This window comes from Schistocerca nitens, chromosome 4 (assembly GCF_023898315.1).
Source record: "Schistocerca nitens isolate TAMUIC-IGC-003100 chromosome 4, iqSchNite1.1, whole genome shotgun sequence".
Lineage (NCBI taxonomy): Eukaryota > Metazoa > Arthropoda > Insecta > Orthoptera > Acrididae > Schistocerca > Schistocerca nitens.
In genome coordinates this window covers 244970245-245231018 of record NC_064617.1, presented here as the reverse complement: position 1 = coordinate 245231018, position 260774 = coordinate 244970245, and the positions used below count along the sequence as shown (strand labels likewise).

At 42.6% G+C, this 260774-nt stretch overlaps 1 protein-coding gene and 1 pseudogene across 1 annotated transcript; one reads left to right on the top strand and one right to left on the bottom strand.

The window, feature by feature from the left end:
- The first annotated feature begins 39184 nt into the window (after positions 1–39184).
- Positions 39185–219792, top strand: LOC126253226 (trypsin-1-like). Its single transcript, XM_049954414.1, has 7 exons — positions 39185–39341; positions 70669–70802; positions 84245–84354; positions 150261–150396; positions 175121–175231; positions 214245–214373; positions 219408–219792. The coding sequence occupies exons 1-7, from the start codon at positions 39284–39286 to the stop codon at positions 219651–219653; spliced, it is 924 nt and encodes a 307-aa protein (XP_049810371.1). The 5' UTR covers positions 39185–39283; the 3' UTR covers positions 219654–219792.
- LOC126253827 (5S ribosomal RNA) lies at positions 141342–141459 on the bottom strand (annotated as a pseudogene).
- Positions 219793–260774: the final 40982 nt, after the last annotated feature.

Genomic DNA, 260774 nt, shown 5'->3' with positions numbered 1-260774 from the left:
CTGTACAAATTGTAAATAGCCTTTCGCTCCCTGTATTTTATCCCTGCCACCTTCAGAATTTGAAAGAGAGTATTCCAGTCAACATTGTCAAAAGCTTTCTCTAAGTCTACAAATGCTAGAAAAGTAGGTTTGCATTTCCTTAACCTTCTTCTAAGATAAGTCGTAGGGTCAGTATTACCTCACGTGTTCCAACATTTCTACGGAGTCCAAACTGATCTTCCCCGAGGTCGGCTTCTATCAGTTTTTGCATTCGTCTGTAAAGAATTCGCGTCAGTATTTTGCAGCTGTGACTTATTAAAGTGATAGTTCAGTAATTTTCGCATCTGTCAACACCTGCTATTTTTAGCATTTGAATTATTGTATTCTTCTTGAAGTGTGAGGATATTTCGCCTGTCTCATACATCTTGCTCATCAGATGGTAGAGTTTTGTCAGGACTGGCTCTCCAAAGGCTGTTAGTAGTTCTAATGGAATGTTGTCTACTCCTAGGGCCTTGTTTCGACTCAGGTCTTTCAGTGCTCTGTCAAACTCTTCACGCAGTATCATATCTCCCATTTCATCTTCATCTACATCCTCTTCCATTTCCATAATATTGTCCTCAAGTACATCGCCCTTGTATAGACCCTCTATATACTCCTTCCACCTTTCTGCTTTCCCTTCTTTGCTTAGAACTGGGTTTCCATCTGTTGATATTCATACAAGTGGCTCTCTTTTCTCCAAAGGTCTCCTTAATTTTCCTGTAGGCAGTATCTATCTTACCCCTAGTGAGATAAGCCTGTACATCCTTACATTTGTCCTTTAGCCATCCCTATTTAGCCATTTTGCACTGCCTGTCGATCTCATTTTTGAGACGTTTGTATTCCTTTTTGCCTCCTTCATTTACTGCCTTTTTATATTTTCTCCTTTCATCAATTAAATTCAATATTTCTTCTGTTACCCAAGGGTTTCTGCTAGCCCTCGTCTTTCTACCTATTTGATCCTCTGCTGCCTTCACTATTTCATCCCTCAAAACTACCCATTCTTCTACTACTGTATTTCTTTCCCCAATTCCTGTCAATCGTTCCCTTATACTCTCCCTGAAACTCTGTACAACCTCTGGTTCTTTCAGTTTATCCAGGTCCCATCTCCGTAAATTCCCACCTTTTTGCAGTTTCTTCAGTTTTAATCTACAGTTGATAACCAATAGATTGTGGTCAGAGTCCACTTCTGCCCCTGGAAATGTCTTACAATTTGAAACCTGGTTCCTAAATCTCTGTCTTACCATTATATAATCTATCTGATACCTTTTAGTATCTACAGGGTTCTTCCAAGTATACAACCTTCTTTCATGATTCTTGAACCAAGTGTTAGCTATGATTAAGTTATGCTCTGCGCAAAATTCTACCAGGCGGCTTTCTCTTTCATTTCTTAGCCCCAATCCATATTCTCTTACTATGTTTCCTTCTCTCCTTTTTCCTACTCTTGAATTCCAGTCACCCATGACTATTAAATTTTCGTCTCCCTTCACTACCTGAATAATTTCTTTTATCTCATCATACATTTCATCAATTTCTTCGTCATTTGTAGAGCTAGTTGGCATATAAACTTGTACTACTGTAGTAGGCGTGGGCTTCGTGTCTATCTTGGCCACAATAATGCGTTCACTATGCTGTTTGTAGTAGCTTACCCGCACTCCTATTTTTTATTCATTATTAAACCTACTCCAGCATTACCCCTATTTGGTTTTGTATTTATAACCCTATATTCACCTTACAAAAATTTTGTTCCTCCTGCCACCGAACTTCACTAACTCCCTCTATATCTAACTTTAACCTATCCATTTCTCTTTTTAAATTTTCTAACCTACCTGCCCGATAAGGGATCTGACATTCCTCGCTCTAATCCGTAGAACGCCAGTTTTCTTTCTTCTGATAACGACGTCCTCCTGAGTAGTCCCCGCCCGGAGATCCGAATGGGGGACTATTTTACCTTCGGATTATTTTACCCAAGAGGACGTCATCATCATTTAATTATACAGTAAAGCTGCATGCCCTCGGGAAAAATTACGGCTATAGTTTCCCCTTACTTTCAGCCGTTCGCCGTACCAGAACAGCAAGGCCATTTTGGTTAGTGTTACAAGGCCAGATCAGTCAATCATCCAGACTGTTGCCCCTGCAACTACTGAAAAGGCTGCTGCCCTTTTCAGAAATCACACGTTTGTCTGGCCTCTCAACAGATACCCCCCCGTTGTGGTTGCACCTACGGTACGGCTACCTGTATTGTTGAGGCACGCAAGTCTCCCCACCAACGGCAAGGTCCATGGTTCATGGGGGAAACACCCAAAATATCAAGCTGGTATTCAGTCTCTTGCCACACAGTCTGCATGTCTGGTGCGACTGTGCTAATGGCATCTCTGGTGCTTTGCTGCAACGTCATAAATCAGGTACTACTGCTTTGTACACAATATCTCTCATATACCCGAAAATAAAGAAATCTAAGGGGGTAATGTCAGGCGATTTCGAAAGCCACGGAATTGAGCCGTCCCTGCCTGTCCACTAGTGAGGCTTCACTTCGGTGGTATATGTGTAAGTTTTGACCACACTAGGTCCTTTTGTAAATACATTCATATTTTTCAGTGGAATATTCTTTAAGTGTGACTTTTTCTCTTCATCGATCGTTGTGCATTCTGAAAGCTTAGAATTAATTTGTATCAATATGTCTTCGCATTCATACTCTGTCTGTGACATAGGTGTAGGTGCGCAGTGTTGATCAGTCTCGTGTATCATCTGTAGTTTATATCCAGTGCAGCGTTTGTCGTGTCCAACTGTTCTCGTGTCTAATTTTACACATATCTCACTGTCTTCACTAAAAAAATAACAAATACCTTTGGAGAAGTCTATAGTGGAGTTCTTCTCACACAAAAAATCATTCTCTGAAATACAATTCGTAGATAAGTGTGGAATGACGAGGAATGGCCACCGTGTAGTCGCATTGCCTATCGCGTCAGACTGCTGTGTAAGTGAAGGATTGTATGTATGTGTCTGTTCAGATGTGGTATATTGTGTTTTGTGGTCGATCACCTGTTTCTTTTCGACAAATAACCAGTTACTGTGTCTGGCGCTACGGCTGGGAATTTCTCATTCAAACATGTATCGAAATCTTTATCCTTCTGTGCTGCCCAAGTCCGAAATAGCTCAATGAAGTTTGCAACGTGCGTGTCAGTTTCTTTCTGTACAGTGTTGTGTATATGTGAGTGTACCTCATTGAATTTACATTCAACATCCTTCATTCTGATGTATATTTCTTCATTTGTACGAGTAACCATACTTTCACAACAGACTGTGGCTCGGTCTTTTATCTGATGTTTGAGTGCATTGACGTCTGATACTGTCTGATCGTGCTGCAAAGTAAGCTCTGCGAATATCTCCGACAAGCCGTTTACTTGCTCTGTCAAACGAATGATAATCTTGTCAAATAATCACGTCAGTCTTTCTTCGGTCTTTGTTAGATGGTTCGCATTGCCTTTCACAAATTGCGAAATGCTTTCGTCATTCTTTGTCTGTTTTTCATTTAGGTTGGGAATACCTTTCATGGTTGTGTTCAACAGTACGATAAAATTTGCTAGATAATGGCGCTGCTAGCACTACGTTATTAGCTGAGGCGTGCAAGCGCAAGTTTGGTTCGGAATTTGATCTTTCGGAAGTTAACTGCAAAGAAATGTAATTACTTTCTGTCACAATCTGATTTTGTATTTGGTTACTCATGGTGTGGTCGTATGTGTTGGTGTTGCTGTGTGTATCAGTATTCACGTTATCTAATTGTTGTTCCATGTTGGATTGTTTTCCGGTTTTGACCATAATGCAAAATGCGAAAAGAAAAGTAATTAAATTCGTAAGTGTGTAAAATGTGTGTGTATTCCCTATAATAAAGTCATTGATTTTGTTAACATGAATAAATGAAACCAAATCTTCACACGCAAAGTTTCAGTCTTGCTGGCTTATCGCCATGTGATAAGAAATGGACTTGAATGCGGCCATTTTGTGTATTGGAAAGAACCTATTGTTTAAGATGGTAACTATCGTCATAATTTCAATGCACTTGCAAATTGTCAGAAAATGAAATGAACTTGAATTTTAAATGATTTTAACACTGAATCTCAGCACATTGTAAACTGAATGCGAATGCGGATATGCTGTGTCTTGCCGTAATCTGGAATTTAGAAACGCAGTTTGCGATTTCGGCCAGGATATGTCCGGGATTTCATGATTGTTTTCCAAATAATGGTTGATAATTGTTCCTCCGGTTGTTGTTGACTGTCATGGAAAAGAGAACAGCTAACTCTAAAAAACCCGAGTCGCTAGATTCAACATCAAAAGTCGCCAGAAAGTCGCTAAAACTGATTTTCCTAGGGGTGTACCGAAAATTTCGTGCTGTGAATGATGCAATAAGCCAGTAGGGGGGCGGGGGGGGGTAATAAAATATTAATAAAAATTGTCTCATACGTAATTGCTATATTGTCTTAAATGACGCATCGCTTGCAACAACATACATATAAAATACGCTAACGTTTAATTAAACATGTTATCATAATTGACGCAACACATAAATTGTTAATTGTTATTTCAATCACAGTAGTCAAATATACTAGAAATATACAACTATATTTGTAACAAAAAGAAAGCAAGAACTCAGATTAGGTTACAAAATATATACATACTGGTGTGTGAGCTATTCATCGGCGTCACTCAGAAGATCAAATAACTCTTCTGTTTCATCCTTTCACAGAACTGTAGTTGATGTAGAGGGTTGAACGTCGCTCTAAAGACGGTGTTGCAGTTCGACTGGTTTTGTCGCAAAAGAGTAACTTTTGTTCGTTCCAATAACCTCCAATACGTCTGATGGTATGTCAAAAGATGCACAATCTTTATTTTGTTTTTTCAGCTGGTCTCTCAATATGATCAAAGCATTAATTGTGTTTAACGATAATCTGTTACGTCGTTTGGTTTTTATAATGTTCATAGTACTGAATATTCTTTCCACTTCTGCACTTGAATGCGGTAGATATAGAACAGTCATTGCTAGCTGTGAAATCAAAGAAAAAGGATTCTCCCCTGCTGCATTTTTATACTGCAAAACCTCAATCCAAAATCGAACAGTGTTAGTAGTGTTATTCCACCTAATGAAGTTGATATTATGCCATTCTTGCAGCATACCGTCTATGAAATCGCCACTAAAACCCAATTCTTTGGCTACATCCGCTACAGCAATATTTTTATTCACTTTTAGTGTTTCTTCAACATTCAGCATTGACATTTTTTTTCAGGATCGTAACGTTGCTTGGCAGTCTTTGTTGAGTTTCTTTTATGAGTTTCAGACTAAACTGAATGCATCTCTTCTTCAAATAAACTTTATTTCTGTTCAAACATAAAGCCAAGGTTCGGATTTGCGTACATACATTCGCTTGGAACTGGTGTTGTCAACAAATTAACAGTTGGAAAAACTATGTTTTGTCTGAGTGACTGTATGAGAAATACAAGTGTATCTAGTAATTTAGTGGGGTCATTGTCTCCTCTTTCAAAAGCTTTATTGCTATTTGTACATCTTTTAAAGCATGTTTATGGTAAAACATGTAAAGATGATTTGAGTCGTCACAACACATCTTGTACAAAAGATCGGCAGTGTAACAATTGCCTTGAACCATGGCAAGTGAAAAATGTAGCTTTAGTTCTTCCCACTGCTCCAGAATTCTTCGTATTGCTGGTTCAATTGAAAGCCAACGTGTCGCACAGACCTTCAAAATTTTTAGCGGCTGTTTTCCACAATTTATTGTCTCATAAACATTTTTATATTCCTCTTGTCTTTTGGGTGAAATGGAGAACCAATTGTAGGTTTCCCATACAAGAAACTCTACGTTTCTAGGTATGGTATTCACTGAGGCGTGCGAAACTGCAAGCTGAAGAGAGTGACAAAAGCAACGGATCAATACCAAATGCTTCAAACCATATTTTCTCTTGAGTTGTTCGAAAAGCCCATTGTTTATTCCAACCATTGCAGAAGCATTATCTGTGCCAATTCCTATCATATTAGCGACTGGAAGTTTGACATCTTTCAAAGAATTCACAAGAACAGCAGCCAGAGTTCTTCCATCTGCAGTTTCTACTACAGCGAGTTTGAGAAATGCTGATCTAATTGTTTGGTTGTTTACACTATAGTACCGGTTAACGATACCTAGCATTTTAGATATTGATACATCTGTGGATTCATCTATTAGTACACTGTATTTTTGGTTACCTATATCTTCAAGCAATGATTGTGTAAAATATGGAGCCAAAACTTCAGTTGTAATGTTAGTGCACTTTGTACGATGTAATTGCATGTTTTTAGCGCCCTCATCACCGGAAAACACCTTCTTGCACAGTATTCCTAAATCATCTACAGCTAAAATAGTACAATGTTGAGCAATAAATAAAGAAAGGGCGCCTTCCGCTCTGCTTGCTATTCTAACTGTAGTTTTCGGGACAATTTTCACAGGTAAGGTGGTTTGTGATTTTTTAAAATCAATTTTTTGTTTATGCTTAATAGTTTTCGAATGTTTTGGAATATCACACAATTTAGCGTAAAACTCTGTTGCACATACTTGACATCTTGCCTTGGATAAATCTCTAACGACTGGTTTCAGCCACCCATTGAATTCAGGTTCTGCTTCCCACGCATCCCGATGTTTTTGAGCGTACTGCTTCTTCTTCTGCGGTAAAGCCATTATGTAAGCCACTACAACATAAGTTTCACCAATTTATAATCACTGAAAATACATTAAAACCCAGGCGAACTAGAGGTCATGAAACAATCTACTCACTCGGTAACTCGATATCAGTCCTATTGTTCATTGTTTAAAACGTAATGTCTGAGATACCCCTACCGAACTGTTCTTGCGTTACCACTGTGCATGTGGTAATAATTTGACTGCGAGTTAACATTTCGAAAAATTTGAGGTTGCTAGACAGAAATGTATTTTATTATACTTAATATGACGTATGTTTCTTGTCAATTCGAAAAATAAAGGTAGTTCAAAAGTTGAAGAATTATAGATCGATACGCTATCGACAATAACAGGCCAGGGGGTAATGAATAATGAATTGTTCTATAGTCAAGGTTTTCTTACTCTGTAGGCAATTCCCACATTCAGGTTTACTAAATGCTGAACAATGCTACATGATCTGCTAAGAACTTAATTTAACTTAGTAAATCTAGAACAAAGTCAGTGTAGTACCCATTCTATAGTTAAAATCTTAGTTTTGTTAATGAAAATACTGGCCCAAAATAGTTTTGATTTGTACTTCAACTGTCGTCAGTACTCCAAAAGTCGCCAGATAAGTCGCTAAATAATTTTTGTCGCTAAAAAGTTTTTTTTGTCGCTAAGACGAAGGCAAAAGTCGCCATTTCTAGTGACAAAGTCGCTAAATTGGCAACACTGATAATACATGTAACAAAGTCCTAAAACACATTCGTCAATATAAATAATAATATTGCTTCTGTGTGTGAAGATCAGAATTCAGACCAGACGATTAATAATATTTCAACGTATTAAGATTAGTCAATATTATTTCCCCACATATTGTCTGGCGTGCGAACAATGGCATTGGTGGTTGAGGTCGTGTGTTTGCTAAGTACTTTTGTATTACCGTGTGAAATATCGGACTTCTTGCAGTAAAATTGCCGTGAAGATTGACTTATGGTTCTTTTATGCTAGGACTTTATAATTTTCCATCAGATTGCACAGAAGCCTCTACCAGGTCGCAGCGCTTACATCATTGTTAAAACTACTAAAATGAAAAACATAGCGATTAATGAAATGTATATTCAAGAAATCACATAAATTATGAATAGATACTTACATATAAATAACAATTGTTGCTTGGCAGTATGTTAATATAAATGAGTACGTCGATGCGCCTCTTTAAACCTGCCTACGTTCAGTATGTAACAAAATGTCTGGAGTTACGGAACAATGACAAAATGCGTCCGTACAGCAACAAATTGTCTCACCACTTTAAGTAGTGCGAGAGGAGTAAGAGCCGAAGTACAATATTAAAACATTTGCTGTTCTTTCACCGCAACTACATAGTGTTTATCGATAGCGCTTTATATCACGTCCTTGACAGCGCGAAAAAATATATTATCGCCTTCAAGTGCAGATGAGCCCTTGAAACATACCGTTATCAACCTTCTATCATTTCCTGTAGAAAAAAATCTGAGAAACACTTCCACGGTAGATTCACGGCTTACATCAACATTTGCTCCTCCTCTCCAGAGAAGTCATCCTCAGCTGCTAATTTGTACGATGGAAACCATCGTATTTGTGAATTTATCATAGCAGGCTTAATTCACTGTTGTCACCAACATTCAAACAAGCATACTCGGGCTCACTTTCTTCCTCAGGTACCTCTGAATACAAATCACTTGAAAATTCTTCAATTAAAAGATGGTCGTTTAGATGACGTCTCGAAACTTCCATGCACACATGACGCCTAAAACAAATTATTGTCCTAAATAACAAGCAAAACCGGAACTAAAATTTAGTAAATTTACATCCGATTAGAAAATTAATTATAAAAGTATGTGTGGTAGGAGTGGGTTCCTTCGTTACAGGTCATACAAACTCAAAACTATGTTACAGTAACTTTATATAAATATGATCACTGTGCAAAAACCACACATCAAATAAGTGATGTACCAAAAGATCGCAGACACAAATCTCCTACAGTCACGTAGCTAACACAACGCATTGACTGTTTCTTTGAACAATGTATGCGACTGCTGCATTGCACTACATTCTTAGATGTACCTTAGTGAGCCGTTTGGACTCTTTGTCTTGCAACACCATTAGTGGTTTCACGCGGAACGTACTGGTATTTAAAAAAAGATAGTAAAATGGTGGTTTAAGGCCGAAACCACTGTCACTTTAAGGACTAAGAGCAAGATACTTCTCATCCATTCACTACAGTACGCTTGACTGTTCCAGCGATCAAAGGAGATAGTTTTCATGTGATTTATCTCCATGGAAACTTATGGATGATAAGCTGTATATCATTAATGTACTTCTGTTGGATAATACATTCAGCTGTTTTATTGATCGGATTTATTTCATCGGTCGATTTCGAAATCGTCTTCAGATACAACTGTCGCAGTCCAACTCAGACGAAACATTATAGTAGAGAAAGTGATCAACGGGTTAACACATTGGAAATCACTAGTACTATTAACATAAAATATGCCAGTTTTCGTGTTTAACCAATATGAAAGCCCAACATACAGTAATCGAAGAATTGTGTCAGGCCAACTAAAAATTACTTATTTTCCAAAGGACAGGCATGAAACTGAGGTTACTGTACATTACGCTTTCATATTGGGAACACACAAGTTCCGGCATGTTGTATGCTTATAGTAACACAAGTGACTTTCGATGTGGTTACGTTTTGGATCTTTTTCTATACTTTGGTTGAAATGCACTGCCACAAGCACATCTGAAGATGAATTTTATGACTTCGTAATCGATCATGTGAACTATGTGGTCGATTCACATTAATGTGACCACTGCCAATGCCCGCCGTCAAGGAGCAGCAGGTTTGAATCCTGCCTCGGGTATGGATGTGTGTGATGTACTTAGGTTAGTTAGGTTTAAGTAGTTCTAAGTCTACGGTACTGATGACCTCAGATGTTAAGTCCCACAGTGCTCAGAGCCATTTCAACCATTTGAACGAGCAGCAACCACTCACAGACGGCATGTGGCAGCACTAGCAGTGGAGGGTATATAAAGAGTGTCAGGAGGATGCGGAAAACAGTGGAGTCGTTGTCGTAATGCGAAAACGGAGCGATTTATCTTATGATCAAAAGGATAATATCATTGGCATTCGGTCCAAGGAGGAAGCATTTCCGAAATGGCTAAGCTTGTAAAATGTTCAGGTGCCATTGTGGTTAAATTATACCGTGCACGGCAAAGTTGTGCTACCCAAAATTGTCACCGAGGCCATTTTAGTGCACCACGGGCCGTAGATGAAAGAGGAGAACGACGGCTGCGGAGGTGTGTAAGGGCGAATAGACGTGGAACTGTCGAGGAAATAACCACCCAGATGAACCAAGGGGCTACCAACTGTGTTTCCTCAACCACCGTTCAGCGAACGTGCTGCGTTTGGGCCTCTCCAGCAGGCGTGTGGTTCATGCACCCCTTGCTGGCTACTGTTCACCGGCGTAGAAGGCTGGAATTTGCACGCCACTGCAACTGAATGTCCACGGGTGGCGTTTCCAGATGAATCACGTTTTATACCCCATCATACAGTTGACAAACACCCTTCAACAGTCGTCGGAAGCGCCCAGGCAGGAGAAGGGAGCATTACGGTCTCGGAGAATGTTTTCGTGCCATCTCCTGGGTAATCTCGTCATTCTAGAAGGCACAATCGATCAACACGAGTATGCATATATCCTCGGTGAACATGTTTACCGTTGCGCGCAGTTTTTCTTTTCCTCGGCGCGATGGCATCTACCAGCAGGACAATGCAACGTCTCTCACAGGCCGCAGTGTACGTGGATGGTTCGAAGAGCGCCAGGATGTTTACTGCGGTCCCCTGACTACCAAACTTACCAGATTTAACCCAGTCGAAAATCTGCGGGCCTACTCGGTCGGGCTGTTGGAGGCATTGGTTATTCGGGCTTTTGACAGATGGTCACATTAATGTAAGATGACAGTGTAGAAGGCATGCCGAAATTCGTTAATTATTTGGATGACTCTTTGTGACCGTAGCCTTTGGAAGGAACAGTTTCACATCCGGTTGATCTCCCTCGAAATGAACAGATCTCAACAAATGCCTAGTCTTGTTTTCATTCCAATGAGGCATATCTTCCTGATGCCCTTAGTAAAGATGGGTTGTAGTTTATGCAGAATGTGTGGCTGTCATTGGCAATCTACTGGCCCCGAAAAATCTTCAACAATTAACTACTGCTGGCATTTTACACGCAATTTTGTACATGCTTACCAGCCTATAAATCAATGACGCAGGAAAAGTTTTAAGTGACAGGTCTAGAGCTAGCCACGAGCAATCTAGAAAATCATCTAAAGAAGTTTTCTTATCTAAAGAAGTTATCTTGCTTGGCGAAATAGGCGCCTGGGTGACAGTCTATATCGGTTTATGTCATCACTTTGCTTTAAGTTGTTTTTATTTGTTTATATTTTCACCATTCTGTTTTATTTCTGCATTAATTTTAACAAATGTTGCTGTAACAAAATTTTTAGGTTCATACAAGGTGAATCATCTAAAACTTACACCGCAAATATTGTGGAAATGCAGAGTCCCATTGGTCTGCGGTTTTCACAAAATAGATTGGTCGTCAGGGGCTCGTATTGTTAGCCAATACGACAGAGTGTAATAATACCTGGAAATTGTAACTTTTGTGCAAACATACACTTTTTTAAATGGAACAATGCCTATTGACATTAACAAACTAAAAGCAGGGTAAATTAGAATGTCAGTGATGTTTGTTGTAGGATTCTAGTGCGAGTCGTTTGCGAGAAATCATATTTTGAAAAGTTACCACATCGACGCTTGTTTGTGCCATTCAGCCTGCTCAGTTGTTAGGTACGATATTGTTATGTAGCGCGCTTCTGTGTACCTTGAGTGCATTGCGACTTGATAATTAGTTAGTGTATATAGATCTGCTTGCTTACAGCGTGATTGTGTGTTCTTAGAGTGCACTGCGACTTGATAATTAGTTAGTGTGTGAGGGTCTGTTTGCTTACAGTGTGAATGTTCAAAATGGCTATGAGCACTATGGGACTCAACTGCTGAGGTCATCAGTCCCCTAGAACTTAGAACTACTTAAACCTAACTAACCTAAGGACATCACACACATCCATGCCCGAGGCAGGATTCGAACCTGCGACCGTAGCGGTCGCGCGGTTCCAGACTGTAGCGTCTGGAACCGCTCGGCCACTCCGGCCGGCACAGCGTGATTCTGTGTTCTTAGAGTGCATATCGACTTGATAGTCAGTTGGTGTGTAACAGTCCAAGCAGTAGGTCGGGAGTGGATGATGGGATTTACCGATGCAGAGAAAGCCGACGTGGTCATGGTGTATGGAGAGTGTAGGAAGAATGTAGTCCATTCTTGTATGGTGTATACGGCAAGATATCCCAATAAACGTCATCCACATCGGCAGTTATCCATCAACCTATTCAAGTAGTCAGGTAAAAGTGACAGCGTAACACTTAGACAACGTAATAGAAAGAAACAAGTGATGACAGAAGAGGGGGAAATTAATGAATATTCTTGCTGTTGTTGCAGTTGGTCGTACGTTAGATCCAGAGCAATCACACGTGGAAGTGGCATTGGTTGGGCAAGCAGACCCGTGTATCGCTCCACATTTAGACACCCGAGCCAGACTGCGGCTGACCGCTCCTTCCTGTACCGCTGCGTCTTGTTGCCCGCACCGTGGGTATTCGAGCTCTACTGTACCGGCAACGGAGTGTGCGAGCAGCGATGCGCCATCGAGGCCTCGAGCTCGTTCGGGTATCGTGTCAACAGGGATCCGTGCAAGCTCGAAACAGGCAGCGCTGGAAAGGCGGGAATGACTGCCTACACACGTGCGGAACTGCTTTCTAAATTGTCACCACTCCTTTGAGAATCGTGAAGGTTTGATATGCTAGTAACAGAGAGTTCTTGATCCTTTACGAAGAAAAATAACGCATAATGTAAAAAACGATGGATGTACGAGTAACACTGAAAGTCGCGAGCTCTACCTTCTTATCTCGTGTTTTCTACTGAGAATCTCGTGCTTGTACTCTTGTCACTTTACTATTAGAGAGATCGCCTAAACTTTATTTTTTTTTAATTGGTCCTGTGCGCAACAGATAACTTACTTAGTCTTTCTGCTGCCACTGCTTGATCTGCTGCATTCCATCATTTAACAAAAACATAAAAAAACCTATTATTCATGCTGAGTGCAATGCATGTTCTGTATGGCGGCTCCTGCTGTTGCTGCTGCCGCTGCTGCTTTCTACAACTACATATAATTCAAGAGAAAGGGTTTGGTCAAATCTAAACTCGATAAATGATAACCCAAACAAGCAATTTCTATTTGTTTTTTAAAAAAAATTATATTCTGAAAGCGATTCTTTCTCATTCAATTGACAAAACGCTAGAAGCTCTTTGAATAATCGCTTCGTATGTAAATCTGCCTCCAGTGGCATTAAAGCAATACTAAAAATTAATCAAACTCTTGAGACAGACTGAAATACTTCTCAATTAAATACATTGTGAAACAATTCCCTGACAATTACAAAAGAAATCAATGACAAAAATCAATATTTAATCTATTCGCCTAACAATAGTTTCCCTTAAGAATTCAACTCCTATCATTATCAAAATTACCGTCTGCTGCTACGCACATACACAAACCCTTTTCTTTAAATTAATAAGTGCGCTGCAAATTATAAAAAATATCAACTCAATACGAAATTCTGTGTCGCTGCTGGTGGACACGGCAGTACGGCAGCTTTGCGACAACCCCTCGCCCAACACACGTGCGCACAACAGCAGGTGGGCTCCTGCACTGGCTTCAAAACTGCCACTAGTTAATCCGTGCGCTGCGAAGCGTAACAACAATATCTTAGATTCCAGAGCTTGTGTATGCGCGCTGTAGCCAACCTTTAAATCCTAAGAGAGTATTGCCAACTCTCAACACAAAAAAAGTATTCAGCGTAACATGGTAGTAATTGAAATCAGTGCAAATGGTTTAATAGTCCTAATGCTTTTATAATGCCTTTCATTCCACCTGTACCACTTGAAAAAGGCTGATAAAGCTTTTGCACAATGGGTAGGTCTAGCGTGCAATATTAAAGTATTTTACACTCTTCTGTTATTCTACGAGTTTTCATTAAGCAATTAACTGGCTCAACCCTTCCTCCGAACTCGTTGAGGAGGATCTGCGTGCTTTGCATGTGACGTTATTTTCAAATCAGGCGCGACAGAAGGTAAAGACAGTCTCTAATTAGTTTCGCTGTGAAGTTTGTTTCTGGATTTACTTTTTATATGCGTGTAAGAAGGAAAAGTCTTTTCGCACAGATATATGGAGGAGAGAGGTAAAAAGTTGTTATCGCTTTATTTGATAGCATTGGAAACTCCGTCTTTAAGCTTAACCAGAAACTAATCGGGGACAAGGATTTATTTTCTCTAACTTAGTTACTGGAAGTTTCGAGCAACAGCTCGTTTTCATTTACACTTCACATGGATTTTAAAATTATTCTCTTTTCCAAGCGATTGCGAAAGGGCAGCGAAAAAGTCTTTGAAATTTTTCCAAATTCCTTCAAATGTTGCTTTATTTTGTTCTTGACACTTTCGTCCCAGTAGCCATCTGCTTTGGCCGAGCGGTTCTAGGAGCTTCAGTCCGGAACCGCGCGCCTGCTACGGTCGTAAGTTCGAATCCTGCCTCGGGCAAGGATGTGTGTGATATCCTTAGGTTAGTTAGATTTAAGGAGTTCTAAGTCTAGGGTACTGATGATCTCAGATGTTAAGTCGCATAATACTTAGAGCCATCTGAACTATTTGAACTTTCGTCCGAAGTAAGATGAATTTCTACAAGGAAACCATGAAGGGTGTCAAAGCTAGACAGAGTTCCTAGACTGCAAGGCTTTTAATAAGCAATTCGATATGGTCTTACACATTACACAGGTTTGTGTCTGGCCCGTGAAGTAATAAATTTAAATTGTTGATTTTTAACAGTCGGAAGCCAGACTTTGCCTAACGAATGGTACCCTTATGAGAAAAAGATAAACATCATACAAGATGGGAACACCTCTGCCGTGATATAACCATCTTACATTAGTGCGAGTCAATAAAACCATTTAAGTATTTAGATTAATATATCAAAAATTCGCTAATTAGTAGGATAAACATTAATCAGATTAATTATTTTCACTGCATCGTAAGGTACAGACAGGTAACAGTAAGTTGATTTAATGATTACAAACGACGGAGGATATTTAAGTAACCATCTTGTTGCTGACGTTACAGCCATCAGTTATTTTATTCAAAGTGGTCCATTGATAGTGACCGGGCCAAATATCTTACGAAATAAGCATCAACCGAAAAATGTACACAGAACGAAACTCGTCTATCTTGAAGGGGGAAACCAGATGGCGCAATAGTTGGCCCGCTAGATAGCGCTGCCGTAGGTCAAACGGATATAAACTGCGTTTTTTGAAATAGGAACCCCCATTTTTATTACATATTCGTGTAGTACGTAAAGAAATATGAATGTTTTACTTGGACCACTTTTTTTGCTTTGTGATAGATGGCGCTGTAATAGTCACCAACGGATTAGTACGTTGTATCACGGTATCACGTAACATTCCGCCAGTGCGGTCGGTATTTGCTTCGTGATACATTACCCGTGTTAAAATGGACCGTTTACCAATTTCAGAAAAGGCCGATATCGTGTTGATGTATGGCTATTCTGATCAAAATGCCAAACGGGCGTGTGCTATGTATGCTGCTCGTTATCCTGGACGACATCATCCAAGTGTCCGGACCATTCGCCGGATACTTACGTTATTTAAGGAAACAGGAAGCGTTCAGTCACATGTGAAACGTCGGCCACGACCTGCAACAAATGATGATGCCCAAGTAGGTGTTTTAGCTGCTGTCGCGGCTAATCCGCACATCAGTAGCAGATAAATTGCGCGAGAATCGGGAATCTCAAAAACGTCGGTGTTGAAAATGCTACAATAACATCGATTGCACCCGTACCATATTTCTATAGCGACAACTTTGAACGTCGTGTACAGTTCTGCCACTGGGCACAAGAGAAATTACTGTACGATGACAGATTTTTTGCACGCGTTCTATTTAGCGACGAAGCGTCATTCACCAACAGCGGTAACGTATACCGGCATAATATGCACTATTGGGCAACGGAAAATCCACGATGGCTGCGACAAGTGGAACATCAGCGACCTTCGCGGTTTAATGTATGGTGCGGCATTATGGGAGGACGGATAATTGGCCCCCATTTTATCGATGGCAATCTAAATGGTGCAATGTATGCTGATTTCCTACGTAATGTTCTACCGATGTTACTATAAGATGTATCACTGCATGGCAGAATGGCGATGTACTTCCATCATGATGGATGTCCGGCACATAGCTCGCGTGCGGTTGAAGCGGTATTGAATAGCATATTTCATGACGGGTGGATTGGTAGTCGAAGCACCATACCATGGCCCGCACTTTCACCGTATCTGACGTCCCCGGATTTCTTTCTGTGGAGAAAGTTGTAGGATATTTGATATCGTGATCCACCGACAACGCCTGACAACATGCGTCAGCGCATTGTCGATGCATGTGCGAACATTGCGGAAGGCGAACTACTGACTGTTGAGAGGAATGTCGTTACACGTATTGCCAAATGCATTGAGGTTGACGGATATCATTTTGAGCATTTATTGCATTAATGTGATATTTACAGGTAATCACGCTGTAACAGCATGCGTTCTCAGAAGTGATAAGTTCACTCAAGTACATGTATCACATTGGAACAACCGAAATAAAATGTTCAAAGGTACCTACGTTCTGTATTTTAATTTAAAAAAAACTACCTGTTACCAACTGTTCGTCTAAAATTGTGAGCCATATGTTTGTGACTATTGCAGCGCCATTTCTCACAAAGCGAAAAAAGTGGTCCAACTAAAACATTCCTACTGTATTTCTTTACGTACTACACGAATATGTAATAAAAAATGGGGGTTCCTATTTAAAAAACGCAGTTGATATTCGTTTGACCTATGGCAACGCCATCTAGCGGGCCAACCATAGCTCCATCTGGTTCCCCCTTCAAGCTAGACAAGTTTCGTTCGATGTAGTTTTTTCGTTTGACGCTTATTTCGTGAGATATTTGGCCCGGTCACGATCAATGGACGACCCTGTATATGAGGCCGGAGGTGAAGTACTGTGTCAGTGAATGCTGTGCGAAGTAAAAAACTGCTTGCAAACAGGCCGCAGAGATTGCGTTCTGCGACTGCGACAGTGTGGTGCCTGTCGGACACGCGATGCGACGAGCAGCCGAGGCGCGCGGGCGGTCTCGGGCAGCCGCGCGGGATTAGCCGAGCGGTCAAGGTGCTACAGTCATGGACTGTGCGACACGTCCCCGCGCAGGTTCGAGTCCTCCCTCGGGCATGGGTGTGTGTGTTTGTCTTTAGGATAATTTAGGTTAAGTAGTGTGTAAGCTTAGGGACTGATGACCCTAGCAGTTGAGTCCCATAAGGTTTCACACGTATTTGAACATTTTTTTGGTCTCGGGTTCTGGCGATGAAACGCTCGGCCCGGCGGGTCCCAGTGCGGCTCGACCGGCTGACCGGGCAGCGCGAGTCGAGTCTCGTCAGCATTCATGGCTGCAGTCCCGGGCAGGTCGCGCCGGCCCGGTGCACGCCTACGCATTTTCCGTCGCCATAGGCTCCATCACTATATCCCTCTCCATGAAGATCTGCATGGAAACAATCATGATAATCGTGTAAACTTCTGCACATGAGCAGTAAGATGTATCTTGTTTAGTGATGAAGCCACATTTACCAATAATGGGTAGGTAAACAGCTAAAACATGCACTATTGGTCCGATGGCAATCCGCGTTGACTTCGTCAGGTGGAACACCGCCATCCATGGACTGCAAACTTGTGGTGTAGGATAGAGAACCGTCAGCTCATAAGCTCGTTTTACGTAGACGGACACTGAACACCCACAAGTATCGCAACCTCCTAACAGATCACCTTGCACGGATGTTAGAAGATGCTCCTCTGCAGACTATGAGGAACCTTTCGTACAAACGTGATGGGTTTGCAGCCCATAGTGCATGAAGTACTACAGCATGAATCATGAATTGTTTCCAAATCGTTGTATTGGACGCAGAGGACCGGTACATTGGCTGGCCCGTTTCCTTGATTTGATGCATGTAGAATTTTGTCTGTGGGGAAAGCTGAAAGACGCAATTACACTCGATGGTATCCAACGGCTGCAGCGGCCGGCCGGGGTGGCCGAGCCGTTCTAGGAGCCACAGTCTGGAACCGCGTGACCGCTACGGTCCTTAGGTTGATGTCCTTAGGTTAGTCAGGTTTAAGTAGTGCGAAGTTCTAGGGGACTGATGACCTCAGAAGTTAAGTCCCATAGTGCTCAGAGCCATTACTGCAGCCTGCTAGGAAACCTCCGCTGAAATTCTAGCACGTGTGCAGCAGTCGTTGCATAGCAGACCGAAAGCGTGTATCGCCGCTGCCGGTGGTCATTTGGAACACAACCTGTGATGGTCGTTACAGGTCAGAATCCGCATAACTAGTGTATGCAGTTGTGTTGTTCTTTAGTGTGTGCTGCCACTGGTACTGTACAAGTGTTGGTGTGGCAACTTTTCGGAATTAAACTCGGAAACGACTTGAACTATAATCCTGCAACAAACATCACTGACATTCTAATTTACTCAATTTTTAGTTTGCTAATGTCGATAGATATCGTTCCGTTTAAAAAAGTTTATGTTTACACAAAAAATACACATTATAAGTATTATTACAATCTGTTGATTGGCTAACAATACGAGCCCCTGACTGCTAATCCATGCTGTGGAAACCGCATAACATCACTTCCCTTTACGCAACATTTTTGATGTATGTTTTAGGTGATTCACCTTGATTGTAATATAGAGCTTTGTACACTACTGGCCATTAAAATTGCTGCTCTAAGAAGAAATGCAGATGATAAACGGGTATTCATTGGACAAATATATTATACTAGAACTGACATGTGATTACATTTTCATGCAACTTGGGTGCATAGATCCTGAGAAATCAGTACCCAGAACTAACACCTCTGGCCCTAATAACGGTCTTAATACTCCTGGGCATTGAGTCAAACAGAGCTTGGATGGCGTGTACAAGCACAGCTGCCCATGCAGCTTCAACACGATACCACAGTTCATCAAGAGTAGTGACTGGCGTATTGTGACGTACCAGTTGCTCGGCCACCGGTGACCAGACGTTTTCAGTTGGTGAGAGATCTGGAGAATGTGCTGGCCAGGGCAGCAGTCGAACATTTTCTGTAGCCAGAAAGGCCCGTAGAGGACCTGCAAAAGCGACTGCGAGATACTTAGTGCAAATCCACATGCATGCCACAACTATTTTGCTTATGACAATACAGTACAACAATAAGAAATACAACTACAAAGGAAATTCCATACATACAATTACGCGCTAGCAGTAAACAATAACCAATTTCTAATCATGCGCTAATTATTCAAACTACAAGAAAATCAGAAGATTCCAGTGAAGCATCCTCGGCTAAGGGTCGACAGCTGAAACTTCTTAGTGTTTACTTATTATTATCATTTCAAACACTGGCCTACAGAATTGTCCCTGACAAAGACAACTCAAACTTAACCTATTCATTTACTACCCACGATAAGCAAGGCCAACGCAATATGACTTCTATACAATGACAACGTGGCTTCAAATAATTAACACAAAAGAATGGCCCTGAATTGGAAGGAATCCTAACAATAACCCATACTTTTCATAAGTCACTTACCTCACAGAAAATCTTCATAACACGAACTACAGCAATTACAGTAAGCAGCAACTACAACCAGCTAAATAATAGGATTCTAACTACTATAGGCGCTAACTACTAGGAGGCATATGGTTAGCAAAAGAAAGATTTTGTTGAAGAGCAAAAAATGTATTTAGCACATTTTACCTTATTCATGGGACATCCACTTCCAAAAATTATGTAGTTGTCAATAGTTCCGCTACCCAAACATTACCAACTACATCCATCCTCATTTTACAATGAATGTCCTGTCAACATTGGGTCTCTACGAAGGATACAAGACTAAGCCGTCCGCTCACTAACTGCTAACATCTAACTGCCAGTCCGTCCAACCACAGAGTCTCTTACCAAGGACGTAGAGCGCTGTCAGCGATATTGATACAGTCAATAGCGCTGCCAACATACAAACGTATAAATAGGCTACTTACAGGTTGACCTCACATTTTTCATTCTTTAGGATCCATTGCCAATTTTTGCACCAGACAGATATCTTTCCTAAATCGTTTTCCAATTTGTTTTGATCTTCTGCCGAGTTACTAGACAATAAACGACAGCATCATCTGCAAACAACTTAGACGGCTGCTCAGATTGTGTCCTAAATCGTTTATATAGATAAGGAACAGCACAGGGCCTATAACACTACCTTGGGGATCACCTGAAGTCACTTCTGTCTTCCTCGATGACTTTTTGTCAATTAATATGCACTGTGACCTCTCTGACAGGAAATCACGAATCCAGTCACATAACTGAGATGATATTTCGTAAGCGCGCAATTTCTCTACACGCTGCTTGTGTGGTAGAGTGTCAAAAGCCTTCTGTAAATCTAGAAATACGGAATCAACTTGAAATCCCTTGTCATCAGTATTCAACACTTCGTGCATGTAACGAGCTAGTTCTGTTTCGCAAGAACGTTGTTCTCTCAATCTGTGTTGACCGTGTGTCGGTAGACTGTTCCCATCGAGGTAATTCATAATGTTCAAGCACAATATAAGTTGCAAAATCCTGCTGCATATCGACGTTAAAGATATTATGGGCCTGTAATTTAGTGGATTATTCCTGCTACCTGTCTTGAATATTGGTGTGACCTGTGCAACTTCCCTGTCTTTGGGTATGGATCTTTTGTCGAGCGACCAGCTGTATATGATAAGTATGGAGATATTGCATCAGCATACTCTGAAATGAATTTAATTGGTATACAATCTAAATCGGAAGACTTGGTTTTATTAGATGGATCTATTAGGCCCAGTAACCATTTCAAATGAATGTGATCTGCTACCACACGAACATTTTTTTCCGTAGAAATACCACTTAAAATACATAGCCCCATAAACCACACTAAGCAATTCCCTCTCTGTCGTCGAAAAATTCCTTCCTTCCCCTATTCGAAAATCCACGTTCACTAACAGGAACTGCGTGACCTCTCCATCCGCTACTCCATGCAACCTACAATGTGGTGGGTTCAACTTTCTTTGACCTACTAGGCTCTTACTAACCACAGACACAATCACCCTGTGTCCAACAAAAACTTAAATTTCCTGGTTACCATAAATCCTAGCACTGAACATTCCACCTCTCCACACATACTTGTAGCATTGAAATTAAACAGGAACTCCTTTAGGTGGACCTTGAGCTCCCTCTGCCATTTAACGTCCACCCCTCCAGTCTCCACACTGCTGATTATCACCTATGCCCTTATTTCCCTGATGGCTGGCGACACTGCTTCTGCACATGTCCTGTACAGCCACACTTATAACACCTTATTCTAGTCAAAAACACTGTCCGCTCATCACATACCCCTGTTGCTATGTCTACTTCCTCATAGAGAATCGGCAAGTGAATAGCAGAGTACAGACCCCTCAGCGTCCCTTCACACACCTTTCTATACATATTCGCTGGTAACCCCTCAAAGAGACATCCAGTACCCTCTACTTGGCCTCTTGTTCCAGAACCTGATTTGCCTCATCACTTTGTCCCAGTTCATAAGCGTGCTTGTTCGTATCTCTTATTCAATCTGCGAATATCTCCAGCGTTTCCTCTTGCCTCTTTACCATCATACTCAGCCTCTTTCGAAAGCACCCTGTGCTATTCTCTTTCTTATATCTCTGCAGCAATTATTCCTTCAACTCTTCAAACTCTGTCGCCTTTCTCAAGCCCTCAGATCACCTAACATACGTCGTAGCTTTTCCTGCTAACCGCACCTTAGCCATATACAACAATTATTTACCAGTCCAACCATTCATCAAAGCCGACACCTCCAGATCCTCTATGAAAGAATGCACACCAACAGATTCTCTACCTGAAAATGGCACAATCAGCCCCACGCCACCGGATTTATCTCCTGCTGTGACACTTGAGGCAACGACAACTGCTAACTCCTGACTAATAACTGATTATTTAAATGTGTACTATCCACTGTTCAATAAAATCCGCGCCGCTTCAGGTTACGAGACGCCTTGCGTTTCTGACTCTGCCATTGTGCTGCTTTCAAACGTCAACATCTCAAATCACAAATCTCACAATCACAAAAAAAAAACTCCCCCACCTGGTGATGCCACTACTCCTCACACTTAATGTAATAAACTACTCAAATACAACATTGAACAAAAAACCCTTAATTGTTACGTCTTACCACTTAGACTTAAAACATTTATTAGCATTATGACCCAAACAACGACAACTATAACACTCTAGCGCCGCAAATTCAGTACAAGGTGCAGAACGACCCACAAATTAAACAAAGGTTTCAACACACCACGGCTCTCACTAAGGTTGACAAGAGAGCAATACTTAAATGCTTTTTGGCACCCTTAGTTAATAACCAACACATCGCAAAAAAAAAAACCACACACACGTGTGTAACTCTGCACCTCCCTACCTCCAAAAGTCACCAGAGGTATGGGGATGCTGTAGTGGAGGCTCTGCAGCTCATAGCTGCAGAGAGATGCTGTGCAACCCCATTGTCCATGGCCCAGTTGCAATCGATACGGTGAGGCACGCTATCTCAGGAGTGAACTCTTCGATGATGGCCATGCGTCAGTTTCCGATGACAAGTGGCACTTGCACCATGCCTATCCGTTCCCTGTGACAGTGGTAGGTGGATCCTGGTGTGTGAATCTCCTCTGCAGAGGTAGAATGCGTCCACTGCTGGCTGGCTCCCTATACCTTGTGAACTCCAAGGTTCGATCCATGGCCCAACCACTGATTGAAGCTGTGGTCCTCGATCGGAGAGATTCCCTGCGTATCGCAGCACCGTCATCCAAGAGAGCTGTGACACTGAAGACACTGGTATTACCAGACCGGCCTCCTCCCCCCCCCCCCCATTTTATGCCCGGCAATGCACACGTTTTGCGAATGTGTCTCTTCAAACTAACACGCAATAGGTTAGAGGCAGTGTGCTGGTTTCGATCGCGGTTTGCAAAAAGAGTTACTCACAATCCTGTTGACTACTCCATTTCGGCAACTCTTGTACTCATGTCAGCCCGACATACTTTGCTACTTTACGTTGCACAATTGTACTATCAACAAACCTCTCACGCACGTGAGACTGGTTCTGATCTAACTTCCTACCACAGCTGCGCCAGGATGCTCTGTGAGTGTTTTAGGAATTTGCTAGCGTAGTGATTACCTTGCGTTGGCGGCGCCAGTGGCGGCTGTCAGCGTGAGCTGTGAATCTGAGAATCTATTCTAAATCTCTCTCGACTGTTAATCACCAGTCTGATATTTTTACTATGTATTCGGTGAAGCCGAGACTCCCATTTATTCCCTAGCTAAGTTAATTGGCACGGTACACGCTATTTGGCTGGAGTAGTGTGTATATCGTTGCCCTCAAATTGCTCGCAAGCGATAACTGTCAGTGTTCGGTGCGATTCTCCATATTAGGAGACTTTGCAGTTTAAATCCTTACGAGTTAAGACGAGCCTGTGAACGAGTATTCACATAATGACTCTCGCGATTGTCTCAACACAACGCGAGTCACCTTGCTCAAACACTCAACGATTTTCTGCAAGAGAAGAAGCCAATTGCTCTGTCAGCAATTTGTCTATGACAAAGCTGGTGGCCTGCATTTTGTTTCTGGCCATCAGGGCGTTTGTACTTATTATAACTCCACCCAATAGAGCTTTTGTTTCCTATCACAGGCGTCATTTCTTTCGTCGAGCAGAGTTTAACTTCTGCTACATAGGTCTGAGATAAACAGCTTTTTCTTTCATGTGAGTTTTAATGCAGCTGGCTACAGTGAGTCACCATTGTTTTGAGTTGGGATTTTCCAGACATTTATCTGCGATCTCTGGCCATGTTCCTGTAGAAAGGATTTCTGAAGGGCCATTGTTAAAAGCAGGGACAAGAGCTTCTTTTGCCTACACAGTGGCTGCAGTGTCTCATTGTGTCTGCTAGGTGTCCTGTGGCGAGTGTTTCAAAATTTGGAAATTTGTGGTAAGGTCTTATGGGACCAAACTGCTGAGGTCATCGGTCCCTAAGCTTACACACTACTTAATCTAACTTAAACTAACTTACGCTAAAGACGTCACACACACCCATGCCCGAAGGAGGACTCGAATCTCCAATGGGGGGAGCCGCGAGGACCTTGACAACACGTGAGGGTTTCAGTCGCGTGAGATGGCGTGCCATCATAAAATTCTCCTTTCCCTCAGAGCTGTCTCTCGTAGCTCGGGCCGGAGAAATTACTTGCGTGCAATGACTAGTGTGAGTGTTAGTATTTTATATTCAAGAAATGTCGACTTGTTTATTAGCTTCACTTTGCCTATCAATAAAATTCATACATTTTGACATAACTGTTTCTGTGACATATCGAGTTAACCAGAATTGTTTCAGGAATTCAGTGTAAGGTGTGTTATTTGTTTGACGCCTTACAAGCCCACACCTGACTTAGGGATATGGCTGCAATCCACTGTCACAAATTCACATTAAAATTACATTAAGCAATGGCCCCACTTAACTGCAAATGGTTCAAACGGCTCTAAACACTGTGGGACTTAACATATGAGGTCATCAGTCCCCTAGACTTAGAACTAAACCTAACTAACCTAAGGACATCACACACATCCATGACCGAGGCAGGATTCGAACTTGCGACCGTAGCAGCAGCGCGGTTCCGGACTGAAGCGCCTAGAACCGCTCGGCCACAGCGGCTGACTCACTACACTGCAGAGATCCTATAAAGATCCACTCATATCTCAAAAACGTGTCCTAATTACGTAATTACAATGCTACAGATAATCAGCATAGATCGGTTAAAAATCATATGCATAGCAGATCGTGAAAAGCTTGATCTACAGATGATATAAGGATCCAGTACCCACAGCAAAGATCGTGAAATACTGTACCACAACACGGCTATCGGTCTTAATAACTCTTATTTACAGATGAAGTACACTGTGCTAACGACCGTAATAAACATACCACAGAAATGGCAGCCGAAAACACGCACCCTATGCTACTGCAAAAATCCTGACGCCGAAAGCTTTGTTACATGCACGTGTGAGCTGACGCAGCAGGAGCGCCGATGTGTACAAAGCCGATGCTGGTGGCTGAGTGAGAAGCCAGCTGGATGCACTGAGTGCTCCGTACAACCCCATGCAGTCGCCTGAAAAACTAATGTGATGGCTGGGCGCTACTGGCATCTAGACAATTGCCTAGACTGTCCAATTGGAATCAACTGCTGACTGGTGTCCGCACATGTATCCGCTATGTTCTCATAGCAGCCAGGAAAACGTCGTCATGCCATACTTTCACATTGCAAAGAGTGACGTGGTACATCCGAAAGCAAATATGCATTCAGCCCCACATGTGTAGAAAGGGAGAACGAACACAAGCTGGCGCCAGTCTGGAGCAACAGGATATTTTTCAACACCTGTATTTTTCAACACAGACAAAGTCCTTCGTGGGATATTTTGGACACAGCTCTTAGCTCCCCCATTGTCAGCAAACAGGAAACACTTTCAACAGCAGCTTCCAATAATAAGGCTATGTCCTCGGAAATCAGAGGATTCTGCTGTTTATGCTAAAAGCTCTTCCTCCCTTGCAGGTAACGCCTTCAGCAGAAAGAGAGGTAATACCTATTCCAACTTGCCAAAACCAAATATTTCTCTTGCACTGAAAGCTATTTTTCTTCGTAAACAAAATTCCTGCCTAAAATATCTGCCGATGTTATATGTGCGGTATGCAGTCAGCAGTTCAACCCATTCATAAGTAAAGAACACACCGATCATTCCACAGACAGAACCCTTCCCACAGTATTTCAGATACAGCTCTCAGCCATTTCCAATGCAGCAAACAGCGAAAACTCCACAGCAGTCTCCAATACTAATAATACGTAAATTCTGTTGGAAATCAGAGTAATCTGCTTTTAATGCTAAAAGCTTTCTCCTCGCAAAGAGCACCTACAGTAGAGAGAGATGTAGTCCCTCTACCAACTAGTCAAAACCAAACAGTTAGTAGTAGGGCAAACGGGGACTTCACCCCACTCTGCTTTGTTGCCAGATTTATTCAAAATGGCGGATCCAAGATGACTGTCACAGCGTCGCATTGTCGTCATGGAGGGAAATTCAAATTTCGGTGGGAAAATAGGTCAACTGGGCTATCTCCACTAACCTAACTCCTTTGCCCCCCCTCCCATCCCTTACCACATCTGGAAATTGGCGGGTAAAGGACTTAACCTGTTCTGGGCTGCTGGATACGATGGATGTAAGTCTTTATTTTATATGCAGTGCTGTATATTGTTTATTTAAAGAATTTGAGCTGCCTTTGATTGCCGCCGGCCGCGGTGGTCTAGCGGTTCTGGCGCTGCAGTCCGGAACCGCGGGACTGCTGCGGTCGCAGGTTCGAATCCTGCCTCGGGCATGGGTGTGTGTGATGTCCTTAGGTTAGTTAGGTTTAAGTAGTTCTAAGTTCTAGGGGACTTATGACCTAAGATGTTGAGTCCCATAGTGCTCAGAGCCATTTGAACCATTTTTGCCTTTGATTGAGCACCAGACAGTAGCTCCATCCAGGGTGCTCACCTTGAGGCCTGGAGCCCAACTGACCTAGTTCACATCATCACTACTAAAGAGTGCTGCTGACTCTTCTCCACCCCTCCCATGATGTAATCCAAGATGACGCTCTGGGGAAAAAATTGCGGGAAATTCGTTTAGTCTGTGCCTATTTGCTGGACAGGGAGAAGCTCACAACAGAAGGCTAATATAATTTCCACAAGGCAGTGCTTCCTGAGATCGCAATACGCCACAAATTGACACTGGGTTTAAACAACTTAGATTATATTAAACAATTGCAGTACTTTTTTATTGTAAGAGCAAAAGGACCGCATAGCTAAACTGTCACAGATCGCGCTAAACATATTTGAAAAACTTTCTCAAGTGTGCTGTGTGCGCTGGGCCGCTCCACACAAGCAACCAGCCACCAGCAACTGCAGGTGGCCACACTAAGTACACCCTGTCACGCTGGAAATACCCACCGCCGTCCTCCTCACAGACACGGTTTCTTCCTTTGTGGCACGTAGATACCCCTTTGTGTTGGACGTGAACTGCCTCAGGAGTTGTTAAATCTGAGGTTTTAAGTAATGTGCAGAAAGTGTCACATACATATCTTGAGGAGTCACAAAACTCTGTAATGTTGCTGCTTCAGGAGATGTGCCATAGGAAATATTAATTAAACAGTTCGCTTCACAAATGGAACATATGTCACAATACTACTACTCAAATCACACTTGAACACTGACTCTCTCAGACTTCATGGAACTTTCCATAGATCCCTTGCCCCTTTCTTGTTTGAACCAGTCTGTAGAGGCTCCTAAGCCCTGCAGAAAGCATGTCGTGTGATTCCCTGATGCAAGGGAACTTACTGTGAATGAAACATTCTGATTGGTTCTTACTGAATTTACCCACCAACCTGTTGCTGCCAATATGGGAGCACTGACCACTACATTATGCAGTTGGAGGAATTAGTAGAATTTCAGCGGCAAACTACACTCCTGGAAATGGAAAAAAGAACACATTGACACCGGTGTGTCAGACCCACCATACTTGCTCCAGACACTGCGAGAGGGCTGTACAAGCAATGATCACACGCACGGCACAGCGGACACACCAGGAACCGCGGTGTTGGCCGTCGAATGGCGCTAGCTGCGCAGCATTTGTGCACCGCCGCCGTCAGTGTCAGCCAGCTTGCCGTGGCATACGGAGCTCCATCGCAGTCTTTAACACTGGTAGCATGCCGCGACAGCGTGGACGTGAACCGTATGTGCAGTTGACGGACTTTGAGCGAGGGCGTATAGTGGGCATGCGGGAGGCCGGGTGGACGTACCGCCGAATTGCTCAACACGTGGGGTGTGAGGTCTCCACAGTACATCGATGTTGTCGCCGGTGGTCGGCGGAATGTGCACGTGCCCGTCGACCTGGGACCGGACCGCAGCGACGCACGGATGCACGCCAAGACCGTAGGATCCTACGCAGTGCCGTAGGGGACCGCACCGCCACTTCCCAGCAAATTAGGGACACTGTTGCTCCTGGGGTATCGGCGAGGACCATTCGCAACCGTCTCCATGAAGCTGGGCTACGGTCCCGCACACCGTTAGGCCGTCTTCCGCTCACGCCCCAACATCGTGCAGCCCGCCTCCAGTGGTGTCGCGACAGGCGTGAATGGAGGGACGAATGGAGACGTGTCGTCTTCAGCGATGAGAGTCGCTTCTGCCTTGGTGCCAATGATGGTCGTATGCGTGTTTGGCGCCGTGCAGGTGAGCGCCACAATCAGGACTGCATACGACCGAGGCACACAGGGCCGACACCCGGCATCATGGTGTGGGGAGCGATCTCCTACACTGGCCGTACACCACTGGTGATCGTCGAGGGGACACTGAATAGTGCACGGTACATCCAAACCGTCATCGAACCCATCGTTCTACCATTCCTAGACCGGCAAGGGAACTTGCTGTTCCAACAGGACAATGCACGTCCGCATGTATCCCGTGCCACCCAACGTGCTCTAGAAGGTGTAAGTCAACTACCCTGGCCAGCAAGATCTCCGGATCTGTCCCCCATTGAGCATGTTTGGGACTGGATGAATTGTCGTCTCACGCGGTCTGCACGTCCAGCACGAACGCTGGTCCAACTGAGGCGTCAGGTGGAAATGGCATGGCAAGCCGTTCCACAGAACTACATCCAGCATCTCTACGATCGTCTCAATGGGAGAATAGCAGCCTGCATTGCTGCGAAAGGTGGATATACACTGTACTAGTGCCGACATTGTGCATGCTCTGTTGCCTGTGTCTATGTGCCTGTGGTTCTGTCAGTGTGATCATGTGATGTATCTGACCCCAGGAATGTGTCAATAAAGTTTCCCCTTCCTGGGACAATGAATTCACGGTGTTCTTATTTCAATTTCCAGGAGTGTATTCTATGCAGATGGAAAAACATACAGAAGTCGTATTACAATGATAATTAAACACTGCAAAAGTGGTCTACATATCAGGAAATACGGAAACAACCGCCAAAGACACTTTCTCAATTGCACTGCTCTGCTGCTATGGAGGAAAACTTGAATTTTTCTGCATCAAACCGATCTCCAACCACGCTACATTACCACTAGCGATTGTACCACCATACGATATTGATGAAGGAAACACAATTCGCAAATTCATCACTTGTGCATCCTGCATATAGCTATCGAGCACCAGACACATGTACGTATGCCGTGAAGACAGACAGATCCCCCTCCGCCCCCCCCCCCTCCAAACAAAAACATAGTCACAGCACTAGATATTTCCCATGAGGTCGGTCAGTCATCCACCGCGGCCGGCTGTCACTAGTCAACTGCCCCCTCCCCGCATCCCCCCCCCCCCCCTACACACATACACTGGCCTGGTGCGCGGTCAGAGCGCCCTCCGCGGACAGTAGTCACTCTACAAACAGATGTGCAAAGGCTGGGCTGGTCCCTCCGCATAAAGACGTCCGCTAACGGTACTGTTTCCGATATGGCCTGCTTGCTACCATAATTCCTGCAACGAGTTGTGATTATCTCCACACTCTGGAACTACAAGAGCATACAGCATATATTTTTACATGGTTTGCCAGAATAACATGGAATTCACACGATAGTTCTCGATATCAGCCACATAGCAGTATGCTAACGATCGCCTGCACAGCATAATTCCTAAGATAAAGAGTGGTAATTATATCTCAAGATACCTGAAACTTCAGTGAGGTCATTATGTGGAACATGCTGGAAACCACTGAGTAACTAGAAACTTAGCTCGCCTGCATAGATATTTACGTGACAACTCGAAAATAGTGGAAACACGTAGTTCCACTCGTACTTTTTAGCGAATACCGGTGTCAATGATGTAACAGATTCCAGATCATCCTTGCACTTTACAAAGTCAGCTTAGGTAATCGTAAGTGTTTATCATGCCTAGAGAACCAGAAAACGTCTCTTTCATCTGTTTTTCATCATCTAGATGCACACAGCACCACAATCAATGTTGTCTCAACTAATTAAAGAGGCTAATGTGCAAAATGGCAGTACAGCCATTCAGCTGCTCAATTAACATGGGAGGGAGTAACTGTCTCACGCAAACACAATCCTATATTGAATCTCCTCAAATTTTCACGGAGAGTAGTCGCAACAGACTCGATTGCAAAATCTGCCCAACAGATACTGAGGCCGGCCGAAGTGGCCGAGCAGTTCTAGGCGCTACAGTCTGGAACCGCGCGACCGCTACGGTCGCAGGTTCGAATCCTGCCTCGGGCATGAATGTGTGTGAAGTCCTTAGGTTAGTTAGGTTTAAGTAGTTCTAAGTTCTAGGGGACTGATGACCTCAGGAGTTAAGTCCCATAGTGTTCAGAGTCATTTGAACCATTTGAACCATACTGAGTATTATTTCGCTATTGACCCGCCTGGAGGGCGAAACGGTTAGGTCAGCTGCATTCTCGTACGCTGCATCTTCAGTTCTGGTGGCTCAAGGACAGCTCATACCTTAAGCTGGAAACGTCAAGTCGTTCTGGCCACCGCCTACCTCCATCACATACCACATGCCAGGCAGAATTCTCCTAGGAAACCAGCCACATATTTAACAGTGTAATTACAATTAAATATTAAGATCGAAGGGCCAATATGGTGATTTCTGGGAATGAGCGAAGTATCGTAAATACCAGCTCCTGACGGTTGTGGATCTGGAAATATAAATATCTGTATCCTCATTGTGACTGAAGATAATTTTCCACATAAAGTCCTTCATCCCACTTACAGTTATAGCTACGTTGAAATCGCAACTCTCCACGTCAAATCCAAACCTCCCATTACGACATGTCGTAGTCATTTTCTCTGCGCTTGTCAGAACAATGACCACAGTAACTTTACACCCAAACACCTGATTTATAAACCTGCTGATCACAGCGAATCTGTGACACATCTCCTACTAAGTTTAATAATTCGCCAATAATTGAATGCTGATGACACCAAACAATACTGAGTGAAAATCCGCGATAAATGGACGTGTCTCATATGCTTTTCTTTGCAAGTGGTACCAGTGTGTCATAGGAAGGCAGACGTAACCGTTTTATAAGCGACCAGCTATTAAAAACACGGTTGCAACGACTATGTTACTGTTACCCTGAATAAAAGGCGGTCTTGTTTCTACAGGTGCACACAATCATGGCTAACGATATCCATCTTAAAATCTATTCAAGCTTTATAAATCGAGATATGGTATTACCTCCGAATGAAGCGATCTTCCACACGAATAGCGCGATATTGAGTGTAGACGGTGATCTCTGGGGTGTGTATTAACAGGCCGAAAGCGTGGGTGCACTTCGCCGGCGGTGTAAGCTCGCAGTAAAAATCACCCTTCTCACCGAATTCAGAAAGTGATTCAGCTACAGAATATGGTATTAAGCCGATATTTGCAACTCTCTCATGCCGTCACTGGGTATTTCTCATGCTAACAAACAGTATTGTAGCGTATTCTATCTCGACGCCATGTCAGAGGTTCTGCGATATATCTACTGATTTATAGGCGAGGGCGGATGATGGTTAATTGAGAATGATCACATACAGTAGATGGTGTGCTATGTGACGAATCAATTTAAAAAAAAAATCGAACGCCAGATTGAGGTCTTAAGAAGTGTAGAAAATGCAATGACTAATACACTGGCTTTTTAGATGTATAGTGTAACGCTTTCTGGTAGATATGTTGTCTGCGATTTGGAATCAGGTCTCTCCATTCAACCACGTACTTACGTTGGATCCTATGGAGATGTCTGTTAATGATTACAACCACTAGTGAATCACATTTTGGTACTGTCATATCTCGAAACGATTCACCTCCTTCGAATCTGTCTGCCAGGGACACTATACAGCAAACCTCCAACGTGGTTTTAAACGGTCCCTCTGGAACTTGTAATTGTTCCTCAGTCTCTGTCCCGCCCTCCCTGCAGCTTTGTCCATGTGATTCTCCCAATTTAAGTTGAACTGCCAGAAGCCGAGCAGAGTTCACTTGTGGAGAAACACGGTGAGATGAGCTAATGCGACAGGACCATGTTTTGACCACTCAGTGGAAACGAGAACATGTTATTGTAGCTCTGCCAACCACATACAGTGTGTATGGTGGACACCAAACGAAGCTTTCTCCCGCAACAGGAGGTAGTAGAAAAGGCAGTATGAGCAGTTCCGGGAACTGGAATAAGGACGCTTATTTTGCTACTGCATTTGCAGTGTGTCTCCAAACTACATACAGGTACTGCAGTTTGAAGGAGATCTGCGCCCCTCAGGGGGCATTAATGACTGTCATCCAAAAATTGTCTCTGTCATCTTTGTTTTGTGCCATCCAACAGAGAAAAACTAAGAACTATAAAAAAACTCCACTAATGTCATCTGATAGAGAACTGGATAAAATATTACCACATCTCGCTCTTCTGGTATATCGGGAAAGAAAGGGTGCTGACATTCTCCATTTGTGGTGATTACATTAAATATATATGTATTGGTCCACTAAAGCAGGTGGTCAGTGATCGAAGTCGTTTGCACAGACCAGCGTAAAGTTTCATTATCTGTGCAGTAATAGGACCATATTCCACAGGTTACCACTCGCAAGAGAGGATTATTGTGTTCTTTGATACATTGTTTTTTGTGCCGTAACACATCCAAGCAGTATACAATGTACGGCACTGCAGATAGAATAAAGACTTACATCCATCCCGTCCAGCAGCCCAGCACAGACTGAGTCCTTTTCCTGCCAATTTGCAGGTGGTGGTGGGGAGAGGAGAGGGGAGGGGTTTAGTTAGATTAGCCTGCCAAAATTTCAACTTCCCGCCATGACGTCAGAGCTACATTGCCACATCTATGGCCTCCATCTTGGATCCTCTATCTTGAATAAATTTGGCAATAAAGCAGAGTGGTGTGATGTCCCTGCATCCCTCCTATTACAGTTCATCCCCTATTGAAACATATTTTTCTTCATAAACAAAATTTCTGCCTAGAATATGTTGTGTAACCTGCAAACTGTTAAGTGTTCTGAACTGAAGCTTCAAAGACATTCCTGGAACACCTGAGTGCTGGGGAGAATTTCTGCAAACTGTGAACATGCTGTAGATGCTGACTTTGTGATGCACTCCATTCCAAACGAGTCTGTGCTTGCAGTCCTGGATTTTCACATGTTACCACACGTGAGAGGTGTTCCTATCGGTTCCCACCAAATTTTCCCTCCACATCCCCACCCAACTTCCATATCCCCACCCCTCCTACCAACCTGAGGAAAATACGAGCAGCACTTAGTGCATACAAGAAACAGTTACTTGGGAAATACTGTAAAGCTCTGAAAAATGAAACAGTGGATTTTGATGTAAAATTTTTTAAAGAACCAAACCGTATCACAAAGAAGTGAAATGTATCCATCACTTACACACATCTGTGTCTAAGAGAATTGAATAAATGATTTCATTTATTGTCACTGACCTCCAGAACTGGGAAATCCACAGCCCTCCTCATGCACATCCCACTACCATCAACACTCCTCTTCCATCCCCTTTTCCTCCTATCAGTGTGAGGGAAGTATGATCAGAATTTAGTGCATACAAGAAACGTTTATTCTAAATGAAATTAAATGAATTCATTATTTTCATCTTTTTTGTTGTTATTTACAAAAAAACCCTTCAGACACAAACATGCACATGACCTTAGTTTTGAAAGTGAGTGCAGAGGAAGTTATCAATAAAAAAGAGGGTGAAGTTTAAGATGGAGTATAACAGTATAGAATACTGGTATGCTGGTCCAGACTTGAGAAACTGGGATATTTCCTATGATGAGGAAATCTTAGATATCCTACATACAATGTAGAACAGTTATAATTTATGAGAACAACCATTTAAAAATGCAGTGCTAGTCCAGACATTAGATTACATTCTGTTTGTAGGAAGGATGGATGGAATTTAGCAATCCATCTGGATCAGTATCAAATTCTCATCACAGCAATTTATGTCTACAGCGAAAGTCGATGTTAGTTTAAATGCTGTACTGCCATCCATCAAAAGAATGTGTGGGTCGCTATGGTACTGCTAACTGTGAATTCTACAGTTAGTTAGGAACCCACTGTAACCTCAATTCGTCAAGGGGCCTCCTATTTGCATCTATTGAATCTACTACTACAAATGGTAGTATGGTAGGCTGTTACATTAACTGCACCAATGCAATCCACACATCTGTATGAACTATTATAGAACTTTTTCTGTGCAAACACCACTGCAGTTAATCAGAAATGACAGGTGCAGACTCTGAAATGTGTTGTGTGTGGTATGAAACACTTTCATGCTCTCTTTCTCATATATATTCTCGATGGGTAGTAAGCCTGCACGCAACATATTGTGGTAAATATGACTGCAGGTTGATTCCTTTTTCTATTCTGTTAACATATGGAGAAATGAGACAAGGAGTATGTGTCTCTGTCAGGAACTTTAGGCATTCAATTGTGGTGAATGTGTGGGAGTTGTATTTTGCAATGCTATGAAGAGACTATCTGCGGAAGTGTATCTTAACTGTTCTTCAATGATGTTGTCATATGAACTATTATAGGACATTTTCCTGCCAATATTCCACAACTTGGATCCTGACATCATAGAACCTATCCCAGTATCTCATTTCTGGACCTATATAACAGAATTCTACACTGTTGTACTCGATCTTAAACTGCACCCATTTCTTATTCCTATTATCCCCTACACTCATGTTCAAAACTGTCATGTGCATGTGTGTGTCTGATAGTTTTTTTTGGCAAATAACAACAAGGATGTATGGTAACGAATTCATTTGTTCGATTTTCTTAGACACAGGTGTATATAAAAGATAAGTACACTGGAGTTCCTTGTGATATAATTTGGTTCTTTAAAAATTTCACATCAAAATCCACTGGTTCATTTTTCACAGCAGTACGCTATTTCCCGAGTAATTGTTTCTTGTATGCACTAAAGTCTGTCCTCAAACTGGTAGGAGCACCACAAAGCGCAGGTATTCCATACATAAATTTTGCATTGATAGATTCTATACCTATTGAAGCAATAGTAGCTGAGTTTGGCATTGTATGGATACATGAACTGAAACACTGTTCTAAATCATTCACATGGATGCTGTAAACACGAAGATCGTTCACAATGCCATTACATACAACTTTAATACATGGTAACCAGCGGTTCAGTCTCTCTGACACAAGAGATAGCACCAACCCAAGTCCAAATAAGTTCATACCAGTAGAGTGTCATAAGTGAATGGATAGGTCTCCAGATTGCACCCTGAGTGCTGTGTCATCACACACTGATGTTATAGATAGCGGCAAATCAGCACAATAAGTGCTGGGGGAGAAACAGATGGGTTATTCACTGTAGTCATCTGAGCATTGATGGACAGCATTACACGACATACCTCCCTCCCCCCCCCAATTCTGACTGAGTACTTTAACACCTTTCATCACATTCTGAATCTCAATCACCACACACCAGCCACCATCTGCTTCTGTGCACATATTCAGATGCTTTGATCCACTAACAGATAAATTATATGTAGAAGTGAATAGCAATATTAGTGCACTGGAATCAATTGGTAACCTCATCCACTACGTCCATATTCTTTCATTTCAGTATCTCTGGAATGCCGCAAAGTTCCATGGACGATGCATATGTTGGAATTCAATACTGACCTGTTTGGGATTCCCCATGCACTGCCAATGCTGTTCAGCAGGCTGTTGCTTTGGAAACTGAAAACGTCTGGTGCACTTCAGTGACTAGTGGACAGGTATATCCGTGCTTTGCTGTTGGGTGTCTTCATCAAACAAATCAATGAATGGCACAGACAATAGCAGATCCTTGTCCTGCTCCAAAATGCTAACCAATTCCATTACAGGTTTCCATGTGCTGGAGGTCACAGCTGCTGCTGTTGGTCCCAACAAGCTGGGCAGGTCTCGACAACTTAGAAGGCACTGCCGCTGCAGGTCCCAGTTGTGCTGCTGATCAAAGAAGAGGAAGAAGAAGAAAAACCGTTACATGCAATAATAATAATAGCAACTACAGGCGTAGTTGTGTTATATACTATTATGCTTCTTCCTATTCTGCTGGGAGGTGTTGGACGATCTCGGCTGCTGCAGATGTGACATGGTCCTTCCATTGACTGCAGCTGGGAGCGCTGAGCTACCATGCTCACCTTATACCTCCAGTGTTGGCAGATCGAGCGTTGGGTCTCGCACAGGCATTGATCGATCTGGAGCTACAGAAGAGGATGGGTCGCTGCAACCCGATCTGTTTGGTTGCAGGGAAAACCGTCATCAGTTCAGCATATTATTACTATCGTTATGATGTCTTTCACACAGAATAATAAAACTTATCTGCTGAACTAGTGTCAGTCGCCTCTTGCATGATGGAAGAGGCAGATTGACTAGCCATTTCATACAAGGTCGGCAGTTAGAGCAGAAGCAACTATCTACATCAGTTGTGAAACGCATCTTTAAGCCATCCCGCCACATCACCATTATTTGCTAGAAGGTATTATTTTCATGCTCCTCCATTAACATTTCTTTCCACTCGTTATGTAGGAAGCTTTGGACGCAGTCCTAAGCTGCATGCTTACAGGTAAAACAGTTTTTAAAATCCTCTCGACATGTCTGAACATTTGTATGAAGGTAAACAATGATTTCTTAAATTCCAAATGCTTTCAAAAGCTAATCTGTGTAAATATGAAAGAAAAGTTAAAATAGAATGTTCTAATACTTTCTTATTCTCTTGACATTTTGCGTCTTTCATCACGGGTCTATAACCTCACAGCTTGTAGTTAGTTACTTTTTTCGACACTTTTCTTAAGCTTATTCTTCCATGTAGCTGGGTATCGAAAGGAAAACTCCACACAACGACAGTGAAGAATCTATTTTAATGGAAGTTACGTATTTTTGTGGTATATATATATATATATATATATATATATATATATATATATATATATATATATATATATATATATAAGACAAACTCTTTGCCCTGGGGATCCGAAGAAAACTTTCTTAGTGGACTGCATTTTCCTCTACTTCTCCCAGAACCTCTTCAGCCTTTCTCTTCTTCTCTCCCACTCTTCAGTGTCCTTTTCTCCTGTTGGCTCCACTGGTGACACTCTAATCTTTTCCTGTATTTTTCTCTGTCATTGATCTCTGGCATATTGGTTAGTGTATATTTGTTCCTTCAATTTTCCTTTCCTTCGTCCTTGATCCCCAATTTCAACCAGTCCTTCCGAAGTTCAACAAACCACTCGGTTTCCGACTTTCCCCTTGTCCTCCCTGTTGTTTTCCACACTCTCTTCGTCATTCTGTCCATACTCAACATAGTTACATGTCCAGAAAACCTTGCCCCTTTGTGTCTGATTTCCCCGGATGTTGTTCTCATGTTCCAGTAGAGTTCTTTCTTAGATCTTCGCATCCATCTCTCTCCGCCTCTTTTGGGACCTAGTATTTTTCTCTCTTATTTCTCTAGTTGTTCTTTCCCACTTCTTCCTAGTGTCATCGTCTCAGCAGCATATAATACTGTACTCCTCACCGATGCTTTGAAGTGGCTTATCTTTGCCTCTGTGGATGTATTCTTTTAATTGTATATCTCTCTCGTCATTAAATTGGGATTAATGGATCAGTTTCCAGTTTCTGTCAGCCTTACCCAAAACTGGAGGATGTTTCAACCGACTGAGCAAGAAGAAGCAGGAGTGCTTCTCAGACCTGAATTTCGAATAATGATTTTTGATTTCAAGTTTGAATAAAAACTGACTACCACTGAGAAAGAGACTCGGGTATCATTGAAAGAGGTTGTTAACTACGTTCATAGGTAGCAAAAAGGATCCACGTTATTATTTCTGTTGTAGTAAACATCCTGGAAAATTTTAAAAAGTTAGGCTATTTTATTTCACTTTTTGAACGGTCATCCTGCATTTTTTTCTTGGAAATGTGGGTGGTATCAGTAAAGAACAAGATGAATGTCTGCAGCAAGACACTAAAGGGTGGAAAGATGGTATCAGAGTCGTTATAATATTAAGATTATGCGAGAGCACTGTTTTCCACTTCACAGAATCGTAAGCAGGTAATCCACGGAGAAAAAGCTGTATTAGATGCTTTCAGGAGAAGATAGAAGGAAAGTACAAGCTACATCTATGAAAATTGGTATTTGATTTTCCGTGAGGAACAAAAATTACGTGTTTCAATGTTTTTGGAAATTCAGCCTCCTATAACACTGGAATCGGGGATGAAAAGTTTTATGAAATTGTTTCAGTATGAAAGCATTTTCAAAGTTAAATTATGAAAATTTGTATTTGGCTTCTCCGTTAGAAATAAAAAGAAAGCGCGTTTCACTGTTTTTGGTAATACAGCCCCTAAGTAGGTGAAACAGGGAATGAAAATTTATAAGAAAATTTCGTTATATTGATAAATGCTTAAAGCTAAAATTATGAAAAAAGGTATATCACTTCTCGTTTGCCTATTAAGAAATATGTGTTATGGAATGAAATTTTCTATGCAAATATCACACAAGAACGCTACCAGAATCGCTTTTTAACCAGAAGTACAGTCGGAAAACACTGTGATTTTATGGCCTTAATTAGCGTGAAAAGTTCAAAGGGTGTAGCAGTCTGTGAAAAACATAAAAAAGTTCGATTAAAGTAAAATAAAAAAATCTTTGCTGACAACGCAGTGTATGAGAGTGAAGTAGTGGGCTCTAAGTTAGTTAAATATATTTCTCATCACTTCAGAAATTTCTGTTGTCTAATCTCGCATAGTCTGTTAGTTCTTCTGCATGCACGGAAATGTAATTAAATTGATGTACTTTCATCGTGATGATATCAGACTTAATAAAAATAGCATGTGTTGCGTGAATGAAGATTCAAGCTTGTTTCGAGCACCCATCGCATAATCTTGGATTGAATAAGTCACTTCGATGTTATCGCCAACGACCTCGCCTCCACCCAACAGCCAATGCTCCCCCCCCCCCCCCCCCTCTCTCGACGTGCTGTGCAATAGACTATACGCTGACAGGTGTAAACACTTGGAATCTGATCCCCGTACGTATCTTATCTGTAATACAGGTAAGTCGCTAAATCTCGATGTTGGACAGGCCGCACCATTCAGTAACCAGATCGCACTGAAAGCGGTAATCAAGCTGGCTGTCAGTATGTGGGGGACACTAGCCTCACTCTTTGTCATCTCGGTGGCCACGTTGAGCCCAACCAGTGAGTAGCAAACAAATTCCACACCTACTCTTGCACATATAGATGTTTAGCAAATAATAGACACACCTGTATTTCAGAAAGTAGAACATTTGTGAGATGATGCATCGATCACTTATTATTCGTCCGCACAATAACAGTTGGATGGAAGATTCGCTTTTAGCACCGCGCACTTAACGAGATAATTAGAGAATGGGGACATAGTTGGAACGAACAAGGCAGAGACAGGGAACAGGTCGAGACCTGTGAAAAGCAGCCACTTCACCATTCGTTTGTAACAATTATGTTTACGTCTACATCTATATTCCGCGTTCCACCTTATGGTGTGCTGTAGAGATTAGTTTGTGTATCATTGTCTCACTCTTCTTTTCCTGATACAGTTGCGAAATGCGTGCTGGAGGAACAATTGTTGCTAAGCCTACGTGCGACCTCGAATATCTCCAATTTTCCGTTGGTGGTGTTCCTATGAGATGTACATTTACATCTACCTCTACATGGATACTCTTCAAATAACAGTTAAATGCCTGGCAGAGGGTTCATTGAACCAACTTCACAATAATTCTCTATTATTCCACTCTCGAACAGCGCGCGAAAAAAAAGAACATCTTTGTCTTTCCGTGCGAGCTCTGATTCCCCTTATTTTATTATGATGATCGTTTCTCCCTATGTCGGTCGGCGTCAACAAAACACTTTCGCATTTGGAGGAGAAAGTTGGTGATTGAAATTTCAGAAAAAGGTCCCGCAGCAACGAAAATCGCCTTTGTTTTAAAGATGTTCATCCCAAATCCTGTACCATGTCCGTGACACTCCCTCCCCTATATCGCGGCAATACAAAACGTGTTGCTCTTCTTTGAACTTTCTCGATGTACTCCATTATTCCTATCTGGTAAGGACTCCAGACCACGCAGCAGTACTTCAAAAGAGGAGGGACAAGCGTAGTGTAGGCAGTCTCTGTAGTAGATCTGTTACATTTTCTAAATATTTTGCCAATAAAATGCAGTCTTTGATTTGCTTTGCCCACGACATGTTCTATGTGTTCCTTGCAATGTAAGTTTTTCGTAACGGTAATTCGTAGGTATTTAGTTGAATTTACGGCCTTTAGATTAGACTAATTTGCCGTGTAACTGAAGTTTAGCGGATTCCTTTCAATACTCGTATGGATGACCTCACATTTTTCATTCTTTAGGGTCAATTGCCAATTTTCTTAACATACAGATATCTTTCCTAAATCGTTTTGCAAATTGTTTTGATCTTCTGACGAGTTACTAGACAATAAACGACAGAATCATCTCAAAACAACATAAGACGGCTGCTCAGATTGTCTCCTAAATCGTTTATATAGATAAGGAACAGTAGAGGGCCTATAACGCTACCTTCGGGAACGACAGAAATCACTTCTGTTTTATTCGATGACTATCCGTCAGTTACTACGAGCTTTCAGCTCTCCGACAGGAAATCACGTATCCAGTCACATAACTGAGACGATATTTCATAAGCACGCAATTTCACAACAAGCTGCTTGTGTGGTACAGTGTCAAAAGCCTTTTGGAAATCTAGAAATAAGGAATAAATTTGAAATCCCTTGTCAGTAGCAGTCAACACTTCGTGTGTGTAAACAGATAGTTGTGTTTCACCAGAACGATGTTTTCTAAATCCATGTTCACTGCGTGTCAATAGACTGTTCTCTTCGAGGTAATTTATGATGTTAGAGCATAAGATATGCTCCAAAATCCTGCTGCAAATCGACGTTAATGATATGAGTCCGTAATTTAGTGGATTACTGCTACTACTTTTCCTGAATATTGGTGTCATCTGTGCAACTTTCCAGTCCTTGGATGCGGATCTTTCGTCGAGCGAGCGGTTGTATACGATTGTTAATATGGAGCTATTGCACCAGCATACTCTGAAGGGAATCTGACTGGTATTCAGCCTGGACCAGGAGACTTGCTTTTATTAAGTGATTTAGGTTACTTCACTACTCCGTAGATATTTGCTTCAAAGTCACTCATATTGGCAGCTATCCTTGATTCGAATTCTGGAATATTTTAGTTCGTTTTCATTGGTGAAGGAATTACGAAAGGCTGTGTTTAGTAATTCTGCTTTCGCAGCACTGTCGTCCATAATGCAGGGTTATAGGATTATCCTAAATGACGGACTCATTTTTAAAAAATCGTATGTATTGAAGTGTAAGTCCGTAATCAAGAAGCTTTATACCAATGAAAAGAGGAAGTTTCAAAGCGGCGGCGGGCGAGCGGCGATTGTTTCAGAAGCGGCCGGTAGAGTTCGCGCGTCAGTAGGGTTGTCATTCCGTTTCACTGTCAGTTGTGAGCGAGATGGCGACTCTGGAGCACAAGGTTTTCTGCGTTTTTGAGTTCGCGAAAAGTGAGCGGGCATTTCGCACCAAATTCGGTATTCAACCACAAACGCGCAAAAGCATTAGCCGTTCGTTTAAGCAATTTAGACAGACTGGAAGTGTCTGCGAAGGTAAAAGCACAGGCCGACCGCGTGTGTCAGAGGATGATGTCCGACGGATTCAAGAAAGCTTTGTGCGCAGTTCCAGTAAGTCTACCAGTAGAGCCAGTACACAATTTGTAATATCCCTAACAACTGTATGGAACGTTTTAGACGGCGTTTGCTGCATAAGCCCTACCGATTACAGCTTGTGCTGGCTCTTAACACCAATGACAAAGAGAATCGTCTCGCATTTTGCGTTTATGTGCTAGCAAAGATGGAGGATGACGCATTGCTACAGCATGTAATTTTCAGTGATGAAGCGACATTCCACCTTAGTGGAAAAGTCAACAGACGCAATGTTTGCATATGTGGTTTGGAAAATCCATATTCACCATTGCAATACGAAAGAGACTCACCAAAGATGAACGTGTTCTGTGCCTTATCCCATACAAAGGTTTACGAATTACGAACCATTTTTCTTTGTGGAAAGAACTGTAATGGGAATCATGTACATGGACATGTTGTAACAATGGCTGTTCCCTCAAGTTATGGAAGATTTCCCGGAATTCATTTTCCAACAGATTGGAGCTCCACCCCATTGGCACCATGATGTTTCGAGGCTTTTTGAATGGTTCCCTCCCTCAGCGCTGGATCGGTCGCAGGGGACTTGAGGGCCTGGCTCTGCACTTCTGCCCATCAAGATCTCCTGATCTCACACTCTGCGACTATTTTCTTATGGGGTTATCTGAAGGAAGCTGTTTACATCCTGCCTCTACCAACCACTCTGAACAATCTGCGGAACCGGATCACTGCTGCTATGCACTCAGTAACAGCAATGTGTCGGATGAGTTTGGTTACAGCGTCGATGTTTGCCGTGCAGCCAGCGGTGGCCACATTGAACATTTATAACATTTATCACATGTCTAATTGTTAAAAACTAGTTAATTACTAACTATTAAATTTATTAAATTGATATCAAACATTATGTAAGAACTTTGAAACTTCGTCTTTTCATTGGTATAAAGCTTGTTCATTTTAGATTTGTACTTGAATAAACAAGAAGTTTTGGAAATGGGACCATCATTTAGAATAATCCTGTATTTCCATTGCTATCGAAAGAGAAGGCATTGACTGTCTTGCTGCTGCCATACTTTACACACGACCAGAATCTCTTTGGATTTTGTGCCAGGTTTTGAGATAAAGTTTCGTTGTCGAAACTATTAAAAGCAACTCGTTTAAATTTGGCATATGTAAGAGGACGTAACATATTGGTTGATTCTTCTAGGAACGCACGCTCTCGGAACTTTAACAGGAAACCATTCTGTGGTGCACCACGCCTCTTTTGTAGCGTCTGACACTGCTGCTGAACGAACATAATCCACATGACACATTCGCACTTATCTACCACTGATATCTGGTAAGGGTTTCAGACTGACGAAAAATATGCAGATACCGGTCGAAGGAAGGTTTATTTCTAATAAGAAAGCCCATGATGTTTACGGCATTCGACGCCCCACGTATTGCTTACCATGCGACCACAATATTGGCTGCTAATGGCAACAGGGGGCGGTACTGGATGTATCCAATGGTGATCACAGCATGTTCTACAGAGCATACTTGAACTGCTTAATCGACTCACAACAGTGTGACAATGCTAGTGGTGTTGATATAAAGCAGAGCAGTGATAACGATAAACAAAGCAAACATTGCATTATATCTACAACAACAGATGCCGAAGTGACATTTCGTCAGAAAGAAATCCAAGGAATTTAGCAAAATGAGAAAGAAGTGGTAGATGAAATATTAGCGTTTCTACAAGATGTGTTGGTGGCATGCATGTTATACGCTCGACTGTGCAGACAGTGTAAATGAGGAGTACAATGATGACGATACGTGCTTAACAAGTGAGAGTGACACTGAAATAGGTGCCGAGCCCTGTAGTTCGTCATCCTTGTCTGACAGGGAGCCACAAATCATGTGCCCACTGAAACTGAGGAAAAAAAAAAATATGGACAGAAGTCCACAGCAGTATGACCACATAGTCCATTAGGAAAATTACGGACATTCAAGAGAGGACAAGGCACACTTGTTACAAAAACTGGCGTTTGCACGTTTCAAGGACGCTCGATACAATTTACAGGATGTGAATGATAGCGAGCTTCTATCTTACGCACATTAAATTGCGGGTCACACAGATTACAGCGAAGCAGTGAATGGCTGTATAACTTCAAACGGCGTTACATAATTGGAAGACGTAAGATAGCGAAATTTCAAACAAAGCGTCAACTTGACGATGCGCAACAAATTGCGGAATCGGCCCTAAAATTTGAAAATGAGATAAACTTATCCCATCGTTCAATAAGGAACTTATTTTCACCTCCGACCAATTGGCATTTGAAGAGGAGGTGCATATGAAAGGAACCATGAAAATTAAAGGTACCAAGACAGTTGTATCAAGATCAACTAACGTCAGTGCCTTAATATGTTCATATACAATTATGCCGACTGTTAATCTGAATGGTAAATTGTCGGAAAAGTTATTTATTGTGCTTTAAGGTATTTTGCCTCCTATGATTCTTTTTCGTGTGCATAATTTTGCAAGGGCAACAGGGCAACAGGCAAGCAAGAGTGGGAAAATGGGAGTAAGAGAACTACAACTATAGTACGAGGACTGTTATTGGCCAATACCTGGTCAAAGTAAGTTGCTTTTGCTCGATTCCTCGTCTGCGTACAAAAATCACACTCCTTTAGAGTAAAATATCCCTCCTGAAAAGTGTGTGAGATTGCAGTTCATAACACCTGGAGCCACTGGACAAATTAAATCTGTTTATGTTTCTTTTCTGTTCCTGTAAAACACATTATCATACTATCTGAAGCTACGGTGTAAAGTAAAGCTCAACGACAGACTGTTTCGTGTTCATTAGCATGCCAGCACATTCCATCAATTCTCGTCACCCCTTTCCACCAATAATGGCGCTATATGCCTTCTCTAAGAGTGGATGCCTAGCTGAACGTCCTGCACGAACTCCCAAGGATTTTGTCTTCGATCTTGATGGTTCGAACCTTTGTGATTACTGTGGCGCGTCATTGTCCATTCCGTGTTCATGGTGCAAGTTAATAGTTTTTTTTTAACATTTCGTGAATGTCAACGATGTCCGTTTTGTGAAGTGTAAAACATACATCCCATAAAAGGTTTCTGTCTACACCTTCCGAACCCATTTTCTGTCGCCCTCCTGATGCACATGGTGAGTCATTAGCAGCTACTATTTTCTTGTCATAATTACTAACACAACATTTTCAAATGAAACTTACTAGAGATTGAACTTGCGACATCGCTCTCAAGAGGTTCCTTGTAAGCTTCGTCCTTCGTGGGTGGACTATAGTTTCTGAGAATTCTTCCAAGAAATCTCAGTCTGGCAACTGTCTTTCAGATAATTAGTTTCATGTGGTATTACTATTACTCCCACAACCCTCTAATACTTTCTTATTCCTTCACGAATGGTGGGAAGGAATAATCACTTTCAGTAAACTTCTATATAATCTCGAACTTACCTAATTTAACCGCCATGTTCATTTCATGGTGTGTATGTCGAAGGAAGTCTTATTTCACATGACTTTTCATGGAACTTGTGTTCTTGGAATTTCAATAGTAAATTTCCCCAAACAAACATGCAGTTCATCATTGGATATTTTTGTCTCATGCGTTAATTCTATCTGTTAAGAGTGCCTGATACTGACAAACAATATTCATCCATTAGTCGAACCCATGTTACCCATGTTACCATTTTTCTGAAATCCAAACTGATCATGCCTGAAGGCGGCTTCTACCATTTTTTCCAATCTTCTGTAACGAATTTGCTATAGTAATTTGCAACCATGGTTTATTAAACTGATAGTTTTCAAGCCTGGTAGCAACCGCTTTCTTTGGATTTGAAATTACTACATTCTTCTTAAAGTCTGAGGGTATTTCGTGTGTCTCGTACATCCTGCACACCAGATGTCACGGCTGGCTCTCCCAACGATTTCAGTTGCTCTGATGGAATGTTGTTAACTCCCGAAGCCTCATTTCGACTTAGGTCTTCCAGTGCTGTGTCAGTTTCTTCTCGCATATCATATCTCCCATCTCAGCTTCAGCTTCATCTACTCCCTCTTCCATTTCAATAATGTTGCCTTAAAGTTCATCTTCCTTATATAGACACTCTGTATGCTCATTCCACTTTTCAGCTTTCCCTTCTTTGCTTAGGACTGGTTTTCCGTCTGAGCTTTTGATTTTTTTTTTCATACAGGAGTTTCTCTTTCCTGAAAAGGACTCATTAATTTTCCTGTAGGCGGTATCTATCTTTCCACTCGTGAAATATGCTTCTAAATATTAATATTTGTCCTCTAGCCATTCCAGCTTAGCCAATTGGCACTCTATCTCATTTTTTAGGCATTTGTATGCCCTTTCGCCTGCTTCATTTGCCTTATTTTAATATTTCCTCCTTTAATCAATTACATCTACATCATACTCCGCAAACCACCTAATGCTCTGTGGCGGAGAGAACTTTTTGCACCACTAACTGAGCCCTCCAATCCTGTAACACTCGCGAATAGCGCGTGGGATGAATGACTGTCGGTAAGCGCCTGCATTGTTTCTAATTTCATGAATTTTCTCCTCGTCGTCATTACGCGAGACGTAGGGGGGGGGGGGGGGGGGATATATTGTCCGATTATTCCAGGAAAGTGTTCTCCCGAAATTTCAGTAGTAAATGTCTTAGTGATGCTGACTGGTCAGATACTCTGAAATTTGTATTCTGTCACTCTTGCTAAGCAAAAATATCTTTCTACCTTTCTTAACATTCTTTGTCAGGCTCGTTTTCGTAGATGCTATCACAGCCTTACGACCGCTGATACCTTTCTCTGTGTTAACTGATTCGATAAGTTCAAGTCTGTTTGTTGCCAGGAGATCTAAGACTTTACCCTCACGAGTTGGTTATCTAATTATCTGCTCAAAGCAATTTTCGGACAAGACAGCCAGAACAATGTCACACGAATTCCTGTCTCTGGCACCAGTTTTGACATCATGACACTCCCAAACCATACTTGGCAAATTGAAATCACCCCCTGTTACAACAGCATGATCAGAAAAATTATCAACGATATTTTGCAAGATCTGTCTGAAACGCTATACCGCTAGGGCTCCTGACCCAGGCGGTCTCTAAAAGCATCGACTACAATTTTTGACCGATCTTTGAAACTTAATTTCACCCAGATTAATTCACAATCGGAATCCGTGATAACCTCGCTAGATTTCACTCCTTTATGCAAGAAACACGCCGCCACCACTGGCGGCTAACCTATCCTTACGATAAATATTCCAGTCTGAACTTAGGATTTCGTTGTCACTAACGTCTGGTTTCAACCAACCTTCTGTTCCTATCTGTTCATTATAGCTGTCAGTAAGCGATACTAATTTTGGGGCCTTTCCTTGGATGCTCTTCCAGTTTCATAAAATCACATTAACTTTTTTTGTCTCCGATCTGAGACAAAGAACTTTGCGGCAAAGTCGTCTGAGCCTCTGGTTTAGACCTTCCACTCTGCTCCAAACCTGAGGACCGCGATTCAACCCTGGGTACGGTGCTACAAATAGACAGCTTAACCTGCATCCCGCGTGCGATGCTAGTCGCCTGCACCGAACCAGTAATCCGCCTAAAGGCGCCGAGGATGCCCTCAAAACCCAAGCGGCAGGCGTCGTTCGTCCCATGTGCCACTACATGCAGCCGGTTCCACCCAGTGAGCTCGATAGCCCGTGGCAGGGCTTCTTCCACATCACGGTCTAGACCCCCTGGCAAGCATACCGATTGCACACTGGCATTCCTTCCCGCCTTGCTTCCTATTTCCCTGAGGGGCTCCATCACCCACTAATGACAAGCATACCCGCCTATGCACTTGTCCGGACTGGGCAGGAAAATCGGCCACTGGCCCAGCAGGAGAGACTCACAGTTATCATCAACACTGGGTAGCACCTCGTACCTGCTGCTAAGGTGTAGGGAGCTCCGTCTTTCGCCTTCCGCCCAGTGACACGCCAACCCACCACTGTCTGTCACTCACTCTCGAGAGAGTGGGGACCTGCCAGATGTTGCTTATCAGAAAATGCAGTGACACTCGGGTCACCAGGAGAATCCAACGCCACCAAATTTGTCTCAGGTCTCGTTTCCAGGACCCCGATGTTGTCGCAGCTTTGAGCAGTACACAGAAGCATGTCGACGGTAGACAAAGCTGCTACCAGCTGTTTGTAGACAGCAGCTTAATATCCTTATGTCCGCTCAGAACAAGCACAGTCGAGAGCCACATCGCAGTGTGTAAAAACAGATATAAGATCTCATATGGCGCTACTGAGTTTGGAATGTACGCAGAATATAACGAGGAGAATAAAGAAACATTAAAAATTACTCAGCAGATTTCTCACTATGCCCTGAGATGGCAAACTCTTACAGAGAAATAAACTTACCTGTGTATCTACAGTTACCTGATACTAGAATGATTACCCGAAAGCTGCTGCACGAGATAAATATGGAAACTAGAACGCACTGACCTGAACTACATTGTGTGTACAGCACGATGTTTAAACTTAGTTGTTTGACGTGGCGGTCTGACGACGGGAAAATTACACTAGGAAGCCCGCTTACACAAGGATACGCACCAAGATTTACGCAAAAATAAAAACTTGCAGGAAATCGCTAACCACTAGCCTTCACAGTAAAGTACACATCTATAGTTCACTCCTTTGCAGAAGAACGTAAAAAAAGACAGAAATTAAACTAAATTACTGCGTGTCAGACACCTGCTGCTCTGCTACCGCTGCTAGTGCGTCTGCTCGGCGTTCCGTGTTATCAAGGATTTCTACTAGGTCTTGTTTTTTTACCTATTTTATCCTCTGCTGCCTTCACTATTTCATCTCAGCTGCCTATTCGTCTTCTGCTTTATTCCTTTCCCCCGTTCTAGTCAACCATTGACTAGCTCTCCCTCTAAAACCTTCAAAAACCCCTTGTTCTTTCGGCTTGTAGAATTCCTGTCACCTTAGTTTCAAACCTTTTTACAATTTCTTCAGTGTTAATCTACAGTTAATAATCAATAAATTGTGGTCAGAGTTCACATCTGCCCCTGGAAATGTATTACAATTTAAAATCTGGTCCCGAAATCTTTGTCTTACCATTATATATCCAATCTGAAACCTTCCGTTGTCTCCAGGTCGCTTCCATGTACATAACCTTCTTTCATGGCTCTTAAACCAAGTATTAGCGATGATTAAATTATGCTCTGTGAAAAATTCTACCTGGCGGTTTCTTCTATCGTTCCTTCCCCCCAGTTGATAATCACGTACTTTTTTTCCTGCTCTTGCTTTTCCTACTGTGGGATTCCAGTCCACCATCACAATTAAATTTTTCTCTCCCTTAACTATCTGAATAACATCTTTTACCACGTCATACATTTCTTCAATCTCTTCATCACCTGGACAGAGAGTTTCCGAATAAACTTGTACCAGTATGGTAGGTGTGGGCTTCATTTCAATCTTGGCTACAATAATACGTTCACTATGCGTTCCTGTTTTATTATGCATTACTAAACCCATTCCTCATTACCTCATTTGATTCTGTATTTATAACCTTGTATTCGCCTGACCAGAAGTCCTATTCCTCATGGTACCGAACTTCACTAATGTCCACTGTACCTAACTTCACGTTATACATTTCCATTTTTTAAATTTCGTACCTAATTGCCAGATTAAGGGATCTAACATTTCATTCTCCGATACGTAGAATGCTAGCTTTGTTTTCATAATGACAGTATCTCTAGAGTAGTCCCCGCCAGGATCAGAATGGGGGACTACTTTACCTCTGGAATTTGTTACCCAAGAGGACGCCATCGTCATTTAACCATACAGCAGAGCTCCATGTCCTGGAGAAGAATTACGGCTACAATTCCCCCTTGCTTTCAGCCGTTCGCACTACCAGCACAGCACAGCCATTTTGGTTGATATTGCAAGGCCAGATCAGTCAGCCATCCAGACAGTTGCCCCTGCAATTACTGAAAAGGGTGCTGCTTCTCTTCAGGAACCACATGTTTGTCTGGCCTCTCAGCAGATCCGTTGTCGTTGTATCTACGGCACGGCTATCTGTCTCGCTGCCCCAACGACGAAACGGTCCATGTTTCATGGGGAGAAAAATTAAAAATTTAAAAATTAATATTTGCGCCAGTGTATCAATCCTGGGTCTTTTATTACATTTTTTCCATTAAAATATAGTTCTTATGCTTCGCACATGCAAAAGTGCGGTAACCGTGGCTGTAATAAAGTTTCAAATACATATTTGCACTTTCGGTAGCTTTCCCCCGTAAGACACAGTGTCTCAATACAAAGAAACTGTCATCAAAGGAACATCATAAAAAAATGGTTCAAATGGCTCTGAGCACTATGGGACTTAACATCTATGGTCATCTGTCCCCTAGAACTTAGAACTACTTAAACCTAACTAACCTAAGGACATCACACACATCCATGCCTGAGACAGGATTCGAACCAGCGACCGTAGCGGTCGCGCGGTTCCAGACTGAAGTGCCTAGAACCGCACGGCCACACTGGCCGGCGGAACATCATATCTTACATTTGTACTCGTACAGCAATTACCTTCAGCATCCTTGAAAAGATCTGCCCCGATGCAGGATAACATCTGAAATTTTCACATAACAATTTTTTTTATGACTGAGCTCGATCTGAAGATCAAAGAGTTTAAATTCTATACTTATTAGAAATGTGTGAGAATACGCATGATGAACGTATTGCCAGAAACAGGCGTCATTGAGTTGGCCGTGAGGCTCTGCGTGCGAGGAACACTATCACTGCTGTCAAAGTGCTGTAAGTGTGGTACAGTAGAGCCGCACGATTTCATTCGATAACACAATATCTTGGGCTTTTGAAACTTTCTGACTCACTGATAGGAGATAAAGCGCTTATCAACAAACCTAAATGAAAGAGTTTCCTGTACCAATGACTGATACATTACGCCACTACGCGTCTCAGAAACCCATGCCATCATGCTCAGGAGAAATACTACGTAACTTAAATTCTTTTTATTGCTGGCGAAGATCAAGAACTACCTACTGTAGGAACAAGCCAAGTGACAAAGACGTTTCACGTCGTCTCGGAATCGTGGTACGAAACTGTTCACATCCACAGCGCTCTTGAGCCATAATACTGCAATTAAAGAGCAATGGTTGTGAGGGGAAGCCGCCAGACACAGTTTTGCACAGAAAACATCGTTGTTAACAATCGATTTTAAGGAACATGAAACCAGGCAGTGGACATGGAAGAGACTTGGAGACCTCGGAGGGTAAGACAGGGGTTTCTAAACCAGATTTCAACCTGCGAAACATTTCCTCGGACACATGTGGAGACTGCCCATAATTACTAATTATTGACTGCAGATTAAAACTTAAGAAACTACAGAAAGGTAGAAAACTGAGAAGATGAGATCTGGATAAACTACAACAGTCACTGGTTGTGGCGATTTCAAAGTGACTGTTAGGTACCGATGGTTGAAACAGGGGGAAAAATGCTGTAGAAGACGAATTGATATCTTCGAGATATGAAATAGTGAAGGTAGCAAAGGGTCAGATACCCAAAAAGTCTAGTAGAAACCCTTGTATAATACACAAGGTACTGATTTTAACTTATGAAAGGAGAAAACACAAAAATTCAGTAAATGAAGTATGCAAAAGTATCTAAAAAGCGATATTTACAGAAAGTGCAAAATAGCAAAGCAGAAAAAAGGTAGGGTAGAAATGAAAAGCATAGAAGCGTTCGTAACGATATATGCGACGGAAAATTAAACTAATCCATTAGACAAAACAGAAGCTGCTGTACGAAGATCAAGAGCCAGTACTGAGCAAAGGGAAGTTGAAACGTGGAAGGAATGGTTACAGACCTATTTAAAGGAAACGACATTGAAGACAGTGGTACGGGATGGGTAGGCGGAAGGAGATGAAGATGGGATGAGAACTGAGAGCTTCAGAATCTGACACACTGAAAGACTAAAGTCGAAACGAGGCACGAGGTGCAGACAACGTTTCCCCAGACTTACTGTGAGCCTTAGAAGAACATTCCATGGCAAAACTATTCCACCTGTTATACAAGATATAAGGGGAGGTCATATAGAAAGGAGACAGAGAAAGGAGACAGAGGGGAAATAGTAAGTAAAATGTTTATTATTTCAAAAGTAATTACCATAATTGTTAGCACATTTATTCCCCGTCCTGGAACAGATAACACCCGCTCACATGTTGCCAAGGTTGTTTCGAATACGCTGCAGAAGTTTTGCTGGGAATCCCTAACATATTCTCCATACAGTACCGATCTCTGTCCACGCGATTTTCATATTTTTGAAGCTCTGAAGAAAGACATTCGTGGCCGTCCATTTGTTTCGAACGAAGAGGAACACACTTGAGTACAGTCATGGTTCCTTCAGCAACCGCAAACAATTTTCCATTACGACATTAACCATGTTGTCTCACCGTGGTATAACTGTACTAACAGTTTCGGCGATTACTTTTGAAGTAATGAACACTTTACTTACTTTTGTCATCTGTCTCGTTTTCGTTCGACTGTTCCTTAAATATGAGTCAGACGAAATACTCTCAAACTTCAAGACGAACGTGATAATTTCAGGTCCAAATAAGACTGGTGCTATCAGACGTGAATATACCGAACCATCAGTGGCGACACCTACAACGTGCTGGCATGAGGAAAGTTTCCAAACGATTTCTCATACACAAACAGCAGTTGACCGGCGTTGCATGGTGAAACGTTGTTGTTATTCTCCGTGTAAGGAGGAGAAATGCGTACCATCACGTTTCCGACTTTGATAAAGGTCGGATTGTAGCCCATCGTGATTGCGGCTTATCGTATCGCGACATTGCTGCTCGCGTTGGTCGAGATCCAATGACTGTTAGCAGAATATGGAATCGGTGGTTTCAGGAGGGTAATACGGAACACCCTGCTGGATCCCAACGGCTCGTATCACTAGCAGTCGAGATGACAGGCGTCTTATCCGCATGGCTGTAACGGATCGTGTAGCCACGTCTCGATCCCTGAGTCAACAGATGGGGACGTTTGCAAGACAACAACCATCTGCACGAACAGTTCGACGACGTTTGCAGCAGCATGGACTTTCAGCTCGGAGACCATGGCTGCCGTTACCCTTGACGCTGCATCACAGACAGTAGCGCCTGCGATGGTGTACTCAACGACGAACCTGGGTGCACGAATGGCAAAACGTCATTTCTTCGGATGAATCCATGTTCTGTTTACAGCATCATGATGGTCGCATCCGTGTTTGGCGGCATCGCGGTGAACGGACGTTGTAAGCGTGTATTCGTCATCGCCATAATGGCGTATCACCCGGCGTGATGGTATGGGGTGCCATTGGTTACACGTTTCTGTCACCTCTTGTTCGCATTGACGGCACTTTGAACAGTGGACGTTACATTTCAGATGTGTTACGACCCGTGGCTCTACCCCTAATTCGATCCTTACGAAACCCTACATTTCAGCAGGATAATGCACGACCGCATGTTGCAGTTCCTGTACGGGCCGTTCTGGATGCAGAAAATATTCGACTGTTGCCCTGGCCAGCACATTCTCCAGATCTCTCAACAATTGAAAACGTCTGGTCAATGGTGGCCGAACAACTGGCTCGTCACAACACGCCAGTCACTACTCTTGATGAACTGTGGTATCTTGTTGAAGCTACATGGGCAGCTGTGCCTGTACACGCCATCCAAGCTCTGTTTGACTCAATGTCCAGGCGTATAAAGGCCTTTATTACGGCCAGAGGTGGTTGTTCTGGGTACTGATTTCTCAGGATCTATGCACCCAAATTTCGTGAAAATGTAATCACATCTCAGTTCTAGTATAATATATTTGTCCAATGAATACCCGTTTATCATCTGCATTTCTTCTTTGTGTAGCAATTTTAATGGCCGGTAGTGTAATTCACGATTGCAAAATAGTGTCACAAATATTTATATGGTTCAAATGGCTCTGAGCACTATGGGACTCAACTGCTGAGGTCATTAGTCCCCTAGAACTTAGAACTAGTTAAACCTAACTAACCAAAGGACATCACAAACATCCATGCCCGAGGCAGGATTCGAACCTGCGACCGTAGCGGTCTTGCGGTTCCAGACTGCAGCGCCTTTAACCGCAAGGCCACTTCGGCCGGCAAATATTTATAGAAGAAGAGAACAACTGGCAGTAGCCGACACTGGGGGAAGGCAGTTTGCTTTCAAGAAAAAAGATGGAACACGCGAGGTAATGCAGACTCTGCAACTTAACTTGTAAGATAAACTGAACACAGAGAAACCTACGTGTATAACATTTGTAGCTTTAGAATAAATTTGAACAACATTGATTTCATTACACTCCTTGAAATGCTGAACACAGTAGGGAGAAAGTAAAGGGAACGAAAGGTTGTTTACAAAATGTACGGAAGCAGAACTGTAGGACATTAAACGAAAGCTGTAGTTGGGAAGAGAGTGGCAAAGGGTGAAGCTTATCTCCGATGTTATACAGTCAGTACACTGAGTAATGAGAAATTTGGAAAGTAAATTAAAATTCAGAAGACATTTGCGGATGGCATAATAATTCTGCGAAAGTTGGCAAGAGACTTGGAAGATCATTTGAAACAAATGGACGGCGTCTTGAAATGAGGTTATACGATTAACACAAGCAAAAGTAAATCAGGGGTAATGGAATGTAGTCGAATAAAATAAGACCATTCTGAGGCAGCTAGATCAAGAGCTGAGAGCCTAAAAATGATAGATGAGTTTTTTCTATTTAGGTAGCACAGTAACTGAGTATGTTTGAAGGATAGAGGTTATTGAGTACAGAGTGGCAATAGCAAGAAAGGGGTCTCTGAAGAGGAGAAACTTGTTAGCAAGTCTTTTCTAAAAGTTCATGTCTGTAGTGTAGTCTTGTACCAAAGTGAAACTAGACAAGAAGAGGATAGAAGTTTCTGCAGTATGGTGATTCAGAAGAATTCTGAAGACTAGTTGGGTAAACTAATAACTAATAGAGAGGTAGAACGCGTGCAGAATAGCGTGGCCGGTAGGCACGCAGTCAGCAGGGTACCCATGGGGAGAGTGGTAGTGGTGGGGGTTGTGGGTAGGCACTGTATGGGAAATGCCGAGTGTTTGAGGGGAAGTGCCGTTCTAAATTAAAGTCTACGTTCGCATATTTTGCAAATATTAAGTGGAGTCTCTCCACATTTGCATGGTCATCATCATCGTGAGTGAACAGTTCCAGTTTCCCAGGTACTGGTAATGAGACTCTTCCACTTCGTCCTGTCCAAATACACCTGTTCACAGAGAACATCGTCCGATGTCCATTCTCTTGTCACTAGATCAGTCTTAATCAAGTCCATCCATCGGGTTTTCTTTTCCCATTCACCTGTCTTTCCAAATTTATTTTGACCGTTCTAGTTGCTCCATTCTCATCACATGCCTGTACCATCGAAATCTAGATGCACCAATTCGATCTAGTAGGGATATCTTTATTACGGGTTCTTTCCTCATCTCCTCATTCCTTAACTTGTCCATCTTGGTCTTCTGGATGTTGGACCTAAGAAATTTCATCTTTGTCGTTTGCAGCCTTGGTGATTCTCTTTTCGTGAAAGTACATGTTTCAATACCATAGTTCAATATTGCTATGAAATAGTTGTTAAACATCATCAGTTTGGCCGGTTTTGGAATCAAGTCATCCCATAAAAGCGATCTTACTTGTTGGTGGAATTCAGATCCTTTTTGCACTGTTGGTGATTTCATTTCTGACCAAATTTTCACTGGAGATTACACTTCCAATGTATGGAAAACTTGTCACACCCCTTAGTCGGTGGTCTCCTAGTTTAACACTTGCTGGTTGCTCATCTCTGTTGACTACCATCACCACTGTCTTGGTCTTAATGATGTTGAGGTTATATTCCTGAAACTGAGATTTCCATCCATCGAGTCTGATTTGTACTTCCTCTTCAGCTTCACCCCATATCATGATGTCATCAGCAAAGGCAAATGCTTTCAGTTCACCTGACTTCTCCTTGACGTTCTTCATTATACACTCCTGGAAATGGAAAAAAGAACACACTGACACAGGTGTGTCAGACCCACCATACTTGCTCCGGATACTGCGAGAGGGCTGTACAAGCAATGATCACATGCACGGCACAGCGGACACACCAGGAACCGCGGTGTTGGCCGTCGAATGGCGCTAGCTGCGCAGCATTTGTGCACCGCCGCCGTCAATGTCAGCCAGTTTGCCGTGGCATACGGAGCTCCATCGCAGTCTTTAACACTGGTAGCATGCCGCGACAGCGTGGACGTGAACCGTATGTGCAGTTGACGGACTTTGAGCGAGGGCGTATAGTGGGCATGCGGGAGGCCGGGTGGACGTACCGCCGAATTGCTCAACACGTGGGGCGTGAGGTCTCCACAGTACATCGATGTTGTCGCCAGTGGTCGGCGGAAGGTGCACGTGCCCGTCGACCTGGGACCGGACCGCAGCGACGCACGGATGCACGCCAAGACCGTAGGATCCTACGCTGTGCCGTAGGGGACCGCAGCGCCACTTCCCAGCAAATTAGGGACACTGTTGCTCCCGGGGTATCGGCGAGGACCATTCGCAACCGTCTCCATGAAGCTGGGCTACGGTCCCGCACACCGTTAGGCCGTCTTCCGCTCACGCCCCAACATCGTGCAGCCCGCCTCCAGTGGTGTCGCGACAGGCGTGAATGGAGGGACGAATGGAGACGTGTCGTCTTCAGCGATGAGAGTCGCTTCTGCCTTGGTGCCAATGATGGTCGTATGCGTGTTTGGCGCCGTGCAGGTGAGCGCCACAATCAGGACTGCATACGACCGAGGCACACAGGGCCAACACCCGGCATCATGGTGTGGGGAGCGTTCTCCTACACTGGCCGTACACCACTGGTGATCGTCGAGGGGACACTGAATAGTGCACGGTACATCCAAACCGTCATCGAACCCATCGTTCTACCATTCCTAGACCGGCAAGGGAACTTGCTGTTCCAACAGGACAATGCACGTCCGCATGTATCCCGTGCCACCCAACGTGCTCTAGAAGGTGTAAGTCAACTACCCTGGCCAGCAAGATCTCCGGATCTGTCCCCCATTGAGCATGTTTGGGACTGGATGAAGCGTCGTCTCACGCGGTCTGCACGTCCAGCACGAACGCTGGTCCAACTGAGGCGCCAGGTGGAAATGGCATGGCAAGCCGTTCCACAGGACTACATCCAGCATCTCTACGATCGTCTCCATGGGAGAATAGCAGCCTGCATTGCTGCGAAAGGTGGATATACACTGTACTAGTGTCGACATTGTGCATGCTCTGTTGCCTGTGTCTATGTGCCTGTGGTTCTGTCAGTGTGATCATGTGATGTATCTGACCCCAGGAATGTGTCAATAAAGTATCCCCTTCCTGGGACAATGAATTCACGGTGTTCTTATTTCAATTTCCAGGAGTGTAGTATCCATAACAGTGATGAACAGTAGTGGGGACAGTGCACTTCCTTGTTGAGCTCCACTCTTGGTCTCAAACCATGATGATCGTCCTTACCCAATTTGTACACAGCTAGTACAGTCTTTGTACAACATCCGAATTTTTCTCAGTAGTCCTTCAGGCACATTCTTTTCGCTCAGGCATTCCCAGATCTTATCTCTTATAATACTGCCATAGGCATTTTATATATCCAGGAATACAGTGACCAAGTTCTTGACTTTCTCCCAATACTTTTCCATCAACATGCGGGTGCTAAAAATTAGATCAATTGTTAAGCTGTTACTTCTGAAGCCACATTGTTCCTCCTTCCCGCTGTAGTTCTATGACAGTTCTCAGTCTCTTTTCTATGATCTTCTCAAGTATTTTCAGTCCTTGAGACAATATTGTTATTCCTCTACAGTTGCTGGGTTTCCGCTTGCTATCTTTCTTAAACGGGGGAGTTATTACACCCTTGCTCCAATCCGCAGGTATTTTGTTATCTGCCCATATGGCATTGAGTACTCGTTGCAGCCATTACATGCCTTTATCATGTCTGCGTTCACTTCATCTGCACCTGAAAATTTTCCTTTAGGCATAGGTTGCTCCAATCCGCAGGTATTTTGTTATCTGCCCATATGGCATTGAGTACTCGTTGCAGCCATTACATGCCTTTATCATGTCTGCGTTCACTTCATCTGCACCTGAAAATTTTCCTTTAGGCATAGATTGTAAGGCTATCTCTGTTTCCGCCCATGTGATGGGAGTTCCCTCATGCATGGTGGCCATCCAAAAAGATATACTGTCACCTCTGCTTTGGATAGTATGTAAAAAGAATTCCGGTGCAAATTTATTTTCGTCTGGCTTGTTAAGCGTTTGTAACTTTCAGGGAAGCGTCGCAAGTGCCGAATTTTGATTAAAACCTACATTTCTCTTATTTACATGTTAGCATTTTCTTCTTTTGCCAAAAACGCTGCGTGGTTTACGGAATGTCAGCTAACATGTTACGCAGACGTAACTGCGAGAGAACTGTAACGAATGGATTCGCCCAGTGCTATGGACAAAAATGGCCACTGGATATCGGCCACCATATCCTGCATGGACTCTACCGAACAGTCGTTTATTAATTTTACTAAGTGAGGAACCGAGAGAAAAATAATTTCAATAGCTTATGAAAAAGCACGTCCTCAGTACAAAAATAAGCGTGTCATTTCTTCGCAGACGTCGTTCCAAAACCCACAGCATTGCTCGTTTCACCAGCTGTCAATGTCCCTCAAAAATTATATTCTTTCACCGAAAAAGTCTGTAATTAGTGGAATAACACGCTAGCTAATGAAGTTTTTCGTAGTAACCATATGACAAAATACTATCATCTTTGCGTGACATCATTTGCCAAAATCTCATTTCTATATCTGAAACCGTTTGTGAAGTATGAGCAACGTTGTAAGTATTCCATTCCAGCTTTGTCAATGGCTCGCAGGATCACAAATGAGTGTGCTGTATCAGTACAATTTCCTCGAGATTGGTGACAGATAGAGACCTCCTCGCAAGTCTAAAGAAAAATTCAATATGTTAGCTAAATTTCATTCGCAGCAACATATTATGTAATATGCACCAAACGCAAAACCATAGTGACCCCTATTTTTAAATGCAAATTTTTTCGACTTTCGTGCAGTGTCTTACGTAAGTGAAAATGTCACAGTAACTGTGACTATTTACACAATGATGGACGTGTAATCATGAAGATGATATAACGCAAAAATGAAATTTATTTACCGAATAGTTTCTGTTAAATCGTTTGAGGAAGATTACGGGGCATGTAGCTCGATTCCGTCATCGACTAGGCGAAATAGGGTAAACAGTGCCGGCCTCCACTTCCGAACAAACGAATTGACTCGCCCAGCGCTTTGGACGAAAATGGTCACTGCGAAGAGGCCAGCGTATCCTGCTTGGACTCTACCGAATACAACTGGGGAGAAAAGAGTATTACGGCACAGCTTAATAAAGCGATCAGTTGACAGGGAAAATACTGTTGCGTCAACGAAACGTCAGTTTGGTAATGGTGAGAAGTATGGGGTGTAAATATTGTAGAGGGACACTAAGATTTGACTATAACAAGTAGATTCAAGTGGATGCAGGTTGCAGCAGCTATGCAGACTTGAAGAGAGCTGCACAGGACAGACTAGCTTAAGGTGCTGCATCTAACCAGTCTTCTACGGACTGAAAGCCACAACAATAATTATCTGTATTTACAGAGAAAGAAGGGCAAACAGGAAGCTATACAGGGTGGTCCATTGATAGTGACCGGGTCAAATATCTCACGAAATAAGCAGCCAACGAAAAAACTACAAAGAACGAAACTCGTCTAGCTTGAAGGGGGAAACCAGATGGTGCTATGGTTGGCCTGCTAGATGGCGCTTCCATAGGTCAAACGGATACCAACTGAGTTTTTTTAAATAGGAACCTCCATTTTTTATTACATATTCGTGTAGTACGTAAATAAATATGAATGTTTTAGTTGGACCACTTTTTTCGCTTTGTGATAGATGGCGCTGTAATAGTCACCAACGGATTAGTACGTGGTATCACGGTATCACGAAACATTCCGTCAGTGCGGACGGTATTTGCTTCGTGATACATTACCCGTGTTAAAATGGACCGTTTACCAATTGCGGAAAAGGTCGATATCGTGTTGATGTATGGCTATTCTGATCAAAATGCCAAACGGGCGTGTGCTATGTATGCTGCTCGTTATCCTGGACGACATCATCCAAGTGTCCGAACCATTCGCGGGTAGTTACGTTATTTAAGGAAACAGGAAGCGTTCAGCCACATGTGAAACGTCAGCCACGACCTGCAACAAATGATGATGCCCAAGTAGGTGTTTTAGCTGCTGTCGCGGCTAATCCGCACATCAGTAGCAGACAAACTGCGCGAGAAACGAGAATCTCAAAAACGCCGGTGTTGAGAATGCAACATCAACATCGATTGCACCCGTACCATATTTCTATGCACCAGGAATTGCATGGCGACGACTTTGAACGCCGTGTACAGTTCTGCCACTGGGCACAAGAGAAATTACGGGACGATGACAGAATTTTTGCAAGCGTTCTATCTAGCGACGAAGCGTCATTCACCAACAGCGGTAACGTAAACCGGCATAAATGCACTACTGGGCAACGGAAAATCCACTATGGCTGCGACAAGTGGAACATCAGCGAACTTGGCGGGTTAATGTATGGTGCGGCATTATGGGAGGAAGGATAATTGGCCCCCATTTTATCGATGGCAATCTAAATGGTGCAATGTATGCTGATTTCCTACGTAATGTTCTACCGATATTACTACAAGATGTTTAACAGCATGACAGAATGGCGATGTACTTCCAACATGCTGGATGTCCGGCACATATCTCGCGTACGGTTGAAGCGGTATTGAATAGCATATTTCATGATAGGTGGATTGGTCGTCGAAGCACCATACCATGGCCCGCACGTTCACCGGATCTAACGTCCCCGGATTTCTTTCTGTGGGGAAAGTTGAAGGATATTTGCTATCGTGATCCACCGACAACGCCTGACAACATGCGTCAGCGCTTTGTCAATGCATGTGCGAACTTTACGGAAGGCGAACAACTCGCTGTTGAGAGGAATGTCGTTACACGTATTGCCAAATGCATTGAGGTTGACGGACATAATTTTGAGCATTTATTACATTAATGTGGTATTTACAGGTAATGACGCTGTAACAGCATGCGTTCTCAGAAACGATAAGTTCACAAAGGTACATGTATCACATTGGAACAACCGAAATAAAATGTTCAAACGTACCTACGTTCTGTATTTTAATTTAAAAACCTACCTGTTGCCAACTGTTCGTCTAAAATTGTGAGCCATATGTTTGTGACTATTACAGCGCCATCTATCACAAAGCGAAAAAAGTGGTCCAACTAAAACATTCATATTTCTTTACGTACTACACCAATATGTAATAAAAATTGGGGTTACTATTTTAAAAAACGCAGCAGATATCCGTTTGACCCATGGCAGCGCCATCTAGCGGGCCAACAATAGCGCCATCTGGTTTCCCCCTTCAAGCTAGACGAGTTTCGCTCTTTGTAGTATTTTCGTTTGACGCTTATTTCATGAGATATTTGTCCCAGTCACGATCAATGGACCACCCTGTGTACTGATAACCACAAGAAGGAATGTACACTATGCGACACAATTAAAGGATCACTTTATTGAAACCCCGTAATTGTGTCGCACTGCGATGCATTGAGTTTGAAATTTGGCTCAGAGGTGCCTAAATCCCTCCTCTGTAACGTTGCAAAAGGGTGGCGCCATGCGACGCCACCTTTGGGTTCGGAGACGCTTCAAACACGTGCTGAGAAAAAAGGTCGATCGAAGCACACGAAATGAATTAAAATTTGTGCTCCGACCGGGACTCGCATCCGGGTCTTCGTGTTTGCTAGGCAGATATGCTAACCATTACACCACAGCAGTACGATGGTCAACATTGCTGCCCGAACTGCCTAAGCTGAGTGCCCTCCCCAACGCACACTTCAATTCATGTTTCTCTTACATATTGTCACTACTGCCAGGGCTCTCCGACATTCGCAAGCACCCCAGCATTGCACGTCATGGGGCGTCATTGTACCATTGGTGATCTTACAGATCTTATAATTAAATGTTTCCCTGAGACATATAAGTCTTCAATTCATTTTTCCCTTTCATATTGTCCCTACAGCCAGGGCTCTCAGACATTGGCAAGCACACCAGCATTGGTTATCTTATAGATTTTATAATTAAATGTTTCCCTGTGACATTTAAGTCTCTCTTTATTATCTACGATAATGATCGAATTGTCCATTATACTGCTGTGGTGTAATGGTTAGCATTTGTGCCTCGCAGGCAAGTCCGGGTTCCGGCTGCAGTACAAATTTTAATTCATTTCGTGTGCTTCGATCATTATCGTAGATAATAAAAAGAGACTTAAATGTCTCAGGGAAACATTTAATTATGATCTAAAAAAAAGGTTAGAGCTCTGAACTTTCTGTTAGGTGTAATGTGGGTAAATGATGCCACATTGGCACCAAATTTCACCACAATTCTGCCCAACGCCACTGTGGACCGTGGACACGACGGGAAGGTCACCGCACCCCCTCTAAGCCACATTTCACTCTTACCTTTGACGCTCCCGCTGCACCCGCCTTTGAAACCACGTGGTTTTCTTACATACAGCCTAGGAAAACCTTTCAGACAGAACAACTCCAAGAGTCGACACGAAAAGGCCTCGGGGATAGCATAGAGCCCGCCAAGGCCGCCAACGAAACCACGCTTTCCTTGGGGCTTTCATTTCCACATATTTCGCGCTCGAAAACAACAGTCCGACAATTTTTGCTCTGGTGTTCAGGGTGGAACCACTTGCGGCCGTTCAAAACCAATCGACGAAAATTTGAACGCGATCTGAATCTTATGCTTTTACGAAATGGTTCAAATGGCTCTGAGCACTATGGGACGTAACTGCTGAGGTCATCAGTCCCCTAGAACTTAGAACTACTTAAAACTAACTAACCTAAGGACATCACACACATCCATGCCCGAGGCAGGTTTCGAACCTGCGACCGTACCGGTCGTGCGGGTCCAGACTGTAGCGCCGACAACCGCTCGGCCACTCTGGACGGCTATGCTTTTACAGCCGTCCTGTTTCGTACCCTCCGCCATGATCACGAAGGGGTGGAACAGATGTGTGGATAAAACGGTAAAGGGTCTCCCTTAGACAAGCCAGCTCGACAATACCTCAATGCCACCTGCCCGTCTTTACTGAGTAACTTAAAAATGTACTTTTACAGAAAGGTGATGAGAGTCCTAGGCAGGCTCTACTTTCGCTCTTGGGTCTTTTGTTACGCATGCGGAATCGGAGGAGTATCGAAAGGATTGAATGTCTGCAAGCACCTAGAACTTCGTCACAGGTTGTCTCCGTCTAGGTACATTTTTAAGCGCTCAGTGTGTTGCCGAACTAGTGGTCTTAGTGAGATCCTTCGCCATTTTATTCATGCATTTGTTAATATCGGGCATATCCGTGCTCATGCCACAGGAGGGTGCGAAACAGGAGGATTGTAACAGGGTAAGCACGCATTGCAGCTTCAGATCGCGTTCAGATTTTGCAGAATGGTTTTGGTTGGTTGGTTTTGGGGAAGGAGACCAGACAGCGTGGTCATCGGTCTCATCGGATTAGGGAAGGATGGGGAAGGAAGTCGGCCGTGCCCTTTCAGAGGAACCATCCCGGCATTTGCCTGGAGTGATTTAGGGAAATCACGCAGAATGGTTTTGAATGGCCCCTAGTGGTCCCACCCTGTACATCAGAGCATAAACTGCGGTCGCACTGCAGTCCAAACGGGTGTGATCATGTTAAATGGGGTTGTAGGACCCACGATGTACTCGTATAGAAATTGATGCCAGCAGTGTCACAGGTGGTCAAGAGCGTGGTTCAGTTGCTGAACACACTACGAACTGCTGTTTTCGACAAGGAAATGTGTGCGATTTAACGCCTCAGGGGGAGGGGTGGTTTCATTGACACTCTTTACGCTCTTTATCCCACTCCAAAGGCCTTTTCATGTCAATTCTGAGAGGTGGTGTATCTGAAATATTTTCCTCCGCCAACCATGAGAAGAAATGGTTCAAATGGCTCTGAGCACTATGGGACTCAACATCTGAGGTCATCAGTCCCCTAGAACGTCGAACTACTTAAAACCTAACAAACCTAAGGACATCATACACATACATGCCCGAGGTAGGATTCGAACCTGCGACCGTAGCGGTCGCGCGGTTCCAGACTGGAGGGCCTAGAACCGCTTGGCCACACCGGCCGGCCATGAGAAAACCACATGATTTCAACACTTGGCGGCGCGGTTCTGTCCTGCATCTCGGCGGAGTCAGAATGTGAGTAAGAAAGGGTGTGACGACTTTCCCATCTTCTGACACGTCCACGGTGTCGTTGGGCCGAATTGTTATAAAATTTGGTAGCAATGTGTCATCGTTAACCCACTTTACACCTCACATGAACTTCTGGTCTCTGGCCTTTTTTTCGCATGTGTCGACAACTGACTGTTTGAAGTGTCCTCGAGCGGCGCCACGCTTTTACATAATCGAAGAGAAAGGTTGTAGGCACCTCTGACCAATTTTCAAACTTAATCGTCGCAGTGGGAGACAGTTACGGGCTATCGAAAAAGTGGTCATTTAATTGTGTTGCGAAGTGTAATTTACGCAATTTTCCATCTGAGCATGAGACCTAATGAAAGGTATAGTTAAGTAATATGGGGTGATTGTTGTTAAAAACTGTTAGATTTAAGATTTCATTATGCTTCTACAGTGTTGACCATTAAAAATTAAACAGTAGCTTGTCAAGAAATCAGAAACATGTATTATCGAAGCCATTATGAATTTTTTTGTTACTGATTCTCTGCCTAGCCTCTACTCTCCTCCGCGGACGAGATTGCTGGCACTGCGCTTACGATCACCCTGCAGATAGCCAGGTAGGCAAAAGAACTGAGGGGGTCAGAAGAAGACGAGATGTAGCAAAATGCCACTTATGGTCGTAAAATGGTACAGGACTGTCCTCTCCGCAGTGTCTCACGGAGTACCCTCTCGAAGTAATTGCACAATCTGATCAAAAGTGGGTAGATTACATGTAATGCAAAGTAGACCCCTAAACGTCTTGAGAGGTGGTCCGCCAGTATAAGTGAAAGCTGTGAGTATTGTGTTGTCAGCAGAGAAACAGTAATATCTGAGTGTGTCTGTGGAGATGTCAGTGACTTCGAAAATCGACTTGTCATCCGATCTCACCTGGGCAATAAATCCGTAAGGGACATTTCAACACTTCTGAAGCTGCCCAAGGCGACTGTTGGTGCCGAGATTGTGAAGGGGAAACGTGAAGGAACAACCACACCTAAACCAAGACCAGGGGCCCCTCATGTACTGACGGACGGGAACGTCGAGCGTTTAGGATAGTGGTCGTAAAAGATCACATGAAATCAGCAAAAGTAATCACTCGAGAGTTTCAAAGTAGCACAATGTCTGTCTGTGCGTAGGGAGTTACAAGAACGAAAGGGTACAGTGATCGAGGAGCTCCTCATAAGCCACTCATTTCTGTAGTGTGTGCTAACCGACGCTTGTTGTGATGTGGAGAGCGACTTCACTGAACAGTGGATAGCTGAGTGATTTGGAGTGATAAATCTCGTCGTATATTGTGTCAATCCGATGGAAGGGTTTGCGTTTGGCGAACGACTGGAGAATGTTACCTGCCACCAGGTGTGGTGCCAGTAGTAAAGTGCAGTAGAGGTGATGTTAGCTATGGCTGTGTTTTTCGTGTTTGGTGTGTGATCCCCTTATTACTCTTAAAGAGAAAGCTAAATGTGGAAGGATATGAAAACATTTTACACCGTTGTGTACTGCGTACAGTAGAGGAACAGTTCGGAGACGTTGATTTAACAGCATGACAATGCACGCTGTCCTAAGGCAGCTCTGTGAGGCTGACGTCTGCGGACAGTATCACTCCTGAAATGGACATGGTTGCCCATAGGCACGACATCAACCCAAGACTTATAATGTCGACTTCGCTCCAGACCTCAGCGTACAACATCACTTCTTCGCTGGTTAAGGGTCTTCGGGAAGTATGGGCTGTTCTTCCTCCACAAACATTCAGAGAGCTGAATAGAAGCGTCCCTGTCAGAGTTCAAGTCATCATAAAAGTAAAGAGGAGTGTATTTTTTGCGCGAAAAGAACATGCTGCTTAAGAGATATATGCAGGATGAACTGCACCCACATTGATAAAATGTCGTAGATTGTTCAAGGATATTTTCTGAGAATGTTAAAGTAAGGGACGCGTGATGTGCAAGGGCTGTTACACAGTAATTCTATTTCGTTTGATTTCTTATCTCCATTTGTCTTTGTGTCTGTATTACGATGCAAGTATCTGCACAACAGCGTACATGTCATCGCTACGTGCTGTGTTTGTTAGGTGGGAACAAACTACTTTCATTTATTCACGGTACTTCCTGTTGACAACAGTAGTATTCAATTTACTCTTAGTCCTCAAGTTTGAATTTAGTACTGCTCCGTCCAGTCTCAATTAAAATTACCAGATTATCAGATCCGACATTCGCCTGATAACCAAGCGAAACCTTCCAAAAAATCTTAGTCATGAGTGGAGGACTCAACCAAACTTAAACTCTTTCATGACACTGATCGAGAGAAAAAAATTAAAATTTTGTTTGTGTATGTCTGAAAGTATGCTGGGAAAAGTTGTTCGTTCCAATAGTACAAGAGGAAGTCGCACTGAATAGGTTGCTGCAAGAGTAGTTTCTCTGTTGCCGAATTTCGTCCTTCGCACACAGATATTCTTAGGAATGTATGAGTATTGTGGCTTGACTACATGTTTTGCTGCAGTTAATACCGAAGAGTGCGTCGTGGCGTGTTATGTGTTTGTGTTTGTGTTGTTGGTGGAAGAAGACAGAGGGTAGGCTAGCAGGCTGAACGTCCGTGTTCTATGGATTAATCACTATCAACTAAACCGCGTTCCTTCACGCCATGGGACATTGGGAACTGAATGTGAAACTGTTGAGGGGTGTGAAATGTAACAAACGATACAGGCGCACTGCCTGATTATAAGAAATTGTAGATCAACGCTCTCTGCAAATCTGATTCTTGGATAAGTACATAGGACAAAAAATTAGTAAGCCTTTCAGGTGACGTCGCGCTAATAGTGCGCAAAACCACCTCTACTCTTTGCTAATGGCCTCAGTTTGGCAAGGAAGAGAAACTACAATCTTCTTCAAATATTCCGTATTAAGTTAAACCCGCTAGCTGATGCTTAGGTTTCGTAGAACTACCAAATTGTGGTGATGTTGACTGCTGTGTTTCACCCGATGTTACAAATTGGCCAAGACATTTTCGATGAGGGTCAGATCAAGTGATTTAGCGGGCCAGTCGAGGTGTGATAGGATGCATGAGTGTTTATCAAACAAATCATTTGGTCACCAAGAATGTTGAAATGGACATCCTGGTCCATGTTAATGGTAATCTTAATGGGCGGGCCGGAATCATTGACATAAATAAATAGAACCCAAAAAATAACAGGAACTCCTCTGGACTGAACTTCACCCTCCACACACTGTGAGTCTAATGCTTTATTGAGCCGTCTGTGAACTAGACGTACTGCATTTGAGAAAAGAGGCACTCAACGCGCCTTCAGTCAGCTACTATCAAGTGTCTGTGTTATTTGGCCTACTGAAGACTTGCAGCCTTATGTACCCCTGTGAGTAATAATGCCGACAAAGGGTACCATTCATCTCATCTTCCTGTTGGTTAGGATCCTTTTACAACCACTGTTCCTACACCTGGTTGCATGGGTGTGGGCGGTTTATCATTCCATGTAGACACTACAGGGGGCTTGCCGGAGACACCTCTGCGCCAAGTCAGGGTAGCTGTCGGTAGCCTGTCAAGCGTCTTCGACGCTACTGAAACCTTATTAGAGTTCAGTATTTATGGACAAGGTTTACAAGTTGTCGTTCTTCCGCATCAGGTCGGTTGTTGCTCAGTCAGCTGCGTGTTGCAGTCTGGTTGACGTCCGCCGAGTCAGCTCAGCGGTTGCGCGCCCAGGAGAAGATGACAGCGACCTTCGCTATGAGGGGGCTGCCGGCGAGTAGGCATGGCCGTTTCGGGCTGGCTGCTGGAGTGTACTCGGCCCCACTTCGAATTGTATGATGACCCTTGATGATGCACCCGCGATGTTGATCTGCTTCCTACCGTTGTTAGGTTTCAGCATCCAAAGATGCCTGAGTGTTGAACAGGAACGTGAACCCCAAGAGGCTCTGTTGCTGGCTTCTGCCTTGAAGTTTGGTATTGACAGCAAAGTGCGATGTGGCGTTGTCGGTAGACAGCCACTTTCTCCATCAGCTAATGGTAGGCTGTCAGCAGTATAACGTTCATCAGGTGAAGGCCATTATCTTGAGTACACTTTCGGCTAGTTCACAGACTGTGCTCGACCATTAGGACGTAGATTCACTACAGTATCGTAGTCATGGAATCGAGTGCAATTACTGTGAATGCCATCGATCCCAACGATCAATTCATGACGAGAGCTGGAGTATTTAAAGGCAGCTAGAACGAGGTTACGACGCAAGATTCTATTCGTAATAACCGAATGTGCTCTCCTTATATTCAGCTACATTCACTGAACAGATTCTATTCGTAATAACCGAATGTGCTCTCCTTATATTCAGCTACATTCACTTAACAGGTTGTTAACTGCTGTGTCGCTCCCTCGCTATGTGCTCTTGTGATAGAGATACAGTTCCTTGCAACATGTCTTACGAGCTAACGAGTCGTCGTCGACGAGATTCATTAGCGACGTACTGGCTTGCTTCCTCCTCACACTTCTGTCTCTGACGTAACTTGAAGTTGCTTGTGTCAATGTGAGCCAGTTGTAATAAAATTTTCATCATTATTAGCTCTTACTTCTCTGTGCTGTAGCAACACTTTGGACTGTCTGGACTGGTATACCAACAAGTCCAAAATTATCAATTACAGTGTGATCGTGGGTAAGTCCAAACACAACAGCTACTTTCTGCCATTCCGTACGTCTTCATGCTGGCCCGCCTTACTACGCTGATTTCTTTCAGCTTACTGATACATACACAACACTTCACTGTCATGATTTAGGTCAGTAGTGGACTGTAACGTGACGACCTGGCAACGGTTCTACACCACCTATTGCGTTTCTAAGCGACCAGCCCGCTCTTTTCAGGGGGTGACTAATACACTGATGGAAAAAAAAACAAAAAAAAAAAACGCAGCACCAAAAAATAATAAAAGTAGAGCAACGAAATTTCGAGAACACATTTGTCTTGGTACGATTTTTAAGCGATTAACGTTAGAAGACCACAGATTAATATCATTACAAGCTATGCCATGGCAAATAAGAGATGCTGATGCATTAATAACCGGTATGACCGCCAGAATGTTGAATGCTGACATACACACGTACATTTATTGTGTTGTTTAGGTGCCGGATGTCAGTAGTTCCATCGCTGATGCACTTGGTCCGTCAATAAGCGGTTGGTCAATTCTGTTTGTGGTTGATGCTGGAGTTGTCATTCGAAGATGTCCCATATGTGTTTGGTTGGAGACAGATATGGTAATCGAGCAGGCTAAGGCGACATGGTGATGTTCATGTTGAGCATGATGGGTTACAACAGTGGTGTGTGTGGGGGGACGTTATCCCCCTGGAGTGCTGTTCATGAATGGTGGCACAATATGTCGAACGAAATCGCACCCCAGACTGTAACTCCAGGTGTAGATTCAGTGTCTCTAGCACGCTGACAGGTTTGTAGCAGGTCTTCAACTGGCCTCCTTCTAATCAACACACGGCCATCATTTTCACCGAGGCAGAACCAGCCTCATTAGAAAACCCAATAGACCTCCACCTTGCCCTCCAGTCAGTTCTCGCTTGACACCACTGAAGTCGCTAATGAGGGTGGCTTGTGGTCAGCGGAATGCACGCAAGAGGGCGGCTGGCTAGGAGCTATCCTTTAAATTATCGATGTATTTCAGTTTGTTGTGTCACTATGATGTCAACTGCTGCTCAAATTGCTGCTGCAGATGCAGTACGATGCGTCAGAGCCATACACCGTACATGAAGGTAGTGCCAGGTGGCCGTCCGGAACCCGATCTTCTTGCGACCGTACATTCTCGTGAACACCGCTGCCAACAATTATGCACATTGGCGCTATCCTTACCAAGTCTTTCTTTAATATTACAAAAGGAACATCCAGCTTCGCGTAGCCCTATTACACCACCTCATTCAAACTCACTTGTCAGTGAGGTGTTGACAATGGTGTCTTTGTTGTCTTAAAGGTATTCTTGACTAACACCAACTCACGACGTCCAATCTCAAAGGTAATCAACGTTCACCACCATTACAACGTGTATTTAAAGCAAACCTCATTTGCATCCTTATAGTTGAGCTACTGGCGCCACTTTTATCCGACTGGCACGAAATTCGAATAGATATCGACTTTCAGATGTAGAAACACACTTACCAACCTTCGTTTATGTCGCCCAAATACTTCTTGGTTTTGCGATTTTTTTTCCGTCAGTGTATTTTGCCCGGTGAAATAAAAGTCAAACTGCCTACTTTCGCACTAGCTTCACCTTAACAACTTCGGCTTCTGTTTTTCTATGACAGGCGTGGAGCCTCAAATTCATCTTATTATGTCTGATGGAATGTCTCTTACAGATGGTGCGACAACATTGCAAAGCCTTCCTGCACGTGACAACGTCACTCCAGTGAATGCGACATCTTCGACAAAAGCGGCCGAGTCCCGGATACTGGGTGGTAGCTACGCACCCGAGGGCACTTTCCCCTACCAGGTGAGTGGCGTCAGTCGACCTGTGCAACGAGTGACTCGAACTGCCCTGCAAGAACGAAGGAACTATCATTTCGGAGTGGCTGTTGGCTAGTGCAGGCATTTCTAGCTGATAGTACTTCGGTAGCTATGTCAGATGTAAAACGTAACTGTTTAGTGCAGGTGAGTGATTTGGGCACATGTAGAGTGTAGTGTTACGTTTATGTTGTTGATAACAACGAGAGATTAAAGCGAGAGCGAATCACGGTGCCGGCCGTAGCATAATTCTCTCATACACGGTGTCTCAGGAGGAATGGTCAGTATGACAGTAACTATCATTTGCCCGCCCGGTTAGTCGTGCGGTCTATCGCACGGCTTTCCGGAGTGGCAAGGAGCGCCTGGTCCCCGCCACGGATCCGCCCGGCGGACTTGTGTCGAGGTCCGGTGAGCCAGCCAGTCTGTGGATGGTTTTTAGGCGGTTTTCCGTCTGGGTCGGCGAAGGCTGGCTGGTTCCACTTATTCCGCCTCAGCTACAGTATGTCGGTGATTGCGCAAAGGAGTTCTCCACGTAAACGTACACCACCATTACTCTACCACGCAAACATATGAATTGCAAAAAATGGTTCAAATGGCTCTGGCACTACGGGACTTAACATCTGAGGTCATCAGTCCCCTAGAACTTAGAACTACTTAAACCTAACTAACCTAAGGACATCACACACATCCATGCCCGAGGCAGGATTCGAACCTGCGACCGCAGCAGTCTCGCGGTTCCGGGCTGAAGCGCCTAGAACCGTTCGGCCACCGCGGCCGGCTATGACTTACACTCGTCTGGTGTCAGACGTTCCCTGGGGGGGGGGGGGGGGGGGGTCCACCGTGGCCGAACCACTCAATAGCCCTGAAAGAGTGGGGCGGCGGAGGGGTGAAGTGGACTGCGGTAGTCGTCGTGGGGTTGTGGACCACTGCGGCTGCGGCGGTGACGGAGCCTCTCCGTCGTTTCTAGGCCCCCTGTTAATATACAATACAATAAACTATCATTTGAAGCCAAAGTGTCTAGTAAAGATTGACTCTAAAATGCATACCTTAAGAGCTATGAAAACTACTTTACTTTCGATACTGTGAGGTAAATCTCTTCTATTGCAAGTTCCTTACTTTCCATGCGAAGAACGTCCAGTAAACATTACCTGTAAAGCGCATACCTGACGAGATATGAGTTGCTCATCTTCGCTGCTGCGAGACACATCTCTTCTACTGAACATGTGCTCATAGTTCTTACGGTATGTGTTTCTGAGTCCATATTTACTGAGCATTTTTTCTTATTTTGGCCTGTGCTGTCACCACCCATGTTAAGGAAAGTAAAGAACCTGCAGTAGGAAACGTTTGTGTGATACTATCGAAGATGAAGCAGTTCTCATAGCTCTTAAGATGCGCACGTTTTTGCCCATTGTAACTGTCATATCAGCGAATATTGACCACTTCTATGGGACCAACCTGTATAGCAACAAGGGAGTCGCCGAGCATAACGTCCTCATTTGGCGGACGGATCACCATGAGGTGTTCTATATCCTTACTGCATAAGACACCATGAGAGATTTGAAATTTTTATCAGGATATGAACGAGGAACTGTGTCATCTGTGTCAGCTATCTGGTTCTTCCTGCTTCAAGTTGAACGCTGGTAACGAAAAGCTCTTCACCCCCTCGGATTCGAACCACTTTCTTAAAAAGGAAGTGTGACTATGGAGTTGTATGAAGAGAGAATTATACAACACAGAGGATTAACCACAACAACCTCGCAAAGGAAATAAAAATAAATAATTTTAACTTTCACAGTTAACTGTAATGTCAGTTTCTGGGTGACCATCCTATTTTTCTTGTTTTTTAGTACAATCTGTTTGTTTTTTTTTAAACTAGGAAACAACCTGTCCTTTTCTCGGCTGACTGGCAGGTCGTACTACGTAGGTCCATATTTGAAGTGTTCACTTTTGTAAAACAATACTTTTAATCTACTTCCGGAATCAGGCTACGCTAAAACTATACTTGAAAAGACAGAAAATTGGAAGCATAATGATGACTGCACACTTGTCCATTCTGATTGGGTGTTCCATCGTTCTCGCAGATTATTCGAGTTAGCCTCCTAGCAGCAGGTCAGAGCTGTCACCTACCATGTACTGCTATTAGTAATTCTGAAATAACGTACTATACAGATACTTCATTATTACTATTGTTATTATGTAAATAATTATTATTACTGATGCTAATCGCCCCATTTAGTCGCAGACTAGTAGTAGAGTAATAGTGGTGGCGCTTCATGTACCACATACCCCCATGAACAATGTTGCATTACTATCTAATAAAAAATAACTAACTAAAAATCACTACACGCATAAGATTGGTTCAAATGGCTCTGAGCACTATGGGACTTAACATCTATGGTCATCAGTCCCCTAGAACTTAGAACTACTTAAACCTAACTAACCTAAGGACAGCACACAACACCCAGCCATCACGAGGCAGAGAAAATCCCTGACCCCGCGGGGAATCGAACCCGGGAACCCGGGCGTGGGAAGCGAGAACGCTACCGCACGACCACGAGATGCGGCACGCATAAGATAAATAAAGCGTGTTTCTAAATTCGAATTACTCTCTAAGACAGCTTGCAGCTGGAATCGAACAGGAGTCACTTTGAACGATGGCTTATGTACGAAAACACACCACCTTCATGCTGCAGGGCCAAACATTTCGCAAAACGTATTTCACTCTACGAGGAGCGACAATAAAGTAATGAGCCTGATTTTCTTTGCAAGATGTGGCAAACCTGCAGGCTTGCGTAGGCACAATATCTTTGATCTTGGTCTATAAGCTGCTTCTAGTCCACGCAGTACATCGATGCAACTGCTCAGTCGTGAATTGTGCTGTAATAAGTGAACACGTGTTTGTGTCTCTCGTCACGGAAATGGAAGCGCATAATATTGCGCAACGGTATGCCATTTCTTCTTGCTTTAAATTGGGTGAAAACGCGACGACAACTTATGGTAAGCTTCAGTACGATCCAGAGACAAAACGCCAAAGTTCGCAATGGTGCTCAAAGGGATCACCCAGACCAAAAAAAGCTCGCACTTCAAAGTCAAAAGTGAAATCTATGCTTGTGTGCTTCTTTGATTCCAAGGGAATTGTTCATAAAAATTGAGTGCCTCCAGGACAAACAGTTAACCAATACTACTGCAAAGAAATTTTAGAAAGACTTCGTAAAAGAGTTCTTCGTGTCTGCGCCAATAGTGCTGATAATTGGATTCTGCATCACAATAATGCGCCATCCCATACTGCTCTGTCAATACAGCAATTTTTAAAATCAAAACAAATTTCAGTACTGCCACAGCCACCTTATTCACCAGATATCGCTCCGTGCGACTTTCTTCTATTTCCAAGAGTCAAAACGGCGCTCAAGGGACACCATTTTCAAACGACACAATATGTCCGAAAAGCTGTGACGAGGATCTTGGAGGATATTACAGAAGATGAGTACCAGAATTGTTACCATCAATGGCAGAAGCGCTTGAAAAAGTGTGTTCAATCAGAAGGGAACTACTTTGTAGGAGACAACACTAAACTTGACTAAAACGGTGAGCAACATTTTTTCTCACATCAGTCTCATTACATTATTGTCACACATCGTATATATATGCTGGTGGAAGGGTTATAGTGAGTTAACGTGTTGTACGTAGTTAACTAACTAATGTAATACTTATAGTGTACAATTGTAAGGAGAGCTGAGCTTCAGTGTGGAGCAACAGCTGCCATTGTAGGAAAGCTGGACAGGAGCGGAAGAGATTAGCGAACAAATTAACACAGTAAACAGAAGATTTACTTGCATTTCTCGAAGCATATGAAGCTAGCTATCAGTGTCAATAAGGATGACACTTCCTTTATAAAGCATGAACGATGGAGTCCGAGCGGCGATTGGGCGGCGTCTGCGTAGCTTCACATAGTGAACAGGCTCCGTGCGTGAGAGGGCTGAGGGCTGCCGCCGGCCATCCTGTACTGCGGCAGCAGAGGGCGCTCGTAGTCCAGAGCCTCTGGAGGCGTGGCTCAGCGGGCGTGTTCCACTGGGTCCACTGGATCCGACACGAGCGCTATCGACGTCTGACAGCAATTTGCGATTCCGCTGACAACTTTGAGGCATGTGGGAAGATATCAATATGTGATACCACAGTGCTAGTGGCCAATGCTGAGCGAGAAGCGAAACATGTAATATCCGCATACATAGTGCACACTAAGCGTCTCTCCTTCCACTGAAGATGTGCTTCCTGTTCCACTCCTTCATCGGCAGTTAGCACAGGGAATTGTTACCACATTAGTTAGTTGATTTAATTGTTACAGACTAATTCCCTTATTCCGTGTAAACAAACGACAAGAATAACTTACAGTAGGAACTCGAAGATGGTTCAGAAGCAGCTAGCTGACAAGAGGTTTACTTTTATGTCAGGTAATGGCAGATTTCAATGGTACGTACTCGGAGTACTGGAAGGGAATAACCTCTGAAGTCACAGTAATCGTTGAATACGCCCCACTGGCTCCCAAACTAGTCGTGCTATTATGTGGGATACAAACTAGTAATCCTGTAACGTAGACACAGCTGGAAAGAGCACAATGAGAAAGCTCCAGCTGGTAAATTTGTCAAATCTTGGCTATATAAAAACACGGTGCAATTTATGTCTGAGTTTTTATGTAGGACAGACAGGGAGGGCATTTAAGACTCGCTTTCATGAGCATTTACACAAAAAGACGGTGAGAATTCATATATGTCAACTTTTGCAGAAAACTCAGGCTTTCTACTCCATCCTTGCTTAACATGGTAATTTTTCATATTATTGACTAGGGCTACAAAATGAACTTTTTAGAAGAATTTGAAATACCTAAACATTCCAACCCAATTATAGGGCGTAGAAAAATTTCCGCTAGCTGGAGATCACCGTACAAATACACCAGCAAATAATTTTTTTTTGTATTTATACAGTGATCTCCAGCAGTATAAACACCTAAGCATGGGCACAAGCCCGAAACCGGTCGTGTGACAAATAAATAATCTTTTACTGTGACTGCCGGCCGGGGTGGCCGAGCGGTTCTAGGCGCTTCAGTCAGGAACCGCGCGACCGCTACGATCGCAGGTTCGAATCCTGCCTCGGGCATGGGTGTGTGTGATGTCCTTAGGTTAGTTAGGTTTAAGTAGTTCTAAGTTCTAGGAGACTGATGACCTCAGAAGTTAAGTCCCATAGTGCTCAGAGCCATTTGAACCATATTTTTTTTTTTACTGTGAGTGGTAGCGGAAATTTTTCTACGCCCTATAAAGGAACAGTCACGGAGTTCAACAGCATCCACTATGGATAAAATTTACTTATTTGCACCCAAATTCAAAAGATTTGTTGATTGATCACCTTATAGTAAAAATAGACACTACTTTGATTGCATAGCATGTGAGAATTAGCCCTTTCCTTTTATATATTACAACTATTTGCCACATTTTTTTCAAATTTATTATATGTAACTACTTTATGTGCCTTAGCTACATTTTTTATATGCTGCTGGTACAACAGCTTGACATGCACATAGACTTGATTCAGTTACTTTAAATTGTCAATTTATGTTTACAGTAATCATATATAATATATATATTTTTGGACATATCATGGCATGGCACTATGCTTCTAAGAAAATACTGAAATGTGCTAAACGAATACTAATTAAGTTTCTGTAAAATAATCCTTATACTTTACATAAATGTATAGCGAAGGTCAAAAAATTTGTAATATCCCTAATTTTGTAGGCTTCTGAAGCTGAAAAATTAACCTGTGGAAACCAGTAAAGCGAAAGAGAAATATATTTGCAACTGATGACTGAATTTAATAATGAAATCGTAAATCTTTTAATAACTGGACTCCGTACTCCTGAACTGGCAGCAGCTGGAAGACTTCAGGCTGCCAGGGGTTTATGTCTGATCACTGAACTAATAATAATAATAATAATAATAATAATAATAATACCCGTGGAGGCCCGGGAAAAGAATAGGCCTCCGGTATGTTCTGCCAGTCGTAAAAGGCGACGAAAAGAACAAACCACTAATAGGGCTAACCCCCCTTTAGTGTGATTAGTTGGTTCAGGACAGAACTAAAGAAGCCTCGGACAAGCGCCGTCATGGTCGGGGACGACGCTTGAACCCTATGCCCGCCCACAATGGTAACGACACTGCTAGCCAACTGGAAAATGATTTAAATCCAAATAGAGGTGTTTTGCGGGATATGCTTCCTGCAACCACCCTAGAAGGAAAACAAAGACAGAGGATGAGATGGTCAGATGAAGTTAATCGACACCTCATGTTCTGTTATTACCAAGCAACAAACCTAGGAACCAACACAACTGGATACAGATCACAAGTATACACAACATTTATTACCAGATACCCAGAATTAAAATTTTTAACAGAACAACGACTAGCTGATCAGATCCGTGTAATAATCAAAAATAACAGGATACCCCAGTCAGAATTAGAAAACATCAAACAACAAGTACAACAACTACTGGAACAAAATAATGTGCAATCAGAAGAAGAAGAAAATACAGTAATGGTCTCAAACATCCCAGAGCAAACAAACAAAGAACAACACGCACCAATTAAACAATCAGAGGAAAACGAAATCTTAAGACAGCCACCAGAACAAGCACAAATAGAACACGAAGTGACACACATGTTAGATATAGAAGAAAAATTTCAGCTGACATATATAGAATACAAAGACACAAATACAGACATAAGACCATTCTTGCATAGACCACCAAATAACCCACAAGTCGAAACAACACTAAAAACTATCAACAAAATCATACACAACAAAATAAATGAAAACACAACTATGGAAGAGTTACAACTGCTGGTTTATATAGGAGCACTCACTACACTAAATATACACACTAGACAGAGATCAGAACCAACCAACACACAGAAGAAACCCACAAAACCAGCATGGCAACACAGGCTACAGATCAGAATAGAAAAACTGAGAAAAGACATCGGACAGCTAACACAATTTATAAGAAATGAAATCTCGGAAAAAAACGAAAAAGGTTAGGTAAAATCTCACAACAAGAAGCGACAGAGCAATTAGACGAAAAGAAGCAGAAATTACAAGCATTAGCCAAACGACTCAGAAGATACAAAAAAAGTGAAAATAGAAGGAAACAAAACCAAACATTCAACACAAACCAAAAGAAATTTTACCAGACAATAGATAACACACACATTAAAATAAACAATCCACCAAACATAACAGACATGGAACACTTCTGGAGCAACATATGGTCTAACCCGGTACAACATAACAGGCATGCACGGTGGATACAAGCAGAAACAGACACATACAAGATGATACCACAAATGCCTGAAGTGATAATTTTGCAACATGAAGTCACCCAAGCAATTAATTCTACTCACAATTGGAAAGCCGCTGGAAATGATAAAATAGCAAATTTCTGGTTAAAGAAGTTCACCTCAACACATTCACATCCAACTAAATTATTTAACAGTTACATTGCAGACCCATACACATTCCCTGATACACTTACACATGGAATAACTTATCTGAAACCTAAAGATCAAGCAGACACAGCGAACCCAGCAAAATATCGCCCCATAACATGCCTACCAACAATATACAAAATATTCAATCATTAAACAGAAATTAATGACACATACAACACAGAACAAAATTATAAATGAAGAACAAAAAGGCTGTTGCAAAGGAGCACGAGGATGTAAAGAGCAACTGATAATAGATGCAGAGGTGACATATCAAGCTAAAACTAAACAAAGGTCGCTACACTACGCATACATTGATTACTAAAAAGCTTTTGATAGTGTACCCCACTCATGGTTACTACAAATATTGGAAATATACAAAGTAGATCCTAAATTGATACAGTTCCTAAACATAGTAATGAAAAATTGGAAAACCACACTTAATATCCAAACAAATTCAAATAATATCACATCACAGCCAATACATATTAAGCGTGGAATATACCAAGGAGACTCATTAAGTCCTTTCTGGTTCTGCCTTGCTCTGAACCCACTATCCAACATGCTAAATAATACAAATTATGGATACAATATTACTGGAACATACCCACACAAAACCACACATTTGCTATACATGGATGATCTAAAACTACTGGCAGCAACCAATCAACAACTCAACCAATTACTAAAGATAACAGAAGTATTCAGCAATGATATAAGTATGGCTTTTGGAACAGACAAATGTAAGAAAAATAGCATAGTCAAGGGAAAACACACTAAACAAGAAGATTACATATTGGATAACCACAGCGACTGCATAGAAGCGGTGGAAAAAACGGATGCCTATAAATATCTAGGATACAGACAAAAAATAGGAATAGTTAATACAAATATTAAAGAAGAACTAAAAGAAAAATATAGACAATGACTAACAAAAATACTGAAAACAGAATTGACAGCAAGAAACAAGACCAAAGCTATAAATACTTATGCCATACCAATATTGACCTACTCATTTGGAGTAGTGAAATGGAGTAACACAGACCTAGAAGCACTCAATACACTTACACGATCACAATGCCATAAATATAGAATACATCACATACATTCAGCAATAGAAAGATTCACATTAAGCAGAAAGGAAGGAGGAAGGGGATTTATCGATATAAAAAACCTACATTATGGACAGGTAGACAATTTAAGAAAATTCTTTATAGAACGAGCAGAAACTAGCAAAATACACAAAGCAATCACTCATATAAATACATCGGCTACACCACTACAATTTCATAACCACCTCTACAACCTTTTAGACCACATAACATCAACAGATACGAAGAAAGTAAATTGGAAAAAGAAAACACTTCATGGCAAGCACCCGTATCATCTAACACAGCCACACATCGATCAAGACGCATCCAACACATGGCTAAGAAAAGGCAATATATACAGTGAGACAGAAGGATTCATGATTGCAATACAGGATCAAACAATAAACACCAGGTATTACAGCAAGCATATTATTAAAGATCCCAATACCACAACAGATAAATGCAGACTTTGTAAACAACAAATAGAAACAGTAGATCACATCAAAAGCGGATGTACAATACTAGCAAATACAGAATACCCCAGAAGACATGACAATGTCGCAAAAATAATACATCAACAGCTTGCCTTACAACATAAACTTTTAAAACAACAAGTTACTACATACAAGTATGCACCACAAAATGTACTGGAGAATGATGAATACAAATTATACTGGAACAGAACCATTATAACAGATAAAACAACGCCACATAACAAACCTGACATCATACTCACCAATAAAAAGAAGAAATTAACAGAACTAATCGAAATATCCATACCCAATACAACAAATATACAAAAGAAAACAGGAGAAAAAATTGAAAAATACATCCAACTGGCTGAGGAAATCAAAGACATGTGGCATCAGGATAAAGTTGACATCATACCAATTATAGTATCAACTACAGGAGTCATACCACACAATATCCACCAGTACATCAATGCAATACAGCTACATCCAAACACATATATACAACTACAGAAATCCGTAATTATTGATACATGTTCAATTACCCGAAAGTTCCTAAATGCAATATAACACATACCGTACAGTTAATAGGAAGTGACGCTTGATCAAGGTCCGCGTCACTTTCCATTCTCAACCAGACTTAACGTCTGAGAAAGTAAAGAAATAATAATAATAATAATAATAATAATAATAATAATAATAATAATAATAATACTGAGTAGGTCCTGCTGCAGTGTGCTAGCCATTATATAGTTACTGCTGTACTGTGCTGCCAGTTAGATCAATTATCATTGCGAAGTGAATAACGAAGCAATTTCGGTCTAGTGTGCATACTATCTAGAGCTCGGAGAAAGGATTTTCATGAGATATTTAAGCATTCGCGACATATATATCTCAATATTACTGTCGTAGAAGCCTGGTTCGAAGTACAAAGTATGTGTGTAGAGGGTGGACTATGTGAGAAAGTTGTTGTTCACAAAATCTTTTTACAAGCTGTAACTTCCACTACCCTTCAGGGGTAATAATATCATCAGTAGCAAGCACTGTTGTACACGAATGGGTTCGAAAGGTAACTGCAAAGCAGTTGAAACCGGCGATATTCGCAGTCGCCGTCCAACTGAACGCTAGTGACAGTGCTGTTGGCTGCTTGCTTGTCCTCCACGTTTCCGAATTACATGCTGTCCTTTGGGACCAAGTCCATTAAAACGACAAGCGCGTATCGAGATCTTTGGGTACCTTTTTTCCTCTCGTCTGGGCCTACTGACCTATACGTAAGTCCAGCCCTGTTATAACAATGTAAAATATACAAGGGGCATGTCACATAGGCGGTCTGGTTAAATATGCCATATCGATATAATTTTTGTGGGGCATGCGGGTGGAGGGTGGGGGTGGGTGGCAGATATCCAGGTCGAGTTTTATTTATTCGGATTTTAAATGGTTCAAATGGCTCTAAGCACTATGGCACTTAACATCTGAGGTTATCAGTCCCATAGACTTAGAACTACTTAAACCTAACTTAACCTAAGGACATCTCACACATCCATGCCCGAGGCAGGATTCGAGCCTGCGACCGCAGTAGAAGCATGGTTCCGGACTTGAAGCGCCTAGAACCGCTCAGCTACAGCGGCCGGCTGATGAAATGATATGAGGACAACACGACATCCATGGAATAGAATGACCATGAGACCAGTTGTTCTATTCCATCCATGGAATAGAATGACCATGAACGCAGTAGTTTTTTATTTATTTTTTATTTCCGTGACAGTGATTTTATATCAGCTGGTCTGCCTCATTTATCGTTGTATCCAAATGGTGCATAAATGTTCAGCTACATTCAGATCCGATGATGACACCTTTAGTGTGTTGAAACCGGTCATCCAGTAAACAGTATTTAAGCGATCTTGGCTTTTGAATTATTTCCACAACAGAGTGATCGCCCCACAACCCACTATGTGTTCACTGCGAAATAAAAACTTTATCTTAAAACTGACTTACTTAGAATATACCTTACACAAGTAACTAACTGAAAATAAAGTAAGTATGGTACCTTCTTAATTCATCCCTCTTCACTTTTTGCCACAACGAAGTGCAAAAGTGGGTGATCAGACTTTCCCGAGAAGCTCTAAAATGTGTTTTCAAATCAAGTTCTCTTCAGTCTGAATATCGAAAATATTAATATTCATTCACATTTATGAATTTGTAGCGATGACTCAAATTCATCCATGGTGCTGCATCTTTCTTTCAAAGTGAGTGCATGAACATTCGTCAGTAATTTATTGAAATAAATCATTTGCAAGTTGCTCTTTAATTCCATTTCTCTCCGTATTGATTATAATAATTGTGTTATCTTGTAAGTAGGATGCTTAGGTCTTGCATGGAGTCTGCACTAGCAACTTGACCTAGGGCCCATGAATCGGTATGCTACTTTTAGTACCTTGGGGGCATTCAGACTTAACAACTAATATGATAGAATTTCAGGGTCGCCACCAGCCGAAGCCGACTCTTAAGACAAGAGAGGAGACTGAACTGGAAAATGTTCATAAAAAAAGGGATTTACAATTATTTTCCCCCTTTTTTTGATCACTTAATTAAATTGTTCTGGCGATTTTCACCGTCCCTTTTATTACTGCTTTTTTGCAATGACTCGTCAAAAGATATAAAATGTTCAGAGCATTCGTATTGATTTTACAATTAAAATCGGGTATTAACCTAACGATCATGAAATAATAAGCAGGATTTATGGTATATTACTCAATTAGCAGTGCTCAATAATGGCGAGAATCAATTACATTGTAACGCTTACCTGACACTGGAACAAAACTGTTTCTCTTTAATGAGAAGATCGTAAAACGGAAGGAAAAGGAACTGTAGTAATAAGGAAATGGCCATACGCTCAATTACTCAGTTCAGACTCAGAAGAGGGACTCAGCAAGAACCACCACCAGCACTCCCATGCAAAGGGGGAAAAGTGGGCAGAGGGAGTGCATTTATTATCACAGAATAGCAGACGGATAAATCAAATCGATGGGGAATAATCTGGTCCGGCTGAAGGCCTCCACCTATCCCACACCCACGTGGTTCCCACACAATAGATTTGTCACGGCAGATTTCCGCACTTGCATGAAAACTTCGAGAATTCACAAATAAAATCATAACATGTAATTACTTAAGGTCACAACGAAAGAAACTTATTATACAGGAAAACCACAACCGTTACAATTGGAACAAAGGGCACGACGATCAGTTTAGAATTCAAGGGCGTAAAGAAACTGAAAAACGCACACTCACGTAGGAACAATCACCCTTACTTCCACACGAAGGATGGACAAGTTATTCTAGCTTAAATGTGATGGGAAGTTTCTGTGGTGGGTGAATTTCACCACGTTGTTCCACTGGGACAAAGTCAAGTCTGGTCAGTGCAAAAATTGCACATAGTAGTCAGCTGTTACTGCTACCTCATAGCACAAAGCCACTGGGAGACCCATAGCGTTTCAGATGAACGGAACTTAAATATTTCAGGCTATGTTACAACGGACAAAACGCAAATTTCGGAAGTTCCTAGCAGAGCAACATGGGACTGCTTCTTTACACACCAGTAACCAGCAGCAGAATGCCTTCCTCTCCACAAAGGTTCCACCGGCTACTACGTGAAAATGGAAAGCAGAGAGAGCTCCTGGCACCAACCTAACAGACAAACAATGCCACCTCCAGAAAGACTACACCTCTCCGCCCAGGTACAAGGATTTTGAGTTGGTCACACTGCTCTCCCCACCAAGCAGCGAGCACACAGCTCACGCTCCAGCAGACGACGACCAACTCATCTTCCACCACAAATAGACAGAAAAGACATTCAAACACTCATTTGTTCACTTTCACACGCACGAGACGGTTCGGGGGAAGGAAAAGGTATACATGTGGAAACGTGGAACACAGTAAGTGACATGATATAATCAAACATTGATGACCTTTTGTAAAATACTTGGTTTTGTGGCAAGAAAAACATTTTTCTGCCATCAGTCTGCCCTTCTGGAGCGGTTCATACACTCAACCACAGTTACACTGTGGGTCAAATAATTAATAATTGCTTTATTAATGGGATATTCTTATGGAACGGCTCTGTTGAGACGTTTCAATCTGGAGAAGAAACAGAACTTCTGTTTATAGGCCTATAACAAATTAAACAGCTTTAAATTTCGGGTCAGGGAATCCTCCTCGTCTTCATTGTTTTCCCAGAAATAAAACACGAGTCATTCGTTGTCTAAGCCGTCAAATATTTAAACCCACAGTATTTCTAGGAGAACGTTGTGATTTACGCTGTCAAATGCACTCCTGTTGCAGGCTGGACTGTGGACGAGCAGCAGCAGTCGGCCGTTCTGCGGCGCCACCATCGCTGACGCTAACAATCTCGTCACGGCAGCCCACTGTGTCTTTTACACCAACGGAGATATGTGAGTGAATAAATCCCAAACACTCCTCCCATATATCACTATTTATCGTATAGATTTGTCCACAAACCTGTAGCTTACGCGTTATGTTCCATGTTAACACAAATATTACAATTACGTAAATAGCCTTGCAGAATTTCTATCTGTAAAAGATGGAATTCAAAATATTTTGAGGCACTCAATGACGTTTCACTTGACATTGCTACGGTTGTGAGGTACACAGCTTGGCGTACGTGTATGGGCCAGAGTTACATCTTGTTCCATTCGGGAGAATGCCAAGGAAGGCAAACTAGGGCTAAAATCAAGTAAGGTATTATTAGTGGTGTGAATGGAAGCTCTCCATTTGTGTACAGCAGTATATCATTCCCTGCAGCATTCATTAACTAGGATAACTACTAATTTCTGATATCACTTATGATGAATGCTGGAATGGTTTTTCAAGAAAACCATAGCCAGTTCCTTCTACCAGTCGTGGTTAATCTGTTTTGTGCATAATTACGTTTATAACTTTCTTTTTTAAGGTGTCTTTTCACAGGCAGAAGTCTGAGGTGATGCATAATCTAACGCTGATGAAATAATCTGGCGTAACGTCCGTTTGATAAACATACAGGGTGTTTCAAAAATGACCGGTATATTTGAAACGGCAATAAAAACTAAACGAGCAGCGATAGAAATACACCGTTTGTTGCAATATGCTTGGGACAACAGTACATTTTCAGGCGGACAAACTTTCGAAATTACAGTAGTTACAATTTTCAACAACAGATGGCGCTGCAAGTGATGTGAAAGATATAGAAGACAACGCAGTCTGTGGGTGCGCCATTCTATACGTCGTCTTTCTGCTGTAAGCGTGTGCTGTTCACAACGTGCAAGTGTGCTGTAGACAACATGGTTTATTCCTTAGAACAGTTGATTTTTCTGGTGTTGGAATTCCACCGCCTAGAACACAGTGTTGTTGCAACAAGACGAAGTTTTCAACGGAGGTTTAATGTAACCAAAGGACCGAAAAGCGATACAATAAAGGATCTGTTTGAAAAATTTCAACGGACTGGGAACGTGACGGATGAACGTGCTGGAAAGGTAGGGTGACCGCGTACGGCAACCACAGAGGGCAACGCGCAGCTAGTGCAGCAGGTGATCCAACAGCGGCCTCGGGTTTCCGTTCACCGTGTTGCAGCTGCGGTCCAAATGACGCCAACGTCCACGTATAGTCTCATGCGCCAGAGTTTACACCTCTATCCATACAAAATTCAAACGCGGCAACCCCTCGGCGCCGCTACCATTGCTGCACGAGAGACATTCGCTAACGATATAGTGCACAGGATTGATGATGGCGATATGCATGTGGGCAGCATTTGGTTTACTGACGAAGCTTATTTTCACCTGGACGGCTTCGTCAATAAACAGAACTGGCGCATATGGGGAACCGAAAAGCCCCATGTTGCAGTCCCATCATCCCTGCATCCTCAAAAAGTACTGGTCTGGACCGCCATTTCTTCCAAAGGAATCATTGGCCCATTTTTCAGATCCTAAACGATTACTGCATCACGCTATCTGGACATTCTTCGTGAATTTGTGTCGGTACAAACTGCCTTAGACAACATTGCGAACACCTCGTGGTTTATGCAAGATGGTGCCCGGCCACATCGCACGGCCGACGTCTTTAATTTCCTGAATGAATATTTCGATGATCGTGTGATTGCTTTGGGCTATCCGAAACATACAGGAGGCGGCGTGGATTGGCCTCCCTATTCGCCAGACATGAACCCCTGTGACTTCTTTCTGTGGGGACACTTGAAAGACCAGGTGTACCGCCAGAATCCAGAAACAATTGAACAGCTGAAGCAGTACATCTCATCTGCATGTGAAGCCATTCCGCCAGACACGTTGTCAAAGGTTTCGGGTAATTTCATTCAGAGACTACGCCATATTATTGCTACGCATGGTGGATATGTGGAAAATATCGTACTATAGAGAGAGTTTCCCAGACCGCAGCGCCATCTGTTGTTGAAAATTGTAACTACTGTAATTTCGAAAGTTTGTCTGCCTGAAAATGTACTGTTGTCCCAAGCATATTGCAACAAACGGTGTATTTCTATCGCTGCTCGTTTAGTTTTTATTACCGCTTCAAACATACCGGTCATTTTTGAAACACCCTGTAGTTACACTAATGTGGTACATAATAACCCTGATCATTTATGCTGTATGATATATTTACGAATTGGGAAGTCAGCTGCATGTCAAACTACACTTTAACTTAGCCAGCTGTGGAGCTAAGACATGTGTAACACAGACTTCAGGTTCGAGTTAACCAAACTGCAGAATCGCAACAACCGGATATCATCTCCTCATCTACATAGTAAGATCCACATTTGTACCAATACAAAAAAACTAGGTACCAAAAAAGTCTTCCAAAACAATTTATAGCCCAGAACATTTTAATACATTTGGCCTTTACGTCTCCTAACGACCACTAACAATCAGCAATATCAATGCTCGACAGGCCATTTAAAATGTCGAAAGAACCGGTTCAAACACTCAATCTCATTAGGCAGAGAATGGGAAAAGCTACAAAGTAATTAAATTAGTACTATCTACATGTCAGAACATTAACTCTAAAACAAACACACAGCAATGATTTGAGTAATTAAGTAAACTTGGTAATGTAGTCTGCCGCAAGAAAGTTCCAACGGAATAAAAGAAATTTAAATTGAAAAATTTATAGAATTTTGGCACTGTGTTAAACCCTCTTGCTATAAATTCACGCAAAATGGTGAAGATTCATCTTTGAATCAACCGTTTGTGTGACTCCATCCCATTTTTCCGAATGGGAGGCCGCTTAAGTTGACTGTTTGCCTACTGGGCTTCATACTTCATGTGTTCTCCTTGTTATCTCTTTGCTACATGGCATTGAACCGCAGTCTTCACGCAGCGTACTTGCAGGGAAAGTTCTTCAAAATAAGGCACATGCGGTTCTATGAAATGCCAGTTCTTTTTTTTGTCAGAAGATACAAGCATAGAGGCAGAAACCTCATTTAGAAGTGTGTGTGACACAGCTGTAGGAATCGTAAAGTACTTCAGTTTCTGAGTAAAAGTAGCTAGGTATAGACCGCTACGGTCGCAGGTTCGAATCCTGCCTCGGGCATGGATGTGTGTGATGTCCTTAGGTTAGTTAGGTTTAAGTAGTTCTAAGTTCTAGGGAACTGATGACCTCAGATTTTAAGTCCCATAGTGCTCAGAGACATTAGCTAGGTATAATTGCAAATATTTTCCAAGGCTTTACTGCTTTAGAAAAGATCCGGAAGAAGGAGAAACCAACCATATTTTAGATAAAATTGTCAAAGTCTGAGAACTGGCACATAATTTCCTCATATTCCTTATTTTGCATGGTCAACAACGTAGTAAGCGATCTGGTCCACGACGTTACATACGTCTTCTTTTTTTGGGATTCTGTACCTCTGTCGGTAAAAACAGACCACTTTTAGGATAATTTTGTTGTCTGTCTCGCTGTCCGATTGTTAAATATCCTTTTCCTCAGTAACAGATTGGCGTATCAAGTCGAAATTTATGTCACATGCTAAACTCAAAGGTCCTTTGGCGGTGTAATGAATGTAGGCGTGTAAGACAATCAGATCAAATGATACGGCCACTTATGTCTGATATTTTGACACTCGCAAACTCATTCATCAATATCAATAGGGTACGTCCCGTTGATCTAGAATCATGAAATTCGGCGAAAAGCAAGATGTAAAAAATGTCATTTGTTATACAACAGTCTGTCCATCCGTCTGTTGAAACTCGTTTTTATTAGGAATGGCTATGCATCTCAAGTTGAAATTTATGTCACTTGCTAAGGTCTGTCGTCCGTTGGCAGTGTAGAAATGTAAGCTTCTAATAGAATGCAGTCAAAAGATACCACCATTTATGTCGCATATTTTGATACTCGCGAACTCACTCAACAAGATCTATACGTACTTTCCGATGACAAAGAATCATTTAATTTGGCAAAAAGCAGTGTTTCACAGGACAACTAAAAGAAAAAAGCCGAAAACTTTTTTGACATTTGTTATGCGGCTTCAAACTTAAAATTTTCTCGAAAGTCTTGGTACCCTACTACCGATATCCTGCCGGTATCACCGTCGATAACATGCACAAATCGTCAAGTTTCTCGATTCCCGGGATGGATGCACTATCTGTATATATATTTAAGTTTGTACAAAGCCCTCAGTGCACGAGTCCGATTCGCACCTGACCAATTATTCATCACGTAGTACCAGCCAAACATTGTTGATTATCTTGGGACGTGACACATCAAGCGCTACTACTACTGCTGCCAGTAATTTGTGCGGTTCTAAACAGATCTATTTCGATCAATAAAATTAATAATTTGCATAATAATAATAACAACAATAATAGTGAGATGTCTATACAATATGTTATTTCAAAATTAGTAGCAGTAGTAGGGGGGAAATGACGGCTATGGCCTGCTGTTAGAGGGCTAACTTGAATAATTTGTAACAACTACGGAATATCTAAATCAGAATGGCTAGCCAAATTTTGTTTTGTGAGAGCCGATCATGTTTACTTTTTGACGGTTGTTTGGTTCAAATGGCTCTGAGCACTCTGGGGCTTAAAATCTTAGGTCATCAGTCCCCTAGAACTTAGAACTACTTAAACCTAACTAACCTAAGGACATCACACACATCCATGCCCGAGGCAGAATTCGAACCTGCGACCGTAGCAGTCCCGCGGTTCCGGACTGAGGCGCCTAGAACCGCACGGCCACCGCGGCCGGCTGGCTGTAGTATAAAAGTTGTGGGAGATATACGTTTTTGCAGAAGTTCACCTCCCATAATGCGTGGTGGAGGATCACAATCGATTACCCACGACCATCGTGCACTTGCTTACATTTCTGTCAGCGCGGATGCCGATATAGTTATTTTGTACGAATTATATAGCGTGGCTGCAATTAAACTTGGGCTACTTGAGCCAGTGTAGAGGAAGAAATAGTTACCGCAGGGGTACCCAGTTTTATAAGAATGATGTTCATACTGTGCGCCGCAGTATTTGCGTTCTTGGTATTGTTAGTGTCATTAACTCATGACCTGTAGTTGGGCGCCGGTACTGCTACGGTGAAGTAGAACACAAGCATCAATCTGCATTACAGCTGGAGACAATCAACATGGGTCTGGGCAACATGAGCAAGGCTTTACTCGTAAATCATAGCGTTGATACTCTTGGCCAGTGCCGATACGTTAAAGGAATACCGAGAGGTTCTGTTTCTGCGCCGGAGTTGAGAAACATTGAATCGGAAATTCGAATTAACTCCCGCTATGTGTATTGCTCCTGGGAGAGGGCGACGGCCAGTTGCACCCCATACTGTTGAATAAGCTATTGTTTTCATTGCTGAGACTGCTGGACGCACTAAGGGATTTTCAAGCAGTGCACTATCTGTGTCACGAAAGGTGAACGTTCCATGGTCCACCTTTCGAAAAGTGCTGCGAAGAGTTGTGAAATAGTACCTCCAGTGCGGTCCCATACTTTGGTGGATGCATATAGTCATCACACTGAGCAACTTTTGTAACCTGGAACGGAAAGTTGTTACGCATTTATGAAATTTTACCCTCTCATGAGGAAATTAAGACATGTTTCTTTCAATAGTTTATTCGTTATTTCTCTTCTGTATGTCTTTACAAATGTTTCCACAGAGCTTCGCTGTGCTAAGATTACTTGTCTTTCATGAGGGCACTCTCAAGCAGCGAAAATTTAACTATAACCACCCTTACATCACATAATGCTTTAAGAAACTAGACACAGAAACCAAGGGTGATAAGACAACAGTGGTGGAAATGTTTGTTCTCGACGGTTTCAACATCTAACAAGGGAACCTCCCCATCGCACCCCCCTCAGATTTAATTATAAGTTGGCACAATGGATAGGCCTTGAAAAACTGAACACAGATCAATCGAGAAAAAAGGAAGAAGTTGTGTGGCACTATGAAAAAAATAAGCAAAATATACAAACTGAGTAGTCCATGTGCAAGATATGCAACATCTTGGACAGAGTGAGCTCAGAAGCGCCTTGGTCCCGTGGTTAGCGTGAGCAGCTGCGGAACGAGAGGTCCTTGCTTCAAGTCTTTCCTCGAGTTAAAAGTTGAATTTTTTTATGTTCAGACAATTTTAGTGTGGGAGTAGACGTGATTACCATTCCTCCAGGTTGTACACCTCTTGTGCAACCGTTAGATGTGTTTGCTTTTCGGCAAGTGAAATACTGTGTGAAAAGATTCTACGATTTTGCGAAGCTGCACAGGTACACAGAGCAGTATTGTTTACGTGATCGTGTGTCAATTATCAAAGTTCAGGCACTCACATATAATCAACTTCGCTCTCGAAAATTCCAGGACATGTCCAGATTTGCTTGGACATATGCAGGATTTGACGATCTACACACGGAAATATTTGAAAACGTTAAAAACATACGTTTTGACAGAGCACAGGGAAAACTGTGCGACTGTGAAATTATTGCATTCATTTGTTGCAGTTTATGTGACAAACTCTTATGTTTTCATCACTTTTTTGGGAGTGATTATCACATCCACAAGAAAACCTAAATCGGGCAAGGCAGAAGAATCTTTTTACCCAACGGACAAGTGTATAAGTTAGGTGGGTCGACAACATGATCCTGTCATGTGACGCACATGCCGTCACCAGTGTCGTATGGAATATATCAGACGTGTTTTCCTGTGGAGGAATCGGTTGACCTATGACCTTGCGATCAAATGTTTTCGGTTCCCATTGGAGAGGCACGTCCTTTCGTCTACTAATCGCTCGGCTTTGCGGTGCGGTCGCAAAACACAGACACTAAACTTATTACAGTGAACAGAGTCGTCAATGAACGAACGGACAGATCATAACTTTGAGAAAGTAAAGAAAGCAAACTTCTCAGTCGAGGGAAGACTTGAACCAAGGACCTCTCGGTCGGCAGATGCTCACGCTAACCATGGGACCAGGGCGCTCATGAGCTCACTCTCTCCATGATGTTGCATATCTTGCACATGGACTACTCAGTTTGTATATTTTGCTTATTTTTTTCATAGTTCCATACAACTTCTTCCTGTTTTCTCGATTGATCTGTGTTCAGCTATTCAGGGCCTATCCACTGTGCCAACTTATAACTAAATCTGAGGGGAGTGCGATGAGGAGGTTCCCTTTTAAGGTATGGTTCTATGCAAATACATGGGAACGCTGAGAATACTATTACATTTTGCTTGACAAACATATTCTTTGCCTTGTACCAACTAAAAATACCAAAACGTATCGTTACAGATTTATTTTTTGGAGCATGAGTATTTGATTAGACGCTTTCTCCAATACTCTCGTATAGGTTCGAATCCAACTGACTTTAGTGTAACTTACCAGTGAATGCGCTCCAAAAAACCGGTTTTTGGTATTTCACCTTAAATCGATATTTAGAGTTTTTTTAACAAAATAATGGTTAAAAGATCTGAATTAGACGTCAGCAAGTTGTTGATGAATCAACTCAACGACCTCTCGGTGTATGTCCACACCCACAATTCCGCTGCTTTCACACGTCAGAGTTGTGATTAGACTCCTATACAACTGTTAGTCAAGCTGACAGCCGTTTTAGAAGATACGCTTTGCGATGCTCTTTTGTTTGCTTTGTGTATCTTTGGTTCTCGAGTGTTGTTTCCCTCATAAACTTTTATGTACTCGTAATTGCAGTTTCTGTTGTTTTGTCCTTCACGAAAGTTACCATGCCTGTAATTTGTTGCAATGTGGGGCAGTTGGCACATGTAAGGTTCTAGAGTTGCTAGGAATATATGCGTGGTTTAACACAAGACCATCACTGTTGACAATTGATTTCGTGAGAGTAGGCGAAGCTGGAAAGTGGGTCCTTGAGGCAACTAAAGACGCCAGAATAACAAGGAGGAAGAAGAAATGGAAGAGAGAAGACGAGGAACATGTAAACCAAGAAGATTATGCAACAGGAGTGTATTAGGAACAAGAGAGGTGAGTCACAGATCAAATATAATATTGAAGTTTCCGAGAATTAAATTTTCTGACAAGTTTACTTTACGCACAAAAAAATCTATCTGAGCTAAGTGTCTGAAAATTTTTGGCGTATTTCAAGACACTATCTCGAGGAAAATAGACTGCAAACACTAACATAGTATGAACATGAAGGAAAATACATGCTCATCAGCTCTAAAAAGCTAACCTTAATTTTAATTCAAGGTTGTAAATATTTCTAGAGTAAAAACAGGTGATAGTAGTCTAGTTTTTAGAAAGACATCTTGTTAATGTGTAACTGAAGATTAAAGCATCTAACTGAGATAGTTAGTGCATACATCCCAAGTATTTAATCTTCACAAATGAAACTGTAATAAAGTCAGCGTGTGAAGAATGTGATTAATTGTATATTAAAACGTTCGGAAAGAACGACGCATATTGTTTTACAATTTTCATCCCACAAAGAGTTTACATTTCGTAGTTAGAGTCGTGTAAACTTTAAGAAAATTATATTTCTCCAGGCTTTCACAAGTGAGTTACCCTAAGGCTTCAGACTATAGGAAATGTTTTCTGCAACTTAAAACTGACGGAAGATAAGATACAGATTTATACCTGTAATTTCCCTGAAGAACAGAACATTATCTTTGTCATTCCACGAAACGTGTTTTCGCTTTATCGATTTCTTGCTGCATTGGTCGATAAGCTGCTTGCATGATTGATATTAGTTCGTAGAAACAGTGATAAGACAAGAATAAAACGTTTAATACAACAGAGAAATATCAAACAGAACTTTCCTCCTCTGTCAGCGACTGCAATTAAAGACAATGAGATTTCGCATGTAAAAGGAATGCTCGAGAGAACATATCTTCGTATTTGCAGGTCTCAGGCAACACAGTAACTACAACAACTGCAACGATTATATTTCAGAAAGATGAAAATAGCATAAATATTCGAAAGTAATATGGAAACTGCGATAATAGGCTTTGCACTACGGGCAGGGTGGCTGGTTGCTGGTTGTGCGAAAGATATTGCCTTACCACTTTCTTTTATTTTTGTACGTGCAGTGGCAGCAGTGAGAAAGAGGAAAATTTACGTGAAACATTCATGCAGACATCACATCCACAATACAAGCAAGGGAAGAACAACAAGACCCTACCATCGGTGATACTTTAATTGAGTAAAACGAAACAACCCGTCAACTTTGACCAATGACGTCATCCATTACTCATAGATAATAATGTCTTCAGTTTCAGCCATAGATAGTAAAACAGTTCTGTGTTCCGGATTAGCGCTATCATTGTACATTTAAATAATTGAATGTGATTTTACAAGAGATCGCTACATATTGCTCAAAATAATCTTCGTGTGCATTTATTTAAATAATTGTTTTTTTTCTATTCATTGTGTACTTAATTTCATTCTTAGTGATATTGAGGTAATTTGGAATATTAGTTTCTTATTTTAGAACAATTTTTAATATCTCATTTTCGTTTGTAGGCATGGATTTGTCTGTTCCGACGAACCTGGATGATTTGAGATAGGCTAAACATGTTGGCCACGATTTATTTTTTACAAATGTGTGGTCTCGTTGCCGAGTATGTGCGATGTCGTCAGTGCGGCGAACATATGCGCCTCGCAAGTGTATCTCGTCGTCGTACTCACGACTTATTCGTATGGCGCTGCAGCAAAGACCGGTTGTGGCGGTCCATTAGACGAGGGACGTGATTCAAAAAATCTAAGCTCGCCTTGAGAGACGTTATGAAAATCACGTACTGTTGGTGTCTGAGATATCCTATGTGGCTGTGTGTCAATGAATGTCATGTGAGTAAGCATACAGTTGTGGTTTGGTACTCTTTTTGTAGGGAAGTTTTTGGGGAATACATGAAATATAGTGGGCCGGTGGGGTACCGGGTGTTATGGACGAAATTGACGATCGCATTTTGGCAAAAGAAAGCACAACAGGGGGGAACCTCCGGTGGGATTATGGGTTCGGGAGGCTGTAGTTTCAGGTCAAGAGTGTAACGATGTAGTGTTTAAAGTAGTACCCATTCGAAGGAAGTAAGTTTTGGTCAGCATATTTGAAGATCACGTTGCAGAGGGTTCCACTGTAATTTCATATGGTTTTTTTTTCATATAGGGATTTTGGGGAAATGGGTTATCAGCATCTCGTAGTTAATCAAAATATTGATTTCAGATCATTATCCACAGGGGCTTGCACAAATAGCATAGAGGGTTATTGGTCAGCTGTGAAATCTCTTGCAGGAAAGGGGAAACGCCGGATTTCCACACTTCAAAGTCACTTTGACGAATATTCATGGAGGCGTAGTTCAAATGGTTCAAATGGCTCTAAGCACTGTGGGACTTAACATCTGAGGTCATCGGTCCTCTAGACTTAGAACTACTTAAACCTAACTAACCTAGGTCATCAGTCCCCTAGACGTAGAACTACTTAAACCTAATTAACCTAAGGACATCAAACACATCTATGCCCGAGGCAGGATTCGAACCTGCGACCGTAGCAGCAGCGCGGTTCCGGACTGAGGCGCCTAGAACCGCTCGGCCACAACGCCCGGTGGAGGCGTAGTATTCCCCAAACATACTGTCCGTTTAATTGTTTTGTTAAACGTGTTGGGCAAATGTACCGTCCGAAATATGTTAGCTGATTTCACATTAGAATGTGGGGGTGTGGGGTGTGAATGTGTGTGTGTGTGTGTGTGTGTGTGTGTGTGTGTGTGTGGGTGTGTGTGCGTGTGCGTGCGTGTATCTGTGTCTGTGTGTATATGTGTTCCCGTGTGGTAAATTCAGTTTTCCATTTTTTTTTCTTTTACTGCATTTGACAATTTTGACATTTTTCATTGTTGTATTACACCATTACGTATGTTTTCGTTTACTCCAGTACGTAATAGAAATTTCGAAGCTGTCGTTCTTCTTTCGTTTCCCAGCACTAGTATCAATACGATTTTTTCGAATCTGTACTAGCAATGTTAAAGTCGAAACGCCCGACACAACTAAAATTTGTATCCCGTCTTTCAGTTCACATTTACACTGGCACTACCTGTTCGAAAAGAACGACACATGTAACACAGATGAGATTTACCAATATATGTCAAGTGGAGAGCAGGATACAAATGTTGTGTATAGCTATATAGCTCAACTAAAGAATCGGATACTATTGTCACTCCTGCGATCAAAACTGTAACTTTCAGTCGATACTATTAGCATCGATGGCGGAAAAAAAACTGTACCCCATAGTGAAGTACAGGATACAAATGGTATATGTGTCGTCTTATTGCCTCTTCGCGTAGTTCAACTGAGATACAGGTTGCAATCGTAATGTAGTCCATTTCCACGTTTTCATTAGAAGCGTATATATATATATAGGTCAGCGGAAGTATGGGAAACACATATTATGTACTTAGCTCCTTCTGCCATAGGTTGTACTACTATCTACGTAAGAACAGACTGTTAGTGGTAGCGGAGGCGAAAGAAACACCCCATGTAAAATTTATATCCCATGCTTCAGTTGACCTATATAGTGCAACTGCACGACAGGGTATTAATGCTAACGAAAACGAAGAAATCGACGTACGCAGTTAACCAATACAGTTCGAATGGGGTTCGAGATACAACCCATATATATATGTGACGTGAGGTATTCGATGCTACCAATATTTCCATCCATTTCCCCACCTTCATTTTCCACAGAAATAATACGATACAAACACGCGGTATCCTTAACGTGAAAATACTACTTGCCTTGATATATGTCAACTATAATTTTCGCTTCTCGTATTCCTTTGTTTCTGAACAGTATTGTCGGCTCTTTCATCTGTGTAATAAATGCTCTCTGGCCAATTCTGACGTCATTGGCCAACGCGGACGGGTTGTATCCCCTGCTTCACTAGACCCGTTTAATTCGAGGTTGTAAATATTTCTAGAATAAAAATAGGTGATAGTAGTCTACTTTTTAGAAAGAGATGTTTTTAGTGAGTAACTGAAGATTCAAGCATCTAACTGAGATAGTTAGTGCATACATCCCAAGTATGAATCTTCACAAATGAAACTGTAATAAAGTCAACGTGTGAAGTAATGTGATTAATTGTATATTAAAATGTTCAGAAAGAACGACGCATATTGTTTTACAATTTTCATCCCACAAAGAGATTACATCTTGTAGTTAGAGTCGTGTAAACTTTAAGAAAATTGTATTTCTCCAGGCGTTCACAAGTGAGTTATCCTAAGGCTTCAGACTATAGGAAATGTTTTCTGCAACTTAAAACTGACGGAAGATAAGATACAGATTTATACCTATAATTTCCCTGAAGAACAGAACATTATCTTTGTCATTCCACGAAACCTGTTTTCGCTTTATCGATTTCTTGCTGCACTCGTCGATAAACTGCTTGCATGATTGATATTAGTTCGTAGAAACAGTGATAAGACAAGAATAAAACGTTTAATACAACAGAGAAATATCAAACAGAACTTTCCTCCTCTGTCAGCGACTGCAATTAAAGACAATGAGATTTCGCATGTAAAAGGAATGCTCGAGAGAACATATCTTCGTATTTGCAGGTCTCAGGCAACACAGTAACTACATCAACTGCAACGATTATATTTCAGAAAGATGAAAATAGCATAAATATTCGAAAGTAATATGGAAACTGCGATAATAGACTTTGCACTACGGGCAGGGTGGCTGGTTGCTGGTTGTGCGAAAGATATTGCCTTACCACTTTCTTTTATTTTTGTACGTGCAGTGGCAGCAGTGTGAAAGAGGAAAATTTACGTGAAACATTCATGCAGACATCACATCCACAATACAAGCAAGGAAAGAACAACAAGACCCTACTATCGGTGACACTTTAATAATTGAGTAAAACGAAATGTGTATTGCGACGAAAAAAATGAATTCCAGAAGTTGCATACACATACGCAGTATTAAATGTTACAGTGACTACTGATACACTGTAAACAGAAATAGATAATCTGAGTGATATTACTTCGGAAATATCTGTGCACTAACAGCATGAGACGATTTAATTTATTTATGTCGCTCAAACTTCTTCAGCTCATTTACAAATACAGTGTTTTTAGAATTCTATCTGTCTAGGGCACGTTACAATGCACTCTCGACTCACTGTCACATTACTGACGCGCTCGATTTCCTCAGCTGTGGCCACTCGGTAGCTTATCATAACGCAGAGCTTCTTCTCTGTGAAATTGATATTGAACAGATAACGTATGTGAGAAAACGCAACACCGTAGGATCACCAGAGTAATATAAATAAGAAGTATTAGGATTTTTTGGGAGCGAAGGGCTATTTACAATTTGTACAGAAAGCAGATGGCAGTTATACGAGTCGAGGGGCATGAAAGGGAAGCAGTGGTGGGGAAGGGAGTGAGTGTTGTAGCCTGTCCCCGATGTTATTCAATCTGTATATTGAGCATGCAGTAAAGATAACAAAAGAAAAATTCGGAGTAGGTACTAAAATCCATGGAGAAGAAATAAAAAATTTGAGGTTCGCCGATGACATTGTAATTCTGTCAGAGACAGCAAACGACTTGGAAGAGCAGTTGAACGGAATGGACAGTGTCTTGAAAGGAGGATATAAGATGAACATCAACAAAAGCAAAACGAGGATAATGGAATGTAGTCGAATTAAGTCGGGTGATGCTGAGGGAATTAGATTAGGGAATGAGAAACTTAAAGTAGTAAAGGAGTTTTGCTATTTGGGCAGCAAGATAACTGATGATGGTCGAAGTAGAGAGGATATAAAATGTAGACTGGCAATGGCAAGGAAAGCGTTACAGAAGAAGAGGAATTTGTTAACATCGAGTATTGATTTAAGTGTCAGGAAGTCGTTTCTGAAAGTATTTGTATGGAGTGTAGCCATGTATGGAAGTGAAACATGTACGATAACCAGTTTGGACAAGAAGAGAATAGAAGCTTTCGAAATGTGGAGCTACAGAAGAATGCTGAAGATAAGGTGGGTAGATCACGTAACTAATGAGGAGGTATTGAATAGGATTGGGGAGAAGAGAAGTTTGTGGCACAACTTGACTAGAAGAAGGTATCGGTTGGTAGGACATGTTTTGAGGCATCAGGGGATCACAAATTTAGCATTGGAGGGCAGCGTGGAGGGTAAAAATCGTAGAGGGAGACCAAGAGATGAATACACTAAGCAGATTCAGAAGGATGTAGTTTGCAGTATGTACTGGGAGATGAAGAAGCTTGCACAGGATAGAGTAACATGGAGAGCTGCATCAAACCAGTCTCAGGACAGAAGACCACAACAACAACATATTAGGATTTGTCGTCTCATCGTCGCTGAGGTTAATGGTCACCGAACATTAGCTCGGTTGGACGAAGGGTGTCTGTTTAAGGAAACCACCCGGTATTCGCCTCAAGTGATTCAAGGAAACAACGAATAACATAAGTTAGAAAAGCTGTATGGGAATTTGAAACTTGTTCCTAAGGAATATGAGTCCTGTGATCATAAATAGTGAGTCAACTGGCATGTAAAGTGAAAGATACCGTGTACTATGTTTTCGAAGTTTATATTTCGTAAGAGAATAACGTGACTGTGAACATCGTAATAAAGCTATATTTAACGGTAACAAGTGTCCGTCGACGTAAAAGTTTGTCGTTAGACGGCGTCAAAATTTGGTACGAAATGAAAAACATTCTTTTCTTTTCGTTAGTACCTCAAAATCCTTGCTTTTTTAAGTTTCTCAGGCTTAACATCGATCACTGTTGGACAGAATGCTCAATAGGGGCCCACTATCTAAGGCTAGTTTTTATCCTCATATCACGTGTAGGTACCGGAAGAAGCTTTAATGTTTCTCTCAGTCGGATGACTGTCCTTGCAGATTACTCTTGGGCACTTGAGTATTTCACGTCGAATTGGTCCACTTATTACTGCTGGGATGTCTAACGGCACTATATCACATCATTTTCTCTAATTTAGAGGACAAAAAGCGAATTTGAAAACTTTTGGTTTTGGTGGGGACGGTACCTGAGACCGTACAGTGAAGTCATGCTGAGCATCTCTTATTTAATTTTCTCTATGAGGTCGTTCGTGAGCCCACGTGCTAATTGCGAACCGTTCCTCCAAGAGTTCCATGGTTTAGATGTATATCAGCTCATGCATCGATAAGAAATAATACTTCGTTAACATCTATGCAATACATCGGGGGATAAAGGGACTCTGTGACTACTAAGAAGAAAACTGAAACATACAGACCATCATCTTAACTTTTAACCATTTTTTAATTTATCCAGTGCCAAAACTTTTCCGACTGATCGAGTATAGGAACTATAATGTTAATACAATGTTTTAGGTTTTTAGCCAGAAATTATGATATCATAATATTTCAAAGACTCATCATGTTACCTTCTTCAGGTTATCCGAGCAGCGGTCTTATCTCTGCTAGCTACCTGAACTTACATCGGACTGCGTAATTTTGTTCTTGTTTCGTCCTTATTTATAGCGGAGAAAAATACTATCTTGAAAACTTTATTGGCAGAATACGAAAAGAGATAGCCATATGCGGAACGAAATACACATAGACCATAGATAAAATTCAAAGGAAAATAAGAAGAATGGAGATAAAAAAAGATGGAAGGTGGCACTACGGACTTAATGCCGTACGTTGCTTTGAAGCCAGAGTGGGCGTGGCCTCCCGTCATTTTAAGAAGTCTAAAACATTAGCAGACTACTGTTTAAGGCTGCTTCTTATTCGTTATTTCTGCCATTTGTGCGCAGCAGCTGTTTTAAGGTCTAAAATTACAGCGCTTACATGGGAAACATAGTGTAAGGAAGGCAATTTAGAACGTTTTTCTGTTCTTGAATGCCCCTTTGCTCTAGCCACAATTGGCTTCGCTGATGTAACTTGATTTTCGTTACTATATTTCGGATAACCAGAAATAGAAGGAAGTGATGTGAAAAGCATGCTTTCGTCATTAATTTAATTGAACTTTTACTGTATTTGTATCGATAGCAAATGAAACTGGAACTCCGAAACCAAAGCTTGTTTGCTTACTGATATCGGTACTGCTTCTTGTTCGTTACATTTTCAGGTTTCAGCTCGTATGCACAACATTTTTAATGTACATGTTTGAAAAAAAAAACTTATCTATGTTTTCATTGGTTGCCCACAAACGCGTGCAATGAGGAATAAAGCAAGACGTGCTGTCGTATCTTGTGCATATCAACAAAGTGAATTATTATTGAAATATTAAAGAAACAGAACTGATAGAGGTATACCTCCATGGAGAATACAGTTCTTGTTTAATTAGATTGCCAGTGCATTAGTCTCACTGTAGTTTAACCTTCTTCTCGCTTTGAAATCTTCCCTGTGATGCCTCATTCAGTGTGTGGCCAATAGTAGCAACTTAATGGGTAAAAAAACGATATAATTTATAAACATTTTCCAGCATTGTGGAGTGCTTGTAAATGTGATTGAGGAAATGATTCCAAACCCTTAAGATCCCTCAAAATGGATATTTTGCTTTACCATACATGTGGGTAACTTTTTAGTAATGATAGCCTAACCTGTGTACGATTTAGGCCTACTTTTCCAGTAGTAGCCTATTTGCTACTTTTCCCAGAATATTTCTCGGCGGTAAGTCTGTCAGTTTTTCAGGAATAACGAAACATAGAACAATTGGAATCTACATCTACTTTGATCATATGCTTCATTTTACTTTTGAATTTCATTTTGAGGTTTTCTAAGTATATAAGTCTATACCATAATTTTTGATATACTAATAGTTACTTATTTAGTTTCATGTTCCATGTATCATTTGCACGATAGATCATAATGTTAAATTACGGAACTAGTCATTATATACTGACACCTCTTTTCTTGTAAATATGCCTCCATACTAATCATTTACTGGTTTTTAAGTTTTTTATTTAAATCAATAATTCATACCCATCACCATTTATACATTACAGTGATAGACAATCTTCCACGAAACAGGAGGAGTTATCAAAGAGAAACGTTTCCAGTTTAGTTTCCGATTTTACTTTGCTGTGTGTGAGACATTTTATATCAATGGGTAAGTGATCAAAGTTTTTGATTGCAGCATTGTGAACCCCTGTTTGCGCTACAGTCAACTTTAATGTGGGGTAATGAATGTAATTTTTTTCTTCTGGTATTGTAATTATGTAGATTTTTCCTGTTAATGTGCAGCAGATTATTTACAACAAATTTCATGTGGAAATAGCTATGCTGTGAAACGGATAGATCGCTATTCACACGCCAAACACAAGGCAGGCACGGCGGATAGATGTACACGTAAATTTCCAGTGAAAGAATTCTTCAGAAAGGGAGCACAGCACATATACACATTCATACAACCACAAAGACAAAATTCACGCACACATGACCTCTGTGTCCGTCTGTTCTAGCCAAAATCTTTTTTTAAAGGGGAAGGAAATATGAACAATGAATAGTAATTATCAGTAAGAGGAAATTAGGGCATGAGACGCTGCCCCAACAATCAGCTCTTACGTAGCCGTGTGTCGTGCGAGGGAAGAGACTGCTTATACAGTGTGGCTCGGATGTCGGAGCGTTTTGACTTCGTGTTGTTGTTGTTGTTGTGGTCTTCAGTCCTGAGACTTGTTTGATGCAGCTCTCCATGCTACTCTATCCTGTGCAAGCTTCTTCATCTCCCAGTGCCTACTGTAGCCTACATCCTTCTGAATCTGCTTAGTGTAATCATCTCTGTCTCCCTCTACGATTTTTACCCTCCACGCTGCCCTCCAATGCTAAATTTGTGATCCCCTGATGCCTCAAAACATGTCCTACCAACCGATACCTTCTTCTAGTCAAGTTGTGCCACAAACTTCTCTTCTCCCCAATCCTATTCAATACCTCCTCATTAGTTACGTGATCTACCCACCTTATCTTCAGCATTCTTCTGTAGCACCACATTTCGAAAGATTCTATTCTCTTCTTGTCCAAACTATTTATCGTCCACGTTTCACTTCCATACATGGCTACACTCTATACAAATACTTTCAGAAACGACTTCCTGACACTTAAATCTATACTCGATGTTAACAAATTTCTCTTCTTCAGAAACGCTTTCCTTACCATTGCCAGCCTACATTTTATATCCTCTCTACTTCGACCATCATCAGTTGTTTTGCTCCCCAAATAGCAAAACTCCTTTACTACTTTAAGTGTCTCATTTCCTAATCTAATTCCCTCAGCATCACCCGATTTAATTCGACTACATTCCACTATCCTCGTTTTGCTTTTGTTGATGTTCATCTTATATTCTCCTTTCAAGACACTGTCCATTCCGTTCAACTGCTCTTCCAAGTCGTTTGCTGTCTCTGACAGAATTACAATGTCATCGGCAAACCTAAACGTTTTTTCGTAGGTAATGAAAAACACAGGAAAGAAGAGAAAGAACGGACACTGAGTAAATTAAGGCAAATCTAAGGTCAAATGACAGAAATAAAACCTTTACAATAAAGGTAAACAGTACAACAATAATTCATGTATACAAAAGAAGATCCACTTATGAATGAAATGCGGTCCCCTTAAACTTTAGATTACGATCGGATCGATTAGTACACGCGTAACCAAAGCAAGCTGACTGTTTTGCTGAAACGACTACGTCTCTACACAATCATAGGATCTAACATTGTCAGGAAACGGACACGTCAGAGTGACGTCACGGGTATGCATCACAGCGGCGAACTATGGAGGTATGAATGCGGTGAACCTAATGTTTTGGGCTAGTTAAGACGGCGGGCATCGGCTTCAAATTTCTGACGTAATGACACCTTCCTTCATTTTTTTTTACCTCCAGGCTATGAATAAAGAAATATAACATCCTCTCTGGTGACTTTTATATACTTTGTAAGCATGTAGCATGGTACTATAGAAGTATCAAAATATTGAGCTCTCAAGGAACCTGTCAAAAACTAATTTTTACGTTTCGTAACTACAAAGAAATATTATACTTACCACGAATTGAAAGAAAAATTTACTGTCGATGCAATATGGTCGTTACTCCCAACGAGAGGTAAGTACCAATACAAATGTAAACATAAAACGCCCACGAGTTACGTATAGACAATGTTGCCAATGTTATTTTCGCAGGTCACTTGAAAATGGCAAGAAGCCGAAACAGACCTACCGTGTAGAATATTAAAAAACATTTTACCTTATTACAGGTCGTTTGGGGGATTCCATTTTCATTATACCTTATAACGACGTATACGAGGTCTGTTCAAAAAATTCTGGAACGTCCTTAATTTCGTGCCAATGGTGTGTTCCATTTTCATTATATCTTATATTGACGTATTCGAGGTCTGTTCAAAAAATTCTGGAACGTCCTTAATTTCGTGCCAATGGTGTGTTGGAGTGAAATGTTGTTTGCATCCCTGGACACGCCTACTGACGACGCTCATGTCAGGAACGTCAACAAAATTGTGCGTGCCGATCGGAGACTGTCCGAGAGATTGCAGCAGAATGTAACATTTCAGTTGGATCATGTCATGAAATCCTTGACACAGCATCTTAGAATGCATCCTGTTGCCGCCAAGTTCGTCCCACGGCTCGTGAGTCAAGACTAGAAAGATCTTCGCCTCGCAATCTGTGAAGAAATTTTTGTTCGCGCAAATGATAACGAGATGTTCCTTAAGAGAATCGTAATTGGTGACGAGACGTGTGTCTACAGTTATGATGATCAGACCAAGGTTCAATCTTCGCAACGGATCAGGAAAGGTTTTCTAAGGCAAAGAAAAGCTCGTCAGGTTAAATGTGAAAGACATGCTGAAAGTTTTCTTTGCCTATGAAGAATTAGTTCATCATGAATTGGTACCACAGGGTCAAATTGTTAATCGGTGGTACTCTCGAGACGTGTAGCGACGCCTGAGAGAAAATGTGAGAAAGAAACGGTCTGAAATGTGGCGAGACAATTCATGGCTCTTGCATCACGATAACGCACCCACACATTCAACTCTGTTAATGCGTGACTTTCCACAAAAAAACGAAATCACTTCGCTGCCTCATCCTCCGTACTCTCCAGACCTAGCACCTGCTAAATTTGGTACACCACAATATACCGTAATATACAACAAACGCATAATCGTACACCACAACATATTACACTACTGGCCATTAAAATTGCTATACCAAGAAGAAATGCAGATGATAAACGGGTATTCATTGGACAAATATATTATACTAGAACTGACATGTGATCCCATTTTCACGCAATTTGGGTCCATAGATCTTGAGAAATCAGTACCCAGAACAACCACCTCTGGTCGTAATAACGGCCTTGATACGCCTGGGCATTGAGTCGAACAGAGCTTTGATGGCGTGTACAGGTACAGCTGCCCATGCAGCTTCAACATGATACCATAATTCATCAAGAGTAGTGATTGGCGTATTCTGACGAGCCAGTAGCTCGGCCACCATTGACCAGACGTGTTCAATTGGTGAGAGATCCGGAGAATGCGCTGGCCAGGGCAGCAGTCGAACATTTTCTGTATTCAGATAGACCCGTACAGGACCTGCAACATGCGGTAGTGCATTATCCTGCTGAAATGTAGGGTTTCGCAGGGACTGAATGAAGGGTAGAGCCACGGGTCGTAACACATCTGAAATGTAACGTCCACTGTTCAAAGTGCCGTCAATGCGAACAAGAGGTGACCGAGACGTGTAACCAATGGCATAACCAATGGCACCCACAAACCATCACGCCGGGTGATACGCCAGTATGGCGATGACGAATACACGCTTCCAACGTGCGTTCACCGCGATGTCGCCAAATGCGAATGCGACCATCATGATGCTGTAAACAGACCCTGGATTCATCCGAAAAAAATGACGTTTAGCAATTCGTACAGCCAGGTTCGTCGTTGAGTACACCATCGCAGGCGTTCCTGTCTGTGATGCAGCGTAAAGGGTAACCGCAGCCATGGTCTCCGAGCTGATAGTCGATGATGCTGCAAACGCCGTCGAACTGTTCGTGCGAATGGTTGTTGTCTTACAAACATCCCCATCCGTTGACTCAGGGATCGAGACGTGGCTACACGATCCGTTACAGCCTTGCGGATAAGACGCCTGTCATCTCGACTGTTAGTGATACGAGGCCGTTGGGATCCGGCACGGCGTTCCGTGTTACCCTCCTGAACCCACCGACTCCATATTCTGCTAACGGTCATTGGATCTCGACCAACGCGAGCAGCAATGTCGCGATACGATAAACCGCAATCGCGATAGGCTACAAACCGATCTTTATCAAAGTCGGAAACGTGATAGTACGCATTTCTCATCCTTACACGAGGCATCGCAACAACGTTTCACCAGCAACGCCGGTCAACTGCTGTTTGTGCATGAGAAATCGGTTGGAAACTTTCCTCATGTCAGCACGTTGTAGGTGTCGCCACCGGCGCCAACCTTGTGTGAATGCTCTGAAAAGCTAATCATTTGCATATCACAGCATCTTCTGCCTGTCGCTTAAATTTCGCGTCTGTAGCACGAAATCTTCGTGGTGTAGCAATGATAATGGCCAGTAGTGTACATAATATACAACAAACGCAAAATCGTTTGCAATGAAAAATATGGATCGTTATGATTATGCGTTTCGTGTATATTACATAATATGTTGCTGCATATGAAATTTAACTAACATACTGAATTTTTCTTTAGAGTTAGGTGGCGGCCTTTGTCTGTTACCAATCTGAAGAAAATTGATCTGATGTCACGCACTTATTTGCGATTGCATCGCGCCAGCGGCAAAACCAAGGTGAAATATCCACAACATTCCTTGTATTACATAAACAGGTTGAGACATCGAAGTGAGATTCTGGCAAATGATAGCATACAAAGAGGAGACTACATTGCCATATGGTTATTATGCAAGACTTCGTTAACCACCGTACTATTTCACTAACTACAGACTTTTTCAGTGAAATAATGTAATTTTTAAGGGTCACTGGTGAAACGAGAAACTCTGTGGGTTTTGGAACAACATAGGTGAAGTCACTACACGTTTATTTTGTATTGAGGATGTGATTTTTCATAAAATGCTGCCGTTAATTTACTTAGTTCCCCGCTTAATAAACCACTGTTTCAGAAGTCTTTTTCAGTTGGGTGTGCACAACATGTTAGTGAGGTGAGACTGTGTAAACGCAGCTTAGTTTTGTCAAAAGAAGCAACTTTTAACGTGGTGACAAGAGAAATGTATTCGTTTTACTCAAAATTCCCCACTTGTGACATTACTCTGAAAGTTACAAATGGTTAACAAACCAGGTGAAAATAAATCGTTGCATTTGCGGCAGAATTCTTTTTAGATACGAACGAAAGAAGAGATGACAGATCTTTCCGAAATGTCACCATTCGAGTGTGGGCGTGAAGGGAGCCCGCATAATATTTACAAATAATTTGAGTGTAGGGTTCAGTTTAGAATGGCACTTCGCCTCCAAACCTCGGCATTTCCCTGCAGCACCAGCCAGCAGCGCTCGCGACTACCACTCTCCCCATGCATGTCCTGCCAGCAGCATATCTACTGGCCACGGTATTTCGTGGGTACTATGCACTATGGAATAAAGATGAATATTTCAGTGGAGAAAGCATCAATATTATAATCTATTTTTTTTTAAGTTCCTATGAGCATATAGGTGGCTGATGGATGGGATAGTGCCAGTAGAAGCTGTGAGGGTCCTTTACTCTCTGCCCATTGAAATCGTATAGAAATGCGTTACTTATTGCCGTTGACTTGGACGTGAAAGTTTAAGTTTAGGACAGTAGCTCCAAGGCAGGAATATTAGCTAGGCCCATAATGAATTCGTGTGGTGGACCACAGGTGGGCCGAGCGGTTCTAGTCGCTACAGTCTGGAACCCCGCGACCGCTACGGTCGGAGGTTCGAATCCTGCCTCGGGCATGGATGTGTGTGTTGTCCTTAGGTTAGTTAGGTTTATGTAGTTCTAAGTTCTAGGGGACTGATGACCTCAGAAGTTAAGTTCCATAGTGCTGAGACCCATTTGAACCATTTGACCACAGGTGTTGTTCTCCGGCTGCCACATGCATGATTTTTAGATTTTTTCATAGTCACTGCAAAACCAGTTAAGAAATGACAACATGCGATACCACATTTATTTTGTTAGAGAATTGAGTTATAAACATAAAATTCCCTTTCCGCCACTGAGACGAGAGGGAGACCGAAATTACATGTCATCATTCCATCTGTACAGGAGTAATTTTGGGCCAGGTTCATTTTAAGTCAATGGCATTCTAACTGTAATTAACGGTGAATTTTCCTGGCATATTAAAACTGTGTGCCAGACCGAGACTCGGGAACTTTTGATATCATTTGTGACATTTATAGCCAAATGCATGTATTAGTAAGGCATTCAGGAGGAGTTTTGGAATCTAACGTCAGTGATTAAAGATAAAATGCGTTGTTAATGCCGAATGGTTCTTGTTTTATTGACATCGCTAGACCGGAGCGTTATCCTAACATAACTGGAGCGCCAACCGTGCAGAAACCGACGTGCTTTTCCCACGTCATGTTAGGTTTCCAAGATGAACTTTCACTCTATGTGTCGAACCGAGACGCGCACATGGGGCCCTTGCCGTTCGTAGGCAAGTGTTATAACAACTGAGTTACCCAGTCGCATCTCACGACCCGTCCACACAACTTTACTTCCGCTGGATCCTCGTCTCCTACCTTCCAAAGTTTTCAGAAGTTCCTCAACGAAACTTGTGGGACTAGCGCTCTGGTAAAGAGTGAAAATTCGTTCTTGAAACATCCCCCAGGGCGTGGCTAAGCCATGGCTCTGCAATATCCTTTCCTCCTGAGGTTTTAGCCCCGCAACTATCGCAGAAAAGCTTCTCAGAAGTTTGGAAGATAGCAGATGAGGAACTGGCGAAAGTAAAGCTGTGTGGGCGGGTCGTGGGTCGTGCTTGGGTAGTACAGTTGGTAAGGCACATGCCTGTCAAAGCCAAAGGTCCAAAGTTCGAGCTTTAATACGCGAGTAAGTTTATTGTTACGTTACTGAAAATATTCTGCTATTATTTTCACGATGTCGCTTGCAGTTGTCATCGTCAAATAAGTAGACAGTGGACAAACATCAGTAACTGAAAACAATTAGAAATGTCAGTCAATAAATCTCACTGCAAACCGAAGCATTTCGATTTGTTCCCTCTTGAAAGAAGTTCCTCCTCGATATAAAACCTTTGTCAGAAAAGTTCCAGGTCAAATTAAAAAAAAAAAAATAGACAATTGAGCTTACCAAGTAATGATCCTAACGCCTATCGAAATAGTCTCCTTGGTTACCTACACATAACTGCCAACGTTTCTGGAGTTCATGGAAGGGAGCAGGGAAGTTTTCAACTGCGATGCTTGTAAAGTCATTTGTCATAGCCCATTGGATGTCTCCGATATCTTGATGAAACTGTCCTTTCAGTCGCCTTTCCACAAGCGGAAGGAAGAAAAAATTGGAAGACTTGGGATAGGGTGAATATGGTGTATGTGGGATGAGAATAACAGAATGTCTGACCAGATACTCGTTAACAGATAAAGCAGTACGGGGTCTTGCATTGTCATGCAGTAAGAAACAGACCTGAGAACGCCACAAATCAGGGCGGTGACGTCGAATTGCTTGTCGCAAGAGTTTCATAACTTCAGTGCAAAGAGTTTTGTTCACTGTTTGACTTGGAGGACCATACTCATGGTGAACTAATCCTTTACTATCAAAAAATGAGAAACATTGTCTTTCTTCATGAAGATTTTCGTTTGACTTTTTCCAGGACTCCGCCATTTAGCACCCTCATGCTTCGTGTGAGGGTCATACTGGCGGTACCAACTTTCATCCCCAGCAATAAGCTTTGACAGAATTGTGGGATCACGTCTGGCTCCATACGGCAGTTCAGTATCCCAGAGCTTTCTCGTAAAATATTGACACACATCAAAATTCAGATTAACGTCTTCTGATATCGCACTGACAGTTAGATGACGGTCTTCTAGCAATAACTTCCTTACACGCTCCACATTTGTATAGCTATATGCTGTAGAGGGGAGAACAGCTCTGGGATTGTCTTGGAGTGAATCTTTGGCTTCACGAAACAATTTCATTATCTCAAATGACGCTACCAACATTTTTTACGATGAGGCAAATCTTGTATCACTAGGCCCAAGTTTCATTATTTCGAATTTTTTAAATTTTCTTCACAGACTTCTGGTGGTCGGTCAGAGAAATCAAGATGAGACGTTTCTAACATAAGTGGCATTTCAATTTCGGCGGCTTCAAGGAATTGTTCTTGAGAACTGTTGCGCGTACAACACACTATGGTTTTATTTCTCTATTAATTTCTATCGAAGTAAATCCGAATTTCATGTTGGATTGACGCAGTTTCTCTTAGCCGCAATTTTCTAAAAGTAAAGCAGAAGTGCTGTCGTATTGAACTACAAGAAACAGAAGTGTAAAAATGATGTGTTTTTCACAAGAAAATAAATAAATGAAGTAATAATGAATAAATAAATGCACTTTTACTATCTTTAATTTTTATTGTGCGTAATCGCTTTGTAATGTTATATTCTAATTATGTAGTCAACAAAATGCACGTAACTGTTGTGAACTTTGTACAATACACACTTGCATATGCATACTCACGCCCCCATGCCATTTTGTACTACTTAGTATCGATTAAAAGAGTTTAACATAGAAAAATGCGTACTTACCTCTTTTTACATATGTCGTAAATGGATAAGAATGTTGAGGACTAACGATCGATTAAACTACTGATGCTGTCGAACCATAAAATAATCAAATAGAATCACTGACACTGCCGAGCAAGACAAAAGAAAGAAAAATTGGTGATCTGCGGACCAATGGTTGAGAACCAACTATAAACCATTAATGTCACTGAAGCAAATGTTTCGTTTTTGTCTTTCTCCTCAACACTATAATTCAAAGTTTGCAAATTTTGTCAATCATTTTGAACACTAGTTTTTGTTTTACTGGGTTCTATTACATTTTCTTTGGGCTCCTTATTACACCGAAGAGCCAAAGAAACTGGTACACCTGCCCCCACAAGCACGCAGAAATGTGGCAACACGACGTGGAATGAACTCGATTAGGGTCTGAAGTAGTGCTGGAGGGAGTTGACAACATGAATTCTGCAGGACTGTCCATAAATGTATAAGATTACGAGGGGGTGGAGATCTCTTCGGAACAGCACGTTGCATGGCATCCTAGATATGCTCAATAATGTTCATGTCTGGGCAGTTTGGTGGCCAGCGGAAGTGTTTGAACTCAGAAGTGTCTTCCTGGAGCCACTCTGTAGCAATTTTAGATGTGTGCGGTGTCGTATTGTCCTGCTAGAATTGTCCGTCGGAATGCACAACGGGCACGAATGGATGGTGGTGATCAGACAGGATGCTTACGTTCGTGTCACCTGTCGGAATCGTATCTAGATGTATCATGGGTCCAATATCACTCCAAATGCACACTCCTCACATCATTACAGAGCCTCTACCATCTTGAACAGTCCCCTGCGGGCATGCAGGGTCCATGGATTCATGAGTTTGTCTCCATACCCGTACACGTCCATCCGCCTGATACAATTTGAAACGAGACTCATCCGACCAGCCAACATGTTTCCAGTCATCAACAGTCCGACTGTCGGTGTTGACGGGCCCAAGCGAGGCGTACAGCTTTGCGTTGTGCAGTCACCAAGGGCACACGAGTGGGCCTTCAGCTCCTAAAGCCCATATCGATGATGTTTCGTTGAATGGTTCGCACGCTGACACTTGTTGATGGCCCAGTATTGAAATCTGTAGCAATTTGCGGGAGGGCTGCAGTTCTGTCACGTTGAACGGTTCTCTGCAGGCGTCATTGGTTCTATTCTTGCAGGATCTTTTTCCAGCTGCAGCTACGTCGGAGATTTGATGTTTTACCTGATTCCTGAGATTCACGGTAAACTCGTGAAATGGTCGTATGGGAAAATCCCCACTTCATCGCTACCTCGGAGATGCTGTGCCCCATGGCTCGTGGGCAGACTATAACATCAAGTTCAAACTCATATCTTGATAACCTGCCATTGTAGCAGCACTAACCGATCTAACAACTGCGCCAGACACTTGTTGTCTTGTACAGGCGTTGCCGACCGCAGCGCCGTATTCTGTCTGTTTACGTCTCTCTGTATTTGAACGCCCTTGACTATACTAGTTTCTTTGGCGCTTCAGTGTATTTCACTGGGCATTCGTTTTTTATGATCTGCACGACCTTTGTCCATGGATTGTTTAAAGTACGAATCAGTTTGTTTCAGTCTTTCCATAAATGACTCAGAAAAGACTTGAACGTTCTTCAGATTTCTTCATCCACTGAGGCATCTTTAAAAACTCTGATTTTACATGTAAATTACTCAGTTCTAGTCTTTCAATAATTCCATCCTGTTGTTTAACGGTTTTGTGTAAGACCTCCTACATTCGCTAAATTTGCAGCCCTACGTACTTGTAGGTCCAACTTAGAATTACATTTTAAATTTTTTTGCCATATGCAAAATAGCAAAAAATTGAATGAAAGTATTCTACTATATACATAAAAAGTTATTCAACTTCACGTAACTAAGTGCTTCAAGTCCACCACCACTAATGACTGTTGCATTTCAGCTCTACCCATCCATAATTCTTGTACCTCATGAATGATTTCTTGGCACTGGTTTCGACAGAAAATTCACCTTCTTGATTCCTTCTTGATTCAGTACTGTAGAACATGAATCCTTGGTCTAGGGGTAGCGTCTTTGACTAGTAATCAAAACGCCATCGGTCCTGGGATTCAGCCCAACATTGTTTAAATTTTGAAAAAAAAATCATCAGCAGTGGAGGCCATGGACTTCCGGCACATGTAGTCATCCTGGTTCTGCCGACGGTCTTTTCAAAGAGGGCGGAGGAACGGACAGAGATTCAGGGCGCTCTCTTGGCCTTGTGGTGAGAAAATGCCCCTAAAAGGCCGAAGAATCAGCAATGATCAACGGCATGAGGATGCAAAAGGCAATGGAAACCACTACATTAAAGACACATAATGTATATCCACAAGACACGTGGCCTGTAGCTGAAAATGTGTCAGGATGATTTCCCCGTTGGCAAAACATTCCAGATTAGTCCTCCATTCGGGTCTCCAGGAGGGGACTACCAAGGAGAAGGTGATTATGAGTAGAAGATGGAATAAACAAGGACAGGCTTACATTTTACGAGTCGGGGCTTGAGATATCAGAAGTCTGAGCGTAGTAGTAAAATTAGAAAACCTGAAGAGGGAAATTCAAAGAATCAGTATAGATATAATGGGGGTCAGTGAAGTGAGATGGAAAGAATATAAAGGTTTCTGGTCAGACGAATATGGCATAATACCAACATCAACAGAAATTGATATAACGGGAGTGCGATACTTTATAAATAAGAAAGTAGGTCAGAGAGTGAGTTGTTGTGAACAGTTGAGTAATAGGCTCGTTCTCGCCAGATTCAACAGTAATCCAGCACTGACAACGACAGTTAAGGTACACATACCAACGTCGCAAGGAGAAGTTGAGGAGGTAGAGAAAGTGTATGAGGTTATTGAGTGGATTATTCAGTATGTAAAGGGAGATGGAAATTTAATAATTGCGGGGGACTGGAACGTGTCTGTGGGGGGAAGGAGTAGAAGAAAGGGTTACGGCAAAATGTGAGATTGGCAACAGGAGTCATAGATGAGAGAGACTAATTGAGTTCTGCAGTAAATTGCCTATGGTTATAGCGAATACTGTTTGAGAAAGATGAGGAGGTATACATGGAAAAGACCCAGAGTCATGGAAAGACTCCAGCTGGATTACATCATGATCAGACAGAGATTTCGAAACCAAATATTGGATTGTAAGGTGTACCCAGGTGCAGATATACACTCAGGCCAGAATTTAATAATAATGGAGACTAGATTGAAGTTTAAGAGAATCATCCAGTAGAATCAGTGTGGAGGGAAATGGAATACTGAAGCAATGAGAAATGTTGAGAAGCGCACGAAGTTCGCCACATATGTGGGTACTGTGATAAGGAGTACCAGAGTAGGCGTTCAGTTGAAGAGGAGCGGACATGACTCAAAAGGGTAATCATAGATGTTGGACAGACAAATATAGGTACAAGGAAGGTAATTGCGAAGAAATCTTGAATGACGAAAGGAATACTTTAACTGATCGATGAGAGAAGGAAGTGCAAAATGTTCATGGAAAGACAGGAGTACAGCACTACAAATCACTAAAGAAAGCAAGGGCGAAATGGCTACAGGAAAGATGTGAAAGACTCGAAAAAGAAATGATAGTCGAGAGGACTGACTCAGCTTATAGAAAAGTCAAAACAGCCTTCAGAGAAATAAAAATTAAAGGTGGTAACATTAACAGTACATCGGGAATTCCACCATTGAATGTAGAAGAGGCAGCGTGTAGATGTAAAGAGTATATACGTAAAAGAACTCAGTGAGTGGGAGGAATTGTACGATGATGTGGTAGAAGAACGAATAGGAGTCGATTTGGAAGACATACGGGATCCAGCCCCCCCATGAACCATGGACCTTGCCGTTGGTGGGGAGGCTTGCGTGCCTCAGCGATACAGATGGCCGTACCGTAGGTGCAACCACAACGGAGGGGTATCTGTTGAGAGGCCAGACAAACATGTGGTTCCTGAAGAGGGGCAGCAGCCTTTTCAGTAGTTGCAGGGGCAACAGTCTGGATGATTGACTGATCTGGCCTTGTAACATTAACCAAAACGGCCTTGCTGTGCTGGTACTGCGAACGGCTGAAAGCAAGGGGAAACTACAGCCGTAATTTTTCCCGAGGACATGCAGCTCTACTGTATGATTAAATGATGATGGCGTCCTCTTGGGTAAAATATTCTGGAGGTAAAATAGTCCCCCATTCGGATCTCCGGGCGGGGACTACTCAAGAGGACGTCGTTATCAGGAGAAAGAAAACTGGCGTTCTACGGATCGGAGCGTGGAATGTCAGATCACTTAATCGGGCAGGTAGGTTAGAAAATTTAAAAAGGGAAATGGATAGGTTAAAGTTAGATATAGTGGGAATTAGTGAAGTTCGGTGGCAGGAGGAACAAGACTTTTGGTCAGGTGATTACAGGGTTATAAATACAAAATCAAATAGGGGTAATGCAGGAGTAGGTTTAATAATGAATAAAAAAATAGGAGTGCGGGTTAGCTACTACAAACAGCATAGTGAACGCATTATTGTGGCCAAGATAGACACAAAGCCCATGCCTACTACAGTAGTACAAGTTTATATGCCAACTAGCTCTGCAGATGATGAAGAAATAGATGAAATGTATGACGAGATAAAAGAAATTATTCAGGTAGTGAAGGGAGACGAAAATTTAATAGTCATGGGTGACTGGAATTCGTCAGTAGGAAAAGGGAGAGAAGGAAACATAGTAGGTGAATATGGATTGGGGGGAAGGAATGAAAGAGGAAGCCGCCTTGTAGAATTTTGCACAGAGCATAACTTAATCATAGCTAACACTTGGTTCAAGAATCATGAAAGGAGGCTGTATACATGGAAGAAGCCAGGAGATACTGACAGGTTTCAGATAGATTATATAATGGTAAGACAGAGATTTAGGAACCAGGTTTTAAATTGTAAGACATTTCCTGGGGCAGATGTGGATTCTGACCACAATCTATTGGTTATGAACTGCAGATTGAAACTGAAGAAGCTGCAAAAAGGTGGGAATTTAAGGAGATGGGACCTGGATAAACTGAAAGAACCAGAGGTTGTAGAGAGTTTCAGGGAGAGCATAAGGGAACAATTGACAGGAATGGGGGAAAGAAATACAGTAGAAGAAGAATGGGTAGCTCTGAGGGATGAAGTGGTGAAGGCAGCAGACGATCAAGTAGGTAAAAAGACGAGGGCTAATAGAAATCCTTGGGTAACAGAAGAAATATTGAATTTAATTGATGAAAGGAGAAAATATAAAAATGCAGTAAATGAAGCAGGCAAAAAGGAATACAAACGTCTCAAAAATGAGATCGACAGAAAGTGCAAAATGGCTAAGCAGGGATGGCTAGAGGACAAATGTAAGGATGTAGAGGCTTGTCTCACTAGGGGTAAGATAGATACTGCCTACAGGAAAATTAAAGAGACCTTTGGAGAGAAGAGAACCACTTGTATGAATATCAAGAGCTCAGATGGAAACCCAGTTCTAAGCAAAGAAGGGAAGGTAGAAAGGTGGAAGGAGTATATAGAGGGTTTATACAAGGGAGATGTACTTGAGGACAATATTATGGAAATGGAAGAGGATGTAGATGAAGACGAAATGGGAGATAAGATACTGCGTGAAGAGTTTGACAGAGCACTGAAAGACCTGAGTCGAAACAAGGCCCCCGGAGTAGACAACATTCCATTGGAACTACTGACGGCCTTGGGAGAGCCAGTCCTGACAAAACTCTACCATCTGGTGAGCAAGATGTATGAGACAGGCGAAATACCCTCAGACTTCAAGAAGAATATAATAATTCCAATCCCAAAGAAAGCAGGTGTTGACAGAAGTGAAAATTACCGAACTATCAGTTTAATAAGTCACAGCTGCAAAATACTAACGCGAATTCTTTACAGACGAATGGAAAAACTGGTAGAAGCTGACCTCGGGGAAGATCAGTTTGGATTCCGTAGGAATGTTGGAACACGTGAGGCAATACTGACCTTACGACTTATCTTGGAAGAAAGATTAAGAAAAGGCAAACCTACGTTTCTAGCATTTGTAGACTTAGAGAAAGCTTTTGACAATGTTGACTGGAATACTCTCTTTCAAATTCTGAACGTGGCAGGGGTAAAATACAGGGAGCGAAAGGCTATTTACAATTTGTACAGAAACCAGATGGCAGTTATAAGAGTCGAGGGGCATGAAAGGGAAGCAGTGGTTGGGAAAGGAGTGAGACAGGGTTGTAGCCTCTCCCCGATGTTATTCAATCTGAATATTGAGCAAGCAGTAAAGGAAACAAAAGAAAAATTCGGAGTAGGTATTAAAATTCATGGAGAAGAAGTAAAAACTTTGAGGTTCGCCGATGACATTGTAATTCTGTCAGAGACAGCAAAGGACTTGGAAGAGCAGTTGAACGGAATGGACAGTGTCTTGAAAGGAGGATATAAGATGAACATCAACAAAAGCAAAACGAGGATAATGGAATGTAGTCAAATTAAGTCGGGTGTTGCTGAGGGAATTAGATTAGGAAATGAGACACTTAAAGTAGTAAAGGAGTTTTGCTATTTAGGGAGTAAAATAACCGATGATGGTCGAAGTAGAGAGGATATAAAATGTAGACTGGCAATGGCAAGGAAAGCGTTTCTCAAGAAGAGAAATTTGTTAACATCGAGTATAGATTTAGGTGTCAGGAAGTCGTTTCTGAAAGTATTTGTATGGAGTGTAGCCATGTATGGAAGTGAGACATGGACGATAACTAGTTTGGACAAGAAGAGAATAGAAGCTTTCGAAATGTGGTGCTACAGAAGAATGCTGAAGATAAGGTGGGTAGATCACGTAACTAATGAGGAGGTATTGAATAGGATTGGAGAGAAGAGAAGTTTGTGGCACAACTTGACTAGAAGAAGGGATCGGTTGGTAGGACATGTTTTGAGGCATCAAGGGATCACAAATTTAGCATTGGAGGGCAGCGTGGAGGTAAAAATCGTAGAGGGAGACCAAGAGATGAATACACTAAACAGATTCAGAAGGATGTAGGTTGCAGTAGGTACTGGGAGATGAAGAAGCTTGCACAGGATAGAGTAGCATGGAGAGCTGCATCAAACCAGTCTCAGGACTGAAGACCACAACAACAACAACAACAACGGGATCCAGGTTTAGAGTCAGAATTAAAAAAAGAGTTCTGAAAAACTTGAGATCTAATGAGGCAGAATGGATGCATAGCATTCCATGAACATTTCGAAAACGATTTGGGGGAGGGAGGAGGAGGGGAGTGGCAACCAGATGACTATTATAGTCAGTGTGTAGAATATGTGAGACTGGCGACATACCAGAAGACTAGTGAAAAATCATGATCCACACAATTCTGAAGATAGTGAAAAGCGACAAACACTTTGGCTGGCGTCTTTCAATCCTTTAGTCACCTTTAATTGCGCGAATGGGAAGGAGTTGAATTAGCTTAACGAGATAAATATTATCAGAGTGGAGGCATGTACTGATTTCAGCTCCTCTTCTTAATTTTCTTGTAATCCAGCTTGATACTGGGTACTTTCAATTGCTTTCTTAGCTTACTTTAGAAACGAGGAGTGATGGGAACATGAGACAGAAGTCACACGGCGAGGCTCAGTGGAAAGAGCCACAGGTGGTGGTGGTGGTGGTGGTGGTGGGGCGGGGGGGAGGGGGGGGGTGCCGCACGACCTTCACAGAAACAGAGAAGAAATAGCAAGTGAGGCGCCCGCAATGAAGATTATAATAAGCATCGTGTACGTCTCCACCATTTTAGGTAAACCGAAAATAAGGTAACTTAGTTGCAAGATAGCTACCACTGGCTTATTTATCAACACTCCCTCAGATCCGTAGGATTCCTTATTGTTGATTCCAAACTGGCAGCGTGGTCATGACAGTCCGGCTATTGCGCCTATTTCACAGAATTACATCTGAGATTCGATGCAAACTCCACCTCTTTCAGTGATACTGCAATTCAGAGCGTTAGTCAGGATTACGTGTTGTAGGGAAGATTTTTGTAATATTACTGTCAACATAATTGTGTTTTACTACGTTAACCCTCCGACAGTCGCGCGTGTATCTGTGAGATACATGACCTACTTTTTCTCTAATATTACTGCAATGAACAGTGGTAACGGTTTGCTGGCCCACGACATCTTGTATCATACCTTTCTTATTGCTTCACAGGAATTTCAGTCTTATCCCGATACTGACAAGGTCATAAATGAGTCAGGTGATGGAACGTGCACTGCCTGTATCTCTCAGATACAGCGCGCCTACTCGGGTAACGCTTTGTCGCCGCTAATGACAGCAGCTGTTTCATTGTTTGCAGCGTACGCAAGTCCGCAGTTGCGTTGTTGTCTTCTAAATGAAGCAACGTTTCGTTGTAGCTACGTGTTCTCTCTTTCAAAATGAGTAAACGATATGATCTAGAAAATCCTTAGGATTTGGAAGAAGTACATCGCCTTCTTCTCGACGACCAGGTATCCTTTGAACATCAAGATGATCTTGCAGAAACTGATTCAGAAACCGAAGATATACTCGAAACACGATCTGTAGACTCAGACACAGATCATGAATTTGATGAAGAGGAAAATAATGAAGCGCAGGAAACTGATGAACATTACTATTTTGGTGAGTAGAAAAGACAATAAATATGCTTTCAGATGTAATAATAACAATATATAATAATGGTGTAATGTACTAATTTTTTTTATTTTTGGTAAGGATGGAACTAAATGGAGGAAAGTGCCTTGGAAAGCAACACAGACACGGCCTCATAATATACTAACCAAACTGCCTGGGGTACTTGGAGACACAAAGAAAATGGTAACTGAAATTGACTGCTGGAGCCTATTCATCAGTAATGATATCCTAGATCTAATTGTGGTCAACACTAACAGGCGTATAGCTGATCTAAAAGGACACTTTGCTCGTGAGAGTGACTGCAAGGACACAGACGCAATCCAAATAAAAGCCTTTCTTGGCTTGTTGTACCTTGCTGGTGTGTTCCGTGCTGGGCGACAGAATATTCACGACTTCTGGACAGCAGATGACCTTGGTCTGAATATTTTTAGAATGACCATGTCCGAAAAACGTTTCCTGTTCCTAATAAGATGTATTCGTTTTGATGATGGAGCCACAAGACAAGAACGACGCAACACAGACAAATTAGCAGCCGTGAGGGAAATGTTCACCATGTGTTTGAATAACTGCAAGACACATTACTCCCTCGGTCAGAACGTCACAGTTGATGAGCAGCTACCAGCATTTCGAGGCCGGTGTGGATTTCGCCAGTTCATACTATCCAAACCATCTAAATATGCCATCAAAATTTTCTGCCTATGTGATGCCAAGCTTTATTATACTTACAACATGGAAATATATTGTGGATTACAACCAGAAGGACCCTTTCAGAATAACAACTCCGCCAAATAAGTAGTTCTGAGACTTGCCGAACCAATATATGGGACGGGTAGAAACTTTACAGCAGATAACTGGTTCATTAGTTTGGAGTTAGTAAGAGAACTGCATAAAAGGAGACTGTCGTTTGAAGGCGCAATTAGAAAAAACAAGAAGGAACTGCTATCGAATTTCGTAGCACCAAAAAGTAGACAGCAATATGATAGCGTATTTGGCTACAGCAAGAATGAAACCCTTGTGTCGTATGTCCCGAAAAACGGGAAAACTGTAGTCCTCCTTTCGAGTATGCATGTATCGTCAAGTGAGGTTTCGGAAGGTTTAGAGAAAAAACCATCAATTATTCTACACTATAATGACACCAGATCTGGAGTTGATGTAGTTGACAAACTCTGTGCAACCTACAATGTAGCTAGGTCAACAAGATGGCCTATGGTGATTTTTTTCCACCTATTGAACATTGCAGGCATCAACTCAAGAGTAATTTTCTTGGGCAACAAGAATAAATACTCAAATCGGCGCGAGTACCTCAAAACTTTGGCTCTGACTCTACTGCAAGATCATCTCAAAAGAAGAGCTCTTATTATGACTCTACCTGATGATATAAAGTCAATGCTAGTAAAGTACAAATCTAAAGGAAAAGAGCAAGAAAACGCTGAACAATCCTTGGAATCAGAAAACAATAAAAGAAAAAGGTGCCAATCATGCTACAGGGAGACAAAAAAGACTTGTCTCAGCAAGTATACATGTGAAAAATGCGGTACACATCTTTGTTTGCAAAAGCACGCAAAAATAATTTGTGAACAATGTCTTTCTGTAGAGGGCAATCAGTAAAAAGAGACATGATTTGATAAGTTCAATAATTTATTTGTATCTATAATAAAATCAATTTTTAAAAGAATTTCATGTACTTCTCCATTACAAAATGTCAAATATTTCTATTAATTTGAAAGTGTGATGAGCCTGATGTTCACTTCTGTATTTGTAAAATCTGTAACAATAAAGGTAACTGCTATTTAAAACAGAAACAAAAGAAAAAGAACCTGTAAACAAACAAAAAACCACATAAATCATCGCATGTATCTACGAGATACATCGCGACTAGTGGCGTCATGAAAGTTGACGCGCCTGCTGGAGGGTTAATATTCATATATTTTTGATAATAAATCATAGTATTTTTTAAACCTTGAGTTCATTAGCACAGCCAGTTCCCTTAAAAAACAACATTATGTCAATTCCTCACATTCAGGTTAAGTCCAAGAGCTAATCAATTAAAGTGTTAATAATTCTATTGGCCACACTAAATTGAGCAATGGGTCTCAACAATGAGCCTAAGACTTGATTGATCTAAGATTCAGTTAAGTCTCACTTTTCTCTCAAACAAACGCTCGGGTTTTTGCAGTTGGAAGGGCAGATAAGTGCGAGTACTACCGCACGGTCGGCTTAACAGCTTGTAACAACACCAAAGCTATACTATTGTACATATAATAAATTTTTCTTCTGATTTTCGATAAATTAGTGTAATCGATGTTCTGAATTCATTTCTTTTTTGTTTCATGCCATTATGTTAAAGGAACTGTAACCAATTTTCGATGTGAATATTAATGTTTATGTCAAATTGCAAGCAATATTATAACAAAATGGAAATGTAAGAAATCTTGAAACTGTTGTAAGATGTTAAAGTTGTAATTGTGCGCCTGGTCCATACGTAGGCAATGTATTAGGATATGTAGAATGCAAAACCTCCGGTGAATACCCTGTCTGTAGGGGAGCGGTAAAAGGTGGATGGTAGGCGAGCGCGAGAAAATGCACACGGCCGCTGCACGGCATAACGGGCTCAGCAGTAGTAGTAGTCGGAGTTGGGCATCGGTCTGAGAAACACGCTCTGGATCGAGGAGGCTCTCCTGGAAAACGTGATTTCATTGAGCCTCGGATGTGCCGTTTCCGACGCCTATACAGCATGGCAAAATTCCATAGGCACTAAATGGAAAAATATTGCGACGCTAAGAAGAAGCAAAGTGCCGATACATCAAGAGCCATAGCTGTGATTGTATGTGTGCTTTGCGCCTCGCCATCTCGCCGCCCGCCAACTGCCGCATCGACACGCACAGGTTGAAACTTTTAGTACTGTATTCGTGTGGACCAGTGTTACTTTTGTTCCTGACTGTTCAATAACAACTTAACTTTTACCAGAACTGTCCTATCATTTAATTATCCTCATCACTAACCTAGACAGGGTCCTTTCCACATGTTGTGTAATCCGAGTGTCCCGAAATGAAGATTTAAAGTTTATGTTAATAATACTTTTCTGCAGACCTATCTATGTTAGAATGATGTTTAAAGAACTTTGTTGTTAATGAATATATAGGTAAATAATATAGGTCTGACAAAGTTGGAAGATAATGTTGAAATTGGTTTAGTAATGAAGGCTAATTAATTTGAGACAAAAACAATGGTAATTAAATGAGCAAGAAATAAGACAAAAAGAGTAGTAACTGATGTATTGGAAATCTTGAGTGCTTAACGATTTCGATAATCAAAAATTTCAGTACAGTGATCATAACGTTTCAGGGTCCCCCCCCCCCTTTTCTTTTCTATTCATGTAAATTCTGAAATGTACTGAACTAATTTGACCAGCAAAGTTAAAGTCGAGATAAAACCAAAAGTTATTAGTGTTTTACCTTTTTCAAAATTGACATTGTATGTGTGTTTCGAAAGTGCTATTTCTAGGGTAACCTATGCCCGATTTTAATCAGATCAATAGACTGTACGAAGTTTGTAGTAAACATTATAGGATATTGTTGTGTATTTATGGCTTGTTCATATTAGTACAGAAAGTGAAATTATTAGTTCAGTAGATTTTCTGGTTTTAAAATTTACCATATTATGCAGTGTTATTACGTGTTGTTTTGCATACACGTACTTCAACTTGTACAGGGAAGAAACTCAATAATGCCTAATTAGGCTGGCGACCGTATTATTAACAATTTGGTAGCATCTGCTGTGTCGTTTCTTGTACGTCCTAACGTGTAGTTGCACTTCAGACTTGCTTGACGTATCATTGTTGTTACTGAGTGGGTGAAAGTCTGATTTTGCCTCCATTCTGGTACACGCGGTCAACATATATACCAAAATCCTTTCTTATAAGGTGAAGCCCGTCAACTTACCATAGTACAGGCTTTAATAAGTATCGTGCGCAGTAGCGTAGTGTTACAAGCTCATGCATCGAAGCTGCTGAGAAGGGCAATACACAGAAGAGTGGAAAAGAAAACTGAGGATGTGTTATATGGCGTTCAGTTTGGTTTAAAAAAAAAATAAAGACACCAGAGAGGCAGTTGTAACGTTGCGGTAGTAATGGAAGTAAGAATGAAGAAAAATCAAGATACATTCCTAGGATTTTACGACCTCGAAAAAGCTTTCGAGAAGGTAAAATGGTTGAAGGTGTTCGAAATTCTGAGAGAAATAGGAGTAAGCTATAGGGAAAGACGGATAATATACAGTATTTACAAGAACCAAAAGGGAAGAGTAGGACTGGAAGACCAGGATGAAGTGCCCGGATTGAAATTGGTGTAAGACATAGATGTAATCTTTCATTACTACTGTCCAATCTGTACATCGAAGAAGCAATGGTGGACATAAAAGAAACGTTCAAGAGTGGGATTAAAATTCAGGGTGGAAGGATATCAATGATGACACTGCCATCTTCAATGAAAGTGAAGGTTTTTCGAATGGAATACACAGTCTAATGAACATAGAATATGGTATGAGAGCAAACCGGGAAAAGAAAAAAGTAATGAGTACTAGAAATGAGAATAAAGAGAAACTTAACATCAATGTTGATTATCACGAAGTAGACATGAATGACGAAGCAAGGATGGCACGAAAAACAGAACAGCACAGGCAAAAAGGGCTTTGCTGGTCAAGAGAAGTCTACTGGTATCACACATCGCTCTTAATTTGAGGAAGAAATTTCTCAGAATTTAATTTGGAGTATTGCATTATACGGTAGTGAATCATGAAAGTGGGAAAACTGGAACAGAAGAGAAACGAACGGTCTCAGATGTGTTGTTACAGAAGAATGTAGAAAATTTGTTAGACTGATAAGAAAAGGACTGAGGAGGTTCTCCGCAGAAAAACTTTTGGGAAGACAGTAATTGGAATAGATCCAACAAATAATTGAGGACGTAGAATGCAAGAGCTACTCCGAGATGAAGTGGTTGGCACAAGAGAGAAATTTGTGGCGGGTTGCATCAAACCACAAAAAAATCCACTACGGTATCCGAATCTTCTTTGAACAATCCTGGAAAGAGCACCAGAAATGCTACGATCCTTCCCTATAGTAATATATGTAAGAATTAAATGTTCGAATTTAACAAATGTATTTCATTACTGTTTAAATCTTGTACATACTTTTAGTAGTGGCAAAGTTAGCATGGTGCAGCCAAAATATCTGAGAAAGCAGTTTGGACAAGAAAAATTTCATTATTCCAGTCTGTCTTCTTGCTCCTGGATGAAATCGGAGATCACTGAAAGAATAATTTGCGTGGGATCCAGGTTTTTCAAATAAGAAAGGCATGTGGTTAAAATACATTCAGCTGTTGATTTATTGCCTACATTTAACATGCAGTAGTTTTCATGTATCCACATCGTCATTCAGATTTAGAACCTTTTCATTATAGTCAGTCACAGTCATTCCATAAAACAGAAATTAGTGTTTCTCTACAAAATAAGGTTTGCGAAAGTAACATAATATATCACTGCATAATTTGCAATTTAGATCACACAAAATCAGTTGAATAAGTTTCCGTGTATTATAAACATGAAAGTACAACTGCTCATCATGGCAGTATGCTCTAACAACTGCAGCTCACTCCCACCAATATACACTACTGGCCATTAAAATTGCTTCACCAAGAAGTAATGCAGATGATATACTAGAACTGACTTGTGATTATATTTTCACGCAATTTGCGTGCATAGATCCTGAGAAATCAGTACCCAGAACAAATACCTCTGGCCGTAATAACGGCCTTGATACGCCTGGGCATTGAGTCAAACAGAACTTGGATGGCGTGTACAGGTACAGCTGCCCTTGCAGCTTCAACACAATACCGCAGTTCATCAAGAGTAGTGACTGGCGTATTGTGACGAGCCAGTAGCTCGGTCACCATTGACCAGACATTTTCAATTGGTGAGAGATCTGGAGAATGTTCTGACCAGAGCAGCAGTCGAACATTTTCTGTATCCAGAAAGACCCGTACAGGACCTGCAACATGCGGTAGTGCATTATCCTGCTGAAATGTAGGGTTTCGCAGGGATCGAATGGAGGGTAGAGCCACGAGTCATAACACATCTGAAATGTAACGTCCACTGACCAAAGTGCCATCAATGCGAACAAGAGGTGACCGAGACGTGCAACCAATGGCACCCCATACCATCACGCCGGGTGATACGCCAGTATGGCGATGACGAATACACGCTTCCAATGTGCGTTCACCGCGATGTCACCAAACACGGATATGACCCTCATGATGCTGTAAACAGAACCTGGATTCATTCGAAAAATGACGTTTTGCCATTCGTGCACCCAGGTTCGTCGTTGAGTACACCATCGCAGGCGCTCCTGTCTGTGATGCAGCGTAAAGGGTAACCGCAGCCATGATCTCCGAGCTGATAGTCGATGCTGCTGCAAACGTCGTCGAACTGTTCGTGCGAATGGTTGTTGTCTTGCAAACGTCCCCATCTGTTGACTCAGGGATCGAGACGTGGCTGCACGATCCGCTACAGCCATGCGGATGTGTGTCATCTCGATTGCTAGTGATACGAGGCCGTTGGGATCCAGCACGGCGTTCCGTATTACCCTTCTGAACCCACCATTTTCATCTCTGCTGACAGTTATTGGATCTCGACCAACGCGAGCAGCAATGTCGCGATACAATAAACCGCAATCGTGATAGGCTACAATCCGACCTTTATCAAAGTCGGAAACGTAACGGTACGCATTTCTCCTCCTTACTCGAGGCATCACAACAACGTTTCACCAGGCAACGCCGGTCAACTGCTATTTGTGTATGAGAAATCGGTTGGAAACTTTCCTTATGTCAGCACGTTATAGGTGTCGCCACCGGCGCCAACGTTGTGTGAATGCTCTGAAAAGCTAATCATTTTGCATAGCACAGCATCTTCTTCCTGTCGGTTAAATTTCGCGTCTGTAGCACGTCGTCTTCGTGGTGTAGCAATTTTAATGGCCAGTAGTGTATGAGCGGCGTTCCATAAGTAATACAATTTTTTTCTCTGAAAGCAGGTTGGCTTTATTAATGATTCGAATACATCACGTTACTACCCAGTCCTTTGACTAAAAAACCCTATTTTTCAAAATAATCTTCATTTAATGCAACCTCCCTTAGTTGGAGGCCCCACATGCTCGCATGGAACCACTCTACAGGTCGACGTCGGGAACAACTTCTTGTTGCATTAATTGAGCTTTCTATCAGGCACCTACTGCTTCCTGCAGGGTGCATCCTTCATTGGGCCAAAAAGGTGGAAGTCGTTTCTTCCATTTCCTGTGTGAAGCACAGTACAGTTACGATTTGATCGTTGTACCACGGGCGAAGATATGAACAGAATAATCCCTTCAGACTCGCAGAAGGCCTCGCCATGACTTTAGTCCCTGAGCGCGCGGCTTTGAACTTTTTCTTCGGGGGAGAGGAGGTGTGGCGTCACTTCATGGTTTGCTGTTTTATTTCCAGGTCGAGCTGATGAACCCATGTTTTATCAGCTGTGATGATGATCGACAAAACATTGTCACGATCAGCCTCGTAACGCACAATAAATCCCGCACAGGTGGTCCTTCGTTGCTCTTTAAGGTCTTCTGTTAGGCGGCAAGGAATCCAGGGGACACACACCTTCGAGTACCCCAACTGTTGTACGAGTGTGTCAGCACTACCAACAGAGACGTCCAGTTGAGCAGCGAGGCGTTTCATTGTTATCCGTCGATCACCTCGAATGAGAGTGTCCGCACGTTCCAACATCGCATGAGTCACAGCTGTGCGCGGCCGGCCAGCACGTGGAAGATCGAACAGGTTTGTGCGACGTTGTTTGATGGTGATGGACGCCTCGGCCAACTCTCGCCGTACTTTTGTTCACCGCCAGATCTACACAGACATTCTGCAAGCGTCTATGAGTAACTGCGATGTTCTGGTCTTCCGCCAAAAGAAACTCAGTGAGACCTCTCTGCCTGGAACACATCTCAGTTATAGATGCCATTTTGAAGGCTACGTACAGCGTCGCCACCTACTGGAACTTCATGAATCTATAGGGGACGAAGCGAGAGTATTCCACAAAGTCCTACAACAAATTTAGCATTTTTTTGAAGTGAAACTGGCCGAGAGAAAGGTGTGTTGCATCACTAATTGCACGCCCCTCGTATGGTTTGCAGCAAGTAACTGAGAAAATTTAAGATATATCAAATGTGTTCTTTCACATAACAAATGACTTATTTAACGATAATCTTTCCGTTGAAGTTATTTGAATACTTAATGATTAACAATGAGAATGTCGATGACTTCAAATGGAAATAAAACTGAATAACCAAATTTCGGAATAAACCAAAGATATAAAAAATAATTAAGTTTTTCGAAAAATGATGAAAATGGATATTGGATGACAGACACATAATTGGAAAACATATTTTGCGTATAGGTGTACAAAACTGTTTTTTTTTGACGTCATTAAAGCTATATGCAATGTGAAATTACAATTTTGTTTGTATCGTACGGTGAATTTATGTAGTGTATCGAATAGACGATTTCCTTAACTGTTTCGAAAAGTGTTATATATAGCAAAAGATGGGCTATTGATCAACTACATATCGCTACGGTTCTGACAATGTGAAGTGAAGAACACGTGTTACGTTGAAATGGTCACGTTGAAATGACGTGTCAGTGCTACGACAACCTGTGCAGCAATATTACGTAAACCTAAAACTTTATTGTCCTACCTCTGTGGCTTTCCGAAGCAGTGAAGCCTCGGGTAGCACTTGTTACGTTTCCCTCCTTCCTCTTTCTTCTCTTCACTGGGCGAATGGAATAGCTATTAGTTCCTGAAACCGTCTCAAGCACACTTCTTAATGAGATTTTTGCTTCTCTTTTTGCCTCTTGTGCCAAAAATTTAATGGCATTGCACTTGTGCGTGATTATGAAGAGCTTTTCCTGCACCGTGTACCATGATATACAGTACGGTGTTAGCGGCGAGAACCTGTAAGTTTGCAGGTCGGCTCTCGACTGTCAGCCCTACGGAAGAATAGCATGGAATGGCCGAGCGCTCATGACAAAAATGATAAAGACTAAATAGCACGCCATTATGCTCAACTGTGGTATCTCATTGCTCGCATATACCTCTCGCGTTCATCTCAGTCCCGTAGTAATTTACTTAAAACTGCAGCACAACACTGGACTTGCGGTATGTTTTGGCAGGCGACAGGTGACTGAGTTACCACATTGACAGCAATCACTCGAACTAGTAAACCTTCCACTTGAGCGTCTACTAAATTGATTTTTTTGCCCTTTGATCGTGTTTGTTGCTGATAGCCCTCATAAGAGGTTATCACATTTATCAGAATCTAAATTAACTTGAATGCTGAAATAATGTTAATGAAATGGCGGTTCTGTCATTATTTTAGTCAATTGTTGATGGGTGAGTAATATATCAACAACGGATTGATGTCCTACAAATGTTGTGGAAGAAGTTTATTGATTAAAAATAGGACAAACAGTACATGTTAAGCGTGATTACAAAATAAAATATGAACCGATGGCAGCACAGATATGCAACAAACAGTTAACACTCCCATGTGTGGCAGCTGGTTGGCAAAGACTAAGGTTTGTCTGAGTGAACCATTTACTCTGGCTCGAAAAATGGCTAACGCAATCTGACATTATCTAACACTGAATAGATCTTGATTGATTTGTTCTACACAGAAGCGGTGCGGCTGAGAACGAATGGTGCGACTGTGATTCTGTTTGCCCTAACAAGCCGTTGTAGCACGTGTGGCGCTCTCTGAGGTACCGGTCGTGGTTCCTGCGTCTGCAGAGCAGCAACGTGCCGCGCCTGTAATTCCCTATCGCAGGCACGAAATGTGCAAAGTCGCAGCTGCCATCCTGTTAGACGGCTCGCAATTAATCTCTAATGGAGCCTTGAGATCTCGGAAGATTCCAGGTTATGACATTCCCATTCGGCGGTCATAGCATGGATCAATTGGACTCACTTATACAGCAGTGCGAACAAGGGGATCAAAGGTAAAACTGGCATACCTGTCACGAATAAGATTGCGCTCGGCACAGCGAATTTTCCGAAATGACTGACGTCTAAACTGTCAGTAGAGCTATGTCCTCACCACAGGCTCCCTAATCAAGACCAGTGCTGGTGCGAAATCACACTCAGGACAAGTGTGCCAGCTGCAACCTATTCACAACAAAAGTCAAGGCCACTGTCCTCTCCAGACCAGAGTCTGAATCACAGGACCCACTCCAGACCAGAGTCTGAGTCGGAAGTTCAAGTTTTTCCTCTCCCCACTTTCCATGAAACCTTGGTAAACTCCACAAAAGCACTCCCACAACTTCCTAATCAAAGTTAACGGTATTGTTCTCTTTTCAGGAGAGGCAAGCAGCCTCTGACTCGCAAATTCCCGCGCAGAGATGAGGAGATGATATGCTCCCGACTTGTTTTTTCCCACGGCCACTTTAGGCCGCATTTATTTTGAGTGTCCATATAGCTCTAAAATGAACAACACGTTTATCATGGAGATCATTATCTGGACAGCCCGAACGTTACTGCCTGTCCGACCAGGGGCCCCGGCTAAACTAAGATATGTGCTTTTGTGTCCCAACGTAGATAGTTTCAGACTCACCATAAATACTGAATTCCTTCTAAATTGTTTTGAAGGCCTCGGGCTTCCCAAAAAACTGTGGAGGCCAAGGGACGACACCACTCGTTGGCACCCTTGACACCGTCCGGTCCATGGTAAACATGCAAACGCGAATTTCTATGGTCACCATCCCTGTTCACAGAGGGAATTTACGACACTGTCGTAACACGTTGGCTAGGCGACCTAGATTTCTCTCATGTCCCCTGGCCTTGCTGTGGCAAGGGCGCCAAACAGGCAGGTCCATGTAGGGTGTTTTTCCGCCTCTTCGACGGAATGCATTGTCTGCGCACTGTTGCAAGATATTCTTTGGGCCCAACATTCTGTCCCCAGTAAGGGCTTTGAGATGTTCCTTTCCTTAGTAGTTGCATGTGGCTTTCAAGCCCCAAACGCCTACTGCAAGATTTACTGTTAAATGACCAAACTGCCTGCTTGATCTCAACTCTGGAAAAATACTATTCGAAATAGAGCCACCATTAAGATCCCGCAATGCCTACTCGTGCTAATAACTTCCTGTCGTCTCACGAAAACAGGTCTTGAGTGTAAAATCAACTTTAAATTGTACCCTTGAATATGGAGAATACTGAGAGAGTGATTTGTCCTCTCTCAAAAACATTTTGTAACTTTTATTTTTAATTGATACTTGATCGCATGTGAATAGCTGAATAGCTGTGCATTCTTTCCTCCTGATTTCAGTGTTGAATATTGGTTTTCTAGTTTGTTTATAAGTCTTTAATGAGGAATACATTTCAATTAATGAGTCAAATTTAGGGCTTCTCCGACTGTCATGATTGCTGTGTGGTCCTTCCTGGTCATCTATAGCCCGGGTGCAATGAAGGAGCCTCCGCGAAGATTGCGACAGCAAGATACAAACGAGAACCGCAATCGGGCGCACCCCGGGCAACGTTGATCTACCAGCGGCTAATCCTTCAACAACCGGAACGGACTTCTGAGAACATGAAGACCAATAAGACCCTACCCAAACGGTCTTTTCAAAGGCCACTTGTGACGATGTCGATAAACATTGAAGGAATATCGAGAGACAAAGAAGTTTTATTATCTGACTTGTGTAAAGAATATCAATGTGACTTCCTCCTGATTCAAGAAACTCATCGGGGCAGTACAAGACCCACACCCAAAATAGATGGAATGAAGATGATCTTGGAGAGGCCACATGACCTGTACGGTAGTGCCATCTTCGCCAGGTCAGGAATTAGAGTTACTTCTGCGTCACTGACTGACAGGTAAGACATTGAGATATTAACCGTTCGAACTCAGCAGTATAGCGTTACCTCTGTGTACAAACCCCCAGAATCAGATTTTGTCTTCACTGAGCCTGGCAATTTCAGTTACCAAGACTTTAATTTTGTATTGGGCGATTTCAACTGCCAGAGCACTACATTGGGCTATAAAGAAACTAACAGCAGCGGAGTGGAACTAGAGACCCGGGCTGAGGTAAACGATCTACTGCTCATACATGACCCGAAACTGCCAAGCTCCTTTAATAGTGGCAGATGGAAGAGCGTGTACAATCCCGATAACATCTTTGTTAGCAAGAAACTCGCTGGCCAGTGTGGAAAACTGATTTGGGAGCCAATTCCCCATACGCAGCATCGGCCCATAATTTGCACGGTCAATGCAGTTGTTAAGCCTGAACAAGTTCCTTTCAAAAGAAGGTTCAATTGGAAGAAATTTAGAGAGCTCATTGATGTAGAAATAACAAAAATCCCCACAACCTGATATGTACGACTCTTTTGTCAAACTCGTTCAGAAGGCGTCTAGGAAAACAATACCGCGAGGATGCAGATACAGTATATTATGGGATTGTCTGAGGACGCAAAGCCACTGCTGGAAAGATACCAGAAGCTCTTCGATAACGACCCATTTGATGATGAGACACAACTAGCAGGCGATGAACTCATGTCAGTCATAGCTGAGAACCGCAAAGCCAAATGGTGTGACCTCGTGGAGAACGTGGACATGAAAGTGAACAGTAGGCGGGCTTGGAAACTGTTCAAGAACCTTAACGGTGACGCCACAAAGTCAAATGATAAATTTACTAACGTCACGGCAGACCAAGTCGCCACTACACTCCTTATGAATGGCAAAACCCATGCCAGAAAGTACCAGGAACCATTAGCACGTGATTCGGCAGAGGAAAATCACCTCAAGGCACCATTTACAATGTCAGAACTCACTGTAGTCATTTCCAGCTTGAAGATTAACAGAGCTCCTGGTATCGATGAACTTAAGAGTCGAACAAATTAAAAACTTTGGCAGTAAATACCCTACAGTGGCTGACTTGATAAACACATGTGTAGAAAGGCTCCATATTCCAAAGATGTGGAGGAAAGCCCGAATGGTTGCACTTCTGAAACCAGGAAACGACTCTGATGATCCAAAAATCTTCCGACCTGTGTCACTGTTTTAAGATCTTGGAACGCCCGACGCTAAGTTGCATAGAAAGCGTCTTGGAACAACAGATCATTCCACAGCAGGCAGGTTTCCGTCCAGGCAAATCGAGCTGCGGTCAAGTCCTGAACCTGACCCAACATATCGAGGATGGGTTTGAGAGGAAAGAGATCACGGGAGTGGCATTCATAGACCTTTCCGCTGCATATGATACTGTAAACCATCGGAGGCTCCTTAGGAATGTATATAATGTGACAAGAGATTACCATTTAACATCACTGATAGGTACTTTCCTGCATAATGGGAGATTTTTCGTCTGTCTCCAGGGCAAGAAGAGCGGGTGGAGAAATCAGAGGAATGGCGTACCTCAGGGAAGCGTCCTCGCCCCAGCTCTGTATAACATATATACAAATCACCAACCAGTGCCAAACATCACGCGCCAGTTTATGTATGCCATTGACACTGCAGTTGCAGCCCAAGGTTACAATTTTATGGATGTAGAGGAGAAATTAACCAGTACCTCGGAAGCTCTCTCCGAACCCTTCCAAGACGCAGGTCTGTGCATTCCATTTAAAGAACAGCGAGGCAAATCGTAAATGAAATGTAATATGGAGAGGTGACGTCTCGAGCATTGTAAAACGCCCAAATATCTTGGTGTCACGTTGGATCACACACTGATCTATAAACATCATTGTAATGCCGTAAGGGAAAAAGTCGCAACTAGAAACAACATCATCAGGAAACTAACTAGCGGATCCTGGGGTGCAAACCCAAAAGTCCTGAGAACTTCAGCCCTTGTGCTCAGTGTGTCAGCCGGGGAATACGCCGCTCCAGTATGGTCTGCATCAACACACACGAGAAAAGTTGATGTCGCTGTCAATGAAATGGCACGGATTGTTACCGGATGCTTGAGGGCAACCTCAGTGCACAAGATGTACTTAATCATGGGGATCGCACCGCCCAACATACGACGTGACATCGCTGCCGAAGACGAAAAAACCAAGCAAGAAAAGGACATGCGTCACCCTTTGTATGGACACCAACCTGCTGACCGACGGCTTTGTTCGAGGAAGAGTTTCCTGTCACGTACCCGAGCCCTGGAAGGGTCGGCTGCAGAGAATCGTTTGAATAGGTGGGAAATCGACATGAGAAACCCCCATAAAGATGTAAAAGAAGAACTGGCGCCTGGTGGAGACCTACCATACACAGTTTGGAGAACCCTAAACCGTATGAGGGTAGAAGTGCCAAAGTGCAAGACAAACCTGCAGCAATGGGGTTTCCTAAAAGAGAATGAGAACACTCTCTGTCTGTGTGGTTCTGTCCAGGATCCTCAAGACCTGCTTATCTGTCCATATTTAGGCCAGCCCTGCACAATGAATGACTTATGGGAGGCAAATGACAAGGACATATTGGCTGCTGATTTTTGGAAGTCTGAAGTCTAGTTCCGGACACGGAAAGTAAGTATCTATAGCCCCATGATAAGCATTGTTTAATCAGTGGTCCTACTGACCATTTGATTTACGCCTGTAAGTAGCATGTAGTCAGATACTTTTAAGGGCATCATCCTCTTTGGGTTCCACTTTCTAGAAGAAGTGGCGGGCACGCCAATGTACCGCCACAACCACACAGAAAAAGCTTATGTGATTCACTGACGGATGTTGTTGTCCTCTTTAGTCACTCACGTTGACTATGGTGACAGTAGGAAGGGTGTCCGATGAGATGGCGTGAATAAATTCTTGCCGTATTATGGAATAATAAAACTAAGCCCATCATCAAGGGATAAAGCTAGAAAGAAGAAGAAGAAAATGTAATTAATCAAATTTCATGACCAGCCAAAATAGTATCTTAGATATAGGTTTCGAAACAGTGAATTGTCCTTTGTGAGAGTCCTATGAGACCTTATTGCGGTGCCAGCCATGATATGGCGCAGCTGAATTCTTTTCTGCTGCAGCACTGACGTAAGAGAATTTTGTAAATGTTGTGCCAGTAATATATAATTCAATCACAGCTAGTTTCACTTAAATGACATCATGAGAGGAGTAATATGTTAACGTTTTTGTTAACATGTTCACAAGTATTTAGAGGAGAAATGGATGTTTGCTTTAACGGACCAGTAATCCTCCCCCCCCCCCTCCAAATCTCCAAAACTTTAAGGAATCAACCTCCGAAATATAAAACAGCTCCAAATGTCTGATTACCTTACAAATGAGTTAATGTTTTAAATATTTAACGTTAAGAAAGTAAAACAGTTCTGGTCCTTGACATGTAAGGTATGGCACTGGGGCACAGTTGATGTCCAAGCTGGTCCCACATGTGTTCAATTGGGGACAGACCTGGGATCTTGCTGGGCACTGGAGTACCTTAACAATATGCATACAGTATGTAAAGATAAATACCATTTGTGAACAAGTATTGTTCAGTTTAAAATGGAACCAAGACGCAGTTGCATGAAAGGGAAAATGAAATGAGCATGTAGCATTGTTGGCTGGGAGGCCCCATGTGGGGAAGTTCGGCCGCCGAGTCTTATTCAGTCGACGCCACATTGGGCGACTCTCGTGCCGGTGATGAGGATGAAATTATGGGTCAAATGGATGTAAGCACTATGGGACTTAACATCTAAGGTCATCAGACCCATAGACTTAGACTTACTTAAAGCTAACTAGCCTAAGGACATCACACACATCCATTCCCGAGGTAGGATTCGAACCTGCGTCCATAGCAGCAGCGCTGTTCCTGACTGAAGCGCCTAGAATCGCTCGGCCACAGCAGCCGGCTGATGAAATGATGATGAGGACAACACGACATCCAGTCACGAGCGGAGAAAATCTCCAACCCGGCTGGGAATCGAATCTGGGCCCACTGCATGGTAGGCAAGCACGTTACCACTCAGCTAAGCAGGCGGACATGCATGACAGGTAATACATGAGGATGTAGGATGCCTGTGACGTGCTGTCATGCCGTCAGAGTTGCCTCAGTCATCATCAGCCGTGACCTGAAGGCATATCCGATGGGGTGCTCACACAATGACTTCATAAGTAACACTGCTATGTTGCTCCAAAAGAATGGGACCTCTATCCAGGTCGCCACCAAATTCGCCAACGATGATCATCTGCGGAACAGCAAAACTGCTATTTATCACTGAAGACAATGCGACACCCTTGATCAGCAGTCCATGATACCCAATGATGTAACCAGTCCAAATGCAGCCGTTTTGCTGTGTTGTTAACAGCAGCCTATGCATGGGACGGTAATTCCCTACTTCTACTGGTGCTAGGCTCTCACCAGTGGTGTGTGATGACTCAGAAGGTTGCAGGGAGTCCATCACTTGTTCTTGACTAGCAGGCGCAGATGTGAAGGAATTACAGTTTGCTTGGTGCTCAGTATGGGAATCCTGCCTTGTGGTGGTCAACCACAGTCGGCCGAAACCTTGACTACGAGTATCCCTGCTCTCGTGTTCCAGCATTGGACCATTGTTACATCCAAAAGCCTCACAGATCTGGATATAGCACGACTCTACCAGCAGGCCAGAGGGAGACCGAGAATGAGGTTCCTTACAAACTCTGTCAGGTTGTGCTAACGCTGTCTCACACGAATACACAGGATCTTCGTGCCCATCACAGTGACCACTCAAGATCTGACTCTCTTCACGCCAATTATACTCCCTACCAGGCCCTGTAACAACACTAAACACGAACAACGCTAATGCCCTCTGGTGGTCGTTCTAACAAACACAAAAAATTGGAAGTCTAATTATTTACGTACCCGCAGATGGTATGTACAAGTACAATGTTAGATTGATATTCGTCCATGGCTTCCAGGTACGTCACTTTTTTGTAGCATGCAGTCCGTTCACTGGTGTGTAGAAAAGAAATGGTGAACCATGTCTGGATAATATTTTCGTTCGCATTGATCTCCAAGTGGAGCAAACAATTTCTTCTGTCAAATCATGCTGAAGCGTAACATAGAGTGGTGTTCGTACAAACTCTGCAGTGCGTCAGGCTGCTTGAACTGAAAACGATCTCAATCGTAGCAGGCTCACTAAGTGTACTATCAGCTTTCAGAGTCTATGATAAATGGAGGGACAACAACGTTCATATTACCAACTTGATGCTCATAGTGGCTGAGCTACAGCAGCATGCAACTCAGCACACCATCACACCAAGACCTCTAAAAGAAGGAGTGTGTGCACCTATTATAACAGGGTACGCAACACACAAGTGACACTTGCTTATCCCTGATTTCAATGCATCCAATCACATTTCTCGTTGTAAGTCGAGAGCGTGTAATGTATCAAAAGAAACGTGATGACAGAATCATTGCTAATACTACAACTTGTTCCGCCCTGAAGACTGTGGTTTACAGATAGGACATTTTGTGAAATCCAGAGACCAGGATGTGTTTCACACCAATTTCCTCAATTAGCTCTGCAGGACAGATGCTAGAGATTATTAAGCTTGTACATACGACTTAGCATCAGAAGGCGATTTAAATCACATTTTTTTTTCATCTGATTGATATGCCGATCAGCGTGTTAGTTTGTCGAAGAGGCTAAGCAACTACTACTATACTACTAACCAAGCAATAGAAAACGCAGAAAGTTAGAGTATAAACATAGGATTTTTAAGAGCTTGGATCAGGCACTTTCAGCTATCAGCAACTATACTACCAAGATAAATTCGTACTAGTAATGTAATATTTATCAATTGCTTATTTATCTCGACCAGATTAGGCCCTTTCGTACATCTGATCCTGAGTGACATATACCAAAGATATTACAAATTATCAATAATAATAATAATAATAAACCCCGTGGAGGCTCGGGAAAAGAATAGGCCTTCGGTATGTTCTGCCAGTCGTAAAAGGCGACGAAACGAACAAACCACTAATAGGGCTAACCCCCCTTTTAGTGTGATTAGTTGGTTCAGGACAGAACTAATGAAGCCTCGGACAAACGCTGTCATGGTAGGGGACGACGCTTGAACCCTATGCCTGTCCACAATGGTAACGACACTGCTAGCCACACGGAAAATGATTTAATTCCAAATAGAGGTGTTTTGCAGGACATGCTTCCTGCAACCACTCTAGAAGGAAAACAAAGACAGAGGATGAGATGGTCAGATGAAGTTGACCAACACCTCATGTTCTGTTATTACCAAGCAACAAACTTAGGAACCAACACAACTGGATACAGATCACAAGTATACACAACATTTATTACCAGATACCCGGAATTAAAATTTTTAACAGAACAACGACTAGCTGATCAGATTCGTGTAATAATCAAAAATAACAGGATACCCCAGTCAGAATTAGAAAACATCAAACAACAAGTACAACATATACCGGAACAAAATAATGTGCAATCAGAAGAAAATACAGTAATGGACTCAAACATCCCAGAGAAAACAAACAAAGAACAACACGCATCAATTAAACAATCAGAGGAAAACGAAATCTTAAGACAGCCACCAGAACAAGCACAAATAGAACATGAAGTGACACACATGTTAGATATAGAAGAAAAATTTCAGTTGACATATATAGAATACAAAGACACAAATACAGACATTAGACCATTCTTGCATAGACCACCAAATAACCCACAAGTCGAAACAACAATAACAACTATCAACACAATCATACACAACAAAATAAATGAAAATACAACTATGGAAGAGTTACAACTACTGGTTTATGTAGGAGCACTCACTACACTAAATATACACAGTAGGCAGAGATCAGAACCAACCAACACACAGAAGAAACCCACAAAACCAGCATGGCAACACAGGCTACAGATCAGAATAGAAAAACTGAGAAAAGACATTGGACAGCTAACACAATTTATAAGAAATGAAATATCAGACAAAAAACGAAAAAGGTTAGGTAAAATCTCCCAACAAGAAGCGATAGAGCAATTAGATGAAAGGAAGCATAAATTACAAGCATTGGCCAAACGACTTAGGAGATACAAAAAAAGTGAAAATAGAAGGAAACAAAACCAAACATTCAACACAAACCAAAAGAAATTTTACCAGACAATAGATAACACACACATTAAAATAGACAATCCACCAAACATAACAGAAATTGAACACTTCTGGAGCAACATATGGTCAAACCCAGTACAACATAACAGACACGCACGGTGGATACAAACAGAAACAGACTAATACAAGATGATACCACAAATGCCTGAAGTGATAATTTTTGAACATGAAGTCACCAGAGCAATTAATTCTACGCACAATTGGAAAGCCCCTGGAAATGATAAAATAGCAAATTTCTGGCTAAAGAAGTTCACCTCAACACATTCACATCTAACTAAATTATTTAACAATTACATTACAGACCCATACACAGTCCCTGATACACTTACACAAGCAATAACTTATCTGAAACCTAAAGATCAAGCAGACACAGCAAACCCAGCAAAATATCGCCCCATAACATGGCTACCAACAATATACAAAATATTAACTTCAGTCATTACACAGAAATTAATGACACATACAACACAGAAGAAAATTATAAATGAAGAACAAAAAGGCTGCTGCAAAGGAGCACAAGGATGTAAAGCGCAACTGATAATAGATACAGAGGTGACATATCAAGGTAAAACTAAACAAAGTTCGCTGCATTACGCATACATTGATTACCAAAAAGCTTTTGATAGTGTACCCCACTCATGGTTACTACAGATATTGGAAACATACAAAGTACATCCTAAATTAATACAGTTCCTAAACATATTAATGAAAAATTGGAAAACCACAGTTAATATCCAAACAAATTCAAATAATATCACATCACAGCCAATACAGATTAAGCGTGGAATATACCAAGGACACACATTAAGTCCTTTCTGGTTCTGCCTTGCTCTGAACCCACTATCAAACATGCTAAATAATACAAATTATGGATATAATATTACTGGAACATACCCACACAAAATAACACATTTGCTATACATGGATGATCTAAAACTACTGGCAGCAACAAATCAACAACTCAACCAACTACTAAAGATAACAGAAGTATTCAGGAGTGATATAAATATGGCTTTTGGAACAGACAAATGTAAGAAAAATAGCATAGTCAAGGGAAAACACACCAAACAAGAAGATTACATATTGGATAACCACAGCGAATACATAGAAGCGATGGAAAAAACAGATGCCTATAAATATCTAGGATACAGACAAAAAATAGGAATAGATAATACAAATATTAAAGAAGAACTAAAAGAAAAATATAGACAAAGACTAACAAAAATACTGAAAACAGGATTGACAGCAAGAAACAAGACAAAAGCTATAAATACTTATGCTATACCAATATTGACCTACTCATTTGGAGTAGTGAAATGGAGTAACACAGACCTAGAAGCACTCAATACACTTACACGATCACAATGCCACAAATATAGAATACATCACATACATTCAGCAACAGAAAGATTCACATTAAGCAGAAAGGAAGGAGGAAGGGGATTTGTCGACATAAAAAACCTACATTATGGACAGGTAGACAATTTAAGAAAATTCTTTATAGAACGAGCAGAAACTAGCAAAATACACAAAGCAATCACTCATATAATTACATCAACTACACCATTGCAATTTCACAACCACTTCTACAACCCTTTAGATCACGTAACATCAACAGATACAAAGAAAGTAAATTGGAAAAAGAAAACACTACACAGCAAGCACCCTTATCATCTAACACAGCCACACATCGATCACGGCGCATCCAACACATAGCTAAGAAAAGGCAATATATACAGTGAGACGAAAGGATTCATGATTGCAATACAGGATCAAACAATAAACACCAGATATTACAGCAAGCATATTATTAAAGATCCCAATACCACAACAGATAAATGCCGACTTTGCAAACAACAAATAGAAACAGTAGATCACATCACAAGCGGATGTACAATACTAGCAAATACAGAATACCCCAGAAGACATGACAATGTAGCAAAAATAATACATCAACAGCTTGCCTTACAACATAAACTAATTAAACAACACATTCCCACATACAAGTATGCACCACAAAAGGTACTGGAGAATGATGAATACAAATTATACTGGAACAGAACCATTATAACAGATAAAACAACACCACATAACAAACCTGATATCATACTCACCAATAAAAAGAAGGAATTTACACAACTAATCGAAATATCCATACCCAAAACAACAAATATACAGAAGAAAACAGGAGAAAAAATTGAAAAATACATCCAACTGGCTGAGGAAGTCAAGGACATGTGGCATCAGGATGAAGTTTACATTATACCAATTATACTATCAACTACAGGAGTCATGCCACACAATATCCACCAGTACATCAACGTAATACAGCTACATCCAAACATATATATACAACTACAGAAATCTGTAATTATTGATACATGTTCAATTACCCGAAAGTTCCTAAATGCAATGTTAACATATACTGTACAGTTAAAAGGAAGTCACGCTTGAACAAGGTCCGAGTCACTTTCCATTTTTGACCAGACATAATGTCTGAGAAAAGAAACAATAATAATAATAATAATAATAATAATAATAATAATAGTAATAACTGACATTAAAAATAATAGTAAAGGGCATTTACAATAACATAGATTAGCTCAGCATATTTGAAGCCATGTTTAGATTATCAAAAGCGGAATGGATGATGAAAGTGGAGAACTCGCACTCTTACGAGAGATGCCGCGTGTATTGAGGGTAATGGGGAAGGGGCAGTACATTAATAGTAAGTGGTTAAGTTGCTAGGGAAGTCCGGCGCAAGGGCGATAGCCACTGTGTCCGTATGCCTTCGCGGCCAGAGCAACTGCCTAGTAAGCAGGAGACGCGGGTTCGTATCCCCATCTGGCACAAATTTTCAACTTTCCCCATCGATTTAAATCAGTGCCCATTCAAACCCCATGTCTGTAATTCCGTTGTGTCTTAATTCATAGGGGCTACTGAATCAAAATGGTGTCCGTTCTCTCAGACATGTCCGAAAGAACAGACACCACATATACACGAAATGACAGTGACAGTGGCTGCTAGGCAGGAAGAGAAACTTGTCGACAAGGGGTAGGGAGTAGTTCTGATGGAGGAGGACTGACGAGAATGATCTGCACAGAATGTAAGGAAGATGGGTATTGTGATAGAAGGTGGAGAATTAGCTGTCTTTTGAGATTTTGAACTAATTTAATTTCTCTTATATTTTGAGGACGGTTGTTGCAAAATCGGGTTCCTGGGTGCAGAAAAAAAGGCACTCCGTCTTCAGGCCACGAGTTGCCTACCGGGACCATCCGACCGCCGTGTCATCCTCTGTGGAGGATGTGGATAGGAGGGGCGTGGGGTCAGCACACCGCTATCCTGGTCGTTATGATGATATTCTTGACCGAAGCCGCTACTATTCGGTCGAGTATCACCTCAATCGGCATCACGAGGCTGAGTGCACCCCGAAAAATGGCAACAGCGCATGGCGGCCTGGATGGTCACCCATCCAAGTGCCGACCACGCCCGACAGCGCTTAACTTCGGTGATCTCACGGGAAACGGTGTATCCACTGCGGCAAGGCTGTTGCCCAGGGTGCAGAAAATGATTTAGAGAAAATTTTGGTTCAGCATAGCTGCTGCAGTAGTCAGATAGTAGAATAAGAGTTGAACACAAATAAGAGGAAGTGCGATGACTGATCAGACGACAGAGCGAATACAGAGCATGATAATCTCTACGCTTATCGATGTGAAGCCACGTTAATTGATCGTAGGCTGGTGTGATATGGTCTGCAAAGTGTACATCACAAATGCATCTTACACAAGCATTTATCGCCGGTTCCAACTTGTGTGAGCTTTCGTACGAAGTATAGCCAAATATATTATTAGCGTCCCTACAACCTTCTTTCGAAGCTCGAAAGGCAATAATTTTTCATATTTCAGTAGTGAGTGAAGTGGCGCTAACACGTTTTCTTACAGACTGTAGTTGCGTGTTCTGATAAGTGTAAATGGTGGTCCAGAATTATCCACAAGTTCTTTACAGAAGAAGAGAAGTTTTTTCTGTGCCATTTAGGCTTAATAGTGAAAGAGATTATCTGAACTGAGGGGTAATAAGCGATTAAGTTTGATTGCATTTTAGATGGATTAGAAAAAGAAAAGATCCAGCCTTTGCTCTGTGCCCACACTGTTAGGACAAATATATCGGCATTTACGTACTGGTCGGTTATGCACAGGTTTGTTTGACTTGCACTCAGGTATAACTGAATGACTTTAGCTTATAGCTGATTTTTGCAGTGGGTGAGATTAGTTGACCGATCATTAACATATAATGAGAAGAGTAATGGGCCCAATATTGATCCTTGTGAGACCCCTAATACTAGATTTCTCCTTTGTGACCTTTTTGTTCCAGTCATTACACAATGTGGGCGAGATGTAAGGTATGAGCGGAACCACTGTACATCGTCGAAAACTGTACTGAAATCAAGAAAGCACAGAATAGTCTCCTGTTGTTTATCTATAGCTTGTTTCAGTTAGTCAGTCACTTTATAAGAGCAGTCGTCATGCTACAGTTTTGCCGGAAATGGGACTGATAGTATTGTAAAAGGTTGTTTGATGTTAAATAATTAACAAGTTGTTCATGAAGAATGTGTTCTAAAGCCGTCGGCAATGCTGATAGAATGCAAATGAGCCTATAATCTGAAAGCTGTTTGGCAGAGTCCTCCTTGGATTAAGATTTTGTGAATTCCCGCTTCTAGGCTGTTGGAAAGAGGCTGGAGGTCATAGGATGGTTAAAAATGTCCGTTATTTTGCGCAGAAAAATATCGACTAGAAGTTTAATCATATGCACTTTTATATTTTCGTGCCCTGCAGCTGCTGAACGAATTTACGCAAAAGACTTCAGTAACGCATTAAGGCTTACCAGCTACAGAAATAATTTTTCATTTGTATCAGTCACTGATACTTTAAGGGCATCGATGGTTTGCGACCTTGTGCGTTGGACAGGTCAAGATATCGGCGTGGCGAAATACTCATTTAGTTCCTCAATAGGAACCCGAGGTTCAGCTGCAGATTTGGGTTTGCTTATTCCTTTACATCATAATTTTTCCACAGGATGGAAGATCTGTGAAAGTCCTCAGTTAGCAAGTGAGTATACCTGAGCTTTGCATTCCTGACAGGTTGACTAACTTAGTTGCCTAGTTGCTTGTAGGTGAGATGATTATTATCAAGGTTCGTGAGCGGTCTGCATGCCCTGTATGCAGCATCTCTGACACTCACAAGCTATTTGAGGTGGTCTGTAAGCCATGTTACCTGTTTTCCCCTGTCTCTTACTGTTTTTAGAGTAGCGTGTTTGTCGTATAAATTATTGAGTCTCTCAGTGAAGTTGGATAATTCATTATTTATTTCGAAGTTATTCCCTGCCGTTGCCTGCCAAGAAATATAAGCCTTAGCTGTAATCTCAGAGATATTCATGAGCTTAAAATCTGTAAAATTCGCCACTTGCGGTTCGTTCTTTTGGTGCTGCAACGAGAAAGTCATCATGAGCAGACAAACCAGGGCAGAAATCTGAGCATTGCAAATACTCTATTTGGAGATTTGGTTGTGAATATGAAAACAAACCTACTGCTGCCAGCTGTATGGTGAGAGGCCCAAGTGGAATCAGTGCAAGGTTTGAACAGGAAAATATTTGTGTGAATTTTGATACGGAAGGGCTGTTAGCAAATTTATGTTGGTATCTCCAGTTGCAATTACGTATTCATCCAAAGACTCAAGACATAAGAGTGTACATACAAAGCTAGAGAACTGTCCAACTTTAGGTGGATTGTGTACTGTGCAGATGAGACGCTTTCTATTGTGCGATTTAATCTCATTGAACATGTATTCCGGCTGCTTGTCTTGTTTCTTAGATGTGAGCACGACCATGGCGAACAAATCTAGGCGTAGGTATGCTGCCATACTGCCCCCTCCTCTGTTACATCTATAGTGTCTGAGAGAAATGTAACCATCAAGACTTACAGAACTGGAACGAATACACGGCTTCAGCCATGTCTCCGACACGAATGTAATATGATAGCTGAGGTCTCGAAATATGCTGCAGAACTCAGTCGGGTGAGCTGGTAAGGGTAGCACATTTGTATGAGCGAGATGCAGAGTAGAGCTGTGACGAGAAGTTTCTGCTGCATTGTGGCAGGTAGGAGGAGTTGCCCCAGTCAATCACGCCCCACTGCCTTGCAGAATGCGGTGGGCAGAGGAGCAGAGAGGCGCACAGGTCTGTAAAGGCAGGTAGGAAGCGGGAGAAAGTGGCCCGAGGAAGTGGGAAGTTCAAGATCAAGTACGCTTGTCTGGCACAGAGAGTGAAGGCGAAGTTGCGTGAGTTTTGTAGTGATCGATAAAACACAGTGACAAGATGAGCAGTGTTTGATGATATGAGACAATGGTAATAAAAGAGCGATTATACTGACAATAATGTTGTTGTTGTGGTCTTCAGTCCTGAGACTGGTTTGATGCAGCTCTCCATGCTACTCTATCCTGTGCAAGCTTCTTCATCTCCCAGTACCTACTGCAACCTACATCCTTCTGAATCTGCTTAGTGTATTCATCTCTTGGTCTCCCTCTACGATTTTTACCCTCCACGCTGCCCTCCAATGCTAAATTTGTGATCCCTTGATGCCTCAAAACATGTCCTACCAACCGATCCCTTCTTCTAGTCAAGTTGTGCCACAAACTTCTCTTCTCCCCAATCCTATTCAATACCTCCTCATTAGTTACGTGATCTACCCATCTTATCTTCAGCATTCTTCTGTAGCACCACATTTCGAAAGCTTCTATTCTCTTCTTGTCCAAACTAGTTATCGTCCATGTCTCACTTCCATACATGGCTACACTCCATACAAATACTTTCAGAAACGACTACCTGACACCTAAATCTATACTCGATGTTAACAAATTTCTCTTCTTGAGAAACGCTTTCCTTGCCATTGCCAGTCTACATTTTATATCCTCTCTACTTCGACCATCATCGGTTATTTTACTCCCTAAATAGCAAAACTCCTTTACTACTTTAAGTGTCTCATTTCCTAATCTAATTCCCTCAGCATCACCAGACTTAATACGACCACATTCCATTATCCTTGTTTTGCTTTTGTTGATGTTCATCTTATATCCTCCTTTCAAGACACTGTCCATTCCGTTCAACTGCTCTTCCAAGTCCTTTGCTGTCTCTGACAGAATTACAATGTCATCGGCGAACCTCAAAGTTTTTACTTCTTCTCCATGAATTTTAATACCTACTCCGAATTTTTCTTTTGTTTCCTTTACTGCTTGCTCAATATACAGATTGAATAACATCGGGGAGAGGCTACAACCCTGTCTCACTCCTTTCCCAACCACTGCTTCCCTTTCATGCCCCTCGACTCTTATAACTGCCATCTGGTTTCTGTACAAATTGTAAATAGCCTTTCGCTCCCTGTATTTTACCCCTGCCACCTTCAGAATTTGAAAGAGAGTATTCCAGTCAACATTGTCAAAAGCTTTCTCTAAGTCTACAAATGCTAGAAACGTAGGTTTGCCTTTTCTTAATCTTTCTTCCAAGATAAGTCGTAAGGTCAGTATTGCCTCACGTGTTCCAACATTTCTACGGAATCCAAACTGATCTTCCCCGAGGTCCGCTTCTACCAGTTTTTCCATTCGTCTGTAAAGAATTCGCGTTAGTATTTTGCAGCTGTGACTTATTAAACTGATAGTTCGGTAATTTTCACATCTGTCAACACCTGCTTTCTTTGGGATTGGAATTATTATATTCTTCTTGAAGTCTGAGGGTATTTCGCCTGTCTCATACATCGTGCTCACCAGATGGTAGAGTTTTGTCATGACTGGCTCTCCCGTGGCTATCAGTAGTTCTAATGGAATGTTGTCTACTCCCGGGGCCTTGTTTCGACTCAGGTCTTTCAGTGCTCTGTCAAACTCTTCACGCAGTATCTTATCTCCCATTTCGTCTTCATCTACATCCTCTTCCATTTCCATAATATTGTCCTCAAGTACATCGCCCTTGTATAAACCCTCTATATACTCCTTCCACCTTTCTGCCTTCCCTTCGTTGCTTAGAACTGGGTTGCCATCTGAGCTCTTGATATTCATACAAGTGGTTCTCTTCTCTCCAAAGGTCTCTTTAATTTTCCTGTAGGCAGTATCTATCTTACCCCTAGTGAGACAAGCCTCTACATCCTTACATTTGTCCTCTAGCCATCCCTGCTTAGCCATTTTGCACTTCCTGTCGATTTCATTTTTGAGACGTTTGTATTCCTTTTTGCCTGCTTCATTTACTGCATTTTTATATTTTCTCCTTTCATCAATTAAATTCAATATTTCTTCTGTTACCCAAGGATTTCTATTAGCCCTCGTCTTTTTACCTACTTGATCATCTGCTGCCTTCACCACTTCATCCCTCAGAGCTACCCATTCTTCTTCTACTGTATTTCTTTCCCCCATTCCTGTCAATTGTTCCCTTATGCTCTCCCTGAAACTCTCTACAACCTCTGGTTCTTTCAGTTTATCCAGGTCCCATCTCCTGAAATTCCTACCTTTTTGCAGTTTCTTCAGTTTCAACCTGCAGTTCATAACCAATAGATTGTGGTCAGAATCCACATCTGCCACAGGAAATGTCTTACAATTTAAAACCTGGTTCCTAAATCTCTGTCTTACCATTATATAATCTATCTGAAACCTGTCAGTATCTCCAGGCTTCTTCCATGTATACAGCCTCCTTTCATGATTCTTGAACCAAGTGTTAGCTATGATTAAGCTATGCTCTGTGCAAAATTCTACAAGGCGGCTTCCTCTTTCATTCCTTCCCCCCAATCCATATTCACCTACTATGTTTCCTTCTCTCCCTTTTCCTACTGATGAATTCCAGTCACCCATGACTATTAAATTTTCGTCTCCCTTCACTACCTGAATAATTTCTTTTATCTCGTCATACATTTCATCTATTTCTTCATCATCTGCAGAGCTAGTTGGCATATAAACTTGTACTACTGTAGTAGGCATGGGCTTTGTGTCTATCTTGGCCACAATAATGCGTTCACTATGCTGTTTGTAGTAGCTAACCCGCACTCCTATTTTTTTATTCATTATTAAACCTACTCCTGCATTACCCCTATTTGATTTTGTATTTATAACCCTGTAATCACCAGACCAAAAGTCTTGTTCCTCCTGCCACCGAACTTCACTAATTCCCACTATATCTAACTTTAACCTATCCATTTCCCTTTTCAAATTTTCTAACCTACCTGCCCGATTAAGTGATCTGACATTCCACGCTCCGATCCGTAGAACGCCAGTTTTCTTTCTCCTGATAACGACGTCCTCTTGAGTAGTCCCCGCCCGGAGATCCGAATGGGGGACTATTTTACCTCCGGAATATTTTACCCAAGAGGACGCCATCATTATTTAATCATACAGTAGAGCTGCATGTCCTCGGGAAAAATTACGGCTGTAGTTTCCCCTTGCTTTCAGCCGTTCGCAGTACCAGCACAGCAACGCCGTTTTGGTTAATGTTACAAGGCCAGATCAGTCAATCATCCAGACTGTTGCCCCTGCAACTACTGAAAAGGCTGCTGCCCCTCTTCAGGAACCACATGTTTGTCTGGCCTCTCAACAGATATCCCTCCGTTGTGGTTGCACCTACGGTACGGCCATCTGTATCGCTGAGGCACGCAAGCCTCCCCACCAACGGCAAGGTCCATGGTTCATGGGGGGACTGACAATAATAATAATAATAATAATAATGCATCCAACACATGGGTAAGAAAAGGCAATATATACAGTGAGACGGAAGGATTAATGATTGCAATACAGAATCAAACAATACACACCAGATATTACAGCAAGCATATTATTAAAGATCCCAATACCACAACAGATAAATGCTGACTTTGCAAACAACAAATAGAAACAGTAGATCACATCACAAGCGGATGTATAATACTAGCAAATACAGAATACACCAGAAGACATGACAATGTAGCAAAAATAATACATCAACAACTTGCCATACAACATAAACTAATTAAACAACACATTCCCACATACAAGTATGCACCACAAAAGGTACTGGAGAATGATGAATACAAATTATACTGGAACAGAACCATTATAACAGATAAAGCAACACCACATAACAAACCTGATATCATACTCACCAATAAAAAGAAGAAATTAACACAACTAATCGAAATATCCATACCAAATACATGAAATATACAGAAAATAACAGGAGAAAAAATTGAAAAACACATCCAACTGGCTGAGGAAGTCAAGGACATGTGGCATCAGGATAAAGTTGACATTATACCAATTATATTATCAACTACAGGAGTCATACCACTCAATATCCACCATCAACGCAATACAGCTACATCCAAATGTATATATACAACTACAGAAATCTGTAATTATTGATACATGTTCAATTACCCGAAAGTTCCTAAATGCAATGTAACATATACCGTACAGTTAAAAGGAAGTCACGCTTGATCAAGGTCCGCATCACTTTCCATTTTTAACCAGACATAAGACATAACGTCTGAGAATACCAAATTTCAGGCAGAGACCGACGGCCTTCACTTAACGACTGAGAGCAGCGGCGGTTTCGTAGTTGTCAATGCTAACAGACAAGCAACACCGCAGAAATGAATGTGGGATGTACAGCGAACGTATCCGTTAGAATACTGCGGTGAAATTTGGCGTTAATGAACTTTGGTAAGTTCGACGTTCATGGACTCTGGTGACAGACGACCAACGCGAGTGCCTTTGCTAACAGCACGAAAACACCTGCAGCGCCCTTGGGCTCGTGACCATCCTGGTTCGGCCCTAGGTGACTGAAAAACAGTGACCTGGTCATATGAGTCCCGATTTCAGTTAATAAAAGCTGATGATAGGGTTCGAGTGTGGTGCAGGCCCCACAAAGCCATCGACCCAGGTTGTCAAGAAGACACCGTGCAAGCTGGTGGTTGCTCCGTAATGGTTTGGGCCGTGTTTACATAGAATGAACCGATCACTGACTGGAGGTAGTTGTGTCTGGCTACTTGAAGACCATTTACGGCCGCGCAGAGTGGCCACGCGGTTGGAGGCGCCATGTCACGGATTGCGCGGCCCCTCCCGTCGGAGATTCGAGTCCCCCATCGGGGATGGGTGTGTGTGTGTTGTTCTTAGCGTAAGTTAGTTTAAGTAGTGTGTGAGTCCAGGGACCATGGGCTCAGCAGTTTGGTCCCTTAGGGATTCTCACACATTTAAATATTTAACGCATTTGCAGCTATTCATAGATAATATGTTCCCAAATTTGTGGAATTTTCATGCATGATAATGGGTCACGCCACTGGGAGTTGTTTGAGAATGGTTTGAGGAACATTCTGGACAATTAAACAGAGTGATTTGGCCACCCAGATCGCCCAAAATGAATCCCACATAATATTTATCGAATATAGTCAGGAGGTCAGTTCATGCACAAAATCTTGCACTGCCATCTTTTCGCAATTACGGACGGCTTTAGACGTGGTGTGGCTCAATATTTCTGCGGCGGTCTTCCAACGACTCCTTGAGTCCGTGCAACGTTGAGGCGCTGCACTACGCCAGGTGAACGAGGTCCGACACGATATTAAGAGGTGTCCCATGACTTGTGTCACTTCATTGGGTCTGGCAATGAATTAATCATCTTAATCAAAATCCTGTGAGATTAGTGAAGTAGTAGTGAAATAACAGTTATATTGGTACTGTAAGTAAGAAAAGTGAACAAAAATGTATAACTAGTGTTAAAAGTAAATCAAAGAAGGTAATTGATCATAACAGGATACTGGTTTCAAGGAAAAAAACGCTACAAAATGAAATGTTTCTTTACAAAAGACCACTTTAATCTCGGACAACTTAGGCTTTTAGGTTCCATGATGTTAGTCACAGAATGCTTTTCCGTAGCTGTCTTTACGATTATTCCACCATCCCAGGTCCACACATCCACGTATAAGTGAGTGATTGCACTGTTAAATACTTTCATCCCTTCACATGTTAGATCTTCGCGTTTGGTCACTCCTGATTTCACTAATTTCTTCTTTGCCCCAAAGATTTTAATTTTCTTGTGATAGGCATGCCTCTTTTTTTTTTTTTTCTTTCTTGAAGCTGGAATTCCTCATTCTGCTCTGTGGCTCCTATCAATGCAATGTTCTGAGACTTGTTCACATAATTTTGAAGAATACATCTTCTGTATTTTTGTGGTGTTAATACGATGCTGACTGGATTGTGAGTAGAGCAAATGTCAATCAAATTGCATAAAAATAACTTTGCAAGTTATATACACAGATATGAGTGTAACTAATGGTCCGTCGCCTGGACGTGTAATGTTGCAGGATACCCGCCAAATTGCTGAGCGTGTCAGTGGGCAGCGTGCACATCAGGTCGGCCACCAAAGTGCCTGTGTCCGCAGTCTTTGTCCACTCCAAATACAACAGCGATACAAGCCAGAACGATATCGCTGTTCTCAGGGTAAGTTTATGCGGCCTAGTCTGATCACAGAACATCAGTGATGTGTATCTCTCGCCAGAAACATTTTTGCACAAACATGTTATGGATTAAACTGCAGTGCAACCAGGACAAGGCATGTCAAAGTAAACAGCGCAGACTTCCATTTTCGAAGCAATGGAACTCAGTTTGGAAAGTTGTCACCAGCTAAACTGCATCAGTTCAAATGGTCATTTAAGCACTTGGTAATTGGCTGAGGCAGAGATGATAATTATTTATCTTCTCTTAGAAGGACTGAAGTTATTTACAGTTTTGTGAACATCAAATTGTCAATAGCCACTAACAATATGTATTGTTCGATCTGGAGTATGCCTTCTTTACTTACAATATGATCTACCTTTTCAAATTATCTTTAGAAAAATAGACACGAAAGCTGTACGATAGGCCAGATTACTGATTACTAATTACTAATACTTTCGGTATGTATGCAAAGATTTCTTAGATGGTCTCAGGTGGATGCAGTGACAATAACATACAGATAGTAGGGAAGAGACCTGGTTAGCAGTTGAAAAATTGCTTACAGTAACGAATGTCAATATTTGACATTAAAGGCGAAAGGGCATTTTTAACACTGCTAATGGTGAGAGGCATCATCCAGTGTAAGAGGACTGGTCAACAAAGATTGAGACCTATTTCTTTGACAGATGTTTATTACTCGATTTCAATGTTTACGTGATCTTTTTCAAAGTGCTCCTCTCCTACTTGAATGATCTTTTTATAGCGTCTCTGCCGGTCCTCGGAACACACGTGGATACAGTGCTGTGGAGCTCAGTTCCTGCAAACAGAACTTATGTCATACAGGAAATGTATTCGCCATTGGCGCTTTAAATTTTGACAGCAGTTTTTGTAGGTTAAATTTGGACATAAGGTGACTGACCCATTAAAAGTAACATGGTACACTGGTTTATATACTTATAACTGACAATCTAGAGCCCTACCAGATACTTCCATTTAGACTATGAAAGTAGAGCTGAAGATAACTTCATGATGGTAGTGTTTCCCGCAAATAAAGACGCATCAGTGGACAATGGCAGTTGAATTTCATATCTGCCCTGTGGAAATCTTCAAACTATTTCTTTCTGTAGGAATCAGGAGACACCGCACAGAGTACTTCCACACAGAGCACTCTTCTCGGGAACCATTCTTGCTATAACGCTACCGACAATTTAAAATCAGTACTGCCATCTACTGAGGGTTCTTAGAAACTTCACGGCCCCAGATGAGTGAACATCTTAGTGCGATGAACGTATTTGTGTTTTTATGCAATGTTAACAAATTTTCTTACTCAAATATCGAAGCTCCTAGGGAGCATACCTTTTAGAATTGAGAATAGATATGGCCGGCCGCGGGGTCTAGCGGTTCTAGGCGCTCAGTCCGGAACCGCGCGACTGCTACGGTCGCAGGTTCGAATCCTGCCTGGGGCATGGATGTGTGTGATGTCCTTAGGTTAGTTAGGTTTAAGTAGTTCTAAGTTCTAGGGGACTGATGACCACAGATATTAAGTCCATAGTGCTCAGAGCCATTTGAGAATAGATAAATATATGTTCGTTTAGAGGAGATCATTCTGCAGGGTGACCCAAAAGTCCGTTAACATTTAAAAATTCAATACTCCACGGAATAATGTAGGTAGATAGCTAAAAATTGACATACTTGCTTGAAATGACATGGAGTTTTATTGAAACCGAATTCATGATTATTGTTTCTTGCGAGAAAAGTGAATAAATCCAGAGCCCTCTAGGTTTTGGATATGAAGTCGTAGGGCCGGTACTTCTCTTTGGCACTCTGTCGCTTCCATTTCCTCTAAGAACAACTGTACTTCACATGTCTATGTGCCCGTGTGTACCACCTGGGCTAGAGTCATTGTAACGCTTTCTCTCCGACGTTCTCGCAACTCTTCCAGTGACATGACAGCGTAAGTTTTTTCCTGCTCCAAGGTTATCATCACTTCCTGAGTTCATGCTTGTATCTGCTTGTATATAGCCCCCACCTCTGTTATTGGATGTTGGTGAACCGTGACAGACAGGTATCGGGATTTCATGTCCACCATCGAAAATCTAAATGACACAGATAATTTTCCTTTAATTTACTTCTATGGTCACAATCTTTTCTGTTTAACAGATAACCGGTTTCGGTCTTTAATGACCATCATCAGATCTTTCTCACAAAAACAAAGTCCTAATGCACTGCAGCCATAGTGGCATAGTCAACTGTTAAATGCGGAATCAGGACTTTGATTTTATGAGACAGATCTGATGATGGTCATTAAAGACTGAAACCGGTAATCTGTTAAACAGAAAAGATTGTGACCGTAGACGTAAATTAAAGGAAACTTATTACATATACGGGTCACTGTGTTTTATAGCGACGATGTCGCAGCTTGTCAAACAGATAACTTTGCTCCATCGGTACTAACCTAACAGTTGCTATATGATACAACAGCGCCGATTTCTTCTCAGGTCCACCACATACTGTAGCTCTGCGGGAAATTCCTTTTGTACCTCGATTAATCCCCCTAAGAATTGTTACGGAGGCAACAGTGCAAAACTAAGTCTTTACTGCAAGGTAAACCTCTTCTTGCAGCGTTGCTACTTCCATTTTTGCGTCGTTGAGGCTATCCACCTATGTTTGTAACGGTGCAGCTACAGTCATTCTTCCATCTAGTGCGCTTAACTGATTCTGTACTCTCTATAAGTTCTTGTTTATTGTTTACATAGTGTTTCTCGTGCACAGTCCTACTTGTTTAGTTAGTTCTCTACCGTCTTCGTGGTTTTTTTTACCACACTCTACTCTAGAACTGACAGCTGCGTAGTATGCCATTCCACTGTGGTTTTAGTGGCGGCTGCTGACAGCATTTGTCCCACCGTGTTAGTCAAGTTTCGTACGCTCTCACTGTCCACTGCACCAAATACAGCTTTCAGCAACTTTGCTCCTGCGTCCAGCCACCCTATTTTTCTTCGCACTTGTGACAGCGGTGCTGCAGTAGTTATTTACTTAAGCTGTGTTCTCAGTTTCTCGTAAGAGGGCCTTCGCTCTTGGTACTCACCCCTTCTTTCCGCTAAAAGTTTGTCACTCTTTGGTTCCTTGTGTATTCCCACGAATACGGTTTGTAACCTATGAACCTTATACCTTACTTCCCCTAAGTCGAAGATCAATCTCAGTTCTACCGATGGCTAATCAGTATCACATCTGTCTGTCTGAAAAGCAATATTCCAGAATTTAGAGGCTACTTCTGAACTCTATTCAGTACTCATTCCATGACGAAGTGTAACAACATCAGGACTATGACAGTGTCCTCCGGACGTCCATGCTGGTACAATTCCTAAGAGAAAGGAACTTTTACCATTACCCTCCCTTTTTCAAATATGTGTATAGATGAGGGAGAAAAAGACAACAGTAAAAAGAACTCCTATCCTACTCACCAACAAAAATGGAAAAGATTGAACTTCCAAAACCCATGATATACACCACAAAAATAAATTCATCGTAGCATTTAACAAAACAAAGACAAAGAATGTACACAATAACCCCTGAAGCAAGATAGAAATCTGATCAGAAACTACTTATCATCCGAGTGCGTAACGTGCACTGTGTGTATCCCAACTTTCATAGACGCTCTTTTTGGAACTGGTGTAGCTGATGGTACTTGCGGCAATGCATTCACAGCTCCTTTGAATGGCCTGACTCTGCTGACATGAGCAGCACAGGGTTTCTTTGGTAACTGTAACTTAGTCTTTATTGGGAACGTCATTTCAGTAACTTGGTGTGGACAATGGCACTTTTTTCTGTACTTCTATCTATAGGAGTTTCTCCTGTCGGCGCTACTACCCACAGACCAGTTCTATACTATGACCATTTCCCAAAACGTTGCCCGTTCGTTCCTGACGTTCTAAGGCTTTCATGTTCACTTACTTCATCTTTTGCCAAACTTCGCGCAATCGTTTTACAAATTACTCTACTGGCTCACTATTAGCTCCAAGTATAGGCTTAATCATGTTGAAGGAGGTGGCATCTTTCTGCTGTTCTCATATGGCGAACGACCGGTACTGGTGTGTACTTTGGAACTGTATGCCACGCCTATACAGGGTGGTTCATTGATAGTGACCGGGACAAATGTCTCACGAAATAAGCATCAAACAAAAAAACTACAAAGAACGAAACTCGTCTAGCTTGAAGGGGGTAAACAGATGGCGCTATGGTTGGCCCGTTAGATGGCACTGCCATAGGTCAAAGGAATATCAACTGCGTTTTTTTAAAATAAGAGCCCCCATTTTTTATTACATATTCGTGTAGTACGTAAAGGAATATGAATGTTTTAGTTGGACCACTTTTTTCGCTTTGTGATAGATAGCGCTGTAATAGTAACAAACGGATTAGTACGTGGTATCATGTAACATTCCGTCAGTGCGGACGGTATTTGCTTCGTGATACATTACCCGTGTTAAAATGGACCGTTTACCAATTGCGGAAAAGGTCGATATCGTGTTGATGTATGGCTATTGTGATCAAAATGCCCAACGGGCGTGTGCTATGTATGCTGCTCGGTACCCTGAACGACATCATCCAAGTGTCCGGACCATTCGCCGGATAGTTACGTTATTTAAGGAAACAGGAAACGTAAACCACGACCTGCAACAAATGATGATGCCCTAGTAGGTGTTTTACCTGCTGTCGCGGCTAATCCGCACATCAGTAGCAGACAAATTGCGCGAGAATCGGAAATCTCAAAAACGTCGGTGTTGAGAATGCTACATCAACATCGATTGCACCCCTACCACATTTCTATGCACCAGGAATTGCATGGCGACGACTTTGAACGTCGTGTACAGTTCTGCCACTGGGCACAAGAGAAATTATGGGACGATGACAGATTATTTGCACGCGTTCTATTTAGCGACGAAGTGTCAGTCACTAACAGCGGTAACGCAAACCGGCATAATATGCTCGGGTGCGGTTGAAGCGGTATTGAATAGCATATTTCATCATAGGTAGACTGGTCGTTGAAGCACCATACCATGGCCCGCATGTTCACCGGATCTGACGTCCCCGGATTTCTTTCTGTGGGGAAAGTAAGTATATTTGCTATCATGATCTACCGACAACGCCTGACAACATGCGTCAGCGCATTGTCAATGCATGTGCGAACATTACGGAAGGCGAACGAGTCATTGTTGAGAGGAATGTCGTTACACGTATTGCGAAATGCATTGAGGTTGACGGACATCATTTTGAGCATTTATTGCATCAATGTAGTATTTACAGGTAATCACGCTGTAAAAAAAATGGTTCAAATGGCCCTTGCAGTTCTGCAAGTTCTTTGAAAGGATATTCACTACTGGCGTCATGTTAATTGAAGATCTCACACCAGAAATCGATAAAACTGTTAACGTAGTCGCATTGGACGATGACTAGTTTTTACTACTGTAATTCAGTTCTTGTAATTGCATCATTATCCAATTGAGAGCTTTCTAAAACGGGCATTAAAGGAGCTCATTGGTACTCATCATCTAATGACGCTAAAAAATACAGATTCTGTTGCGTCTCTCGATGTCTGATCGTGAAAACTGACGCTGATACATATCCTAACCTCAATATTACCGAGACTTTAGAAGATTTGGGCCAATGCATGTGTTTCTCAACGGTGAATATCTGCAACTAGTAGTAGTCTCAGAAGGTAGATCTAAAACAATCTTCACGACGTCATGGGGCTTTTATCAGTATCGCAGAATGCCTTTTGGATCCAAGAACACACTGGCTACGTTTCAGAGACTGTTATACAAAACGCTTCATGGAGTAAAGCCTAAGTAGTGTATGGTATACTTGGATAAACAGTATTCTCAAAAGATATGGAAGAATACATGAAACGTGTAAAAGAAGTTGGTTGGTTGGTTGGTTTGGGGAAGGAGACCAGACAGCGTGGTCATCGGTCTCATCGGATTAGGGAAGGACGAGGAAGGAAGTCGGCCGTGCCCTTTCAGAGGAACCATCCCGGCATTTGCCTGGAGTGATTTAGGGAATTCACGGAAAACCTAAATCAGAATGGCCGGACACGGGATTGAACCGTCGGCCTCCCGAAATCGAGTCCAGTGTCTAACCACTGCGCCACCTCGCTCGGTGTAGAAGAAGTGTTCAACACACTATAAACATCGTGTCCGTCGCTTAGCTTGGATAAATGCCATTTTGCACAGACAGAAGTGAACTACATCGGACACGTTATTAGTGGAAAAGGTGTAAAAACCGATACCCGAACAGTAGCAGCAGTCCTTGATTTCTTGTATCCAGTACAGATATTAACTGAATTTGAGAAGCAGTTCATCTTCTCATGTGACGCCAGTAATGGTGTATTTTAAGTCAAATTATAGATGTTGAAGAACAGCCAGTACCTTACACATCCAGGCAACTGCAGAGTGTGGAACAGAACAACTCCACTACAAAAAAGGATATGTTAGCGTGTATTTGCAGAGTAAACAACTTTCGCGTATTTGCATGATCAGACAGTTACGGTAATAACAGATCACGCTGGCTGACAAGATGGGCACTCAGGCTGAGTGAATTCGACTATGAAATTCTGCATAAACTGGGTAGGAAGCATACTAATGCAGGAACTTTCAGTAGGAAAATTAGAGTGCTGCAAGCACTGCGCGAAATTATGGCTTAATGGCAGAAGGCACAAGCCTACGATACAGACTGTCAGACATTCACATCGCGACGCGTGATACCGTACTCGGCAGATCAAAGAAGTGCGAACCATGTGTGGTGGTTCTGACAACGTTCATGAACGAGTTTTGCTACAAATGGGCAATACCAAATATTAATGGGTAATGGCGGTCACAGAACAGCGCATAGATGAGTCTTTGACAAATTCTGATGGAAAGCGAGTAGACATGATGCGGAACGGTATGTGAAAGACAGCGTACCGTGTCCAGAGTACTCTCCTTAATCATCGGAAAATCCCATTGCAAAGATTTGCAGAGGCATCCAAGACTTTCTAAATGATTGGGCTAGATATTTTAATAATTTAAATAATTTTATATAATATCAGTAGGGAATAAGTATATACTGACGATAGTAGACTATCTTTCGTGATTCGTAGCAATTAGCAACTCCTGACCAACAAGCTAACACAGTAGCACAAGTGATGGTAAATAGTTCGATAAGATTGGCATGCTGAATACCATAATTAAAGAAAGAGGCACAAAATTGGTATCAGATTTCATGAAACAGCTGTGAAATTTGTTTCGCATTCGAAAACTCCGAACAAAATCTTTTCATATACAGGCAAATGGGCGAACAGAAAGAATGCATAAAAGCATTACTAAAATATTAAGCCATTACGTACATAGTCAGCAAACACAACTATTGGGACACTTATCTTCAATATACAGGGTGGTCCATTGATCGTGATCGGGCCAAATATCTCACGAAATAAGCGTCAAACGAAAAAACTACAAAGAACGCAACTTGTCTAGCTTGAAGGCGGAAACCAGATGGCGCTATGGTTGGCCCGCTAGATGGCGCTGTCCTAGGTCAAACGGATATCAACTGCATTTTTTTAAAATAGGAACCCCATTTTTATTACATATTCGTATAGTACGTAAAGAAATATGAATGTTTTAGTTGGACCACTTTTTTCGCTTTGTGATAGATGGCGCTGTAATAGTCACAAACACATGGCTCACAATTTTAGACGAACAGTTGGTAACAGGTAGGTTTTATAAATTAAAATACAGAACGTAGGTACGTTTGAACATTTTATTTCGGTTGTTCCAATGTGATACATGTACGTATGTGAACTTATCATTTCTGAGAACGCATGCTGTTACAGCGTGATCAGGCCGGCCCCGGTGGCCAAGCGGTTCTAGGCGCTTCAGTCTGGAACCGCGCGACCGCTACGGTCGCAGGTTCGAATCCTGCCTCGGACATGGATGTGTGTGATGTCCTTAGGTTAGTTAGGTTTAAGTAGTTCTAAGTTCTATGGGACTGATGACCTCAGATGTTAAGTCCCATAGTGCTCAGAGCCATTTGAACCAAGTCTTTCTGGCAGAGAGAGTTGGTGGTCAGCATCCAACAATCTAACATTCCAAGTGCTTAATGAGGCAAAAATCGTAGCAACAATGGATCAGTTATGCCTTGGCTGCGGATTCATATTGGATGTTAGATTATGGCATCTATTGGTTTGTTCTGAATCATGAAATACCGGCGCCAAGAAGATATTTTACACAGCATTTTAAATCAACAACCATGATCTGCCTGACGATTTTAATTTTCTGGTCACAGAAGACCACCCTGCCCACCAAGTAAAGTTCATTATTGTACTTATTTGCATGGACCACTAATTTGCTGAACATTTAACTAATAACTGTTACATTCTTAACTTTGTCTCGCCCACACTGATTTATCCTTAGTCATTTACCTCGATAGGTTGCTCTTCTTGGTACCGAAATATTCCGGATGTTTCCGATTATAATGGCTTACAAAACCATTAGTGTTCAAAATAATTATTTTCTTTTATGGAGTAACAATTTTCTTAAGCGGTTAGTTAGCATTTTTTGTGAAAGGCTCCACGTGGTCATCAAAGTACATAAAAGTATTACAAAATAATGAGCGTTGAAAAGGATTTAATCGCAGGGATTATTTTCAATTCCTATTAAAAGTTTTGCACAATACTAAAAGCTGCATACTAGAACAGTGATAATAAAAACCCAAGTACAGGCCATAATAGTTCAAAAGCCTCCACTTGTCTACCTGCAGTGCTCTTTCGTGTACTTGTGTACTTGCATTTGCTCCTTTATTTAATTATGTGTGTTCATATGTGAATTATTACTGTGTCTTATTACTCCAAAACGCAGTCAGTAGACAGAACTGCTTCCGGCTTCCTCACCTTACATTGAGCCATTAATTGAGTAAATTTTACAGTGAAAGTGTTTCTAATGTTCAATAATTACCCTAGAGACATTTGTACAGTTAAAATCATAACAGGCAAGGGCTTATTAAAAACAGAACAGATTTAGGATCTGCATGCTTCACTTATGTTCTGTTTAGTACAGACTCATATGTTTCCAGTGAAACAAATCGTGTTCATGTTAGATAAAATGACAGTTTAGTAACTATTTAAAAATTACTGTCTTTCAATAGTCTAGTATTAAAGGCACCATGTGGCCAATTTATATGTGCTTCTCCATCATAAAGTAGTACTTTGTGATGAACATTGTCTCTCACATTTTAAAACATACAGTATACGTTAGTGTGAAACAGTTTGTTGCCAATACATTCAAGCATTTATCTATGTTCCTCACAGCTAACTAATTTGAGAATATATATTAGGGTTGCTGTTGTTTTCTTGCCCGATTTACCAAACAGCTTTCCGTTTCAAGTAGAGTTCAAAACAGTAGTTACATTACTTTATTAACAGTATATTTATTTCGAATATTTTGCCAAATTAGGCTGGCGACAGTATTTTGGTTTCCTTTACAACCATAATACCGTTGGTTTTATTACCACTAGAATAACTGCTGCTCCCTTGCAATAAGCAATCTTTCAGTTATCGAAACATAATCCGATTATTTACTTTCCATTAACACACTATCGCCATCAAATTTAATTCCCATCGAAGAGTAACACTATAGGGGACTCGCTTTCATGGTGATAACCTATAATGTTATAACGTCTTCGTCTTCGAAATTAAATGTTACAGATGTGGATGTAAGAGCCATCTTCAGATGCAGTGTTGTCAGCTGGATTGCTGCTAGTGTAGCATAAACCACAGGACCATAGAAATAAAAAACAGGAAAAACAGCATCTGCAGAAGAGTCAGTTCAACGCAAGCGGTAATGCATCGAATGTCTGCAACCATTACCATAGGACACAGTACTGCACATACGTGTGTAGAGATAGAATGCAGGGTGTTAGGCTCAGTACATGGCAAGGAAAATAAATTTTTAGGAGACACGGATCTGCCCATGTCAGTCATTAGTCTATACCTCTTAGGTGGGAAGAACAGTATTGCCAACAGCATATAACTTTCTCCAGCCACAGTGAGAGTAAAAAAATATATTAAAAAATGCCTTAAAAGAACTAAATTTTAACTTTTTAATCAGCAGCATAGAAATGATAAATAAACGCCATTCACTCTAGAAACAGACTACATAAATCACATTTTTTTGACCAGACTTACCTAAAACTGGATAAGAAAGTCGACTTCATCATTTTCATCACCGTCCTCATAGTTAGTTACTTAGTTACGTGTTCTATTGATCAGTTTCACAGTAACCGTTACGATGCAGAACTTGTTAAGAGCATAAGAAATGCACACATGAATCAACGGTGTCTTTTAAACCTTAAAATTTGTATTACCTGTCCTATTCTCTTAAATGGCACAAAGTACATACCTATAGATTTATTTATTCCTATTCAAGAATTCATCTATGGTATAGGAGTTGTCAAAGAGATATGAATTCAGTTTATTTTTGGAACTATTACTGCTGTCTGTCAGACATTTTATTTCATCTGATAATTTACCGAAACGTTTTACAGCAGCATGTTTTACCCCTTTCTGTGCCAAAGATAGATTAAGAAGAGGACAGTGTAAGTTTTTCTTTCTTCTGGAATTACAATCATGAATTTCACTGTTTTTAAACTGGTCCATGTCGTTGAGAACAAATTTCATTACTGAGTACTGTGTGGCTGTTCTGAGAATTCCTAACCTTTTAAATAGATGCCTAAAAGATGTGCGACTATGAGCCCCACACATTATTCTAACCACTTTCCTTTGAGCAGTGAATACATTTTGCCTAATTGTTGAGTTACCCCAAAATATTATTCAGTATGACAGCAGAGAGTGAAAGTATGAAAAGTATGTTGGCTTGCTAATTTCTGTATCCCCAAAATTATCAATTATTCTGATTATAAAAGTTACTGACCATACAAGCTTTATGAGATCTAAAATATGAATTTTTCAATTAAAATTCTCTTGTATATGTACACCCAAAAACTTAGTATGCTCTTCCCTGGTTATTGACTTCTATTGATTTGTTATATTTATTGAAGAAACTATACTTGCAGTAGAAAATAGGATATACTGTGTTTTTGCAAAGTTGAGTGCAAGCCCATTCGCAGAAAACCAGTCAACAACTTTTCCAAAGACATCATTTGCATCATTTTCTATTGGAGTTTCTTTTGTTTGATTAACAATTATGTTTGTATAATCAGAAAACAGAATCAGTTTAGCTCCTTGTTTCAGATAAGAAGGGAGGTCATTCATGTATATCAAGAACAGAAGGGGACCCATGATTGAACCCTGTGGAACACCTAATGTAATTTCAGCCCACTTAGATGAAGTGTGAAACTTCCTTAAATCATATAACCATATAAAAACATTTTGCTACCTGTTCTGTAGAGAAGTCTTAAACCACTCGTATACTGTTCCACTCATAATGTAGAATTGTAATTTCTGTAATGTAATGTCATTCCAATTGGTGACATTTAACTATTTAAAGACTCTATTATGTGGGCAATGAAACTATACTGGTATAATTCTGTTTCAGTGGAACAGAATCTTTGAAATCCAAGTTGTGATTTACTAAGTACCCCATTACTGCTGAGATGGCCAACCACTCTTGACTACATTGCTTTCTCTTGAATACTTAAAATGGAAAGAGAAGCTGGAGTCTCGATTTATATGCTTCACTTGTCCCAATTGTTTTGAGAACTGCCTAGAACCGCTCGGCCAGAAAGACTTCTCGCGAGGGTGTGAATCAGGTTTGCTTTAAATACACGCAGTAACGGACGTGAGCGTTAGTTACTTCTGAGACTGGACGTAGTGAGTTGTAGTCAAGAAAGCCTCTAAGGCGATAAGGTCGCCATTATCAACACCTCACTGAGAGTTTGAACGAGGTTGTGTAATAGGACTACGACAAGCGGGATGTTCCTTTTGCGATATTGCCGGAAGACTTGGCAGGAATGTAGTCACTGTACATGATTGCCGTCAGCGGTGGTCATGAGAATGTACCGTCGCAGGAAGACCGGGCTCCGGGCGGCCACGCGGCGCTACTGAGAGGGAAGACCATTGCGTTCGGCGTATGGCTCTGGCGCTACGTACTGCAACTGCAATTGAAATATAAGCAGCAAATGACACCACAGTGACGCAGCCAACTGTTACAAATCGATTACTTGGAGGACAGCTTCGAGCCAGACTCCCTTTAGCATGCATGCCACTGACTCCAAACCGCCGCCATTTGAGACTTCAGTGGTGTGAACCAAAAACTCAGTGGAGAGAAGGGTGGAGGTCTGTGGTGTTTTCTGATGAAAGCTGGTTCTGTCTCTGTACCACTGATGGCCGTGTGTTGGCCAGAACGAGACAAGTTGAGTGCCTGCAATCTACCTGGACCTAAAAATGGTCTGGGGTCCGATTTCGTGTAACAGCACGAGCACTCTCGTAGTTATCCCATGTACCCTGACTGCAAAACTGTTCGTCAGTTTGGTGATCCGACCCATTTTTTTATCATTCTTGAACAGCATTCCAGGGGGAGTTTACTAACAGGATAACGCTGTTGTAAGCCTACATACTTTACACAGTGTCGACATTTTACCTTTGCCCGCTCGATCACCAAATCTGTCTCCAGTCGAGCACGTATGGGACATCATCAGACGACAACTTTAGCCTCATCCACAACCAGCATTAACCGTCGCTGTATTGACCGACAAAGCGCAACAGGCGTGGAACTCTATCCCATAAACTGACATCAGGCACCTATAAAACACATTGAACGCACGTTTGCATGCTTGCATTCAACCGTTATGGCGGTCACACCAGTTATTAATGTACCAGCATTTCACATTCGCAATGGCTTATCTCGCTCTTACATAAACTTATGATCTGGCAATGGCCAATCCCTTCCATATGTTACTTAGACAAATATATTCCCGAAATTTCATTACTCTACGTTAATTATTTTGGTGTTGCCACTTTTTTTCTGTCAGTGCATAATAATTTAGCATATTTATACCAGGGAGGAACATAGTATAAAAAAGGACATTTGCAAATTAATTCTGATCACTAACTTTACAGAAACAAAAAGAATATTTTCTTATGTGCCAAATCAAAGACCGTATATAATACAGATATTACAGTATTCATGGGAAACGAAGAAGTCACATAAAAAGGCTCAACCGATATCAGACATAAGTGTTACGACACGATGGTGACTACCCTCTTCAATGGCAGTATCAGTTCTCTCTAACTGTGCGACGATTGTATTAGCCAAGCACAGATCACACAAATTCTCCATTGAATCTTCCTGGCAGATTAAAGCTGTGTGCCGGACCAAGACTCGAACTCGGGACCTTTGCCTTTCGCGGGCAAGTGCTCTACCAACTGAGCTACCCAAGCACGACTCACGCCCCCTCCTCACAGCTTTACTTCTGCCAATACCTCGTCTCCTACCTTCCAAACTTTACAGAAGTTCTCCTGCGAACCTTGCAGAACTAGCACTCCTGAAAGAAAAGATATTGCGGAGACATAGCTTAGCCACAGCCTGGGGGATGTTTCCAGAATGAGATTTTCACTCTGCAGCGGAGTGTGCGCTGATACGAAACTTCCTGGCAGATTCCTCCTTTACGTGTTGTAACTGCACCTGAAGGACACAGATCTTACGCTCCTGCTCCTATATCAATTTATTTCTACTACATATTCTGCATTCCCGCCGGCCGTTTGTGGCCGAGCGGTTTTAGGCGCTTCAGTCTGGAACCGCGCGACCGCTACGGTCGCAGGTTTGAATCCTGCCTCGGGCATGGATGTGTGTGATGTCCTTAGGTTAGTTAGGTTTATGTAGTTCTAAGTTCCAGGGGACTGATGACCTCAGATGTTAAGTCCCATAGTGCTCAGAGCCATTAGAACCTTTTTTTGCATTCCCAGGAGAGGATCTCGTCAGAATGCCCAATGGCTCCCCCGCTGCATCCCCCCCCCCCCCAATGAAAATACTTTGAACAAATCCCACACCGTATCACACTACTCACAAACCTACGACAGGGCCTAAATATCTCACTCGTAGTAAAATTTTACAGTTACTGAAGAAAATTATACGTATACGAACTATTTGTAGAACTACCAATAGCGTTCTCGAAATTCTCTCTCTCCTAAGAAAGTATCTACTTGTGTTAATACTACCAAACCACAACTAATACCAATACCAACAAAACTCCACAAAATTATTAGCTAAAACCAAAAATTCAAACGGCCACTGGAACACTCAACGAAGTTAAAACAGCGAATGAAAATTTTACTGCAATATTTCACTAGAAACAATGAGAAACGTCAGCTGAAAACTAAAGCACGGAATTTACTAAACGACTTCAACACGTAGGACTCTCTAACATACATAGCGAGCGAACGTTTCCAAAAGTTTATTAAATCGTTATTTCGCCACAAACAGCACGAATCACTGCTGAAAACTATTAAATTTTAATAACTGTATAACAGTGCACAAATATCTTTGTCAGTACTTAGCTTTATAACCGCTACAGCTGTAACTGCACGCAGCAAGATGTAAATACACTATTGAGGCACGAGGTTTGAACGAACGACGTAAGCACACTCAAGAATAACAGACTACTGGAGTCAATAACACAGGAAGAAAGACTGAGATTTATGAAAATCCACTAGTAAGTTACTTTTACAGCAAATATTAAGAAAAAGAAACTTTAAGATAAGTAACTGAAGACTAAAACTTTATAAAATATTGACGAGCAATTTCAACAGAAGTCCAGCACATGTGACGTCGCACGAAAGATGTAGACGTTGTGCACGAGCCTGCCCTGGCTTGGCTCGGCTATGGCCCTGGAGAGACTTCAAAATTTTACATTTCCTCAGGATCACTTTCTGCGCTGCAACAGTGATTTGGGCAGCTTCAAAAAGGATGAATTCGTTACACAGGTGACATCCAATGAGTAGTCCATGATCGAACTCACTGAGCTCTCCTGACCAACCCACTCCGCTGTTACTGCTTCTCTGCTGGCAACACATTTTTTTTCGTTATTGTCATTTTCAGACCTTTACAGGAAAGGTGGGCCGGCAGCGGCTAAACTACGCCGCTCGTCGGCCACAGATAATACAAATCAGTACATAAAGAGACATAGAAAAACAAAACAAAAACGGTGGATAAAAAACAGTAGACAGACAAATTAAAATACACAGGCGCAGTGTCCGAATAAAAAACATTCAGCACTTGTACACGAACAGAGATGACAGAAATGACACACATGAACGATGGAGCACAAATGGTGAAACACTGAAGCACTAACATGAAGGCACACACAAACACTGGCGACGATCTTCGGTGCACGAATGTTCATGTACAAATCCGGGAACCTGCCAAAGGGGAAAACGTGGGGGTAGGAGGAGAGGGGAAGGGTGTAGATGCCAGTGGCAGAGGAGAGGGGAGGGTGAGGATACAAGGTAGGGGGGTAGGGAAAGCCTGGGGGAGAGGAGGGAGGGAGGAAGAGAGGAGGGAGAGAAGGGAGAGAGGGTGCCCTGGGGAAAAACACAGGGGAGGAAGGGGAGGATCAAAGTTGGTAGGAGGGGGGTATATAGAGGGGATGAGGGCATCGTCAGGGAGGGGAAACCACCTTGGGCAAGGGTATGGAGGGTGGAGAGATGGAGAGTGGGTGGGATGTGGGAATACAGGTGTGGCAGCGGATGGGGGTGGGAAAGGAGGGAAGAGACAAGTGGGTGAGGGGGATCAAGTTTGCGAGAGGTGTAGAGGATCCGTATCTGTTCGAGGAAAAGGAGGAGGTTTGGGAACGGAATTTGGTCATGCAGGATCCAAGTGAGGGAGGGGAAGCGGGTGCGATAAGCAAGGCGGAGCGCATGGCATTCCAGGATTTGAAGGGATGTGTAGAAGGGAGGGGGGGCGGATCCAGGTGGGATGGGCATAGCACAGGATAGGGCGGATAAGGGATTTATAGGTGAGGTGGATGGTGGAGGGGTTCACACCGCATGTGCAGCCAGAAAGGAGCTTGAGGAGGCGGAGTCGGGAGCGTGCCTTGGCTTGGATTGTCCAGAGATGGGGGGTCCAAGAGAGGTGACGGTCAAGGTTTACGCCAAGGTACTTGAGGGTGGGGGTGAGGTTGATAGGACGGCTGTAGATGGTGAGATAGAAATCAAGGAGACGGTAGGAAGGGGTGGTTTTGCCTATAATGATCGCCTGGGTCTTTGAAGGATTGACCTTGAGCAACCACTAGCTACAGCAAGTGTTGAAGCGGTCAAGATGGGATTGGAGAAGGTTTTGGGAGCGTTGCAGGGTGGGGGCGAGGGTTAAGGAAGGCAGTGTCATTGGCGTACTGGAGAAGGTGGCCGGGGGGTGAAGGCGGCGGCATGTCCGCCATATATAGAAGGTAGAGAAGAAGGGAGAGGACAGAATCTTGGGGCACACTGGCGGAGGGGTAGAAGGTGTAGGAGGCGAAAAGTTATGGAAGGATACTGCATGTGATGTAACAGCGAGTCGCTCCTCTGCTGATGAAGTCTGTGGAGTGCATTTCTCTCTGTATTGCTAGAAATTGGATCGTGAAGCCCTACATTCAAATAGTAGACGACATGACTCATTGTAGAGAGTCGATCGCCCCCTGCGGCTATAATAATGAAGTACTGTGTGACTAAACAGTCTGGTGCAAGTCTTTCAATTAACGCTAATTCAGGGATTTGCATGTCCCTAACCTACCCCAATTATTCTACGGGGAAAACTGTAGTTACGGTTTAACGTGGAATCCGAAGGACCTGTCGTTCATGGAGAATCTTACCGTCCTTGAGAGTTGAAGGCTGGGTGAAAGGGAAACTGAAGTATTTTGTGGTCCGGCCGGGAGTGGACACGCGACCTTTCACTTTCCACGCACTCGCTTTACCACGAGACTACTACACTAAGGTGACAAATGTCACAAGACAGCGATATGCACTCATACGGATGGTTCTAGTATCGCGTACGTAAAGAATAAAAGCGCAGTGCATTGGCGGGGCTGTCATTTGCATAGAATTTCATTCTATAGAATGTGCTCACCTTCACTACAAAGTAACAGAAGTGTATGAAAGCCCTTTTCGGTATAGTCTCAACCACGGTCAGAACGCTTTGCCATTTGTTCATTTCCTCGATGATAGAACGGAACCTGTTCGAGAACCACTGTGTGGACAACGTCATACGTGAAACTTCCTGGCAGATTAAAACAGTGTGCTGGACCGAGACTCGAACTTGCCTTTGCCTTTCGCGGGCAAGTGCTCTACCAACTGAGCTACCCAAGCACGACTCACTCCCCGTCCTCACAGCTTTACTTCTACCAGTACCTCGTCTCCTACCTTCCAAACTTAACAGAAGCTCTCCTGCGAACTCATTCTGTCAACGTCATACTTGGAAATCGTTTCACCCAACCGATGTTCTTCCAGTATGCCTTAAAGATGGAAAACCGTAGTGCAAGACATGAACTGTATGGCCGATGTTTTCTAACTTTCTGCACAAAAGACCTTGCTGTTGTGCGCGAACACCAACCTATCCTGTCATCGGCCGCGGTGGTCTAGCGGTTCTAGGCGCTCAGTCCGGAGCCGCGCGACTGCTACGGTCGCAGGTTCGAATCCTGCCTCGGGGATGGCTGTGTGTGATGTCCTTAGGTTAGTTAGGTTTAAGTAGTTCTAAGTTCTAGGGGACTGATGACCATAGATGTTAAGTCCCATAGTGCTCAGAGCCATTTGAACCATATCCTGTCATCCAAAACTCCCACCGAAAACGTTTAAACGAGTTTATCTTGTTTCCACTCTACACACTGCTGTGACAAAAGTCATGGGATAGAAAATGCACATGTACAGATTGCGGTAGTATCGCGTACACAAGGTATAAAATGGTGTAAGTAGGCTGTTTATGTTTTCTTATTGGTAACGCCACGTAGCGCTCTATATGAAAAATCACTGGCTGTGCTGTGTGCAGTCTGTGGGTAGTTTTGCATTGTTGTCTGCCATTGTAGTGTTAGGCAGCTGGCTGTGAACAGCGCGTAGCGTTGTGCAGTTGGAGGTGAGCCGCCAGCAGTGGTGGATGTGGGGAGAGAGATGGCGGAGTTTTGAAATTTGTCATGAACTGCTATATATATTATGACTATTGAGGTAAATACATTGGTTGTTCTCTATCAAAATCTTTCATTTGCTAACTATGCCTATCAGTAGTTAGTGCCTTCAGTACTTTGAATCTTTTATTTAGCTGGCAGTAGTGGCGCTCGCTGTATTGCAGTAGCTTGAGTAGCGAAGATTTTTGTGAGGTAAGTGATTTGTGAAAGGTATAGTTTAATGTTAGTCAGGGCCATTCTTTTGTAGGGATTTTTTGAAAGTCAGATTGCGTTGCGCTAAAAATACTGTGTGTCAGTATAAGCAAAGTCGTGTATAATTGTTTAAAGGGGACGTTTCAATGGCTGCCGAGAATACCAAATTTCAGGCATTTCCTCTGAGCACGGACAACGCAGTGGCTGATGGGCTTCACTTAATGACCGAGTGCAGCTGCGTTTGCGAAGAATTTTGAGTGCCACCAGACAAGCGATCCTGCATGAAATAACGACAGAAATCAATGTGGGACGTACGAAGAATGTATCCGTTAGGAGAGTGCGGCGAAATTTGGCGGTAATGGGTTTTGGCAGCAGAGGACCAAGGAGAGTGCCTTTGCGAATGGCACCACATCGTCTGCAGCCCTCCTCCTGGGCTCGTGACTATATGTGTTGGACCCTAGACGAATGGCAACTGTGGCCTTGTCAGATGAGTAACGATTTCGGCTGGTAAGAGCTGACGGTTGGGTTCGAGCGTGGCGCAGACCCCATCAAGCCACGGACCACAGTTGTCAACTAGGGACTACGCAAGCTGGTGGTGACTCAGTAATGATGTGGGCTGTGTTTACATAGAATGGATTGCATCCTCTGGTCCAACTGAACCGATCACTGACTGAAAATGGGTGTGGTCGGCTATTTGTAGACCATTTGCAGTCACTCATTGACTTCATGTTCCCGAGGAGCGGAGGAATTCTTATGGATGACAATGCGCCATGTCACCGAGCGGCATTTGTTCGCTCGAGAGGTCAGCATGTGCACAAAATCCTCCATCGGCCACACTTTCACAATTATAGACGGCTGTAGAGTCAACATGGGTCAGTATTTCTGCAGGAGACTACCAACGATTTTTTGAGTAGATGCTACGTGGGGCTGCTGCACTATGCCGGGTAAGGGTTGTCTGACATGATATGATTAGGTATCCCACGACTTATGTCACTTCAGTGTATGCTCGATGACCGGACAGCTCTGGGGAGGCGGCGTGACGCGCGTTCATCAAGGACATGAGATCGTGCTATGATGCAGTTGAAACGTATGGAAACTTAACCGTGATTTATTTTCAAAGAATATTCTTAAGAATTTATTTTATTTACTAGCGATTCATCAAGAACATTAACACATTTAATCACACTATGTAAGCATGAAAGTAGTTGCCAGGGAGTAACTGATGAAACCATAACCTAATTACATTTACCAAATGGGAATTTTATTCACTTTAATAGTGCCTAAAAGCATTTTTTTAAAAGAAACAGATCTAAATTATAATCGAAAGCACCCTCTAAATATCGAAGTTACAATTTATTCAGAGCAGAAAGAAGCAAGTTTTGACTGTATGAGCTTTCAGGCAGAGAACCTTGCCACTCCCTTTTGACACGGCCGTAGTTACGACCGCTCACAACAGCCTCTGAAAGACTACACTGGTGCAAATCTGCACACACCAGATAGCTTTAAACTAAGAGTTTTGACAATTTACACAAGCACACAAACTATGCACCCCCGTAGGAGGGATGGAAATGGTACAAAACACTTCTAATTAAAATATTAACCTCGCCACCGAAGGTGCAACTCGATTTTAACTTCTAAGAAAAGTCTTATGGTGAAAGGGTGACAACTTTATATACTAAAATGATAATTTAAATAAAAGCCCAGGAAATGCAATCTTATATAAAATTCTACAAGGTTGGCCAAACAATAATTAAGATGCTCTACAGTACACAGGTACCGCCTTTCAAGATCATAGGCAATAATTTCAAAGTTTCCAAAGATCAAAACATATTTAAGGTATTAGGCCGTTACACTCCAAGCAATAAATTCGTTAACACACCAAATCCGACAAACATGACAGAGGCAGCTACTAACGTACGGTAGATTGATAGGGAGATTACAGAACAACCCGAACCGCAGGTTGCTTTAACTCGCCCCTACTCCACAAGGGAAAAACGGACCACCCAATTTATAAACAACCACCTTCCCGCGGGTGGGCAAACGGAGAAGAATGGTGGGACGACCCCAAAGCAGAACGGCTGCTGACCTCACAAGAAAACAAGTAGAATTTAACAGGAGTAAATGAAACAACATATCACCAATCACTTAACTTCTAATAAACTGCGACTTCTCGAGAGGACCTGGCGTAGCACCCCAAAATTGCTCTCCCGAACCGTCCGCTGCCAGCCGCTTCAACGGACGCAGGAAGGCGCGCTCATCTCCCGTCTCACGGCATCGCAGCTCGCACCGGCCAGACTGATGTCGTGGGTTGACTCCTGTTGCTCTCGTGTCGACCGCGATAAGCTATACGCGGCGGCCCACTGGACTCACGTGGCGACCTCACATGCGCCGACGCTCAAGACGGACAAGTCATCTTGCATCTCAGTGCGCGACCGACCAACCGATTGATCCAACCGCCAATGACCATTGCCTGAGCAAACTCGAGCAGACTGGCGGCCTAACGCGCAGACTCAGATGCTGGAACTAAGCCCCGACCGGGCGACCACTCACTGAGTTCTGTTACTGGCGGAGTGGAAAGATTCTCATTTTGCCGGCCTTAAAGGTTGATCCGAACAACAGACATAATAGCACTCCGAACGACAGACAGACATTAACTGCCTAACAAATGCGGACGAGAGACAGACTAGCAAGCTGGCGACGAGAGACTGACCCAGACTGACCCACTGGCGAGTTTTTTTTTTCTTTATTGTGATTTCATTCCCCTGCCACATATGGGCAGGGGAGGGCTGTCAGCGGCATAATCCGCCGCTCTTCAGCCGAGAGACACGACAACCAAAAGAAGAATAAAATGATACATACATAAGGCGATAAAAAAGGGAACATAAAGCAGAGTAAGGGGAGAAAATGGAGGTAAAAAGACATGGACATGTAGACGTTCATGGGGGACAGTTAAAAAAAAGTCACCAGAAAGTTAAAAAACACAGTTGGCGATTCTTGAAACACAGAGAAGACACTGAATGCGAATGCACAGGTTAAAAGTTGGCCACAGTATTAAAAACACTCCGAAACAACACACTTAAAACCCACTTGGAGCACACACGACGAAGAGTAAAATTACCAGGTGGGACCTGCCGAGGGAAAGTTCAGAAAGGATGGAAAAGGAGGGGAGAGCATGGGGCAGCTGAGGAAGCGGCGGGATGAAGAGAGGAGGGGCAACCGAGGAGGGTTCACGAAGAGGCAGGAGACACGTGGGGTGGGAGAGGAAAAGGGAAGACAGGGCAGGAGGGAGCGCAGAGACACTGAAAGGAGGCACAAGAGATGGAGGGGGAGTAGGAGGGGAAAGCCGCTCAGGAGGAGGGAGGGGGAGGAGAGGGAGCCCTGAGGAGGAGGCAGGAAGAGGGGGTTAGAGTTGGTAGGAAGGGTAGATGTCAGGGCGAAGCTCATCATCCGGGAGGGGTAGATGGTGGAAGTTGTGTTGGGAAAGGAGATGGAGGGTGTGGAGATGGAGAGAGGGAGGGGCACAACGGTAAAGGCGCGGCTACTGGTTGGGAGTGGAGAGGAAGGGAGACACCAGGGGGTGAGGGGGATCAAGGCGGCGGACAATATATAGTGTGCGGATGTGTTCAAGGAAAAGGAGAAGGTGGGGGAAGGGGATGAGGTCATAGAGGATGCGCGTGGGGGACGGAAGGCGGATGCGGAAGGCGAGGCGGAGTGCATGGCGTTCGAGGATTTGGAGGGCTTTATAGAACCGGGGAGGGGCGGAAATCCAAGCGATGCTGCCATAACAAAGGATGGGGCGGATCATGGATTTGTAGGTGTGAAGGATGGTGGAAGGGTGCAGACCCCACGTCCAGCCGGACAGGAGTTTCAGGAGGCAGAGGCGGTTGTGAGCTTTGTTTTGGATGGTAAGGAGATGGGGAGTCCAGGTGAGGTGGCGGTCGAGTGTGAGGCCAAGGTATTTGAGGGTAGGAGTGAGGTGGATAGGACGGCCATAAATGGTGAGGTATAAATCATGGAGGCGGAAGGAGCGGGTGGTGCGGACTATGATGATCGACTGGGTCTTGGAGGGATTTACACGGAGCAACCACTGGTTGCACCAAGCGGTGAATTGGTCAAGGTGGGTTTGGAGAGTACGTTGGGACCGTTGAAGGGTAGGATAAAGGGCTAGGAAGGCGGTGTCATCAGCGAACTGGAGAAGATGAACAGGAGGGGGAGGTTTGGGCGTATCAGCAGTGTACAGGAGATAGAGGAGAGGGGAAAGGACAGAACCTTGGGGCACGCCGGCAGAGGGGTAGAAAGTACAGGAGTTGGAATTGTGGATAGTCACATAGGAGGGACGATGGGAGAGGAAGTAAGCAACGAGACGGACGAAGTTGATGGGGAGAGCATAGGTCTGGAGTTTGAAGAGGAGCCCGGGATGCCAGACACGGTCATAGGCGTTCTGGAGATCTAGGGAAACAAAGATAACAGAGCGACGGGAGTTAAGTTGGAGGGAAAGAAGATTGGTAAGGTTAAGGAGCTGGTCGTCGGCAGAGAAGGAAGGCCGGAAGCCACATTGGGTAATAGGAAGGAGGCGGTGCTAATTAAGGTGGCGGTGAATACGGCGAGAGAGGATGGCCTCAAAGACCTTACTGAACACGGAGGTGAGTCAGATGGGACGTTAGGAAGAGGTACCCACTGGCGAGCTCATAGCGCCCCTTATATGCACGTGAACAGGCAACCTTTCCGCTTTCCCACCAGAGGGAGACACCAAAGCTGCGATTGCCACAGCGGCGCCACCGACAGAAACGGAGGGCGACTGCTTCACACAATGCGCTGCGGAGCGCTCTTCGAAACAGAAATTTTTACCACGGCTCAGAAACAGTGTCACACTATACATTGTTGATCTCGGAAACACGACTACTTTGGCAGTCGCTGATTTGCTATGACCCATACGTGTTACTCCAATAGTCATACAACGTTCAAATGGCTCTGAGCACTATGGGACTCAACTGCTGTGGTCATAAGTCCCCTAGAACTTAGAACTACTTAAACCTAACTAACCTAAGGACAGCACACAACACCCAGCCATCACGAGGCAGAGAAAATCCCTGACCCCGCCGGGAATCGAACCCGGGAACCCGGGCGTGGGAAGCGAGAACGCTACCGCACGACCACGAGATGCGGGCCACAACGTTCAAAGTCGGCTAAGTCGTGACGTGATGGAGGGTTCACTACACACCTCACTGTAACAGAATTCTTACATATCGTGCTACTTTTCACCTTAAGCCGCATCTAGCCGTAACATTCGATCGTCATAAAGGGCAGAATTTAAACTGGGACAACCCTGCCCGTCACTTAGTTTAATGATCATGTTTCACCGGCTGCCGCGTTTATTTGCGAGTATCTGTTTGCTACGTGTGCGTATGCTTTTTTTCACAGTTGTTAGCAGTGACGTCTCTTCTACTGCTGACATGATGTGGGAAATTTCATTAGACGTCAGTAACATCAGTGTCATGAACTGACAACAGTTTCAAGATAGAGGCAAAGTGACAAAAGTCAGCAGTGGAAACCAGGAGTTAATGGAAAGATTTTGATGGCAAACCTGACGTACATTAACTGTAGTATAGATATCCTCTGACAAGAAGATTCTTTCAGTGTAGCACAGTCGGGGCTAAAAAACGAAGCGAATTACGTTGGAATGGTCCACTGAAGACCGCGAGTTTCTTAAATGAAAAACACTCAGGAAACGATCCAGGACGACCTCTGAGAGAGTTCAGACCCACTCAGCATGTGCACAGCATATTCCCCTTAACGTGACCACCGGAAATATTTTTTAACGGGTTCGAGGTTACGAAATAAGGTTTCCAGTGAGCTACCGCTTCTCTGACAGTGGAGAGTCTCCCACCAAACTGCAAGTCAGTGATGAAGAGATGGGAAGGGGAGGGGGAAGGAGGCGTTCGTACAACGGACAACCAAAATTATTCTTCATGAATTAACAAATATGTTTCAATTTATTTTGATATTCTAAATGCAACTGGAATGTGGTATTATTTTTTCCCATGAACGGTGATCTGCTGCCCCCGAATCATTCGGAAATCGATTCTGAGTAAAATCGGATGAGCAGTATTAGGTTTCTTCCTCCATTTTGGAACCAAAATTTTAAATTTATGTCGTATGCAAGTAAAATGTTGCACTTTCACTTTTCAGAGACGAGTGAGTGTTTTTCTTACGCCTTATAGAGGTTTTGTTGTAACCACTCTTTTTATCAATTTATCACATTTGTTGGATTCGTATTTATGGGTACTATCTATTTATATTTCGTAATGTCTCTTATTTTGTGTGCTATATAGAGTAACAAACATGAATTCTTGTTTTTCTAACGTGGGTTTCTAGTTAACGATTGAATTGTGTGATGGATTTGCAGACTAAGCAGAAGCTATCCTTGGGGGCTAACGTGCAGCCTATCGGATTCTCAATCAAAACTCCTGCGATCAACACGCCGTGCAACGTAAGCGGCTGGGGTGTCACTACTGTGGTGAGTATACTGTGGTTTCACTGACTGTACCATTTATTTGCGTGTACGTGTTTGCTATGTGTACAGTGTTGTATGTAAAATTTGTTGATACCTAAATGAATATGCACTTCATCGATAACGTATTTAATACTTATTTTCATGTTGAACATGGTGGTTCATGGTGTGGGTTCATGGCGTGGGTTCCTGTTGTCATGTCCTAGTTCATGAACCACGGGCAACGTATGAGTGGCCAAGTAAGTGGTCCTGACCAGTCGGGATACCAGTTACTTTGGAATAAGGCTGGGCATCTCGGACATATTCTGACTCGTGGTCACCTTTGTGCTCAGACGGCAAAGACTGCCAAATCCACCGGTTAGTCCCTCAACCGTTAGGGGTAAAACTCAGTGGGACCCTGGGCAAGTAAGGCTAGCAACCTGCTTCCCTGGTACTTTAAATATGATGCTGGTAACAATCAGAGCAAAATCCCTCGGAGGTGACGGAGTCCCACCTCTAATTGACAAACCAGGGACTCCTAAGATACGAATCGGCAAACGAATGGTAACGAGATGGGTAGCCATTAATATCAATGGGGGCTACTCTGGGAAGAAGGTAGAGCTGGCAGAGGCTGCAAGTAAGATGGGGTTGGACGTTTTAGCTGTTAGTGACATTCAGGTAAGGGGTGAGAAAGAAGAGGAAGTGAGAGAATACAAGGTCTACCTGTCAGGAGTCAAAGCAGGAATAGCACAATGGGGTGTAGGGCTTTACATCAGGAAAGAAATGGAAACCAGCGTAGTTGCAATAAGGTATGTAAACGAACGACTGATGTGGACAGATTTGACAGTGTCTAGCAAGAAAATTAGGATTGTGTCAGTATATTCGCATTGTGAAGGGACAGATCAAGATAAGATGGATAGTTCTTATGAGGCACTCAGTGATGTAGTTGTTAGAGTTAAGGACAAGGACAGTGTTCTGCTCATGGGTGATTTTAACGCCAGGACTGGAAATCGAACAGAAGGGTATGAAAAGGTTATAGGTAAATTTGGAGAGGATATGGAGGCCAACAGGAACGGGAAACAACTCTTGGATTTCTGTGCCAGTATGAGCTTAGTAATCACAAACTCCTTTCTTAAACATAAGAACATTCACCGGTATACTTGGGAAGGCAGGGGAACCAGATCTGTCATTGACTATATAATAACAGGAATTCAGGAAGGTTGTGAGGGACACACGTCTATTCAGGGGATTCTTTGATGACACTGATCACTATTTAATCTGTAGTGAAATTGGTATTGTGAGGCCGAAAGTGCAGGAGGTCAGGTCCATATGTAGGAGGATAAGAGTGGAGAAACTGCAGGATAAGGAAATCAGGCACAAGTACATAACAGTGATCTCAGAGAGGTACCAGTTAGTTGAATATAGTCAATTACAGTCACTAGAAAAGGAATGACAAGGTACAGGGACACAGTACTAGAAGTGGCTAAAGAATGTCTTGGAACAGTAGCGTGTAAAGGTAGGATGAAGCAAACAGCTTGGTGGAATGACACAGTCAAGGCAGCCTGTAAAAGGAAAAAGAAGGCGTATCAAAAATGGCTACATACTAGAACTCAGGTATACAGAGAAAGTTATGTTGAAGAAAGAAACAAAGCCAAACAGATAATTGCAGCATCCAAGAAGAATTCTTGGGAAGATTTTGGAAACTGGTAGGAGACTTTGGGTCAAGCTGCTGGAAAACCATTCTGAAATCTAATTAGCGGTCTTCGAAAGGGAGGTAAGAAGGAAATGACAAGTATTTTGGACAGGTCAGGAAAACTGCTGGTGAATCCTGTTGATGCCTTGGGCAGATGGAGGGAATATTTTGAAGAGTTGCTCAATGTAGGTGAAAATACGATCAGTAATGTTTCAGATTTTGATGTACAATGGGATAGAAATGATCACATGTGAGGAAGTGGAGAAAATGGTCAATAGATTGCAGTGCAATAAAGCGGCTGGGGTGGATGAAATTAAGTCGGAACTCATCAAATACAGTAGAATGTCAGGTCTTAAATGGCTACACAGGATAATTGAAATGGCGTGGGAGTCGGGACAGGTTCCATCAGACTGGACGAAAGCAGTAATCACACCAATTTTTAAACATGGAAACAGAAAAGATTCTAACAACTACAGAGGTATCTCTTTAATCAGCGTTTTGGGCAAAATCTTCTCAGGTATTGTTGAAAGGAAAGTGCGAGTATAGCTGAGGATAAATTGGATGAAACTCAGTGTGGGTTTAGGCCTCTTAGAGGTTGTCAGGACCAGATCTTTAGCTTACGGCAAATAATAGAGAAGTGTTACGAGTGGAACAGGGAATTGTATCTATGCTTTACAGATCTAGAAAAGGCATATGACCGGGTTCCTAGGAGGAAGCTATTGTCTGTTCTACGAGATTATGGAACAGGAGGCAAACTTTTGCAAGCAATTAAGTCAGGCAGCAGTTAGAGTAGACGGTAAATTGAGTTTATGATTCAGAGTAGTTTCAGGGGTAAGGCAAGGCTGCAACCTATCTCCACTGTTGTTCATATTATTTATGGATCATATGTTGAAAACAATAGACTGGCTGGGTGAGATTAAGATATGCGAACACAAAATAAGCAGTCTCGCATATGTGGATGACTTAGCTGTGATGACAGATTCGATTGAAAGTTTGCAAAGTAATATTTCAGAGCTAGATCAGAAATGTAAGGACTATGGTATGAAGATTAGCATCTTCAAAACGAAAGTGATGTCAGTGGGAAAGAGATATAAACGGATTGAGTGCCAAATAGGAGGAACAAAGTTAGAACAGGTGGACGGTTTCAAGTACGTAGGATGCATATTCTCACAGGATGGCAACATAGTGAAAGAACTGGAAGCGAGATGTAGCAAAGCTAATGCAGTGAGCGCTCAGCTACGATCTGCTCTCTTCTGCAAGAAGGAAGTCAGTACCATGACTAAGTTATCTGTGCACCGTTCAATCTTTCGACCAACTTTGTTATAAGGGAGCGAAATCTGGGTGGATTCAGGTTACCTTATCAATAAGGTTGAGGTTACGGATATGAAAATAGCTAGGATGATTGCAGGTACTAGTAGATGGGAACAATGGCAGGAGGGTGTCCACAATGAGGAAATCAAAGAAAAACTGGGAATGAACTCTATAGATGTAGCAGTCAGGGCTAACAGGCTTAGATGGTGGGGTCATGTTACACGCATGGGAGAAGCAAGGTTACCCAAGAGACTCATGGTTTCAGCAGTAGAGGGTAAGAGGAGTCGGGGTAGACCAAGGAGAAGGAACCTGGATTCGGTTAGGAATGGTTTTGAAGTAATAGGCTTAACATCAGAAGAGGCACCAATGTTAGCAATGAATAGGGGATCATGGAGGAATTTTATAAGGGGTACTATGCTCCAGACTGAACGCTGAAAGGCATAATCAGTCTTAAATGATGATGATGTTGCACATGTTCGTAATTTTTTTATTATTTAGGTAGGTACTAGAGAGCGTAGCTAGGAAACATTGCAAGACTGCAGTGGGCTTGCGGCATGCTTTGGAAGGCCACAGGCGACTATATGAGTTACCGCTCTGATAGCAATCGCTTTAACTAGTAACCCCCCCCCCCCCTCCCCGCGATTACCTGCCTCATGTCTCTGCTAAACTGATTTTGCCATATGACGTTGTGGATAGCCTGCATTAGAGGTTATAACATTTATCAGAGTCTAAATGAACTTGAATGTTGAAATAATGTTATTGAAATGGTAGCTTTGTTGCTATTTTAGTCAATTGTTGATGGGTGAGTAATATATCAACACGGGATTGATCTCTTATAAACGTTATGGCACAACTTCATTGATTACAAATAGGACCAAAAAATACGTGCTAAGTGTGATTAGAAAGTAGAACATGAACTGATGGTAGCAGAAATATGCAACAAACAGTTAACACTCATATGTTTGGCGGCTGGTTGGCAAAGACTAAGGTTTGTCTAATTGATCTATTTACTCTGGCTCAAAATATGGATAATGCAATCTGAAATTATCTAACGCTGAATAGACCTTGATGGATTTACTCCAGAAGTTATATATACTACGATGGTGCAGCTGAGAAAAAGTAGCAAGATTCTGATCTTGTTTGCCCTAACAAGCCGGAGCAGCTGTACAATACCCGTTTTCACGACGTGCAGCGCACTCTCAGGTGACGATCGTGGTTCAAGCGTCTGCAGACCAGCACTGTGTGGCGTGGCGCCTGTAATTCCCTATTGTGAGCACGAAACTGCAAAGTCGCGGATGGTGATCTTTTAGACGGACCACAGTTACTCTCTAATGGAGCCCTGAAATCTCGGCTGATTCCAGCGTGTGACACTTCTGTTCGCCGATCATACCATGGACCAATTTGATGAATTCTTGTGGGGTTATCAGCCGAGTGGTGGCGTCGTCTTGTAGCAATGTTTCAATGAGTTTCGTAACCACCATCTTCTGACTTCGCCAGAAGATGATGGGTACGAAACTCACTGAAACGTTGCGACAAGACGACGCCACCACTCGGCTGACAACCCGAGAAGAATTCATCAGTGGAATACGCCGAGAAAGACTGGAATCGCATATGGACCAATTTGACACACTTGTACACCAATGTGCACAATGAGATCAAACGTCAAGGCGGCAGACTTGTCACGAATAAAACTGCCCGCGTCACACAGCGAGTTGTCCGAGATGATTGAGGTCTAAACTGTCGGTACAGCTAAGTGCTCACCATAGGCTCCGCAATCGAGACCACTCAGGACAAGTGTCCCACGTGCAATCCACTCATAACAAAAGTCAAGACGAGACTCCTCTCCAGTCCGGAGTCTGAATCAGAAGACCAAGATTCTCCTCTCCACTACTCAGTTTTGAGCTTCTGTAAAGCTCTAAGATGAACAACACATTTATCATGGAGATCATTATCTGGACGGCCCAAACGCTACCGTGCGTTTGACGAGGGGCCCAGGCTAAACTAAGAGAAATGCTTTTGTGTCGCAACATAGATCATTTCAGGGCCGCCATAAGTGTTGCGTTCCTTCTAAATTGGTTTTGAAGGCCTGAGGCTTCCCAAAAAAATCTGCAGGCCGACAGACAACAGCACCTAATGGCTCCATTGACAGCGTCTGGCCCATGGTGAACATGGAAATTCGTGAATTTTTATGGTCACCGTCTCTATTCATAAAGCGCGCTTATGACACTGTAGTAATGCGTGGGCCGGGCGATCTACACATCTCTCGCACCCCTGTACCTGCCATGGCAAGAGGCACCTAACACGTAGGTCCAGGTGGGCCGTGTTTTTCGCCTCTTAGACTGAACACGTTGTCTGCACACCGGCGCGAGAAATTCTTGGGCCCAGCATCCTGCCCCCCGGTAAGTGCTTCAAGATGTTCCTTTCCCTAATACCTGCACATGGCTTTCAAGCCCAAAACATCCAATGCAAGATATACTGTTATATGACCAAACTGTCACTTTGTTCACAGTTCCAGAAAAATACTCTTTGAACAAGAGACACCATAAAGATCCCGTATGCATTAACAATGTAGATGCTCCCATCAGTGCCTACTCATGCTGATACCTCCTGTATCACGAAAACGATGTCTTAGGTGTAACATCAACATTAAATTTTACCCATGAATATGGAGAACAGTGAGAGAGGGACCAGTCCTCTTTCAAAATTGTTATGAAATATTAGTCAATAACAGCAGCTGAGTGGTGTAAGTCAAACAGCAGTGTTTTTTATTTTACCATAGTAACTGATTATCTACTAACCTGTATATGAGGGTAATTCAAAAAGTAAGTTACACATTATTATAGAAAGGGCATGTAATTTCCATAGAATATGCTCACTTCATTCCAAAGCTACACCGCTGCACTTTTTGACATCGTCACCTAGTCGCTACAATGGTCAGAACGTTCTACCATTCTTTCAGTACCTCGATGGAAGAACAGAATCTGTTAGAGAACCGCTGTGCCGACAGCATAGTGCTTGGAAAATCTTTCACCCAGCAGAAGTTCTTCCAGTTTGCCGAAAAGACGGAAATCGCGCAGTGCAAGATACGGACTGTGTGGTGGATGTTTTCAAACCTTGGAGACAAAAGACCTTTCTGTTATGCGCAAACACCACCATATCATCTTATCCAAAACTCTCATCGAGAACGTTTAAGCGAAGCTTACGTTGTTTACGCCACATACACTAAGGTGACAAAAGTCACGGAATAGTAAATGGCTGTAGTATCGCGTGTACAAGGAATAAAACGGCAGTGCATTGTACTCAGGTTTCATGTGAAAAAGTTTCCGATGTGATTGTGACGGCACGACGCAATTAACAGAGTTAGAATGGCGGAATGGTAGTTGGAAAAAGACGTATGGAACATTCCATTTCGGAACTTGTCAGGGAATTCAGTATTCCAAGATCCAAAGCGTAAAAGTGTGCCGTGAATATAAAATTTCAGGCATTACGTGTCACCACGGACAATGCAGTGCTAACAGGAGAGCGACACTGCGTGAAAGAACCACTAAAATCAATGCTGGACGTACGGATAACGTATCCGTTTGGACAAGGTAATTTAGCGTTAATGGGCTACGGCAGTAGACGACCGACTCGAGTGCCTTTCCTAACCCCACGACGTTGCCGTCAGACGCGCTCTTGAGCTCGTGACCAAATGTGTTGGACCCTAGACTACTGAAAAGCCGTGGCCTGATCGGATGAGTTCAAATGGCTCTGAGCACTATGGGACTTAACATCTGAGGTCATCAGTCCCCTAGAACTTAGAACTACTTAAACATAGCTAACCTATGGACATCACACACATCCATGCCCGAGGCAGGATTCGAACCTGCGACCGTAGCGGTCACGCGGTTCCAGACTGAAGCGCCTAGAGCCGCACGGTCACACCGGCCGGCGTCGGATGAGTCCCTATTTCAGTAGGTAAGAGCTAACCGTAGATTTCGAGTGTGCCACAGACTCCACGAAGCCATGGTCCCTAGTTGTCAATAAGGCTCTGTGCAAGCTGGCGGTGGTTCTATAATGGCGTTCACTGTGTTTATATTGAATAGACTGAGTCCTCTGGTTCAAGTGAACTGACCATTTGGTTATTTGGAGTCTATTGGTAGCCATTCATACACTTCATGTTCCCAAACAAAGATGGAATGTTTATGGTTAATTATTCCCCATGTCACAGGGACACAATTTCACGCAATTGGTTTTGAGAAACATTCGGGACAATTCGAGAGAATCATTTGGCCTCCCAGATCACCCGACGTGAATACTATACAACATTTATGGGAAATAATCGAGAGGTCAGTTCGTGCACAAAATCCTGCACCAGCAACGTTTTCGCAAATACGGGCGGGTATGGCGGCATCATGGTTCATTATTTCTGTAGGGCACTTCCAACGACTTGTTGTATCCGCGCCACGTCGAGTTACTGCACGACGCTGGCCAAGAGAATATCCGACACGATATTAGGAGGTGTTCCATGACTTTTGTCATCTCAGTGTAGGGCGTTGTATTCTCGTGACGAACAATAATTTTGCTTAATTTTCTACACGTTTTGTTCCTTATAGTATTACACAGCAATGTCAGTGTTGCACAGCACGGATCGACTTTAATGGTTATGTCGCTTGCTGTGAACTTGCCTGCTGATGGCGCAACTTTGGACTTATTCTGCGGAGGCGAGGAGATGTGTCTTCATACCAGTGACGCTCTCTTTGTTACAGATGTCAAATGATGATCCCATATCTCAGTGCCCGTTGTGATGTGCCTTAGGAAATCAATGCCGTCCTGGTGATAACGCTAACATAAGTCCGGAGACTCCATAAAGGTTTCGCCTTTGTGTACAGGCAATAGTGGTCGCAGATCCCAGCTTGAGCACAATTTACGGTATTTCAAACGACCTCGGGCATGGAGTGAGAGCTTGCTCTTGAGATGGGCGTCTACTCAGCAATGTCCCCGATAATCACTCTGCGATTGCTGCAAGTCTTTTACTGGACTACAGAGGTATTGTCGTCTGTGATCGATGATGATGGACTACCTTCCAGATCAGCATCACCCACGTTTTTGCGGCCTTAGCCAAATTGTTGGAACAGTTTCTGTACGGCTGCATGCTGCACTGCATTTGGTTCGCATCCCGCTCCGGTTCGCCATGAATCTGTACGCAAGAACCACAAGAACGTAACTGTATGGAGTATTTCAACTTTGGAGTATGTTCCCAGTACCGTGCCATTTAGTTCCCACACTATGATGCACCTGTTATCCGTACCGCAGCAGAACTGTGTCTGGAGGAAACCCAGAACGTGCACTCTCTCCTGACAATGCGCCAGAAGCAATAAAATGACACATATTTGTAGATACAGCATATCTCGAAATTTCGATTCGTAATACTTTGACAAAAAGTTCACCTCTAGGGGGTAGCTATGTCAGAAGATATAGACAAAGCATCTGCTCCACGTTCTCGCATCGAATAAGTTCGCCCCTGCGGACATTCACCCAAGTGAACAGATATCCAAATCAGGTTGTTGTCGTTTCCCCTTCGCTGACATTAAGGAACTGCACGCAGTTTCTCAGCCGATCGTACTGACTTTTGTCATACCACGTACGGTGCCCACATACAACCCGCCAGGTTAGCCGAGAGCGTTAACGCGCTGCTTCCTGGACTCGGGTAGGCGCGCCGACCCCGGATCGAATCCGCCTGTCGGATTAACAACGACGGCCGGTGTGCCGGCCACTATGGATGTGGTTTTTAGGCTGTTTTCAACATTCCACTAGGTGAATACAGTCGGCTTTCAGCCGTGTTACCGTGCTGACGGGCTCGGCGCGCCGGGCAGTGCTCCGCAGGTGTTGTTGTTTACCCGCTAGCGCGCGGTCGCGTCGTTGTATTGCCGTATAGTACCTGTACCGACCCGACATGGCGTTCTCATATCGAAAAGCTACAATCAAACTAACGTTCAACGCATCGTACACGAGACCGAAGGCCCATGAAATTGAACGGTTTCTACGAGACATCATGCACATCGAACCACAAGAACTGATAGGAATTCATCTGTCTATTGTAACCAGCACAGTGTACCTCAAACTGATTGACGAAGCGGCCTGCGACAGATTACTCCAACGATCTGCAAACGGCTTTCGCTTCTGTCACGCAGACGGTAACGTGAGCGTGGTAGGAGTTGACCATGCTGGTCTGGGGGTGCGTACCGTGCGCATCTTTGAACTACCGTTCGAAGTTCCTGCCAACCTAGTCGTTGATGCGCTGCGACCATACGGCACAGTTCTGAGCCACACAGAGGAGAAATGGAACACATTCGAAACGTACCCTGCCCTTAACGGGGTACGACAAGTGCGCATAGAACTTAAGAAGCACGTTCCATCATATGTTTTCGTTGATGGCTGTCGCGCAATTGTTATATGTGATGGACAACCGAGGACCTGCTCGGGCTGCGGCCAGGAGGGCCATGTTAGAACTGAGTGTCTGCAGCGCCGCCTCGTTCAGGTGCCCCGCAATGAACTTCCGCAACGATCCACTATGACCTCTCTCCCGCTAACATATGTGGAGGCGGCACGACATGATGTGACGGATGATCAAAACCTGCTACCTCCTCAAGCTGCTGCCAGCTCCGTTGGAGAGTCAGCGCCGTCGACGACGCCGCAGCCCAACGGTGCAGAGGTTCCTACAGCCTCTGCCCACCGCAGCGTCGTGGGCACCCAGTCACCGTCACTGTCGGGATCAGACACAGGGGTTCCTAGCGACCGAGACTGTGTCGAGCCCCGCCCTCCAGTGGATGTCGAATCTCGGACCCGAAAGCAAAAATCACCCAAGCGACACAAGAAGAGGCGATTGTCAGCTGACGAACAGGACAGGGATGTGAAGCCGGCGGAAGACATCGACTTCGTTGACTCGCCCACAATTGCAACGGACTCCAGTGGCATCATTCACCAGAAGGTGCCTGAAGACAAGGAACACTCTCCTAAATCTGGTGGCCCAGAAAACGAGGCGCACTGCGTCGACTCCCAAAATGTGGGCTCCTGTGAAAGCGACCAGCCCCCAATGACATCATAATCGTCTCTTGGTGATTGGGCAGACGATATGGAGGCAGATGATGCACAGCAAACATCGATATCTCCACCAGAGCCCATGGCTGACATTGAGCCCGGAGGGCTCTGCCAGTCAGGGACTCCTACGGCACAGTAATGCACAGCATGCAGATGGATGGCTGTGTGGTGTGTGGTGTGTGAGATCACTGTGGGATTGCACCGACACACTGCTTCCGCCACTTGATATGTCTCAGTCATACCGTGTGGGAACAGTCAATGTAAATGGTGTCCACTCCACTGTCAAGACCCGCATGTTACACGACATGATCAGAGCGGCAGACTTGGACATTGCCCTTCTCCAGGAGGTCCGTCCCGAGCTGTGTTTAGACCTATATGTCTACACCACGTACAGCCTACCCGTAGCTGATGGCGCAGGAGGAACAGCCATCCTTCTCCGAGATGGCATAGACGCGACGGACGCGACGTACTTGCCGAACGGGCGAGGCATCGCACTCACACTTGGCGCAGTCCGCCTCATTAACGTCTACGCTCCCTCCGGTAATTCGCACCGTGGTGACAGGCATGTCTTCTATTCGGAGGAGGTAGCCCCACTTTTTCTAGGAAATATGGACCATTACATAGTGGGCGGCGATTTTAACAGTGTTCTGCGGTCCGAGGACCAGATACCGCATTACGTTCCATGCCCGGCTCTACAAGCATTGATACGTGACCTCGCGCTCCACGACACATGGCTCTTACATCATGGGACCCAGAGTGGATATACGCACTTTACCAACCATTCTGCCAGTCGTCTGGACCGGATATACGTCTCGCGTGCCCTCCGCACAGCAACCCGTGATGCAGAACTCTGGCCGACGGCCTTCACGGACCATCTCGCGTACATCTGCACTGTCACCTTGCCCCGACAACTCACGAGACGCAGCAGGGGCCCGTGGACGCTGAACGTCTCCCTCCTTCGCGAGGAAGCGTGTCGGCGAGCAGTCACTGACACGTGGCGTCGATGTATCAGGCGCCTGCCTATGTATGCTTCCACGTTGCTGTGGTGGCTGGGATGTGTGAAACCTGCACACCGAAAGACCTTGATGGCCTACGGGCGTGACAGATCGAACTGGCAAAGGGCAACATCGGAATTTTACTATACAGCGTTACGTGAGCTGGCGACGCAACCGCCGTCTCCCGAACGTCAGATGTCCGTACAACGCATCAAAGCTCGTCTACTTCGCATCAGGACAGAGCAGCTAGACGGTGTCCGCATCCGTGCGCGAGTGCAAGACTGTATCCCCAACGAAACAGCGTCAGTGCATCACATTGTGCGCGAGAGGCGCCACCGCAAACGTCAGCTCATTACGGCGGTAAACACGGAGGACGGCGGGCGCGCAGTGACACAAACGGACATCGCGCACACGTTCGCCAGACACTATGGGACCTTGTACATGGAAGATCCGCGAAATATACGTGATTATGACGAGCTGTTGCACGATTTTCCCGCCCCTCGGGACGTGGCACCCGATGATAGTCTGCTGTTGCCCATTACACCCGACGAGCTGACATCGGCCTTGGCACGTGGAGCACCGAACAAGTCGCCTGGACCGGACGGTTTACCCCTGGAATTCTACCGCACTTTTTACCACCTTATGGGTGACAAGTGGCTCCAAATGTTTCAAGACCTGATCCGCCATGATTTCACTGTACCCACAGAATTCACAGAAGGCATCTTGATCCCAGTTCCGAAACCGAATGGTGGTTGTAGGTGGCAGGATTTTCGCCCACTCACACTCCTCAACAACGACTACAAGATCTTCGCCCGTATCCTCCGCGCGCGTCTACACACCGCTATCGGGAAAGCCATCCACACCGATCAGACATGTTTAGGTGGTGTCACCAACATTCATACGGCGTTAGGAGCATACCGCGACGTAATTGCTTTGACGGCGGCCTGCAAAATACGAGGCGCCCTTGTCGCCGTAGATTTTGACCACGCATTCGACCGCGTCGGCCACGGCTTCTTACGCGCAGTTTTGCAACAGATGGGCCTATCTCTGGAGCCTGCAAGGGTGGTCCTTCGACTGGTCCACGGAGCGCGCTCCCGCATGATGGTCAACGGTTATCAGTCTGGTCACATTGTTGTTGGACGGTCAGTACGACAAGGGTGCCCCCTGTCGGGCATATTATTTGCTGCAGCGCTTGAACCAGCTTTACATGGTCTACGGCAGCGATTAACTGGTATCTCCTTGCGGGACGTGACCTTTTGTTGTGGTGCATTCGCCGATGACGTGGTGTTCCTGGCCAGATCAGAGGATGAAATGCATATGGCGCTACAGTGGCTACGCCAGTACGGGGCGGTCGCTGGGAGCGTCATCAACGTGAAGAAGACAAAATACATGGATGTCGGAGGGGGGATTTCCCACACAACGGCGGTGCCCTTTGACAAGGTGCCCGTACTCAAGTGTTTAGGAGTGCAATTCTATAGCAATGTCCGCCGCACGGCGGCGGCTACGTACCGCCGGCTCCTACACCACACACGTGCTCTGCTGCAGGACAACAAACTGCGTAGCTTGGATATGCTCCTCAGAACACGTTATGTCAACACCTATCTTGTCTCAAAACTGAACTATTTTGCGCATATCCTTCCCTTGACAGCTACGATGGCCGACAGATTGCAAGCAGCATATGGACATTTCGTAAGCACCGGTCTGGTTTTTAAAGTCCGATACGCCACCCTGACACTGCCGCAGTGGGCGGGCGGTGTCGGTTTAATTCACGTATATAACCGTGCGCGATCGCTTTATCTCAACACTATGCGTCGCACGTGGACCTCTGCCCACGCCACTCTGACGGGCACCCTGATAGCGGAAGTGGCACCACACTCTCTGCATCCCCCGGTTTCTGTAGGACACATTTCACCGGCACTCACCCACATCAGAGAGTTCTTTATTGACTTCAGCTACTTACGGTCAGAACTTCCGACGACACGGAAGCCCAGCACAAAAGACTATTATCGCCTCTATCAACGGCGGCAACCTGTAAATACGGTCACCCACAGACATCCTGAAGTTGCTTGGAACACGGTGTGGCGAGCGGTACACACGCCTTTTCTACCTACGACGGTGCGCTCATTGTGGTACGTGGTTGTGAATGGGAAGTTTGCTACTCGTCAGAGGTTACATTCCATACATCTGACGGACGACCCCTTGTGTCCGACATGCTCAGTCGCTGACTCGGATGCACACCGTCTGACGTGTGCCACGACCAGCGAGTGCTGGCTACTGACGCAGCGCATGCTGGCATTACTCTTGCGGCGATTGCCGGAGTCTATCTCCCCTGATGAGGTATTGCGCCCCGACGACGTATACTTTCCAACAACCAGAACGAACGCCGTTAACTGGCTAAAAGGCATGGCCGTTTACTACATATTTTGCGATGCTCCCAAAGGCACACTCGACTTTTGGTCCCTATTGATGACGACACATGCAGCTTTCAGCCGCCACCCGAAGTACAGAACTCGTTTCGCAAATTATTTAGGTTCATTATTTGCGGATCCTCCTGCTCACTGGGGCGTTCCGGGTATGAGACGCTGAAAATTAAGAAGAATCCTGGAGCATATTGATCCTCTACGGACGGAATAGGGGGGAGCCCCTCCCAACAGACGAGAAGACGACACGGACGCTCGGCTACGGCAGTTGTAGGATCTTTCTTTGTAATGAAACAAAAATAAATCTATAGTACAAAAAATGTTATAAAAATTAAAGAAATAAATAAATAAAACAACATCGACAAACCCACTACATCCTCTTCCTGATCCTTCGATCCTCGAACTCGAACACGTTGCTTGGGCGTGGCGGCGGGATGGCCAGGCTTCGGGTGTCGACCCCTGCCCTACCCGTCGTCCTGCTCCTGCAGCGATTCATTAGATTAAAAAAAAAAAAAAAAAAAAAAGAGCGTTAACGCGCTGCTTCCTGGACTCGGGTAGGCGCGCCGACTCCGGATCGAATCCGCCTGTCGGATTAACAACGACGGCCGGTGTGCCGGCCACTCTGGATGTGGTTTTTAGGCTGTTCAACATTCCACTAGGTGAATACTGGGCTGGTCCCCAGGTCCCGCCACATTTACACGGTTCACAGATATCGGAACACGACAAACGCCTTTGTTTTAATGATGTCCATTCCAATCCCTGTATGGTGTTAGTGACACACTCTCCCGTATTTCGCAACGATACAAAACGTGCTGTCCCTATTTAAACATTCTCAATGCACTCCGTTAATCCTGTCTGGTAAAGATCCCATACCACGCAGCAGTACACCAGAAGAGGGTGGATAAGCGTAGTGTAGGCAGTCTCTTTAGCGTTCAGCAGAACTGATACATTTTCTAAGTGTTCTGATAGTAAACCGCAGTCTTTGGTTTGCCTTCTTCACAACATTTTCTATGTGTTCTTTCCAGTTAAAGTTGTTCGTAATTGTAACTCCTCAGTATTTAGTTGAATTTACGGGCTTTGGATTTGATTGATTTATCATGAAATCGAAGTTTAACGGATTCCTTTTAGCACTTGTATGGATGAACACAGACTTTTCATTATGGAGGGTCAATTGCCATCTTTTCTGAATCGTTTTGCAATTTGTTTAGATCTTCTGATGACAATTATAGGTGATAAACGACAGAATCATCTGAAAAAACAACCTAGGACGGCGCTTAGATTGTCTCCTAAATCGTTTATGTAGATGACGAACAGCAGAGGGCCTGTAACACTACCTTGGAGAACAACTTCCGTTGCATGTGATAACTTTTCGTCAGTTACTACGAACTGTGACATGTCTGAGAGGAAATCACATATCCAGTCACATAAATGAGACGATGTTCCATAAGTATCCAATTTCACTACAAACTACATGTCTTGTAGTTTTTACACAGTCTTCTTCTGAAACACCAGAGGTACTAATGAATGACACTGTGTGCCTATAAAGGGTGATCAGAAAGGGTCTGAAACGCTTGTAAGGTTGTGGCAGGGCTGAAAAACAGTTGTTAAGAAAAATTTCGATACATCGAACCGATTCCCACTTCATTAGCTTTGAAGTTAGCCAATCAGGTCGTCACGCATGCAAACTGAAGCAGCCTGTCAGCGATATAGTTGACAAACGCGCTCTTTATTTGGGTATCCTCGAACCAATCAAGATAGCTACACAAAAATTGCACTTTTTGTGGTAACAAGGATTGAACTTACTACCGTTCAGTGGTTTCCTGTGCTTTTTTCGTTCGATTTCAGCTAACCCACTGAAGCACACGTTTGGCAACATCGCTTCTGACAGGCTGCTTGGATTTACACGCACAACGACCTGACGAACTTCAGTACTAATTAAATCGGAAATGGCGCAACAAATCGAAATTTTTTCTTAACAGTTATTTCACAGCACAATCCACCTTGTAACACTCTTACAAACCTTTCAGTCTGTTTCTGACCACCCTGTATATATAGTGCTTTATTTGGGAAAAAGGGTATTCCAGTACTCTAACTTTCTGGGGGTGGAAGGAGGTGTTTTTGAAATTTAGACTTCTTAAAACTCACTTGAACGCTTTTCTGCAAATGTGCTGGTAAAAAATAAAGTTCTGTCGCACCACATCTCAAAATCTGCGGTTCTGATTGTTTTTGGTCAGAGGTACTTGTATGGGGTACCGGTGCATACCGTCACAAATGGTTCAAATGGCTCTGAGCACTATGGGACTTAACATCTGAGGTCATCAGTCCCCTAGAACTTAGAACTACTTAAACCTAACTAACCTAAGGACATCACACACATCCATGCCCGAGGTAGGATTCGAACCTGCGACCGTAGCGGTCACGCGGTTCCAGATTGAAGCATACCGTCACACATCAGGCATATACACTCCTGGAAATGGAAAAAAGAACACATTGACACCGGTGTGTCAGACCCACCATACTTGCTCCGGACACTGCGAGAGGGCTGTACAAGCAATGATCACACGCACGGCACAGCGGACACACCAGGAACCGCGGTGTTGGCCGCCGAATGGCGCTAGCTGCGCAGCATTTGTGCACCGCCGCCGTCAGTGTCAGCCAGTTTGCCGTGGCATACGGAGCTCCATCGCAGTCTTTAACACTGGTAGCATGCCGCGACAGCGTGGACGTGAACCGTATGTGCAGTTGACGGACTTTGAGCGAGGGCGTATAGTGGGCATGCGGGAGGCCGGGTGGACGTACCGCCGAATTGCTCAACACGTGGGGCGTGAGGTCTCCACAGTACATCGATGTTGTCGCCAGTGGTCGGCGGAAGGTGCACGTGCCCGTCGACCTGGGACCGGACCGCAGCGACGCACGGATGCACGCCAAGACCGTAGGATCCTACGCAGTGCCGTAGGGGACCGCACCGCCACTTCCCAGCAAATTAGGGACACTGTTGCTCCTGGGGTATCGGCGAGGACCATTCGCAACCGTCTCCATGAAGCTGGGCTACGGTCCCGCACACCGTTAGGCCGTCTTCCGCTCACGCCCCAACATCGTGCAGCCCGCCTCCAGTGGTGTCGCGACAGGCGTGAATGGAGGGACGAATGGAGACGTGTCGTCTTCAGCGATGAGAGTCGCTTCTGCCTTGGTGCCAATGATGGTCGTATGCGTGTTTGGCGCCGTGCAGGTGAGCGCCGCAATCAGGACTGCATACGACCGAGGCACACAGGGCCAACACCCGGCATCATGGTGTGGGGAGCGATCTCCTACACTGGCCGTACACCACTGGTGATCGTCGAGGGGACACTGAATAGTGCACGGTACATCCAAACCGTCATCGAACCCATCGTTCTACCATTCCTAGACCGGCAAGGGAACTTGCTGTTCCAACAGGACAATGCACGTCCGCATGTATCCCGTGCCACCCAACGTGCTCTAGAAGGTGTAAGTGAACTACCCTGGCCAGCAAGATCTCCGGATCTGTCCCCCATTGAGCATGTTTGGGACTGGATGAAGCGTCGTCTCACGCGGTCTGCACGTCCAGCACGAACGCTGTTCCAACTGAGGCGCCAGGTGGAAATGGCATGGCAAGCCGTTCCACAGGACTACATCCAGCATCTCTACGATCGTCTCCATGGGAGAATAGCAGCCTGCATTGCTGCGAAAGGTGGATATACACTGTACTAGTGCCGACATTGTGCATGCTCTGTTGCCTGTGTCTATGTGCCTGTGGTTCTGTCAGTGTGATCATGTGATGTATCTGACCCCAGGAATGTGTCAATAAAGTTTCCCCTTCCTGGGACAATGAATTCACGGTGTTCTTATTTCAATTTCCAGGAGTGTATATTCAACCAGAAATCAGGAGGCGACGAGAGCAAGGTGTCCTATATCACCGAAGCTGCTGAATATTTATGTTAACATTTTAACACTAACGACACAGCTCCTATTTGCAGGTAAGAAGACTAGTCCACAGTTGATCCCGTATGATCTCTTCAATTGAATTTCAAATTACAGTCTGAACATGCCTTTCAACAGTTCTAAAGTATGGCATTTAAGGGCGAATATCCAATACATTCAAAGAGTGTACCGGTAATTGACAATAACTTAATCGGGCAGGTTAGAAAATTTAACTATGTAGGATACTTGATGTTCTGTGATCAGTATGAAACTCTGAGAAACACGGTATATAAATTACAAGTGTTGTATGAGAGTGTAAAAAGGAAGCCTACCAACGAAAGAAGAAAACACACACACACACACAAATTACAAATTGACAATAGTGCTTGTGATGTATAGTTTTGGGAATTGAGCTTTGAAGAGACAGAACAAGTGGGATATTAAAACACTGGAAGAAGGATGAGATATATCCATAGAGAAGAAATGAAACTGTCACACAGAAATTAAAAATGTCGGTTCGTGCACGACAGTGCACGGTACCAATATGTTACAAAAAGCTGCGCACGAAAATGCGATTTTCGGGGGTTCATATATCGGTTTCTATTGATCGCAGAGATAAGGGTGCAAGTGTTTTGGGTATCCCTTGGCCTAGCGACCATCTTTCTACCCATCGGAAGAACGGGCCTTCTGTAGCTATCCTACAGTACAAGGTCAATATGAACGTAACACACTTCTTTCAGTCAGGCAAGTTGAGCTAATCGGTTGGTTTCTTGCAATAAATGAGGTGGAGGGCGGGTTTTAAGAGCGCCATTTGTTCACAGGTGGTTCTTGAGGAAACATTGAAAGCCATGATTTTTGGGTACGAGAAGTACCAATCGTGGGAATGGTCACTTCTTTATTTCTTTTGGTGGCACATCGTCGAAATTTTTGATATATATTCTTAATATAATATTCACAGGGAAATTCGAATTTATTCTCTATATCATTATCCGTTACCGAGAACTAGTGGTTCAAAGTTATCGTACTTACGCTTGTAAAATGTGCGCGTAATATCCGGACTGAGAATTTAATGCAGTTTTAACTGACAAAGTGAACACATGGCAAGAGTCCTAGGGTCATCGTAAGGATTCTAAGGGCACCTAACTATGTTTTTCGTCAGTCTCTGTAGTATAGTGGGAACTTCACACCCATACAAATGCGCGAAGAATGGTACTCCAGTGAAAGCTTGATCTAAAATCGGTCTTAAAATGCCTTAAAAGAACTGCCAGAAATTATATACAACTGAAAAGACTGCAAGTTAAGTAAAACATTTTTATAACACTTTTACTCTTTTGAGATACTAAAGGTAACTCAGGCGTTTTCGATGAGCAAAGTATCCAGACAAATTGTAGGGCAGACGATTTCATATTAACCTTGTATTATCCTAATTATTTGTTGCCTGTGTGTATCAAGGTATTATGCTACTTATTTTTGTCTATATGTATCAAAATATCGAAGTATATAAGTAAATTATCGAAACTTTGCTGACATATAGAATTCGTTTTTGATGAGCAGTACATGCCAATGTAGCAGGAAAAATAAGGGAATCACAGGTCAAGTTCCCCCGTCAGAGTACAAAAAACGGGAATTCGTTCCCGTCGTATCACCAAAGTTACGCACTGTTAGGATTGGATAGCAGTTGGATGGGTCGCCATCCGGGTCTGCCGAATGCTGTTGGCAAGGGGGGTGCACTCAGCCCTTGTGAGGCTAAATGAGGAGCTACTTGACCAGCGGCTCTAGTCACGAAATCTAAAAACGGCAAGAAGGGCGGTGTGCTGACCACATGCCACTCCACATCCGCATCCAGGACGCATTGAGGACGACAGGGCGGTCGGTCAGTATTGTTGGGCCTTGCTAGGCCTGTTGGGATGGAGAGAGTGTTTTGCAATGGAAATGAAAAATACACATGAGTGGAGACTTTACGTAAGCTTTGGAGATCTGGACCCTTGCAGTCTGGCGTTTCAACATATAGGCATTTGACACCGTAATTTTAAACACGCGAGTATAGCGGGAAAAAGTAATTAGGAGCCGCCAGAATTTTTCAGCTGCCAATTTATGGTGCAGACAGTGGCAGTGGCAACGAAAGACAAAAAGAGACAGTATAAGTGAGAGAGGAGACAGTGGCGGTGGGATATACCTGAAATCAATGGGAGAAAAAGGTAACAGTGGGAGAGAGGCAAATATATGCAGTGATGGAGAGAGGGAGTGTTGAATATAAAGGCTTAACTACAAATAGGGACTGTCAAAGACTTTTAAAAAAGAACATATTCGCTTTTTTGTGCTCTGGCAGGATCATTTGTCCGCTGGTTTGTTATTACTCTCGTTTGGCCCTACAGGGACACATGATGTGCAAAAAAATTTCCTTTCATCTTTCTTTTGTGCCGATATTATTTTCATATACAATGGTAGAATAGACTTTCATTCTGCTGCCAGCGCAAATGATTCTAGTCTTATTGAGAATTTTTGCATGGCTAGCTGTTCAGTTATGAATTTTCCACCTAATTTTTTTTTCTGTCTTGTATTTCACATGGTGATAACCTCGCTTTTGGGTCTTTTCTTTATTGCTGCGATCAATTTTATTGACTCAATGTTAGCATCACTACGAGTTTGGTACAGGGAACGACAACTGACCCTCAACATAAACTGCTTATACATTACGCTTACAAAAGTCACGGGTTACCTCCTAATATCGTGTCGGACCTTCTTTTTCCTGGCGCTGAGCATTAACTCGAAGTGGCACGCATTCAAGTCGATGGAAGGCCGCTGCAAAAATATTAAGCCATGCTATTTCTATAACCGCCAGTAACTGTGAAAATGTTGCCGGTGTGGGATTTTGTGCACGAACCGACCACTCGATTTTGTCCCATAAATGTTGGATGAGATTCATGTTGGTCGATCTGGGTGGTCAAATCATTCGCTCGAGCTATCCAGAATGTTCTTCAATCAGTCGTAAGGCGCATTATCAGCCATAAAAATTCCATTGTTGTTTGGGAACATGAAGTCTATGAATGGCTGCAAATGGTGTCCAACAAAACGAGCAGAACCATTTTCAATGACTGATCGGTTCGGATGAACCAGAGGACTCACTCCATTACACGTAAACACAGCCGACACCATTATGGAGTCAGCACCAGCTTGCTCTGTGAGTTGTTAACAACTGGCGTCCTTGGCTTTGAGGGGCCTATGCCAAACCCGAACCAATCAGCTCTTACCAACTGAAATCAGTACTCGCCTGGGTTTTCCAATCGTCTTGGTTCCAACCGAGTCCAAGCGAGTACAGCAGAGACACTGCAAGCGATGTTGTGCTGTTTGCAAAGACACTCGCGTCAGTCGCCAGCTGCCGTAGCCCATTAACACAAAATTTCGCTGGATTTCCCAACGGATACGTTCGTCGTACGTCCCACGTTGATTTATGCGGTTATTTCACACAGTGTTGCTTGTCTGTTAGCACTGACATCTCTACGCAAACGCCACAGCTCTCGGTCGTTAAAGCGGACAACGTCGGCCATGGTGAGAGGTACACTGGCACACTGTTAACACTGTGGATCTCGTAACATTGGCTTCCCTAACGATTCCCGAAATGGAATGTCCCATGCGTCTAGCTCCAACTACTATTCCGTGTTCAAGGTAATTCACATTGTGCGGTCATAATCAAGTCGGAAACGTTTCCACATGAACCCACCTGAGTATAAATGACAGCTCCGCCAATGCACTACCCAATTATACCTTATGTACTCGATACTATCGCTATCTTTAAATCTGCATATCGTTATCCAATGACTTTTGTCACCTCAGTGTACAGGAGTATGCATACGAAGTGATTTAAAGGGGAAGGACCGGAACTAATAGCAGGAAAGACAGACATAAAACTGAGGCTTATTGGAAGAATCCCCATCAACAAATCATGTAGCTTATAAAATCCTCGTTAGACGAATACTTGAATGTTAATAGTCAGTATGGCGTACATAACAGATAGGATAGATACAGGAAATAGAGAAAATCCAAAGAGCAGCATGCTCCATTACAGGTGCATTTAACAAGCACTAAAATGTCTCAGAGATCATCAATTAGTTCCAGTGCCAGACGCTGAAAGGAAGACATCCTGCATCACGGTGTTGTTTACTGTCAGAGTTCCTAGAGTGTACATTGCTAGAAGTGTCAACAAATACATTGCTTCCTCCTAAGTGTGAATCGCTCAAAGACCTTGAACATAAAATTAGAGAGAGATTCGAGCCCACAAAGGGGCTTACCAGCAATAGTTCTACCTGCGAACCACTCACGACTAGAACAGAAATCGGAGAAATGACAGGGGCATACAAAAAAACCATCCACCACACACGGCAAGGTGTCTAGCAGAATATAGATGTTGATGTTAATGGAATTCCATAGCTTCTGTAATTCTTTTCATATGTTCGATGTTCGTACGTTTTTTCGTATCGGAGTACAAGTGTGTATTTCTGAAGCCGTTATTCGCTCTTAGTTGGTATTTTCCTTTTTTGGTATATTTTGGACCTAATGCCTTCCTGATTACTTTTCCTTTTTTCTTTTGGATTTCTTCAGTCTCTTTCTCTCTCTTTTTAAAATTAGCTTTTCAATTCTGTAAAGTCTCTCTTGTTTGATGACTGTATTGTAATATTACAGTTTTTTGTGTTTTGACATGCATTATTTGTTGTAGATGTCTTTTGTATGTCTGAAGACGGTTTCCATTTTATGGCAACGTATTTAATAACCATTTATTTCCAAGACAGTTCCTTGCATTATATTGCCTACATATGTGAAAGGAGATACTCTCTCGATATTTCCACACCTAGTTTCTGGAATTTTTGGTGTCACTCTCTTTCTTTTTTAATGAGGTTTGGAGACCTTATCTTTCAGCCGTTTATTTACAGATTTCTATTTGTCTTCATGGGCTTTGGATACCCCGACACAGAACAGCTAGACCATCTACAAAAGTCAAGCAGTCTTTTCTAATATTAGTTTTCCCTAATGTGATTGATTTATTGGAATCTGTAAGAGACACGTTCGGTACGCTGAGTCGTACACATTTTTAAGATCAACAAAGGTAGAAACTACACTCTTATTTTAAACGTCTGGTCTCTGAAAATTAGTTCAGAGCTAAAATTTATTCCTGGACCACATCTGTTTGGGCTGAAACATGTTGATGTTCACCATTTTTGCATTCAAGTTATTGTTGTGGTTTCCCTGGAAACATTAAAATAAATTTAGTAGGTGACAGGACGAAGTGAAAATCGTTGTATAGTTATTAAACAGTCTCTTTTCCTTCTTACGTGGTGGTGCACTTATGTCACTTATGTAGGTTTCTAGTCATAAAGAGTTTTCTCAGTTCGCCAAAAGTTTTGATGAGCAAGGTAATTTCTTCTATCATTTTTGAGTCAGTGGACTTAAAAAAAAAAAAAAAGATTCAAATGGCTCTGAGCACTATGCGACTTAACTTCTGAGGTCATCAGTCGCCTATAACTTAGAACTAATTAAACCTAACTAACCTAAGGACATCACACACATCCATGCCCGAGGCAGATTCGAACCTGCGACCGTAGCGGTCGCTCGGCTCCAGACTGTAGCGCCTAGAACCGCACGGCCACTCCGGCCGGTAGTGGATTTCACGAGTTATGCTACGCTAATTTAAGTTTTCCGTGTGTCCTAAATCGCTTAGGGCCTGTTTGTTTCTTGTTCTTGTACAATATTAGTTAGAACTGAAATGTATCCGTAACGTAATGTGTGATATCTCGCCTGATCCTTTAATTGTTTTGACCATTATTGTTGATGTAGCATTCACGGGAAAGTCGCAGTCGCCACTGAACCTAGCAGAGTAAGCAGAAAATTTCTCGTCTGGGGCAGTGAAAGACTATGTATTCACCTTCTAAGCAGATGCACTTCGTCTATCATTTCTCCACACGAAAGATTCCATACCTGAAGTGCTGAAAAATACCCATCTATGGCTTCATAATCACTTGCCCGAAATGTTTCCAACCACACGATTGCTTAGATGTGGAAACCGGTGGAAGAATGAGGATGCCTCGTATCATGAGTAGGGTCGATGTTTCAACAATCGTAATTCAAATTTCTCTTTTCTCGTTTCCAAAGCACCTTCGAGGGCTGGTGCTTCAACCTAGTGAAAGAAAATCTCTTTTTGAAGTCCATACCTCTTTTGAAATATTTTTCCATATAGATGGTCTACAAGGCGGGCATATTATTCTACAGCATTTTCCTTTGCTTTACATTCAGGAAATGTGGCAACCGTTTTACACAGAATGTGTATAGTTCTTCATACAAAATGGACCGTCTTCTTTCTCATAATACGCCCATGGACTCGCTTGCATCATAAATTTTTACTTGCCGGCCCTGAAAGACTACGAAATTTTCCATATTTTCGTGTGTGATTATTGTTTTGGGACGTCGCTGAGGGGGATCGTCTCCGAAACAAACACAGCCATCTTTACGAGGGTCACCATACCATGCAGGAGTCAATGGGAACATCCTTGAAAGGGTGACCTTGTGGTGCCCTTACTATGACTGAGAGACTGTCTTCTACGGTCCAAATCTGCATCTGTACCCGGCAGCTCAACTTGTGGTCTGTGGCAGTGCGCACATCTGGTATTATTATCGTCCTCCTCATCCCCCCCCCCCCCCCCCCTTGTGCCCCCACTCCCATTGTTCCGTCGTTCCATTCGTGAGTGGCGCGTGTGCGGAATGATGGTTGGTAAACCTCCGAATGAGCTCTAATGACTTTGATTTCTGCGTTATGGTTATTTCGAGAGACATACGAGGGAGGAACTAGTATGTTGTCCAACTTTTACTGGAAACAGCGCTGTCGGAATTTCTATCGTAAACCACTCCATGGTGCACATGAGCGCCCTTGTACCGTGTCGCCCTTGTAACGCTCTCGTGCCGACTGCACGCCCCTACTGACGAAATTCTCCTCTTTTTGTTGGATCTTCACAAGATCTTCTATTAATACTAATTCGAAAGAGTTCCACACCGATGAGCAATATTGAAGAATAGGACGAACATGAGTTTTTGAGCCATCTGATCGCGGATGAACTGTATTTCCTCAAATATTCTTCCAATGAATCTGAGTTTAGCTTCTGCTCTTCCTGCAATTTGTTTACGTGTCATTCCACATTACGCCATTGCAGATGGTTATTCCTAAATATTTTATGTTACTTTGCAGTGCTTTGTTGCCAATAGTGTAATCTATCAGCAGTGGATTTCTTCGTCTATTTATACGCAGTATATTTCATTTATTTAAGGTCACAGTTAACTGTCAGCCACTGCATCGACCGTCGATCCTTCGTAGGTCTTGATGCGTTGCACTGCAGTCTCTTGGCACTGCTACCTTTCTGTAGATGACAACATATTTTGTGAACAACCTTATGGAATTCCGGGAAAAAAATTAGTACACCTGGAAAGACGATGTCGATTTTGATCCGATGATGACATATGCCACCCGGGAGCTAGTAGATGTACTGATAATGATTTCAACATTTTCCGCCAACAGATAGCATAGTAGCACAGCCACCACAGCGCCATCTATGTCTACCATTTAATAGGGAATGCTCACAGCCGAAGGGCTCAGTGTGGTACAAACGTGTGAAGTAAGCAGGCAACCACGCCACGGAGACGGACTTGTGCTACTTACAGAGAACTGAGAGAATTTGGAAGGGATCAAATTATGGGCTTCTGAGTGGCGGGATGGTCCTTTCAGATAGTTACTACACATATACGACGTGCTGCGTCGGTTGTGTTGGAAGCCCACACCAGTGAACGAGCACAGCCGCTTGTCGGGATCGTCGTATTCCAAGGGCAGCAGTGGCCGACCGAACAACTACCGCACCACAGATAAAAGGGCATGTCAGCTCACACGCGTCAACACGAACTGTTGCGAAATGGGTATCAGCAATGGGTCTATAAGCACATACACATATCTAGCGCGTCTTCTACTCACGACACAGCATCCACGTTTGCGACTCGATTGGTGTCGTCAGAGAACCACGTGGAAGACGGAATGGCACGGTGAAAGCAGATTCTCCCTGAACGTACGATGTAGTCTTGGTGAGTGCATTCGTCCAAGACCAACTGGCCCCATCCCAGGCCGTATGGTCTGGGCTGCGATAAGGTGCAACATTCGTTCACTTTTGGTGTTTGTGGAGGGGACGCTAACCAGCTCTCTATATGTGCAGAATGTTGTTCGACACGTTCTTTTGCCATTCTTGCAACAGGAAGGTGATGTGTTGCTCTAACAGGGTAATTCTCGTCCATTAACTGCCCGCGAAACTCAACGTGCTCTGTAAGACGTGCAGCAACTTCCCTGGCCAGTTCGATCTGCGAACTTGTCTCCAATCGAACGCGTGTGTTATATGGTGACTCATGTAATTCGCCAGCGGTGTTACAACAATAAATCTTGAGTGAACTGGAAACCTCTAAAAGTGTGTACTATTTTTTTTTTGTGGTAGTATAAGTTATAAGCAGCAATGACCTGCAACTGATCAGTACTAACGCTGTTTATTTAAAATAAATCCTATGACGAGAGTGGGCACTAGTCACGGTTGGACAATGTACAGTTCTAGAATGAAATTTTCACTCTACAGCGGAGTGTGCGCTGATATGAAACTTCCTGGCAGATTAAAACTGTGTGCCGGACCGAGACTCGAACTCGGGACCTTTGCCTTTCGCGGGCAAGTGCTCTACCAACTGAGCTACCCAAGCACGACTCACGACCCGTCCTCACAGCTTTACTTCTGCCAGTACCTCGTCTCCTACCTTCCAAACTTTACGAAGATCTCCTGCGAACCTTGCAGAACTAGCACTCCTGGAAGAAAGGATAAAGTTTGGAAGGTAGGAGACGAGGTACTGGCAGAAGTAAAGCTGTGAGGACGGATCGTGAGTCGTGCTTGGGTAGCTCAGTTGGTAGAGCACTTGCCCGCGAAAGGCAAAGGTTCCGAGTTCGAGTCTCGGTCCGGCACACAGTTTTAATCTGCCAGGAAGTTTCAATGTACAGTTCTGTTTGGAATATTGGCGCGATATTATCGAAGGGTCGAGCCGTACATGTCTGCTTTCATGCCCGGGGGCTAACCGCGCTGCAAAAATAGTGTTCTCCTGTGATCCTTTGGTCAAAGGTTATGTAATGCGAATTTAAACTAATATAAGATTCATTAAAATATATACTAATAAAATGACAGAAAGGTTAAATCCACTTTAATAGTTGATGTAATCGTCACCAGACGTTTATGTTGTAACGAGATGATGATTTATTCCATTAGTTAAAGCACACTCATATTAAAATGGTTGTCCTACAAATATAGCTTAACCATTGAGACAAAATTATAAAAATTATCAAGTTCAGTGAAGTTCGCGTGACTGCGTATTTCAAATGGTAGCAGACTCGTTAATTACTATCCGAACAACACTGGTGGGTGAAAAACAGTGTCCCATATTTTTGTTTATAAACAAAATATTCGTCAGCTTATAAATAAATAAAACTCACTTATGGCGTAGAACATATCAGAAGTCACATAATCGTGAGTATATTCCCACAGTCTGTTTAATAATAAATCCATATTATCAGCTCAAAATAACCAAAATTATATACTGCACATTGACTAACATTCGTGAAGTGATGAAGATCCAACAGGCTCAACGATTGTAAATTCCAATTGACTCACGATTTTCTTTAATGGCATTTGTCGCCCAAAATCAATGACTTCACAAATCCTAGAACTACACCATCAGCTCTCCAACATACAAGTTACCGGTAAGACCAATACACAATGCGACGGTGTGTCACAGATTGTTACTCTACTCAGAATGATCTCGAGGTACTGCTCGCTCACTTTTATAAGCCTTCGGTTTTCCTGCCAAAATTAATGCGAAACACGAAATGTTACAGTTACAACATATACGTCAAAATATAGAAAATGGATAACCACTTACAAAATATATGTTACAATTATAACATATACGTTAAACGAAAGGTCTTTATCTTCAGGACTGCCATCAGACGATACACACTATCTAGGAGTTTATGTAGAATTCAGTGAAACACGAAATTTGCGTACAAGTGCCTACGATAAATGATGAAATTGTTGTTAAAGCAAGATAAAAAATAAATGTAGCGTGTTCAGCAGAAGTGTCTTGTTGTGCTCTGTTCGATGGTGGGATGACATATTACACTTAAATTATCACTTTAACGTGACGAGAGTCTTTAATATAGGCCAACTTTAATATTTAATTAAATAAATTAGCAGTCACATGATAAGTTACACATATGGTACATAGTTACCAAAGGAGAGTTATAAGGCATTCTTGATACAGTCATGATCTGTGGAAGTGTGGAGAATATGACATTCACATAAAAAAAGATATAAAACACATAATAATTAAACAAATAAAATACAAACAGAGGAGTGTTCACCACTCTCATTTTATGTTTTGTTTGTCCGAATAGCATGAAATATTCAATCGTTATCAATTTAATGATTTTTATAAGAGTATCATTTGCTACTACGGACCAACTTTAGTAGTTCCTGTGATACACATTATATTAATACCTCAATAGTTCGTACAGTTACTTACCTCTAACATTCTTGGAACGGAGAAACGTGAAAAAGATGCACTGTGCCACCTATAAACACATGCCGCCCCATATGCTGGTACATAGCCTCCTACATGTCCATCCCGTAGTCCATAGCCTTTTTTTTCCAAGTTCCGAAAGGACCTTGCTACATGCTAGCACTAGACAGACATTAGATATAGACGCCCTAGCGCTCAAAACTGCGTATTAATTTAATGGAACATACGTATGCCATCAATCACGAAAGCCGGCCGGAGTGGCCGTGCGGTTCTAGGCGCTACAGTCTGGAACCGCGTGACCGCTACGGTCGCAGGTTCGAATCCTGCCTCGGGCATGGATGTGTGTGATGTCCTTAGGTTAGTTAGGTTTAAGTAGTTCTAAGTTCTAGGGGACTGATGACCTCAGTAGTTAAGTCCCATAGTGCTGAGAGCCATCAATCACGAAAGGGTTAAAACGGTGATACTACAAATATTGATGAAAAAAATTACAGAAATTATAAAATTCAATAACGTTCGCATAATTGCTTATTTAAAGTGGGAGCAGGTTCATTAATTACTATTTGAACAACACTGTCGGCGATGAACGGTATGTAGTGTTTATTATATGCAAAATATTCGCCAGGTCATAAATAATTAAAGTTCACTTATGATGGTCAACATATCAGAATTCACGTAATCGTGAGCAGAATTTCGTAAATTTCGTAGTCCATTTAATAATATAAATAATAATATTAAAGTATAGGGTGACTCCAAAGATGTGAACAATTACAGGGGCAGCTCACTAATACAAGTCACACACAAGGTACTCTCAGCGGGCCTACTCCATAGAACACTGAACCAATTGGAATATAAGATCGGCGAGTACCGGGCGGATTTTCGCTCTGGTCGCTCCTGTGCAGAACAAATCTTCAGTCTGAAGACTACCCTGAAAATCAAAGCAGTCAGGGACAGTCCAGTCATATGCACCTTCGTTGACTTCCAGAAGGCATATGATTCCATAGACCGCCTGCCATTATTCAACATTCTACATGAACAAGGTCTGGACGGCAAGACACTACTACTGATCAAACAAACACTGACAGACACGACATCTAAGGTGATGTTCAAGCGGGAAATCGCCGAACCCTTTGAGATCAAGACAAGCGTTCGCCGATGGACTCTCACCGCTCCTTATCAACATAGTGCTGGATAAGGCCATCAAGGAAAAGAGCTGCAAATACAAGGCCATTGGAAGCCAGTGCGACTTGGACGACCCAAGGACAAGCTGGAGGTAGGTTGTCTAGCAGACGATCTGGCACTACTCACAGGTAACGAAACTACAGCAATCAGACAGATAGAAGTACTCAAAGAGTGCGCAGAAAAAGTAGGACCACAGATCTCTTTTCAGAAAACAAAGTTCTTCTGCACGAAATTAAACATACCAAATTTGAACAGAAAGTATGGCAAGATCAACAAGGTCACACACTTTAAGTACCTAGGTGAAGTGCTCGAACCGACAGGAAAGGAGAAAATTGCCCAAAACACTAGGTTATTGAAAATAAAGAGAGCATTATATAAGACACAGGGTATTTACAACAAGAAATGTTTGTCCAGCTGCACAAAAATTCCTCACTACAACGCTGTAATCAAACCTAAGATGCTATACGCTAGTGAGACACTGATGTTACACACAAAGGCGGATTCTACACAGAGTACGCGAAAGAACTTGCCCCCCTTCTAACAGCCGTGTACCGCAAGTCTCTAGAGGAACGGAACGTTCCAAATGATTGGAAAAGAGCAGAGGTAGTTCCAGTTTTCAAGAAGGGTCGTCGAGCAGATGCGCAAAACTATAGGCCTATATCTCTGACATCGATCTGTTGTAGAATTTTAGAACATGTTTTTTGCTCGCGTATCATGTCATTTCAGGAAACGCAGAATCTACTCTGTAGGAATCAACATGGATTCCGGAAACAGCGATCGTGTGAGACCCAACTCGCTTTATTTGTTCATGAGACCGATAAAATATTAGATACAGGCTCCCAGGTAGATGCCATTTTCCTTGAATTCCGGAAGGCGTTCGATACAGTTCCGCACTGTCGCCTGATAAACAAAGTGAGAGCCTACGGAATATCAGACCAGCTGTGTGGCTGGATTGAAGAGTTTTTAGCAAACAGAACACAGCATGTTGTTCTCAATGGAGAGACGTCTACAGATGTTAAAGTAACCTCTGGCGTGCCACAGGGGAGTGTTATGGGACCATTGCTTTACACAATATATATAAATGACCTAGTAGATAGTGTCGGAAGTTCCATGCGGCTTTTCGCGGATGATGCTGTAGTATACAGAGAAGTTGCAGCATTAGAAAATTGCAGCGAAATGCAGAAAGATCTGCAGCGGATAGGCACTTGGTGCAGGGAGTGGCAATTAACCCTTAACATAGACAAATGTAATGTATTGCGAATACATAGAAAGAAGGATCCTTTATTGTATGATTATATGATAGCAGAACTAACACTGGTAGCAGTTACTTCTGTAAAATATCTGGGAGTATGCGTACGGAACGATTTGAAGTGGAATGATCATATAAAATTAATTGTTGGTAAGATGGGTGCCAGGTTGAGATTCACTGGGAGAGTCCTTAGAAAATGTAGTCCATCAACAAAGGAGGTGGCTTACAAAACACTCGTTCGACCTATACTTGAGTATTGCTGATCAGTGTGGGATCCGTACCAGTCGGGTTGATGGAGGAGATAGAGAAGATCCAAAGAAGAGTGGCGCGTTTCGTCACAGGGTTATTTGGTAACCGTGATAGCGTTTCGGAGATGTTTAGCAAACTCAAGTGGCCGACTCTGCAAGAGAGGCGCTCTGCATCGCGGTGTAGCTTGCTGTCCAGGTTTCGAGAGGGTGCGTTTCTGGATGAGGTATCGAATATATTGCTTCCCCCTACTTATACCTCCCAAGGAGATCACGAATGTAAAATTAGAGAGATTCGAGCGCTCACGGAGGCTTTCCGGCAGTCGTTCTTCCCGCGAACCAAACGTTACTGGAACAGGAATGGGAGGTAATGACAGTGGAACGTAAAGTGCCCTCCGCCACACACTGTTGGGTGGCTTGCGGAGTATAAATGTAGATGTAGATCTTGAGAACATTCTCACACAGGAAAGAAAAATCATTAGGAAAATTATTGGATTAAAACTCACGGAAGATGGATATACGCTTCACTCCAGGGACACTACAGAGAAGTTCTCCAACATCGCAGCGGACATTAGAAAGAGGCGACTAAAATTTTATGGACACATAAGCAGACTCCCACAGATCAGACTCACCAACAGAATCCTCGGGTACATCCAGAGATTCAAGACCACTACATCCTGGATGACACAAGTCAAAATTGATCTGGAAAGAGCTCAGACAGATTCATCGGACGTCATGGACAAATGCGTCTATAGGCACAAGGTGTACAAGTGGGAAGATATGTCAGAGAAAACAGCACCTAAAGCCCAAAGGCCAAAATGGACGGAAGAAGGGAAGAGAGACTTTAGTGAACGAATGAAGCAGTAGTGGAAGAACAGGAAGAACAAGTAGTCATGAACGTTTCGCGTGGTCTGATAATAAGTCTGTAACGTGGGTAATAATAATAATAATTATAGCATAAAATAATCAAAGTTCAACACTGCACAGCGCCTAACATTTGCAAAATGTTTAAGTTCCAACAGTCCCATTCGACTCATGACTTATTTAAGTGTTAAGAAATGTTCAGTTACTGAAGCGGCCATTTACCATCCATAATCAGTCACTTCACAGGTCCTAAAACCACAGTACCAGCTCTCCAACATACAACTTACCTATAAGATCAGTCCACATAGAGTGGATGTACAACACAAAATGCTGCTCGACTCAGAATTACCACAATTTACTGCTCACTCACTGTTATATGACTTCATTTTGTCCACCAGAACTCACAAGGAAGACAAAATATAAAAAATGGACCAGCATTTAAAATATATATAAGCTACAATCATAACGCATTTGTCAAAATATAGAAAATGGACCATCATTTATAACATATACAAGTTACAATCGTAACATACATGTCAAACGAAAGGTCTTTCTTTTCTGGCTTGCCCTCAGACCCTACACAGTATCCTAAGTGTAACAGTTTATGTAGAATTCAGTAAAATATGAAATTAGCACACATATGCCTACGATAAATGAGGAAGAAATTTTTGTTAAAACACGATAAAAAATAAAGGTTGCCTGTTCAGCAGAACCGTCTCTTCGTGCTCTGTTCGTTAGTCGGATGAAATATTACATTCAAATTACCTTTACAGCAGATGATTTTGTTTCGTCACAGCCCTACATGCTATTACAAAATTTTTAGGGCCGGCATTTGGTTGACAAGTAAGGAATTACGCAATACATTGGACAAAATATCAGACATATATTACAAATACATCCTAGGTTGCAAGTTGAGAAACAGTTGGTTGTTCACCTCGAATTAGGTGACAACCACGTAATCTCATAACGTAGACATCTCGTATCACTCGCTCAGAAAAAGAAACAAAGCCAAGTTGGCAGTATTTTGCCCATTATAAACGACTGCAGCCATTCAGAGTCACCTGGTACGAGCAGAACAAAATTTGTTTCAAAACTGTATGAAACAATCACTTGCACCTTTTACGGTAGAGAACAATGCCAATGTAATGACCGAAATTTCACCAGGAGGGATAGTAAGCGATAGGTGTCTAGTTAAGTTCACGATAAAATTTTGATACACGATATTTTGAGGAGTGACTGATGTCATTATCACGTTCTGTGACCCAAGGCCTAATGTTCTATTGCTGCCTATTATCCAATCTGTCTGGTGTCACGGTCCTAGATGTCGTCTTCAAGTGCTGCAAGTGAACGTGTGCCTGTAGTCTAAACTGTGTGACAACAGATCTAGTCATTATCTCAAGGCGTTACGAGGCAAGTTCTTCTGTGTTTTGCCCACATCGGAACCGGGTGTATGAGAGAGGACCCGGTTGGCTTCTTAGGTTCTATAGGTAAAGACCTGCCGCGCGGGATTAGCCGAGCGGTCAAAGGCGCTGCAGTCTTGGACTGTGCAGCTGGTCCCGGCGGAGGTTCGAGTCCTCCCTCGGGCATGGTTGTGTGTGTTTGTCCTTCGGATAATTTACGTTAAGTAGTGTGAAAGCTTAGGGACTGATGATCTTAGCAGTTAAGTCCCATAAGATTTCACACACATTTGAACATTTTCAACATTTGGTAAAGACCTAATATTGGGCGCCTGCCCATATTGCGGCCGTACTGTCCTACCATTCATATAGTCATCTTGTGGTTCCAGGACTGAAGATCAAATTATTGTCTCTGTACTCTATGCAACTGTAAGGTTGTCTGAGTTGTGGTGATGCTTGAGCTGCAACTAGACCGTGATGTTTAGATTCGTTGCAGCCCAGACAAAGAGCAGATGTTAAACTATCGCTTATAGCACCCCAAAAAAGAGACAGCGTCAGTTGTTGAAATGCTGTGCACACAAACAGAATTAGTAGCCAGGCATAAAATACGACAGCATATCATTTAACAGGATGAATATTACATATAACCGTTTTTTCTACACGTTATTTTCGCATATTTTGTTTTGTTATTCAGCTGCATCTACATGACTTTAAAAGATCAGTAATCATGGCAGTTATACGAAACAAATGAAAGTAGAAAGTTCTCGGTCGGATACTGAGATGGTGTTAATATCAGTCACGTTCAATTTTAATCTTTGTTTAGGTTGGGTTATGATGTAAGTCAAGTGCCATCTTCTACAATGAATTTTCAGTCTGCAGCAGAGTGTTCGCTCCTCTGAGGCTTGATAAAAATTTCCAGAATGAGATTTTCACTCTGCACCGGAGTGTTCGCTGATATGAAACTTCCTGGCAGATTAAAAGTGTGTGCCGGACCGAGACTCGTCGTGCTTGGGTAGCTCAGTTGGTAGAGCACTTGTCTGCGAAAGGCAAAGGTCCCGAGTTCAAGTCTCGGTCCGGCACACAGTTTTAATCTGCCAGTTTGATACAAATTGTTTGCCGGACGCCGTCTAGAATCCGGAACGTTTGCCCGTGCTGTCCAGGCAGGCATCACGCACGCACAGCTTTACTTCCGCCATTACCACATCTCCTAACTTTCAAACTTCACAAAAGTTCTCCTGTGTACGGTGCCGTTAGTTAATCTAAGTACCCTACCCCAAAATACTGCATCTTATGGAGACATTAAGAAGGCGTATAATCAAAGTTTCCCGTATATCATTAATTTTATTCAGCGAATATAAAAATGATCTATTCATTCCGAAAATGAAAATCCCTCCAAATTAACATATATCTACCCTAATGGCCATTCAAATTGCTACACCAAGGAGAAATGCAGATGATAAACGGGTATTCATTGGACAAATATTTTATACTACAACTGACATGTGATTACATTTTCACGCAATTTGGGTGCATAGATATTGAGAAATCAGTACCCAGAACAACCACCTCTGGCCGTAATAACATTTTCAATTGGTTATAGATCTGGTGAATGTGCCGGCCAGGGCAGCAGTCGAACATTTTCTGTATCCCGTACAGGACCTGCAACATGAGGTCGTGCATTATCCTGCTGAAACGTAGGGTTTCGCAGGGATCGAATGAAGGATAGAGCCACGGGTCGTAACGCATCTGAAATGTAACGTCCACTGTTCAAATTGCCGTCAATGCGAAGAAGAGGTGACTGAGACGTGTAACCAATGGCACCCCATACCATCACGCCGGGTGATACGCCAGTACGGTGATGACGAATACACACTTCCAATGTGCGTTTACCGCGATGTCGACAAACATGGATGCGACCATCATGATGCTGTAAACAGAACGTGGATTCATCCGAAAAAATGACGTTTTGTCATTCGTGCACCCAAGTTCGTCGTTTTGTACACCCTCGCAGGCGCTCCTGCCTGTGATGCAGCGTCGAGGGTAACCGCAGCCATAGTCTCCGATCTGATAGTCCATGTTGCTGCAAACGTCGTCGTATTGTTCGTGGAGATGGTTGTTGTCTTGCAAGCGTCCCCATCTGTTGACTCATGGATCGAGACGTGGCTGCACGATCCGTTACAGCCATGCGGATAAGATGCCTGTCATCTCGACTGCTAGTGATACGAGGCCGTTGGGATCCAGCACGGCGTTCCGTATTACTCTCCTGAACCCACCGATTCCATATTCTGCTAACAGACATTGGATCTCGACCAACGCGAGCAGCAATGTCGCGATAAGATAAACCGCAATGGCGATAGGCTACAATCCGATCTTTATCAAAGTCGGGAACGTGATGGTACACATTTCTCCTCCTTACACGAGGCATCACAACAACGTTTCACCAGGCAACGCCGGTCAAATGCTGCTTGTGTACGAGAAATCGGTTGGTAACTGTCCTCATGTCAGCACGTTGTAGGTGTCGCCACTGGCGCCAACCTTGTGTGAATGCTCTGAAATACTAATCATTTTGCATATCACAGCATCTTCTACCTGTCGGTTAAATTCGCGTCAGTAGCACCTCATGTTCGTGGTGTAGCAATTTTAATGGCCAGTAGTGTATATGTTCTTCAGAACAGAAAATCATTACTCACAAAATATCAAGCTAAGGAGTTTTTAACATCCGTGTAACAGTGCAGTTCAGAGATACTTGTCAATATCTTTAACAGCGTTTATCTTGTAAAAACTCAGGAAGAAATCCACAATGTCTCAAATACATTAAAACAGTTTCCTCAAATGTAATTATAGTAGACACAAGTTTTAAAACAAGAAGCATTCACTGAGGTCACAAGAGTCATGGGATACCTGCTAATATCGTGTCAGACCTCGTTTGGCTGGCGTAGTACGGTAAATCGACGTGGCACGGACTCAACAAAATGGTTCAAATGGCTCTGAGCACTATGGGACTCAACTGCTGAGGTCATTAGTCCCCTAGAACTTAGAACTAGTTAAACCTAACTAACCTAAGGACATCACAAACATCCATGCCCGAGGCAGGATTCGAACCTGCGACCGGAGCGGTCTTGCGGTTCCAGACTGCAGCGCCTTTAACCGCACGGCCACTTCGGCCGACACGGACTCAACAAGTCGCTGGAAGTCCCTTGCAAAAACATTGATCCACGCTGCCTCTATAGCAGCGAAATTGTTGCCAGCGCAGGATTTTTTACACGAAGTGACCTCTCGACTATGTCCCATAAACGTTCGATGGGATTCATATCGGACGATCTGGGTGGCCAGATCATTCGCTCGAACTGTCCAAAATGTTCTTCAAACCAGTCGCGAACAATTCTGGTCCGGTAACATGGCACAATGTTACACATAAAAATTCCATCGTTGTTTGAGAACATGAACTCCAGCAATGGCTGCAAAAGGTCTACAAGTAGCCGAACATAACCATTTCCAGCCAGTGATCGGTCCAGTCTAGTTGGACCAGAGGACCCATCGCAGCCCACGCTATTACGGAGCCATAACCAGATTTGCACAGTACCTTGCTGATAACTTGGGTCCATGGCTTCGTGGGGTCTGTGCCACACACGAACTCTACCATCAGCTCTTACCAACTGAAATCGGAACTCATCAGACCACGCCACACTCTTCCTATCGTGTAGACTCTAACCCATATGGTCCCGAGCCCAGGAGAGGTGCTACAGCCGTTGTGCTGTTGGCAAAGGCACATGCGTCGGTCGTCTGCTGCCACAGCCCATTAACGCCAAATTTCATTGCACTGTCCTAACGAATATGTTCGTCTTACGTCCCACATGATTACTGCAATCATTCACGCAGTGTTACTTGTGTGTTAGAACTGACAACTCTACGCAAACACCGCTGCTCTTAATCGCTAAGTAAATCCCGTCGGCCACTGCTTTGTTAGCGATGAGAAGTAATGCCTGAAATTTGGTATTATTGGCTCACTCTTTACACTGTGGATCTCGAAATGAAATGCGTGTACGTTACCTGTAACATAAATACTTTAGACACAGGCTAGCGGCGTTAGATCATATACATGCAATAACTACTAGTAGAGCATACTGCGTGACAGTAACTTTTAAATCTCGTCCAGGTACGTGACAAAATCTTTTAAGATGAGACGCAATAGTTCAAACAGATCATAATGAAGTCCAGCAAGAAATTCAACACTTCTCATCTCACCTTAGAAATATCTACAATGAAACCTCAGCCTTAACGCAAGCAATTCGTTTACTTGATAAGCATTAGGTCAGCCATGACAATACAAATCAGTGACCACAATTTTACTTTGTGTCACAAACAGGAAACAAGGAAATCTACATCTACATCTACATCCATACTCCGCAAGGCACCTGACGGTGTGTGGCGGAGGGTACTTTGAGTACCTCTATCGCTTCTCCCTTCTATTCCAGTCTCGTATTGTTCGTGGAAAGAAAGATCGCCGGTATGCCTCTGTGTGGGCTCTAATCTCTCTGATTTTATCCTCATGGTCTCTTCGCGAGATATATGTAGGAGGGAGCAATATACTGCTTGACTCCTCGGTGAAGATATGTTCTCGAAACTTCAACAAAAGCCCGTACCGAGCTACTGAGCGTCTCTCTTGTAGAGTCTTGCACTGGAGTTTATCTATCATCTCCGTAACGCTTTCGCTATTACTAAATGATCCTGTAACGAAGAGCGATACTCTCCGTTGGATCTTCTCTATCTCTTCTATCAACTCTATCTGTTACGGATCCCACACCGGTGAGCAGTACTCAAGCAGTGGGCGAACAAGTGTACTGTAACCTACTTCCTTTGTTTTCGGATTGCATTTCCTTACGATTCTTCCAATGAATCTCAGTCTGGCATCTGCTTTACCGACGATCAACTTTATATGGTCATTCCATTTTCAATCACTCCTAATGCCTACTCCCAGATAATTTATGGAATTAACTGCTTCCAGTTGCTCACCTGCTATATTGTAGCTAGATGATAAAGGATCTTTGTTTCTATGTATTCGTGAACTAGATAAGCGCCGCAATATTCATAACATGATCTCGGTCGAACCTCCATAATCGTTGTGTATCTCTGAGCAAGCAGAAATAATTACTGTGCAGCAAAAGTATTACGGTGGCATTAATATCTGGACTAAGACGCGCAAGCAAAAGCGTATCCAGCAAAAAGTCAGTGGTGTATAACGGCAACGTATCGTATAATAGCCTCCGATCTCAGATCCCAACATCATAACATCGTCCTTTTAAAAGCTCGACAAGCATTACATGAGAGCGACCCTAGCGCAGCAGTGCTTGTCGAATGTGGCTGTTATTTCCTTGTGACCACACATATACGGTCAGGCTCAGCCGTACCCCGCAATATCTGTCTCGAAAGATTTGCTTCCGTCCAAGAAGCACTAGAACATCACTGCAATACCAGCAAATATTAACCACGACCCGGTTACCGCAGTGCAACTAAACGCTGTACTCTTAGACGTCACAGAAACCATGTGCCATTCCTCCAAGAACACCCTGCTCTCGACTGCGTTTCCGTCTGAGTGACTCGTAAAAACATTTTTCTCTCTCCAGTCGGAACGTCCACCTCCGTTCGCCGCCTGTCCGTCACTTCACACTCTTCAGATAACATATCAAAGAGGTCACCTGACTTCATAATATCTTTGACACAGCCGCTGTCGTTTGCTATAGCTCCAGCCATAGGCACGATACCTTGCGCGACCACCAGTCCTGAAAGTAAAGCTGTGAGAGGGGGTCATAAATGGCGCCTATGTAGCTCGATCGATATAGGATTTTCACAAAAACGGAAAAGTTTAGGTTTCGAGTCTCGATCCGGCACACAGTTATAATCTTCCAGGAAGCTTCAAACATCATATTGGTCTGTGGATCGCTTCTTGCACGACTTACGCTTGGAAAAGGTCGATGAACTGCACAGTCTTTGTGGTGTTCTACAGTGTGCATCTATAAGCTTGATGTCTTATTTCTGCAGAATGGGGCCACTCCAGAGCAGCTGAAGTACGTGACGGTGAACGTCACGAACAGAGGGATTTGTCGCGCGAGCATCGTACTGGAAGGAATGCTGTGTGCTGGAGGGGAGAGGAACAAAGACTCCTGCCAGGTGAGTCTACTGTTCTTTTACAGATAATAGTCCCTTCGATTCACACGCGTTAGCTCCTCATGGTAGTCAAGAAATGTTTCCCACTTCCGTCACTGAATATTCGAGTAGATTATGGCTAATGTATTCCGTCTTCAGCACACATCCCACAGAAATACGCAAAGATTATTTATTATTTAATAATTTGTTTGTATTTAAAATCTCTCTTTCACATTACTACTATCAAAAGCTAGTTATGTTTTCTGTACATCGGTATCTAATGAAACTGCATATACTACTACAGCTAACATACACTCCTGGAAATTGAAATAAGAACACCGTGAATTCATTGTCCCAGGAAGGGGAAACTTTATTGACACATTCCTGGGGTCAGATACATCACATGATCACACTGACAGAACCACAGGCACATAGACACAGGCAACAGAGCATGCACAATGTCGGCACTAGTACAGTGTATATCCACCTTTCGCAGCAATGCAGGCTACTATTCTCCCATGGAGACGATCGTAGAGATGCTGGATGTAGTCCTGTGGAACGGCTTGCCATGCCATTTCCACCTGGCGCCTCAGTTGGACCAGCGTTCGTGCTGGACGTGCAGACCGCGTGAGACGACGCTTCATCCAGTCCCAAACATGCTCAATGGGGGACAGATCCGGAGATCTTGCTGGCCAGGGTAGTTGACTTACACCTTCTAGAGCACGTTGGGTGGCACGGGATACATGCGGACGTGCATTGTCCTGTTGGAACAGCAAGTTCCCTTGCCGGTCTAGGAATGGTAGAACGATGGGTTCGATGACGGTTTGGATGTACCGTGCACTATTCAGTGTCCCCTCGACGATCACCAGTGGTGTACGGCCAGTGTAGGACATCGCTCCCCACACCATGATGCCGGGTGTTGGCCCTGTGTGCCTCGGTCGTATGCAGTCCTGATTGTGGCGCTCACCTGCACGGCGCCAAACACGCGTACCACCATCATTGGCACCAAGGCAGAAGCGACTCTCATCGCTGAAGACGACACGTCTCCATTCGTCCCTCCATTCACGCCTGTCGCGACACCACTGGAGGCGGGCTGCACGATGTTGGGGCGTGAGCGGAAGACGGCCTAACGGTGTGCGGGACCGTAGCCCAGCTTCATGGAGACGGTTGCGAATGGTCCTCGCCGATACCCCAGGAGCAACAGTGTCCCTAATTTGCTGGGAAGTGGCGGTGCGGTCCCCTACGGCACTGCGTAGGATCCTACGGTCTTGGCGTGCATCCGTGCGTCGCTGCGGTCCGGTCCCAGGTCGACGGGCACGTGCACCTTCCGCGACCACTGGCGACAACATCGATGTACTGTGGAGACCTCTCGCCCCACGTGTTGAGCAATTCGGCGGTACGTCCACCCGGCCTCCCGCATGCCCACTATACGCCCTCGCTCAAAGTCCGTCAACTGCACATACGGTTCACGTCCACGCTGTCGCGGCATGCTACCAGTGTTAAAGACTGCGATGGAGCTCCGTATGCCACGGCAAACTGGCTGACACTGACGGCGGCGGTGCACAAATGCTGCGCAGCTAGCGCCATTCGACGGCCAACACCGCGGTTCCTGGTGTGTCCGCTGTGCCGTGCGTGTGATCATTGCTTGTACAGCCCTCTCGCAGTGTCCGGAGCAAGTATGGTGGGTCTGACACACCGGTGTCAATGTGTTCTTTTTTCCATTTCCAGGTGTGTATTTTCCGAACACACTTAGTTCCTTTTCTACTTTTGAAAAAAACATGATCAGTTAAAAATTTTAAGATTAAGGTAGGTGTAAAATGGCGCTGCAATAATAAAAGAGTGACTTCAAAAAATTACCTTATAATTCCTCTTCACGTAAATAAAAGATTCCATTACACTTCCTCCTTCTCAGATCGGTTACTATTACATATTCATCTTGATTAAGCAATTCGATAAATTGAGACTTTGGATTTGGAACATAACATTACAACTGCTTCCTCACTTTAACACAGCATACCACTATCTGCTACTGCGCCTACGCTCACACCAAAGATGATAAGCTAACCCTGCGATACAGCGTGCAACATCGCTGCTCGCTCACATGTAACAGCTCGAGAGCAAAGATATGACGTTATTGTACAATCGATTAATACTCAAATGACACCTATCGACATGTAAGATAAATAAATGATTACTATTTCAGTAAAAAAGTTGGATGTTTTGTTGAAGGGAAAGAGCATTTAAATTGAGCAACTCAATAAAGCTTTGGTCCACCTCTGGCCCTTACGCAAGTAGTTATTGGGCTTGGCATTGATTAATATATATTTTGCATGTCCTGTTGAGGAGCAATTAAATTGAGCAACTCAGTAAAGCTTTGGTCCACCTTCGGCCCTTATGGAAGCAGTTATTGGGCTTGGCATTGATTGATATATATTTTGCATGCCATGTTGAGGGAGATCGAGACAAATTCTGTCCAACTGGCGCGTTATATTGTCCAGATCCCGAGATGGTAGTGAGACCTACCAACTCCAAGCGTTCTCAGTTGGGGAGGGATCTGGCAACGTTGCTGGCCAAAGTATGGTTTGGCAAGCACGAAGACAAGTAGTGGAAGCTCTCGCCGTGTGTGGGCGAGCATTATCGTGCTGAAATATTAGCCCAGGATGGCTTGCCGTGAAGAGCAACATAACAGGGCGTATAATATCGTAGATGTACCGCTGTGCTATAAGGGTGCCGCGGATGACGACCAATAGTGTCCTTCTAGGAAATGAAATGGCATCCTAAACCATGACTCCTGGCAGTCGGGTAGTACGACGGTGGTATGACGGTCAGGCAGTATCCCACTGCTTTCCAGGGCGTCACCAGACACATCTTCACTGTTCATTGGGGGTCAGTTCGAAGCGGGACTCGTCACTGAAAACAATTCTACTCCAGTCAGTGAGATTCCAGGCCAAAGACGTTTCTGGAGACGTGCCTGTCACCTTCTATACGGCCTGACGATCAGGAGTTAGCGCATGAAGTGCCATTTCTTTCCATAACAGGTCCTTTGGTTGCTATCCGCGGCAACGTTACAGCATGGCGATGCGTTGGACGATATTCAACGCCCACTTTTGTTGCCTTTTATAGCAACCTCGGCGACAGTTTTTATTGCTTGTCTTCGTGTTTGCCAAACACTACGAACATTTGGAGCATTATGGGCAAGGGCCTCCAGACATCTCGGGATCTTGATTCTCTAACGCGAAAACTGGACAGAATTTGGCACGATATTCCCCAGGAGGACATGCAGTAACTCTGTCAACCAATGCCAAGCCGAATAACTGCTTACATAAGTCCCAGAGGTGGACCAACGAGGCACTGACTTGCCCATTTGTGAAGCTCTTTCTCTTGAATTAATCATCCAATTTTTCTGAAATTGTAATAATTTGTTTGTCTGTACATGTGCATAACATCAACCGATTTGTCTCCCATTTGGATAATTCCTTCGTGGTGCGTAGGGTCACTTTTGAACTTCATGAAAAGATAACAATTAAACTATAAGTAGCTTCATTCTGACAGTAATACTCGCACTTAAGAAACATTTATGTGAAACGATTAAACTATGTTAGTACTGCATTGTTTGCAAAGAGTGGAAACTGTATGTTCAGTTGTTATGTGAATTTGTGGATATGGGAAGTCTTTCTAAAGAAAGTAGGGTTGCAGATTAACTTCATCAGTTAGTTTAGATGTTGTTTTATTTAAAACCTTCTGGAATATTATTGAAGCTAATCAGTATTGGAGGTAAAATATAATTCGGTAGTTTTCCTCATGGAATTTTGAAAACTTCCCGTCTCCTCTATATCTCTTTTGTTACGAAACCTTCCCTTCTACAATAACCTATGAAACAGGATTTCTATCTCTTGCTTAATAATAACAAATGAAATCTTCCCTTTGAAATTTTTTCTCTTTCTCAATCTTCGCATACAAATTTAATTGCTGCTTATTAAAAGTGATTTTCGGATTATTTCGACGAAACATAAAATGTGTCGTCGTCGTGGCCCTCAGTCGTTATCTGCAATAACCCAAAACTGTTCCTTACCTTTTTAACTGTTACTGGATCGCCATCTGACTGCTAGATCGAACTGCGACATGAATATACTTACTCCGGTTTACTATATTAACTGCTGGTGGGCTGTCATAATTAGTGGTTGTATTTATTACCAAAGCTGACGTTATTCTATAATAGCAAAGCTGACGTTATTTTTTAATTAATTTGACTGAAGTTACGTAATTCATAGTTAGACTTTTTCTTGACAACAATAAAATTTTTGCAAAGTTTTACGTTGATAGAATTTGGGATGGATTATAATCAGTAATGCAGTATTACTGGCAAAATTAATTATATTCTGAAAACGATTCTTTAAATATTCACTGTTGGTATAATGAAATGATTTTACAAACGTTCAAATGGGACTTACTTTTTACAATAATCTTACAACTAGCATTGCGCAAACATACCTTCAGTAGTTTTGTGTTTCCCAAAAAAATAATTCAATAATATTAGTCCCTCTTGTGATAATAGTTAGCTGATGTCTCTGTACATCTGTTTATAATCTATTGTAAATCGTAGCTGGTGGCTGGCAGGCACACTGCTCCTCTCAACCTCTCGCTTCAGACCTGCTATCAACTCGCTTCACATCTCGCTTACTACCGACTTCCTACGAACGCTAAAGTGCGGTCTCCCCTGCCAACAATGCTTTCTGGTGCAGACAATCCCTGGTACCATTACAAAATGTATCAATGCGCGGTCTTTCCCGCTCTTTTCTTAAAATGTATCCATACGCGGTCTCTCCCGCCCTGTTTAAAATTATATCAATTTGCGGTCTCTCTTGCCAACAATACTTTGGTGCAGACATTCCCTGCTACCACAATTATGTCCAACATGACAAATATTAATTATTCCTACTTAATCCTATTAATAAAATATAAACATCTTTCATAAATTGTGGTTTGACAATAGAAATATACACGTCTTACAATTTATTCATATTTGGTTTTGACTGACGACTTCATTCTTCTCCACAGGGAGACAGTGGTGGGCCACTCGTGTGTAATGGTACACTTGCCGGAGTCGTCAGCTTTGGAGTCAGCTGCGGTTTGCCAGGCTTCCCTGGCGTGTACACCGACGTGTCCAAATACGTCGACTTCCTCAACTATTCGCTGACCAGAGCCGGCGCCGCGTCAGTGACGTCACCAGGCTACCAGACGTTGACCGTCATTGGCTTCATCGTAGCCACGTGGGCAGCGTGGGGAGCGGCCAGTCGGGTCTAACTCTGCTGCCAGTTTTACTGTGAAGTGCTACCCCACAGGATGGTATCTGTAGCAAGAAAACTGTGGCTCTTATAAGTGGATGTCTTGTGTACGTTTAATGCTCTCGTCAATAAAAGGGAATGCGATTTTCTGCTGTTAATGTACTGTATTACATCTAATGTTATATAGTATGCTGGTACGAGTGAAACTGCCTTAACCCTTAGACGACACATATTGCGCATGACATCCTTATATTGAAACCAGCATCTCGATCAGCTGACTGGAGTACTGTTCAGTTTCTCTTGAGTTTAGTGTAATCTGTAAGAGTTTCTTTATTACAATTGTGCGCCGAAATATATGTGCAAGCAGCTAATACAGGCTGTTCGTAAATGTTATCCTTGCTAACGAAACACTGTAACCTCTTTATTGGATATAGTAAATGATACGTGCGTTATAGCACATATGGCTCTACTCATTAAGTTTTGAACCTTACATGAACATTTAAAACTGGTAATACACTTCAACATTTAAATAACTGCAACGTCTGCACCTCTGCTAACACCCAAAATATCAATCCGGTATTCAATCTCTCGCCACACATTCCGCAACATGTCTGGTGTGACTGTGCTAATGTCATCTCTGATGCGTTGCTGCTGTTATAATAGCAGGAACTGCTGTTGTGTACACAGTATCTTTCATATGCTCCCAAAGAAAGAAATCAAAGGGGGCAATGTCACGTGATCTTGGGGGTTATGTAAGTGGCTCGTCTCTGCCAGTACACCTGTTGAGGAAGGTTTCATTAAGAAAATCGTGGACTTTCAGAGACCAAAGAGGGGGATCGCCATCTTCCTGAAAGATGACAGTGCCTTGCATATCCAGTAGCTGGGGAACGACATAATTCATCAACATGTCTATGTGAACATAAATACTTACATTGCTTTGTAGGAAGTAAAGTGGGCCAATCACTCGATCACACATTAAGCCACACCACACCTTAGCCTTGGAACTGTCCAGAATGTGTTCTCGTACGACATGAGGATTTTCTGATCCCCAGATCCTGACATTATGGCGGTTAACTGAGCCACAAACATGAAATGTAGACTTATCGGAAAAACACATATGCTTCAAGAAATCATTGTCCTCATCCAGACAGTTCAATATGACCACTGAAAATTGTTCACGTTTTGGGCGATGATATGGTTGTAATACCCGAACAATTTGGACCTTGTACACATACAGTTTAAGAAGTTTGCAAACCATTTAATGCACTGTACCCTTTGCCACATGACGATCCCACGAAGTTTGTCTTATCGATTTCGGTGGCGACCTCGTGAAAGCGGTTTGAATCGCCTGCACGAAGTGGACGGTCTGCCGCTGCTTGTCCGTTTCTGAACTGACACCGTTGCTAAAATAGTTCCCATCCATGTTGTTTCTCCTAGCTCCACAACACATTGAGCTTTCTCCTGTGTGTGTGTGTGTGGGGGGGGGGGGGGGTTAGTTCCCATCCAAGTTGTTTCTCCTAGCCCCACAACACATTGAGCTTTCTTGTGTGTGGGGGGGGGGGGAGGGGGGGGACGATTTTTACGATATAGCTCACACAGCGCTCCTTGTCGCGAAAGTGTTAAATTAGACACAGCTATACAGAAAAAAATAGCCGGCCGAGGTGGCCGAGCGGTTCTAGGCGCTACAGTCTGGAACCGCGCGACCGCTACGGTCTTGAAAGTTGGTACTGTGGACTAAAACTTGATGAATGAAGAAGATTTCGAGAAAACAGAAAGTTAATATCAAAATCACTATAAGAGTTTTCTCTTTAACCAGCTTCTCTAATATACGAGGGTTACGCCAAAAGTAATGCACCACATTTTTTTTCTCAGCCGAAAACAATGCTACGAATACGAGACGTTACGTATGTATTATTTGAAGTCTCCTGATTGAGCACGCCAAGTTTCCGTCACTTCCGACAGATAGTGTAGCTGCAGGACAGTTTCAAAATGGCGTCTGTAGGTGACGTACGCTACACAGAATGTGCCATCATTGAATTTGTCACCCCAAAGAGAGAAACTGTAGCCGGCCGGTGTGGCCTTGCGGTTCTAGGAGCTTCAGCCTGGAACCGCGTGACCGCTACGGTCGCAGATTCGAATCCTGCCTCGGGCATGGATGTGTGTGATGTCCTTAGGTTAGTTAGGTTTAAGTAGTTCTAAGTTATAGGGGACTGATGACCATCGATGTTAAGTCCCATAGTGCTCAGAGTCATTTGAACCATTTTTGAACAAGATAAACTGTGGTTAATATTGACAAACGCTTTTGCAAAGTCTATGGAGCATATGCTGTCGACAGAAGTACAGTTAGTTACCGGTCACGAAGGGTGTGATCATCAGAAGGCGGTTCGCCGAAGCTCCACGATTTGCAGCTTTCGGGGAGACCATTCACGGCTGTCACATCTGACTTGTTGCAGCGAGGTGATGTTGTCATTTGCGAGAACAGACGCATTACGACTCAGCAGTTGGCGCTCCATCTGTCAACCAGCGAAGGAAGCGTGGGTGACTTTATCCGCACTCTTGGATATTGAAAAGTGTGTGCAACATGGGTCCCACGGTGTCCAACGGTGGATCACAAATCGCACAGAAAAAACATTTGTCTTGATTTGTTGCAACTTTTTCAAGCTGAGGGAGAGGCCTGATTGTCCCGGATTGTGACAGTTGATGAAACCTGGGTTCACCATTTTGAGCCAGAACCAAAACGACAGTCGATGGAATGGCTCCATTCCCACTTCCCACAGAAGAAAAAATTTAAAGCAATTGCTTCTTCCGGTAAGGTCATGATCACCGTGTTCAGGGACTGTGAAATTGTGATTCTCATTGATGTATCATTAATTCAGAAACATATGTCAACACATTAACAAAACCCGAGATGCCCTTCTGCTGACTTCGGCGCCACAGCAACCCAGGAGATGTTCTGATGCAACACGGTGACGTTCAGCATCACACAAGTCTAAGGACTGCTGAACACGTCGCAAAACAAGTTTGGACAGAGTTACCCTATCCACTCTACAAGCCTGACCTAGCGCCCTCGGACTTCTTCTTGTTTGGATCATTAAGGGATGCCATTCATGGAAAACGTTTTGAGGACTATGAGGAGGTGATTCACACAGTGAACCACCATGACAAGGATTGTTACCGACACGGCATACACGCCCTTGTTTCGCGCTGGAGGAAGGCCATAGAACGGGATGGAGATTACGGGGAAAAGTAGGGTGTGTAGATAAAATACAATTCTCTCGTGTATGTGATTCTCATTATGTTCAATAAAGAATTGTTGCAGAAAAAAATCCGATGAATTACTTTCTGGGCAACCCTCGTATTATACTTCTTTTCTGGATATTGTTTCGGTATCTGTTCTGGATTAAACAAAAGTAATAAAACATAAACGCTTAATTTGTGTAAAGACCGGATATTATGGTTAGAAGTGAATGTTATTGTTTATAAAAGCGTAATAAAAATATCGCACGAAATCTTGAGGACTCATCAGAAAACCAAATGCTTCCAACCAAACTGATAATTCATCTTCTGCTCCTTTGGAAGTGACGAGTTAAATGATCCACGGTGAAGCGAAAGCAGGGATTCACTGTAACACTGCAGTTCTGTCGTTTGTGAAAAAAAAAGAGAAAAACCATAGAGTTCCAAACTGTCTGTTTCCCTTTCTCCTGGCAAAACGTAAAATCGATAGCCGCCTCATTAACGTTAAGCATTTCGGAGAAATAAGGTTAATTGTGCTGTCAAATGCGTAGTATTAATAGACCATAAAAGAAAACATGGTCCGTAGTAGGCTGTAGCGTAAAAGTGTTTTATTTAAATCGCGCGATTAGTGAATTTCGACCATAAGTAATTTTCAAGCACATGTTTGATATTACATATTATATACTGCAATCGTCAGAATCTTTTCCTTTGCACGTGGGGTAAAACCAAAAATGATATTCCATAATTACATTAGGAATAAACGATATCAGAAACGTTACAGCCTCGTGTCAAATACTGGTAACAGTACTATCAGTTACAGTACCTATATGCGACGTGAGGTTGCAATGTTTTTGATGTTGATTTATTCCTAATGTAATTATGGAATATGGCGTCTAGTTTTATCTGTAAAGCAAAATAATCTGATAACTGCGGTAGATAATATTGTGCAGTGGAAATCAAAGGTACTCTTGAATTAAACAGGAAGAAGTTCCTAGTGACACTCACTTAATTACTTAAAACTACTAACTGAAATCACAATGTGCCAATATTGTTAGCAGCTACTGTGGAAATTCAAGGTAATTTTGTAATAACCAGAAAGAATATTCACAGTGACATCCATTTAATTCAATGAAACCGCAAATTAAAACCTATACTCTTCCATGCAAATATTATCAAAAGCTGACTCTTAGGATAAGCTGTTACTCCATAGCAACCAACAGCCTATAAAGGGACAAGAGAATGTTACATACTCGTTTCCGAGAGCAGCTGATCCAGTACTTTAAAACCAAAAACACATAAGACTCTCCACACCATAAATTCCGAAGCCGCATTTCCCCCGCCCGAGTTTACATTAATAAACTGCCAGAGGTGAGTCTGCTGTAAAATAACCAACAATAACTTTGCCACATATTAGTAAAACATTTATTAACGAATGATTACAGCTACATACATTAGAGTCCAATATAACAGACTGTGATTTACTCAACGTATCTTTAACTGATGAGGCGGTGCATCCGGTAGTAATCCCTAATCATGTCTCTAACTGAGAACATTTCCAAGCATGTCATGGATCTAATTGCTGAAGAACCCGCAGTCTGTCACTTGTACTACGGAGACCTGCGTTCTCCCAGCTCCCTGCTCCATCAGGGCGATCGACAGTTCATACTCAATAACTCAGTACAGCGCTCAACTATAGCACTCACTTACGTTGTTGTTAGCAGAGCTTCAGAAACCGTGAAACTGCGTTGCACACCCCCAATCTCTCAAATGTTGGGTGTGCATTCTTTAGACCTAATGGCATCCTTCTATATTGATAGTGGCTCACAGGAGTGGAGAATGTAATTTTCAAACGATCATCCATAACCACTTCTAACTGATGATAACTGCTCATCACATCCGTGGTTGAAAAGTACTGGCACTGACCCGAGTGATCAGAAGCATCAGATATATTTGGAATGGGGTACGCACCAGTTAGTGCCTTGGTGTTGAACTAACGAAAGGCGCAACAGAACCTGTATTTCCTTGTCCCATCCACAGACTTTTGATACAACCACGATCCCAGCTCCCCAAGCATTATTACTATATTCCATTGTACCAACAGCTTGCTATTGGCTAATAAATCCCTCCACTATTGGTAGCAAATACCTTGGTATGTGATAAGGTTTACGATTAGCTGGTGCTTTGTTCCCCATTGGTATTCTGTTCTAAACTACTGGAGTTGCTGACAACGGCCCTTGTGGTAAAAACAGATCTTCGAATTCTCATAACAGTAGGGTATTTGACTGTTTTCTGGAAATTGTCTTAAATGATTAATTATGTTGTTTCACACTCTCAACATGCTTTTTTCCTCTCAAATTTCAGTATTCTTTTATAAAAACGGAAATGAAAATCAAATAATTGAAAGCCTGCTAAAACGTCTAACATGTGTGAGACTGGTTCTGATTTATCTTCCTACCACAGTTGCGCAAGGACACTCTGGGAGTGTTTTAAAAATTTGTGTTGAACCTACAGCCTGCAAGGCAGGAAGATACCAGCTCACCATGCACAGTTTAGACGAGTGCAGCAGTACGGACAGTGATGTAGTCAGACAATGATCTCAATGTCGGTTCCAGTACAGTCCCTATAAGGGAAACGTTATCGCTAACAGAAATTAGTGCACGGGTTCAGGTGTATCTGTATGTTATTTTTACTCAGAAACCATTATTATCATACATACAAAATGGTAAAATATTGTCATTGGGTGTTCACAACTGTGAAGCGAAATTCCTAACTATTCTAAGGTTCTTTAATAGGAAGATGGCTGATGACTGTGTCTGACGGTTGATAACATACAAACAAATTAAATAAAGTTGGGGCCAGAGATACCAATTAAGCTAAAAATGCACTATGAAAATATCCAAAATTGAATGGGGGCTATATAGGGCACCTAAATACCAATGCAAATATAATTGCTCAATTAACAGTTCAATAACTTCAGAGCATAAAACACTCTGCAGTGGCTGGTCAGTTCTTTTCGTTAGATTGGATAGCTCGCATTTCTGCTTCAGTTAATCCCGACAATCATGAATTTGTTCAACTACAGGTCATGGTTGAATGTACCAAAAAATTGAAGAGAAAGAGACGTCCGCAGTTCTGAATGTCATTCGAATATCACTTTCTGGCGTAGCGCGAGCGCGCTTGTTTGTCTTCAGTTCGCGGCGGCAGTAGCTGCTGTGAACCTGAGAATCTATTCTAAATCTCTCTTGACTGTTGAACACCAGTCTGATATATTTCCTACGGCTTCGGTGAAGCTGAGACTCCTAGTTATTCCCTAGCTAACTGGCATGGTACACGCTATATGGCTGGAATAGCATGTACGTCAGTGCCCTCAAATCGTTCGCAAGCGTTAGCTGTCAGTTCTCGGTGCAATTCTCCATACTGGGAGCCTTTGCAGTTTAACTCGTTAAGAGTTTAGACGAGCCTGTGTACAAGTGTCCACATATTTACTCTTGCAATCGTCTCAGCGCAACGTGAGTCGCATTGTTCAATAACTCGACAATCTGCTGCAAGAAAAAAGCGAATTTTTCTGACGGCATTTGCCTGTATCAAAGCTGGAGGCCATGCGTTTTATTTCTGGCTAATCAGAGCATTTATACTTGTTATAACTCCACCCACTACAGTTCCTGTCGCGTATCACAAGTGTTGTTTCTTTCGTATGACAGAGTTCAACTTCTGCTACGTAATGCTGAGACAAACAGCTTTTTCCACGTGGGCTTTAACACAGGTGACTACAGTGAGTCACCAGTGTTTTGAGTTAGGATTCTCTGAATGTTTACCTGCCGTCTCCGTCCGTGTTCCTGCAGAAAGGTTTCCTGAAGTGTCATCGTTAAAAGCAGGGACAAGGGTGACTTTTCTCAATGGCCTGCACAGCGGCTTCGGCGTCGCATTGTGTCCACTGAATGTCTTGCTATGAAGGTTTCAGCCCACGGGACGGGCGTTGGTGTCATAAAATTCTACTTTCCTCAGAACTGTCAGAACTGTGTCTCGTAGTTCGGGTCTGGGAAATTACTTGCGTGCAATTACTAGTGTGAGTGTTAGTGGTTTATATTAATGAAATGTGAGCTTGTTTATTCGATTTACATATCAATAAAAGTCATTCATTTTCATCTAACTGTGTCGTGTAAGATATCAATTTGACCGGAACTGTTTCAGAAATTCAGTGTAAAGTGTGTTATCTGTGTGACACCTTACAAACGCTCCGCTCCATTAGAGTCATGTGACGCCTGTGATGTCACTGGATAGCTCAGTGCTCCTACAGTCATAATGCTAATTCACAGTGATGCATTGTTTTGGAATTTATGTTTTGGGAAACGGGTTACAAATGGTGTGTAGTACCATACTGTACAAATACATCTATAAAAATTCCTGTAAAGTGTTTTTGAGTTTTCCAGAGAATGAGAAGATACATAAAACGTGGTTGCACTGTACTGGCAAATTGCGACCACGTTCACACACAAGTTCACTAACTTAATTAAAAATTTGTTGTACTGTCAAGTTAAGATTAACTTACCTCCGAGATGCCTAGTGAAAATTGTCGTTTTACGCACCTGTATATCCATTTATTTGGTAGCTGTGTCTAATAACGTAATATGATGGCCATAGACTGCTGGTTCGAATCCAACCCGAACGAACATTTTAACTTATTTGTAAAATGGCTCGATACTCCTCTCATATGAAAACCAAATCACAATTACCAAACTTCACGACACTGATCAGAAACAGAATATTATTGTGTTTTCCTTGCAGTTCACATGCTCTTATATCTGCAGTCATTGTTCACAAATGTCATGTTCAAAAAGATATTTTCTAGTTGATGTGACCACACCCATTTTACTTTATTAGAAACAATATTTTTATCTTCGTACTGTCTGGCTAGGATCCTTATCGTTTAAACTTTTGCACTTTCAACATATTACATAAAAATGAAGTAAGTCTGCTCCAGATGCTAACATTAGTTTACACCCACAAACATCACAGACCTTACATTAGTGTCGCCTACATGTTGCACTCGCTTTTTATCTCTCTTTATAACCTCACCATTCTGTGTCTAGTTGAACTGTGGGCATATGTTAATGTCTTCACTACTAGCAATGCTTTCTAAAAACGTGAACTGTTTGCTCACAAAGTAAACGTGCTTATCCTCTGCTGTCCATTTCTCAGACCAATACTAATGCGAAGCTATATACAACTTGTCCCACAATAGAAACAACTGCTACAATCAGTTAGTACTAACGCTATTTTCGTATTTCAGGTAGATTTTTTTTTAAAAAATGACCTCTCAAGGGGTCGAACACATGACATCTGCATCTGCACTCAGATACGCTATTCGTTGCGCCACTTTTTTTATATAAAACATTTACTAAAAAAAAACAATTTTATACATTCCAAATACAGGTACTAACCATGTACACATGTTATACATGAACTGATTTAAACATAAACAGTTTGATCATTCAATTATGCTGATGTTAAGGAAAGACAACAGAAGAGTGTGTTACTGACTGAATTACCAGAAAAAAATAAGTTAAACATCAAGAAAAGTGTTTTTAAAGACATTCAAATTTCAACATGAAGAAATAAAATCTGCGCTTTGAATTACATGAGCTCCAATCTTTATAGAAGTGTAAATAGCGCTTTGTGATGGATATCAGCAAGTTGATGGGATAATTTTAAAAATAAAACAATTTAATAACCATATTAGACAATTCCTGAAATACTTGAGAATGGTGGAAAGGAGATATATAATAAAGTCGACCAGCCTTTCAACACTTTCTGGACATTAATTGAATGTTAAGTATCTGAAGTGATCAGACCTACATAATAAGTCTTTCACTGCTAAACTGACTTACACATCACAGTGCAAAACTGAACAGGGAAATGTGCCAGCCATTGAATGTTACATTATATCAGATAGAATCTTATAGTTTTAACCAATCGATAAGGACATTTCCATAAAAACAGTCCATTTCCAGGTTTCTAATATAAGCCAATACATTATACCTTTACATTATACATTATACCTTTAATGTTTTGTGTTTTGACATTATTACACACACAATCTCACTTTCGCAAAAGTTCTGTACATTAGCTTATAAATTTCAAAAACTACTCTCTGAAGTAGAAAAAGCACTCACCATAATATACTATAAAATTTTAAATAATATCTTTAACGTAACTACAATACATCACTGTCAACACAGTCTTCTTTTTTATATTAACCAATGCCCATTCTTTCAAATACAATTTTAACATATTACCGTACTTTTTCTTATGATTCGAATACTTCTAATTTTGTGGAATTCACACAGCTTGTGTACCTTGAACTCTATGATGCTATCGGATCCTAATTTGTTAAGGACGTAATTAACAAAATTTCCTAGCAACCAGTACACAGCGTAATTTTTTGCTTCTGGGAAATAGCGTACTTCAGGCCTGTGTATCAATGACAGTGATATATACTCGGGGGATGTTCATGTAATCAGAGCTATTTGCTCCCGGATCCACTTCCAATTATTCATGTAACTACTGCAAGTGTATCTATGAATTATTGTGTCATCTAGATGGCATTGTTGACATAAATTTGTTTCACAGAGTCCGATTGCGTGCAGTATTTCATTGGAGCTAACTATGTTGTTAACTGTCTTGTATCATGACGTTTTTATATTAGACATGAGCACATTAGAACTAATGTTTTTCCAAATCTCAGTCCACTCAATGTTTGGAAACTGTCGTTCTATTTTGTTCCTTCCTTCGCTTTTCTTTCGTTCGCGCATTATGGCTCTTGATGTTAAGTGTCGCGACTGCCTGAGTTCGATACTTACATAACAAAACTCAACGTAGAAAATCCTCATATGCTGTAAGCGACTATTGATATTCTGCACGTCAATCGGGGGAAGCAGGCTTAGAGGTTTAATGATCTCGAAAAGTTGGTTGGTTATGCTTTCTCGCGAGTCTCTTATTAAATTAACTTGCCTTTCGATAAAAAGTGCAGAGGCTTTATCCGTTATATCAGTTAATCCTAGCCCACCATTCTTAGGATCTAATGTGGCTACTTTAGCAGGTACTCTGAACACTTCACCTCTCCACAAAAAGCTGGTGACTTTGGGCATTATTCTCCTCGCTATCATTCTCGGTAATGGAAACAGCTGGGCAGAATAATAAGCTTTAGCAAGGATGCATGAGTTGATATAATGTGTTCTTTGAACTTGGTTCATATATCGAGTTAAATTCTCTATGACGGCTCCTTGCACTTCATCTGCTGCAACTTTCCAATTTAAAGTCGTCATTTTCATGGGACATGCTGTCAGGTTGATCCCAAGTGTTTTATGTTGTCGGACTAATTTTGCCCACTCGTCGTTGATATTATCAAAACCTCTGAGATTTAACATCTTACTTGTTTTTTCGTTTGCATTGGCTCCAGATGCTCTACAGTACGAATCAATCACTGTTGCTAGCGTGGTTACCTCGTCATTATTCCTTGTAATGATCCCTATGTCGTCAGCATAGGCTCTTATAACTGTTTTATTTCCTAATAATGTTAAGCCTTTTAATCTACACTCCTGGAAATGGAAAAAAGAACACATTGACACCGGTGTGTCAGACCCACCATACTTGCTCCGGACACTGCGAGAGGGCTGTACAAGCAATGATCACACGCACGGCACAGCGGACACACCAGAAACCGCGGTGTTGGCCGTCGAATGGCGCTAGCTGCGCAGCATTTGTGCACCGCCGCCGTCAGTGTCAGCCAGTTTGCCGTGGCATACGGAGCTCCATCGCAGTCTTTAACACTGGTAGCATGCCGCGACAGCGTGGACGTGAACCGTATGTGCAGTTGACGGACTTTGAGCGAGGGCGTATAGTGGGCATGCGGGAGGCCGGGTGGACGTACCGCCGAATTGCTCAACACGTGGGGCGTGAGGTCTCCACAGTACATCGATGTTGTCGCCAGTGGTCGGCGGAAGGTGCACGTGCCCGTCGACCTGGGACCGGACCGCAGCGACGCACGGATGCACGCCAAGACCGTAGGATCCTACGCAGTGCCGTAGGGGACCGCACCGCCACTTCCCAGCAAATTAGGGACACTGTTGCTCCTGGGGTATCGGCGAGGACCATTCGCAACCGTCTCCATGAAGCTGGGCTACGGTCCCGCACACCGTTAGGCCGTCTTCCGCTCACGCCCCAACATCGTGCAGCCCGCCGCCAGTGGTGTCGCGACAGGCGTGAATGGAGGGACGAATGGAGACGTGTCGTCTTCAGCGATGAGAGTCGCTTCTGCCTTGGTGCCAATGATGGTCGTATGCGTGTTTGGCGCCGTGCAGGTGAGCGCCACAATCAGGCCTGCATACGACCGAGGCACACAGGGCCAACACCCGGCATCATGGTGTGGGGAGCGATCTCCTACACTGGCCGTACACCACTGGTGATCGTCGAGGGGACACTGAATAGTGCACGGTACATCCAAACCGTCATCGAACCCATCGTTCTACCATTCCTAGACCGGCAAGGGAACTTGCTGTTCCAACAGGACAATGCACGTCCGCATGTATCCCGTGCCACCCAACGTGCTCTAGAAGGTGTAAGTGAACTACCCTGGCCAGCAAGATCTCCGGATCTGTCCCCCATTGAGCATGTTTGGGACTGGATGAAGCGTCGTCTCACGCGGTCTGCACGTCCAGCACGAACGCTGGTCCAACTGAGGTGCCAGGTGGAAATGGCATGGCAAGCCGTTCCACAGGACTACATCCAGCATCTCTACGATCGTCTCCATGGGAGAATAGCAGCCTGCATTGCTGCGAAAGGTGGATATACACTGTACTAGTGCCGACATTGTGCATGCTCTGTTGCCTGTGTCTATGTGCGTGTGGTTCTGTCAGTGTGATCATGTGATGTATCTGACCCCAGGAATGTGTCAATAAAGTTTCCCCTTCCTGGGACAATGAATTCACGGTGTTCTTATTTCAATTTCCAGGAGTGTAGAATGAACATGTCGGAGGAAAGGTTCCAGCGAAATGGCGAAGAGCGACATGGACAGAGGACTTCCTTGAGGAACACCTCGTTGTATTTGCATCGGCCTGGATTGTTGACAATTCACCGCTATTTTAGCATTTATTCCAGTTGCTATGTTCTTAATCAACTGTATGACCCTATCGTTGAAACCTATTTTCTTCAATGTCTGTAGAAGATATTCATGATTTACTACACCGAACGCTTTATGTTTATTACAGAAGTTATTGCAATGATATCCCTGATTTCTGCTAGATTTTGAAAAATGGTTCTGCCTTGCGCGCAGTTCTGATGTTGACTTATAATTTTGTCTGTAAGGCAAGAAATTCTCTTGTTTACTATTCTACCTATTAATTTATAATTAGAATTCAGACGTGAAATTGGACGAAAATTATTTAAATCTTTGATTACATTATTTTTTGGCACCAGAACAATTTTACTCTCTTTAAACTTAGTCGGAATCATTTTACCCTGAATAACTTCATTTACAATGCCCGTGATTTTCGCACCTACTATTGGCCAGTAACGGATGTAAAACTCTGCGGACATACCATCCGGTCCTGGTGATTTGTTTGGTGGTGAGGCGCACAGAGTCTCATACACGTCTTCTTCACTGACAACCTCGAGTAAATTTTCGTTGTCATCTTCTGTCAGCTGTGGGGCTAGTATGTCAAGGAATTCTTCCAAGGAAGCATCACTACTTTGATGTACAGAATATAGCTCGCAATAATAGCGATAAATCTCATCCATGATACCCTGCTCCGTTCTGAGAATCGTACCGTGTTTTGTTCGAATTTCATCAATAAAAGTCCTTCTCCCGTTTTTCGTATGCTTCACTAAATGGTGTAGGGAAGTAGTTTCATCTTCTGACACGGAATTTGCCTTCGATTTTATTTTCAACCCTTCCATTTGACTTCTCTTAATATTAAGTAACTTGGCTTTGACGTTTTTGATGTCTGCTATTCGAAGTCAGGCACCTGCTGAGACTTGATCATATAGATCTCTCAAAACGGAATAGTAATATTTTATAGTGCATTTCATTTCTCTTGCGCTCTGGGCACTGTATTCAATAAGAACCTTCCTCAACTTTGGCTTTGCCATTTTAACCCACCAGTCAATAGCAGTGGCATATCTACTACGAGAACGCAGGCGTATTGCCCACGTTTCTTTAATATGGTCTTCTAAATCATGATTTACTAACAAAGAAGTGTTCAAATTCCACTGATTCTTGAATCGGCGAACCGGCTGTCTTGTTAGATTTATGCAAGCTAAGACACTTGAATCATCTGAAAAGTACGTAGGAATGGTTTCTACTTTTGTCACGGAAGTTTCAAGATTTTTAGAAATGTATAATCTATCAATCCTGCTAAGTGATGTTGCCGTGACATAAGTGAACTCAACAATGGAGGGGTATTTGATTTCCCATACATCCTTTAATTCTAAACCACTAACTAGTTGTTTTAGTTCACTTGAGAAATTAAAATTAGGTAACTAATCTTTTCGATTTAAAACACAATTAAAATCACCTCCAAGTAATAACTGTCTGGAGTTTTCCTTAACAAGTAAATCAGATCATCTTTGAAGAAACATGCCCTGTCAGCTCGGTGAGAACTTCCTGAAGGGGCGTACAAGTGGATTATAGTAATATCATAGATATTTAGTCCTATTCTCCTTCCGGATTCCAGTCGTCCCACCTCGATTACTGGCCGGCCGGAGTGGCCGTGCGGTTCTAGGCGCTACAGTCTGGAACCGAGCGACCGCTACGGTCGCAGGTTCGAATCCTGTCTCGGGCATGGATGTGTGTGATGTCCTTAGGTTAGTTAGGTTTAATTAGTTCTAAGTTCATGGCGACTGATGACCTCAGAAGTTAAGTCGCATAGTGCTCAGAGCCATTAAACCTTTTTGAACCTCGCTTACTGTAATCCCTTCCCTCACCAAAACCGCTGTTCCAACACTTGTTTCGGGAGACACGCTTATGTAACTGACAAAACCGAGAATTACTAAATCCGAAATTAGAGCTTCTTGTAACAGGGCAATATCAGTCGCGGATTCGTACAAAAATTCCTTAAGGACATATAACTTCAAACCGCTCGTAATTTTATTTATGTTTATAGTGGTGACAGAATAAGATTGCGTCATTGTGCTGTCACTATGTAGTTGTTTTGGTGAACTAATTTAGTTTCCTGTGGTTCAGGGTTCAGTTAAGCTGTAGCACTTTTCTCGGACGGCTGAACTTGGAATAACACTTCAATCAATTTATTAATTACTGTCACGATTTTTTCTACTTCTGATGTTTTCTCTTGTACCGCAAGCAGACTGATTTCCTGGTGAACTTTCTGATTTTTCCTCCAGTGATTCGTGTAGGACCGTTTTGGACCGAACATTCTTTGGGCTTGGGTCGCCCCTACCGGATTTTCCCTTCCATTGGTTACGAGCTACATTCTCATTTGGTTGCGTCGGTATTTTACTTCTCGGCTTATCTGGAGCAGCAGCAGACGCTTTCGCAATTTCGGTTGCCGGCGCCTGCCCTGAGGTGTTGACCGTGATTTGTGTTTGGCCATCACTTCCTCGTTCTTTATTAATTTCACTCACTTCCTGATCGAGGGAAACAAATGGAGACTGCAGTTTTGCAACCTCTCCCTGAATTTGTTTATTGCCGGATAGCTGCTGATCTTTACAATCGGCTACTGCATCTGTTGTTTCTTGCAAATTAATGCTGATTACACCCCCCTCTTTTTCTGCTACCGTATGTGTATTATCTTCCTGTTCATCAGTTTCCATTCGCATTTTGCCTTCAGGTTCCTCTGCCTACTCATGGCACTGTTTTTACTTGCGAAGTGAGGGAGTGGGACACGACAGCTCGTCCTCTGAACAATTATCAGTTGTCTCCAGAGGTAGTTTTTTCAGTTGCATTTCAGTTCCTCGAGAAGTGGTAACAGAGTTTCCCTTTGTTGTTAAAGGGGGAAATTGACTGTTATCGTGAAGGCAGACATCAGCTTGGCCCGCTGCGTTAGCATCCTCAACCAGTTGATCCGGGCTATTCTTTGGTAACAGATCATTTAAGGTAAGGTTCTGACGCTGTATCAAACTACTTTTAAGAACAATAGTTAGCCGCGGACATTCTTGTCTGAAGTGGTCGGTTTCGTTACATATATGGCATGTAGCTTCCTGACCTGTATAAACAATTTGTGCCTTATACCCACAAACAGTTATGTGAGACGGAATATTCGTCTTAACGTCCATGTCTACACAGCGGACCTCGTTGAAACACTGCAGTTTAAAGCGAGGCGACCATCTTTCATTTACAATTGATTTAACGTCCCCGTAGTTTGAAAGAGGTTCCTTAATCTTATCATTTTCAATTTCAATGGGAAGATTCAAGACACGAACGGTTTTGTAATGAATGTCCGCTCTATAGATGGAAACCTTACCATTGTAACCATTTCTATGCACAAAATCTACTTCATAGCCCCACTTTCACAACACTTTATCAACAGTCGCAGCACTGATTAACTTGACAAAAACACAGTATTTTTCCTGATCCAGTTGCCAGGTATGGACGGCTTCAGAATTGAGACCAATCACCTGTGTAATCCAGTCATCTATTTCCAGGGATGTCGGCTGAACAAGACGGGATTCCTTGTCAAAAGCAAATACCAGAGTATTCTTCCTGAGGTTTGTAGCCATGGTTAATCCAGCGACGCAATTTCGGTTAAACAACCGAAATTCCAATTAGCAGCAGCAAGACCAGAAAGAGCTATCAGATCACAGGAAATAGGAACGAACACGGAGGTTAACGGACGGACAGCACTCGGCGAAGCACAAGTACAGCGATGTAAACACGGAAGTGCAGCGCAACAGTTAACAGCGGCCACTCGCTACCACGGCTGAAACGGAACTATTGCCACTGAACGACTGTCCCAAGCAACTGCTCTGCTGAATGTCTTATAAGAAGGAAACCAGCACTAAATTTTGCCAAGAATAATTTTATTATGCTTTGGGTCATAGCTCATGACTGACAGTCGACAATCTAGTTACGATATACGGACCGATTTTCAGAAGTTCTACAGTTCCTTAGTTTTGAGTGGGTCGATGATGTTGGTGGGAGCAGAGAAAAGAATGTCCTTAGTAGCACATATCGCCGCTCTAAATGGGTGAAATATAAATGCATCAACTTTTGCAAGGCTTCCACTATCAGCATACAGACTTCCTATTGTTACTTACATGTCGTATTTGCGTTTTCGATTACTAAACAGCTAAGCTGTTTGAGGAAAAGGTAGGTAAGAACTTCATAGCTTCGGCTAACGCTCCTATAACGAAAGTATAGCTTCGTCTTACTACTAGTCTGTGACTTCCTCTTACTCAGCCAACAACAGAGCGCTTTGGATCACGTGACCAGATCATGATCCTTGACGATTTTTTGAGCTATAATTACATGGAAATAAAAGATATCTTGTGAGAATATTGACTGTAAGTGCTATTTAAATATGATAATCAATCAGAATAACAATAATCCGAACCACATTTTTATCATTGGAAAATAGCCTATTCTTCTGTCTGCTCCTTCTCGATTCCTTCCAAATGCTCAGTTTTCTTAGGTAATGTAGTTCTATCTATGACTTGTGGTTGTTCACTACGGGCACCTCTTGTACGCCAATCCTACTCATATGGAACATATAAATTCCCTTTCAACATACCTTTCCTCAGATTCATTACATGACGCTATAATTATCCACATTCATGGGAACTATTCGCCTGTCGTCCCCTCCTGTGTTCTAACGGTTAGACAACACACACTGTACCCGCAGGAAGGCTTGACTTCACATTCACCCAAAGTGACTTTCCGGTGCTACTAGACACACAACCATGCAACCTGAACCTTAATGTTGATGTACGCAGTTCAATTGGTTTGTTCATTACATTGAACGACCCTTGCAACAGTTCTGCATTGACAATGATTTACCCTAGCTGAAATAACATTCCACTAAGCTCCACAATTCGCTGTATAAGGTCACTTTTGACATGATGCTGAAACAAGAAATCTACTGCTAGGATCATGTCATTGTCTTTGCTCACATGTGGTACAACCTCCATGCTCTGATAAAATTGAACTTTTCCTATTCTAAAATCGATACGCACTGACACCAACATGTGACCTCCCCATCCTCCACCCCCTGCAACGAATAATGTGGTGGGTTCAACTTTCTTTGACCTACCAGGACCTTACTAGCCATGGACATATGCGCTCTGTGTCCAACAAAACTTAAACTTTCTGGTTCCTATAAATCCTACCACTGAACATGCCACCTCTGGTTACATACTTGTAGCACTGAAATTAAATGGGAACTCCTTTAGGAGAACCTTGGTCTCCCTCTGCCGTTTAACGACTGCTTAACATTACCAAATCCATCCCCCCATTCCTGACATTGCTGATTATCACCTCTGCCTCTATTCCCTGGTGGCTGACAACACTGCTTCTGGACATGCCTCGTACAACACATAACACCGTAGGCTAGTCCAAAACACTGTCTACTTGTACCCCTGATGCTATGTATATTTCCTCACAGTGAATTGCCAACTGAATAGCAGAGTACAAATCCCTCAGTGCTCAGTGTCCCTTCACACTCCTTTCTAGACATATTCGTTGGCAACCCACTCCAAACGACATCCAGTGTCCTCTGCTTCGCCTCTTGTACCAGAACCTTATTTGTTCCAGTTCAGAAGTGTGCTTGCTCGTCTCTCTTACCCAATCTGCCAATTTCTCAACGGTTTCCCCTTGCCTCTTTACTATCATACTCAACCTTTCTTGAAAGAAACATGTGCTATTCCTGTTTCAACTGCTCAAACCCTGTCGCCTCTCTCAAGGCCTCAGAACACCTCAGATACGTTTTAGCTTTTCTTGCTATCCGCATCTTATCCACGTACAACAATTGATTATCAGTCCAGTCATTTATCACAGCCGACGCTTCCAGGTCCTCTACAAAAAAATGCACACCGACTGATACTGTACCTGAAAATGGCACAATAAACCCTGCGCCAACGGGATTCATCTCCTGCTGTGGCACTTGAGGCAACGACAACTGCTCACCTCTGGCTGCTAACTGTTTACTTAAATGCATATTATCCACTGTTGCACATTTTCCAATAAAAGCCGCACCGCTTCAGGTTCCGACACGCCCTGTGTTCCTTACTCTGCCATTGTGCCGCTTTCACACTTCACCATGTCAGATCACACATCACACCACCAGAAAAAGGAAAACTCCTCCACTTTGTCATGCCAATACTCTTCACACTTAACATAATAAAACACTCAAATACAACTTTAAAAAACCACCCTTAATTCTTATGTCCTACCACTTAGACTCAAACATTTATTCGCTTTATGGCTGAAACAACGACAAACATATCACTCTAGTGCCGCAAACTCAGTTCAAGGCACAAAGTGACTCACAAATTACAGTGGCTGCATCTTACAGATACTCAGGAATCTTGAGTCCTACCTCAGGAGACTGTGAAAGAACAACAGTTACGTAACTCTGCACCTCCCATACAAAACTGTTTATCATATACCACACCTTGTGACTAGTGTAACCGAAAGGCTCTTGCAGATTATGTGGGCGGTGGATTCGAGCACTGTACTGCGAAGATAATGTCCGCTACTCCAACACCAGAATAAGTCACCAGAAGTAAAAGAATGCTGGAGCAGAGGCTGTGTGTGTGCGGCGACGGGTGGGGGGGTGGGGGGGGGGGGGTCTGGGGGTGGGGGGACATACGGCTGCTGGGCTGCTCATAGCTGCAAAGAGATGCTCCAGCAGTTTTATTTTCCTTTGCCTCACGTGGTACAGGTGTCCGTTGTCCTGCGCAAATTGAATTCCACTCTCTTGCCGATATGGTTCCTCTGTTTTACTCAGGGCGCAGCACCTCTGCCCATGGCCAAGTTGTGACAGCTATGGTGAGGCACGCAATCCCAGCAATGAACTCTTCGATGACGGCTGTGCACCAGCCTGTGGTGACAAGTAGCACTTGCGCAACGCCGATCCACTCCCTGTGACACTGGAAGGTGGATGCTGGTGGGTGAATCTCCTCTGCAGCAGCTGAAATACAGACAGGAGCCGACTATCCTGCTGGAAGACCTCATCTGATCCACTGCTGGCTGACTCCGAGTCCCTAATGAACCCTGTTCTTATCGCAAACAGCACCTACAACAGAGACAGATGTAATACCTCTCCCAACTTGTCGAAACCAAAGAGTTAGTAGTAGGGCAGCAGGGACATCACACCACTCTGAATTGTTGACAGATTTATTCAAGATCACGGATCTTAAGCGGTGCGCATAGATGTGGCAACATTGCACTAAGGTCATGGCGGGAAGTTCAAATTTTGGCGCGAAAATAGGTCAATTTGGCTACCTCCAATAACGAAACTCTGGCCCACCTCCCCATCTGTAAATTGACTCAGTCTTTGCTGGGCTGCTGGACAGGATGGACATAAGACTTTATTTTGGATGCAGTGCCATATATTATTTATTTAAACAATTTGAGTTGCTGTTGGTTGACCACTAGATGCTAGCTCGATCCAGTGTGTTCACCTTGAGGTCCAGAGGCCAGCTTTCCTAGTTCACAACGCCATCATCATAGAGTGCTGTTGACCCTCCCCCTCCCCTCCAAAGATGTAATCCAAGGCAGTCTCGGGAAAAAATGGTCGGAATTCGTTCAGATACAGGACTGGGAGATCCTCTCGACGACAGGTTAATCTAACGAGCACAAGGTATTATTTGAAAAATCTGTTTAACCATATAATTTACTTAGTTCTGAAATCGCAAAAAACTTCGAAGTTGACATTGGGTTTAAAAAATTTTGACTTTGATCAACAATTGAGGTACTTTTTTTTTATTCCGATAGCAAAAGAAACAACATAGTTACACTGTTACAAATCACGCTGAACATATATAAGAAACTTCCTCGCTCACATTCCGCGCACAGGGCTGCTCCACACCGGCCACCAGCCTCTGGCAACCGCAACGAGGCAAAGTTAAGCACATCCTGTCAAGCTACAAATACCCACAGCCATCCTCCTCAGTGACAAGCATTCTTTCTTGTGGTACACGGATACCCCTTGTTGTTGAACATGAAATGTCTCAAGACTTGTTCAGTCTGGCGCTTTATGTAATGTGCAGAATATTGGTACATACATATCTTGAAGATGGCACAAAATTCTGCAAATGCTGCTGCTTCAGAAGATGTGCTACAGGAAGTATTAACTAAACAATTCGCTTCACACATTGAATATATGTCACAAAACTGCTACTCGAAACACACTTGAACACTGACTCTAAAACGATTGCGGCACATTTGTGAAACCTTCCAACCCTCCTCCTTGAGACACTGGGCGTCTTTTTGTGGGAAATAGATCCCCAAACCGATATCAGCTGCAGTATCTGATATAACACGCCAAAGCGACGATATTTGGAAGTCGAAATAAATATCCCTGTAACTCTGAACAGGACACTCACCACTTTTTTTTAGCTGCTTGTTTGAAGACACTGCCAGAGAGAGAAATATTAAAGTCCTGCAGCTGATGTCGTGTTCATCACTTTACTGAAGCGCTGAGTGGGCTTAGTTTATATTTGCTGATGGAGTCAGGGATGTTAAGGCTCTCATTTCTTATTTTCCTCAATTTTCGAAGCACAATGGTGTCGAAGCACAGACAGGAAAATCAGAACAATTACATATCTAAAAGATCATGATATATTTCGAATCCCACAACAGAACGTGGAAAAAATAAACTCAAACATAATTCGAAACTCTGTAAATTTTCGATGTCCTATAAATACTGGTCTGGAGATCCTCTAAAGCCACAATGACAGGTGGATGGCAGCATCCCATCTGTCGAACCAGAGGAGGCTGGTCTGCTTGGACTTGTCTGTGAATACTTGAATGAAGAAGACATCAGGTGACTCTCAGACATCACGGAACTTTCCATAGATACCTCGTCCCTGTGTTGTTCGATGCAGCCTGTAGAGGCTCCTATGCCCTGCACAAAGGATGTCGTGTGATTCTCTGATGTAACGGAACTTCCTGTGAATGCAGCATTCTTGTTGGTTGTTACTGAATTTACTCGCCAAATTGTTGCTGCCAGTGTGGGAGCACTGTCCACCACTCTCTGTAGATGGACTAATTAGTAGAATCTCCGCGGAAAACTATTCTATATGCCTCGAAAAACATTCAGCAGTACTGATCGAAAGAAATTAAACACTGCAAAAGTGATCTACAGATCATGAGATACAGAAACAACAGCCAAAGACACATCCTCATTTACACTTATCTGCTACTGTGGAGTAAAGCTTGAATTTTTCAGCGTGAAAGCGGTCTCCAACGAGCCAACCACTATCAATTGTACCACCATACCATATCGATGTAGTGAACACAGTTCGCATCCTACACCACACAAATTCATCACTTGTGTATTCTGAACACTTGTACAGTCATGCTCAGAAGTATCCGAACGACCTGAATTGCATTTCGCCTGATACGCATGCAACCCACATAACGCAGCTGTCTAGCAGGTCCTCTAATCGCTCCTTGGTACAGTCGTTTGACTATTGAAAATGGTTCCAACAAGTCACCGCTAGAAAACTCTGCTTTCTATCGCAAGAACTCAAGATGTAAAGTAATACCACGATACTACAAATATCAGGGAACACCTTACAACAGATAAGACTGTCTTTAAGGCTTGTAAACTCACATTTATTGCAATAAATGACATACCTGAAATGTTACCACTCTCATTAATACGTCAGATAGGTAATGCACGTAGTAATTTCATCGTATTCATGATTTCCTCTTCAAAGTAACATACCGTACTTGTTATTTAACACAAAATGACATTAAAAATTTAAGTTATTCACGAGCAGATAGTTGAGAATATATATGAACTTCAAATGTCACAACGAACCGCCTCGTTCTGCATATGGATTCAAACCCAGGTCATGCAGACTAAGATACCGGATTGTTAGCGAAGCATAATCAACTGTGACATACCGGATTTTCTCGGCAGTAGCTAGATGTTTTAACTGAAATGACGAGACAAAACATTAATTTTTTCCTTCTTAGGACTCCAACCCGGCACCTATCGCTGTTATATTCTAGAGAAAACGAACGTTAAATATGGGTTTGTTACACCAGCAGCGACATGTGAGCATGTTTGAACTACAAATAATATGACGAAGAGTTCAGTGCCCGCATCTCGTGGTCGTGCGGTAGCGTTCTCGCTTCCCACGCCCGGGTTCCCGGGTTCGATTCCCAGCGGGGTCAGGGATTTTCTCTGCCTCGTGATGGCTGGGTGTTGTGTGCTGTCCTTAGGTTAGTTAGGTTTAAGTAGTTCTAAGTTCTAGGGGACTTATGACCACAGCAGTTGAGTCCCATAGTGCTCAGAGCCATTTGAACCATTTGAAGAGTTCAGTGATGACTGGGAATCGAACCCCACACATATCGTTGTTGACTACACACAAAGAGACGTCAGCTACCGAATTTTTCTCCACCAGCAGCTCGGAATAACATCCTTGAACTTACAGTGATCTCTCAAATAGTTCTGTGTCTCACTGGGAGTCAAAAACGTCAGATATCGTTAGTGTTGACAACGAATGAAAATGCATTAAAGATGAAAATTATTATCCACCAGCAGATAGGTGCTCTCATGCTAGAGCCTGGTAATATATAATGAAAACTTTAGTGCCGGGCCAGGATTCGAACCCATTCACGCGCAATATGTGGACATGTTGAGGAATCTGTAGTTTTGAACAAACAACAAATTGTAGTCGAGCTGTATTGTCGCGAAGGGATCAAATTCTGCGTTAAGGGCGGTCTGAGTTGCATTCCAAGCTCAGAACCAATTTTACCGACATACAGAAGCTCAAATAAAAGATGGAATAAGTGTCCTGTGACCCTACATAGCGTTTGTTTCGTCACTAGAAATAAATAACTAGCATAAGAAAGGTTACTGGTGATAGAGTTCGCGAACCGCGCGACCGCTACGGTCGCAGGTTCGAATCCTGCCTCGGGCATGGATGTGTGTGTTGTCCTTAGGTTAGTTAGGTTTAAGTAGTTCTAAGTTCTAGGGGACTTATGACCTCAGCAGTTGAGTCCCATAGTGCCCAGAGCCATTTGAACCATTTGATAGAGTTCGCACATATCGCCACTCCTGACTTTATTGTGGTTCAGCGTAACGTCTACTTGGTAGAGAAGGAATATCATGTTTAATGTGAATTTCAGACCACAATGCCATTACACTTTCTTCATTTGGCGTACCCAGAAGAGAATAGAATCTGTCTTTCCCTATTATAAATTATAGGCGGTAGCTAGATCGGACACAGACCACCATCATAGGAATTTATCATCAATCCAACAGACCACTAAACGTTATTCTCTGAGACTCATTTTTCAATCATAATACCGTTGCAGCACACCCGATGAGAATTCTGACACACAGGCTCCCTGTGGTGGTTTGCAACATGTTCAGTACATTCATTTACTCAGTTGACCGAATCGCCATGAACTAGCTGCCTCGGCGACCCAGTGCATATATTGGACTCTATTTTGTAATTACCGAAATAAAATCACGTAACTGCCATCTACACAGAACTGCTAACAGTGTAGGATGCAGAAATTTAAGTAGGAAGAGTTCCTTTGCATTTGCCGAAAACGTCGTGCAGTGCAAAAGAAAAACTGTAACTGTCTGTCTCTCAGAAGTCTAGATCCGGCCATATACATTATCTCATAGCACTGTGGAATGCAGAAGTTCTGGAGGAACTGTTCTTGACTTCTGGAGACGCTGTAGCTACATGACAGCTATTAGCGTAACGGTAAGCGTCGCGCACTGTGGATAAGACGTCGCGAGTTCTATTACATTCGCTGCTACATTTTTTAAAACGCAATTCTGCTGTCTTCAGAAGTTATCAATTTAATGGAACTTTGAACATAATTCCCTTCACTCCTCAACCCAAAATAGCCACATGTGGAAAAAGGGCTAACTTCTACAACATTTTGTTCTTTTCAGGTTTAATAAACGGCCAGGCAGCAGATACGTCTCGAAGCTTTTGTATTATGTATGGGGCGAGCGCATAGTCCAAAATAGTCAGAAAAGTATTTTCTACATTAGCTGTCGTCTGGTAGTGGCATTTTATTCTTCTTCAAACCTTGTTTGTCTGCTTTAACTTAGAACAAGTTTTATACATGTATGTAATCAATAAACTGCATGTGCATTGTCAGACTGTTATAGATAATATCAGAGAATTCGCATATATCGTTGATAATTAATTTCTCTCTCATGTTTATTGTTGTTTTAACAACACTAAAGGAAACCTTACGAAAATTGTGAGCTGTAATATAAGAAATGAAATAAAACTACCCACGATAACCTTACGACGAAAGTCTGTTTTAATAAAACTGAGTGTCTGTACACAAGCGTGCCTCTATCGTCACGAATTAGTAAAATACTACTCACTTAGATTTTGATTGGGTCTGTGTTTAGTTGGTATGCTGTGTCATGCTCAAGAGGTATGCAAATGTGGCATTTCATAAATAAAGTTATGTATTCCTAGAAACCCAAAATTTGCTTGTCAGCAGTGGAAAGAGGCGTTACCTATTGTGCAGCATTGTAAGTTTTTCACCATTGCACTATGAGCCGAAAGCATTTTTTTGCGATTTCCTTATCGACGTTTGACCTGGCTGCTTGTAGCTCTTTCACCGAAGGGATAGAAACGCTACAGTCAGTGAGACTGGAACTGCGAACCATAACAGACGCTTTTTCACAGGTCAGCACGTTACCACAGAGCTGGGGAAGATGTATGTGTCTTACTTTCCTCTTACGAGACCAATAGTGGCTAGAACTCGTAAACCGCTATTTAAAGGACGAGATTGGTTGCGATTTCCACGTGCAACGACTTTCCTGGGCTGAAAACCGTAAATTTACAATCTTTTGTTACACCTCAAGCGATAATAGCTCTGATTATTCAATGGAAATGACAGGTAAAATCAAGTGAACTTTGAGGCTTAATTCCGTGCACACCAGGAAGTAACTCGTCGATCACAGAGTTGCCAAACATACGTTGCCTTGTTTCCAAATCTCAGTTACAATACCAGCAGGAAGAAGACGATGTGATCCTACAGCGGGCTGGGAAGTGGCCATCGCTGGCGTCTCGAAGACGCGGCTGCAACGGCCTGGAATACGTAATGCGTCTGATTCGCATTTCTGTAACTAGGTTTGGGGACTGGAGCGTAGTTACTAATAATACTCAGAACTGACTGCAAACTAAGCATCATAAATCAGTAACTCTCATAGTTGTTTTTATATTTCTTTCGTAACTGTACTCAAAACTAAGAAACACATTCACGGACGTTTTCGTGCCTCGCTGATATTCGAGCACACCAAACAAATAAAAATAAAAAAAAGAGTGTGTGTGTGAGAGAGAGAGAGAGAGAGAGAGAGAGAGGGAGGGAGAGAAGGAGAAAGAGAGAAGAGAGAGAGTGAGAGAGATAAAAACAAAAAAAGAGTGAGCGAGATGGTAAAAATTGTTGTAAAGAAATTTAATACCGGTATGTAAGGAAATCTTTCATTAAAATGACATTTTCCACATCATTACGAAATGTCGTATTCATTATCTATGTAACAAGTATTAATCTAATCTAATATAATCATATTGCTGACTAGCTCTGAAGAGTCATGAATTACCGAAATTTTAGCCAATGTCAGTAACCAAATCTAAACTTGAAAATAAAAGACGACAGTTTCTGTAATAAACCGGGACTCCTATCAAGACCCTTTCATCACTGTTAACTAACCACGAAAGATGTCTGATATACTTCCATTCAGCAGTAACAAAGTGTGTATGCATTTAAAGATGAAGTGGATGATGCGAAGTTCTGTGACGGAGATACGAACCCAACACGTAATCGCATTGTTATCTAAGTAAAATCAAATGTTACGTATCGGTTTTTCTTAGCAGCTGCTAGGTGTTTGAATCTAAAATAAGGATACAAATTTTTGTGCCTGAGCGACAATCGAACCGCACTCGTATCGTTATTCTTTATCGTCCACGAATATAGCTTAAGTATCAGTTGCTTACTCACCAACAATAAGATGTATGCGTGTTTGACCAGAAATTGTTGGCAACAAATGAACAGACATTAAAAATGCACACTAATTTTCACTAGCAAGGCGGTGTGCACGTGATAGGGTTTGAAATGAAATTATGAATATTTTTGTACTGGAACAGGAATCGGACCTACATACTTACCTTTGGAGGAGACCTAGAGAAGATTGCAGTCTTGGAAAAAGGAACGAAATGATCGAACTATACTGTTCCGAGAGATTCAGATCCTCGGAAGAGGAGATACGAAATCGAATCACAGTCCAGCACCAAATTTTTCAACGTCTCTAGTTCAATCAAGTACAAGTAAAATAAATGCCGTGTTCCTTTAAATGGCTATCGGTTCATCAAATAAAATAAAATTTTCTAATGTAAGTTAGTTTACTGGCGACAGTATTTCTGTCTACCATGACCTCCACCTATGTCATTTCGCAATGTAAACCGGCTATGCCCAGTTGGGAATGAAGGAACGTGATGTTTAATGCGGATTCTGGATTACAACGTCTTTCTCTTGAGGTTACGAGAGGTAAACTAAATCTGTTTGTGCCTCTTAAAAGTAAATGTCTGAATCCACGCATTGCACTTGTGATAGTTCGTTCCACCAGACCATTGTGGCCACATTTCCCAGCCCCAGGAGTGTGCTGTAACCGATGATGTGCTTAGCTTACAAAACTAGTCACGATGGGAAAAATGCGAGTCTATTAAATCGTTAAGAAGAAGCAAAGCTTCTGAAGCGGAGATTATGCTTCTCTCATGTCAGCAGGATGTAAAGACTCTTCTAGGCAACATAGCCTCGATGTGAAGCCATTTTGAAATTTTCATTAATTCAGGAAATTTCTTGGTTCGAGAAAATCCACTGTGAAGTGTGAAGTTACCGGATAATTCGACTATTACCGTCATTATTACTATCATTTTCTTCATACTGCTGCTGGAACACATGTGCTTGAAGATCATTTAAGGCCTTTTATTCATTATAGAAGTAGTTGCACAAGAAGAGGTTCTTTCCCTGTCTACGGAATCATTTTCGTGTTAATATCAAACATCAGCAATTACTCGTAGATTACAATAAAACTAAAGTACTTGATGAAGTTACTTGATAACAAAAACGCGATGCCTTTCTTCATTTACTTGCGCCTAGAAATGGCTGTCGAATATTGCCAAAACAAAAGCCAAGGGATCATACTGCCTTCCGATATACGTCGCTGTCAGTTCTTCCATATGGCCGGTCGGTGTGGCCGTGCGGTTCTAGGCGCTTCAGTCTGGAACCGCGTGACCGCTACGGTCGCAGGTTCGAATCCTGCCTCGGGCATGGATGTGTGTGATGTCCCTAGGTTAGTTAGGTTTAAGTAGTTCTAAGTTCTAGGGGACTGATGACCACAGATGTTAAGTCCCATAGTGCTCAGAGCCATTTGAACCATTTTCTTCCATATGATTTGGTCGACGTGACCTCTTTCAAATTGTGTATGACAGAGATTGTTTTAAAAAATCAATTTTTTCCTTTGCAATGGACAGAAAGATTTTCATTCTAAGCTACCCAAGTTTAAAATTTTCGCAATATTGGTTCAAATTTAATATTCGCTTCTATAATGTAGGAAAGTATTTCACAGTTGCAAAACCCGCATCCGACTCATTGTCCTTACACTGTCGCTGACCATAAATTCTAGCTCAGAGTGACACCAGTTTAAGTCACCTAAATTTTTAACCTGGCGTTAGAAATAAACATCACACGGTTGGTATACAGGTGTGCAGTTTGGCGGTATTACTTTTACTGTGCACGTCGGCTGACCCTCGCCATCTATAAACATTGTGTCATATATTGTAGTATTAATTTGTCCACTCCAGGAATCCAATATTAGACAAAACTTGGTATCAGAAACGTATGGTTTTCGAACATTCTCAAGAAATGTTCTGTAAATCGCATTCGTCTGTTTTCCGTAATTGGAGCAGGTAATGTAAACATTTTTCAACGAGTCGGTTAAACGATTCACCTCTTCTATAACCCGAGGACCAAATGTAACATTCGTTTCTTGTAAACACAGGAAAACCTTAGGCAACACTTTTCCAGAGGCTGTGATGGAATATTGCGCCATGTACGAATGTGTTAGTTTGTTTTTACTACCAACTGCGACAAGGGTTCGTTTTTCTCCCTTACGCGATAACGTGCGTCGAATGTTCACCCGATACTCGCATCCTGTTTGATCGGTGTTGATCACGTAATCACGATTAAATCCGGTCATAAGTGACGCCGTTTGCGTGCTGAAAAGAGCCACCACTTTCTGTATATCTTCTATATGTTGTACCTCCTTATGAGAGACGTATTTAGTGACGTGCCGTTGACGAATTTTATACTCCGATTTGAAATTTCTTGCCCAAGATAATGATACAGCAAACGTAAAATCCTTGTTGGCCGTATATTGAAGCGCTGCACCTGCAGCCCTCTCCTGAAGTATTCACGTTGTTACATTCTCGTTACGACAACGAGATTCGACAAATCTGTCGTATGTCCACTTATTTATCACCTAGTTTTTGTCGTATCTTGTCCCTCCTTTAACGATATCACTTTCCCACAATTTCAGGTCCTTCTTCCTTTTCAGGGCTGTTGTTGCTCCATTCTTTTGCAGTGTTTGTAAGTTCCAATTTGGATGATTCCTGGCTAGCGCTACCGCCTTTACTTTTACTTCAAGGGGTATAGCCGCATAGTTCAATCGTTTAGTAACCGGTTCGTAATACTCCCCGGGAACATCAAGCACATATTTCCAGTGACGTGGAGATTTCCAAAGTGTTATGACCACTTTGCTTCGTCTTCATGGTATAGTACTTCAGTATCAACAAAAGTCATTTCGTTCGTCAGCTCCAAAAATCGCTCGACGATAGCCGCTCCTATCAATCTGGAACGCCGAGAAATATAACTGCCTGCTTCCGGTAGTGCATTGATAATGCATCTGTCTTGCAACACTTTTACAAACCAAAACACAGCGTCGGTAACTTCCCGCTTGCCATCCTCTGTGACAGGCTCCCGACTATATATTACAGCGCTAGTCGAAGGGTGTACATCCTCCATTATTCAGATTATGCACCTGAAAGATATGACACAACAAACAATAACTAGTTACTACGACATAAACAGACGACCTAATTACTACAAACTACATACAGTACTCGTCATATGTTACTTACGGAAAAACACTGTATTCATTCACAAAACGCATTTCATTCGGCGCATTAACGATGGAAAAATCATTACATGTATCCATGAGGTTCGCGGCAGCCTAATGACGGAAAACAACTCTTTCCGACTGACTTCTATAGGGCTCGTGCTGGACACCTTCACTCTTCCAGGTTCACAACTATGATATGACGAAGAGGCAACTGGGACAACATAACTCTCCCCGCGTGCATTCCGTCCCGTGCATTCCGTCCCGTGCATTCTGTCCCGTGTCTCGATGTAAACAAGCGTCGCACGGTTGGTTATCTGTGATCCCTCGTGAGGAATTCGCAGTACTCTTACTCGGAGTTGTTTTCAGGTGACAAGGCTTAAAAGTTTAATACTTGACTAACACACGGCGTTTGGGAAATTAGTTTGCCTACCTTATTATTATCATTCCTTATTGATTTACTTACCTTATTAACCCTCCCATCCCTATCAATTGAGATATGGAAAAACACAAACGAAGAATAACATACGCGAGGGGTCTCCGATTCCCAGCCAGTTACCTTGGCCATTGCGCTATCGCCACTGCCGGCGAAAAGTATTTACCATGAGGGTACAGAAGCGGCAGTTGTAAAAGTTTCTTTCTCCGATTTCTGGAAAAGTTTGCGTTTGCAGACCCATACCTGATGATGAAAAATGCTCTGTTTACAATTATCTATCGATCCCTCCGATTTTGGGTCGATTGCGCGTCATAACCTTTACGGATGATTTTACTCAAAATTGCGGGGGTGTTGACCCAAAATATCTTAGATTCCTTGGTTTTAGATTGTACACAAGCGACGTGCAAAATGTGAGCCGAATCGGTTGGCCGTGTCTGAGGCCTTCCCCTTGTTAGTGTCATGAACTCATGACTTGCCATTTAGCGCCGGTGATGAAACACAAACACCAGTGTGTAGTACAGTTGCAGACAGTCAACATGGGTCTGGAGCTAGATGAGGAAGCCTTTTCTCGTAAAGCTGTTTTATCAAAACAACGTCAGTAATGCTGCTGCTCTTCGCATTATTTATCGTATATTAAGGAAATAGAGACAGACCTTCATTCCATACCGGGGTTGAAGATCATGATTGAGAAGTTCGAATTAACTCGCGATATGTGTATTGCTCGGGGGAAATCGACGGCCAGTTGCAGCACAAGCTGTAGAAGAACTTAACTGTTGCCACGGCTGAGAATGCTGGACGCAATATGCGATGTTCAAGCAGCGAACGATATGTGTTACGACAGCTCAACGTTCCATGGTCTACCGTTCGAAAAGTGCTGCGAACAACTGTGAAATGGTACCTCTAGTGCGGCTTCATACTGCCGTGGATGCAAATGGTTGTCACATTGAGCAACTTCTGTAACCTGGTAAGTAAAGATAGTACGCATTTGACAGATGTTACCCTCTCATGTGGAAATTAAAACATATTACTTTCAAAGGTTTATTCGTCATGTCTCTTCCGTATGTCTTTACAAATGTTCCCACAAAGTTTCGCTGTCCTACGATCACTCGTTTTTCATGAGGGCACTCTCAAGTAGCGAAAGCTTAACGAACCACATTATACCTCATATCACGCTGTAAGAGGCTCAGACACAAAAACCCACAATAGCGGAGGAAAATGTTTGTTACAGTTGGTTTCAAAATCTAAGGTATAACTCTACGTAAATAAGTGGAAAAGCTGAGAATTCTATTACATTCTGCTTGACAAACATATTCTTTGCATGTACCAACTGAAAATACCAAAACATCTCGCAATAGAATTATTTTGAGGAGAATGAATATTTGATTACAACTTTCTTCGGCACTCTTGTATACGTTCCAATTCAACTGACTGTAAGGTAATTAGACAGTGAATCAACTTCAAAAAACCGATTTTTTTTTGTTTTTCACCTTAAATCGATATTTAGAGTTTTTTGGTTTGAGCAAAATGGTGGTTAAAAGAACTGAATTGGACATCATGAAGTTGTTGAAAAATGAGATTAAAGACCTCTCGGTGTGTGTGCACAGCCATAGTTCCTCTGCTTTCCCACGTCGTGTTGTGGTTAGACCCCTATAAAACTTTTATTCAAAGTGATAGCCCTGATAGAGAATACGCTTTGCTCTTTTGTTTCCTTTGTCTATCTTTGGTTTCCGAGAGTTGTTACTCTTATAAACTTTTCTGCAGTTTCAGTTTCTGCTATTCTGTCACTCACGAAAGTTATTACGCCCGTAGTTTGTTTTAATGTGGGAGAGTTGGCACGTGTAAAGTTCTATAGTTGATAGGAATGTACTCTGGGTTTAATATGAGACCATTGCTGTTGGCAAATGATTCCGTGAGAGTGGTCGAAGCTGCAAAGTGGGTCCTTGAGGCAGCTGAAGACACGAGAATGTCAAGGATAAAGAAGAAAAGGAAGGGAGAAGATGAGGAACATGCAAATTAAGAAAATTTTGCAACTGGAGTGTATTAGGGACAAGAGAGGTGAGTCACAGATCAAATATAAAACTGGAGTTCCCGAGAATTAAATTTTCTAACATGTTTACTTTATGCACAAAAAATCTATTTGAGCTAGAGGGCTGAAATTTTTTGGGATATTTCAGGACACTATTTGGAGGAAAGTAGACTACAAACACTAATGCACTATCAACATGAAGGGAAATACGTGCTCATTAGTTACAAAAAAGTATCCGTAATTTTTCTTCTCAGTTGTAAATATCTATAGAATAAAAACAGGTGGTTGACATAACATGGTTGTTGTTAATACGCAATTGAATTTTCAAGTATCTAACTAAGACAGTTAGTCAGAGCATAGGTTCCAAATATGAAACTTCACAAATTAAACTGTACTGAAGTCAGGGTGTGAACTAATATGATTAATTGTGTATTAAAACGTTCAGCACGGACACTCATATTGTCCTACAATTTTCATCCTACGAAGAGATCACGTTTTTTTAGTTAGACCCATGTAAACTTTAAAAAAAATTTTTTGTATTCTTCCAGGCATACACAAGTAAGTTACCTTAAGGCTTCGGACATTAGGTAATGTTTTCTGGAACTTAAAACTGACCGAAGATAAGATATAGATTTATCACCTATAATTTCCCCGAAGAACAGTACATTATCTTTGTTATTCCACAAAACCTGCTTTCGCTTTATCGACTTCTTGCTCCATCAGTCGCTTAGCCAAGAGACTTTCTTGCATGATTGTTGTCTACTCTTAGAAACGACGATAAGATAATAATAAATCGTTTAATGGAACAGGAAAATGCCAAACAGAACTTTTCTCCTCTGTCGGTGAGTGTAATTAAAGACAATGAGACTTTGCATGTACAGGGCACGCTGGAGAGTACGTATCATCGTATTTAACGATCCCAAGCTCCACAGAAACTGCACCAACTGAAGAAGTTACATTGCAGAAAGATTACAGAATCATAAATATTGGAAAATAATATGGAAATAGCGATAATAGGCTTTGTACTACAGGCAGTTGAGAAGAAAGTACTTCATTTTACTCACTTCTGTCCCGCAACTGATCATGGTCTCTAGTTATTGGTTGTGCGAAAAATAGTGCCTTACCGGTAGATTTCATTGTCGATCTTACAGTGTTTCATTTTTCACCGTCTATGATATTCCAGTTTCTTTTATTTTTTTACTTGCGGTGGCAGGAGCGAGAAAGAGGAAAATTCATGTGAAACGTTCATGCAGACATCATATCCATAATCTAAGCAAGAAAAGGACGACAAGAGCCTACCATTGTTGACACTTTAATTCAGAAGTTGCTTACACAGTAGCACTATCAATAAATTATTGTTACAGCAGCTACCGATACACTGTACATAGAAATGGATAATATGACTGATATTACTTCGGAAATATCAATGCACTAACAGCATGAGACAATTAAATATATTTACGTCGCTCGAACTTCTTCAGCTCATTTACAACTACACTGTTTTTGGAATGGTATATACTGTCTGTCTACAGAATATTAGAACGTACACTCGACTCACTGACACATTACTGACGCTCGCGTTTTTCTCGGCTGTGTCAAAATGGTTCAAATGGCTCTGAGCACTATGGGACTCAACTGCTGAGGTCATTAGTCCCCTAGAACTTAGAACTAGTTAAACCTAACTAACCTAAGGACATCACAAACATCCATGCCCGAGGCAGGATTCGAACCTGCGACCGTAGCGGTCTTGCGGTTCCAGACTGCAGCGCCTTTAACCGCACGGCCACTTCGGCCGGCGGGCTGTGTCCACTAGGCTGCTTATCATAACGTTTCTTTTCTGTGGAATAGATATTGAACGGATAATGGATGTGGGGAAAGGCATACTATAGGATCATCAGAGTACTATCAGGAAGAAATATTAGAATTTGATACCTCTTCGACATTGAGGTTAATGGAGACCGAAAATTATCTCAATTGGAAGAAGGGGGCCTGTTTAAGGAAACCACCCAGTATTAAACTCAGGTGATACAAGGAAATAACGAATAAGTCAGAATAGCTGTATGGGAATTTTTTAATTTTTTCTTGAGGAATATGAGTCCTGTGATCACAAAGAATGAGACAACTGCCATGAAAAGTGAAAGATACCATGTTCTAGATTTTCAAAGATCATAAGTCGTAAGGGAAGGTGGTTGCGAACGCCGTAGGAAAGATATATTTATCAGTTTAAAGTATCAGTCGACGTAAAATAAATGTTTCCTTTTCGAAACAAGAAATTGTTTATCATCAAAGCATAAACATACTCGAGAGTAAGCCATATAAAATGTTACATAATTTTAATTTTATTCTGAATAGACCGAACTACGAAAATTTCATTTCAGAAAATAAACTTGTGATTTACACCCTGTCAGACTATACTCAAGTTTTCATAAAATCATCTCAACATATTACTTTCCCCTACCATCGGTTATTAGTATAGCATATTCACTGAACCAAACATCATTACTGATCAACAAGGCAACAGACTCTAAGAAATTCCTAAACTCTGGATATTGCACTGCCAATTTAGTAAGTTAGAAAGCAATCTTCAACACATTTTCTCTTTGCACTGATTAATATAGACATGGCCTCATGAAGACATCATAGTGCAACACAATCCCTAACAGTAACTAGTACCTAGCAGCACTCTTCTTCAAATTATCATAACGAATTATAGTTCTCTATACATGTCATCACATGCATCAGTACTAAGCTCAACAGTGAGTAAAAGCTCTCAATTCTTCATAACTAATCATTAATGCTACCGCAAGACAGACAAAATATCTACCATGTAAGGATCTACGTGATCATACGTCATTAAATAATCACTACAAAAAACATTCGGGTATCAGTGTCCACATCATGGTTTAAATGTTAGTATAAAATAGGCAAATGTGACCGGTACTAATTAAGCTGTCATAGTGCACTATAGATCACACACATTGGCCTTATCACTGTCAAAAGTTACAATCCATACACAGTACTGTGTAAAGAAAAAGTAACTTTGTTCACTCATGGAGACAAACTTCTTGTACGTCTCTAATGATTATATGTTACATTCGTTCACCAGGTGGTCTCCATGGCCATTCGTTTGATACAGTTTCTGATCCGTTTTCCATTTCAGTCTCCAACTCATACACAATCTGACCATTACATTTCCGTAACCAGACATAATGTTGTTCATAGATCTTACATTCATTTTTACTTTTGCGCCTACTGGAAAATAAAAACCATGTATCTTTTTAGCAACAACAAACATAGATTTACTCTCATAGATTGCAATTATGCTTGCCTTCATTATGTCAATTGTCACCCTCCACTTCATTTCTTGGACCAGTCAGTTAAAATGTTGGTGATTCTACTAAATTTGGCACTGGGTTTGAAGGGTGAGCCTGAGATTTGATAATAGTTAACCTCAGACTCAGATAGGCTTCACTTCTCTCTCTCTCTCGTTCTCTTTCAAACACCCACACACACACGTACTTTTCTTCATAAGGACAGATAAGTGTGAGGACTACAGAACAGTCAGCTTAACAGCTCGTACATCCAAGCAGCTGACAAAAATAATATGCAGAAGAGTGGAAAAGAAAAACTGTTGATGCGTTACGTGGCGATCAGTTTGACTTTAGGAAAGATAAAGGCACCAGAGAGGCACTTCTGACGTCGCGGTAGGTAGTGGACGTAAGACAGAGCAAAAATCAAGACACGTTCCTAGGATTTTGCGATCTAGAAAAAGCTTTCGAAAACGCAAAATGGTGTAAGATGATCGAAATTCTGAGAGAAATAGGAGTAAGCTACATGTGGAGACTGGTAATATACAGTACTTACAAGAACCAAGAATGGAAAATAAGACTGGAAGACCAAAAACGACATGCTCAGATTAAAACGGTTGCTAGGCAAGAATGCAGTCTTTCACTCCTACTGTCCAATCTATACATCGAAAAAGCAATGGCGGAAATAAAAGAAACGTTCAAGAGTAGGCTAATGGTTCAAATGGCTCTGAGCACTATGGGACTCAACTGCTGTGGTCATAAGTCCCCTAGAACTTAGAACTACTTAAACCTAACTAACCTAAGGACAGCACACAACACCCAGCCATCACGAGGCAGAGAAAATCCCTGACCCCGCCGGGAATCGAATCCGGGAACCCGGGCGTGGGAAACGAGAACGCTACCGCACGACCACGAGATGCGGGCTTCAAGAGTAGGATTAATATTCGGGGTGGAAGGATATCAATGGAAATATTCGCTGATAACATTGCTATCCTCAGGGAAAGTGAAGGTTTTGTCTAATGGAATGAACAGCTTAATGAGCACTGCATATGGTTTGAGAGTAAACAGGAAAAATAGAAAAGCAATGTGAAGCAGTAGAAATGAGAATAGCGAGAAACTTAACATTAATATTGATGATCACGAAGTAGACAAATTTAAGGAATTATGATACCTGCTCATGAAAGACGAAGCAAGGAGGGCATGAAAAACAGAGTAGCACAGACAAAAATGGCGTTGATGGCCAAGAGAAGTCTACTGGTATCACAAATAGGCCTTAATTTGAGGAAGAAATTTCTCAGAATTTACGTTTGGAGCACAGTGCTACACGGTAGTGAATCATGAACAGTGGGGAAACAGGAACAGAATAGAAACGAACGGTTTGAGATGTGTTGTTACAGAAGAATGTTGAAAACTAGATAGACTGATAAGATATGGACTGAGGAGGTTCTCTGCAGAAAAAAACATTTGGGGAAGACAGTGAGTGGAATAATTCAACAAATAATTAAGGACAAGAGCTACTCTGAGATGAAAAGTTTGGCACAAAAGAGCAATTCGTGGCAGGCTGCATCAAACCAGAAAAAAGATCCACAACATTACTGCAATCTTTTTTTAAACAGTCCTGAAAAGAGCACCAAAACTGTGACGATCTTCCACTCTAACAACGTGTAGAACAATTAAATGTTCGAACCTGAGGAATGTTTTTCGTTATTGTTTAAGTATTGTTCACCCTTTTAGTAGTGACAAAGTTAGCGTAGCGGTGCCAAATTGTCTGAGTAAGCAGTTTGAACAATGAAAATTTCATTATTCATGTGCTTCTTATTGCTCCCATATGAAAACGTCGTTCCCCGAAAGAATGATTTGCCTTTAGGTAAAGTAATCCAGGTTTTGATTTTCAGATAAAAGCTACATGTGGTTAAAATACATTTATCTGTTGATTTATTGGCTATATTTAACATGTAGTAGTTTTCATGTTTCCATATTGTTTTTCAAATTCAGGACATTTTCATTGGAGACAGTCACAGTAGTTCCATAAACCAAAAGTAATTGTTTTTCTTCAAAATAAGGTTTATGAAAGTGAAATAATATATTACGGTGCTGCATAATTACACCCGCAGTTTACATAATATAAAATCAGCTGAATCAACTTCCCAGTATTAAAATCATGCAATTACAAGTGTTCATCATGGAAGTATGCGTCAACAACTACATCTCATAACCGCCAATATATGAGGGCGTTCCATAAGTAATGCAAAATATTTTACTCTGAAAGCAGATTGCTTTTATTCAGGATTCCAATACACCACATTACTCCCCACTCTTCTGACTACAAAACCTTATTTTTCAACATAATTTCATCCAATACAACTGCTTTACGTTACCTTATTGGGAGTTCCTGTTGGTTGGTTGATTTTGGGGAAGGGGACCAAACAGTGAGGACATCGGTCCCATCGGGTTAGGGAAGGCTAGGGAAATGATTCGACCGTGCCCTTTCAAAGGAACCATCCTGGCATTTGCCTGAACCAATTCAGGGAACTCACGGAAAACCTGAATCTGGGTGGCCGAACGTGGGTTTGATCCGTCGTCTTCACGAATGCGAGTCCAGTGTGCTAAGCATTGCGTCACCTCGCTCAGTGGAGGGCCTGTATGACTGCATGGTACCACTCTACAAGTCGACGTCAGAGCCAACGTCTTGCTGCATCAATTAATCTCTCCATCAGCCACGTGCTGCTACTAACAGTGCGCATCCTTCATTGGGCAAAAAATATAAGTCATTTCTTCAATTTCCTGAGGGCAGCACAGTACACTCCCGAGTTGATCGTTGCACCACGAGGGAGGACATCAAACAGAATAACTCCTTCAGAGACCCAGAAGAACGCCGCAATCACTTTACCGGCTGATGGTGCAGCTTTGAACTTTTTCTTCTGTGGAAAGGTGGTGTGGTGTCACTCCATGATTTGCGTTTTGTTTCCGGTTCGTAGTGATAACCGATGTTTCACCGCCTGTGATGATGTTCGACAAAACGTTGTCACTGTCAGCCTCGTAACACGCAAGAAATCCCACACAGGTGGTCCTTCGTTGCTCTTAACAGCCTTCTTTCAGGCAGTGAGGAACAATTGGGCACACACTTTTGAATACCCCAACTGCTGGACGAGTGTGTCAGCACTACCAACAGAGACGTCCAGTTGGGCAGCGAACGTGATCCGTCGATCACCTCGAATGAGAGTGTCCGCACGTTCCACCACTGCATGAGTCACAGCTGTGCGCGGCTGGCTGTCAGGCTGGAGCTGGACAAGTCTGCGAGATCTTGTTGCGATGATGACGGATGCCTCGCTCAACTTTCGCTGTGCTTTTGCACACCGCCAGATCTCGGTAGACATTCCGCAAGCGCCTATGAGTATTTGCCATGCTTCGCTTCTCCGCCAAAAGAACCTCAGTGACAGCTCTCTGCTTGGAAAGCATCTCCGTTAGAGAAACCTGTGGTGTCACCGCAAGACACCACACTTGCTAGGTGGTAGCTTTAAATCGGCCGCGGTCCATTAGTACATGTCGGACCCGCGTGTCGCCACTGTCAGTGATCGCAGACCGAGCGCCACCACACGGCAGGTCTCGATAGACTGACTAGCACTCGCCCCAGTTGTACGGACGACGTAGCTAGCGATGCACACTGACGAAGCCTCGCTCATTTGCAGAGCAGATAGTTAGAATAGCCTTCAGCTAAGTCAATGGCTGCGACCTAGCAAGGCGCCATTAGTAACATTGCATGTATCTAAAGAGTCTCACTTGTATCGTCAAGAGCGATGTACCACAAGGATGGATTAAAGTTAAGTATTCCAGGAGCTACGGACTTTTCTTTATAGCATTCATTACGTATCCTGTTTCAGACCTATCTCTAGCCTGCGTCAGTAACGCGTGCTTTCCGGCTACTTCCGTGGCGTGGCTGTCTTGCTACGCCACAACAAAACCATTTTTAAGGCTACGTATAGTGTCGCCACCTATCAGAACTTCATGAAACTATAGGGGGTGAAGCGGGAATATTCCACGAAGTCCTACAACAAATTCTGCATTTTTTTAAAAGTGAAAGTGGCCGAGAAAAAAGTGTGTTGTATGACAAATTGCACGCCCATCGTATGACTTACATCTTCAAAGAAGATCTAAGATGATAAAATGTATCAAAGAAATTCCTTTACATAACAAATGACTTATTTAACAATAATCTTTTATTTTCAGTTATTCGAAAAGTCTATAATTAGCAACTTTAACGTCGATGAGTTCAAATGGAAATAAAATTCAATAGGCAAATTTCGAAATAAATACAAGATTATTCGAAAAATAATTAAAATGAATGTTGCCTGTGTCAGTTACATAACTAGAACACATATTTTGCATATAAGGGTAGGAAACTATTTTACTGATGTCATTAAAACTGTATGTAATGTGAAATTACAATTTTGCTTCTATTGTGTAGTGAATTCATGAAGTGTATCGAATAGCCCCTTTCCTTAACTGTGTCGACAGGTACTTTGTATAGCTAAAGATGAACTATTGATGAGTTGCATATCACTACGATACTGACAGTGTAAAGTAAAGAACATGTGTCATGTGGAAATGATGTATCAGTCCCACGACAACCTGTGCAGCAATATCACATGAAAAAGTCCGCAGCTCGTGGTCTTGCGGTAGCGTTCTCGCTTCCCGCGCACAGGGTCCCGGGTTCGATTCCCGGAGGGATCAGAGATTTTCTCTGCCTCGTGTATTTCATCATCACTGACTCGCAAGTCGCCGAAGTGGCGTCAACTAAAACGGACTTGCAATACGGCGGCCGAACTTCCCCAGTTGGGGCCTCCCGGCCAGTAATGCCATACGAACATTTCATTTTTTCACATAAAAATAAAACTTCCTTCTCCTTTCTCTGTGGCTTTCCGAAGCAGTGAAATCTCTAGCGTGATTTGTTATGTTTATTCTCTCTATTAGGTGAAAGAAATAGCTAGTACTTACTGATACCCTCCCAAGCGCACTTTATAATGAGATTTTTGCTTCCTCGTTTGCCTCTTCTGCCAAAAATATAATGACATTGCATACAATGAATTCTGTGTGATTATGAAGAGCTTTTCCTGCACTGTGTGCCATGATGTGTAGTAAAGTGTTCACGGCGAGAAAACTCTAAGTTTGCAAGCTGGCTGTCAACAGTCAGCCCTTCGGAAGAATAGCATGGAATGGTCCAGCGCTCAGGACGAGAATAATGAAGGCTAGTGCTCCACTGTTATATCTCATCGCTAGTATTTACCTCTCGCGTTCATCTCAGACCTTTAGGGATTCACATTAAAGCATTTTGTAACGTTTATTTCTAACTGATTCTTGATCACCTGTGAATAGCTGTTCAGCCTTTCCTCCAAATTTGGGTGTTTGATACTGGCTTTCCGTTTTGGTTATAAATCTTTAATACGGAATACATTTCAATCAATGAATCAAATTTGGGGCTTGTCCGACTGCTATGATCGAGCCCCATGATAAGCATTAAGTAGTCGATGTTCATACTGGCCATTTGATTTAAGGCTGTTAGTAGGATGAAGTCAGATACTCTTAAGGGCATCACCTTCTTTGAGTTCCACTTGCTAGAGGAAATAGTGGACAGACCAGTGTACCACCACAACCGCACAGAAGAAACCTTACGTGATTCACTTACAGATGTTCGATACAGTTCCCCACAGTCGTTTGATGAACAAAGTAAGAGCATATGGACTATCAGACCAATTGTGTGATTGGATTGAAGATTTCCTAGATAACAGAACGC

Coding starts and splice junctions, on each gene's coding strand:
- LOC126253226 (XM_049954414.1), top strand. CDS start 39,284: ATGTGGGGGACACTAGCCTCACTCTTTGTCATCTCGGTGGCCACGTTG. Junction 175,232..214,244: donor GCTGGGGTGTCACTACTGTG/GTGAGTATACTG, acceptor TTATTTCTGCAG/AATGGGGCCACTCCAGAGCA. Junction 214,374..219,407: donor GGAACAAAGACTCCTGCCAG/GTGAGTCTACTG, acceptor TCTTCTCCACAG/GGAGACAGTGGTGGGCCACT.